Below are 288,358 nucleotides of genomic sequence, written 5' to 3' on the forward strand. Positions count from 1 at the left end.
GGTCCTTGAAACTTATTGACTTTTACTTATTTATTGCATTTTATTACTTATAATTTGAAAACAATAATATTTAATATATACCAATATTTATAGAGGAAAGAATTGATTATTTGTTTGTTCGTTTGTTTGCATTTATAGGCTCCAAAATTACTGAACCGATTTGAAAAATTCTTTCACTGTTTGGAAGCTATATTCCCAAAATTTCATCTCCTTATTCCTAAGAGAACGGAAACTACGCGGGTGCATTCTGCTAATAAAATATTATAAACACGTGGGACAAAATCAGCCTTGGTTCTAAGTACATCACTTAGAATTGCCGTTGGACTACTATAACTATAATTCGATGTTCAATCATCATCATAAATCATAGATTTAGCATCATAGATTTAGCAGTCAACACAGTATCACTATTTTTCGTTCTCCCCATGCGAGTCAGTGCAGTTCACTACAAGCTCAACTCAATCGAGTTGGTTTGGGTCTAGCAGGCTACGGCTCATGTATCGATACCACCACCTAATTAATAATGTTAATTTTATTTACGTTTGATATTGGGGATAATGATGATGATGTCGATGAAGATGACGATAATGGCGACGACTATGATGCTAATTGATAAATAAAGCTTTCTATAATTACTTCTGATGTTTATTTTTTCCCAACATAGCAAAATAAATTATTTTAATTATACTATAAAGTGTGCATTATTTGGATTTTTTTTATTTAAATTACTAAATATTTATTTCTGTAATAAATTTAGATGAAATCAATTTTCATATTAAGAATGTTTTTTTAGTTTGGTTTGATGATACAAACAGCAGAAAAAAGGTTTGTGACAACTGAAATTTCAAAAGTGACTGACAAATGGAACTGGAAATAGAAATGTCAGAATTCCGCCGAATTAATAAACAGACTCGTTACTTTTTCACTATATTCATTCAAATTAATAATAAAAATTATAATTTAAATATTTGTACATTTTATTTCAAATGTTTTAGACTTCTAATTTGAACGCTTCCATACAGACCGAATGAGGAGTGTTAAACTAATATAATAATATAATCTGTGAATCACGAACGATAAAAAGAATGAACAAGATTGATTAGGAGGTTACAAAAAATCCTAAATGCGTGTGTGTAAAAGAGAATTTGTTAAATAATATTTTGTAAGAGAAAGTTGTCGTTTATTTCAGATTTCCGAGAGTAAACAACAAAAAATATTGTGGCCAAGATAATATTTGTTATATTTTTTCCAAAGTAAAAAGTTCAGTTTTTACCAAGATTCTGCGTCTATCGCAAATATGGCCGTCCTGTAATGATTCGGTCGTCAGTGATATTAAAGTAATTTTATCATGCAAAATTTCAAAATGGAGCTGCGCGTTGGTAATAAATACAGATTAGGTCGTAAAATTGGCTCTGGATCCTTTGGAGACATTTATTTGGGTAAGGGAGATTAGAAATCTTTGTAAACAAAGAAAGATGGTTGCTATAGTAGGCCAGCTGCATTTTTTTTGTTTGGAAATAGTTGCAGGTTCTATCATGGTTTATGCTTCATAATTCGAAGCAATAATCTCTACAACTTGAATACGCTTATCATCATTGATTTAACCTTAGTAATAAATAAACTATTGTTTATAATTATGATAACATGTGACTTATTCCAGTTAAACTAATGTAACTTTTAACCATTTGAATGTAATTAACAAAGCGAATTTTGTATATGCTAAAAATGTTTTAATAATAATAATAATAAAATCGCTTGCTTTGCAATGAAATCAATTTCCTTAAAAAATATATTAACCATGAAGTCATGGTCATAGAAAAGGGCGAGCGTAAAGCTTAATTAGTTGTGGAATTCTTTATTAAACGTATTGAAGACAATAGTTCAAATGAGTCATATATTTAATTAACCATTGAATCATATTCTTTTTTGTTTTGATGCTATATATATTCAATATGTACGATCATCATTTAGTTATAGTTATAGAAAATCTGTTGTCCTAGGACAAGGTCCATGCTTCATAATTGCTTCATTTTTGTTCATTTATCTGTGAGATTTTAATGAGAAAAATATATTTCCTCTCTATTCCAGGAACCCACATAGTAACAAGGAAAGAGGTAGCCATTAAGTTAGAATGCAAAAGGACAAGACACCCACAGTTGCACATAGAGAGTAAATTTTATAAACTTATGCAAGGGGGTGGTAAGTAAATCAAATATATTGCTTATTGCGTTTATATTCCACTATTGGATGTCTGTAACATAAATGTCACAGAACTCTGTGAGAGCTTTTAAAGGGCAAAATTTAAATTGTACATAGTTTTGCAAAATATTTACACAGCACCCACCCAGCAACAGATGCTCTGAAAAGAAATAGATATTCTGATTTAATATACATTTTATGATAAGTTAGTGTATATTGTTCTCTGGTATGCAGGTTTCCTCATGATGTTTTTCCTTCACCGTTTGAGACACATGATATTTAATTTCTTAAAATGCATAAAACTGAAAAGTTGGAGGTCCCCCATGCCCCAGGCTGGATTCAAACTTACACCCTCTGAAATCTGAAGCAGAGGTCATATCCACTGGGCTATCATGGCTTGTATAATTCTCTGTGTGTGTGAAGTCTGCCAATCCGCATTGGGCCAGCGTGGTGGCCTATTGGCCTAACCACGCTCATTCTGAGGGGCGACTCAAGCTCAGCAGTGTGCCGAATATGGGTTGATAATGATGATGATGATGATGTCACTTGTTGTATTTACATACTATATGTTGCTGCAGTTGGTTTATTGTTACAAAAAAATTATATCAATTAGCTTGAAACGTTGGTCTATTGTCGTACCCACTCCTAGCACAGTCTTTCCCGACTTGTTGGAGGAGAATGGGAATATTGGTCATATTATACAAATATAGGCAAATATTCTTTAAAAAAAAACAATTAACACTCCCATTCTCTGCTTGTGTTGTTTTCCCTGCCTAGTCAAATTTGGTAAGATCCTATTAGAGCAGCTTTGGATACTTGTTCTAAAATAGAACATGCTACAGTTCTAGAGAGGCCAAGGTCTTTGAGCAAGTTATAGAGAGATTTTGATGGCAAACCTCTCGCACCTACTTCTACAGATGTTAGGTCCTAATATTTATTCACTTTTATACTGTGTTATCCTTCGGAATGTTGGTCTCCCATGGCACAGTAAGCTCTGCAAGTACCATTTGCTTAGTTTGCTTGGATAAAAGGAAAAAGTATGGTCTAGATCTCAAAATAGAGACATCCACTGGGATTTTATAATGTTGTTCATGTTAAAAAAGTCCAATCAGGTGCAGAACCTAAGATTGAATAGGGCTTACTAGACAAATTTGATATTGAGCTTGTTGAAGGTAATTTGTCTTTTATTTGTAATTAATCCTTTTTGAGCTATAGCTACAAATTTATACTCTATATTTGGTTTGTGTTTCTTAAGTATGTTAATTTTTATATTTGTTGTCATGTGATTATATATCTTTTTGGGTTCAATCTGGATACTCATATCCAAACAAATTTAGTGTAGTAGAAAAAAAATTGTGTAGTAGTCACACTGTCATAGTTATATTTGGTCACTAGCTGACGCCGCGCGGTTTCACCCGCTTGGTTCTAGTTCCCGTAGGTATATGGGGCTAATATACAGCCTATAGCCTTCCTCGATAAATGAGCTATCTAACACTGAAAGAATTTTTCAAATTGGACCAGTAGTTCCTGAGATTAGTGTGTTCAATCAAACAAACTCTTCATCTTTATATTATTGGTATAGATTTTATCCATGTTAAATGGTTGATTCTCTATCAAATTATATACTTTGCTCCAATTTCATCTGATGGTAAGTGATATTATAATTTAACATGAGCAAACACAAGATGTATTAAAATAAAAATTTCAAATGTTTAAAGCAGTAACTTATTATAATATTACCCAAATAAATAACATTTCATTAGATTAGTAATTTGCATTTTTATGCCATTATGTTAATATTATAAATGGTAATGCTATTTTACTTTACTTTATACATTGTGGAGTTGTACAAGTTAATAGAGCAAAAACCTGTGTGGCCAAATCTTAATGATTTAGTAGATGCAAAATTTGATGAAGTTGAAGTATGATATCCAATGTTAAAGTTTACACTTTGCTGCCATTAGCCCCCACACTTAAGGATAGCTGCCCTTGTAGCCAAGTGGCATGTCGATTCTCTTTCTACGATCGCAAATGCTTCGAAAACTAGAAAAATGTATGGGAATGACGTTTGCTATCGACAGGTCATGTGATCAAGATCTGACATTCCCATATATTTTTCTAGTTTTCGAAGCGTTTGCGATCGTAGAAATAGAATAGACTTGCTACTTGGCTACAAGGGCTAGTTTCAGAGATCTATCTATTGTCCAAGTATAAATTCTTTATGTATTATTATATATATGAAATTATCATAGAACATATCTGCTTATAGTTCTTACTGATCGCAGATAAACCCAGAAATCAAAAAAAAAAAAAAGTATAAATTCTATAAATTTTTTTAATATATCATCAGACAGCTTCATGGCAACCGTTTGATATACACTATTAAACATTAAATTGCTAGTCTTTAGGGAAGTGAGTGCAGAACAAGGTGACTGAGTACTCATATCATCTCAAACAAAATATTTATTATTTTTAAATAAGAAACATGAGAATACAATCTAAATTTATCCAATTATGAAACAATAAATTATAGAACCAGCTATTGGAGCTTTATTGATTAAAAAAAATTCTAAACTCTATTACTTACTTTTAAACTCAAAAGAAGTTAATCCTATCACACATTAATAAATTCATCATCATCATTATCAACCCATATTCGGCTCACTGCTGAGCTTGAGAGCTCTCCTGTCAGAATGAGAGGGGTCAGGCCGATAGTCTACTATGCTGGCCCAATGCGGTTTGGCAGACTTAACACACAGAGAGAATTGGGAAAATTCTCTAGTACGCAGGTTTCCTCACAATGTTTTCCTTCACCTTTTGAGACACGTGATATTTTATTTCTTAAAATGCACACAACTGAAAAGTTGGAGGTGCATGCCCCGGACTAGACTGGAACTAGCACCCTTTGGAATCAGAGGCAGAGGTCTTATCCACTAGGATATCACGGCTCATTAATAAGTTATAATACAATAAACATGCAGTGCATATTTTAGTTTTGTAACTAAACCATCTCTATTAGTTTTTAATAACTATCCTTTTGAATTTTTATAGTTTGATAAGAAAGAATCTTTTAATTCCAGTTGGCATTCCTGCTATAAAATGGTGTGGCTCAGAGGGAGACTACAATGTCATGGTCATGGAGCTGCTGGGCCCTTCGTTGGAAGATCTGTTCAACTTCTGTTCCCGTCGTTTCTCCCTCAAGACTGTGCTCCTTCTAGCAGACCAGCTCATCACACGCATTGAGCACATACACTATAAGAACTTCATTCATAGGTAAATACTTGCATTTCTATGATTTTAATTTTTTTTATCATCATCATTCATCATTATCAACCCGTATTCTGCTCACCGCTGAGCTCAACTCTCCTCTCAGACTGAAAGGGTTTAGGTCAATAGTCCACCACGCTGGTTCAAAGCCCTGCATATCAGAGAATTAAGAAAATTCTCTGGTGCACTCTCCATGCAGGTTTCCTCACAATGTTTTTTCTTCACCATTTGAGACATGTGATAATCAGAGGCAGAGGTCATTTCCACTGGGCTATCACCGGTCTGACTAAATAATACTATAGGAAAGATTTGTATTGTTGTTTGTAATGACTATAAAGCTCAAAACTACTGGACCAATTTGAAAAATTATTTCAAATCAAAAACATAGTTACAGGTGAAACTGCAAAGTTCTGCTATACAGTAAGATACTGTAAGTTAAGTGACAACAGTCTATAGGTAGCATTCCGTTCTTGGCGACCGCGTCCTGCGACCGCGACCTGGTCGCATGACCCACTGCTTAGTATGAATTTATATGGAGCATTAAACAAAGCCCGAAACCGCGTCGCGCGACTGCCTTTTTTTAGTGCTCAATATGAAATCATACTAAACAGTTTGTCGTGCTTTGTTTAGAGCTCCATATAGATTCATATTGAAACGGTGGGTCATGCGACCCGGTCGCGGTCGCCAAGAACGGAAGGTTACTTTAATATGGTTGTTCATTTACTTGCAAGACGAGTAGCTGACAAACAAAATATAGATTTAGAGACTTGGTATTGAATTTAGACAAGAAAATTATTACAATAACACAAAGACAGACAAAAGCAATCCATAGATTCATAGTGCTCGTGCAGGCCCAGTTAGGGTCAATTGACCCTGAAATGAAATAAAACTGAGGACCTCTCTATTGAAGTCTAAAGCATTTTAACAACTGAACTGAGTTTTTTGCAAAAAAAATGGGCTTTTGAAAGGAGAAGAAAATGAAGACATTTTGGCATTTAAATATATATAATACTCTGAATAATGGTCAGGGCGTTTCATGTTTATTAATGCAGGTCATTTTATAAGGTCACAGTGATAATGAAACTGCAGTAAAGTAACCTTATCAGCAACATGACCATCCTTAGACTTTCATTATAAATCTTGTTTATTTATTATCTAATGCATTCATTTAATGTGTTTATACTATGATATGTATGTTTGTTATAGTTGATTATATTTTGTGCTACTCAATTTTGGTTTACGAATAAATATCTTTGTTGACTATTAATTTATGTACAATGTACATGACATGCTGTAGTAATAATATCAATATTGTTACAGTGAATGTAATGTAATAGTTACAAAATATAGATAGGCTTTGTACTTTTTTAAGAATTGATTAGAATATGTCAACTTTCCAAGAATGAGATTTTGATTTTTACTTTGAAGAAATTACTTTTTTTGTATTAATTTTTTTATTGACAAAATCAATTGTTAAGGAATTTCTTTTACCTTTATCTATCCATTCATAGATATCTTTGATTGTTCTCATGCCTAAAAGTGATTTTAGAACAAATTCATCTAAATAGCGTTTAATCTTCAATACTAAAACTTGCCTGTTCATAGACTTGCTTTTACCAGTATCTTACCTCACATTTATATGTTTTGTATACTTTGGTATACTTTGGAAAATGAATTTTTCCTTGATTCATGATATGCAAAATATCATGATTATTTAAGTAGATATTGTATGAAAGTGTAATAAATACACAATCAAATTTGTATTAAGAATATCTAGTTCTTCTAGATGCACTATCAATTATTAATCATTATGAAATCAAAGATTATTATCTATGAATAGATAGATAAAGATAAAAGAAATTCCTTAACAATTGATTTTGTCAATAAAAAAATTTAATACTAAAAAACACAATTTCTTCAAAGTAAAAATCACTAACTCATTCTTGGAAAGTTGAGATTCTAATCAATTAATTAATCTAAAAAAATACAAAGTCTATCTATATTTTGTAACATTTACATTACATTCACTGTAACAATATTAATATTATTACATATCATGTACATAAATTAATAGTCGACAAAGAAAATTTTTAGTAAACCAAAATTGAGTTTTTTTTTATTCTTTACAAGTTAGCCCACTACAATCTCACCTGATGTAAGTGATGATGCAATCTAAGATGGAATCGGGCTAACTTGTTAGGAGCAGGATGAAATCCACACCCGTTTCGGTTTCTACACGACGTCGTACTGGAACGCTAAATCGCTTGGCGGGACGTCTTTGTCTCCCTCCCAAGCCTCCCAGCAGCCACAATGCTTGAATAGCACAAAATATAATCAACTAAGCAACTGTTAATCAGTATGATTTATATTATAGTGATATTTTATTATTCAGGCAAATATTTTTGTTAGTTTGTCTAAAGCTTAAAGACTTAAAAGATTATTATTAACTTTAAAGATTTTTTTATGTATTTTTTATCTTTACAATGAATAGGCGCTTCTAGGCAAGTGTGTCATGGTCAAACGTCAAACTATCTATATCTAGAATAAAAAATACAAGTTTTATTAATCTCATCTTTTATCTTTACAGAGATATTAAGCCAGACAACTTTTTAATGGGCCTCGGCAAAAGGGGAAACTTAGTATACATTATAGATTTTGGACTAGCCAAGAAGTACAAAGATGGACGCACCAATCAACATATCCCATACAGAGAAAACAAAAATCTGACTGGTATGTATTTGTTATATTTGTATTATCTTTCTCCATCACTTTGTTTCAAGGACTCAATGAATCCAGGACATGATGAACCATAGTACAAACCAACAGTAGAGATGCAGACTTAACTTTTCATAAGTGCTATAAGTTTATTTTGCTTGTTCTCAGTAAATTATTAAATCTGTAGAGAGGTTAATTTTGAAAAAAAAAAAATATTCCAAAATAAGTATCAGCAAGTGATTAGTGATCAATACTGATTCCAAAAATGCAATCAGTAAAATTTTCGTCTGTCTGTCTGTATGCTTGTTATAGAAACAAAAACTATTCAACGGATTTTGACGAAACTTGTTACAAATTATTCTTCATACTCCTGGGCAGGTTATAGTATACTTTTCATAACACTATGATCAATAGGAGCAGAGCAGTGAAGGGATATGTTGGAAAAACGGGAGAAGTGACTCCATTTTTACAGCGATACTACTGTTAAGGCTGGATTAAAGAGGTCTAAAGGCGGACAAACTCGCTAGTATATAAATAAATCAATGATTCTTCTGTTAATGAAGTGTACTATGTAATTTTCAGGCACAGCAAGATATGCATCAATCAACACCCACTTAGGCATAGAGCAGTCCCGGCGCGACGACCTGGAGTCGCTGGGCTACGTGCTCATGTACTTCAACCGCGGCAGCCTGCCGTGGCAGGGGCTGAAGGCGGCCACCAAACGGCAGAAGTACGAGAGAATATCGGAGAAGAAACTGTCCACACCGTTTGACGAGCTGTGCAAAGTGAGTGTCATTCATGCAACTAAATTTTGATATTGGAACGAGTTCCTTATCGCGTGTTGCGAAAGGGGACAGAAAAAAATTAAGACCAAAAAGTTGTAACGACACTTTTTACCCGATTGCGTAAGAATGGTTTATGCTATAGTTGTAAGCCGTGACCTGGAGCCAGCTGGTGAACTCCAAAAGAGGCTCCGACCCCTAAAAGCCCCCCCACCCCAAAAGACTCCCGGCCCCAAAAGACCCCCGACCACATAAGATCCCCGACCCCAAAAGACCCCCGACCCCAAAAGACCCCGAAACCCAAAAGGCCCCCCGACACTTACAATGAAGTTCCTAATTAGAGGTTTGCAATAAAACTTTTGTAAATTTGCCTGACTATTTTTAGAAGATTTAATTTTAAGTATGTGTCTGGAAAATGGAATATCACATACAGAATTTGAGCAGCATTGTCATAAATAAATATCTATGTTATGTTATAGTGTCAATGTATAATTTTGTTCCAGAATCACCCGATCGAGTTCCAGCTGTACCTGAAATACTGTCGACGATTGCGCTTCGAAGACCGACCGGACTACGGGCACCTGCGTCAGCTGTTCCGCATGCTGCTGTACAGACAGGGCTTCACCTATGACTACGTGTTCGATTGGAACATGCTCAAGTTTGGTGAGATACCCTCATTGTCTTGACACTTCACATGTTAGCACTTCGAGCACCGACCGGACTACGGGCACCTGCGTCAGCTGTTCCGCATGCTGCTGTACAGACAGGGCTTCACCTACGACTACGTGTTCGACTGGAACATGCTCAAGTTTGGTGAGATACCCTCATTGTCTTGACACTTCACATGTTAGCACTTCGAGCACCGACCGGACTACGGGCACCTGCGTCAGCTGTTCCGCATGCTGCTGTACAGACAGGGCTTCACCTATGACTACGTGTTCGATTGGAACATGCTCAAGTTTGGTGAGATACCCTCATTGTCTTGACACTTCACATGTTAGCACTTCGAGCACCGACCGGACTACGGGCACCTGCGTCAGCTGTTCCGCATGCTGCTGTACAGACAGGGCTTCACTTACGACTACGTGTTCGACTGGAACATGCTCAAGTTTGGTGAGATACCCTCATTGTCTTGACACTTCACATGTTAGCACTTCGAGCAACGACCGGACTACGGGCACCTGCGTCAGCTGTTCCGCATGCTGCTGTACAGACAGGGCTTCACCTACGACTACGTGTTCGACTGGAACATGCTCAAGTTTGGTGAGATACCCTCATTGTCTTGACACTTCACATGTTAGCACTTCGAGCACCGACCGGACTACGGGCACCTGCGTCAGCTGTTCCGCATGCTGCTGTACAGACAGGGCTTCACCTACGACTACGTGTTCGACTGGAACATGCTCAAGTTTGGTGAGATACCCTCATTGTCTTGACACTTTACTTGTTAGAACTTCGAGTACCACCCAGTCTATCATCATCATAGAAGCCGGTACATGTCCACTTTAAATAAATTCATTCTCTCCCAAGAAATGCAACTCTTTAAAGGTAATAATGGCGGATTGATGACGTTTTCAATGCAGTAGTCGATTTGTCGTTTGCTGTCAATTGTCATGTTATAGTTACTTTAACTCAAAAACTTGGGTTTTAATTTTATTTATTTCTTTTTAATTAGTTACACTTATTTAAATTTTAAAAAATCCTTTTATTTTTTAATTTTTAATGATACGGGGTACAAGAGTGGAGCTGAAATGGATCATCTCCTTTGAGCATTATTTTGGCTTCGCCTCGGCCCACATTGACACGTTCGTCCATCAATGCCTCTCTTGCCGGCCGCTGCAGTAATGTACTATATCCTTTTACTAATGTTAGTAATAAATATAATTGCAGGACTGCCGCGCGGCTCGTTTCCACCGCTCGACCGCACGCTCAGGCGACCCGATCAAAATCAAGAACAGGAAGAAACTAGCCGTGAGTACTTCTCTATTTGCATGCCAATGTCTAAAAACACCGACAGAGCTCATCCAGAGAAGTGACACCAGTTATCATAATCTGCTGTGCTATGACACAGTGAGACTTGTTTCCTTTCTCCCTTGCTCACCCTACAAAGTGTTGCTCTGTTTATACACGATGGTTTACCACTTACCATCGGGTGTGCCATCTGCTGCGGCAATTATAACTATAAAGAAAATGTAAAATATTTTTATTTTTAATGTTTTTGGATCATGTTGTATCCAAAAAAAGCTTCTGAAATCATACTGACAGACAATTTTTAGTTAAATTTTTGTTGAGTTATCCACAATATTGGCGGTTGAGAAAATTTTAAACTTCATAGTAATGCTGATAAACATTCTACTTAATTTGCGTACTTACCATTAAAAGTAATTTTTTGATTTAATCATTGATTAATTATGGCCAATTCAACCAAAGTTAAACAACGCGATGAACTATTTGCTATATTCTCATGCACAATCGTATATATACACATGTACAAAATGTCATACATATATCTCATTAAATTAATTCAATTATTAAATATGAAGTCGTCACTTGTTCAAATTAATTGTTTTTATGTAAAAGGCACATTTACAAAGTTTATACTTCAATAGAAGCATCAATTTACAGAGCAATCATCGGCAACGAAGTTGGCGGCTGGATCATGAACACGATACGACAAATATATAAACAAACAAACAAAAAACAAACCAACTTCAAAATACTTGGTTATACAAAGTAATTTTGTAGTGACTTTAAAGTCGGATTTTTTTTTTTGTAAAAAAGCAATAAATAAAATAAGAATATATCTGATAGTGATATGATTATGTAAGATGAATGTGTTGTATTCATATAATATAATTCTTAATAACAAGGCAATTGAAATACTGTGTATCCAATTATATAAACAAGGTATTCAATGGATACTTTGGATCAACATAGTGTCTCTATGGAAATACTTATATAGTATATTTTGTATAGGTAGTGTATTTTTAGAACGAAGTTCCTTATCGCGCGTTGCAAAAGGGGGCTCGACGGAAAAAATTAAGACCAAAAGTTGTAACGACACTTTTTACCCGACTAAGCAGTCGGGTAAAAAGTGTCGTTACAACTTTTGGTCTTAATTTTAAAAGGAGGGTAATGTTTTTGCTATAGTTGTAAGCCGTAACCTGAATCCAGCTAGTGAGCTCCAGGGTCCTAAAAAGGCCCCCCGACCTCTTAAAGCCCCCGTCCCCATAAAGCCCCCCGACCCCAAAAGGCCCCCGAACACAAAAGACTCCCTGACATAAGGTCCCCGATCCCAAAAGACCCCTCCGACACAAGGCCCTCCGACCTCAAAAGGCCCTCTAAACTCAAAAGAACCCCTGACGATAGCGATGGTAGCTATAGCGAACTTCGTTCCATTCGGTCCCTTAACACCTCTTTAAGTTTTTTATTTCTCTTTATTTGGTCTACCAACAGACGTTAATTATTACAATCATTAAACATAAATGCAAGGAGATATAGGACAGAGGAATAGATAGATAGTCATTGTACCCTGGCGGAAATAAAAGAAAATATTTTTTTAAACTATTTTTGATTATACAAATCTACGAATTTACTTTAATTCTTTCGAAATAATATTCATTATCCCAAGAAATGCAACACTGATGATACGGGTAATAATGGCAGATTGATGACGTTTTCAATACAGTAATCGATTTGACGTTTGCTGTCAATTGTCATGTCATAGTTGCTTTAAGGGCACCATCTTGATAAAACTCAAAAACTTGGGTTTTAATTTTATTTATTTCTTTTTATTTAGTTACATTTATTCACTTTAATAAATTTTAATAAGATCCTTATTTTAATTTTAATGATACGGGGTACAAGAGTGGACCTGAAATGGACTATCTCCTTTCTAACTTCTTTTTGCGTGGGGGTTAAAAATAAGCTGGTAATGATAGAAGGGTACCACTAGGCCATCTATGTGGCGCTCAGACTAAATACATAAGGACTATTATAGCACCCAAATTCACGAACTAAATTCTCTGCCATTTTGTAAGGAAAACGAGCTTAGATTTCACACATATCTTATACTAAACTAGCAGTTTTTGTTCGTTTTTTACACCATTTAACTACACAAAAAGGTATTTTTATGGAGGTTTTTAACCGACGGACACGATTGTAAACTATGAAACATCGATTCTATAGAGACAGTGTTTATGATCGCATAAGATCGTTGATCATATACTTTGACAGAAAAAGATCAATGTTTTGCGAGGCAGGTCTTTATCTAATTAGTCTGAGATGTGGCGACTATATGCACGATGTTACCATTGCCCTGTCACTAAGCTGAGTACGGTTGTATCGCTGCAGCGGCGCCGGCCGCCACGGCGCAGCCCAGCGCCGCGGTGGCGGCCATCTCGGAGTGGCGGTGAGGGGGCGGGGAGCGCCCCGCGCGCGCCGCCGCCGCCCGCCGCGCCACCCGCTCATTCCTTCGCCGACATTCGACGCGAGCGGACGTCGCCCGATGAATGTTCAAGTGTTTAAACTAAGGAGAATCAATTTTGTACGCATTCATGTTAAACGTTCATATATATTGTAAATTATTTTTAGGCAAATCGACGAGTGGGAGACTCGGTCTCGTTGCGATGTGATTCCTTGAGCGTAGCGCATCCGTTGTACTTCATGCTCAGTTGTATGTTAGATGTTAAGTGTAACTTGAATATGTGAACAGTTGTAGCGTGTGTGTGTATTTGTCGATTTGTCTCGTGTCTAATTGCAGTGTCGGTTAGAGGAGGTTCTATTGTGTCCGTGGACGTTCGCGCTGTTTGAAATATACATTTGACAAATGCATTTATTTGACAAAATCCGGCTTTCTGTATACAATGCTGTATAAAAATATATATTGAAATATGTCGAGTGAAACCCGATGCCTCGTATATATTTTTTGTGCCAACAAATGTACTAACATGTTTTTGTCTATTATATTGATATTATAAATCTGCTCACTTTAGTAACCATTTTTTATTTCGTATTGTTGGGTGGTTCACGTGCAATAATAATAAAAATAATATGAATTTGTATTGATTGTCTTCCATAATTCAGCCTCAATGATTGCTGTATAAAAACTTGAACTAACACGAGTGACAGTGGATTTTATTTTATATCTTTCGATTGATTAAATTATTTTAATTTTACATAAATTATATTGACATTATTTTAGTGTAAATCGATAAAATCTTTTTAATGTAAACTACTAAAAATTTTAAATAAACAAAATTATCTGTTTTATGCCTAAGCTTTTATAAGTAGTGGTATTTTTTGTGCTAATTTCCTCATAACATGTTGACATGGTTTTGGGGTCCTTATATTATTTACATCAATATGTATTAATATATACATATTTCGTGAAAGTTTTAAATGTATGTTCGACCTAATACAAATTAAAGGTCATTTCTCCAAATAAACAATTTTAAATATGATTTCGGTCTTGAGCTAAATAATAATAAAGACCATTGTTTTTTTGACACAAATTTCCATTGTTTTTTTATTGTTTATGGTATTTAAAACATGGTAGTGTAGATTGCTAAAAAATCCTCGATTCAGCATATCGTCAGTTCAAAACGTCCAGCCACTGCCATAGTTTTTAATTAGGTAAGAAAATCTGATGAAATGAAATAGTTAGTTCTGAGTTAGAATTTATAGATTTTCATACAGAAGTAGTTATTGGTTCGGTTTTGGTGGAAGACAATGCGAACTTATAAATCCTCTATATGACCGTATATAACACGTTTCTAATACAAACGTTCTGTCCGTGTGCTGTAAAGCTGGGTATACATATGTTGACTGTTAAATTCACTAATATTACACACATAAAGTAGGGTATTAAATATCTCAGTTCGATCCTACCTACTTACTATAAAATTTATTACAATATTTTTTTAATAACATGAGTTATAAATTGCAACATATATTTGCTGATGGCAAAACTATTTTAATGTTAGTTGGAGTTTTATCCATTTTTAAGCATTCACATTATTATTAATTGGTATACAATTTGTAGTTGGTTGTATATGTTTTTTTTTTTAAATATTATTGTTGCAGTTCGCATATGTGTGCCCAGCTTAAATAACTTTGATCTCATGCGAATAACCAAATCGTTTAGTTGTGTTATAAGACAGAATTTTGCACTTTAATACATATTTATTACCTTAGTTTACAAAATACTAATAATAATAATTTGTGCAAGATTTAATTACAAAATGTAATATTTTCAAGAAACTAAATAATATAATTAAGAAAGGTCTAAATGTTAAATTAATTTAAATACATTAAAAATACATAATGTATAAACTTGACACACAGAAAGGCTAGCTCATCCTCAAGTGGTTAAAATACATTAGTTCAGTAAAATTCAGAAAAAAATAATTGATCTGTGCTATCTCTTCCATATTATAACAAACGTCTAGTAAACAAGTATCAATTAAAAAGGTGGATTCTAAATAATTAAAACTCCGCATACAGTAGATATTGTTTTGCAAGTTCAGTGTAAGCGATATTGATGTATCATTTTATCTCAAAATAATATATCTATTTTGTCAACAATTCTAATAAGAGTTCTAAACGAATTATCACAAAAAAAAAGAAACTCTATAAAATAATGAGTGTTCAAACTTGTGTCCTTTTAAGATATCTTTGATATCAATTTTGACATATATTTATACACCGTGAAGTTTTCTTCGTCTTAAACCGGAATCCCAAATAATGTACCCAATGTATATTATCCATTAGTGTTATTGTAAAAAAAAAAAAAACAAAGTACAATTCAAGGAGTCACGATTGTAACAAATTTTCTAAAATCGATTATTTTAAAATATCCTGTATTTTTCAACACCTACTTATTCGCCGCTGTGAGGCTCGTCGGTCCCTTTGAGGTCATTCACTTTAGCCTAAACTAGGTCAAAGTTCAATGACTTCATACCTTCGAAACAGAACTAAACGGATGTTTAATTTGTTTTAATAAATTAAAAAATGTTTTTTCGCTAGCGTGTGAGTTTGCTAGAGGTAATTTTTAATATTGATAGGGGATTTCTTGTATTGAACTAATAACCGTCGGGGCGGCTTACAGACGGTGAAACTAGCACGGTGTATAATTATCTTATACTATTAACCACGGCTTTGTATATAATGCCTAATGTATAAAGACGTGAAACTTATAACACCCCTTACATTTACGTCTGAATTTACCAGATAAAAACAGGTTTCACTATTACTATGACTACGTTGGGTTGTGCTTTCTAAAATACAAGCAGACTTTGACCGCATGGAAACCGTAAACCATGTCATTTTTACTATACTACACGTATAAATCTTCTCGAGACACTATTGTTGAAAATCGTATTTAAATCTTTTGCGCAGTTGAAAAAATCTAAGCGTACAAACGCGCGAAGCGACTTTGTTTTGTACTGTGTAAAGACTATATGTATTATATTGTACTAAAAGTAACTAACACGTTTATTATATTTGACAACTATGTATTTATATAATTTAAATATATACATTATGCATACATAGGTAATTTGAAACTGATTGTACATTGTATTGAAGATAAGCGGTGAATAAAATAAAAATCTAGACTCCTTATAGTATTGATCACATATTACAGCTGAAGACGAATTTTAGTATTAATTACTGAATTTGTATAATCTAAAATGAATTCAAGCTTTCGATCTGTGCAAAAAAAATTCAATGTGTCTTATTTACTGATAGGCTTACTCCAAAACGAACAAATCATATTCATAAATAAATATTCATGTTTTTAACAATATTTGCATTTAATGAACTGCAATATAATTTGTGTATAGCATAAATGTCGTTATCGTTGTTGGTCGTGTGCGTGTGGACTCCGTTGGACCATCCGTCTCTAATATGACTGAGAATTAGGTTCAATTTCATGTAAATATTAATATTATATTTAAACTAGTATTTTGTTAAAGGATTGTATTGATATCTTGGGACTAATGTTCCGATGTTAGGGTATTCCATAAGGTTTTAGTTTTTAAAACGAAGTCCATGTTATATTTAGTTATTTTTTACTAAACCTTGTTCATCGAAAATGTTGTACTTGCGAATTCAACTCAATAATATCGAGGGTATACTTCTCTCGAAGTTCGAATATGCCTGACACTTTCGACTTCCTTGTAACTGTAAGTTTAGTCAACAGTATTTTTAGAATTTCATTTTATTTTACGTCCCTAAAACAGAACCACTTTGCTACAGCATTTTACCATAGAATAGGGAACATGCTTGTTTTTTTTAAATATTTAGTTGATTGAAATTTAATAATAAATTGTTGATGAAATTTATGATTTAAATGGTACAAGTAAAATCCCAGTATAAAACATTAAAGCATTTAAAATACCGCCATTTTAGTGCGCTGAGCGACTGAGGGCTATGACGTCACAAATGCCAACAATTTCACTTTTCTATTGGTGGGTACCTGGACTTATTATAGTGGAAAATTACGTCACTTTTAGAACGGGCCAATAGCGAACGTTACGCTATTATATGACTTTTTTAATAATTTAAACTGAGTAAATTAAAAAAGAATTATGGAGTATGATATATGAATACATACCATATTAAAACAGTATAACTAAATATGCCTTATGAAACAAATCACATGCATATTATATACCCTATTGGATTGGATGTGTTGCTCAACATTTAAATCTAAAACATGACAACATGAAAGTCTTTATAAATTGAGTATTTCATAATGTAGTAACAAAGGACGAATGAATGATGACAGTGTTCTAATATTGGGTAATATTTTTGCACCTATCAAATAGTCCTGCTTAAAAAAATACCCAGCTAATTTGGTCTTGAAAGTGGTTCTGTAATAAACATTAATCAACATTTGAGTTTTATTACAAGAGAAATATCATATTTGTATGACCATTGATATTTTGATACTTGAGTGCCAATGTAGTGTTGGCATAACTATTAACTGTTAACATGAAAGAATACGGTATATTGGAATGTTAATATGCTAATAATGCCTACCCAAGTATACTTTACTGTGGGCGTCGGCAGGAAGGTGCAAATGTATCCTTTCAGAAAGGAAAAAGCAACGAATATTTTGTTTTATTGTAGTCACTATGAAGCAGATTTATCAAATTTTTGTCCTGTAACAGTTTTCTGTAAATTTATAGGTGTTAACAGCATAAAATACCAATTTCATATACTAAAGTAGTATGTCTCATCACTAAATTGCGGTAAAAATAGAAATAATTGTAAGTATGCAAAATAAACAAAGTTTGATTGCGTATTTTCTACCTTGCTTTAAGACATTCGCAATTCTAATTATTTTCCACAATATCGAGACAAAGAGAGGCTTTCTAAGGTGTTGAGATGAAAATTACATTTTATTCATAAATGTACCTCACTGAATATATTCCTGCCGGCGCCTATTTACTTTATTGATATTGTGTTACTAATACTTATAGACATGTTAATGTTAGACAAGTTAGTTTTATAAATCCCGTGAGATATGCGCTGGGTGTGAACGAATTTAAGTCTACCGGCGTCTGAGTGTTCCAGTGCATCGTCATGAAGAATGGCCATAGTGCGTGCAACAGTGACACAGTGAGTGATGTGCGATGCATTTCAATGAACGCTACCAAACGGTGTCCTTAGTTAAGCGTCCGCTCAGACCGACCGAAGGACTTTATCGGACTTAATTTTGTAAATATTAATCGTAACACTGATGTCTAAGTAGTAAGTTTTACTTAGGTAAGTCAGGTACACTGTTTTTTTACAATATCTATCCTAGATATGGAAATAATTACGTAACTGTTGTAGTATTAAAGCGATATATTTTTTTGCCTATTGTCATTCTAATAATAAATATTGATTGCCTCTTTATTCATATACTTTTCGTAGCTGAAACGTCGATAATGCATAATACCGATGAGCATCTGAATGTGGTCTTAGACATCAGTGGTCTTGACACTAATGATGTCGGATAATTATAGATATTTATTAGAATATGGATTTTATAATACATATATCAATTCGATACATTTCAAAACCGATATGCATCGATGTGACTCGATATACTTTCACAAAATATCGTATGAAAAACGAATTGTATTGTAAGCCTAGCATTGTAATAATTAAGTTCTACCGTTTTAATAGTGTCAATGTAGATGTCAAAGGTACGGCGTAATTATTAATAATGTTCTAAGGTTTTTAAACAATCGTAAATGTATTAAATATTTATTTTATTTTCTGTACAAACGTAAGATTTTCCAGATTCATATTTGTAAATTGCTTGTGCTTTGTGAATCAGCATCGGTCATGTTTATATCTATATGTCCAAAATTATATTATATTCATACGGTATTTTGAATGTCGATATCAATCAACGAGATATTATCGTGTATCGGATCTGCTAATAGACGATGTATCGGTACGAAAAAATATTGAGCATCCGAACCTAAGGGTGGCTTTCCACTAGATCTGTGCTAGGTTGCGCGCCCAAGCAGGCTAATTCACGAACTTTGACGTGTTAGTTGACTAATACGATATTGAAATTCTATGTAACAAATGAATCCGGTGCCTACTGACAATGCTTCGTGGATGTCATACAGTAGGCCTATGACATTTCTCAGTTGTGATGTGTATTTTAAAAGGTTGTTAATAAAGACCAACTTAGTGACTAGGTCAGCGGAAAACTATCAATTACTAGTGTCCGACCGAAAGTTCAATTTCGGTTTCGGCCAAAAATCTAGTTTCGGCGACAGTTTCGGTTTCGGCCAACATAGGCCGAAACTTTTGCCGAAACCGAAACTGATTTCGGAAGTAGTCTTGCACGCTCGCCTAACTTCGTATGTCGTGGGAAAGCTTTGGCAGATAGCTCTGTACGTAGCAACAAAACTTAGTCAGTGCGTTATCGCTCAACATGAACATTCTTTAGAGGTTATGTTTTAATTGAACTGATTTTTTTTATTTTTCTAAGTACAAATACGAAAAAAAGAATTAATAAGATTTCATATTACCAATACTTAGTATTTAAAAAATCAGTAAAAATTACAGTACCAGTAACATTTTGCTTTTATTTAATAATTTTATACTTGACTAACTAAAACTGAAGCCACGGCCGAATATTCGGTTTCGGTCGGACTGTTTCAATAACCTAGCTAATCCGTGAAAGTGTATTAACCAAGTTTATTAGTTTTTTACCAAGCGCTAACACAAATCGTTTACATAGTCAATGTTTATCCACGCAATAATATCCAACAATGTGTTGATTGTAAAATGAATTCCTTTTTCATATATTAATGCACATTTACTAAAACAAACTGATTATCGCAACCTAGCACCGGAATAGTGTGAAGGCGCCCTAATACGCAAGGGGGGAACGGATCGGTAGTTGTAGTATAAAGGAATTAGGTCAAAGCTTTTAATGGATTTATAAATTCTAAATTTAAGGCAAAGGGAAGTGTGTTCCCTCCAATATGTGTATAATGATAAAACTAATATATGTAAAAACATAAATAGTTCTTGTATCTCAACGATGTTTTACTCGTTATGTGATCGTGTTTTTTTATTGCAATCTGTGTAATGGGCTAGTTGACACTTTTTTTTAAATGGTCTTAAATTGATCATTAGCGTTCTATTAGATTAAAAAAATATATCATGTTTTTTTTTGAGACGTGATTACATGAAAAGTTTAATTTTAAAATATTTTTTTGACAATACGAGCCAAAACGCTGTCGGCCATGGTGGTATATATTTAAACTGTTTCATGACGTCACATTAATGGATTCTTTACCAAATGTAGCGTTTGACAAAAATATTAGTATTGACGTTTAGTACATCAAGTACCTAACATTGTGACGTCACAAAATGGACGACAGCGTTTTGTACGTTTGAAAAATTCGAAAATACGTGACTTTTAAATTAAGTCTTGTAAGAAATCCTTAATTTTTATTAATTGATATCGATATATTTCGGACCCTTATTCCATGTACTATACGAAATTATTATTTTTATATTAAATTTGAAGTGAGTCAACTAGCTTATTGTAAATGCTGGCCCAGTGTAGCTTAGCATATTAAAGATATGCTTTGTAACAGAAAATTCATTATGCTTGCATTGTTTTCTACGTCCAGTATGTATGATTCCTTTGGCACAATAAACTAAATAAAATGAAACCCATTTGTCGTATGATTTGTTTATTATGTAGCGAGAAATCCTCCGTCCACTGGGAGGTGGACGGCGTTGATCATACTTGCTTTATTGCTCAGAAGAAATACAATCGCATTTACGACTTCTTGGACCTCAGCAAATCTGAAATGATTTACTTATGTAGTTATGAAAAAAGAAGAAAAAAAGAAAATACACTTTTTTGTACACGTTTTGACGGTTTCCGTGGGTTAGGTTATAAATAGTATACCTACTTTTCATCACGCTACGATCAATAGCAGCAGAGCAGCGAAGGGAAATGTTGGGAAAACGGGAGTAGTCTCCATTTTTACAGCGAGGGCTGGATTAAAGAGGTCTAAGGGTGGACGAAGTCGCGAGCGTCCGCTAGTTATAAAATATGAGGGTAGTTGCTAATGTTCGAAAAAATTACTTACCGTCCTAAAGGTATTTTAGAAAGCATATATTGTGATTTGCTGGGTTCTGACCACACTCGTCGGCCGAGTTCTGTCATAACGACCGTTGGGTTTACTGCGTTGACCCTTATTCCATGCGGGCCTAATTCCAGCGCCATGACTTGGGTCATGGAGTCTACGGCTCCTTTAGAAGCGGCATACGCTACATGATCTTTAATTGCTGCCTGAAAATAATGGCATTTCTAGAAGTGCATCACTGCCTTCAATGTTAACAGAGGGCCTAGTGGCAGTTTGATACTGTGACGATCGCGGTAACGTAAACTAAGGAATTGAAACAGCGCCATCTAGTGGCACTACTAGGTACACAACTGTTTAAATTTCATATAAATTCACGTTTACGTTATCGCGATAGTAGCATGAAAATATTAAAAACTCCCGCTAAGCACACAGAACAACGGAAGCATCGTTATTATAAAAACATAGATATCTGATTAGTAAATACCTATAGGTACATATCTATGTACTGGGCTTGAAATAAATAGTTTGGAGGGATAATTAAACTTATCTACCTAATTAATACTGTACAAATAACCGTTAATTTGTCTTACCTTCGATGTTTGAGATGATATGTTTACTATAGATCCTTTTATATTATTTTTTATCATTTTATTGGCTAATATTTGAGTGACATTGATTATGCCTTTTACATTAACATTCATAGTTCTGAAAAATAAAAATATTTCTTTATTTTTAGTTAAAGGGGTTCGAACTATTGTAGGGAAGCTGCATTGATCTCCTATTAAGTCTATTATTCTTCATACTCCTGGGCAGGTTATAGTATATTTTTCATCACGCTACGATCAATAGGAGCAGAGCAGTGAAGGGAAATGTTGGGAAAACGGCAGAAGTTACTCCATTTTTACAGCGATACGTAAGGGCTGGATTTAAGTTGAACGTTGGACGAACTAGTTGTAAATATACTTACTGATCAATTGCCTCTAGTGTACATTCTAATAGAGATTCCGGAAACACTACCCCGGCACAATTCACTAAGCCGTGGAACAGTCCCAGGGAGTCTACCACTTCCCGGGTGGCGTGCCAATCCGAGAGGTCGACACATGCCGTTTCTATTGAGGGGTATTCGCTCTTTAACTTCGCCAAGTTTTCAGCTTGGTGTGAAAGAGCTACCACATCTGCACCGAGTCGCCACAACTCTAGAACGGTTCCTTTTCCCATACCTGCAATGCATATTCCATAGACAATCTATAGGTATAATAAATCTGTAGAGAGGTCAATTCTGTACTTGAAATATATTTCTAAAATAACTATCAAGGGGTGATTAGTGATCGATACTGATGTGAAAAATGCAATCAATAAATTTTCGTCTGTTTGTATGTTCGATATAAAAACTACTCGATGGATTTTAATGAAACTTTATACAAATTATTCTTCATACTCCTGGGCAGGTATAGTATACTTTTCATCACGCTACGATCAATAGGAGCAGAACAGTGAAGGGAAATGTTGGGAAAACGAAAGAAGTTACTCAATTTTTACAGCGATATTACTGTAAGGGCTGGATTAAAGAGGTCTAAGGGCAGACGAAGTTGCGGGCGCTAGTATTTAATGTATTCATATACTGCGCAGCCTTGTGTACAATAGAATTATTTCAATAAATTTTACAGTTAAAACTGTAGGTACAGTTCTCAATTTTGCCTACACAGGGACCTTGCAAGTCCTAAGCTGTTTCTGGTAGGACCACATGATACAGCGCTGTCTGTAAAACGTAGGTAAATCTTTATGATACTCTTGCATGGCTTGAATTAATACATCACCGGCTTAGCACCGCCATACTGATCAGCAGGTAGAACATAATAATATTATAGTGTTTTTAGTCGCTTCTTAGTTTAGTGGGTACGTTTTAGGTTTTGAAGTCGGTTTTTTTATAAGCTCCAAACCCCATAAGGCTATAAAAGTGCTTACCTTGACATCCTCCAGTTACGAGAAACCTTTTGCCTTCAAAGTACTTGTCCATCTTCTATAATGAATCCAATTCTAATAAATAAAAATTAAACGAAATGTTGTTAGGTATTCTTATCTTGAGGGTGACATAAACATTCTTATCGAGATCGATAAACCTCGACCCCTAGAATATACAAATACGTTTATAAATGAATGATAATGACCGATAACTCATAAATTTGTCAACGGCGAAATAGAAATAGTGATACTCTTTTTTTATTCTTTACATGTTAGCCCTTGACTAGAATCTCACCTGATGGCAAGTGATGATGCAATCCAAGATGGAAGCGGGCTAGCTTGTTAGGAGGAGGATGAAAATCCACACACCTTTCGGTTTCTACACGACAACGCTAAATCGCTTGGCGGTACGCCTTTGCCGGTAGGGTGGTAACTAGCTACGGCCGAAGCCTTCCACCAGCCAGACTTAGACCAATTGAGAAAACCTTAAACGGCCCAGCCGGGAATCGAACTCAGCACCTCAGTCTTGTAAATCCACCGCGCATACCACTGCGCCACGGAGGTCTCAACAGTTTTTTTTTTATAAGCAAGCGCTTAGCTGAGCAGTGATAGCCCAGTAGATATGACATCTGCCTCCGATTCCGGAGGGTGCGGGTTCGAATCCAATCTGGGACCTCCAACTTTTCAGTTGTGTGCATTTTAAGAAATTAAATATCACGTGTCTCAAATGGTGAAGGAATAACATAGGAAACCGGCATACCAGAGAATTTTCTTAATTCTCTGCGTGTGTGAAGTGTGCCAATCCGCATTGGGCCAGCGTGGTGGACTATTGGCCTAACCCCTCTCATTCTGAGAGGAGACTCGAGCTCAGCAGTGAGCTTAGCTGCAATCACGCCGGATTGTAAGCGATGATGCAGCCTGTGGTGAAACGCGCTGTCTAGAAGATACCTATTCACTCCAGACTTGAAGACCCCCATTTAGTAAGAGGTGGGGAAAACGGAAGCTGGAAGTTTAATATAGGTAAAACTTTTTTCCAAGAGAATTCTTTGCAAACTACGTTAAGCCCATAGATGTGAAGCCGTCGCTTCCCAATAGCTCCACCAGTAAAGGCGTCCTCATCACCGAGAGGTCGTGGTTCGATCCTAAGTTTTCTGATTACTTCGAGGGGAATGAGAATATTGGTAAGTAATATTTAAAAAAAAAATACAGCAATATTATTTTAAAAAAAGATAGTGGTAGTTCATTGACCTTTGATAGCCACTCCTAATCTAGTAGGTACCTACTTATAATAAATCTGTAGAGGTCAATTATACATGAAATATGTATATTTCCAAAATAACCATCAAGGGGTGATTAGTGATCGATACTGATGCCAAAAATGCAATCAGTAAAATTTTTGTCTGTCTGTATGTTCGTTATAGAAACAAAAACTACTGGACGGATTTTAACGAAACTTGGTACAATTATTCTCTATACTCCTGGACAGGTACAGTATACTTTTCATCACGCTACGATCAATAGGAGCAGAGCAGTGAAGGGTAATGTTGGGAAAACGGGAAAAGTTACTCTATTTTTAAAGCGATACTACTGTAAGGGCTGGATTAAAGAGGTCTAAGGGCGGACTAAGTTGCGGGCGTCCGCTAGTTGGAAATTAAGAATATTCGTCATATTAAAAATAATTTAAAAAAATGCAGTTTTAACATTTTTATTGCATTTATTTTCAAACAATTCTTTTGTAAGCACTACCTCACCAAAGCCGTTGACGCAAGAATGATGGTTCACATATCTACAGTGTCGTGCATAAGGTATTTTACAAGGGTATGTTGTACTATAAGTAAAGAACTGGAAAATTCCTTGTTAAGCCGTTGACGCAAGAATGATGGGTCACACGCAGTGGCGTGCATAAGGTTTTTAACCAGGGTATGCACTAAAAGTAAAAAAAAAACTGGAAAATTCCTTGTTATTCTGTGGTCTAACATAGGTTTGTATCAAGTCCAAGTAAGGTAGCACGCCACTGGCCACATGGCTGGGTGTATAGTGCTCAATATACTAAACAATGGCTTGTATAGTGCTCAATATACTAAACAATGGCTTGTATAGTGCTCAATATACTAAACAATGGCTTGTATAGTGCTCAATATACTAAACAATGGCTTGTATAGTGCTCAATATACTAAACAATGGCTTGTATAGTGCTCATTATACTAAACAATGGCTTGTATAGTGCTCATTATACTAAACAATGGCTTGTATAGTGCTCATTATACTTAACAATGGCTTGTATAGTGCTCATTATACTAAACAATGGCTTGTATAGTGCTCATTATACTAAACAATGGCTTGTATAGTGCTCATTATACTTAACAATGGCTTGTATAGTGCTCATTATACTAAACAATGGCTTGTATAGTGCTCATTATACTAAACAATGGCTTGTATAGTGCTCATTATACTTAACAATGGCTTGTATAGTGCTCATTATGGATATATATTATAACAATGGATATTAAAGTGTTTTTAAGCGAATGTAAGTCTAAAAGTTGTAGGTGCCTTTATAACTAATGCATAATTCTTTAAATAGATAATATAAAATCTTTATTGCTTTTGTTTAGTTACATACAGTTTCAGTGGAGAATTATGAGTATTTAATTAGTAATGTTATTTAAAATTACAATGATTTCAGTTACAAAAAGAAAAATATCCTTTTAAAGACATAATTTGTTTATCTTTATATTTTCACGACATATTACTTACTTTTTTGTAAGTAATATGTCGTGAAAATATAAAGATAAATGTCGACCAATAGCGGTGGAGTAAAAACATCGTTTTCTTTCGCAAAGAAGGAGAGAGAGTGATGTTTCTAGTCCGCGGCTATTGGTCGACATTTCTGTTTCTCGACTCAAGATATGTAGTAGTCAATAGATTGCGTAATTTTAACAAGACGTCATAATATCCCTAGCCGCTACGTAACATACAAGGCATTCGTTTTCTTTGGTACTTAAAAATATCAACAATAATAAATGTAGCAATAAACAGATCTCAGAGAAAATTTATTAAAAATATATTGGAAAAAGGAACATTTCGAGCCTTATTGCTTTGGTTTCAAATAGCAGGTACATAACACTATGTGGCGAGGAATCCCCCATCGATGGGAAGTTCCACACCATTGATCATCGTGGACTTCTCGCTTAGCAGGAAAACAACAGCATTCACCACTTCGGAAACTTCACTAAATCTGAAAAAAAATGTGTATCAGCTCCGACGCAAGATGGAGTTTACTCTTTCAGATCGACTGTCGAAATAGGTGCAGCAGCGCACGGTGAAAGGTGCGCAGAATAACGTAACGCTGTCATTCGTTCATCGAATTTTACTCATATTTTTTTCATATATGAAAAATCGATTCAAAAGCATCGGCAATCGGTGCATTGTTCATAAACAAAAGGAAGTGTAAATGTTTATTTAATTTTTTATCGATTTTTGACATAAACTATAGTCCATGTATTAATTCCGTAGAATTCTGACATTTATATTTCCGTTTCCGGTGTTTCTATATGTAAAACACCCATAAAAAAGATGGCAAGTTCAACTAAAACGTAACTTATTCTTTTATTTCTATGAATGAAAGGACATGTCTCAATTTTGTATTGAGGCTAGGCCTTTATTCCGAGTGTCAACTAAGCAGAAAAAAATATTTTTATCTTTCTTACATACAACCCAAAATATCGTCGCCCGCCTCAGACCAATTATAGAAGGACCTGTATTGCACTCAGAGTCACGAACAAAATTGTCTGTCATTTTCTGAGGAAAACGAGCTTAGATTTGGTATATATCTTATACTTAACTAGAAGTTTTTGCTCGTTTTTTACACAATTCAATTACACAAAAAGGTAATTTTACGGAGCTCTTTAACCTCCGAACACGATTACAACTATTTAACATCGATTCTGTAGAGACAGTTTTTATAATCGCATTAGATCGTTGATCATATACTTTGACAGAAAAGTAACGTCTAGCGAGGCAGGTTCTATACAATAATAATTGGTCTGAGTCGCCCGCATATCAAGGGAGTGTCATCAACAAACTTGCAAAGCTATAATATTCGAAAGCTAAGTGCCATGTATTATCATTATTATTACACAACAACAAAAATTTAACTATAAGTAGGTACCTTCCCAATGGTATTTTAGCCTTCATTTCTGCACTCCTCTCTGGATCAGCCCAGCCGACCTTGGCCATTTCCGTCATGGTGACCGTGGGGTTGACGGCGTTGACCCTGATCCCATGGGGGCCCAGCTCCAACGCCATGGCACGAGTCAAAGCATCCAACGCAGCCTTCGATGCACTATATATGGTATGGTCTTTCAATGCTGCCTGTAAATAACAATTATTTTCCTGGACGGCATACGAAAAAGGGCAGTGGAAACGCCATGATTTTGTCAATCTATACTTATAATAAATCTGTAGAGAGGTCAATTCTGTACATGAATGAAATATATTTCCAAAATAACTATCAGCGGGTGATCAGTGTTCCATACTGATGCCAAAAATGCAATAAGTAAATTTATTGTCTGTCTGTATGTTCGTTATAGAAACAAAAACTACTGGCTAGATTTTAACGAAATTTGGTACAATTATTTTTTATACGCCTAGGCAATAATAGTTTTCATCACACTATAATCAATAGGAGCAGAGCAGTGAAAAGAAAAGTTGGGAAAACGGGAGAAGTTACTCCATTATTACAGCGATACTACTGTAAGGGCTAGATTAAAGAGGTCTAAGGGCGGACGACGTCGCGAGCGTCCGCTAGTCTATACGAATATTTTATAAAAATAAAGTTTGTGGTGTTGCAGGGGGTAATCTCTGGATCTACCGATGAACCGATTCTGAAAATTCTTTTAGCACTAAAAAGTCACATTATTTGTGAGTATCATAGGCATCATTTTATCCCAGTATTCTCTTGAACGGGAACTACGCCGGTTAAGCCGCGGGGTTAAAATGTGCATGTTCAGGTTTCTTAGAGAAAGAAAAAATTTCAATATTGTTAAGCCCGACTAAGGACTCGAACCTTGGACATAAAGCCACATATGCTATCTACCGAACCCACAAGACAGCTATACCTTACTTGATACCTTGGGTAGGTATTTATTTTAAGATTTGCCCTATGTATTAGATATCCGTTTATTAATTACCATATAAATAATATAATATGTGGATTACAAGCAATAAGGTGTGAAAACATGATAATAAACAATTATATAACTCAAAGTAATGTTATCTGGATAAGCATTTATAATACTATTTTATCTGAACATATTTAATCCCAGCTTTATTGGTAGTATAAATTATATATACCAAAAATTTTCTTAGAAGTCTTATCACCAAAACAAACCCGTCTTGTCACTAAAATCACATATTTCACTTACGGTATACGTAATTTCTAAAGAACAAAGTGTCTAAATCCTTTATTATACGCGTACAGTACGAATTACACCAAAAACTACACCGAATTTACGATTTATTCACATTTATTTTCTGAAAAACAAAATCACAACGAGATTAATTTGCACAGCTTAACTACGATTACGGCAATTTGACATTTCATAACGCTAGATTGTCTATGAAAAGCAAGGATGGGTAAATAACATCGAGCGTTAACTTATCGATAAATGATAATGAATGATTCTTTAATAATTGATATGTTGTTAGTTTAAAGATGGGAAAATGAAATATTTTATAATCATTTTATTTAAAAAAATAGTTTTTTAATAAAAATGTTATACAATACATATGCTCACGTTATTCTATAGCGTAAAAGATATCTTACGAATAGTAGCATTATTCAAACACTGGTATGGATAACATTATCTCAATACGATTTTTAATAAAAATCGTCAAATCAAGATTTTAACAAAAACTAGCAATGTAAATTTAATTTGCAAAATGCGCGCGATCAGCTGTTTTCCAAGAGGTCAAATAGGCAGGTCACGACTAATAGGTATCTATCTATACAAAGTCACAAACAAACTGCGCGACGTTGTATTGCCGACCGCCGCCGGTGCCGAGGAAAATAATTGCTATCTCTCTCTAACCTAAGCCGCGCGGCGTGGTTAATAGGTATTTTCAAAATATTGAAACTTTAGGTCCTTTCGCTAGACGCTACGCTATTTTTTCTTTAGTTCGTGTTCGGCGGTCTGTTGACAAACAAACCAAAATTCAAAAACCTTTGTGTATGTTCTATGTTATGTTAGTAGTGATTTTCTGTAACGAATACTCATACAATTGTGTCGTTTGTATTGTGTGTGTTTGTGTGTGTTGACTGAGAAGTCTTGAAATGCTTAGATCAAATCAATTCAGTACTCATGAATATTGTACCTACTATGACGACAGAACGTCTCGTAAACGAGAAACAACCTGAAGTAAGTTAATTACCTGTACCTAGTTAAAAACTTGTAAAGTATAAAAAATAGGTATTAGATAGGTAAGTGTAGCCAGCCGATTTGCTGTCGATGCGTACGTACCTACTCGTACGTACACAGTAGATTGCGGAGCGTTGTTATCGCATTGTTAGCTGTATATTGCGTGCTCAAAATTTTCAAAATCTGAATTTTCTCATTTCCCACGTAATTGTTATTTAAAATATCGTTGTGGAAACTAAATTTAACCTCTTCACGCAGTTTTCGGTATCATGTCCCTTACACCCAGTATGTACGTGGATACGTGCACACTTTTTTGAAGTATAAGCAAATCTTGGACGTTAGTACGTCCCCAAAAGATTAAAGAAAGAGACGGCCGCGTGGCGCAGTGGGTAGTGACCCTGCTTTTTGCATCCACGGCTGTGGGTTCGATTCCCACAACTGGAAAATATTTGTGTGATGAGCATGAGTGTATATAAGTATTTATATGTAGTATATAATTGTATATTAATACTATAATATCAACTATCTTAGCACCCATAACACAAGCTACTCTGTATGCTTACTTTGGGGCTAGATAGTGATGTGTATTGTTTAAGTATATTTATAATAATAATATAAAAAGATTACCCCATTTCTTAACCACGCGTACCCATAGGCATAAACCGTGCACTGTTCACCGTTTGTGACACGTGATATTTAATTTCTTAAAATGCACACAACCGACAAACGTTACTATACGTTCCCTTTTAAGATAACGTAGTATAGTAACGGATGTTTTAGTTTAGGTATTTCAGTTATAACGATACCTACTTGATATCGTTCCGATGCCCGCCGTTAACTTCTCAACCCTACTGATTGTCTTTGATTCATAGTCGGCCATTATTGTTGTGTAAAAAAGTCATCTAAGTAAATTTCGAGTATAGATAAGTAAAGTAAATTGATGAACATTACCTTTTTAATAAAACTTTAATTTTTCTTAAAAGTCAAGGAATGTTATCCTATAAATATCCACGAAATGTTGGTTTAAATTAAACAAATAAGGAGGTAGAAATAAAAATAGAGCACTATTTCTTTTGTTTAGGTGTACCAATTTTTATTTTTTAAACCAGTATATGAGGAAAATTAGAACCAAGAACAAGAATTGTAGAGCACACTCTAGTGCTGTTTTCATTGCAAGAGAAGAGAATGTTGTCAGAATAACAAGAGAATGCTGTCTTTGATTCTACCAAAAAATCTGTAAAGTCGGTTAACTGATGATAGTTGAACGTGACGTCATAAAAAAATACTGATGGTGCAGTCGCATTTTTCAAAAGAAAATGTTAGTTTTTCTAAAATACTGTTTAAAAATCTCTATAGACCAGAATATACTTTATTTCTTTTAAAAAAAGTTGGCAACCCTAGAGCGAGGGAACAACACATGATGTCATCTTTTTTCGAGTTTGCATCTGGCTTCTTGAATAATTATAAGACGTTGTCACGTCAAAAAAATTTAAGGTATCGGGATAGAATGACTATTCCCCCATCTTAAGTAAGAGCCTTCATAATTATTAAAATTAAAGCTATAAAAAAGAAATTGGAGCTTTAAAAAAGATATAATACATCCCTATGCCATATATATATGTGAGATCATTGTGCCATGTGCTTAATATAAACATGTACTTAAAATCCAGCGTTGAAACAACAGATTGCAGGAATAAGAAGTGACTAAAAAAAATTAAACATTGACTTCTGACCCAGAAGTTTACGTTACCTTGGAGGCTTGTGAAGACATGTTGACAATGGCACCGTGAGTTTTATTTTCTACCATTTTCCTGGCAACTACTTGACTAATATTAAGAGCTGCTTTCACATTTATATCAAACATCCTGGAAAAATTAAATTTTATCATATTAATGTAGAGCACATGTTATTTAATTCATCATAAAATTATTAGCCTATGTTAATGACCCATTTAAGAGTCATGTTCCCTCTCCTCCTAGAAGATGAAATTTGGAGCCTTTCTTCTCTTTTATTTTCCTTCCTAGTTAGTCCTTGACTACAATATTACCTGATGCCAACTAAGATGGAAGCGGGCAAGCTTGTTAGGATGAAAATCCACACCTATTTTGGTTTTCCTATTACATTTTTTTAAATTTCCTATTACACACGAGATTTCAAAGAGTAGAATTCCATAACTATTTTACACATTTCATAAAACAAAACCTATGGCAGTTACAAAAATGACGCTTAGTTAGATACTTAGAGAATAAAATGGGGATTTTTATGGCATTTATAACTCAAAATGGCAATTTTGGGGCTTGCTGACTATTCACTCTACGGGGATGTTATGACCCAAAGCAACATAGGCACTACTGGACCAAGTTAATCAAGCTCAAGGAAAAGCCTCAAGTAGTTAAAAGTAATAAAACAGCTTGGTACTGGAATGGCAACAACATGATAAAGAAGTGCAAAATTATTAACATCCTGATAATGCCAACTTGATAACACAGCTGTGTTTATTTATACTTGTCATATCAACATACTCTTCTGATAACACTTAACACCAGTGATTGTTTTTATCTACAAATAAACTTGCAGCAAGTTGATATATATATGATCAGATACAATTGAATATGCAATTTTGAAAAGGGCACATGTCAGATATTCTGTACATACATCTCACAAATATAATATATCTAATAATATATTATTTAGTAGCCAAGATAACCTGCCAATATAGCCAAGATAATCCACCAACATAGCCAATCTGATTCTGAGATGCCTTACTATAGGTACAACCCAGCATCAGTTCTTGTAAATAGCAGTGCATTGCTCTACGATTATCAATGACAGATATATTGATGCCAATAGACCTGATACAATACTAGGTGATTGGTCAGTGCACCATGCAATAATTGTTGATATTACTGTTCTCATGGCGATAATCTGATAGGCCAAAAAGGAAGCAGTATCAAAATACTTGGACCTCGCTTACAAGATTATCGCCATGTGGAATGTTGAATCAACTATTATTGTTCCGATAGTTGTTTCAGTAGGTCTTATAGAGAAAAGCTTCAACAAACACCTTAAGAAGCTTATGGATCAAGAGAATAAAGAAAGGCAGTGATTCTTGAAATGGCACGTATTGTGAGGTTCCTCACTCTGGAGCCACCGGTCGCTTGGGCGCTTAAATGTCCCGCAGCAGGAGGGTTGATTTTTTTTATTAATTTTTAATAGTGTTTCGTATTTTATTCTTATATCAACATTATTAAAAACTAAAAAAAAGTGACTAATAAAAAAATGAGAGAGTATTATTTAAATTAATTTTAAAATAAACAATTTTAGTCATTTTCAAGGGTTAATCAACACCAAAATGTAACAAAATAGTTACTATTCCTCAGATAGGAAGAATAAAAGAAAGAAAAGTTGCTTACCTATCAAAATCGGCAGCAGTACAAGTAAGGAATGGTTCACACACTGCAACAGCTGCATTATTAACCAGAGCATCAAAATGTCCTAAAGATTCCACCACTTGACGTGTTTTGTCCCAATCGCTTATGTCTACATCGACTATGTCAATGGACGGATATTCACTTTTTAAGCTTTCTAAATGAGTCCTCGTTCTAGATAATGCAACTATATTCGCTCCAGCTCTCCATAGCTCAACTGCAATCCCTCTGCCTATACCTGTAATAATAGTTAATTGAATAATTGAATTTTTGGATGTTTTTATTGTAATGGGAAAGATTTAAAAATAAGACCTTAAGATGATGAATATTTAACATCTTGCCATACATGAGTAATAATAACACCATGAATAACAACTTCTTACCCAAAAAAAAAAAAATTACCCAAACGAATTTGCAAATTACTTTAAAATTTCAGCCGGTTTTAAAGTAACATAGGATCTAGAAATCTTTGGAACAAAACTAACAAATATTTTCTTAATTACAAGTTTAATAATAAATACTTCATAAGTTGTAGATATTTGCAGCTTAAGTCACCTTATTTTAGCTCGTGAGTTATGAGATAGATAGGTATTATGTACTTATTGAATTAATTACAGTTTAATTTGCTATTTAAAAAAGTTGGTCTAACCTTGTCCAGCACCGGTCACTAAGATCCGTTTACCTTTAAACGAAATTTCCATGATTTGCACAATTATTTATTTTAAATTAAACTTTATTACTGTATCCTCTAACTTTAACTTATTTTAACCTTTAACTTTAATTTAATTAATTTATTTTGAAATAGAGCACAGCACAGAACAGGCAATCACAGATCACAGAATTTAAGTCAGCTGTCAGAGTCGGACCTCAAACGTCAAATGAAGGAGTCAGATTGTATCTGAGTCTGTGGTACTGGCCATAGATGTAGGGCACAGAAATGTTAGTTGCCAATGCCTATTGTTCTAGTTCCCCAAAAGCTGAGTGAAATTCCCCAAATTCAAGGAGAACAATATCGCCCTTCCAAATGTCATGTCGAATGAACGAATAAAGTAAAATTCATCTAGATTTTTAATGCATTTTTTGTGTATTAGGATTTCTAGCAATCTTACATTCATTTTTACAATTAAATACCGTAATTTTATTTATTAAATAAATTACAATAAAATTGATTGTAATAAATGATTGTAAAATATGTGGGTAGTACTATTGTAGTTTCGTTTCAGGGTTCCCTGGAATTCCCTGCTGGTGATGTCCTGTGTATACACTAGGGCTGTCATTATTATTAAAATCTAATGATAAAATTGAAGTTTATACTAAAATAAATCGTCCAAATCATAATTTAACAGGTATGTCACTTATGTACGCATAAGTAAGGTGTAAATGCAGATCTAGAATTTCTAATTCCCCACGTTTTCCCCGCATAGAATCAATCCTCACCCCATTCCCCAAATGAGATGAAATTATGTAAATAAATATCTACCTAGGCACATCACTACTTTAGCCCCAAAATGGGTACTAAGCTACTAGGAATTCCCCACAATTTAGGGAATTCCCCTTATATTGGCAACGCTATTACAGACCTAAAAGAAGGTAGTATTACCACAGATTAGTTATTTAGTTTCATCATCAACATTATCATTACCAAGTTAACAACCCATATTCGGCTCACTGCTGATCTCGAGTCTCCCAGAATGAGAGGAGTTAGGCCAATAGTCCACCAAGCTGGCCCAATGCGGATCGTCAGACTCACATACGCAGAGAATTAAAAAAAATCTCTGATATGCAGGTTTCCTCACGGTGTTTTGCCTTCACCGTTTGAGACACGTGATATTTAATTATTTAGTTTAAAATACGTAAAATAGCGAAATTCATAGCATCCGTCGCATGCTAAAAAAACGAAAATCCCATAAAAAGACTTAAAAAAAAACCGAACATATTTTGCGAGGACCAATAAACCTGGCAATTCATACCTACCTCCCGAAAAAAAGGGTCTGGACAAATAGACATAATAAGGCCAACAAAGTGTTCTCTTATATCACTTCCTTTCTTTTTTTTCGGTTCCTTTTTTTCCTTTCGAGGTACGGAACCCTAAAAAGAGAAAAAAACATTTCTTTACTGTGGGATACTTATGCAATGCCGGGACTTGTAAAAAGAATTTGACGCGACCGGAGTCGCGGGCGTTCGCTAGTACTTAAGTATACCTATCCAACTCATCACGATACCCATCGAGAAACAAAATATAAAATGAAACTTTGATTAATACGAAAAGCAATAAAAACAAAGAAAATTAAAGTATAATTTATTTTTTAAAAAGACTTAAACTATGTAATTGTACAATAAGTTAAAATATTTCATTATAATGTAAGCTAGAAGCATATTTTTAATTATCAAGAGACTGCCTGAATATAATAATTAATTTACAAAAATTAATAAACCGATTTTCGTGAAAATTTAACGGGACCAATCTGGAAGTATCTGTCGACAAAAAACTAATTTTCAAAATGGTTATTAAATTACGAAGTTATGAGGTAACAAACCAAAAAAAACATACATACGCGTCGATTTGAACACCTTCTCTTTTTTTGAAGTAGGTTAAAAAGACGAAGGTCTGGCCATCACAAGCCCATAATAATTATATTCTTGATTATGGTAAATATTTTGGTAACTTATTACTAATATCTTATAACTACAAATCATAACTAAAAAATCGAGATATAATGACGACGCAACTCGAACCTTGAACTCCAAGGTCCGTAGCCGAACTAGCTAACCACTGAACCGACGAGATAGATCAGTAGGGCTATTCTGTAACGATGTTTCTAAAGCTAGTGCGTGTTTTGAATTTACCTCTATCTCTCTACGTCTAACACGATACTATAAAATGGGACAGATAGAGGTACGAATTCGAAATTCGCTCTTTCGAGATATACATCGTTATGTCAGCCACTGACGATCAAGTAAGCTCACATGCCTGCAGCGCTAACGGCTTAACAGCCGATAAAACTGAGCTTACTTGATCGTCAGTGGCTGATATTACAGAAAGTTACTGGCCAATCTCAAGATAAGATTGGCCGCCCAATCTGAAGGACATTATTACATAGATAGGTAAATAAACCTTAAAATTATGTATAAAATATGAGAGTTTATCAGTCGTGTGAAATGAGATACTTAAATTAACTTAGGTATGTTTGTTTTATTTTTATTGTTGTAAACAACAATTAGTCAATTTAATATTCATAAAAAACGTATAAATTTTACAAATCTTTAACAAGTCTGTACATAATAATAAAGGGTAAGTAGACAAACAAAGAGATTCAAAACAACAAGAAGAGAAACAAGTGACAGTTTCACATTATACAATCTTCAGTCCAGGATCCGGGAAACTTTTTTAGAAGCTCATTTTACGTAAGGATAATTTTTGGTGACCTCGTTATATCTATACAACCCTAAATAAATTCTATTGATAGATATATCGATAGAATTTCTATTGATAGATACATCAATAGAATTTATACCTTCTTTTAAGTAAATATCTGTGTCAGAAGATATTCTGACACTGATATTAATTATTACTTAAAAGAAGGCTTCAGCCCTTGTTTGCTACCGGATCCTGGATTAAATGAGTCACTATGGAAAAAAATCCGATGAGTTGAGAACCTCCTCCTTTTTTTGAACTCGGTTAATAAGGTACAGTGATTTAAAAAAAATATCAGATGTATTAAAACCTCTGAGATTCTATTCTCTTACAAGGATAATTTGGTATAACAAATTAGCAAGAATGAACACAAACCTTCCCAAATATTATTCTTTAGAAAAATCAATACTTAGATATTAATAAAAAAAATTACAATATATTATAAATGTAATCTGCGGTGTACTTTTATAATCACTGATATAATAAGGCACTTTTTACTTTTTAGTTTATATTATTATTGACTGGTAAAAAGATTATCGTTTGTAAGGAGCCTTTCGATATCTGCCCCTCTCTTCTTCGTCGCGAATGTCCAAGTATTGGCTGAATACAACTGCCCAGAGGTAGAGGTATATGCCTGTAAATAACAAAAATATATTAGGTTTGAATTAAGTGTTAAACTTGTAGTAAACAAATAACTTAGGTAAATAAAAAATATTTCCGAACCCTAAAAATATCTAATCCATTGTTTTCCATGTATTTATGTACCTACAACAAAAGGAGCAAAATAAAAAAAATATCTATCAAAGATCGAAAATCAATTATTTATTTCAATCTCAATTATTACGAAATTCAAGCCGGAATCGAAAATCCAAATTTCATTCCACGTCAAGCGGTTTTCAACATTTCGAAGTACAAAATTGCCTATAACGGGCGAGCAAATGTTGTTTGATGACGTCACGGCGTTAAACGCGAGCTGATCACCGGGCTCACTTTAAAATTTTATATCCCGGGAATTAATTAACGTATCGAAATAATTCTTTTACGAGTATTTTTTGTTTTCAACGGAGAATACAGAAAGCCAACATTTAAAAATGGTTAACATTATTCATTCAACGATCAATGGGCAACCTATTACTAATTTACCTCCGGCTCTTCTCGAAAAAACTTTCGATTTTGTATAAAATAAATTATATATGGCAGAAGTGTGGCAGAACAACATAATAACTGTTTAAACTATTACATAACAAATTTTATTTAATGTTTATTTTTCACGATAATGAAGCACATCTATTTTTGCTTCATTACGGTTCAAGATTAGGATCCACTAAATTGGATTTCACGCTCATTATCCTCTAATGCTCTTCCTCGTAGGTACCCACGGTAGGTAGACAGTTAGGTATTTATAAACGAGGAAGTTACCAATATAGAAGGACCATTCTGTATGGATGCGTAGATATCGCTTAACTAGAATAACAAACTTAGATTTTCTTGATGATTCGTGTCATTTTTGTTGAAAGAAAGAAAGAAAGAGCCCAAAACTGTATAGAGCGTGCATGATCTTCTTTGTTTATATACGTGTGTCTAACGAGAAATCACCAAAAAATGAGCGACCCTAGATATTGATGTTATAAAAATAAATGAAAATAAATTTTAACGAAAAAGTTGAACCGACTTCAAAATCACAAATATAAACTATTCTGATCTGATCATATTGAAGGCGGTGCCATACCAGTGATGTAATAATTAAAGCCGTTTCTGGAGGAACCACGGGAAAGAATTACTGTCTTTAAATCCTTTTGATTTGATCGTCTTTAGTTAATGCATCACTGTGTTAGCTTCGCCTTCAAAGTGACCAGAATGTAGCACATACAATGTTATTATTGCTTTTTAGTTTATTTTTGTGATTTTGAAGTCGGTTAAAAAGATTTTATTTTTCTGTTTTTAGTATGCCATAGCATTGTGAACGAAAGCGCACAGTATGGGCAATTTCGTTATTTTCACTTTAACACAAAATTACTAAACCGTTTTTCATAAAAAAAAATAAATTAAACCAATCTGGAAGTATGCTCTTTCAAACAATTTTTTGAATTTTTAAAATTGGTTAAGAAATGACAAAGTTATGCGGTAACAAACATTAAAAAAGAAAAATATTGGTTGTCTGAAAAGTTGGTTTACTGACGATAGTTAAACGTGACAACTTCATAAGAAAATAGTGATGGAATGATTGCATTTTTCAAAAGAAAATTTTCGTTTTTCTAAAATGCGTTTTAATAATCTTCATAGACCAGAATATATTTTATTTCTTGTAAACAAAGTTGGCAACCCTAGAGCGAGGGAACGACGCATGAAGTCGTCTTTTTTCGAGTGTGCAGCCGGCTCTATCGAAGTGTAGGACGTTGTCACGTCAAGAAGAAAAAAACTTACGCGTAGAATTAAGAACCTCCTCCTTTATTTTGAAGTCGGTTAAAAAATAAATGAAAAAATCACAACACTCACACAAATAAATAAGTCCACCGATGAGTATAAGTGTAGCCAGCAAGGCGTGCTGCTGCCCATCGAGGTAGTAGGTGATGGACGTGTGCAGCACGCTAATCAGCAGACCAACAGCCAACACGATGCCCAACACTACCCACGGCAGCATCAGCCACGACCGTCGCTGTAATACCGACAGTTAACTATAGTTAGATACAGCAGACTCTTTGCGGTTACACCCGCGTAGTTCGCATTCCCTCAGGAACATATTGATAAAAGATAGCCTGTGTCATCTATACTAATATTATAAAGCTGAAAAGTTTGTTGTTTGAACGCGCTAATCTCAGGAACTACTAATCCGATTTGAAAAATTCTTTCAGTGTTAAATAGCTCATTTATTGAGGAAGGTTATAGGCTATATATTATTTCTACGGGAACGGGAACCACGCAGGCGAAACCACGCGGCGTCAGCTAGTTCTTTGATAATGTAGCTTTCCATTGGTGAATGAATTTTTAAAATCGGTCCAGTGGTTTGACGCCTATTTGTAATAAACAAGCGCACAAAAAATTGAACTTCTGACATTCACGACTGGGTGATTATTTTTTTTCTCATTATCATCATCATCATCATCATCATCATCATCATCATCAGCGAGTCAGTTAGTTACAGAGTCCACCGGGTCATACATTCTCTATAATTATTCATTTAACAGCAATTGATACCTGTGTGAAATGTGGTCAAAGTTGATCCTTTGAATCAGAGGAATCAGTTTTTAACTTGATGAGCTATCAGTATGTAATAAAGGAAATATGAAGATAGATAGGTAAGAAGCTTGGAAGAAGTAAAATATTTGCATAAAATCTCTTACCGAAAACGAAACCTTTGCAGCGTTAAATAAATAAAAAATTAATTAAAATATAGCGAAATAATTTAAAATAATCATGTAAAAAATCTAGATTTATTTCGGCTAGTTGCCTCGACTGGTGACAGAAGGTAAAGCAAAAATGCAGCCAGTATTCTCGCCACCATTCCACGTGGGCATAATATGTATAGTTATTAGTATAAGTTATATTATAAGTATAAGTAGCTAAGTTTCTTTCACAAAAAGAAATTGCAATATAAAAAATAGTTTATAACCAGCTTACCTTTAACACAGCGATAATGAGAAGTCCACATATCAATATTGTAAAGCAAAGGTTGACTGTGAGAAATATTCTCGGAACTGAAAAAGAAAATAAAAATTAATTATGTACAATTGTACCTATGTCATTATACACACCTAGGTATAGTTTTAAGTGTATAGATTACTAGCGAACGCCCTTGACTACGTAAGTGGATTAAGTTTTTCATAAATCCCGTAGGATCCATGGATTTTTCCAGGAAATAAAGGAGCTTAAGTTCTGCTCCAAGGTCCAATATATGTATATATCAAATTTCAGTGACAGACAGACATATTATGTCAGGCAGACAACCTTACTTTCCCATTTATAATAAGTAAGTAAGTGGTAAGTGATGATGTAATCTTAGATGGTAGCGGGCTGACTTGTTAGGAGTAGGAAGATAATCCACACCCCTTTCGGTTTCTACACAGCATCGTACCGGAACGCTAAATCGCTTGGCGGTACGTCTTTGCTGGTGCCCACCTACCACCACCACCAGACTTAGACCTATTACAAAAAACCTCAATCGGGGATCGAACTCAGGACCTCCGTCTTGTAAGCCCACCGCGCATACCACTGCGCCACGGAGGCCGTCTATCATATTAGTATGGATATTCTTATATTTTCTTAGAGACCTAGGGTTTTGATAAACTAATAATATTGTTCAAGCAAAATCAAACTGCCCTTAAATTTTACAACAATAAAAACCTAGACCTTCCCTAAAAATATAGCTAGTTACCTACATTTACCTAAATAACGAAACCCATCTTCAAATCGAATCAATCAATTTTGAAAAAATTACTGATTCCTTTTTGGAAGTCAGTGATAAATAAGAATTTTCGGAATACCGTCGTTTGAGCTATTGAGCTGCGGAAAATATTTGGTGAATACTTACAATGGTCTTAGAATTTTACAATTTAAACTATCGTAAGTGTTCTTTTATATATTCAGTTTCAGTATATTATATTTAGTTAGGATCATGCCGCTTCAAGAAACAACTCATGACTAAGGGCCCCGTATGGATTCGAAAGTAGTCGGGCTCCGACGTTGTATCACGTAAGTTTTAGCCGTGTTTCTTAATCTACACCAATATTATAAAGCTGAAGAGTTTGTTTGTTTGTTTGTTACACGCTAATCTCAGGAACTATTGGTCCGATTTGAAAAATTCTTTCAGTGTTAGATAGCCCATTTATCGAGGAAGACTATAGGCTATATGTTATCCCCATATTCCTACGAGAACGGGAACCACGCGTGTAAAACCGCGCGGCGTCAGCTAGTAAATTAATACTTACGGTCCATCTCTGACAGTTTTTTGTCAAAGTCCTCCGCAAAGATGAACGTCCGGTAGGAAACATAATGCTTGTCCGCCACCCATATCGTGATGATGGTCACTATAGACAGGATGATGCCGAGACTCGCTGTGATGAGCGAACCGGTGCGCGTCGAAGCACAGCAGCAGCACTTCTGTAAACGCTTCATTTTGGCTTTATTTGTGAAGCACTGCTTCGGTAAATAGTCTTCTTAATGTCTTCGATGTTTTTGTTTCTTTACTGTTCACCTTCTCATGGTTCCTGTAACAAACAATCATTTATGCTTAGGCTCAGTCCAGGGCGAATTCGCCGCGATTCTCTCGCGCGTATAACGCGCGACGGTTACGTCCACAAGGTGCGTATTACGAGCGAGCATTTAGGGAGAAATTCAGTATGAAACATGGAGTTGAACGCGCACTCGCTCTTGAGTTCGCGCGTTAACTGGACGCCACAAGGCGTCCCTAGTACCTCGACTCGCGCGCAATACGCGCGGCTCACGCGCGAGTCTGGCGTAGTGCACGCGATTTACGAGCGTATTTTGAATTCGCGCGATGCTTGTGGACGCAATTTATTGATGTCTAGTACTTCGACAACGCGCGTATGAATTCGCGCGATACGATTCGCGACGAATTCGCCCCTTCTGGACAAGGTCTTACGGTTTTGATATATCTCATCATTACTTTCCGGGCCAAACCTATTTTATTATAGGAGAGGGGATTTTGAGTTTAAGCCCACTGTACGCTCTTCCAATGCTGGTTGGCGGGATAACTAGACTAAGGAGTTCGGCTGGTGCGATTGTTGGGACTAATTAAAAGACTGAAGAGTTCGGTTGGTTTGATTGTTGGGACTAACTATTAGACCTTATTAGACCAATATTTATCCATAACCATTATTAGCACACGTGTGCTCCTTAATGTGCTGACAGCACGTTCCCTGAAGCAATGTTTCTGAACCTGTCAACGGTTTCGTTCACGGCGTTGAAATATTAAATTAGCCGAAGTCGATAAAGACGACGTCGCACTATTTTGTTGGAGATATTTTTATCTTCAACATAATATAGTGCCAACCGTATAGCTATTTTATTTTTAGATCACTCATGGTGTTTTGTGGGGAACAAAGTCAATAATTAAAATTGTGTACGTTGTTTCTAAATAGGTCTATAAACATTATATTAAAAACACTACTCAGAACATCGATCGTAGATCGTTAGATGGGCCTCAAAGCGTCGCGGAAATGTCATTGGTTTCGCACATTGAGTACGTCATCACTCGTAACATATTTCTCTTTATTCATGTTGTGGCTTGTGTTTTTACACTTCCAAAATGAACACGAAGCCATAATTAAGGGATTAAAATAATAAAAAACAGTAAATATTTTTTTAAGTCCACGTCCACTCACAGCATGCGCTTGTTACGTACTAAGATAAGACAATAAGATTTTGGTTATGTCATAAAATTGTGCGTTATTTAATTTATAGGGGCATATCTAAAGATTTATATCGATGACTCAAAGGCCGACATCGTATAGTGTGCATCTAATGCTGCAAACTGAACTAATAGACGGTGGTAATCACTCGGTCACTTGCAGGATTGTTTCCTCACTCTTTAAGCATTAAAATAGCTATCGGATGTCATTAGCTCAATTGGATTTCATCATCATCATTCATCATCATTAGCCTATTAAAGGAGCCTATCCATTAACGGCCATTTTCAATAACATAACTAAAATTACGGATCGATAGCTATCCTCGATTATCAGTAACAGTCACACTATCTATAGTAGGTTTTTGAATCGAAGCTAAATGGCGGATAGATAGGTTATTGAAAACGGCCGTAAACCTATTCTGACATGACGGGTAGCAGCGAAAGTGATTGTACTATCATTTTGTGGTAGAGGAAACACCTCGAGCAGGTCGCAGGACTTGTGACCTTGGGGGTAGGTTTAAGGGATCAATTTAGAATGCAACAACACTCGCCTTCCCGGCCCGACATGTTCTCCATGCGCACACAAAACAAAACATTATTGCACAAAATCACTAATTCATATAACTCCCGATAGCCCGCGCGGGCCGGGGGGCGTGTAGTGATGAATGAAAAACCCACGACTGATGCACCTCACTTCCCCGCACGCACGATTTCACACCCGCGCAGTCTTTCCTCCCGTCGCCCGCGTATCATGGAAGTGTCATCAACGTACTTGTCAGACTATAACTACGCATATTTAAAATCTATTATCGATTATTTACATCATGAGTTTTTTTGTGAAGTCTCAGAACATCTGCAGCCACTAACTCCACAAGAAATACCAACTGGACGTTATAGGTTAATAAAACCTATAACCTATATTCCATTACAATTTATTATTAGTTTATCGTCCATTGCTGTAATAAATAGAGGCTATAATATAGCATAACAAAAATGAACCAAGTTATTGGCCAATGCATCTAATTCTGGATTGAATGGTGTTTCCTACTCCCATTATACAAATGACCATTGCGAAATTTTAATGCGTTCCCGAATATCGGCTATTACGTAAGACGTTATAGGAGGAATAAATCGAATGATAGCAGCATAATGTAGCTAATACAAACTCAATACATGCACAAATAATTTACTGCCTCAAAAGAATTATATCGGCCACAGCCGCCAAAGTTTTTGGAGTTTACTCCATAAGAATCGTTTTTTAACCGACTTCAAAAAGGAGGAGGTTCTCAATTCGGTCAGCCGGATTCACCGGCTTAGCACCGCCTTCATACTGATCAGCAGGTAGAACATATTAGTGGATACGTTATTAGGTTTTAAAGTCGGTTGTATTTTTTTTACTAAAATTTTATTATTCATATATAGCCCCCGGTATGAAAAAAAATCGGTTGTCTGTAAAGTCGGTTTACTGACGATAGTTGAACGTGAGAACGTCATAAGAAAATACTGATAGAATGGATGCATTTTTCAAAAGAAAATGTTAGTTTTTCTAAAATACTGTTTAACAATCTTCGTAGACCAGAATATACTTTGTTTCTTGTAAAAAAGTTGGCAACCCTAGATCCAGCTTCTATGGCGAGGGAACGACGCATGACGTCATCTTTTTTCGAGTGTGTAGCCGGCTCCATTGAATTATAAGACGTTGTCACGTCAAAAATATGGGCAGTAAAATTCGATGAACGAATGACAGAATTACGTTAGCGCGCCCGCACGCCGCGGCCTGCTGCTCCTCGGTTGCGCACCTTTCACTTTTCAGGCGTAGTATTGAGACGTACATAGTTAGAATCGATCTGAAAGAGTAAACTCCATTCGTGCGTTGGAGCTACTTAGTTAGTTGGAGCACACTAGTTAGAATACATAATATGTAGTACACGGTTATTTTAATTTTTATAATAAAGTGCACAAGTGTGTGTGCTAACACATGTGCACTTTTTATACCCTAACTCTCCTAACCCGATGGGACAAAACCTTCGCAAGCCGAAAGAGGTCAAATGGAACACTAACATCGCCGATTTCTTAACTTCAGGCAGATATTTCTGGAAAGATAAATCCGAATAACTTATTTTTTGTTAGCCTGACCCGAGACTTAAATCCTGAACTTCATCATCCGGATTTGAACTAGCTAACCAATGTATCAGTGGGGCAGATACAAAAATAATGCAGTTATAGATAAAACAATTACTTTAAAATCTGCTTTTTTATATTTTTTGTTTGTTTAATTCGACCCAAGAATGGTAGTTTATTGAACTCTAATTGGTTTTAACGTTTCATTTTTATCGTACAGGAACTTCAAATCATTTGGCGGTACGAGTATGTCTGCCGATAAGTTTTTAATGTCGCCAGTAATCTCCTGTTGAGCCAGGATGTATTTATTTATTTTCAAAATGTAATAAATAACCGCCTTAACTCGTTGGTCTAGTTATTAGCTATAGAGGCTATCATTAGATAGGGGAGCCGAAGAGGGGATTTCTAAGGGGAGCCGAAGTAATAAAAATTGTCTTTAAGGTCTGTAGTTTTTTTCCCTACCGCTTACCGCGAAAGAAGTATATAACCATTTATTCTTTTAGCATCTAATCTACCAAATTAAATGACGCTTTAGTAACTGCAAATTTAGCATCCCGAGCTCCCCTACTAACAGGTTTCAAGTCCTGGGTCTAGGCTACAAAATATTAAGCATGTTGTACCAGATATTCTCAGTACGTAGCCTGAAGTTGGGAAGTTATTGGCGTGATATCCCCATTCCTGGCAGAGAAAGTCATTGTCATGATCGTTAGGATTCATTTACACGAGCAGCACGTTGTGGCAGCTGGCAACTGCTACCGACGACTGCAGTTGACTGCCGTTGACTGCCGTCTACTGCCGCTGAGACATCGGCGACTGCAGTTGACTGGCGTCTGCAGTCGGCGACGGCCGCCGACTTCCGCTCAGACGTCTGCACTGCAGTCGACTGCAGTCGTCGGTAGCAGTTGCTGCTCCTTTAAATGAACTCTTAGAGGGTTAAATATTATAACTCAAAGCCCGCTAACCCACGATTGAGCAGCTAGTGAGTGTAAGTCACAAATTCTCTTCCCTCTAAAGAGAGTGTGCAAGTTATGTAGTGGGTTATTACAATATGCTAATGCAACGATGATGCTAATGTTGACGGTCTCCATGGCGCAGTGGTATGTGCGGTGGATTTTCAAGACGGAGGTCCTGGGTTCGATCCCCAGCTGGGCCGATTGAGGTTTTATTAATTGTTCCAGGTCTGGCTGGTGGGAAGCTTCGGCCCTACCGGCAAAGACGTACTGCCAAGCGATTTAGCGTTCTAGTACGATGTCGTGTTGAAACCATCCGTATGATGTCGTGTGGATTTTCATCATACTCCTTACAAGTTTGCTTCCATATTAGATTGCATCATCACTTACCATCAGGTGAGATTGTAGTCAAGGGCTAACTTGTAAAAAAATTACAGAAATGCTGACGAATTAAGATTATAAGTTCTATTGAGTTGAACTTAATCTATTTATCAAGTATATAACGCAGACCTACTTTTTTCAGTTTACCCTTTTCTGACATTGACCTAACCCAGTTTGCAGACACCCTACCCTAACGTTACATAACGTCGCTTTGGCTCTGGGACAATAAAGGTACGCCGCGCCCTGCCTTTTACAGCCCATTAACTAGCCTTGGCTAACCGGGATTCATTTCCTCTAACGCCATTGGAAACAAAAGACTATACCTACCTATAATTTCGTCAAAATATTGGTTGGTAAAGGGCGCATACATTATTACGGGTCGGAGTTTCCGGAACTTAATTGCCTTTGTTGCTTACAAAACATTTTTGGCGTCCAAAAATGTCATTTCATCTATTGTGCTTTGGTCTTGATAGTAATAATTCATATATAATATTTAATTTATTTTGCTATTATCCGCGAAAAGCAGACGAACCCACGCGACAACGTCACCCAGGTCCGATGAAATACTCTCTGCATACGTTTCACCTCGAAACCGGAGCATCCTCAGGAGATGTTGACTCTACAACGCAATTGCACGTTGTAGAGTCAACATTCTACGTTGTCACATTTAGCGGATAATAGCAAAATAAATTAATTATTATATATTCATGATGAACTTCCGCAAAGTAACACCTGCTTCTATGCAATAGTCATAATTCAGAAAGGAGCCGTGATAGCCCAGATATGACCTCTGCCTTTGATTTGGAACCCGCTCCGGGGCATACACCTCCAACTTTTCAGTTATGTTCAGTAATATTACGTGTCTCAAATGGTGAAGAAAAAATATCGTGAGATAACCTGCATACCTACATACGTGTGTAAAGTCTGCATAACAACATTGGGCCAGCGTGAGGGACTTTTAGCCAAATCTCTTTTATTCTGTAAGGAAACTCGTGCTTAAGCGTAAGCTAGGTTGTTAATGATGAATTCAGAAATATCTGATAGCTTTTGTATCGACAAATTATGAGATTGAATCTAGCTACTATAACAATAATCCCATCCTTGTATAGCTATCTCTTGGCCTAGATATCGTACTGTAAGGTGAAGTTATTGTTCCAGCAACACAAGAAGGTACTATACCTACCGACCAATGTAATAATGCACCTATTTACGAAGATTAACCTTTTATGACTCATAAACATAAAACAACCATGTGCATCTGGGATTTATGTTTCAATGCAGACAAAGGAGTTAAAGAATGTTTTAAAAGATAACTGCATACTTTTTGCGTTATTTTTAAAAGTGATGTTTACACTTCACTTCAGCGTTCATTTGCATTTTATCTTAGGTACTTGGTATTTGATGACGCATATTGCTTGCACTGTAGAAAAGTAATTAGATTTCATGGAGAGACAACTCACTCAACACTCTCAAACTCTATTTATTTACCTCTATTTAACTCTGTTCTGCGTGAATCCTAGCCTTAAGTTTACTACAAACCCTTTTCTTGCAAAGAAACAGACTCTTTTTTTGCGCAAAGACCAAGTGGCGCAGTGGGACCATGTCTTCTACACCAAAGGTCGTGGATTCGATTCCCACAATTGTAAAATATGACAATACCCACATTAATGCGACCCTTGCTATCGTAAACTAGAGTCCTTATTCTATCTATTCCACTCAATTTTATTTCAGCCCCCCTAGCCAACTACGATACTACTATCTACGATGCGTTAGCGAACTACGATCGCTAACGCATCGAAAACTAGAAAGATGTATGGGAATGATCTTTGCTATCGACAGCTCACGTGATCAAGATCTGTCATACCCATACATTTTTCTAGTTGTCAAAGCGTTAGCGATCGTAAAAGGGAATCGACGCGACGTGCCACTTGGCTAGGGGGCTGTACAGTCTGGGTATAGTTTTCATACTTTGGAGTCAGTTGTCCTTTCTATTCATCAAATAGAGCAAATATATTTCAGATTTAGCAAATCCGCTTGATGTACAAAGCTGAAATTTTGCAGGGAGGTAGTATAGTTAGATAGGTATCCACTAAGAACGGATTTTGCGATAGTTCCGGATTAAAGAGATCTAGGAGCGGACGAAGTAGCGGGCGTCCGCTAGTCTTTTAATACAAGTAATGTATGCTAATGCGCATTTATAAATCAGAGCGTGTTTCCTTTTCAGGCACAGCTCGACAGTCGACACAGTGAGCCTTTGTTTCGCAGATTACGCAACACGTCTCGATGACCATAATAGTCCAGTGTTACCGAGTCTCTGACACACAGACGAGGCAGCTGTGTTTGTCGTGGCCTTTTTAATTACAACGTAAACAGTTAATAAATCACATCGTGTGATCGTGCTTCTCTTTTGAGCGAGACACGACTGCTTTGAATTTGAAGTTTCATGTCTTTGATGTATATACTAGACGAGTAATCGGTATATCTACATAGTACATGTACATACTAATATTATAAAGAATTTTTAATACAATAGATAGTTCTTATACTCAGATTGATATAGATTTGACCAGTCTTCTGCAAAGCTGGGTGTGCTCATTAGTTGGTATGTCGTGGAAAATAATGAAAACTTCACGACGATCTACAGTGCTATGAGAACTACCTGTCCCATTTTAGAGAGCTCAACTTCCGTCAAGCCAAATATTACGTTATAGTACCTATTTAAACAAATATTTTAAACGATTGCTTCATGTAATCTATTCAACTAGGAAGCTCATATTTTGACATCTTTTTCATAATATTATATTGGTTTTAGATAATAAATGAATATTAAGCAAACATTGTTTTATCATAGCGTGGTGAACCTCAAAAGTTCTTGACTTTGAAGGTTTACTTAAAAGAATTTGTCTGGAAAACTCATGCTTTTGTTAGGTTAGGATTGTTGACATAATAAGTTGTTGATTATACTACTTATTTCATATTAAAGAAATGTTTACTCTCATTTTCAATGACACTTGGCAAAATAGTACAGGAGAATTGCCTAATCTTGGCACTCAAATAAAGGTCACTCGTTCAGTTCCTGATACCAACGTTCTCTGTGTCATTGCCATACAGTTAAAAATAAATCCCAACTACAACAGAGAAGTGTGATTGCAGTAATTCTTATCTCTTTTGTTAGTTTACAAAAATATATAGTATCTGGAACGATAAAATAAACAAAATATTACAGATATTAAAGTTGAAAAAAAATACGCTGGCTGCTAATCCCTTAATAACAAAGTTAAGTAAACTAATAAAAAAAAATAAGTAGGAGTACCTACATTCTTAATTGTATTTGCATTAATCTATACTTCTATACTAATATACTAATATATATAAGCTGAAGAGTTTGTTTGTTTCAACGTGCTTATCTCAGGAATTACTGGTCCGATTTAAAAAAAATTTAAATGTTAGATAGCCCATTTATCAAGGAAGGCTACAGGCTATATATTATCCCCGTATTTTTATAAGAACGGGAACCACGCAGGTGAAACCGCGCGGGGTCAGCTAGTTTTTCATGTAAGGCAATCTTGCCCGAAGAAAACTAAGAATTGAAGTTCTATCCACTGTATACCAAATACCCAAGTCTCAATTGAAGACCTACCCACTGCATCACGAGTAGGTAACCTAATTCAGCTGTTGTTGATCAAGTACAAGTGGATTTACATCGCTCCCAAGTGCTCGTTCCCAGACATTCAATCTTGCAGTTATTTAGACGAGGTACCTACGGTTTAGTCGTCATCAACCCATATTCGGCTCACTGCTGAGCTCGAGTCTCCTCTCAGGATGAGAGGGGTTAGGCCAATAGTCCACCACGCTGGCCCAATGCGGATTGGCAGACTTCACACACGCAGAGAATGAAGATAATTCTCTGGTATGCAGGTTTTCTCACGATGTTTTCCTTCACCGATTGAGAAACGTGATATTTAATTTCTTAAAATGCACACAACTGAAAAGTTGGTGGTGCATGCCCCGGACAGGATTCGAACCCACACCCTCCGGAATCGGAGGCAGAGGTCATATCCACTGGGCTATCACTGCTCTACGGTTTAGTACTCATATCATTTTGTACGAGCACGGATTGTCTCAGATATATCAAATTACATAAAGCACGACGTATAGTTTTGTGTTACATACTCGTATGTGGTTTATCTTGCTTCTGAATTCTCGTTATTTAGTATTGTTAAAGGTGTTCTAGTTTATCAACAGAGACTGCGACTATTGTAGTATTGACACATTGATTGACAGGCAAGATATTGTGATATCTCCCAGGCATAGCTAGGCATTAACTCGTTAATCCGTTAATCGTTAATTAACGAAGTTAACATTTTGTTTAACGGATTAACTTTTAAGTTAACTTTTAAAAATGTTAACGGACCCGTTAACTTCCGTTAATATGCAGAAGTCCGTTAATCGATAATCCAATGCCTACTATTTACCGCGCGACGCGATTAACAGGTTTAGGCAAGTAAGAAAAATGATGAAAGATTTTTTTTTCAAAGAAATCAAGAAATTACTATATTTATGTTAAAATTATAGATAAAATCAACTAAAAACAAATTATGGCACTTTTCCCCAGTGCTCATCTTTATTTTTCCAATGGGGATCTCAAACAATGATATAAAAATGCAATATTAACCAGTCATATTAACGGATTAACGATTAACGTTAACTTGCGTTAATTCTTCCGGAATGTAACGCTTCAACGTTTAACGAAGCTAATATTTTTTGTAGCGGATTAACGATTAACGAAGTTAACTATTTGATTAACGGTGCCCAGCTATGCTCCCAGGTTGTAATAAGTATTAAGATCGGCTGCTCAAAAATGCAAGTTTTGAAGCTTTTATAATAAAAATCTATTTATAAATTAGTTGATAATTCTCTTAACGCTCATTTTTTTATGTTCACTCATTCATAATCATAGAGTTGACATAGAGCTGTAGAATTATGAAAAACCTAATAATGATGATGAACTTATAGAGAAATAACTGTAGCGTCAAGTACAATTATGATTTATCAATAGGTACCTACTAATATTATAAACATATAAAGTTTATGACTTGACTATGACTACACAACAATTTTGAACATTATTTTGGCAATAACCAAACCACGTTATTTGCGAGTGTCTTGATATCTATACCCGCAATCTCACAGGATCGGGAACTACGGGACGGTGCTAACGAATAATTTGTGCAGGAGAATCCTACAATAATTTACAGACGACACGTTCATAAATGAAGAACGGTTAGGTTAAAACCTCATAGTATAAATATATGTTTATTCATACTCTAAGGTTATAACATAATTAGTCGGTGTCATCATTCATTACCCAGCAATTAACATTGACCTTGGTATTGCAGTTGTCCTGCAAGTCGGTAAACATGACTATACCTACTGGTTCATGAACTCTAAGATAACTTGTTATTTGTCATAACAACTTTATTACCATCATCATGTATTCAATCAAAACTTTATTGGGCTTGAAACTAGTCACAGTTGTGTTGCAGAGTTTGAAAACATAGTAAACGAATTGAAACTTTGTGACGTATCTAATATTTTAGAGAGGAAATATTTGATTGTTTGTTTGCATTGAATAGGCTCCGAAACTAGTGAACCGATTTAAAAAAATCTTTCACTCTTGGGAAGCTACATTATGTTTTTGGCTAAGACGTACCACCAAGCGATTTATCGTTCCGGTACGATGCCGTGTACAAACCGAAAGGAGTGTGGATTTTCATCCTCCTCCTAACAAGTGAGCCCGCTTCCATCTTAGATTGCATCATCACTTATCATCAGGTGAGATTGTAGTCAATGGCTAACAAAAAAAAAATTGGTTGTCTTTAAAGTCGGTTTACTGACGATAGTTGAACGTGTCAACGTCAGAAAATACTGATGGAATGGTTGCATTTTTCAAAAGAAAATGTTTTTTTACGTATATATTTGAAACAATAAATAAAAAAATTTGAGAGGTGTCTTGACACCGTTCCATCCTGGTGTCCTTTGTAAAAAATGGTTGGCAACCCTAGAGCGAGATATACTTTATTTCTTGTAAAAAAGTTGGTAACCCTAGAGCGAGGGAACGACGCATGACGTCATCTTTTCTCGAGTTTGCATCCTGGCTTCATCGTTTTCACGCCAAAAAAACTATCTCCGGGTGCTATTATCTATATTTTATCCCCGTATTTCTATGGGAACAGGAACTACGCGGGTGAAACCGCGTGGCGTCTGCTAGTGATAAATAAATTGAATCTTGATTTCATAGTAATTCAATGTTGATTTCAGTCATATAATAAAATTGAAACGTCTATAAAACACGTAACAAGTTTCGACACGTATACAAAAATAAAAGATTTAAAATGTGTGAATTTCTTGTGAAGCTAAATAAAAACCTTGGCGTCTTGACGACCATCGGTTATTTTATACCCGTGATAATACGACTGAGAAGGCTAACGCCACCGCAGATTACGTCATCACTATTGCAATCATATACTACGTAATGTGTATTTATGTGTGTATGTGACGAGTGACATTCATTCATTTATAACTCGCAGAGGTATAGCGAAATGTAAACATAGCGACCGAATTTAATTCATATCTCTTCATTATTGTCTTACATCACTGTTTCAATTTGTAACACCTATCGTATACAGACTGATAATATACACGTTTATTAGTTGTTATTACTTCCTCTTTACTCTTTACATAGCTACAAACTACAAACCCACAGATACGGATATTTAGGTATGAATATACTTTAATATTATTGAAGCGTGGGCCCATAACCTACTGATGTTAGATTTGTACGGAGTTAATTATTATATATCTTGATAATAACCGTTTAGTTTTTACCTAAATTTCCGTTTAGTTGAGTGTCTTTTAAAGCGTGCATTGTTACCTGTAAGTTAAGGGAACTACCTGGTGAATATTTATAAGTATCTTTAAATGAAGCGATTAATATAATAATGATTGAACTTCGCTTGATCTTTTATTATGAATTTCACATCATCTGTATTCGCACAAAAACACATTAAACATTATAATTACTACAATTTATACACCATCACCACATAATTTCTCATATTACCTAAGATTACAGGAAACTTATTCTTTCTAACACAAAACTAAATACCACCACAGATAACAACAAACAGACAAACATAAATCGTAATATATCAATTAAAAATGAAAATATGACGAGCTTTGTAACATCAAAATTCCTAGTAGGTTTTGAATCATTCACACGTCCAAGTCTCATTGCCGCGTCACCTCTGCCAAGATAACGTAATATCACAGAATACACACAAGGTAATATCTATGACATTGAACGTTTCCCTCGTACGTCTGCAGTTCGCCAAATCCATGTATGGTCGTGAACCTCGACTGGCCATTGAGTACAGAGCAAGGTCAACTACCGACGTGTTACGTATGAAACATGGCCCTTCCTACCGGTAGTTACTTACGACGCCCATTACTTATCTGATAACATCCTTGGCTTATAATATTTTTAATTTAGTACCTTATTAATTATAAGCTCAAGTAAAATTAATCTTATTAATGCTGATGGTTATAAAGACAAGAAAGCGCAGGTATTATTGTTAAAAAGTTTCGTGTTTTCAAACTGGGAATTCTGATTCTGATTCTGTAAGTTAAAAGGGGAAAGTTCTAATTTTAATAGGTTTTATTGAAAACTTGGAATAGCTCTATAAATTTTGTAAATGATGATACGAGAAAAAAATTTGTAGTCTTGTTTTGTTTGTTGTAATCAGACTTTTTATAGGTACATATTTTTTGAGGAAAGCTGTTGTTTTTGACTTTGTCTCAAAATAATTGTTTGAATCAGATAGTGTTTAGAATCTCTCATTTATTTATTCCTTCTTTTTTTTAAATTTTTAACAATATAAGTATAAAATACAAAACATTATTAAAAATTTATAAAAAAAAAAATTCACCCTCCCGCTGCGGGACATTTGAGTGCCCAAGCAACCGGTGGTCAGGGCTCCAGAGTGAGGAACCTCCTCAGAATACGCGCCGTCTCAAGAATCACTGCCTTTTGTATCCGACTCTTGATCCAACAGTTAAGCGAAAGCTTCTTAAGGTGTTGGTCGAAGCTTTTCGCTATAAGACCATTGACTGAAACAACTATCGGAACAATAATACTTGACTCAACATTCCACATGGCGGTAATCTCGTGAGCAAGGTCCAAGTATTTTGATACTTTTTCCTTTTCGGCTTTAACCAGATTATCGTCATGTGGAACTGTAATATCAACAATTATTGCTAGACGCACTGACCGATCGACTAGCACTATATCAGGTCTATTGGCTACAATATACCTGTCAGTGATAATCGTTCGGTCCCAGTAGAGCAATGCACTGCTATTTTCAAGAACTGACGCTGGGTCGTACCTATAGTAAGGCATCTCAAAATCGATAAGGCCATACTGAAGAGCAAGCTGTTGGTGAATTATCTGTTTAGAATATTATTATGGAAATCAGAATAACTACCGAACAAAATACAAAACATGACAATAACAATCAGTAAGTAGGCGTTCTTGTATGTCTGTACATAAATGTAATACGTATTAACATAGCTCACTTAATATTATGGAAACTTGTTAAATTCCTGCTCAAAGTATACCTACGCAAAGCTTATTAATCGAAGGTAATTCTCACAGAGCAAAAACTCCTTGACAAAAAATGAATGATCGCAGGTAACCGGAAATCTTATTTCTTAAAAGTTTTCTGTAATTTATTACTTGATGCTAAAATTGATCACAAAAACTATAGTTGGCTACCCTATTTTCTACGGTCGTGCAGTTCGACTTAGCATTGCATCGATCGTAGATCGTTAGATGGGCGAAAGCGTCGCGGAATTGTAATTTTTTTCGCACATTGAGTACGTCATCACTTGTAACACATTTCTCTTTATTCATGTCGGTGCCTGTGTTTTGCCACTTCCAAAATTAACACGAAGGCATAATTAAGGGATTTAAATAAGAAAAAACAGTAAATGTTTTTTCAAGTCCATCTCCACTCACAGCATGCCCTTGTTACGTACTAAGATAAGCTGTGCGTGCACGTCTCTGGGTAATGACATAAAATTGTGCGTTCTTTAATATGGAGGGGCCCATCTAACGATTTATATCGATGTAGCATTGACCAAACAAGGTCAACCGCTGTCAAGTAGTAGGTAATGTACTTTTGAATGATTTGATCACCCTCCAAATGGCCGGTAGCTATTCACTTGCTACGTTGGATTTTAATTGAGGAGGTCCATTTCAATTAATACCAATTTTCCAATTGTCTTAAACTAGCTTTGCTCCTAATTTCTAAGACCAAAGTAAACATACATAACTTTATAAGATTGCGATATTGTTTGGTAAAATAAAACACAGGTACACCAAGTACAAATACTTTACCTTTTTAATAATTCACCTATTATATTGCAATGTATCAAAGATATGATGATTTCGAAGCAGAAGTCTACAACTTTGTTGCAAGGTCCTGTAATCTTTGCAACCTCTCAGTAAATCAGACAAGTCTAACAATAACAAATTGGTTAAAAAGTTCAACTTATACAGACACCGAAGAATTACTCAATGCAAATATGAAATAAACTATCACAACACCTATCTAACGTTTCTGCTTACTGTTTTACTTTACTTTTCTTTTTTGTAATGTATTTTTAAGTCCTAGTCCAACGGAAAACATTGGAAAATCCTAACTGGTCCCCACGATACAGATCAATCTAGTGTGGAGACCACAGGCAATCAAATACTTGTTTTTTTGTATCTATTTTTGGTTAATAAAGATTTTTTTTAATTCATTTTAAGTAAGAGCTGGCGTATTTGGTGAACAATTAGATGGCGTATATTTTCTTTTAGATTTTAATTGAAGATTACTTTCATTATTGTGTTTCACCTATCTATATCTCAGGCCGTAATAGGCCAGTGGATGTGACCTCTGCCTTCGATTCCGGAGGGTGTGGCTTCGAATCCGGTCCAGGGCATGCACCTCCAACTTTTCAGATGTGTGCGTTTAAAAAAATTAAATATCACGTGTCTCAAACGGTGAAAGAAAAACATCGTGAGGAAACAGTGTGAAGTCTGCCAATACGCATTGGGTGGACTATTGGCCTAACCCCTTTCATTCTGAGAGGAGTCTCGAGCTCAGCAGTGAGCCGAATATGGGTTGATAATGATTGATTGATGATATCTATATCTCTTATTAGTGAAATGGATTAAGACCAAGTGAAATTCGAACACCTTTAAAATTATTAAAAGTAACTAAATTCAAATTTAGCTAGTTTTTCCAGTTTTAGATAATTCAGTAGAGACAAACTTCCAAGTAATTTGAATAACCAGAAACTTAAATCCACTTCTCGAGTCTATTAATCACGTCTACACTTTTTGCCAGGCTTTCTTTTTTATATAAGTGTGATTCGTAGAATCTATCTGTTAAACAAGTATTTGACTTGCTAATACGCTGTATTTGTTTAAAAATAATGCTGAGATTTCACAAAAATAATAAATTTAAATTTTAAGGATTATAACATGATAATTCTATCAATAGATAAAGAAATTTAGCCATTGTAGAAAGGTGATGTTTCTATCTAAACAAAAGAAGAAATCTAAAGAAAATCGGTTTTGAAAAGAATAACATAACGGTCAGCATAATATAATAATCGGCCTTGTCCTGGAACAGAAAGAACTGAATTGACAACTTCGTTCGTAACACTCCCGACGGTCGTGTAACGATGAATGAAAAACCCACGACTGATGCACCTCACTTTCCCGCACGCACGATTTCACACCCGCGCTGTCTTTCCCCCCGTCGCCGGCATATCATGGGAGTGTCATCAACGAACTTGCTAGATTATAATATAAAAGCTTTTGAGTATACAGATGCTTGGGACTGCGAATCAATGACATCATCTGGACCGGTATTAGGTATGCCTGCAGTTATGATGCGTAATCCACTGCCCTAACAGATGAGTCACCAGCAACTGTATGCGTAAACTGAGAAGTCCCTTGGAAATACTTTTTTGAAGGTCACAATGTAACCGCATTGTTTCGTCATTTGACTTTACTTGAAGTATTGTATAGATAGTCGCGACTTTGTGTGTGGTTTTTCGCATAATTTTCATCTGGGAACGGTACAGCAACTTTTTATTAGTCTGTTCTTTGAAAAAGCAGGTTCAGGAGTTTTGAACGGCTGGCTTTTTTCAATAAAAATAAATACTGCATTTAGGTAGGTAGTTCTCGTATCTAAGAGAGCGCTATAATTTGCATTAAAATTAAGTTATGTTTTTCAAGTGTATTTACCCTTCTATTTTTTATTCATAATTGCGTTTTGGGTACGTTCATCGGTTGATGTGATGATGAATACCTTGGCTGAATTTGTTGTGGGCTCTTTTCGGACCACGGCGCGTTTGGAACCCTCGTAATTTTAATTTTAAGTATTCGAATGATTATTATCACCATTATCTTAAGTTTGATATTTACCTGACGTTTCGAAAGAGCTTGTGAACTAAACCTATTTGAAATAAATGAATTTTGACTTTGACTTAATATTATGGTATCGTCACAACCATACTGCAGGAAGGCCTTTCGAAGGATTTTCCAAACATCACGGTTAGAGCCGTCTAAAGTAAACGTATAGAAGCATCCAGTAAATCCATGCAACTGTATAATACTATACAAGACTTAAGTATCTGTTCGGAGCAAAGCTCGGTCGTCTATGTATTAACGTTCATAATACATGGGTGTTGTTTTTATCTGTCAAATATGTAAATGAGATGAGTTAGAAATAACATCTTTGAGAGGTCATAGTCCGATAACGGGAGCAGTTTCATGGCTATTATCTATGAGTCTTTGATGCAGTCCAGAGATACTCTAATTTATCTAATGAATACGCCAATTAGAATGCAAACTATGATAATGCTTGCTGTGTTGAACTGGTTTTTTCGGTGATTAGTACATTGGGCTGCTTTCAAAACTTCGAGTATGGTAATTTTATCATGATTCATTCCATCACATATCTCGAGTATCGCTTTATATTTGCAATAATATTCTATATCTTCAGCACACAAAAGAACTATCCGTTCCGAACGATAGCTTTCAAATTTATTGTACCTACAGTAGGTACATAGAAAACTAGGCTTAAGTGTGATTATATAAACTTTAGTTAAAATTATTTAAGTAATTAAATTAGGCAAGTACAAGTTTATTCTGATATGCTATAAACTCAAAAAAAAAATTGTAAAAAAAAACAAAAATCGAAAAACCCCACAGTAATGTAAATTAAAAACTTTTTCAGGTCTCATACAAAGCGAATTTGCTAATTTATCAAAGTTAGCTACTGAATATTTATTTTTTTTACACTTTTTCTTTTCATGTTTAAAAATGGAATTTAATTTTTTTATTTGTTCTGAGTGTGTGAATAATTTAGAAATGATTATGTTTAGTAATATATTATCAAACACGGCTAAAACTTACGTGATACAACGTCAGAGTATACCCGACTAGTTTAAACCTATACGGAGCCCTTAGTCATGAGCTGGTTCTCGCAACGTTCAGTTAGCCATGTTTTTGAACTCAAACACACCTTTCGTAAACCATATTCGGCATTAGACTCGGGGGGGTTGTAAACAACACATTGTACTGTAAATAAGGTGCATTAGAAAGCGCGGGAAATCGTGGACAAACAGGCGGACGGTGTTATTCATGTTAGTAGAGCCTTATCTGGACGTGCCGTGTATGGGGACGCAGGGAGACGTGTTCTCACATATAGATCTAACAGGTAGTACGTACCTAACTGTCATGAATACTACACTACTTTTATGCGTTAGGCCTATAGCGAATGAAAAGAATGCGAAGTGGCACATCAGCGGATTGTATTTCGTTGTCGTCATCAACCCATATTCGGCTCACTGCTGAGGTCGAGTCTCCTCTCAGAATGAGAGGGACAAAGCCATTAGTCCACCACGCTGGCCCAATGCGGATTGGCAGACTTCACACACGCAGAGAATTAAGATAATTCTCTGGTATGCAGGTTTCCTCACGATGTTTTCCTTCACCAATTGAGACACGTGATATTTAATTTCATAAAATGCACACAACTGAAAAGTTGGAGGTGCATGCGCGGACCGGATTCGAACCCACACCCTCCGGAATCGGAGGCAGAGGTCATATCCAATGGACTATCACGGCTACAAAGAATGGGGAATCTAAAAAGGCCCCCCACCAGGTGGACTGACGACATCAAGCGAGTCGCAGGGATTCGCTGGATGCAGGTGGCTCAGTATCGTGATGTTTGGAAGTCCTGCAGTGGACGTCCATCCGCTGATATGATGATGATGATGAATACGGATTAATATTTAAAAAATATTCTATTTAAAAACAAAACAGTAACATAGGATTGATGACATACAAGTTGTAGTATGATAACGTATCCCATTAAAATGTTTCGTTCAATAGATAAAATTTGTAACAATAGCTTTTGTAGTAATTTCTTAAGTAGTCTTAGGTTTATGGAGGTCTACTGCCATGCCATGCTGTTTTTATTTTTGCATGTATTTCGGCGTGTATACTAGCGGAAGCTCGCGACTTCGTCCGCCTTTACACCTCCTTAATCCGGCCCTCTCGCAAAATCCGTTCTTAGTGGACGTTTATACTAACTGTAAACTATCTCCCTGCTGAGTTTCAACTTTGTACATGAAGTGAAGGGCTAGATTCTTTCTTTATGTTCTTAAGGGTATGGTTACCACTGAAATTATTGGTGAATGAGGCATATCACCAGATGCTTCAAGTTAAGGGACGTAAAGCAACCTAAGCAAGACCACTTCCAGACTAATAGATTCATGATGCTAGACTTGACGAAGAAAATGGTTTTCAAGTAAATCTGCGTACTTATATAAAAACATCATTACTAGCCCATATTCGGCTCAATGCTGATCTCGAGTTTCCTCTCAGAATGAGAGGGGTTAGGCCAATTTACTTAGTTCCGCATCTGCCAATCCGCATTGGGCACGCTGGCCCAATGCGGATTGGCAGATTTCACACACGCAGAGAATTAATTAAGAAAATTCTCTGGTATGCAGGTTTCCTCACGATGTTTTTCATTCACACGTGATATTTAATTTCTTAAAATGCACACAACAGAAAAGTTGGGAACCCACACCCTCCGAAACCGGAGGCAGAGGTCATATCCACTGGGCTATCACGGTTCTATACAATACAAACTATACATAAAAAAAAGTAGTAGGTATTCGTGGCAACGCGTAACCAATTGGTTAAATAGCTTACGGCGTCGCGTGGGCAGTGGATCCCCCACACTGGCGTGTTGCTGCCCACTGACAAATACTTTACAGATCTTCAAATATTTGATTTCCATCATTTGGCCATTTGGTGTTATTTTATTTCCATTACTTTATGAGTTAGCGCTTGTCTGTGATCCCTACAATGAGAGCATGCTAACCAGGGGCGGAGCTATCGTTGTATCAGCCGCATCAATGATACGGGCCCCCGAATTACAGTGACCCCTTACGTGTAAAAGCAAAACTTACTAAAGTGTAATCCAAAATATCACTGAATCTGGTGATTCTCGGCAAAAAAAAACATACAAGAATCTGCCCATAGTTTCATTTTTTTTTTTACCAAAGTTTGTAGCGTGTGCCGAAAAGTGGAAAATATTCTAAAGGTTAAGTCGCTGTTATATTTATTTTAAGCATTTTTATTTCTTTTGTGAGAAAAAAGGGATAATGACTAGATTTTGGTATAATGATTTTTATGATACAATCGGGTAAATAAGGTCAATGTTTACTAATTTATACATAAAAAGCAAAGATTGACTGGATATTTGCAAAATAAATAAGATTATTATTATTAAAAATCTTTTATCGTACCTAATTATACGAAAATTCATACAGTTTTAGCTTTCTTACATTAATTGTGACATTTTTCAATAAATGAACTATAAACACACAAATAACAAAGATATTAGTAATTTTGTTTGACCGCCCATACAAATCTAACGATTATTATGTACCTACGACGTCATTATATCGTACCATTACCATCAAAGTAATGATAGCAATACCCTGTTACTTGCTTTTCTATTAGCTTACCTACTCTTAATTTATATACAATTTAAAAAACAGTCATCATTTATATTTTGACACAGGGCCCTTCAAGACACGCTACGCTTCTGACGCTAACCTATGGAAGGTGGTTACAGTCACGAAACAACAAAGAGAAAATGGTTCCTTTAAAGCTATGGCGTGCAAGGCATGCGGTTCACCTGATGTTAAGTGGTTTCCGTCGTTTATTGCAACATCTAAGGCATTGTGGACTGGGATTCATTTTTCCGCACCAAAACATTGGCTAATAAGGGAATAGCTCTAAAAATCACTTTATGCATCTCTCATTCTAGGTTGTAGATCAATTTATTTAACAAGAAGAAGTTATAGGGAACCTTATAAAGTTCTCACATTTATACAACAAATTGTATAGTTCTCGTCGAGTAAGTTTGCAATTCGCTGATTAATGCAACAATTTCTCCCTACTTTTACCCTTAGTTCAAACGTGGTAATGAAATGAGCATATATAATACTAATACTAGCTGACGCCGTGTGGTTTCGCTCGCGTGGTTCCCGTTCCCGTAGGAATACGAGGATAATATTTAGCCTCCCTTCATATTTTTTTTTCAAATCGGAGCAGTAGTTCCTGAGATTAGCGCGTTCAAGCAAACAAACAAACTCTTCAGCTGTATAATATTACTCGTAGTATAGATGTACTGAGTAAATAGTAACTTCACTGCCAATTGTAACATTCTGCTAAATACGATTTGGAGCCAAGGCAATAATCACGTCTTCGTAAGATTGTGACATTTTTCAAAGCTTTCCATCAAGTAAAAACATTTGACGGCCGCGTGGCGCAGTGGGTAGAGACCCTGCCTTCTGCATCAACGGCCGTGGGTTCGATTCCCACAACTGGAAAATATTTGTGTGATGAACATAGGATTTTTCCAGAGTCTGTGTGTATTTATATATTATATAAGTATTTATATGTAGTATACAAAATATAAATATTATAATATAATATCAACTATCTTAGTACCCATAACACAAGCTACTCTGTAAGCTTACTTTGGGGCTAATAATAATAATCAAGTAAAAACATTACTTTTTGAAACAAAAAAGTGCATAAAAATATGCTAACTGATACAGAAAATTTCGTTGAAAACGTGCTTTCTAACAAATGTAGGCGGAGTTATGACCTTAAGGCTTTTGCTTTAAGCGCAGCACTGACCTATAAAAGTGGAACAATAAGGCAATTTTGAAATTTCTCTATTATGAAAGTAAACCTACTTGATCCATTAATATAGGTGTTTTAATAATGTAAGGTAGGTGTGTAGAGTAAAGTTTGTTTTCCATTTCTTTAACAATGGAGTTTTTAATGGTCTGTGTGTAATATGATCATTAACAACTCACTGCTGATTACGGGTCTCCCTCTCAGAATGAAAGGGTTAGACTAATAGTCCAGTATTTCAAACGCGCTAGCCCAATGCGGATTAGCAAACTTCATACACGTAGAGAATTAAGAAAACTCTCAGGTTTCCTCACGATGTTTTTCCTTCACCGTTTGAGACACGTGATATGTGATGCATGCCCAAACTGACTTCGAATGTTCACCCTCCGAAGCGAAGGCAGAGGTCATATTTAGTAGGCTATAATGGCTCTACAAAGGTTTGCCCGATACTGACCACGCTGGGCATGCGGGTGGGTCAGCGCAGGACCAGATTTCTCGCACCGGTGTCGCTGCTGCCCGACACCGGCCTGTGCCATTTAAAAATCTAGCCATTGTGAATGGATATACCGCCATTTGTCGGTCGCCAGAGCCTCGTCGGTCCATCTGCAGGGTGCACCACGAGCAGGTGAGGTTGGCAGTTGGGGAGACTGACTGGTACTAGCCTCCCTCTTACACGCAGCTCTACATATAATACATATTTAGTATTGGACAATGGTGCTTATGTACCAAAGTTATTTAAAAGTATTGTAGAGCGATACTTCAACTCTACTTTTTTTTTATTCTTTACAAATTAGCCCTTGACTACAATCTCACCTGATGGTAAGTGATGATGCAGTCTAAGATGGAAGCGGGCTAACGTTAGGAGGAGGATGATGAAAATCCACACCCCTTTTCGGTTTCTACACGACATCGTACCGGAACGCAAAATCGCTTGGCGGCACGTCTTTGTCGGTAGGGTGGTAACTAGAAACGGCCGAAGCCTCCCACCAGCTAAAAGGTAGGTATAGATAGGTACACACACAACAGACAGATAAAAGCTAACGCGCTACATAAATAATTTTCGAATTCCTCAATAGCTACTGATTATGCTTCAATACCCATTTTTTTTGTATTTGGACCTACTTAGACGACCTCGCTCTTTCAAAGTTTTATTCTTAATAAAAAATTTAAAACTACCTTCACAATTTAAAATCTTAATTATATGTTACACTAGCTGACGCCGCGTGTGCCGTTCCTGTAAGAATATGGGGATAATATATAACCTATAGCCTTCCTCGACAAATGGGCTATCTAACACTGAAAGAATTTTTTAAATCGGACCAGTAGTTCCTGAGATTAGCGCGTTCAATCAAAAAAACAAACAAACTCTTCAGCGTTATAATATTAGTATAGATATCTAACATTTAAACAAATCACTATAATATGGATGGAGGTATTGGTTTTCCTTAATTTTATTATCATTATCAACTTTATTAATGTTCCATTTATTCTATTAGAAAGTATAGATATTGTACCCACCACGCTTTTCCAATGCACCAAAGTATGGTGGGTTCTATGTGATTTTACATATCAATAAAAGTAGCTACATAATCATTGGAAACCAAAATAACTTGCGACTCACGCGGCTCAAGGCAAGGACGTAACCCGTATAACATATTCTAAAACAAAATCAAGGTCTCCGCAGCGGGCACATTTTCTTAATCATCTAAACAATTAATATTATCAATACATATCCTACGCAATAAATCACATACCTGATAGTCTGAACCACAGAAACACAACACTTTATTATTTCACAGTTTTGTTCTTTTTTTAAATACACTTTTTTTTTAAACTTTATGTGTCGCGGGTGCTTGGAAATCGGCGCGAATGTCGGGCGCGCGGCGGGCTCACGTCGTACTGCCTCAGATCATCTGGCTGTTATAGCGAATGACGAGTTTAGCGGTAGCTTACGCGATGATGACTCGCGGCTGAGTAAATACTCCGCGCGATCCGTTTTGAAAATGGAACCGTATCAATATGTTGTTTAGAAACACAACTAATAATGAAAAAGAACAAAAAACTAGTAATGACCACGCATGATTAAATAAAAACATTTTTTAGCTCTACCTCTCAACTTCTTTTCGCGTAACCAGATTACATTTTTCGTAACGCATACACCAGCTTACTTCTCAAGTTAACGTCCGTAAAAAAGTTTTACTTAAATTAAATATGTAGGTAAAGCAGACCCCTAGCTTTCATCTGCGTAGTTTCCATTTCTATTTGAATACTGGTTTTTAACTTTTCATTGGTAAAAGGTTTTTTAAATCGGTCCAGTAGTTCCGCAGCTTACTCGTAACAAAAAAAACATACAAAACATCAAAACTTACCTCATTATAATATTAGTTTAGATAAACATTTAGAGATAACAGAGAAAACAAGGAAAGGAACTACTAAACTTAAACTACAACTTACCTACTAATTATAAATCAGTATCAATTTTATAAAATTCCCTGTGACATTCATCGCGTAAAAAACCATGGTTTTCTTCTTACTTCAAATGACAGTCTTTCATACAAAGTTTCTTCCTACATTTTCCCTGCCAAAGTTGAGATTTATGAAAATTATTCTTATGCGAGAGATAAAATGGAACCAAATCTGCAAAATAATTTCAGTTATTTCGGCTGGATGAATCAGTCAGTTAGTTTTCCTGTATAATGATTCAATGTTTTATTATAACTACATTTAACACATCTATATCTATGACAAAGCTTTTACCTTTTTTTGTAAATTATACCAATAAAATATTAACCTTTATCAAAGTACAATGATTTAATTATGTCTGGACGTAATTCCAGTATGTTTTGTACAAAAAAAAACGTGAGAAATTGTGTAAATGGATTCTTTATAAATGAAACCCATGAATTTAAACTCAGAACACGTAAAAAACGGCTAATTCGGATAATTCGTCATAGAAACTAAATTTATTTAACCCACAAGCGGTTAAATAAGGTTTATTTCAGAAACTGTTGCTTAAAATGAATGAGACCGTTAAACAACCGTCCTAATTTGTCATTTTGATGTCCAAGTGTCTATCAAAATTAATACACAAACCAAAAACATGTCAAAACAAAATATTGAAAAATGAATACAAAAATAATATTCCAGTATGTACAAATATAGTTGAACGGAACCAAAAATATGATTAACTTACTATCTTACATAGGAATGAGCTTACAATCGGAAGTCTGTTTATGGACTCTGTTAGGGCTGTTGCGAACAATCTTCGACGCCACACTCTTTAAAGTGAACGCAAATCTTAAACAGGTGCCCAAATTACCATAAAACTATACCGCTGAAAGATCCAGTAGTGTTATGTTGAAATATGATATAGCTACACACGATAGACACCCTTAACGTATTGTAGTTAGAGTTTATAATTCTATGCAACTTTATCCCAGACACATGGTTACGTTTAACCGTATATGAACCGAACTACACTTCCTAATAGCAACGATTATTTTATACTGTAGATATGTTACGTGCCAACAGAATTACCGCTAAAAGTGACCCGAATGTAGCTACTACACTGAGCGCACATATGCACAATTTTGTGTATACTTACTTACAATATAAATTTGGAGTTTCATTTATTAGCCCCCGGTATGAAAAAATATGTGCAGTAAAATTCGATGAACGAATGACAGCGTTATGTTTTTTCTGCGCAACCTATTCTGCGCACCTTTCACCTTGCGCTGCCGCCAACACGCGCACGCCGCAGCCTGCTGCTCTTCGGTTGCGCACCTTTCAATTTCAGACGTTAGTGTTGAAACTTACATATAGTTACATAGAGTACTGCGGGGCACCGCAGCATAACTGAACTAACTAACGAACTAACTTTTTTATATATAGTTTTTACACTTTCTAAACACACAACTCTACATTGTGGATAATATTTAGGTATTATTTGTCTAAATAACTTTCGTTGTATAAATTGCGACTAAATGAAATTAAGATAATTAGCCACTTTTGTTCACTTAAGTTTCGATGCGCTAGTGCCATATCTCTAGTATAAAATATCTTTGCTTCATAGGTGTAAAAACAGTGAGTAACATCTATACTTATAGTAAAACTGTAACAGGTCAAATTCTGTACATTGAAGATTTCTGAAAAATTTTATTCGAGGGCATTATACAATCGATACTGAAGCCAAAAATATTTATTTTCGATTTCTTGTCTGTCTGTCAGTCCGTATTTTTTGTTGACCGGGCATCACGCTGAAACTACTGAATGAATTCAAATGATACTTGGCACGGTTTAAGACTATAATACAGAGAAGGTTATAATAGGATACTTTTTATTGCGAAAATACAATAAAAAGGGGGTGAAAATTGCATGAAAATTTTTAGAGTTACAGTTGTAAAATTTTTTCATAAATCATACAAATAATACGAAATATAATGTGATTCAAAAATGTTTAAAAGTAAATAGATGTAAACTTTCAAGCTTTATTTCACCCTAAAGTGGTGAAATAAAGCTTGAAAGTTTACATTGATTTCCACGCGGACGAAGTCGCAGGCGTCCGCTAGTTGTTACATAAATAAGCATCTATATGAAGCCAAGTTTATTCAAATGCATACAATAAATATGTACTAAGCTTATCTATGTAAGTAGAACGCGGGTCACGATCGCATAATATTCATATCCCGCTTTCAAATGTTTGAATTTATATTATTGCTTATACATAATATTATTTAGTTAAGTTTTAGTAGCATACAATAGGAATGGACATTTTCGTGACAAGTACAAGTAAGTAAGTACATTACGTACCTATACCTAATACGAGTATGTGTTATTATGAGTAAATTATTATTTAAATAAAACATTTCGTTTCGTTATCAACCCATATTCGGCTCACTGCTGAGCTGAGAGGGGTTAGGCCAATAGTCCAACACGCTGGCCCAATGCGGATTGGCATTGGCATTGGCAGACTTCACACACGAGTAGGTATTAAGATAATTCTCTGCTATGCAGGTTTTCTCACAATGTTTTTTCCTTCACCGTTTGAGACACGTGATATTTAGTTTCTTAAAAAGCACACAACTGAAAAGTTGGAGGTGCATGCCCCGGATCGGATTCGAACCCTACCCTGTGGACTATTGTCTTAATCCCTCTCATTCTGAGAGGAGACTCAAACTTATGATCTCATCATCTCATCATGAACTCATCATCAACCGAATATATATAAGCCTATCCAGAATAAAAAAATATATAAAGCGGTACTACTGTAATGGCTGGATTAAAGAGTTCTAAGGGTGGACGAAGTCGCGGGCGTCCGCTAGTACCTAATGAAATCTGTTCGGAGTCACTAACAATAAGCTGACGATGATATTTCCATCCAAGGTATGGCAAATGAGGATGCCTCCGGAGATATCCCTCCCGGTGCAGCGCGTTCTCCGCACCATGATCTCAGGAGTGATGCTGGCTCAGTGCTTCACCGTCTACGTCTATCTCTCCTCCTACATAGTGTTGCTGTATCCAGTGTTTTTGGTTTGTTCTTTGTGTTTCATATAGAAAACTGTAATATACTAGCAGTCGGTCTCCGTGGCGCAGTGGTATGCGCGGTGGATTTACAAAACGGAGGTCCTGGGTTCGATCCCCGGTTGGGCAGATTGAGATTTTCTTAATTGGTCCAGGTTTGGTGGGAGGCTTTGGCCGTGGCTAGTTACCACCCTACCGGCAAAGACGTACCGCCAAGCGATTTAGCGTTCCACAATGCCGTGTAGAAACCGAAAGGGGTGTGGATTTGTGGAACACGTGACAATTTTTTTCGTATTCCTGACAGCAAACCCTTTCCTTTGATATACATATCGATCGGGGGAGTCGGAGTATAGTATAGAGTATAGAAGAGGATATAGAAGAAATAGTATCCACACACAATCAATATTATTGACAATATTTCATTGACAATTATATTGACGATATTATTGACAATATTATGTAAAGTTGCCCCTAAGGATATCATACTCACATAATATTGCCATGGTACGCAAGCGTCAGCTTTCGCGTTTTCAATGTTCTGTGGTGGAATGTGAATAGGTAACGTTGCACAACATATTATTGTCAATAACATATGCAATATTATTGTCTAAGTGCGGGCAATAAGTAGCGCATCGACAATCAAATACTTAAAGCAAAAACAAATCATATTTTAAGAAAAAAAAAATAGACCAAATCATATTTTGTACATGTTTCATCAATCACTCATTGATTCGAGATCGAGTTAATTATGATTGCATTCCAATGAATCATCTTATTGGATGTGTGCCAGTGAACATTGTAAACAGTTACTATTATTTACGATAAATAGAAGTCAAAAATAGGTTATGCTACAGATGTATAACTATATTTTGGATATTAAATTAATATTCAATAATAATGAACACCGGTCGAGGGTCTGGGGTCTGGACCCACAGAACCTGCTGGCATATTCACTAACTTTTACTTAGTTACTTAATAAACTAAATTTTTATGTCACATGATTACGTATTTATTGCTAACCGATTACTAACTAGTGTGTGTTTACTTATTACTTACTTGCTATTGTGATTTTCTTACATGTTGATTTGATTTATATTAGAGGGTTAATAGCCCAAAGTTAGTTAATAGGATAGCTACCTCCCACGGTTCAAACTCTCTAGTTGCCTACAGTATTTTATATATAGTAGTAACACGGGCTGACAAGCTTTTTAATAAATAATAAAGATTTTAATAAAAAAAATACAACCGACTTCAAAACCTAAAAACGTACCCAATAAACTAAAAAGCGAAAAATAACATCATAATATGTTCTACCTGCTCATCAGTGATCAGTATGAATATGAAGGACTGAAGGCGGTGCTAAGCCGGTGATGTTTACTCCTTTCGAACGAAACGAAGCCGTTCGAAATACAAAAATTTCAATAAAGATTATTATGTGTCTCATAGAAATTTCGTTCACTCGTCCATATAGGTTCTGTGAAACGCAAAACGTGAGCGCGAGTTTATTCGATCTAGCGCCATCTATCGAGCGCCTCGGTCGCCCGGAACTTCGTCTACGTAGAACTTTTTGCCGCGATTCACGATAATAGTACGTATTATGAACGTCATTCTTAAATTAAGACAACACCGGCTAAGCACCGCCTTCATACTGATCAGCAGGTAGAACATATAATGATATTAATTTTCGCTTTTTAGTTTAGTGGGTACGTTTTTAGGTTTTGAAGTCGGTTGTATTTTTTTTATTAAAATTTTTATTATTTTTCCATTTTTAGTATAAAATTTCATCTCAAACGAATACATTAGACCCCTAATGACAGTCACAACCCATCTTGGTACAAAATTCTCAGCAATACAAATTAATCAAGCCCAAGCACAAGGTAGCTACCGTAAACCGTTAAGGGGTTCCCTTAATTGACCTTGGTCTTCATCATCAGACGCCTAATAACAGACACAACTCATCTAGGTAGAAAGTTCTCAGCAATATGAATTAATCAAGGCCAAACACAAGGTAGTTACTGTAAACTGTTAAGGAGTTCTCTTAATTGTCCTTGGTCTTCATCACCAAACCCCTAAATGACAGTCACAACCTATCTATGTGGAAAGTTCTCATTAATACAAATTAATCAAGCCCAAATACAAAGTAACTGTTGTAAATCGCCGAGGAGTTCCCTGGTCTGTTTTATGGCTCCATCATCAGATCGATTTAAAACCTTCATGAAATTGTAGTGTGTTAAAAGTACTAAATGGAAAAGTTTACGAACACACTAGACACCCATATAATTTTCGAAAGTTTCCTTCAATTTCTCCAGGATTCCATCATCAGATCTTGACATGATGGCAATGGGACCAGATGGGGACTATACCGTTTCAAACAAAAAAAGAATTTTTGAAATTGGGCCAGGCGTCTTTGAGTAATCGGTGTACATACATAAAAAAAAATACCGATCGAATTGAGAACCTCCTCCTTTTTGAAGTCGGTTAAAAAGGAGGAGGTTATCAATTCGTCGGAATCTTTTTTTATGTATGTTCACCGATTACTCGAAGACGCCTGAACCGATTTGAAAATATTGTTTCGTTTAAGAGGGTATACTTTCCAGTTGGTCCCATAGTGTTCATGCCAGGATCTGAAGATGTGATCTTGGAGAAATCGAGGGGAACTTTCAAATATTATAGGGACAAGTGCGTTTGTTAATGTCTTTATTAAGTATTTTGAAGCACAACAATTAAATGAAAGACTGGTGTCAATATGATGATGGAGCCGAAGCACAGACGAGGGAACTCCTCATCGATTTACAGCAGTTACCTTGTGTTTTGACCTAATTAATTTGTATCGATGAGAATTTAACGTCTAGATAGGTTGTGAAAGAGCCATGATAGCCCAGTGGATATGACCTCTGCCTCCGATTCCGGATGGTGTGGGTTCGAATCCGGTCCGGGGCATGCACCTCCAAGTTTTCAGTTGTGTGCATTTTAAGAAATTAAATATCACGTGTCTTAATCGGTGAAGGAAAACATCGTGAGTGAAGTCTGCCAATCCGCATTGGGTCAGCGTGGTGGACTATTGGCCTAATCCCTCTCATTCTGAGAGGAGACTCGAGCTCAGCAGTGAGCCGAATATGGGTTGATGACGAAGGTTGTGACTATCAATAGGGGTCTGGTGATGGAGTCAGGGATAATCAAGAGAACTCCTCAACGGTTTACAGTAGCTACCTTGTGTTTGGGCTTGATGAATTTGTATTGATGAGAACTTTACTTTTAGATGTGTAATGACTATCATTAGGGGTCTGGTGATGGAGACGAAGGACAGTTAAGGGAACTCATCAACGGTTTACATTTAACTTAAAAACATGTTTATTTAATAAGGATTCCAAAGTTGTAAAATATTAGTACACTAGCTGACGCCTCGCAGTTTCACCCGCGTCGTTCCCGTTTCCGTAGGAATACGGGGATAATATATAATTTATAGCCTTCCTTGATGAATGGGCTATCTAACACTAAAATATTTTTTTTAAATCGGACCAGTAGTTCCTGAGATTAGCGCGTTCAAACAAACAAACTTTTCAGCTTTATAATATTAGTATAGATATTTTCAAAATTGTCACTGCACTGAAGGTTAATAGAAAGGTTAATATTTCGCAGAAAAATCAATATAACTTAAAAACTGTAAAACTTCGGCTAACATATATATAGGGGTTGATGTCAGCTACCCTGTAGAGAATGTCGTAATATCTACGGGACACCCTGTATATTATAACTCTTTACAATTCCATAGGAAGAACGACATAACTTAGTGCTGCCATGGCTTCTGTTAGCCGCAATAAGGAACTTGCTCTGCGAACTGACTAGCTTGGCACTAGGCCTCGGCACGTGTGTTCTCCTGGGACCAGCCCGCCCGCCTTGCATTCGATTTGTAATCACCAAGCTGGCCTCAATCATGCCCGCATTTTATATGTGGATGCTAGTTCTTGGGTGAGTATCATTCAGCAACTAGGTATTTGTCATGTACCGCCAGCACAATAGAAACGTTAAATTAAGAGTAATACAGAGGGATGTGGCATAGATACTCGTTTGCCAACAAACAGTTTCTTTGTTACCTTATCAGCTGATAGACGACTACTACCCTCTACCCTCTAACCACAATATTGATCAAGAATAGCGCTGATACTATCAGATGTAAACCAGGATTATCTAGCGTATTGCAGTAAGGCAGTCACGAGTGAAATTACGGGCTGGCAACCGCCATTGGCAGGGTTAAAGGATTCTTTTACAATATACCGATACTCTCCTTCTCCACTCGTGTCGTCCACTGCTGGATATAGGCCTCTTGCATGGACCTCCAAGCATAACATCGCGCTTTCCGGTGCGGGGTCGCCATTCCAGCACCTTGGTACCCCAACGTCCATCGGCTCTTCAAACTAAGTGGTCTGCCTATTGCCACTTTAGCTTCGCGACTCGCTGAGCTATTACAGTAACGTTCGTTCGTCTGCGGATCTCCACATTTCTGATTGGATCACGTAGACAAACTCCAAGCATAGCTCACTCCATCGCCCGCTGAGTTTCTTTGTTACTATATGAATACTATATGAAATTAAGTGAATAATATATTGATAGAAAAAGGACATGGATAATTTTATTAAAAAAAAAACAACAATTTTCCCTAACTATTGAATATTGATTCAAAATAAAATACCTATATTCAGTTGATACAATTATTTGAACGAATTGATTAATTATTTGTTATATTTCAAAGGTATTACCACAATTTAAAAATGGCATCGGCATTCAAAACATTCCCAGCGGCATTGCCAGCGAAGGACCTTGATTACGGACTGGAATTAGCTGTGCGTAGACGTCGGACCAAGTCTCTACAAGGTGAAGATCAGTTGCGAAAAAAACTCATTGCAAGTCTGTAAGTAAGTTACCTGATGGTAAAACACCAAATAATTATAGTTAAAATATCACTATAAAGTAAATAGCGGACGCCCACAAATCACCCGCTAGAACTACTTATATTTCCCGGATGAAAAGGCTATATGTTCCTCAATAATCCTCCTGTATGTTCAAGTGAAAGTCCCATCAAAATAGGTTCAGCCATTCCAGAAATTATGCCGAACAAAACTGCTCGTCTGACAGACAGACAAAAAAATCGGTTGTCTGTAAAGTCTGTTTACTGACGATAGTTGAACGTGACAACGTTATAAGAAAATACTGATGGAATGGTAGCATATTTCAAAAGAAAATAAAGTTTTTCTATTTAAAAATTAATACTGTTTAATAATCTTCATAGACCAGAATATACTTTATGTCTTGCAACCCTAGACCCAGGGAACGACGCATGACGTCATTTTCGAGTGTGCAGCCGGTTCCATCGAATTATAAGACGTTGTCACGTGTCAGTTTCATGAAAACAAATCTCATGTCAGTACCTGATACCAGTTAATGTTGTCTAGATATAATATAGACGAGTATAATATAAGTCGAGAAAACTTAGAGAGACAATAAAATTGTATATAGTTGTATTGATGATATATTGATTACCGTATAAGTTATTTGTTTTTACACAGTTATTCCGAGCAAGTTTCCATATCAGATAAAATGGCCACACCAATTCTGACCACTATTCATGAATCAAACAGAAGTTCAGCAAAAATCAGCGAAGTTGTCAGTGACGAAGATATTGTTACGTCTCCCTCAGATGCTCAGTATCCCTTGGCCGTTACATCTAACAGAACAATGTCTGATATAGGCACATACGAAGACTGGTTTGGTAGCGAAGTAGTAGTACCTCGTGATGCAGACCGCATTCTAGAACAGTTTGTATTAATGCTATTGCGAATTGATGCTTATTTGAAAACAGAAAACGCAGACTCCATAAGACTGTTTAATTCAAATTCCCAAGCTTTTTTAGGGCAGTACTATAAATGTACTGCTATGCCATCTGAAGAAACTGACACTCCACCTTTAGTCGGAAGCAGTAAAGGCAGAATGGCTTCATATTTGCTTGATTATCCTCAAATTTTTGGAAAAAAGCCAGACGTATTGGGAAACTTAAATGCACCAGATAGCAATCTTCTAACAGTCAGGAGTAGTCACAGTTCACAATCTACCAGATCCAAGAAAGGTGTATCTACAGAGACCACGGATCCAAATTTAAATAATGCAACTACACAAGATTCCAAGCAGTTAGTTATTAATTCGAAGGAAAATTTAAATGACGGCAAAGTATAAACTAAGTAATTGAATTGAAGAAATTAATGCTCAAAGCTCTGAAAAAATAGAAATAGTCCACCTAAAGTGAATTCAATACACGATTATAATTATTTAGAATTATTATGTAATTGATAGAAAAGAAAGACATATGGTAAAGCAATGATGTAAATTCAGAACTCATTGGTCTAGGAGTTCTACAAAAAAGTTAAAATCAATAAACATTTTTATACAAATAGCTTTTATTATCAATTTTTAATTACAAATATGATTGAAATGTTAATAAAATATTATACATAATCATGGTTTTGACAAACGGTGTTTTGTACAGCGGAATTTGGCTCCAAATACAATAACCTATAATTATACTGATTCGGGTCAATCAAATTGAACTGGTACATAGGTAATCGGTTCGTTATTATCCACACAATTTGGGGAACTTCGTGATCGATACGCAAGTCGTTGGGAAACACCAGAGTGTTATTATTCTGTGCCACAATAGCTAAGTTGTTAATTCTGTAATCGTTGCGCGTATTCCAACACCCGATACTGTCGAGCGAAATGAGGTTAAAGAACATGACACCGTTGCGGTCTATAGCTGCAGCGGAAACTTGTCCCCTCGGACCACGGCTCTCGCCGAGCAGTTTGAATTCATCAACAGCATTATTAACGCGTGAAGGATCACGTATCACTGAAGTTGGTACCACAAATTCGAGAGAGCTCGACATTGAGTGATAATACAAAGGTCGATCCCCTCGTGTCATCTGCCCTAACGACATCCCAAATAGCCCGTCAGACCATTGGTAGTTTAACCCGTGAAGTGTGTAATTCGATAACAGCGGTTCAGGGTAGAATGAGTAGTGACTAAATCTCCAGAACGATGTATCGGCGCTTCTAAAAACAATAAGACCAAATCTCCAGGCATCAGCGATGTAAACGTGCAAGTCTTTGCATTCAGCGTCTCTTGTGTCAGCGACGAGATTTGTGATTAGTGAATTTTGTAAAACAAATTCGCTGGGTATGGGGAAACGCCCAATAACGGTATCTGTTTCTAAGTTGATGGCAAATAGTGTAGGCGGACATAATTGGCGCGGTGTTTCGAAAGCTTCCACTTGTCCAGAGTCGAGTGCCCACATAACTCCGCAGTGGTCTATGCTCATTCGGAAGATAGACGTGAAACCAGTGCAGTTACCTGTGCAAAACATAAATGGGTTAATTGTATTCATCTATATGCTCTACAAAGATTTGTACTTGTACATCGTGACAGATAGGTGCCTACAAAATCACCGCAGAAAGTGATCCGAACTATCTCCTTCACTGAGCACACATGCACAATTTTGTGTATATTTACATTATATACAAGCGCACGCCCGCAACTTCGTCCGCCCTTGTACCTCTATAATCCAGCCAATACGCTGTAAAAATAGAGTAACTTCTCCCGTTTTCACAATATTTCCCTTCACTGCTCTGCTCCTATTAATTGTAGCGTGATGAAAAATACACTATAACCTGCCCAGGAGTATAAAGAATAATTGTACCAAGTTTCGTTAAAATCTGTCGTGTAGTTTTTGTTTGTATCGAACATACAGACAGACAAAAATTTTAGTGATTGTATTTTTAGCATCAGTATCGATCACTAATCACCCCCTGATACTTACTTAGGAAATATATTTAATGTACAGAATTAAAAACCCCTTTACAGATTTATTATATGTAAAGATTATTTGTTTAAATAACTTTTGTTGTTTATAATGCGACTAAATGAAATTAAGACAATTATCCACTATTGTTCACCTCAGTTTCGACGCGCTAGTGACATATCTAATAGTATAAAATCTTTGATGCTCCATTCTAACATCACTCGTATAAATGTGAATGTTAGTATGTCTGTCTGTTACCTTTCATCACAAAACCACTGAACCGATTTGGTTGAAATTTGGTATAGAGATAAATTAGTCCTTGGAGCAGAACATGCGGAAGTCTTTATCCCGGAAAAATTCACAGCTTCCGCGGGAATTTGAAAGAATGTCTATGGTGGCCAGAGATAAGGTTCTATTGTCTGTGGATATTCTGTACAAACTGTCACTCTTGGACATTCAAGTGTCATAATATCTGTCATTATCTGCTCTTTTTCAAGTGATCTACTGTTTACTATATTTTACAAATATTAATAAATAGAACAGTCAGAACCCCCGCTCACTTAGGTACAACTTTTAGTTGGCCGACATAATCGGCCGATTATAGAACAGGTATAGCGATGTATCCCGCCAACCAACTAAATCGTCCAACTAATAAGTTGGACACCGACCGCGATCACGTACAATTAAAAAGTCGTCCAACTATCGGCCAACTAAAAATTGTCAGTGAGCGGCCACCCTCACGCAGTGCTTAAATCTTTCATTTGACCTCCGGGGGCTTCAACTCCCAATATGATGAAGGAAGAAATAAGTAGACATACCTGCCAAATGCCAATCCCAACTTGGGAATGGTGTGAGCAAGGGGGACTCCTCCTGGGCCGTCACCGGGAGAGCAGACAGAGTCGCCGGGACACCGCGCTTCCATCGCGGCGTGCTTACGAACAGACGACTCTTCCATCTTTCCACACCCAAGGGAATCACGTTGATTTGGTTAAATTGCCTGTAACATTAAACACGATTAATTATTAAATAAATTATTAATTAAATTAATCAATCATTCTTCAAGGATAATAAAGAAAATTATGTAGTCTAGTAGAGAAGACGGCGCAGTGGATTTAAAAGACCTGGTCCTGGGTTTGATCTCCGGCTGTTTACGAGTACTTAAGTGGTCCTGGTCTTGCTGGCCCTATCGACAAAGATGTACCGCCAAGCGATTAGGCGTTCCGGTACGATGTCGTCTAGAAACCGAAAGGGTGTGGATTTTCATCCTCCTCCTAACAAATTAGCCCTCCATCTTAGACTGCATCACCACTTTAAAACTTTTAAAAAAAATAGTGCCCATAGCACAGGCTATGCTTACTTTGGGGCTAGACAATGGCAAAATAATCAACTATTTATTTTTTTGGACTTTTGTTGTAACCCCTTGCCGCTTTGCTTCTATTCAATAGTCTTCATCGTTATCAACCCATATTCGGCTCACTGATGAGCTCGAGTCTCCTCTCAGAATGAGAGGGGTTAGGCCAATAGTCCACCACATAATCAATAGTGTAAGAAGGTATTTACGTATATCATTAAAAAGATTTTTACCCGTTTTGTATAGCTTGTTGTCGTTCTTGCACAGTTCGAAAAGCAAAATCAATTTGCTTCCATCGGTAAAGAGTTCCGAGTGAATCTCGATGAGAATAGGAATCAACATGTGCAGCCAGCCATGTCACTATGAATAATGATTTCCAAAACATCTGAAAATTATGGTACACTCTTTAGTATCCTTCTTCCTTACTAATATTATAAACGCGAAAGTTTGTACGTATGTTTGGATGTTTGTTACTTCATATCGCCGCAATTACTAAATCGATTTGGTTGAAATTTAAAACGTAGATTATACCCTAGATTAACACAGACTTTTATCCTGGGATTAACAGTTAACACATAGGCTACTTTTTATCCCGGAAAAATTACTAATAAAATAATTTAGTTTTCGCGGGTAATACCGCAGGTCGCAGCTAGTGTAGTAATATTTTACAATTATATTTCTTTTTTATGCAAGACTGCCAGATGCCTCGCAGCTTTACCATTTGAGTTTCCGTCTTTATGAGAATACGGTGATATAAATATACTCGTAAGCCTATAAATAACAGTCACAAATGACTTTGTGAAAGAATTTTCAAAATCGGTTCAGTGCATCCATAGGTTATCCCTAAAACCTCATAAACTTGACCTCATTTTAATATACAAGCAAAGATATTTTATACTAGAGATAGGGCACTAACGCTTCGAAAATGAGTCGGTCAAAAATGTGCATAACTGTCGTAATTTCAATAGTCGCTTACTCATATTAACAACGAAAGTTATCTAAACCAATCATCATCATCGTTAACACCTCTCAGAATGAAAGGGGTTAGGCCGATAGTTCTCCACGCTGACCCAAATGGTGAAGGAAAACATCGTGAGGAAACCTGCATACCAGAGAATTTTCTTAATTCTCTGCGTGTGTGCAGTCTGCCAATCCGCATTGGGCCAGCGTGGTGGACTATTGGCCTAACCCCCCTCATTCTGAGAGGAGATTCGAGCTCAGCAGTGAGCCGAATATGGGTTAATAACGACGATATAATTAATGTAAGTACTAAATTGTGCATGTGTGTGCTCAGTGGAGTAGCTGAGTTCGGAACATATGTATTATGTGGTTCGGATCACTTTTAGCGGTGATTTTGTAGGCACGTAACATGTCTATAGTGTAAAATATCGTTGAGTACAAGTATGTAAGATGATATGATTAAACAAGGGCGTCTAATAACACCGCGACTTCTAAACTTATTTTACTTTGCATATACGAGCATAATCAAGGTTATTTTCATATGATTTTTGTAAGTAGCATTTTTTTTTGCATTGAGAACCGATGCCAGGAAATAAAATATTTATGAAAAAAAAAACCGGATTTAATGCGGAAAGAGTCTCAGAGCTGATGATTTTTTTATTTAATAATTACAGAAAGGTATTGTCATATTATAGAGACCTATGTGGCGCAGTGGGTACTGACCCTATAATATAATTAACTAGCAGACGCCGCGCGGTTTCAACCGCGTGGTTTCCATTCCCGTAGGAATACCGGGATAAAATATAGCCTATAGCCTTCCTCGATAAATGGGCTATCTAACAAAAGAAGAAATTTTCAAATCGGACCAGTAGTTCCTAAGATTACCGCGTTAAAACAAACAAACAAACTCTTCAGCTTTATAATATTAGTATAGATATTTAATACGTCACTGGATTGGCACCGCCTTTAGGTGATCAGAAGGTAGCACATACGATGTTATTTTTCGCTTTTTAGTTTATTTTTGTGATTTTGAAGTCGGTTCTTAGAATATTTTAATAAAATTTGATAGAATGCTGTTTTATTGGCTTTCCACACGTTTCGACGCCTAGGCAAGAGTTGTTTGGACCAACATTTTCGTAATTAACATCGTGTACACACAAGGCTACAAGACTTTGATTAATGAAACCGGACATGTGAAAAAACAAACCCCAACCAACGTATCTATGAGTATTAAGTACCTATCTACTTAGTATCTTCTACTTGGTACTTGGTATCTATTTGGTAACATGTATAAGTATTTTTTCTATATTCACCTTGTGTCCGACAAACCCAAATATCTTACGGAACCCTATATTTTTTCAAAATAAAATTTAGCTTATGTTACTTATAGATAATGTAGCTTTCGAATGGTGAAAGAATTTTTAAAATCGGTTTAGTAGTTTTTGAGCCTATTTATTACAAACAAACAAACAAACATACAAACAAAGTTTTCCTCTTTATAATATTAGTATAGATAGTATAGATATAGAAGTATAGATATAAAGTGGTAAAGTTTGTGGTATTGTATAACCTATGGGTAATCTCTGGATCTGCTGAACCGATTTTGAAAATTATTTTACCGATAGAAAGCCACGTTATGTGTCATAGGTTAAGTATATTTAATACCCGTATTCTCATAGGAACGGGAACTATAAGGATGAAACGCGGGACGACGGCTATACCGTCGTTCACCATTTTAAAAAAATGTCGTGGTACTTCAGATAGAAGCTGTTGAGCCAAATACATACAAATCATTGCATAATATAGAAACATACGCACTTTTCTTGTTTTAAGCATAATAATATTAATATATAAACATCGTAATATACGTTATGTTAAACTGCTCTAGTTTTTACCTACGACTTTATCTGCATTAAGTTTCTAATAAGAATCATGAGGTCTCATTAGTCTCATTAGTCTCATGCAAATACCTGATACCTGCGTTCGAAACGCTTTCAATGATCCGCGCGGGCAGGGGGGCATGTAGCGATGAATGAAAAACCCACGATTGATTCACCTCACTTCCCCGCAAGCACGTTTTCACACCAACAGTCTTTCCCCCCGTCGCCCGCATATCATGGGAGTGTCATCAACAAACTTGCCAGACTATATAACCTTCCTCAATGAAAGAGTTTTTCAAATCGAACCAGTAGTTTCTGAGATTAGCGCGTTCAAGCAAACAAACAAACTCTTCAGCTTTATAATATTAGTATAGATTTCTATGTAAACAATCTATTTAATCTATGTTCGTGCATTAAACTGCTTATAGGTATACGAGTATATTGAACTACAAGTATATTGCACCATTTTGTCGGAAATATTTCCACAATAATTAATGTGCTACTTACAATTTACCTGCAAATAGCCACACCTCATACCAGAACTCTTATTATGTAATATTTAAACATAATTATTAATTACTATCACGGCTCTGTTATTACTATCATATCTATTACTATCATTATAGACTAGCTGACGCCGCGCGGTTTTACCCGCGTGGTTCCCGTTCCCATAGGAATACGGGGATAATATAGCCTACAGCCTTCCTCGATAAATGGGCTATCTGACACTGAAAGAATTTTTCAAATCGGACCAGTAGTTCTTGAGATTAGCGCGTTCAATCAAACAAACAAACAAACTAAAAAACTCTTCAGCTTTATAATATTAGTATAGATTACTATCATAATGATTAATTACTATCGATAGTCGGTGACCGGGAGACCTATACGTAGGTCTCTCCGCTCATATTCTATATCAAGACCTATCATATAGCAATGAACAAAATTTAAAAACATATGTGTTTACTTTTCATACAAATAGAACACAAAGATTATAATAACTTACATTCTACAAATTGAGCACAAAGGTTAATTACTTATTTATATATCTTAACATTAATCAAAATAGCGTTAATTTTATCTTTTACCTTGAGTTTGAAAGCGTTTGAAGACAAAGAGAACTTAAAACTTACCATGTCTTTACGTATTATAATGCACTATTTACTACACTATAAATTTAATTAATTTAATTAAAAATTATTAACGATTATTAACGTGTTTTCGGGCTTGTGTATTTTGTTGTAGTGCCGCTTCTATTCGCACAAGGTAGGTGCAAGGCTTGTTGTTATGTAAAGAAGTAGACCAACTTGCGTTAAACCAGTTTTCAGTTTATCCTCGGGTTTTTAGACACTGGCCACGTGGGGGTACACTCGATATGAAATAAGAAATTAATCGATTGTCTGTAAAGTCGGTTTAGTGACGATAGTTGCACGTGACAACGTCATACGAAGTAAATAAATAAAATACTGTTCTTTTTTCTAAAATACTGTTCTGATCTATTAAGATTATTAATCTTAATAGATCAGAATATACTTTATTTCTTGTAAAAAATTAATTAAACAAATAAAAAAACCCGACTGCATAAATAAAAAAACTGAAAAGAAAAAAAACAAGCTCAGTCCAGAAGTGTAGAAAGCAATTAGAAAACAGTCGGGACCTTAGATATTGGATAGAATGATTTTCTTCTACATTATTTAATAGGTCATCTTTTTTCGAGTGTGCAGCCGGCTCTATCGAATTATAAGACGTTGTCACGTCAAAATATCAAACTTTGGCTTTCGTTTTTTGCCTACCAGTCAGAATTCATTCATCTGTTCTTGATAGAAAATCTATATAATACATAGGTTACCTGTATGTGATTAATTCCAAGCCACATTGCTATAATAAAATTATACAATGAAAGGCAATAATAAAGTTATATCAGTAATGTAATGTAAAGCCTGTAGTTATATGATAGCAATTACAACGTGCCAAGTATTATTGTTTGTTCTGTGTCTTACTTAGCATAGCATCTTTTTTTTTTTTTCTTTACAAATTAGCCCTTGACTACAATCTCACCTGATGGTAAGTGATGATGCAGTCTAAGATGGAAGCGGGCTAACTTGTTAGGAGGAGGATGAAAATCCACACCCCTTTCGGTTTCTACACGGCATCGTACCGGAACGCTAAATCGCTTGGCGGTACGTCTTTGCCGGTAGGGTGGTAACTAGCCACGGCCGAAGTCTCCCACCAGCCAAAAAATCTTACTTAATCATCACCATCATCATAGGCCATCATTCGGCTCACTATTGAGGAGGTTTCTCCTCTCAGAATAAGAGGTGTTAGGCTAATAGAGTCAGATTTCCTTACGTCGTTTTTCCTTCGCCGTTTGGAACACACATATTTAATTTCTTATAAAGCGCTGAAAAGGAGGTGCATGCCCCGGCCCGAGCCGGATTTGAAACCACCGAATTGAAAGTAGAAGTCATTTCCACTGGACTACCATGGTTCTTATTACTTACATGTACCTACCTAATGATTTTTTGTAGATCTATAGTTAATATTATAAAGCTGAAGAGTTTTTTTGTTTGTTTGATTGCACGCACTAATCTCAGGAACTACTGGTCTGATTTGAAAACTTCTTTCAGTGTTAGATAGCCCATTTATCGAGGAAGGCTATAGGCTATATATTATCTCCGTATTCTTACGGAAAATATTACAGTGATTTACAGCTGTCTGTTAGATAGTATTTTCCTGTTTAAAATAACGTTTTTTTCTGTTCTGTTTCAGTTTATAATAATATATGCATCTACCTTCAATTTCGTAATCACTAGTACAGTACATATTACTGGGATTTAATTTACTAAATGAAAATACATGATACAGTAATTTAAATTAAATTCTACTTTTGCTTATATTTAATTATAACAATTATGATCACTTGATTGATTGATATGCGCTTATTTGTATTGATTTATTGATAAAAAATATATATCTCGATTTCTATCTTAATTATGAATAGACTGTTGGACTAGTTTCATAAGCATCTGCTCTGAATGAGTGATCAAATCTTAATTACAAGTAGAACATTATTAAATCCACGCTTTTGATTGGACATTCTGATCACACACAGTCCCTCTCACCGCCTCCGATGTGTCTGCATACATTATACGGTAATTATAATCATTGGGATCCAAAGGACCAGCTTGGAACATAGGCAATCGGTTCGATATAACCCAAACACTTTGACGCATGTCTTGATCGACTTTTATGTCATTGGGAAAAATTAACGTCTCCGTATTCATTGCAACTACACCCATATTATTTTTAAGATACCGTTTCCTAGTATCCCAACATCCTATAGAGTCCCTTGTCACTAAACCATAGAACATGACACCACGGTTATCAATCGCCGATGCCGAAGATTGGCCATTCAGTCCTCTGCTTTCTCCGAGAAGCTTGAATTCAGTAGTACTGTCGTTTACACGAGAGGGCTCTCTCAAAATTGCTGCCTTCACAAAGAACTCTCTATAACTTGACATGGAATGGAAGAATAATATTCTTTCGTTGTACTCGTCGATAGGAGATAGTGCGAGCCCGAAAATACCATCGGACCATTGGAAATTCAAGCCATGTAAGGTGTAATTAGATGCCAGTGGGTCAGGATAGAATAGGTGATGCGAGAATCGCCAAAAACTCTTGTCACTTTCGCGAAAAACTAGTAACCCAAAACGCCAAGTGTCTGCTATGTAGACATAAACATCTGAGCAGTCCTCACTTCTAGAGTCTACTATAATATTTGAATACAAAGAATCTTGCAGCACATATTTTTTCGGTATAATGTATCGTGCGACGGGCAAATCTGTTTGCAAATCAAAAACTATGATGCTCGGTGGACATATCTGTTGGGGGTCGTCTTGAGAATTTATTTGACCGGAATCCAAAACCCAGAGTCTGCCGCAGGGGTCAACGCTCATCCGGAAAACTGATGTCAGACCAGAACAGTTGCTACTTTTACCTGAAAATAGATAACGAAAGTGATAAGAAGTCTTGCGATCTTTTGTAATTAGTATCGTTATGTTCTTGGATATATTATTTGCTAGCCGTTCAAATGTAGGCGCAGATCGTTAGTTACATGGATTTTTTTCTTAGTCATTTGTAAGCTAAGCAGGCCTCTTCTCTTTTGGGAGAGAATTTGAAATCCAAACCTACCACCTGTTTTAAAGGGGTTGATGAGGGGCATCCTGTGCCTGTATAATATTTGATTCGGTCTGCCGTTCCATCGGACTATGAGAGTTAAGGAAAAGAGAGTGCACCTGTATTTGCGCACATTTTTGTGCACTACAATATCTTCTGCGTATATGAGTAATCTCACAACGAGATTGGCCGCCGTGGCCGAGAAAAAAGAAGCTCGGTCAGGAGCTGTATACTCACTTAGGGCTCTATGGAAGCTCCAATCAGGATATGGCTTGAGTTTTGGAGATGTAACGCCTCCGGTACGAGGCACTGTCGCTAGCGTGGCAGGGACTCCGCGTCTCCAACTGGGCAAGGTCACAAACACCCGGGAGCCCCAAACTTCCAAGCCCAGCGGCAGGACGTTGGCTGGAATGAAATCCCTGAAAAGCAGTTGGTATACTGTAATAAGTATTTATGTTGTATTGTATGTTTGACGGCCTCCGTGGCGCAGTGGCATGCGCAGTGGATTTACAAGACGGATGTCCTGGGTTCGATCCCCGGCTGGTTTGAGGTTTTCTTAATTGGTCCAGGTCTGGCTGGTAGAAGGCTTCGGCCGTGGCTAGTTTCCTATCGACAAGGACGTACCGCCAAGCAATTTAGCTTTACGGTACGATGTCGTGTAGAAACCGAAAGGGGTGTGAATTTTCACTATACTCCTAACAAGTTAGCCCGCTTCCATCTCAGACTGCATCATCACATCATCACATCAGGTGAGATTGTAGTCAAGGGCTAACTTGTAAAGAATAAAAAAATACTAATTAGTAGATACAAGCAAGTAGGTATTTTTATGTGCTTACGAGCACTTTGTAAAGAAAACTTATTCAGTGAACTAGCGGACGCCCGCGACTTCGTCCGCCCTAAATGCACGTATCGCTGTAAAAATGGAGTATCTGTTCCCGTTTTCCCAACATTTCCCTGCACTGCTCTGCTCCTATTGATCGTAGCGTGATGAAAAGTATACTATAACCTGCCCAGGAGTATGAAAAATTATTGTACCAAGTTTCGTTAAAATCCGTCGAGTAGTTTTTGTTTCTATAACGAACATACAGACAGACAGACACAAAAATTTTTCTGATTGCATTTTTGGCATCAGTAGGTATCGATCACTAATCACCCTGTGATAGTTATTTTGGAAATATATTCCATGTACAGAATTGACCTCTCTACAGTTATATTATAAGTATAGATATAGATTTTTTTTGCACAATACGAATTGGTGTCTCAATCGTCTACGCAATATCACACGCATCGTTAATAGTATAAACACACTTGAAAAAAAATCAATGACTAACAAAAGATTAACCAAATGTTATATAAACATATGAAGTCCGTGCAACATCGAGTGAATAGTTACGAATTAACTTAAAGGTTATCAAAACTAAAAATTTTAATAAAAAAATTCAACCGACTTCCATCTCAAAAATTAACTTAAACTAAAAAGCAAAAAATAACATCTTGCCTATGTGCTACCTTCTGATCAGTTTGAAGGCGGTGCCAAGCCAGTGATGTTTTAATTAAACCCGTTAAAATCACACAATTTATGTGGTTCTTTCAGAAACAGCTTTAATTAAAACACGACACTAGATTGGCACCGCCTTCAAACTGATCAGAAGGTAGCACATAGGCAAGATGTTATTTTTTGCTTTTTAGTTTAAGTTAATTTTTGAGTTGGAAGTCGGTTGAATTTTTTTATTAAAATTTTTATTATTTTATTTTCAGTGTTAGCATACCTACTGCGTGTGAACAAAACGCAAACAATTAGCTAAAACGTTATTTTCTTATGACAGGTACCTAAGTCCTACAATCCCAATTTTGAAAATACTCCATAATACATATACCTACAAAATTTTACTCTCCCTTTATCCACACTTAATATGAATATGACCAATTGTGTTGACTGTCCTCCGTCTTCATCACCAGACCCCTTTTGCAGTCACAACCCATTTGGGTGGAAAGTATTCATCAATATAAAATTAATCAAGTCCAAACACAAGGTTAACTCTCCTTCGTCTTCATCACCAGACCTCTCAGGTGGAAAGTTCTCATCAATACAAAATTATCAAGTCCAAACACAAGGTAGCTACTGTGAACCGTCGAGGAGTTCTCTTCACTGTCCTTCGTCTTCATCACCAGCCCCTAATACAGTCACAACCCATCTAGGTGGAAAGTTCTCATCAATACAAATTTATCAAGTCCAAACACAAGGTAGCTACTGTAAATCGTTGACGAGTTCCATTGTTTGTGTTTCGGCTCCATCATCAGATCAACACCAGACCTTCATAAAATTGTAGTGGCTTAAAATATCTTATGAAAACACTAACAAACGCACTAGGTGTCTCTACAATTTTTGAAAGTTCCCCTCAATTTCTCCAGGATGCCATCATCAGATCCTGACATGAAAAAAATGGGACCACCCTGGAATCAAACCCTTTAAAACAAAAAAAGTATTTTCAAAATCGGTCAATAAATGACGGATTTATCGCTGGACATACATAAAAATAAAAAAAAAACATACATACAGCCGAACGTAGAACCTCCTCCTTTTTGGAAGTCGGTTAAAAAAGAGTTTAAATCAAGGTAATAATTCTTTTGATGAATATAAAGTCAGACTAAAGCCATCTCTCAGTTTATCTGAAGAAGTTATTAAAAGTGTATTTTGTAATTTAGAGTCACAAGTGATACATAATGTTATTTTTTAAGTGGACCATAACCCTTAAAAAAATTTTACATACTGCAACTAAGTATGGTCCACAACGTAAAAATATTTCATGTTTTGTGCTCCACCTAATGTTAAGTGGCTCAATATATTATTCATAGAAAAGATATAGACAAAGTATCACCTCGCAGGGAACGAAGAGCTTTCGAAAAACTATAATGAGAGCCACGACTCACCCCATTGAATTAGTTGTTGAGATTTGCAATTATACCCCAAAGCCAACTTCTACAGTTGGCTTTGGGGTATAATTGCAAATCTCAACAACTAATTCATTGGATTGAATAGACGCCAGAAAAACATCCTTTACAATCCTAAAATACGACGACTATCACAGATAATGCTTCTCAAACTACACAGCGTCTTCACCGGCGAAAACGAAGACTGAAGTTCGCGGCTTTTAGCCTGATTTCCCGTATTGATTCGTTCCCCATAACTTCTGCTTTCACATTCGGAGTCCACCAGGCGATGCTCAAATCGCCTAAAATCTCTGGTGACACTTACATTAGGTATCAGAAAAAGGGGAAACGAATGATAAGCTAGGAACATACTCGTACATCATACAAGATGCTGCATAACATTGTTTAAATTTTATATGTTTCCATTTTATTTGTCTTCTTCATTCATCAAGTTATGTTTCAAAAGCGTCCGTAAAGTATCTTTTAGAATAACCTTTTATAACGTTTAATGACGTACCCGTTCGAAATCGCGTAGTTGCGATGTCTCTCAGAAGGGAATTCGAAGTCCACATGTTTCCACTTGTACAGCGTACTGAAGGGCAGCGTATCGGTGTCTGTTGGTATTGACTGCGTATGTGCCAGCCCTAACATGGCCAGCCACAGCGTGACGCCTGCTACACGAGTCTGATCTGAAAATCAGAAATAAAAAGAGCCATCTCGAATGCTGATCTAAAATCCATCCAGATTATTCAGACCAACATAAGTTCTGACGTGACAACGTCTTATAATTCGATGGAGCTGCAAACTCGAAAATAGATGTCGTCATGCGTCGTTCCCTCGCTCTAGGGTTGCCAACTTTTTTACAAGAAATAAAGTATATTCTGGTTTATGAAGATTATTAAACAGTATTTTAGAAAAACGAACATTTTCTTTTGAATAATGCAACTATTCCATCAGTATTTTCTTATGACGTTGTCGCGTTCAACTATCGTCAGTAAACCGGATTTACAGACAACCGTTTTTTTTCAACATCTGTAGATTGGTAGGTATGAATTTTACCCACGTCCTTATTGGAAGTAGGTTTTAAAATCTAGTCTAGTAGTCTAAGTTAGTGGAAGAAGACACCTTGTGCGTGCGATTTTCCACTTAGCGTATAGTTCATTCAATTAACAAATTAAAAATATGTGGAATGGGTGCTACTTACAATTGAAATGAGGCATTATTCGAAACAAATCAAAATGAAAAGTTATAGTGTAACTATTTTCTGATACACACCATATTACACAATAAACGTAAATATTTCGCAGGTAAGTGCGATCTACATTTAGAATTATCCATTACATGGTAATTTATTTCTACATTCTTATTTATTTTCTCAATTTGATAGGGTTTATAAACCGGTAAAAATCAAGTAGTAAAAAAGTACTTGAAAAATATACATATCATCATCATCATCATCATCATCATCATCATCATCATAATACTCATCTTCATCATCATCACATCATCATGTAAGCCGATGGACATAGGCCTTTTGTAGGCACTTCTACAATACATACGATAAAACTTAATATAATATACAGAATTGAATATTGCTTAAACTTACCATTTACCATAGTTAATTAACATAAGAGTAAGCGACGTTCATTCTTCAAACATAACATTTGCACACAGATAATATTGCGGTTCAAACAAGCCTGAGTCATTCGAAAGACATGTAAGTTGTAATGAACAAGAACAATGCTAAGAAATGAAAATATTTGAAAACTTCTTAATGTTTAAACCTCAGTTTAACCAATATGATATAAGCAACTGACGGGAAAGTAAGTACAATCTTCATTCGAATATGTAACTGATTTTACCTTTGATTTTTAAACGAATTCTACACCTATCTAACAAAATCAGTTTGTCTGTGTAAGAACAGCATAGTTTTTTTTTAGTAATAATACATTACGGTTATAGTTTTTTTTTAGTAATAATACATTATTAACTAAACTATCGCCAAGGTATATATAAAATAAAGAAATAAATTTGTAACACTTCGTAGGGCATGCAAGAAACATTCGAATTGCAAATCAAACACAACAATTAGCACAGAATATAATAGTACAGTCCAGTAGAGAAGTGTGAAGGTCTAAAAGGCTATGAAGGTTGCTTTATGTCAAGAGTCATTAAATCAATCACATTCCGAAATCTTTCGGAGTACATCATAAAGTTAAGTTTATTTGATTTTCTTAAGCTTCGATTTAAATTATAATGTGAACATTATCGTTAGCCTTAATAATGTTATTATCTGTGACGCTGTCACATAAAGCAATTGCATCACCTAATAATATAAAGTTTCTTGCGGCGCTTGCATTTAAGACTTTAGGCCTCATTCAACTGCCACCCAAAAAAAAAAAATATTATGGTGTCTGATAAATTTGTCCATGCATCAACCATTCGTTTACCTTGCCACCAAGAGTGTGTAAGTTTGTTTGGTTGTAGGAGGTCATTTCTGAATGTACTGAACTAATTTTGAAAATTGTTTTATAAAAGCCATAATGTTGGCTGTCATAGACTACGGTTTATCCCCGTATTCCCACGGGAAGGGGAACTATGTAGAAACCGCGAGCGAAGTAAAGTATATTGTAAACTAGCAGACGCCCGCGACTTCGTCCGCGTGGAATTTAGTTTTTCACAAATCCCGCGGGAACCATGGAGAAAGTAGCCTGTGTTAATCCAGAGTGAAATCTATTTCCATTCCAAATTTAAACCAAATCGCTTCAGTAGCCGCAGCGTAAAAGAGGAACATACATAGGTACTTACACACTTACACACAAACTTTCGCCTTTATAATATTAGTGTGATATTAGTGTGAAGTGTGATTAGTGTGAAGTGTGATTAGTGTGATAGTGTGATTCAATAGTCAAGGCCACCCGAAGACAGATCTAAGTAGTAGGTAAGGTATCTATCCGTCCTTCAATAAATTTCACGCCGCAATTCATCACCCATCCATTGCAAATCTTGGAGTACTCTTGCTTAACCGTTGAAACTACATTGCTAAGTTGTCGTACTCACAATGGACATTTAAATTTTCGTTTGCATTATGTAACGTCAAGAAATAATATTTTTTTTTGTAGTCAATTCTATATAATTTTTAATGGATTTCAAGGTATGTGAAATTAAGTTTATTTGAAATTATGCGATACTTACTGAACGTTTTATTTTTATATTCTAACTAGCTGACGGCCGCGACTCTCCGCGTGTAAATAATATGAAACTATGCGTAGGACACTTTTCTTTGAATAAGTCTATCGATTGCAGAAAATCGCATTAAACCGTTACGTAGGTATACCTAGTTTAAAATATATAACGGCTGGAAGTAATTTTTACCCGACTGCAAGAAGGGTTATGTTTTTCGCGCGTATCTTGTATGTATGTATGTAAACTTCATTTTTTTAGAATTGCAAAATTATGTAAACAAATATGGCCGTATTCATCACTGACATTAGTTGTGACGTCATCCTAGGGATGGGCCGTTGATGAACTATATCGAGAATTAACTACTACTAATCGAATTTTATATCAATTGTAAAAAAATCACTTTACTTAAAAACTCACTTCTAAGTTGGCAACACTAATCACACAGTCAAAATACGCGCGATATTAACTATCTACCTCTTTCTGTTGCATATTAATTAATACCTATCAAATAACATTTTTTTCACTTGTATCTGTTTGTTATAAATTAAAAGAGTACTAAAAAATTTAGGCAGTACTTGTTAACGCATTATCTTTTTTTAACATATAAGTACGTAACTAACTAAACAGCGCTATGAAAAAATTACTTTATTCAAATTACTCAATTACGATATCGATACTGAACGGAAAACATTCGATATTTACAATCGGTAAATCGTTAATTTTTAATCTGTGGTGACAATTTTACTTGGCACAACCTTAGAGAGACGAAACGTCAAATTAACATTTAAATGTAATCTGTGTGCATAATTTCGTGTTTAATTTCGTTTATTTCTAAAAATTTTGATTAAACCCTGTGTAAATTAAAAAATGTTACGTTTGTATGATTCTCCATAGGTGGATTGTAAAGAACAAAGTGTTTGTGCGTGTTTTAATAGTTTGATGGTTCTGAAAACTGTTATGAAAGTTTGGCATCGACAAAAGGGTTTGTTTATTTACCAAATAGCGCAATTCAATCTGGACATGGTATATGTTTTTTTTTTTCTTCCAAACCACTGAACGGATTTACGTAATTAGGATATCGTTAGATTTGTCTCAGTCCCAAGTGTTCTTAGATAGGTGAAACTAAAAAAAAATAACCTGATGACTGTGAGACGCTATAGACTCGAGGTGAATAAATGTTTTTTTCTAATATTGCAATATGGGTATCAAATTCAAGAGCTTTTTGTGTGGATTCTAAAATGATATATCATTGCCATGTTTAAAAAAAATACAATTAGAGAATCATTATTAAATCATTATTATATTCTATCCAATATCTAAGGTCCCGACAGTTTTCTAATTGCTTTCTATACTTCTGGACTGAGCTTGTTTTTTTTCTTTTTAGTTTTTTTATACTTTGTGCAGTCGGGTTTTTTTATTTGTTTAATTAATTTATTTATATACTATGAACTTTCGTGAATGCGTCCGCTAGAAAAATCGGTTTTATGTTGGATCCTTGTTTGATTTCAAAGCGCTGCTTAAATGCTTTATGTTATGTGTTTCAATGGACAAAGTCTTGACTATATGGGATATTGGAATAAAATCCATCATACTTGTGATATTAGGTATTAAATATGTACTATACAGGGTGCTCGGGGGTATGTCCCATAACTTCAAGGTGTTGACGAGTCCACATATAGGAGCCGAAGTGCATAACTAATATTTTTTTAATTAAAAAATATAAAGTTTATGTTTTTCTACCAAGTAATTCAAATAACTCCGGCTAGCCATGCAACACACGCCTTTATCTAGCATTTTAAAATACGTAAAACTTGGCTACGTCATAATTATAAGGATGCGTATAATGGGCACATTTTAAGATCTATTTACAAAAGAAATACAATGAAAATATAGTAAACTTTTTGTCTGTCTGTTTGTCTATCTGTATGTTCGTTATAAAAACAAAAACTACTTGACGGATTTTATCGAAACTTGGTACAATTATTATTCATACTCCTGGGCAGGTTATAGTATACTTTTCATCGCACTACGATCAATAGGAGCACAGCAGTGAAGGGATATGTTGAGAAAACGGGAGAAGTTACTCCATTTTTACAGCGATACTGTAAGGGCTGGGTTAAAGAGGTCTAAGCGGCCGCGGGTATCCGCTAGTGATGTATAAGTACAAGACTCGTTTTAAGATATTAGATTTTTTTATATGTATTTATTTTCAGATTAACATTTTTTACAGCGATAGTACTGTAAGGGCTGGATTAGTAGTTAATAATCGTGATAAATATTATTAAAATTACGTCCTCTACTAGGATATCAGTTGCATAAATTACGTTACCCAGTATTTTTATAATAGTATCGCTGTTCGATAATTTCCGTATGTGGCTAAACGATAGTTTTAATAGTCTTAACTTTCACCATTACTTGTTGCACCAACACATTTTGCACAGTTCTTGCGGACCATGAACATGAATTGCTTCACAATATTATTATCTGGTCTTGATATTCAGTATGCACAACAACAGTTTTTACTACAACAAATTCTTATTATTCTTATTTCAAATACCTAGGTTTATTTTACACTAGCAGACGCCGGTGATTTTATCCGCCTGGATTTCAGTTTTTCACAAATCCCGCGGGAACTATGGATGTTATCTATACTAATATTATAAAGCTAAAGAGTTTGTTTGTTTGTTTCATTGAACTCGCTAATCTCTGGAACTACTAGTTCTGTTAGATAGCCCACTTATCGAGGAAGGCTATATATTATCCCTGTATTCATACAGGAACGGGAACCACGCAGTGAAACCGCGTGGCGTCAGCTAGTCATACATATAAACATTCCTCTTCAATCACTCTATCTATTTAAACAAACCGCATCAAAATCCGTTGCGTAGTTTTAAAGACACATACATACACAAGGACAGAGAAAGCGACTTTATTTATACTATGTATATGTAGTGATGAAGTAACTTATGAAATGTCATGTTTATATAGATAGATACCATAGACAATACACTTATACTGGTAGATACTTTATTTGCACATCACAATTACAAAACCAAGAGAAACAAAAACATATTAAGAAGAGATCATCATACAAAAGGCGACCTTATCGCTTAGTAACGATTTCTTCCAGGCAACCTAAGGCTTAGGAAAACGGTTGTCTGTTTACAGTGCGTAATATAATTTATGATTGCTTTATTTTTTTTTGTTAATACACAATATAATGTCAAGGTATTTATAATGTACGACAAAGGTCAAGTGCAATAAGCCGTATTTCGTGAATAGATAGATAATAATGAAGAGATCTGTTTTTTTCGAGCCGACTCGAACCTTGGACTTTTTATCATTGTAGCCGAAACAAATCATTATAACATATTGTAATATAACCAAAATTGCCGTTGTCCTCCTAACCTGAGTCAAGACTGGGTAAGACAATAGTCCATCGACCAGAAATCGAACCCACGATCTCTTGATGTTGAGTCCGATCGTATATTATTATAGCCTTCAATTTAACGGTTCATATTCACTTCCAATAAGATCAAAAGATATTATCTGGACATAGAGTTAACAAATAAATAACAATTCTTAACAATTGGCATATCGGCTCGAGAAACTTTTCACAGATTATTATGATTAAATTATTAAGCAATATAAACAATATCATGTACTTATTTATCTAGTCACGGCAACATATTTTTCTAGTAGGTACTCATTCAGAAAATCATTCGCCAAATTAAAAATCAACAAATTGCTTAGAACCAAAGATCACGATTTTGTTACAATCTAAATAGCGAAAACAGTAAATTTGTAAGAGATGCGGTCTATTACATAAATGATGTAACAGTGATAATGAATCACTTGCAATCATTGCTTCATCTAATCATCACTTAGCTAGTTTTAATACCAGATTCTGCAGTTATTATCTTTTACCGTAACAAACGAAACTAACCTTTAAACTTCTGCTATTTACTATTTTTAGTTTAATCATTACTAGTCCCGCTAGCCCGTCTGCGTCCGCATGAAACCCTAACCTACCCTACCCTCCTTTAAGTATCATATGTCCATCTCCTGGTTTTAAGCTATCTCTCCACCAATTTTCAATCAAATCGGTCCAGCCGTTCTTGATTTAAAAATAGTGTACTTAGTCTAAGCGTTATTTTTTTCGACTTCATTTACGAGTAGAGAGCTAATGAAAGTAGTATCATTCAAACAAATTAAAAAAACATACGTTTTCATAGTTTGTTTAAATTATTTTTTTGTTTGTTAGTTTCATATTATATTACTACTATAATATTAAACTCAGTTATTCCAATATTTGCACTATAATTTTCAGATTTTTTTTTTAATTTGGCGGACGGTTTTAGTCTCTAATTTCATTAGCCAAACTGTATCAGAATATTTAAAAACTTACCGTTAATTTTTGATCTTTCCAAATGATAATCATCATTTTTGTCTCTGCTCTGAACATAGTTGGGTTTACCAGCATAATAATATTCTTCGTTTCCTTTATACGGTTGTTCGTAAGGATTTCGATAGTTTTGATAATAACTCCAGTTCGGGTTGACATTGTTATACCCTCGACTAATATCCGCGAAGACCAACGAAGGCGACCACTGAACAAACCATTGATGTGACACCGCCATTATTTAAAACGAGGTTCTAACACTCCCGGGAAGTAAACATTGTTAGGTACATTTTTTTTAATTTTTTAAATATTTAAAAAAAAAACTGCCGCTCGCATCGCAGCGCGCGTGAACGTAAGTACCACCTCAGATCTAACTTCAGTCTGTTGGTGCAGTTAACGGTCGCCCTTTCATAAACAGCTCACGAAACTCTTCGATCGTTTGAATATATCGCCTCCTACAAGTGACTTAAGTACACATAATACAGTTTCTTATTAAATTGGTCATGTTGGCCATGATATGATCATCGCTTAAATTTACTTTCATCTTACAAAATCAATATGCTTCAAATAATCTTTTAATTTCAACAAATCAACAGGTTCAATGACACCTGAATTTAGAACGTTACACTTCAATTAGCCGACGCGTCCCGCGGATTCACCCGTGTAGTTCCCGTTCCCGTGAGAATACGGGAATAAAATATAGCCTATGACACTAACAAATAACGTGGCTTTCTTGTTGTAAAAGTATTTTCAAAATCGGTCCGGTAGATCCAGAGATTACCCCTACAAAACCTTTTTAAAATATAGTGTAGATAGATAGAAAGTTTAAGCAATAAGTTTTCTCTTAGGGTATATTTAAACGTAATTGATTTGTTACACAAAGCTTTTAACGTCATTTTTTACAAATAAAAAAAATGTGAGCCGTCACGGGTCGCCTGGCAGATGTGAAACATCGACATTATTTTGTAAAAGTAATATGCAGAAAAGAACAGATTGTTATAGGAATGATAAAATAAAATAGCGCATGGCGACGCGTCGCCACACCGTACACACTACTGCATAGAGACTATATGATGGTATATATACATATACCATCATATAGCGTGGCGACGCGTCGCCACTGCATGCGTCGCCACGCCAGAAATCCGTATAACATGCGGCTATAGATGTTTCACATCAAAAATGAAGTAGGTACTTTGGTATCTCTAGTTGCATTGGAAGTTTGTGTTTAATAATGCAGGAAACGTCTTCATCTTTTAATGATTGCATCAATGTTTCTGTTCTTGTTCAATCGTCACAATAGGGTACCGCAGTGAAAAATACTCATAGTATTTCCCTTTATTGCTGCACTCGAAATTGTAGACGAATACATATACCTAGGACATATGATCCAGTTAGGTAGGTCCAATTTCGAGAAAGAGGTGAACCGTCGAATCCAACTCGGCTGGGCTGCATTCGGGAAGCTTCGCGACATCTTTTCGTCCGAAATTCCTCAGTGCCTGAAGACAAAAGTCTTCGAACAGTGCGTGTTGCCAGTGATGACCTATGGTTCCGAGACTTGGTCGTTAACTATGGGCCTCATAAGAAGGCTCGGAGTCACACAGCGGGCGATGGAACGAGCTATGTTAGGAGTATCTCTGCGTGATCGAATCAGAAATGAGGAGATCCGCAGAAGAACCAAAGTCACCGACATAGCTCAACGAGTTGCGAAGCTGAAGTGGCAATGGGCGGGGCACATAGTTCGAAGAGCCGATGGACGTTGGGGTCCCAAAGTGCTGGAATGGCGACCCCGCACTAGTAAGCGCAGTGTTGGCCGACCCCCCACCAGGTGGACTGACGACATCAAGCGAGTCGCAGGGATTCGCTGGATGCAGGCGGCTCAGTATCGTGATGTTTGGAAGTCCCTACAAAAGGCCTATGTCCTGCAGTGGACGTCCATCGGCTGATATGATGATGATGATGATGATGATTTCCCTTTATACGTCCACCTTGACTGTGATATAACTCGTAAATGGCATATTGACTTGACAACGTCTTATAATTCGATTGAGCTCGAAAACTCGAAAAAAGGTGACGTCATGCGTCGTTCCCTCGCTCTAGGGTTGCCAACTTTTTTTACAAGAAATAAAGTTTAGTCTGGTCTATGAAGATTATTAAACAATATTTTAAAAGAAAAACGAACATTTTCTTTTGAAAAATGCAACCATTCCATCAGTATTTTCTTATGACGTTGTCACGTTTATCTATCGTCAGTAAACCGACTTTACAGACAATCGATTTTTTTAAATAACTTTGGTATTCATGTAACATTTAATTTAATAAAACATACAATAAATAAAATTGATAGACTATTTAGTTGTTATGACTAATAATTATACAGACTAAAGGCGGCAGTAGGAATTTCTTAACTACAAAATTAATAAGCACATCGTGTTAAGTCTGTCACGGTATGTTTTAAAAAGTATAGTCTATACTAATATTATAAAGTAGAAAAGAAAGAAAGAAAAAAAAATATTCAAATATAAAAGTTACAAACAGTATCCCTTCCTAAAGACAGCATGTCTGTCTGTAATCCTTAAAAAAGAAAGGGTGTAAAGCTCAGCATTTGCCGTAAAGCTGAAGAGTTTGTTTGTTTGTTTGATTGAACGCGCTAATCTCAGGAACTACTGGTCCGATTTGAATAATTCTTTTAGTGTTAGATAACCCATTTATCGAAAGCTATTGGCTAAATTATCCCCGTATTCCTACGGGAACGGGAACCACGCGGGTAAAACCGTGCGGCGTCAGCTAGTTGTGTGATATATTTATTTTCTTAGAGGAGGATTTTTAATCAACGAATATACTGTCAAATAGCTACAGAACCCTACGCTGCGCGTGGGCTTACAGAGTCACGCACTTGGCAGGTTTTTTCGTCATGGAATCTAGAGACACTGCAAAAGTTTAATACCCTTACGTAATTGACATTCTACGAGTTACCCACGTGTAAAAAACATTTCCTAGTTTCTTGCCCACTGCTTCGACATGGAATATATTTCCGGCATCCTTTCTTTTTCCAAAATTGAGCGGTCCTTCTGTGATAAAAAATCGGTTGTCTGTAAAGTCGGTTTATTGACGATAGTTGAAAGTGACAATGTCATAAGGAAATACTGATGTATTTTTTTTTCAAAAGAAAATGTTCGTTTTTCTAAAATACTGTTTAACTCTAACTGTGTACTCTTCATAGATCAGAAGAACGACGCATGACGTCATAATTTTTTTCTCACGATGATTTTCCTTCACCGTTTGAGGTACATGCCCCGGACCGGATTCAAACCTACGCCCTCTGAATCAAAGGCAGAGGTCATATCCACTGGGCTATCGCGGCTCATTATTTGTAGTATGATAATTATAAATAAATTGATTAAGAGAAAACTTTGAATCAAAAATATATTATACCTACCTACAACTTTCTGCTTTACTTGTACTATCTTCTTATTATAAAACAATAACATTATCTAGGTACAACATTATTACATAACTACTTGCATAAATTACTATTATACTTTTTGATTAGATTTTTAATTAATTGTTAAAGTGTCAAGGCAGTTTTTTTGTAGAGAAAATGTCTAAAAGCCTACCTATCTAGTAATCTGGATTTACATAATAAGCACAGTTTACCTATTACAGATTATATAAAAGATGTAAAGCGATAAATGTAATAGAACACCTAGCAATTATTAAACAGCCATGCGTAATCAATAATCATACCTACCTAATTACTAGTAATTATCACACTTGAATTTGAGGAAAACTACCACAATTGGTTACAATTTTGTTTTGAACTCTAATCACAAAAAATACATAGGTAAATACTAAATACTAGTAAATACTAAATTAAAGTATCTAGGGACGTGTTAGATTTCGGTTACGATCATCTACGAGTATACAGGATGTCTCGTAATCGGGATGTCCCCGTCCCGTTGGTCTATTGTCGTACCCACTCTTAGCACAGTCTTTCCCGACTAGTTGGAGGGGAATGGGAATATTGGTCATATTATTATAAAAAGTATGGCAAAAATTCTTTTAAAAAAAAAATTAAAACAATTAATAAATCTAAACCTAATTTGAAAGTTTTAAAAGAATCCCTAGGGTGACTAAGTTATGCTTTATTTATCGGATTTTTTAAATTTTGTAAAAATCCCAAATTACGGGACATCAATATACCTACATCAATCCTGTATATCATAAAAGAACCTATCTGTCCCGTTAATTATTGCATCACTCGCACAATTTAGCTACTACATTGATACACATGCAAAATTTTGTGTTTACTTACATTATACAGGGTGTCCCGTAATTAATAGATAAAATGGAAATGGTAGATACACCACTTAATTATCTAAAACTAATATGAATAGTTTTCCAAAAATCCCTAAGGTAACCAAGTTATATTTTTTTTCGGATTTTACAAATTTTTCTATAGTCTTCCTCGATAAATGGGCTATCTAATACTGAAATAATTTTTCAAATCGGACCAGTAGTTTTTGAGATTAGCGCGTTCAATCAAACAAACAAACAAACAAAGCTTTATATATTAGTATAAAAGTATACATAGAAGTAGAGATAGTATAAAATCTTTGACTGATTCTGATGAATAGACCAATGAAGCAATTAAAGCGTATTATCTAAATTTATAAGCACAGAATATATAATAATACTTATCTATGTATGTAAGGACAATGGATAGTGTTACTATCAAATTGGGAGAATGTAAATCGTGCAAACCCAAATTCTTATTAACATAGCACGATTCCTTTCGTAACATTAGATCGTAATTACAACGTCGGCTTTAGAGCTAGGTCATGTTAATGATGGTCCCGCCGAGGGATAAAAATGTAGCATTAATCAATCAATATAATGAAATCTTTGACGGCCTCCGTCCTGTCAATTTGTATGATTTACAAGACGGAGGTCTTGGTTCGATTCCCCACTGGGCAGATTGAGGTTTTCTTAATTGGTCCAGGTCTGGCTGATGGGAGGCTTCGGCCGTGGCTAGTTACAACCCTACCGGCAAAGACGTGCCGCCAAGCGATTTAGCGTTCCGGTACGATGCCGTGTAGAAACCGAAAGGGGTGTGGATTTTCATCCACCTCCCAACAAGTTAGTCCGCTTCCATCTTAGACTGCATCATCTCTTACCATCAGGTGAGATGCAGTCAAGGGCTAACTTGTAAAGAATAAAAAAAATAAAGAAGAATATCATTATCTACACATATGCATATAGAATAGGTACATTGAGAAAACGAATCTTGAAAAAATAACGAAACTTTAATGAAAATTGACAAAATACTGATGTGGATAGAGCACAAAATGCAATTCTATTGACAAAATAAATTGAAATTAACATGATTATCGAATTTTAGAGGTCCAGCAGAAGCGGCAAAGATTAAACAGCCTACTGGCGGCAAACTTATAAAACTGCCACTGGAAACAAGAAAATAATAATATGTGATAGCTAAGTTAGCGTTTTCTATATTCTGTGGATGGAAACTGGAAGTAAATACTCTGGATTGTGGAAAATACATACAATACAAATGCTGGAGGAGAGTCATCATCATCATCATTATCAACCCATATTCTGCTCACTGCTGATCTCGAGTCTCCTCTCAGGATGAGAGGGGTTAGGCCAGTAGTCCACCACACTGGCCCAATGCGGATTGGGAGACTTCACACACACAGAGCATTAAGAAAATTCTCTGATGTGCAGGTTTCCTCACGATGTTTTCTTTCACCGTTTGAGATACGTGATATTTAATTTCTAAAATGCACACAACTGAAAAGTTGGAGGTGCATGCCCCGGACAGGATTCGAACCTACACCCTCCAGAATCGGAGGCAGAGGTCATATCCATTGGGCTATCTCGGTTAGTCTGGAGAAGAGTGCAACTCTTAAAATAGAGTTTTTGTTTTTGAAGATCTCTCACAGTTATATTGCATCCTCGTTTATATCCTACTTTTAAATATATCCTTCAAAGGTTTCAGTCCCTTTAATTTAGTAATACTGATTTAATAACATTTGCCTCTGTTATTCGCAACTCTTTGTATGGTCCATAAATTAAAGCCAGTGACTAATGTTTTATACAAATAATCACGTAACACATCTATAAATTGTATTGACATTTTGCTTTCTAAGGAAGTAAAAGGTATTCTGACCATCTTTGTGCTTACAGTATTATTGATTTACTTCTGGAGTAGGTAAAATTTATACTTTACAATGAGTAATCCTTATTGAATTTATAATAATACTAGCAGACGCCTGCGACTTCGTCCTTGTGGATTTCAGTTTTTCACAAATCCTACGGGAACCATGGATGTTTCCAGGATGAAAAGTCTAGGTGTTAATCCAGAGTGAAATATATTTCTATTAAAAAGGAGATGGTCCATTTCAGGTTCACTCTTGTACCCCGTATCATTAACATTTAAAAAAATACAAGGATTTTATTAAAATTTATTAAAGTAAAAAAACTTAACTAAATAAAAAGAAATAAATAAAATAAAAACCCAAGTTCATTCGTAGATATGTATAACAAAAAAAAATAGTTGAAAAAAATATCTTCTTTTATTTCCGCTAGGGTACAATGACTGATCCTGGGCTCCATACAATTTTGGATCCTTTCCGTCAAATCGCTTCTGTAGCCGCAGTGTAAAGGAGGAACAAACATACACACACACACTTCACACAAACTTTAGCCTTTATAATATTAATGTGATACCGGTGCGAAACCGGAGCGGGCTACTGTGTTTATATATACAACGTTCACAGATTTTCTGTAGTGTATTTAGTATCAGCATGGCACCCGTGCGAAGCCGCGGCGGGTCGCTAGTCTATACTTATAATAAATCTATAGTGAGGTCAGTTCTGTACATGAAATATATTTCCAAAATAACTATCAGGGGGTGATTAGTGATCGATACTGATGCCAAAAATGAAATCAGTAAAATTTTTGTCTTTGTCAATCTTTAGACGGCCGTGTGGCGCAGTGTGTAGTGACCCTGCTTTCTGTATCCACGGCCGTGGGTTCGATTCCCACAACTGGAAAATATTTGTATGATGAGCATGGGTGTTTTCCAGTGTCTGTGTGTATTTATACGTTATATAAGTATTTATATGTAGTATATAATTGTATATTAATATTATAATATCAACTATCTTAGCACCCATAACACAAGGTACTCTGTATGCTTATTTTGGGGCTAGATAGTGATGTGTATTGTTTAAGTATATTTATTATTTATTATTTATCTCAATCGGCGCAGCCGGGGATCGAACCCAGGGCCTCCGTCCTGTAAATACACCGCGCATACCACTGCCACGGAGGTCGTCAAAAATAGTGATCGATAAAATCAAGCACCAGAGGTACTAACATGAGACCTATGCGACTTACCTTCCTAAAAAGTAGCCTATGTGTTGATCCAAGGTATAATGTGTCTTTGTTTTAAATTTCAGTTATTTGGGTTCTGTAATCGAGGAGTGAAAGAGTAACAAACATTCATACCGTCAAAATCAACAATCAACAATCTTATGCTTATGCTTAGCTTATGTGTTAATGCAGGGTATTATGTATATTTAATAACGTCCAAACAAACATCCATACAAACTTACGCGTTTACGTTTTCGCGTTTAATAGGATAGCAGACCGTTTTAAATTCCAAGTAAGATTTACAAGACAATTAAGCAAGCTTCCTTCTCCTTAACTAAGCAGGAAGTTTCAACTTTGAATAATCACTAGAATAAGACTACCTTCATTACAAAACACAAAGTTACATAACAGACAATGAAGCCCTAGACATAGAATGTACACCCTACTCCCAGCTAGAAAGCTGTACCTATACTTCGAATGGTTTACCTACCTACTCGTGCATACATTAATTATTATTTACTAGTGGATGTCTGCGACTTCGTCCGTCCTTAGACCTCTTTAATCCAGCCCTTACAGTAGTATCGCTGTAAAATGGAGTAACTTCTCCCGTTTTCCCAACATTTCCCTTCACTGCTCTGCTCCTATTGACCGTAGCGTGATGAAAAGTATACTATAACCTGCCCAGGAGTATATACAACAATTGTACCAAGTTTAATTATTATCCGTCGAGTAGTTTTTTGTTTCTATAACGAACATACAGACAGACAGACAAAAATTTTACTGATTGCATTTTTGACATCAGTATCGATCACTAATCACCCCCTGATAGTTATTTTGGAAATTTCATGTACAGAATTGACCATTCTACAGATTTATTATAAGTATAGAATAGATTAAATGTAATAAATTGCTTATTATGAAGAAAACATTTATTAAATTGTTCTTGTTAATACAATAATTAACAAAAATAATTATTATTTTTGTTAATTAACCCAAATATTTAAAATATTATTTTTGTTTCTTACTAAAAATTAACCTATCCATTACCTACTATTTGTGTTAGTCAGTCCAATTAGTAAAATACTACGTGTATAAAAATAGTTATCGTGCGATACACCCAATCAACTGCTACCGTGTGGCCTAAGGCGGCACAGCTTTATTTTCACTCCATAAAGAGCTAGTACTGCGCAAAATGTATGGCAAATACATCGCCTTGTTGGTTTCACTGTTAGGAACCACTCTCGCCATATACCCTTACTTCGATACGCAAGATTTCATATACAATGTTCCGAAAGTGTACAGAATCTCTCTTACTCTAGACAAACTGCTGGAGTACTATGAGAAAAGGCCATCGAAAGATCCAGAGTGGCATATCGCTGTGAGAATGGCCAGAGGTAGGTGAATCCGCAATCTAAAGTTATACTAAGTTGAATATGATGGAAAATGTAATTCGTTTAATCATCGTGGTATTTTGGTTTTGATGAGGTATTTGTCGGAGTTGGCTCTCAACAGAAAGACCAGGAATTCGATTCTTAGCTAGGCCCTGGTATTTCTGGACTGGCCTGGTGGGAAGCATAAGCCTATTATTGCAGACGAACCGCCAAGCCATTTAGCGTAAAGGCATGATGCCGAGTGGATAACCATCAAATACGGGTAGAATAAACTTGTAATTTCTTCCAAGTAAGCCCATCATCCATCTCATCATCGGAACTTAAAACATCAGTTGAAATCGCAGTAAAATTGGAATGCACAAAAACACTTATAGTACTAATACCAAAAAAAAAAAAAAACATACATACAGCCGAACGTAGAACCTCCTCCTTTTTGAAAGTCGGTTAAAAAACGAAAGATTCTATGGAAACAAGTATAAAGATAGATAGATCAAAAATAGGGTTTTAAAAATAATTGAAAAGCCCCCTAATGTCATGAAATTATTAATTATACTCTCGACCAAGACATCAATATTCTCTTTCACTGCGCTTTCATTTGAGACCCCACTTGAGTATATTGGCAGATATTCGGTTGTTCTTCCCACTTTCAACCCACAACTTTTAAACGGCTCAACCGATTTTCATCAAATATATCTTAGAACACTCGCCCGTGAGCCACCTTTGACACAAAAAAAACTACATTGGAATCGCTCCTTTTTTTCGGGAGCTAAGGTGCCATAGATAGACAGACACGTCAAACTTAAAACACCCTTTTGCGTCTGGGGTAAAAAAAATCAGAAAATCAAAATATGGTGCAAAAATCGATTGGGTATTCATTTTCCTTATATATCCACATCTAAAAACTGTAACATTTGCAGGTCAACTCGAGTATACAATCAATGAATTGGACAAATCAGTGCCAGCGAAGTTGAAGGAAAATTTGCAGAACCTAACGAGGAGAATGGATCGGATTCAAAACAGCACGAATTTCGAAACTCTTGTGTATCGCAGTAAAGATTATGAATACGGTAAGTATGTTTATTTTGTAGAAGACCTTGTTCTTTTAGCTTCTAGATCACCTCTAAAAGTAATAATAAAAATCGTTCGAAACTATTGTATTTGTTATGATCTAAATAATAATTTACAAGTAGGTCCCGATTTGAATTACATTTTTTTTACAATAAATGTTGAAGATTGAAAATCAAATGGTAAAACCATGCTGGATATTCTCGTATTTTTATACTCTTCTATTCACCATTAGTGGTGCGAAAATGTAGAGCATGATATAAGATTTTTACACAAAATAAAAGGAAGACATTACACAGGACCGATTTAAAATCACAGGATTTTCTGTAAATTCAGCAGTCTATCGATTCTAGTCTATCGATTACATCTTATAGTTATATAGTTTCCTGCTTGATCTTAAATTGAAATTCTGTTCATTTGTTTCCAAAAAATGATAGATCGACTAATTTGAATGTATTTGTTTAATTGTCATAGTTGTAAAATAAAATTCTCCTCCTATTTTTAGGAAAAAGTATTGCAATTTTGTGTAGACATTTTAAATGGTACGAAGTTCCCGGTTCAGCTAGTATTATAGTTATGTAGATCTTTAATAGGTACATGACCAAGCGATAACTGTTACGTATTGTAGGAATAGTACGTTCACGACTTTGGAATTAGTTCAAACAATATAGCGAATATTTTACTCCTGGTCTGTACTGGCAAGCCGAAGATAGCCGTGATAGCCCAGTGATAGCCCAGTGATAGTGATAGCCCAGTAAGAGCCGTGATAGCCCAGTGGATATGACCTCTGTCTCTGATTCCGGAGGGTGTGGGTTCGAATCCGGTCCGGGGCATGCACCTCCAACTTTTCAGTTGTGTGCATTTTAAGAAATTAAATATCACGTGTCTCAATCGGTGAAGGAAAACATCGTGAGGAAACCTACATACCAGAGAATTATCTTAATTCTCTGCGTGTGTGAAGTCTGCCAATCCGCATTGGGCCAGCGTGGTGGACTATTGCCCTAACCCCTCTCATTCTGAGAGGAGACTCGAGCTCAGCAGTGAGCCGAATATGGGTTGATGACGACGACTGTACTGGCAGTCCTTATCGAGTATTGAGTAACACTAAAGTTGATGGTATACCTATTTGCTATAACTTGGGACCATGCAAAAGATCCAAAGAATTCTAAACTGCATTTGAATTTTATTTCGTGACTTTAGACTTTTTATTAGGGGTTCTGTATTTTCTTAAGAAGTTATTAACTTAATAAACAAGACCATCTACTGTTAATTTTTTTCTCATTTAATTAAAAATCAAGACATCGTCGATAAAAAATAGAGACCAGAAACAAACGTGACTATAGTATGCGCATTATCATCTGAGTCGTCCGGTCATAAAAGTCAAAAAAGATAGGAATGTGCAGCGCGCCTACCTGCGCACCCTAATTATCGATAAACGGCTACCTGCGCACGTGCTAATGATGAGTCAATAATGATTTGGACGATTCTGATTGGTCGGTTTCTAATGTAATTGCATTGCGTATTTTTTTTGCTATAAATGTGTTTACTGCAATTAAATAAATACATTCATGTGTTACTCGTTGCGCACTATGGATACTAATATATAATAAATTTGGCAGAAGACGAAGATTCTGATGATGAAGACTCAGATGAAGATTAATTTTATTTAGTTAATAATTATATAATATGAAATATGTATTATATTAAATCAAATATTGTTAATTTTTTTAATTTTGTGAACAAGATACGATAATAAACTTTACTTATCGATAATATGTCTTTCATTGTTACACCCTTCACTAGACGGCTCCATAAGACCCATAAGTGCAAGCGAGATAGATATAGAGAAATGATTTATGGCCCTAAGACTCAGTTGTTAATGCTATTAGTATAGGTTCTATTAGCATATCCGTTTACTATCATTACGTAAATGGTTTGTATGGAAAGACATGTAACGAAGCTTGAATCTGAGCATTTGGGCGATGCTTTCATAACTTCTATAGGCACTAAGTGCACGATCCAGTTACTTTCCTGTCCAGATAGTTAGATTATAATCTTGCAAGGAAATGAATAATCATCGTTATTTAAGGACTGGACCATAAATATCTTGATATCACTGCAATAGACATGACGTGCTGTATCACAAATTAAAGAGACAAAGTCACTGACGTACTCATATATCTTGTATCTAGAATGTCAAGAGTGGAAACTTTACGCAGTGATTTATTTTTAAGGTACTCTCCAGAGTTTATTAAACGTAAGACGCAATGTAGTTAAAAGTTACAATAAAGTCAGTCTTCTAAATTAATAGACCAATTATGATGGCTTTTTGTATGAAAGCTGACAAAATCGAAAATCGTTTTCGATGGTTCGCTATAACGATGATGAAGATAAGCCAATTCTAAGATATGTAATTTTTAAAAGATGGAAAGAATTCCCGAAATGAAAGTCGTTGTCGGGGGTTTCCGAAATTTCAACTTGTTAATCTAAACATTTTAATTTTATCTACTTACTAGTAGACGCCGCGCGGTTTCACCCACGTGGTTCCCGTTCCCGTAAGAATACGGTGATAAAATGTAATGTAAGCCTAAGCCTTCCCCGATAAATGGGCTATCTAACACTGAAAGAATTTTTCAAATCGGACCAGTAGGTAGTTCCTGAGATTAGCGCGTTCAATCAATCAAACAAACTCTTCAGCTTTATAATATTAGTATAGATTATAAAACAGAGGTTTCATTTTACTAACTCTCCCTGTTCCTGCAAATTACATTTACACCTACAATCTTATCTTTTGTTATTGTTACGTGTTTATTTATTTACAAATAGCGATTAACTGTACTGATAGTAGTAAATCATTCGAAAGTTTTATATCCCCTTTCCTCTTGTGAGTCACGGTGGACAGTTTCCGTAATGATACGAACGATGCCGTTTTTTACACTGCTAAGAGGTTTTTCTATTGCTACAGATAATTGCAGTGTCACTTCATAGATCACATAACAATACTTTTCTATACGACCATTAGATACATAGTCTTCCTTATTAAAAACCTATCACGACCTTATTAGTGTAAAAGCCTATGGTCAAACCCTAAGTGATTTTATAGAAGCTTATGCTCCTACCGTAGGTAAATTTTGCTCTGTGCCAACTCTTCGCTAGAGAGCCATAGAGTTAAATAGTATTTTTCGAAAGTTTTTCCATGAAGCTAAGTGACTGGGCAATTGAGGAAATGATTCTCATACGATTCTGAAGCAAATAAATAATATTATTACGCTTTATACTTAGACGAGTGAAGATCTGCACCTTCGAAATCTGCTCCTAAAACCATCACGGTAACTCCTCTAAAGTACCATATATTAGAGTATATATAGTATATATGCGTTTCCCTACTTACCTATAGTAGAAGCATGTGTTGAACTTTGGCCATGATTCGGTAATACTAAAATTTACACTTTTTATTGCAGTTGCAAAAGCAATATTTGAAAATTTAGACGTTCTTGCAACAATGCTAGAGCCACTAACGATTGGCACGATGGGAACTCAGAAACCTTTCCGATTCGCCTTCGAACAATACGTCCAAGAGGCGAGAACAAAAATGCCAACCCGAAAAGCGGCAGGTAAGCATATGGTACAAAGATGTAAATTATCAATGTCGAGAGTGTTAAATTCAAAAATATTTACGATTACGGCTTCAAGGGCATAAGAACTGTAAAACTCTGGCTTGCAAGCCTTTCGAGCCCTCTAAATCGAAATTAGAGTCTCAGAGAAGACTCCCTTAGATAGTCGTTTCTCGCCCTTAGTTGAGAGCGTTTGATTCTCCAAATCTCCCAGATAAGGAACCATACAGAAATTACACGTTGTGATAAAAAATGCCACACTCTCCAGACCTATCATGGTAATTCTGTTTGGCACCAGAAATAAACGTGGCGGCATATGTTTTCTGTGGTGGCGGTAGTTTTGTCACAAACTACCAAAGATGTTAGAATAAAAAGGAGATAGATAGGTTATACGCGGACCTCAAATTATGCTGATTAGCAAACCTGCAGGCTAATCCACTCTCTTTGACGTTTGCTAGTTGACATTACGAAACTCAGACTCTATGTAACAAATGTCATTCCGTGCTTACTGGTGGATATCATCAGTAGATGACATTTTGATGTTTATTTTAATCCGTTGATAATAAAGACCAAAATAGTGAATACGCCAGGTGAGTCGCCGCACTGTCATCGCGCCGTTGACAACGCTGCAAAATTGAAAATTGTGTGCTAGTTGTAAACATCGAATGTGGTTTCTAACCACCAAGTAACCTATCTACTTTTTTTTTTCTTCTAACAATCATTGCAAACTGGTAATAAAGGTACGATGGTACGATGGTCCCTTTAACGTTTAACACTATTGTACTTACGTATCCACATAGTCCACTGCTCACTACACACTTATAAAATACCTAACGGTTGGTGTTATGTCAGATCTACTAAAGGAATTTATCTAGGTAATAGCTACTAAGCCTAACTGTTGGTAGTTTTGTCATCTTATGGATTAACATTCAGGGTGCCTACGAGTCTTGCGTCAGTTTTTTTGACCAACTATTCTTTTCTATTGGGTAATAGTACATTTCATTGTGCTTCCATACGCCCTGACACGATTATTGATTAATCGACTCAAGGCCGTTTTCTAGTTCCAACAATTGACCGCAACGGGGCGTTGATTGAAGTGGACTACAATAACTATGAAATATTTAAAAAAAATTAATTACCTTGACATTATAATAATTATGAAGAACTTGTGCAATTTTTTGTATTTTTTAACCGACTTCCAAAAAAAAAGGAGGTTCTACGTTCGGCTCTATATGTATGTTTTTTATGTATGTCCAGCGATATTTCCGTCATTTGTGGACCGATTTTAATTTGTTTTTGTTTAGAAGGGTTTTCTTCCAGGGTAGTCCCATTTTTTTCATGTCTGATGATGGCATCTTGGAGAAATCAAGTGGAACTTTCACAAATTGTAGCGACAACTAGTGCGTTTGTTATTTTTTTAATTATTCATATTTATGTTACAGACGCATGTATGATGCAAATTCTTATATCAGCTATGGAGGCGCAAACTACTCAAACCGATGGAAGCTGCGAGATAACATCAGAATGTCAAGCACAATTGATACAAGGATCTGGCCTGGCTTTCCAACAAACCAGCCGCGTCCGAGCAATGGTTTTAGCTCGTCTCTTTGACTGCATGGAAGGAGTGGATCTCTCGGCCCTAATTTACAAGCTTTGTATACAGGTTTATAAAGAAACGAAATCGTTAGAGGCTTGGGATCACCCAGCTGGCACCAGAACACTATTTATGCAACAAAGTATGTAACTTTATTATTTAATGTGATGGCATGCACCTCCAACTTTTCAGTTATGTGCATTTTAATAAATTAAATATCACGTGTCTTAAACGATGAAGGAAAACATCGTGAAGAAACCTGCATAGCAGAGAGTTTTCTTAATTCTCTGCGTGTGTGAAGTCTGCCAATCCGCATTGGGCCAGCGTAGTGGACTATCCCTCTCATTCTGAGAGGAGACTCGAGCTCAGCAGTGAGCCGAATATGTGTGATAACGACGAAGCAGCAGAGAGATTAAATTCTCGTTTTGTATTTGCAGTACTGTTTTGCGCTTCTCAAGGATATGGAGAATTTATAAAGCCACGCTGGATGAACAAGATCATTTCGTGGCAAGAACCCAAAGGATGTTATGCGGATGACCGGCAACCATTTCTACGGCTTACTGGATTTGTAGGACCCATATCGGCGCCGCCTAAAGAAAGAGAGGTAGGAATTATGAATATAAATATATATTCATAATAATTATGAATTATGAATAATAATATTAAAATCTACATTCACAGTTCTAATTTAGACACTATCAAATAGTAAGAAGGAAGCCAAATCAATATGTCAAGCCAAAACAATATTCACAAAACAAACAAACAAGCAAGAAATTGAAAACAGGTCTGTAAGGACCTTCGTCCTTACTATAAGATAAGCTAATCTCTGGCTCATTTCTACACTGGTATGGCAGGCAGACCGCACGCGACCTCCCCAGTCAAGCGCCGGTGATAGACTGTATTTCCAATAACACATTGTAATCTTTGATAGACTATCCCATTGCCCCCACTACCAATGTACATGAGATAGTGTAGGTAGTATTGTAGGTATCTATTTAGTATACACAAACACTACAAGGTCCATAACAACATCGCGGCTTATCACAGTTTTTAATTAACGATGAATTAAAGCCGATTGAAGTCGAGTTATTATACACTTACCTACGAATATAATTCCAATACTAATAAAGATACGCAAAACACTTTTGAGTTTCGCTAGTCTAATGTGATTGCATTTCACTCTCATAATTTACAAGTAAAAGTAGGTACTACAATAAATAACTTTAAATTGTTTAAAAAACTAAAAAACACGCTTTTAGCACGCATTAAAAATTACAAAATATATTGAATTTAAGCCACGTGACTGCTTTTTTCGTATTCCTGACAGCAAACCATTTCATTTGATATCCATATCATGGGAGTGGATTTCAAACCACCATCTTGTAGAGGCCGCCATATTGGGTTTGTAATGACGTTTCTTAGCTAGTCATATATTGTCGTCAGAACTCAGAGCGTGTGCAAAATTTCATCCTAATCGAAGACCGGGAAATGGATCTAATTAAGATTTCAAGATTTGCTTACCTATATAGTTACAAGTGAAGCTAATACAAAGCGTGTAAAAACTTACGTCCACGAAAGCGCCCTATACCTAAATGACATTTATAGCCAGATGTCATGCAATCTACAAGTTAGGTAGGTATTATCAGATTCTGCGAAATGCTAAAGCTTTTACGAGATTTGCCATTGTGATTTGCATGAATTAACCCGGCATGTTTAGTTAATAAGCCAGTCCTTTCAATAATACCAGCACCTTTAAAGGTTATTCAACATGATCTAATAATAGACATTACGGTCATACCTTACTGGATTATACGTAGTCTTTCTGGAAAGGAAGTTTACCTAGAAACTCATAATATTATTTTAAAATACTCGTTTGTTTTGGTATCTTGTACATAATTAAATATGAGCACTTGAGAAAACATAGTCACAGACCGACATTCAATAAAATTTTTATTAAGTATACTAATAAGAGTTTTATTAACTATACTAATACTATTAACAGCCTCGTGCGGAAACATCGTTAGGAAACCTGAAAAACTTTATTAATTCTCTACGTGTGTGAAGTCTGCCAATCCTCATTGGACAGCGTGGTGGACTAAGGCACTCATTCTGAGATGAGGCTCGTGCTCAACAGTGAGTCAAATATGGGTTGTTAATGATGATGTTTTAATACTTGTAGGAGCAGTATCGTGTGAAGAAGGCAGCGACAACCGAAGGAGGTTCGTGCAACTCCTTGACATCGGCCATGGCTCTGGGCTCGCTGGTGGTGTACGTTCGAGCGCTTTTAGAAACAGATCAAGCATTCCAATACGACGTTCTTGTTTAGTTAATAATAATAATAATTATTATTATATTAAATAATTTATTTTTATTATTGTTATTTAATTTATTTTTCTTTGATTTAATAAAAAGGTACAAAATAGGTCTGGGTAACATAAGCTGTCATAAATCTATACTTTTAATAAACTAGTAGATGCCGCGTGGTTCCCGTTCCCGTAGGAATACAGGGATAAAATATAGCCTTCCTCGATAAATGGGCTATCTAACACTGAAAGAATTTTTCAAATCGGACTAGTAGTTCCTGAGATTAGCGTGTTCAATCAAACAAACAAACAAACAAATTCTTCAGCTTTATAATATTAGTATAGATCTGTAGAGAGATCAATTCTGTACATGAAATATATTTCCAAAATAACTATCAGGGGCTGATCAGTGATCCGTACTGATGCCAAAAATGCAATCAGTGAAATTTTCGTCTGTCTGTCTGTACGTTCGTTGTAGAAACAAAAACTACTCAACGGATTTAAACAAAACTCATAGTGTACTTTTCATCACGCTAAGATCAATAGGAGCAGAGCAGTGAAGGGAAATGTTGGGAAAACGGGAGAAGTTACTCCATTTTTACAGCGATACTACTGTAAGGGCTAGATTAAAGAAGTCAAAGGGTGGACGAAGTCGCGAGCATCCGCTAGTTATTTAGTATTATATTCTGCTATATTTTCTACCATTTATTTATTACAAATACAAATATTTATTGGTTAAAACATACAAGGTTTTACAAATATCATTGTTGGGCCTTATTTTGAGCAAAATACAGTAATGTAGTAAAATACCTAAACGAAAATGCGGCGCCTACTCCATATGTTACTGCAAAGTCACACAAACTACCAATTGATATTTACGTTTACATGCCATAAGCATGGTCAGCATGGAAGAGCCGTGATAGTCCAGTGGATATGACCTCTGCCTCCGATTCCGGAGGACGTCGATTCGAATCCGGTCCGCGGCATGCACCTCCAACTTTCCAGTTATGTGCATTTTTAGAAATTATATATCACGTGTCTCAAACGGTGAAGGAAAACATCGTAAGGAAACCTGCATACCTGAAAATTTTCTTAATTCTCTACGCGTCTTTCGCATTAGGCCAGCCCCTCTCATTCTAAGAAGAGACTCGTGCTCAGCAGTGAGCCGAATATGGGTTGATAATGATGATGATGAAAAAAATATACAGACGAATTGAGAACCTCCTCCTTTTTTTGATGTCGGTGAAAAATAGGTAGGTAGGTACCTTTTTTTTATTCTCTACAACTTAGCCCTTGACTACAATCTCACCTGATGGTAAGTGATGATGCAATCTAAGATGGAAGCGGCCTAACTTGGTAGGAGGAGGATGAAAATCCACACCCCTTTCGGTTTCTACACGTCATCGTACCGGAACGCTAAATAGCTTGACGGTACATCTTTGTACCGATGCCTCCCACCAGTCAGACCTGGACCAATTAAGAAAGCCTCAATCGACCCAGCCGGACATCGAAGCCAGGACCTCCGTAAAGTAAATCCACCACGCATACCACAGCGTGGAGGCCGTCAAAACCTATATTATTTTAAGTGGAACTGATGACAGGTAATTTGTGGGATTAAATAAAAAACTTGCCATTAAGGTCTGAAATATTTTATGTAGGTATCAATAACAAAAAAAAAATACAATTATTTCTATAATATGGCAAGGCATACCACATAAAACAGTACAGCTCTCAACAAATCTAACCGCAGTACATCTACAAATAAGATACGGCGCCATACCTAAAATGATAATAAGGAATGTCCGGAGAAATACGCTCAGCGTGGTAACCTATTGAGTTTTCGCTAGGAGGCATCGAGCATGCTGATTTTTTCAATAAAATTGGGAGTTTCTCAGCGTGTATCCTAAAATTAACTCTATCTGAACTGAGAGAACCAGTCATCACCCTTTGGAAGCTGCAAGTCATGATCCACAATTCTTCCTCCCCTTTGCGGTTTTTGACTATTTTCATTCCACTTGCGAATTGTAAAGTTTCTTTGTTAATAGAGATTTGGTGGAAGTTGCGGGGAGAGTACTCGGTGGCGGAGTTCCAGCAGAAGATGCCAGGCGGCTCCATCAGTCCGAAGTACAAAATGCCGTTGCTGTCCATTGCTTCGGCTGCTGATTGGTTCGGACGCTCTTCGGGAAACGCCTGTAATATAAAATATTCGTTTTCTTCTCATTTATTTATTTAGAAACAAATGGCGTAGTATCGGAAACCCACTTCATAAAAGAGCTACTTTAAAATCCCGAACTACAAGTTATACCATACAATGCACCCAGATGGCACAGATCACGATCAGATCAGTCAAAAATGCTGCGCATGATTACCAATGCTCCTAGGTACATCAAAAATGATCACAAATGATCATCAAAATGATCATCAAAATGATCATCAAAGACAAAAGTTGCACACTCAATGGAAACATACTAAAAGCGTATTTTTTTTTTATTTTTTTTTTATTCTTTACAAGTTAGCCCTTGACTACAATCTCACCTGATGGTAAGTGATGATGTAATCTAAGATGGAAGCGGGCTAACTTATTAGGAGGAGGATGAAAATCCACGCTCCTATCTATTCGTAAACATTTAAATCAACTTGCAAGAACCTAATGATGAAGAAACCCGGTACAACTTTTAAAAGGCTCAAGAGGCCGAGCACCACAAGATGTCATGAAATAGACACTACATTATTATATTTGGGCAAATCACTGGATTTCGCACCAAACACGCCTTAATTCAAATACTTAAAATCCCGCTGAATGTCACACGACAGATTGCAGGAATATTAAGAGACTAAATAAAATTTTTTTAACTATGTTAATAAAACACAAAACACTATTTTAAAAATTCTTTATTATTGGTATATTTGAGTTTTGTTCTTCCTTTTCCTTTTCATTAAAACTCAAAAAGCCCTACGTACCTACCTATAATCGATTTACAAATATTTTTTTCCATTTGTTTGTTCTAATTTAGGGGTGGTTTAATACGTTCGCTGCGGCACTGGTATTTCGGTACTTTCCTCTGGTGCGGTACGAGGTTTTTTGACCTCATACTAAAACTTTATGAGGTGTAGTACGAGGTCAAAGAGCTCAATTGACCTCGTACAGCAGCGAACGTGTTAAAATAAAAAAAAATATTGATAATATGAAAATAATTTGAAAATCTCATAGAAATAAGCAAAAACCGAAATAAGTAAGGTCGGTTTTCCAAAATTATTGCAAAGTTCATCGGTATTTAAAAAGAGATTGGTGTCAGTTATACTCGCTAAAGAATCAAACATCAATCAATTCAATTGATTTGAATAATACGTTTGTTTGTTTGTACAGAAACAAAAAAAATATGATTCTAATACAGTTCTACTTCTTCATAATAATCATTTATTTTTTTCTGCAATTAAAAAACAACTTAAGGTTGAATGAATTTATTTTAATGATAGGCAGTTTTTTGTAATAGAAGAATCGAATAAGGAAATAACTAACTGATAGTATCTACAGTTATTTCGCAACTTTTCCCGTGGAGAACAAGTTTTCATACCCATACCCCGCCCTCTCCCCTTTAAATTAAGCTTAAGCGTTTGGGTATCATAGACAAAAATATTGTTTACAATTCGACTAGGTAGTAGTTCTAGATTGGAGCATTTAAACAAACATACACATTTTGCAACAAACACATAAACATTCTAGACTACAGGCTCTTGAAAAAAATTTAATATTCTATCGAATTAAGTACTTAATAGCAGAACCGCTGAACGTACAAAGATAAGTTCGACCACTCAAGTTACAGCGTTACGACTGGTCGTATCCTTAGATACTTTTGTGCGGGATTAGGAACCCCCGTAGTCAAGTGGCTAGAAAAATGTATTGGCACGACATTTGCTATCGACAGGTCACGTGATCAAGATCAATTCATTCCCACACATTTTTCTAGTTTTCGAAGCGTTTGCGGCCGTAGAAAGAGAGTCTACGTGCTACTTGGCATGATGTCCGGAAGTATGCTCTCTCCCAGATTACGTTACACATTTACGTTACACGATTACACAGGTAGTAAAACCATAAAAAATTGTAATGTTGTCATCAATTGTAAATTATAATACTGTATGATTTTTTATAAGGGCAACTGTTGAACTGTTGTTTGAAGGGTTTCTTCTCAGCCGAACCTGCCTTCCGAAACGGTGGTAGAATCTTTACAAATAGTCAACTGACGTGTCAAAAGTGCTTGTAAACTGAGCCTACTTGAAATAAATGAATTTTGATTCCCAATCGATTTACAATTTAAAGAGGAAGCCTGAAACTGGCGGCAGTGACTAAAGAATGGATTTTGAAACAGGTCTGGGTTAAGGAGGTCTGAGGGCGTACGAAGTCGCGGGCATTTGATAATATTAGTAGCATAGTTTGTACTTACGTTAATTGCATAGCGATTAACATTCGAATTTGAAATGAGAGAATCATTTCTCAGAACACTGGTGCGCACAACGTTCTCTACGGTAGAAGCCAGTGCGTGGAAGTAGAGGAAACGATCTTGGCCGTAACTGTACGGCGATAGAGCCATACCTAGTATTCCGTCCATTAGATCGAAGGTCTCACCTATAAAATAAAACAAAAAAAAATATTAATAAACCTTTAAAATGTTTGGTCCAAAATTGTATGGAGTCCAGGATCAGTCATTGTATCCTGGCGGAAATCTACGAATTTACTTTAATTCTTTCGAAATAATATTCATTCTCTACCAAGAAATCCAACACTATTAAGGGTATTGGCGGATTGAAGACGTTTTCAATGCAGTAGTCGATTTGACGTTTGCTGTCACGCTACGATCAATAGGAGCAGAGCAGTGAAGAGAAATGTTGGGAAAACGGGAGAAGTTACTCCATTTTTACAGCGATACTACTATTGTAAGAGCTGGATTAAAGAGGTCTATGGGCGGACGAAGTCGCGGGAGTCAGCTAGTTATAAATATTTGTAAAATACTCACCATCAATGGTGAAAGTACCACGATTGGGATACGCGTACATGAGGTTGTGCGTTGCTCTCCAGGATCGATCGTTGATCACGTCCACTATCAACATGCCGAAGCCCGACACGTCGGCAACGTACACGAAGGTGTCAGAACAATCATTCGGGTCTTCCCCTCGTACATCTACCACCTGCAAAAAAGGGGGGGTAAGTGGAAAGCAAAAATTAAGTTTGTGAGATCGCCACACTTGCGCCACGGCCGCCATCTTGAAAATAGGGGATGGAATGGTTTTCACGATATAATCTTTTAAACTATTGTACAACTATGAAATATAATAAAAAAGTTGGTTGTCTGTAAAGTCGGTTTACGGAAGGTGATTTTACGTGATAACGTCATAAGAAAACATTGATGAAAAATTGCGATTTAATTGTATTGAATTATTATCGCTGAATTATCATTATTTTGTACAATAAAAACAAAATAGCATTTTTTTTCGATCGTGCCTCTTTATTACATCTTCCGCGCTCTCGCTTGCACGCTCAGCTGTGACAGAACTTCCCCCTAGCCAAGTACATCTCTTTCTACGATCGGTAACGCTTCGAAAACTAAAAAATGTATGGGAATGACAGATTTTGATCTCGTGACCTATCGTGAGCAAATTGTTTTTTTTTTATTCTCTACAAGTTAGCCCTTGACTACAATCTCACCTGATGGTAAGTGATGATGCAATCTAAGATGGCAGCGGGCTAACTTGTTAGGAGGAGGATGAATCCACACCCCTTTCGGTTTCTACACGACATCGTACCGGAACGCTAAATCGTTTCGCGGTACGTCTTTGTCGGTAGGGTGGTAATACCCTCGGCCGAAGCCTCCCACCAGCCAAGCCAAATGACATTCCCATACATCTTTCTAGTTTTCGAAGCGTTAGCGATCGTAGAGAGAGAATCGACGTGCCACTTTTCTAGGGGGGCTTGACACTTTTCGTGCGTGGAACCGGTGTTCACCTACTCATATACTAATATTATAAAGCTGAAGAGTTTGTTTGAACGCGCTAATCTCAGGAACTACTAGTCCGATTTGAAAAATTATTTCAGTGTTAGATAGCCCATTTATCGAGGAAGGCTATATATTATTCCCGTATCCCAACGGGAACAGGAAACACGCGGGTGAAACCCCGCGGCGTCAGCTAGTCGAATTATAAAACGTTATCACGTCAAAAATTATCACCATACTTATACAATTCCTGCGTAGACCGGCTAGTGTTACCATGAGATTGGCCACCAAGGTCAAAATGCGATTGAGAGGACGATTAATGTTAATTAATCAACGTCATCATCATAGCCTTTATCATTAACAACTCACTACAGACTACCCTTCTTATGGAAGAAAGGATGTAGAACTATGCAGGTTGGCAGGCTAGTGTACCTAGTTAGTAACTTGTTACTCGTAACAGGATAACCATGACTTTCTCATTATCACGTTCATTTACCTAGTTGTTGTATTACCTCGACAAAAAAAAAATAATTGTCCGATTGAAACCATTTAAATTGTTTTCATCGGTCAATTATTACTATTGTTCACAATGATAATTTTCATGACATTCATGACATTAATTGAATGCAATTTGTTGGAACGAAAAGTGCTTACATAAATTATTGTAGGTAGTAATTTTACAATTAAACGATGATTAGGTACATGATACTGTTATTGAAATAGATGTACGATTTATTGTCTTTTATGATTAACTTTTTAAAGATAACTCGGTCCTATTAAATGTTTTTTTTTAATTTTTTTCATGTTTTTTTTAGAATTTATAATGGATTATATTACATTTTATTGTATAATTTTCCTTTTATTAAAGTATTATCTATACTTATAATAAATCTGTAGAGAGGTCTAGAGGAATGAAATATATTTCCAAAATAACTATTAGGGGGTGTTTAGTGATCGATATTGCTGCCAAAAATTAGTAAAATTTTTGTCTGTCTGTCTTTATGTTCGTTATAGAAACAAAAACTACTCAACGGATTTTAACGAAACTTGGAACAATTATTCTTCATACCCCTGGGCAGGTTATAGTATACTTTTCATCACGCTACGATCAATAGGAGCAGAGCAGTGAATGGAAATGTTGGGAAAACGGGAGAAGTTACACCATTTTTACAACGATACTACTGTAAGATACTGTATGCCCACGTGGAATGGTGGCAAGAATACTGGCTGCATTTCCGCGCTGGACAGCCAGGCTGATCCTTTGCGCAAAAAATGAGCCAGCTCTTCACCAGTCGAGGCAACTAGCCGCGGTGAAATGATTCGGTAAAATTTTTTGGCACTGCGACTCCATGGCCCAAGGGTCTCCACGGCAAAAGGTACAAATATGTAACTCTCTGTCAGAGAGGCATACTTGAGCCACTTACCAGTTTCAGCTTTTTCTGCTGCGGCTCCCGGTCTTGATTCTGTCTTATTTAGTAATTAAATAACTTTAAATTCGTGAATACTTACTGGATTGATGAACAATGAGGTAGCGATGTAGTTGGAAGCGTTCACGACGTGTCGGTATATCAGCCGGTCGCTGTTGAGGTCGAAGGCCAACAGTTGCGGTGGACACACCTGGTTCTCCCCTATTTTCCCCGCGTCCATTACCCATAGCCTACTGCATCTATCTATCTGAAAATATAGAAAAAAACCAAATTAATTACTGTTAGATAATTTTATACTGTTAGATATGTTAGTGTCAAAACCGAGGCCAACAAAGGTGGCTTAGGGTTAATTTGCACGAGCAGCAACTGCGGATGACTGTAGTCGCTGACGTCACGGCAGCTATCGACAGCAGTCGCCGTTTGTAGTCAACGACAGTCGACTGCAGTCAACGGCAGTCAACATCAGTCGCCGACTGCAGTCAACAGCAGTCGTAGGTAGCAGTTGCTGTTCGTGTAAATGAACACGTCCCATAGATACTTATTTAAACAAATAATAATATTGTCTACAATGTCGTGTTGTGTGTTCGGGATGTGTAAAAACTATATTATTTACATAAATATATAATAAGTAAACACAACATTGAAAACTCATTATCAGTGAGCTTTCAATGTTATTATAATATTAATTTACGTAATTGTTGTTAGTGAATAACATAGACTATATTTTATATCACGAAAAACGCAAGGTTTCCGCAAGTAAAGCCTGGTATTATGAAGTACATACGCAGGTAACCATTTAATGACACTATTTAGACTCAATCTTAAAGTAAGTAAGTTATCTTTAAATACACGAAGACTTAAGAACGAAAATCAATTTGTCATCATCACAAGATTTAAAAAAAAATCGGTTGTCTGTAAAGTCGGTTTACTGACGATAGTTGAACGTGACAACGTCATTAGAAAATACTGATGGAATGGTTGCATTTTTCAAAAGAAAATGTTCGTTTTTCTAAAATAATGTTTACTAATCTTCATAGACCAGAATATACTTTATTTCTTGTAGAAAAAGTGGGCAGCCCTAGAGCGAGGGAATGACGCATGACGTCATCTTTTTTAAAGTGTGCAGCCGGCTCCATCGAATTAAAAAACGTCACGTCAAAGCTCATTTCAACTCTTCGGAAGGTAAAAGTCTTTTATTATATTATTTTTGGAGAGGTTTATTATTATATGTACAGATTTATTATTGTCCCTTGGTTACTGTACTTGGGGAAAACCCCAATACTAGATCGACTTTCATCTACAGTTGTGCAATTAATTAATAAAGTAAAAAACCGGCCAAGTGCATACATACGTCGGCCCATGCGTAGTGTAAGGCTCCGCGGTTATCAATGCCAACATAGAATGGTGGTTTTGATGTGAAACATTTATAGCCGCAAGTAAAACCGTTTCTGGCGTGGCGACGCATGCCGTGGCGACGCGTAGCTGTATATATATATATATATATATACAGTCTATATGCAGTAGTGTGTACGGTGTGGCGACGCGTCGCCATGCGTAATCGACTGTGCGATTTTCTCCCACTCGATCCGGCATTAAGCCATCTCTCTCGCTACACTGAGCTCGGATACCTATAGTGTATACTCCGTAGTGTATAGTGTTGGTAACTTTTACAAAATAATGTCGATGTTTCACATCTGCCAGGTGTCCCGTGATGGCTCACATTTTTTTTTAGTTGTCAACTACAACTCTTTCAATTTTAATTCCTTCTTAGCCGTGATAGATTTCTATTTCAATTAATTAAATTAATTCAGTACTTTCAGCGTGATGCCCGAATAATAAAAAAAACACGGACAGACATACAGACAGACAAAAAATGGAAAAAATATTTTAGCTTCAGTATCGAATATAAAATACGCCCAACAAAAATTTACAAAATATCTTCTATGTACAGAATTGGACCTGCTAAGGTTTTATTATAAAGCAAAGATTACCATTAATCCCCGATAATCCGAACCCTTGTCAAGATAATCATATCATCAAAATATACCATTAGGCTAAAACAAATGACGCAACCTTTCAATAAGTATAAAGAAATGCCACCGAGGATTATAAGACAAAGGATCTAAAAACCGAACAAATGCACGTCATACGCTATCGCAGTTCAACGTTGTAGGTATTTCATCTGAATCAGATAACAATTATTTAAATAGTGAAGTTACTACATCATGACACCTATATTTTTTAAACAAACTTGTAAACCTAACCTAGGTACTTTTACTATTGCAACGTAGCGTTCGGGGGAAAGATTCATTAATTAAAGTCAAACTTCGGGGTGAAATAACTTTATCCTAAACATTAAAAGATATACATTGAAAAAAAATAGTAGGAGTTGAATTTCCGCTAGACTTTCCTAAAATGATTCCGGTAGTTTCACATCTTCACACAGAATACATATAATCTATTAAAATCTACCTTCTATTCAATCTGTAGAGTGGTCAATTCTGTACATGAAAAATATTTCCAAAATAACTATCAGGGGGTGATTGCATTGCTAAAAATGCAATCGGTAAAATGTTTGTCTGTCTGTCTGTATGTTCGTAAAAGTAACAAAAACTACTCGACGGATTCTAACGAAACTTGGTACAATTATTCTTCATACTCCCGGACAGGTTATAGTATACTTTTCATCACGCAACGATCAATAGGAGCAGAGAAGTGAAGGGAAATATTGGGAAAACGGGAGAAGTTACTTCATTTTTACAGCGATACTACTGTAAGAGCTGGATTAAAGAGGTCTAAACTCTAAAGCCTAGTTCGAACTACTTTAGTATTTTAATGGAGTACGAACAATTTTTGGATTTACCGCCTAAAAATCGTTCGTACTGGAATGTTTTCCATATGGAATTTACGAAACATGAATTACAGGAAGTACATACATATTAGCAAACAATCATCTAGATAACAGGACAAAACAAAATCTATATTTGTATATAGCGGGTACTTAACCGCGAGTGCAATGTACGCACCTACTGTAAAACCATTTATGTTTATTATACTACAAAAATTTTAATAAAAAAAATTCAACCGACTTCCAACTCAAAAATTAACCTAAACTAAAAAGCAAAAAATAACATCTTACCTATGTGCTACCTTCTGATCAGTTTGAAGGCGGTGCCAAGCCAGTGATGTTTTAATTAAAGCCGTTTAAATTACACAATTTCTGTGGTTCTTTAAGAAACGGCTTTAATTAAAACATGACACTGGATTGGCACCGCCTTCAAACTGATCAGAAGGTAGCACATAGGTAAGATGTTATTTTTTGCTTTTTAGTTTAGGTTAATTTTTGAGTTGGAAGTCGGTTGAATTTTTTTTATTAAAATTTTTATTTTCTAATTTTTAGTGTTAGCACACCTACTGAGTGTGAACAAAAAATAATGAGCAATTAGTTGAAACGTTATTAAACTACTACTACTACAATCAAAATTTTAAAAATACTACCTTAACTCATCCATCATCAACACGTAATAATATTCAGAAAAACATGAAAGGTGACTGTCCTCCGTCTTCATCACCAGACCCCCTATGCAGTCACAATCCATATGGGTGGAAAGTTCTCATCAATATAAAATTTATTAAGTCCAAACACAAGGTAGCTACTGTGAACCGTCGAGGAGTTCCCTTAACTCACCTTCATCTTCATCACCAGACCTCTAATACAGTTACAACCTATCCAGGTGGAAAGTTCTCATCAATACAAAATTATCAAGTCAAAACACAAGGTAGCTACTGTGAACCGTCGAGGAGTTCCCTTAACTATCCTTCGTCTTCATCACCAGACCCCTAATACAGTCACAACCCATCTAGGTGGAAAGTTCTCATCAATACAAATTTATCAAGTCCAAACACAAGGTAGCTACTGTGAACCGTCGAGGAGTTCTCTTCACTGTCCTTCGTCTTCATCATCAGACCCTTAATACAGTCACAACCCATCTAGGTGGAAAGTTCTCATCAATACAAATAAATTAAGCCCAAACAAAAGGTACCTGCTGTAAATCGTTGACGAGTTCCATCGTCTGTGTATCGGCTCCATCATCAGACCAACTCCAGACCTTCATAAAATTGTAGTGGTTTAAAATACCTTATGGAAACACTAACAAACGCACTAGCCGTCTCTACGATTTTCGAAAGTTTCCCTCGATTTCTCCAGGATGCCATCATCAGATCCTGACACGAAAAAAATGGGACCACCCTGGAATCAAACCCTTCAAAACAAAAAAAGAATTTTCAAAATCGGTCCACAAATGACGGAATTATCGCTGGACATACATAAAAAAAAAAAAAAAAAAAAACATACATACAGCCGAACGTAGAACCTCCTCCTTTTTGGAAGTCGGTTAAAAATTAACACGTAGACGTGAGTAGATTTAATAAGTAGGTATTAAAGGTATTTTGCTTTTTACTGTTTAGTATTTTATTTAAGTATGAAATGACATGTGTATTCTACCTTCATTCTTAATTTGTTTATGGTTTTAAGGTCGTTTCTAATTTTGCTTTTAGGGAGCTTACCACAAACTTTTGCAAAACCATCATGATTATGTGTACATTTTGTTACCTCAGTGGTACGAATTGAGTGAATGACCAAAACAATCCTGCGATAAGCTTAATGTATACTAATATTATAAAGCTGAAGAGTTTGTTGATTGAAGGCACTAATCTCTACTACTGGTCCGACCTGAAAAATTCTTTCAGTGTTAGATAGCCCATTTATCGAGGAAGGGTATAGGCTATATATTATCCCCGTATTCCTACGGGAACGGGAACCACGCGGATGAAACCGCGCGGCGTCAGCTAGTGTATCCTTAATTAAAGAAGGATTTGAAGCTTAATATACCGGGATACGAAAAGTCGAAAGTTATTGAATCGATGATGCGTTTTTAAGATAGCATGGGTACGGTGACAGTTGCCTTAATACGTACTATTATTGTGAATCGCGGCAAACTTTCAAGAGTGAAAAACTGCCACAGTTCCCATGCTATCTGAAAAACATTATGGATTTAATAGCTTATGGTAAAGGTGCAATAGATACATCGCTAACTTACAGCAACTCTAAATACAGATGTCATCCCATTACAGTTGTGCCCCTGGTTGTCGTGCCAGGAGTAGTCGGGGTAGCCGCTGATGAGGCCATCTTCGTCCACCGTGCCCAGCGTCACCGGCCGACCTTCGTCGAATCTAGGGTTCGATATGAAGATCCGAGACATCTGTCCACCTTGAAAGAACAAATAAATTATGCAATCAATGGTTTGACTATCACTCTGTCAAAAGCCTCAATAGCTCAACGGTAAGAGCACTCGGACTCATCACCGAGGGGTGGTGGTTCGATCCCCGCCCCGATGGTCTATTGTCGTACCCACTCTTAGCACAGTCTTTCCCGACTAGTTGGAGGAGATTGGGAATATTGGTCATATTAAAAAAAAAATATGGCAAATATTCTTTTAAAAAAAAATATATAGTGTCGCAAGGAAGATGAAGAATCTTTGGTTTATCGGCTGCTACTGCATCATGCATTATAACTGCATCCACGGCCGTGGGTTCAATTCCTATAATTTTTTTTAATTCTTTGCAAGTAAGCCTTCAATTACAATCTCACCTGATGATAAGTGACGATGTAATCTAAGATGCAAGCTAACTTGTAAGGAGAAGGATGAAAATCCCCTTTTGATTTCTAAACAACATCGTACCGAAACGCTAAATCGCTTGGCGTTACTTTGCAGGTAGGGTGATAACTAGCCACAGCCGAAGCCTCCCAACAGCCAGACTTGGACCAATTCAGAAAACCTCAATCGGCCCAGCCGGGGATCGAACCCAGGACCTCCGTCTTGTAAATCACCGCGCATACCACTGCGCCACGGAGGCCGTCAAGTTGAAGGCGATGGCAAACCTGTGTAGTTTCTGAAAGAACCACAAGAATTTTGTAATTTAAATGTCTTGAATTAATACACTACTCTGAATTGGCACCGCCTTCAAACTGATCAGAATTAGCACATACGATGTTATTTTTACAATTTTTTTTTATTAAATCTTTATTTAGGCATTGATATAATCATTATTCATAGAGGGGTTCATATGATTGCTGGCGGATCGAGACCGTTGTGATTGGAGTTCCAAGCAGCCTGGGAAGAGTCACAGAAGGCTATATAAGTATTTTGTGATTTGTCCAAGGCATTTGATTGTGTGCATCATGAAACATTGGTTAGGAAATTACATTACTACGGAATCACTGATAATTCCTTAACCTTGATGAGTTCATATTTGATGAATAGAATTCAGAAAGTAGACATCAACGGAAATCAGTCTACCGGTTCTGTTGTAAAAATGGGGGTTCCCCAAGGATCTATACAAGAGGTCTATGTCCAGCCAGTGAACGTTTTTTAGCTGATAATGATGATGATTGATTTATAATATAATAGGTCCCTAGCCAATTTCAAAAAGGAAATGCGTGTAGCTATTAATCTATTTTAGTCCTATTACATTTAATTTATAATTTAAAATTTTTTGTTCATTTAAATGTACCTACTCGTATTTCAATGCATGCGGTTTTTTTTTCTTTTAATTTTGTATCCATATTTTTTTACCTATTTATAGCTGTAACTGTTTAACTTTAATTAGTATTGTAATTATAAAGATAATCTTATTATTTAGAGCATGTAGTGTTAACCTATAAGTGGCCAAACATTTTGCCTTGTTACCTATGTTATTAAGATATTATATAGCTTGTAAGAAATGTAAGGTTGTTGGTTAACCAACATGCAGGCGGCTCAATATCGTGATGTTTGGAAGTCCCTACAAAAGGCCTATGTCCTGCAGTGGATGTCCATCGGCTGATATGATGATGATGATGAGAGTTAACCAAAAAAAAAAAAAATAATCACAATATTGATGACTGATTACCACTTCTATGATGCACGTCAACATCGATCGGCACCGATGACCCGGGGACATAGTATCTGTTTTCCAAGGCGCGCTGTTTTGCTTCGTCACTCGGAAACCGGAACTCCAGCTCCGACCATTGCTTCACTATCCGGAGGTTGTTTTTAGCGCCGAAGCTTAAGGCCGGCCAGCAGCACGCCAGACAGTACGATAAAAGGAAAAACCTTTCTATGCCGTACGCCATTTCGGCCTTGTAGATGTCTAAGAGGTGAGGATCTGTAACATAGACAATTATATATTTTTTTATTGGAACGAAGTTCCGCGCGTTGCGAAAGAGGGCTTGATGGCAAAAATTAAGACCAAAAGTTGTAACGACACTTTTTACCCGACTGCGTAAGAAAGAGGGTAATGTTTTTGCTATAGTTGTAAGCCGTGACCTGAAGACAGCTGGTGAGCTCCAGGCTCCCCTACCCCAAAAGGCCTCCCGAGACCAAAAGACCCCCTAACACAAAAATGCCACCCGAGCCCAAAAGACATGTGCATTTTAAAAAATTACATATCACGTGTCTCAAACGGTGAAGGAAAAACATCATGAGGAAATCATCATTATCAATCCATATTCGGTTCACGGCCGAGCTCGAGTCTCATCTCAGAATGAGAAGGGTTAGGCCAATTGTCCACCACGCTGGCCCAATGCGGATTGGTAGACTTCACACACACAGATAATAATTAAGAAAATTCTCTGGTATGCAGGTTTCCTTACGATGTTATTCCTTCACCGTGTGAGACCCGTGATATTTAATTTCTTACTTGAGAGTTTTCGTAATTCTCTACGTGTGTGAAGTCTGCCAATCTACCTTGGGCCAGCGTGGTGGACTATATTAGCTTAACCCCAAACTTTCTGAGTGAAAACAATGAGCCGAATGTGGGTTACCTATGTGATTTTTCCAGGATTTTAACAAGCAGTTAAATGGTGAGGTATATAATGAGGATAACTTACAATACTTGCGCTACTCTTGAGACAATAAGTTTTTTTTCCCTTGCGTAGTTGATACATATATAGAGGTGATATGTATTACGCAAAAGAAGCATTGTAATATTTACAATGCGAAATTAACAGAGATTTTGTATCAGATCACAGGCATTTTTAATTGTATTTATGGATACGTGGGACGCGAAAATGCTAAAAGGACACGATTTCCCTTTGTTAACTTTCTACGTCTGTTGCTTCATTGGGTAGGCATATTTTAAGTAAGAGTAAGTAAAGAGAGCTTTCTAGATAAAACATATTTTGTAGATATTTTGTTAACCGTAAAAAATGTCTTAAAAATCACGAAGAAATAACGGAAACCACGTAAATAAAGTCACAGATGTCTGCTACTTAGTATCATCTTAGGGTCATCTTACCATTCGATATACATAGTACATACTCAAAATACAAAATTAAAAAACGAATACAGTCTCTAGTCAGTACGACACGAAGCGTCGTAACAGTAATTTTCAATATTATTCAAGACAAATGGCGTCTTATGTTTTTAAATATTTTAAAAACTGTTTACAAAAACTAAAGAAATAAGATGGAGTATTTATTATTGTTAATTATTAATTATTATATTAATTTACTTAACTACTGACAGTGTTAAATTTTGAATTTTAAATTTTGAAAAAAGTTTGTATAATAGGCGGATGTCACGGAGACGCGTGACATTTTTTATGTATTACACCGGCTTTACCACGATGCTTGTAAGACTCATTCTGGATCATCTTTATTCTGTGATAGTTGGATATTAAAATTCTTCCATAACAATATTTAATAACAATCAATGATTTGCGATTGTTTTTTATACGCCGCCTAACCCGTTTTAACCACAAGATTCTATGAATAAATTGAAAGACATAAAATTTATTAAACATAATTTTCATTTGGAAGATTAGGTAATTATTAATATATATTTATTAATAAATAAAATAAAATTACCATATTGACTGAACAGTGACCGGCATACTCTGTTCTGGCGAAGTGTTGTCATATTTCTTTTTAAATTTTAACTACCACTGTTCACTAACAACCACTCATATGTTACATAATACTCCTATTGTTATAATTACGTTAAGTAATGAAAAATCAAGATTTAAATATGATCACTTTGAAACTGTTTTTAATTTATATTACTATAATTTTAACCACGTAATTAAATTGAGTTCAAACCACGTCAAGATTTCCAAAGAGTTTGCGCTAAAATCGGAAGATTATTTTATGGTCTTTGTACCTACTCGTACAAAATTAAACTTTAAACTGAATAAAATGATGTGCTCATCCTTGCGTATTCCTTAAAAAGAGCTTCGGTTTTAAAATTTTTGTGCTATTATATCATACAGGTATTTTTATTATTTACGCTATTCACGATTCGCTTGATGGCTACACGTGAGGACACCAATTTGTTTGATTTTAACATAAAAATGTATTCCACGGACTGGTTCTAACCGCTTCTTTGACTTTTGTGTGAACTTTATACACTTTAAACACTTTTTGTGGATTAACATCACTGAAAATGATTTTAAAATGAACAAATAACGAATTTCGGAACGTGTTCGTATGGTCAAAATAAATATAGAACTAACGGTTCGTAAAAGATTTGCCAACCGTTACATCTATTACAATAAGTCATTAAGTTGGTACCTATACACAAATAGAAACGGTATTCTTTGGTTCAATTGAGATTACCTTTGCCTGTCCACGGTACGACGATGAAAGTTATATGCTTTCATTATGTAAAAATGTATCTATTCTTGTAATAACAAAAAGTGTGGCAATACCACTTCAGTTCCTACTAATATTATTAACTTTTGTAAGTTAATATGGATCACAGATATAAGAGGTAACTAGATTTATAAAGTGTCAATTCTTTGTATTGAAACCAGCGTACCCAGGGGCGTGGCCTAAATGGCTGTTTAATATTTAGTGATAAATGAAATATGTCACCCTTACTTTAGAGTTGAATATAATTTATTCCTTTTGTCACAGAACAAAACAAGACTGCAAGTACATGCGCGGACACGTTTGCGATGTTCCGCACACCCGGGTGTACGCGGGCCACGCCCCCTTGCTACTTCTATTGCTAAAAGCGTTAGCTTTTAGCGTTGTCTGTTCTGTGATATGAATTAATAGATAGACATATGTCTATTTGTTATTAATTTGCCCAATAGTTACTTAACAGATTTCCATAAAATTTTAGTTTTTTTTTTTTTTACTTTATTTCTGCATGTTTTTTTTTTCTTTTTCTTATGATTTATTGTTTTTGTAACTATATAAAATTGTTTAAACTACTGCAACATTGAAAATGGGAAGACACTGCCTCCTCTAACACAGTAATAACTAGTACAGGAGGCAGGGCTTCAACTTAATTTTGTGATATGAAGTTTTGATGAATAAAGATTTATTATTATTATTATTCGAATTGCAAAAAAAAAAAAAATTAACTTGAAACTTTATTTCAGATATAACGAAAGGGATGAACAAAATACGTATGGCTTATCTTAATAGTTCATTAACCATCGACCATTAATTGAGGAATTAAGAAAGATAGCATATAATGGCATCCGTTACGTTTCCTTTCTTTTTATTTTCAATTACAAGTATTTCGATTACAAGCGTACCTAATTTAACGGTAATTTCACTTAACGGCAAGTGAATCGTTCAAAAATTAAGTAACTTAGAAAGGGCATTCAGATGTTTCACGGAACATATAGAAATAAGTAGTAGACAGCGAATCTATCTAAGGCTTGTTGCTTAAATATTATATGGTATATTTAAGCCACATAATTCATTCAGATTTGTAATAATTTTGGCTCTTTAAGTAGTTTCCTTAGTCTTTTTAGAGTTCCGAACGTACGTAGTACAAAAACAGAACCTTTATTTAGTTAATATTGCTTTGATTAGTTTAGTAGTTTCTCTAACTACCTTCAATAGGTTAAAAAAATACATTAATTTATTTTCGATGTTTTTCAACCGTACAAAAAATGGCACTAGTCCTAATTTTTAATTGATCATATTTATTTATGATATTATAATATGAATACACTAAAACTTTAAATAAACAAATTTTACAAATATTTAGACACTATAAACTTCAGCAAATGTTGACGACTGAAGAGGATTTCTATAAACTGGCTGTTATTATAGGTTCGGATGCACAATATAAGGAAAATGACTATCTCAGTTGTTAATAACACATAATTGATGTTACAAAAGAGAAAATAGGGACTGTTTAGTGGTTGTGACCCTCGTGACATTGAAGTGGAAGCTAGGTATTTCATTGTTATGTTGATTGCGCTTGAATAGTACCAGGGGCGTAGTCATCGTATCATCCGTATCAATGACTAGCTGACGCCGCGCGGTTTCACCCGCGTGGTTCTCGTTCCCGTAGGAATACGGGGATAATATATAGCCTATAGCCTTCCTCAATAAATGGGCTATCTAACATTGGAAGAATTTTTCCAATCGGACTAGTAGTTCTTGAGATTAGCGCGTTCAATCAAACAAACAAACTCTTCAGCTTTATAATATAGATTGACGGCCTTCGTAGTGCACAGGATGCTCAGTGGATTTACAAGTCAGAGATCCTGGAATCGATACCCGGATGGGCTGATTAAGTTTTTCGTAATTGATCCAGGGAATGGTGGGACGCTTCGGCCGTCGCTAGTTACCCACCGGCAAAGACGTACCGCCAAGCGATTTAGCGTTCCAGTATGATGCATAGAAACCGAAAGGGGTGTGGATTTTCATCAAACTCCTAACAAGCCCGCTTCCATCTTAGATTGCATCATCATTTGCCATCCATCAGGTGAGATTATAGTCAAAAGTAACTTGTAAAGAATAAAAAAAATGATATGGGATCCCGGACTACTGGGATATATGTGTGAAACTCCGTAAAAAATAGTAAAATGTAATCCAAAATCTCACTAAGTGCGCCCAAAAATAGGAAACATCCTACATAGGTCCTTAAATATAGTCCATTGAGAAGTTACATTTGGGATTGCGTTTTTAGAGAACGCTATTTTTTTTTTGCTATCTTAGGGGGGAGGGGGTAGTGGAAAGCTGAAACCAAATTTGTGGGGTTGCCAATTAAGTAAGCACTTTATTCCAATATGTAATGAACCAAAATACCGATAACCATGCATAACCATGTATTGCATGGAAGGAATCCCAAAAAAAATTGTTTTCCAGACATTCTTTTTACCATTTTAAAGACGAAAATAATATATATACCTACCGACATCGATCGTAGATCATTTATATCGATGTATACCCATATCAAATTTAATCTTTCTACTTCTAACAGACTCTGAGTCAGACGACTATTAGTCTTTAAATAGCAATTGCCACTCATCCGGTATAGTTTTCCTTGTAATTTCATTATATATCCTACTTCCGTGAATTTTTTCACGAATCCACAAAATCAAAATCAAAATCAAAAATCATTTATTTCAAGAAGGCTAGTTTACAAGCACTTTTGACACGTCAGTTGACTATTTGTAAAGATTCTACTACCGTTAGAGTAGACAACCGGTAGAGGGTGGAGACACTTGACTCAACAACAAAAATTAGCTCTTAAAAGCTTAATATTTTACAAACGAATCTTTAACTCGAAGTATATTGGTAGAAGACACCTCACAACTTTCAAAGACCTATCCAACGATATCCCACACTAAATAAATAAACGAGCAAAAAAAAAATCATCCCCACTTTACATAGGGGAGGTACCCTAAAAATATATTTTTCAAGATTTTATTATACGATTTTGTTCATATTTTGAATGTAGACGGACGGACAGACGGTCATGACGAAACTATAAGGGTTCCTTGTGAACTACGGAACCCTAAAAAGTTATAACGAAAAAAGTCATAATGTTGATACAGGGCCAATCTAAAGCACGCTACACTACTGAATACATAACTACAGATGTATAAATGGTACTAGATAATCTGGTAGATTCCGTTTCGCATAAATTGTAGTCGATTCTGCGCATCGTGACATTGAACTTGCCTGGTTATTATTAACAATTCAACATGCTGGGTATTATTGACCGCTAAACTATACTAATACTAAAGAAGCAGAGTGTGTGTGTTTGTTTGTTTAAACGCGCTATTCTATGGAACTACCAGTCGGATTGTAAAAAAATTTTATTGTATTTGATTGTCAGACTCTTGAGGAATGACTTTAATAGTCCGAGATCCGGCATAAGAAATATATACCATCATCTGTTATTTAATAGGGATAACAAATAAATGATAGAAAATATTTATAATAATATATTTATTTTATAAACAATTTATTATGGTAAAATTTCAAACAATTATTGTAATTTGGGCTATACTTAAAGTATTTTGAGAAACCTTTTTGTGAGGTCAAAACGTATCATACGCACTGCAAAGAAGTTTACTTTGCCTCGAAAAGACCTCATACGCACTAGCTAAAAGTCCATGTAAAATGGCCCCGCGGCGAACGTGTTATGATTTAAAATATGTACATAGTTTCTAACTATAAAAATTATAGTATTTTATATAGATTTTAAATAGTTTAAAAAACTAAAAACACGCTTTTAGCGCGCACTAAAAATTACAAATATTAGATTTTAGTCACGTGAATATTTTTTGCGTATTCCTGATAGCAAAACCTTTCATTTAATATCCACATCACAGGGGTGGATTTCAAACAGCCAGTCCGCCACCTTGGGAGACCGTCATGCTGAATTTGTAGTGACGTTTCTTAGTTAGTCATGTATTGTCATCAGAACTCAGAGCGTGTGCAAAATTTCATCCTACACGAAGACCGGGAAGTGGGTCAAATTATGATTCCAAGATTTGTCTTTCCTACATAGTTAAAGTAGGAGGCCGCCATATTGGATTTGTAATGACGTTTCTTATCTAGTCATAATTATATTGTTATCAGAACTCAGAGCGTGTGCAAAATTTCATCCTAATCGAAGACCGGGAGTGGGTCAAAATATGATTTTCTTACATACACAATTAGTGAAGCTAATATAAGCGTGTTTAAAATAGATCTATAGGTACCTATCTTTTACTCAATTTATATGAGTTTATAGATTATATGAGATTTATATTTATATAAGTTTTCAGTTTTTAGGGTTCCGCATTCCACACGGAACCCTTATAGTTTCGTCATGTCCGTCTGTCCGTCCGTCCGTGGTTTAGCGCCGAGACTAATACTACTAGAAAGCTGTAAATAAGCATGAATATGTAAATTAAAAATGTGAACAAAGTCGTAAAATAAAATCTTGAAAAATAAAATGATTGTTGATAAATGTATCGTTATCAGTATTTTTGTGCATTACTTAAAGGATTCAAGTGTTAAGTTAGGTAATCTACGGAACCCTACACTGCTCGTGGCTCGACTCGCACTTGGCCGGTATTTTCGTTATTATTGTTTTTTATATGCCTATAATAGGTACCTTCTTAAATAAAATGTTTAGAAGCTATGCGGATGAGTTTAATTTGGTTTTTCTAATACAATGTGAGATTGTACCTACCTATTGTTATTGTTGCTTTGTTCAGTACAGTACTTTACTAGTGTGTTCAAGGTCAAATCATTAGTACATAGTGTCATGCTCATGATTCTAACAGAAATTAATGTTTTTTTTTAGTTACAACTAAATAATTAAGAGATTAAATATATTTTCACTTACTTATTGAACATCGAAATATTTCAACACTACATTTTTAATTTAAAAAATTTTAATAAAAAAAATACAACCGACTTCAAAACCTAAAAACGTACCCACTAAACTAAAAAGTGAAAAATAACATATGTTCTACCTGCTGATCAGTTTGAAGGCGGTGCTAAGCCGGTGATGTATTAATTCAAGCCATTTGCAGACAGTGTTGTTTCATGTGGTCCTGTCAGAAATGGCTTAAATTAAGACAAAACCGGCTAAGCACCGCCTTCAAACTGATCAGCAGGTAGAACATATGTTATTTTTCACTTTTTAGTTTAGTGGGTACGTTTTTAGGTTTTGAAGTCGGTTGTATTTTTTTTATTAAAATTTTTATTATTTTTCCATTTTTAGTGTAAAATTTCATCTCAAACGAATACATCAGACCCCTAATGACAGTCACAACCCATCTTGGTACAAAATTCTCAGCAATACGAATTAATCAAGGCCAAACACAAGGTAGTTACTGTAAACTGTTAAGGAGTTCCCTTAATTGTCCTTGGTCTTCATCACCAAACCCCTAAATGACAGTCACAACCTATCTATGTGGAAAGTTCTCATTAATACAAATTAATCAAGCCCAAACACAAGGTAACTGCTGTAAATCGCCGAGGAGTTCCCTCGTCTGTTTTATGGCTCCATCATCAGATCAATTTTAAACCTTCATGAAATTGTAGTGCTTAAAAGTACTAAATGGAAAAGTATACGAACACACTAGACACCCATATAATTTTCGAAAGTTCCCCTCAAGTTCTCCAGGATCCCATCATCAGATCTTGACATGATGGCAATGGGACCAAATGGGGACTATACCGTTTCAAACAAAAAAAGAATTTTTGAAATCGGTCCAGGCGTCTTTGAGTAATCGGTGTACATACATAAAAAAAAAAAAAAAAAAAAAAATACCGACCGAATTGAGAACCTCCTCCTTTTTGAAGTCGGTTAAAAAAATAGTAATAGGTATTACAGTATGAAGAATATGTACCTATTAGAGACACGTGATATCTAATTTCTTAAAATGCACACAACTGAAAATTTGGAGGCGCATGCCCCGGACCGGATTCGAACCCACACCCTCCGGAAACGAAAGCAGAGGTCATATCCACTGGGCTATCATGACTCTTAAATTTTCTAAGTGTCTTAAATACACTAAACAATAAAAAATACGTAAAAAATTAACTAAAGTAAGGAGTTCTGAGTGCGTGCTGCCAGTGATGACCTATGATTCCGAGACTTGATCGCTAACTATGGGCCTCGTAAGAAGGCTCAGAGTCACACAGCGGGCGATAGAACGAGCTATGTTAGGAGTATCTCTGCGTGATCGAATCAGAAATGAGGAGATCCGCAGGAGAACCAAAGTCACCGACATAGCTCAACGAGTTGCGAGTTGACATAGCAACGAATAGTTCGAAGAGCCGATGGACGTTGGGATCCCAAAGTGGCGACCCCGCACTAGCAAGCGCAGTGTTGATCGACCCCCCACCAGGTGGACTGACGGCATCAAGCGAGTCGCAGGCATTCGCTGGATGCAGGTGGCTCAGTATCGTGATGTTTGGAAGTCCCTACAAAAGGCCTGTGTCCTGCAGTGGACGTCCATCGGCTGATATGATGAAGGAGTTCTGAAGTACTCGTAGAATGTTGTCGAACGTCGATCATCCTCACATCATATATATCTACTACATTATGTAAATGATATAACATCAATGTACAAGTCTATAATCTCCATCACGGCCATTTACGCCGTTGAGTAAATTAACGAGCTAATTTACTGCTCAAATTTGCATAAATAAAGGATATCGCCCAGAGGTCACAACTTTAGGTTCCCTTCAGATGGGTAACATTTACGTTCACGAAAATGATTCTATCAACCAATACTTATAATAAAACTGTAGCAGGTCCAATTTTATACATTAAAGATATTTTGAAATTTTTTGTTGGAGGACTCGTAAGCAATTTTAGTAGGAGGGAAAGTATACATATAATCGATACTGAAGTTAACTATATATTTTTTTTTATTTTTTATCGTTTTTTTTTTATTCGGGCATCACGCTGAAACTACTGAATAAATTCAAATGAAACTTGGCACGGTTGAAGACCATAATACGAAAAAGGTTATAAGATACTTTTTATTGTGAAAATCAAATGAGATGGGGGTTAAATAGGGGTTGAAAGTTTGTATGGAAAGTCCTTCATTTTTAGAGTTACAAGTTTAAAAATTTGTTCATAAATCATAAAAAAAAATACAAAATATTTGTAACTTTAATATTTATAACTTTTATTTAAGTGATTCTGCTTAAATAAAAGTTTTAAAATTATGAACGATTTATATTTAAAAAAACTTCAACCCCTTTTTATCCCTTTAAGGGTAGAAAAATCTTGAATGGTATTGCTTATTTTTAGTATTTTTTATAAGGATAATTCAAAAGTTCATTATTCATAATGTTAAAAAAACTGTCATTCCTCGGTTTTAAAATTTATTACAAAAATTAAAAAAATTATGAAGCAGCTGATACAATAGCTTATTTTATTGTCTAGTTTAACTAACCCAGGGATAACAATGGCTACTTTTATCAAATTTATCGTATTTTGACGGTATTTTTCAGAATCAGATGGCAACAATGGCGTGCAACTCATATATATAATAATACATTCATACCCTGGGGACACATTGTGAACCTGTATACAAAAGAAATTTTCCATTTTGTACTATTTGTACGAAAAATGCAAATAAAACAAAATGAATAAATTTTGACGGCCTTCGTGGCGCAGTGGTATGCGCGGTGGGTTTACAAAACGGATGTCCCGGGTTCGATCTCGGCTGGGTCGATCTTCTTAATTGGTCCAGGTTTGGCTGGTGGGAACCTTCGGCCGTGGCTAGTAACCACCTATCGACAAAGACGTACCGCCAAGCGATTTAGCATTCCGGTACGATGTCGTGTAGAAACCGAAAAGGGGTGTGGAGTTTCATCCTCCCCCTAATAAGTTAGTCCGCTTCCAACTTAGACTGCATCATCACTTACCATCAGGTGAGATTGTCGTCAAGGACTAACTTGTAAAGAATTAAAAAAAAAAAGAAATGCATAGCAAGTAGTATCAGAGCAACAATTATGTTTCTGTGATATAATAATAATAATATGCTACGAGTAATAAAAGTAGTAATTAAATAATATAAAATAATTAATTTATAGTAATTAAATACATCACGTAAGGAGCTACACAATCGACAACGACTAATTGCTTCTATATATTTTGCATTTAATTAATTAAAAAGGTAGTTAACGTAATAAATGCAGCTGCAATTGCAATAGACCCTGCCTGTTGTGATGATGCCCGGGAAAACCGAAACGACCTACGGAAATAGATGATAATAACTCTCATCTAAAGCACATAAATACTAAACTAAATTTCATTTTTACCAAATGTTATTAAAAGTTTTATGTATGCAACTTGTAATTGGCTACATTTATTTTCTATATTGGTATGTTTTCTTTGCCATATTAGCTATAAGCGGACGCCCGCGACTTCGTCCGTGTGGAATTCAGTTTTTCACAAATCACGCGGGAACCATGGATTTTTACGGGATGAAAAGTAGCCTATGTGTTAATCCATAGTAAAATCTATTTCCATTTCAATTTTTAGCCAAATCGCTTCAGTAGCCGCAGCGTAAAAGAGGAACAAACATACTTACACACAAACTTTCACCTTTATAATATTAGTGTGATATTCCTTCAAAATAAAATAAATGTAATAGTTCCAAATTTTTTTTAATTTATTTTAAAGTTGTTTTATTTTGTATTATAAAAAATAAATTAATAAAAAAATATAAGTAATTAAAATTATAATTCTAAAAATAAATATATCTTTTTCCTTGTTGTTTTTACACAACTATCGTAAATATTGTTTAAACAGTATAAATAATTTCGCCCAAAGGTTATAATTATGCAAATTTTTCCGCGTTGGACAGCCAGGCTGATTTGGCCCTTCTATCACTATCAATAATAATTCGGAAATTAATTTTGGAGTTAAGTTAACCCGCAGGTCAAATAACGTAAATTAATTTAACGTAAATTAATTTAGAATTTTTTGGCTACGTAGCACAGCCAACTTTTTTGGAAGTATAATTATTTAAGTTAAGTAAGTAGTTGAATATTTAAAACGAAATTCTACTAACTCTATAAAAACTCGATGATTTAGGTAACAGAAACGAACACATGAGTGGGATTGTCAAATTTTGTCTATATAGAAATCACTCGTCTAGAAGTTCGTCTGTCTGTTACTTTTTCACTGGTGCTAAAACAATTTTGATGAAGTTTGCTTAAAGATAAACTTGGACCTTGAAGCGATTATAGGCTACTTTTTAAATCGGAAAAATCGCGGCAATGATTATTGCGGCATTAGTTTATTGCAGGCTTTCGCTAGTTCATATAAGTTTTCATTAAATTTATATTTTAAAACTAGCGAACGCCCTTGACTACGTACGTGTGAAATTCAGTACTTTACTAATCTCGCGGGAACCGTGGATTTTTTCCGAAAAAAGTTGCTTATATGTTACTCCATAACATTCTATCTTCCAATGAAAGTCTTGTTAAAATAGGTTCAGTCGTTCCAAAGATTAGCCCGTCAGAGAGACAGACAGACAAAATTAAAAAAACAAGCTTGCAAAAAAAAAATGCACAAGAAAAATGCACAAGAAAAAAATGCACAGTTATCTTAAAATCACAGTCATACACTTTATTTTGTTAAGGTAAGTAGATATATGAAATTGATGATTGACAAATAGTCTACTTACAACACTCTATGTATTTGTATTAGTCTCTATTTATATTAGTCTACTTACAACACTCTATGTATTTGTATAAGTATTATATATCCATGTATTTGTTTATATATTTCACCAGATGTACATCAGAAGTGATTATTATTAGCGAAACCTACTAGAAATTAATGAATTTTGAATTTGTGTGTTTTGACGAAAAATGTAAATAAGAGTTTTGATATTAATTTAATAATATTTAATAATTTATACACAGATGTATGCACGGACGAACCACGTTCAAATTAGCATAACTAATCCTTATGCATATTAACCTATGCTTTTGACCGACTTAAAAAAAGGCACTGAGTATCCGTATTTATTTTTGAAATAAACTTACAAACTGCAATTATTAAAGCTCTTTCTGTCTGTTTCGTTATCTTGTTATTATTATTTACTACTATAATAATCGCTACTAAATTCAATAGACACTTCTAGACGTATGTTTTTTTATTTAAGTATGAATATCAAATGTAAATAATAAAAGTCAAATCACCATAATAATAATTCCTATTTATAAATAAAATGATATTTTAATAACATTTTGATGGCAAAATTGACATACCTGAACGTTAATGGGGCGTCACTTCCGGTTGTATGGAGACGAAGGTAAAAAAAAAAGATTCACATAAAACAATTTAGTATGAGCAATTTACATACAAGCTATGCGAGCGTCTCTCGCGAAGGACGAGCGATGACTGTAAGGAAACATCTCTAAATATTAATATATATATTTAATATACAATTGATTAGGTATATGTTATATATTGCTAGCGCAAATGTATCTTTGAGCATCTTCACTTCGATCGCCAAAAAACGTCAATAGACACACCTACTAAATCGCGAAGTAGCACATGGCTGTTTATCGTGAGAATTTGAAGCACGTCACTAGCTTTAATTTTTTTTTAAATTAAGAGCCATCAGAGCCCAGTGGATATGACCTCTGTCTCCGATTCCGGAGGGTGTTTTTTTTTATTTTTTACAAGTTAGCCCTTGACTACTATCTCACCTGATGGTAACTGATGATGCAGTCTAAGATGGAAGCGGGCTAACTTGTTAGGAGGAGGATGAAAATCCACACCCCTTTCCGTTTCTACACGGCATCGTACCGAAACGCTAAATCGCTTAGCGGTACGTCTTTGCCCGTAGGGTGGTAACTAGCCACGGCCGAAGCCTCCCACCAGCCAGACCTAGACCAATTAAGAAAATTTCAATCGGCCCAGCCGGGGATCGAACCCAGGACCTCCGTGTAAATCCACCGCGCATACCACTGCGCCACGGAGGCCGGGTGTGGGTTCGATCCGGGGTATCCGGTCCGGGGCATGCACCTGAAGCTTTTCAGTTGTGTGCATTTTAAAAAAATAAATATCACGTGTCTCAAAACGAATTTGGGTAAACATCTTGAGAGAACCGGTATACCAGAGAGTTTTTTTAATTCTCTGTGAAGTGAGTAAAGTATGGCTAACCTAATCCTTATGAGTGATACTCGAGCTCAGTAGCGAGCCAAATATGGGTTGATAATGATGATGGTGAACCTAGATTTCATTCTACTACGTCCATTAATAACTTCAGCCCCTATAGCCAAGTGACACGTCGATTCTTTTTCTACGATCGCAATCGCTTCGAAAACCAGAAAAATGTATAGGAATGACATTTCCTTTCGACAGGTTACGTGATCAAGATCTGTCATTCCCCCCCTTCCAAACAAAAAAAAACAAATTCCATAAATGACGAAAATATCGCTGGACATACATAAAAAAAACATACATTCAGCCGAACGTAGAACCTCCTCCTTTTTTGTCAGTGTTAGATAGTCCATTTATCAAGGAAGGCTATGAGCTATGCATTATCACCGTATTCTTACGGGAACGGGAACCACGCGAGTGAAACCGCGCGGCGTCAGCTAGTCATATATATCGCACGAACAGTTTCCAATGAATTACTATTCAATGAAGAAAGGATCTCATATCTATCTATCTATATTACTTTACTTTACTAATATTATAAAGAGGAAAACTTTGTTTGTATGTTTGTTTGTAATGAATAGACTCAAAAACTACTGGGCCGATTTTAAAAATTCCTTCACTATTCGAAAGCTACATTATCCACAAGTAACATAGGCTAAATTTCATTTTGAAAACAATCGGACACAAGGTGTAAAAAATTAACCAGAAAAGTTACTTATTTTGCGTACGCTGCCTAAACTATAAAAGATAGAGTCATAAATGTTCTACTTAATTGTAGATCTTATCTACAAAAATCAGGGTAATTTAGGGTAGGGCTAGGGTAGGGGTAGGGTAGGAGTAGCGTAGAGGTAGGGTCGGGGTAGCGTAGGAGTAGTTGAATGTTTACATCGAGTTTCACGCGGAAGAAGTCGCGGGCATCCGCTAGTGTATTATAAAGCTTTCTATTACAGTGACCCTAATTAATTATCAGTTTCCTTTATAAGTACTAAGGTTAGGTAAAAGGGGAAACCCAAAAGCAAATATATCGAGTAAAGCGGTAAAATTTTAGTCAATGCCTATCAAGTTGTTATTGTTTTTCACAAGAATCTTCTTATCTGGTAGGATTTGTGTCAAATTGCAGTGTAGTTAACTTACGAGTTACTTAGTTAACGTTCGTAGGTAATTAGTTACAATTCTTCACTAGCTTGTTATTTGTTAAAACATGCATAGGTATTGGTATGTTATATTATTTTATTACCTAGGTTCATGTTGATAGGTAGGTACCTAACTATAAATCTTATATTTTAACCGAGTTTTAAAAAAGGAGGAGGTTATCACCGATTACTCGAGGACTCCTGAAACGATTTGAAAAATTCTTTTTTCGTTTGAGAGGGTATGGTTTTCCCATCGTAATCATGTCAGGATCAGATGATAGGATCCTGGAAAAATCGCTACCTTCTCCGTTTTGCTCAGTGCGATCAGTTTGAAGGCGGTACCAAGTTAGTGATGTATTAATTCAAGCCGTTTAAATCATAAAGATTTAGGCTTTTCAGACATACTCACGTGATTGTAAGTGATGATGCAATCTAAGATGGAATCGGGCTAACTTGTTCGGAGGAAAAGATCCACACCCCTTTCGGTTTCTACACGACGTTGTACCGGAACGCTAAATCGCTTTGCGGTACGCCTTTGTCGGTAGGGTGGTAACTACCCACGGCCAAAGCCACCAGCCAGACCTGGACCAATTAAGAATCCTCAATCGGTCCAGCCGGGGATCGAACCCAGGATCTCCGTCTTGCAAGTCCACTGCGCATACCACTGCGCCATGGAGGCCGTCAAATTACCTACCTACGTACCTTTTTCTGCAAGTCTATATACATCTATTTATAATACCTATTTAAGTCTAGGATGTAGAATTTAAATCTGATAACAGTTAATGCTTTGTCATTAAAGCAACTTGTCTATGTATTGTATAGTTATGAATATGAAGCCTTAGTTAACATTAAATTAGACGTGATCATAAGTTCACACTTTTTTGTGAATATTGAATTAACTAGCTGACGCCGCGCGGTTTTACCCGCGTGGTTCCCGTTCCCGTGTGAAAACGGGGATAATATATAGCCTTCCTCGATAAATGGGCTATCTAACACTGAAATTTTCGGTTCCTGAGATTAGCGCGTTCAATCAATCAAACAAACAAACTCTTCAGCTTTATATATTAGTATAAATATAGATTCCTTGACTAGCGCTTGCACACGCCCGCGACTTCGTACGCGTGATAATCTGTTTTACACAAATCCCGCGGGAATCATGTATTTTTTCGGGATAAAAGGTAGCCTATATGTTGCCCCATAATCTCTTCTATCATCCAATGAAAGTTTCTATAAAATCGGCTCAGCCGTTCCAGAGATAGCCCGGACAAACAAAAAAATAGACAGACTTGAAAAAACACAGTTATTTTAAATTGTATGTATAAATTTATAGACAGACACTTCAATTTTATTTATATGTATCACACTAATATTATAAAGGCGTAAGTTTGTGTGTAAGTGTGTAAGTTTGTTCCTCCTTTGCGATGCAGCTACTGCAGCGATTTGGCTGAACTTTGGGAAACAAATAGATATTATTCTGGATTAACACAATGGGCTACTTTTCATCCCGGAAAAATCCATGGTACCCGCGGGAATTGCGAAAAACTATATTCCACGCGGGCGAAATCGCATGCATCCGCTAGTATATTAATATGTATACGAGTAGGTATCTCTAGCGCTTAACTAACAGATATAATTATTATTATTATGCTCAAAATCTTAACCTATAACTAACCGTGACCTCTAATACAAAATACCGAAGCACCAAGACCGGTAAAGATAGAAATCTTTACCATTACCTTACCTACTTATGTAGTAATTCATGATAGCGGAAACCCCGCGGAAAACCCTGCATAGTACCCGTTCCCGAGAATAGGGGGATAAAATACGGGGATATCTATATTAATCCTTATAGCATCAGCTATGTACCAGTTCTGCGTAAATCAGCTGTTTCAAAGATTAGCCGGTACAAGCAGACAGAAAGAGACAGCAGAGAGAGAGAGAGAGAGAGAGAGAAAAATTAAAAAATTGTTTTCTTAATATACTTAAAGTATACACTTAAGTGTTGTGTGTATACCTACTTTTGAACCGACTTCAAAAAAGGAGGAGGTTGTCAATTCGAGTGTGTTTTTTTGTATGACGTATGCTACCTGATATTTGAAAGGGTATACTTCCGAAGTGGTCCTATTGTCACAGTATCTGATGATGGGATCCTGAAGAAAATGAGGGGAACTTTCAAAACTCGTAAAAGCAGCTATAGCGTTTTATATTTTTTCCATTAACACTTTAAATCACTACAACTTCATGACGGTCTGGAGTCGATCTGATGATGAAGTCGAAACACACAAGGAACTCTTCAACGGTTTACAACAGTTACCTTGTGATTGGACTTGTTTAATTTGTGTCGTCAAGAACTTTTCACCTAGATGGGTTGTGACTGTCATTAGTCTGATGATGAAGAAGAAGAACAGGTAATGGAACTCCTCAATGGTTTACAGTAGCTAGCTTGTGATTGGTCTTGATTAATTTGTATTTAATCTGAGTAACACGACTCATAGCAACATACCTATGGCGCTATATCTGTATCTATTATGATTACACTAAAAATGGAAAAATAATTGATGATCAGTTTGAAGGCGGTGCTAAACCAATGTTGTGTTTAAGCCGTTTCTGATAGAATACCGTCTGAAAAACCTAAATTTTTATGATATTGCTACATGGATTGAATTAATACAACATCAAGCTAGCCTTTTTTCGAATTTTAGTTTAGTCAGTATGTTTTATGTTTTTGAAGTCGGTTGAATTTTTTTAATTAAATTTTTTTAAGAAAGTACCTACGCATTTAATGAAAAACACTTTTTTCAATAATAATATTTATATGGTTTACATATTTAGAAGATATTACAGGTAACTTATATTCGTACATTTATATGTATATAGGGTGTCCTGTAAATATTACGACATACTTTACAGGGTGATAGCTGAAATTAAGGCCTACTAAAATAACGCAATGAATGTTTGCCGAAATTTTACGGTTTTTAAGTTATATTGATTTTTGTACAAAATATAAAAATCCCTATATTCAGTGCAGTTTAGTCATACCACGTGCTGAAAAATTACTTAAGCGTTGATTTTATGCTTGCTAATTATTTTTGAATAGTTGTTTCAGCCAAAGATACTATGATTTTTCTTCTACAAAGTGAGTATTTTCCAAAAATCGCCTAATTATTTCTTTATGTTTAACGATTTTTAATGCATGTCACGGTCACGTTGAAAAAAAAATGTACTAGGCAAAGTTGTACATCTAACTTAAAAAACATACTCATATAATAGGGATTCAAAAAATGTAATGTACATTATTTTTAAACACTTCATCACACTTGCTACTTTAGTTCCGAAAGGGGTTGATTATGTAAAAATCGTTACTTATTAAAATTTGTTTTATGTCACTTGAAAAAAATTTACGTTGAATCGTAGGATAAGCAGTTAAAATGACAAAATTTACATGGAAAATGTCACACATATTCAAGTTCCCATACAACGCAAATAACACGACTCTACGTGCCTTATATCACACGCAAGACGCTGATTCTTTAAACAGTATTTCACGAGAATACAAATAAAGTTTATTGATATACAAAACAGCGATTTTAATGCCGGTAATATAATAAATACCGGTTACCGGTGATTCGACATTCGGCCGCGTACTGCTAAGGTTTTACGCCATACAACAATAAACAATAGCCGGAGACACCAAATTTACAAAAATAGACACATTGGCTGGTGTTAGTGGCGACATTAATAAGGAAGACGTCACAGGTTTCAAAGTACATCTTTGTTTGAAATATTAGACTAGTACCTATCGTTATCAACCCATATTCGGCTCACTGTCAATGAGAGGGGTTAGGCCAATAGTCCACCACGCTGGCCCAATGCGGATTGGCAGAATTCACACACTCAGAGAATTAAGAAAATTCTCTGATATACAGGTTTCCTCACGATGTTTTCCTTCACCGTTTGAGACACGTGATATTTAATTTCTTAAAATGCACACAACTGAAAAGTTGGAAGTGCATGCCCCAGACCAGATTCGAACCCACACTAGTCCCTACCTACGAGTATCTATTGTAAAATTGATGCCGAACATTATTTTGCGGATCGAGCAGCTTGTTCCTCTTTCCGTGTCTAAAATTAGGTTTCGACCTAATTCCGGGAATCGTCACCGTAGGTACAATTTATGTCGCAATATTTGCGACGAAACACACTTTCTGAAAATGAATTTACATCTTTGCCTGTTTACCTTATGATGACATTTTGATACGCTTGTCATTTTGCACAGATAGCTAATAGTTTAGCTAGAATAGCTATTAATTTTTTAGCCAAATGCACTAAAAACAGGCAGTATTACTAATAAAGTGCCTAAATGAATATTTTTTGTTTCTGTTACAGATAAACGGTTGTCATTTAATGTCAAAATTATTAAAATAAATGAATTAAATGTTTTTCTATTTCATTTTAACTCACAAATTAATTTTATTCATACAATGTTGAGTACTTTTCTGCCATATAAACTCTCTGTAAAAATAAGTTTAAAAAAGTACCGTTCGTTTTTAGACGGATGATAAACGTTTTGAATTACATTACAGCACATGTGCGTAATGAGATACATTACAATTTTGAATTTGAATTTTATAGTTTTTACACTTCCTCAACACACAACTCAACATCGTAGACAACATTTGGGTAGTATCTGCTGGTTTAAACAACTTTCGTTATTTACAATGCGACAAAATGAGATTAAGACAATTAGCCACTTTAGTCCGCCTCAGATTCTATGCGCTAGTGACATATCCAATACTATAAAATCTTTGGTTGCAGTAATATTTTATTATTCAATATTTTAGTATAATAAAAGATAAATAAGATAAAAGACAAATATTTAAAGCAAGATTAAGCAAATAGGTGTTTGCAAATATATTTGCACGACAGATTGCATCGTCGCCAATCACCATTAGTGCCCACCATTAGTTAGAATTTAATAAAGTGCAAACCTGTTGACATAAAAAAAAAGCTATGTGTATGGATGACGTTCTTGTCGAAACGAGTTCCTAAGAAAAAGCGTGACATCGTCAATTAAACAAGCAAAAAGTTTGACTTTATTGCGTCTTCATTTACAACAGAATAACCGCAAAACGACAGCAAACGAACTTGAATCTGTCAATTCAAAATAATTCTTCCAAATTCTTTCATAATTTTTTGTTTCAAAACCGGCTGTTTGTATTAAATTGGCAAAAAGTTTGTAGTATGCTAACTACGATTGGAATAGACTTGGAAACCACAGAACGTTGTAATTAACTACGTAGAAACTTATAGTCAGGGATCCGGGGAGTATTTTTACAATTGATTACTTTCAAGTTAATTTTCCGTCAGTAGCTTCATCTTGATGAGACGCTCAACTTTTATATTTTAAAAAAATCTTGATTCTGGTAGTTATCATTGTTACCAGATATTCTAAAATTTTGACGACCTCGTTATTGATTCAAGTTTGGAGGAGGGAGTACAAAAAAAATCGGTTGTCTGTAAAGTCGGTTTACTGACGATAGTTGAAAAAAACGTTGTCACGTCGAAAATGTTACTAACCAACTGTCTCTATACTACTGCGTAATTAATAGCGGAAAGTCGCGGGTGTCCGATAGTAAAAAATAATGAAATATAAAAAAATGAGACTTTTAAAAAAAAAAATCTAAACTACTATAGAGGTAGAGTTTGTGGTGTTATAGGGAATAATCTCTGAATCTACTAAAATGATTTTTATAAATATTTTACCACTAGAAAGCCACGTTATTTATGAGTGTCACAGACATTGTTTATCCCTGCATCCGCGGTTGCACCCCTGGGAACGTCACGTTCGACACAACGAACGTACCCCAACGTCCATCAGCTCTTCGAACTATGTGCCCCTACATCATTTAAACTATACTTAAACTAATTTTATTTTTTTATAAATCGTACCTTCAAACAGTGACGAAAGATAGGTAGAACGTTAGTTACATTTTAATTAGTATCCTATAAACATAAAGTTCAAATTCGAATAAGACGTGTTCTAGGCGAAAAGATCGTCGACGAGTTTGAAATAGCGGAATCGCACCCTTGTACTTCCCATCAAATGACGTAATTGAATACGCTGAGTTGTTAGTGGGTAGGTATCCCGTTACTATACCCGGAAAGTATGTGTAAACGTTTATTTTCCAATAAAAAGGTCTGGTCATAAAACAGAAGTATCTGGATCGATATATAAAAAAACGCAACAACAACAACAATCCAAACCTTTCTCTATTCGGTATTCGGATAAAAAATCTTAATTACAGAACGATAAAAAATCTGAAGATTGGATTTTTAAGGGCATCGTATAACTTAACTAGGAGAGAAAAACAATGTTTTTTGTAGCTTTAAATTTAAATTCGTTAGTTATCAGTAGATCAATAAATACTCTATCTTCAATATAAGGTCCTGACTACAGTACAATTATAAAACAAATACTTTAAGTTCGTATCCACATAATTTCACAACTACCGTAACAGCTCAAATTCTGTACATTCTGTACATTGAAGATATTTTTAAAAAAATATAATATATAATCGATACCAAAAATTTTTTTTTTCGATATATTGTCTGTTTGTCCTTGTTCATTGTGTTCATCACGCTGAAACTACTGAATGAATTTAAATGAAACTCGGCAGGATTTGATACTGATGATAATACGGAGAATGTTATATCATAGTTCTTATTGCAAAAATAAATTCAAAAGAGGGTGAAATAGTTAAAAGTGTTAGGCAACAAAAGACAAAAACTGTGGCATTTTTCACATTTTCATCACAAATCAAATCAAAAATGTCATTGTATAATGTTTGAAATTATAGTATCACTGCAAATTATCAGGAAAGATCATAAAGCTTAACACGTCCAAATAGAAGAAAATTCATAAGTAGGTACTATGAGCCCATAATGGGCTCTTTGGACTCATTAGGAAGAGTGAGGAGAAATTGGTGTGAGCCCACGTTCGGCTTAAGTTAAGTTAAGTTAAAGTTAAAGATCTTGTAATAAAAACCGTAATTAAATATTTGTTAGTTAGTGGTACGGGTAGGTACATCTGTATAAATTAATTATATAATTATTATTATTATTATACTTAATAAATAATTTGCATGCCAAATTGGCAAGATACATTTACCATCTACATCTACCGACCACCTGTATATATAATGCATGTATCTGCAAATAAATAAATTGATTGATTGATTGATTGATTAAATTTGAATATTTACGTACCCGGTGGCCATTGTTTAATCCTCTTAATGCACTTGTCCATAACTGAAAGTGTTTCGTCTGCTCAGTGGCGAAGAACGACGGCAACGCAATACTGATCCATTGGCGGTGGTAGGGCTTCTGAATAAATTACTTCCATTCACCTATAAATTGATCGCCAAGCAGCAAGACGATCAACTTTTTTCCCACCATTCTGAGTAAAGAACGTCTACGGCTACTCACTAAAATCAAACGGTATTTTAATGCGAAGATAAAAAAAAACCACTGAGTTTACTGGCCAGTTTTCTCAGCAAAACCTGCCTTTCGCACCAGTTGTATAGTCTCTATAAACAATCAAGCTTGATTCTTCAAAAGTGCTTGTAAGTCAAGCCTACTAAACACTTTTTTTTTTATTGAGAAAGAATACAATAAGGAACATAAGTTAACTTATCCTAATAACTATACAAATCATGCCCACGTGGAATGGTGGCAAGGCTGGCTGCATTTCCGCGCTGGACAGCCAGGCTGATACTTTGCGCAAAAAAGGAGCCAGCCCTTCTGTCACCAGTTGAGACAGCTAGCCGCGGTGAAATAATTCGCTAAAATTTTTTGGCATACTTGAGCCACTTACCGGATTCAGCTTTTCCTGCTGCGGCTCTTTCTGCTCCCGGTCTTAATTGTGTCTCCCTGATATGACACGGTGCTAATGTGTCAACGCATCCCACCTTAGGGTCCGCCCCATTTCCCAGGGAACCAGCGTCAATTCATTAGGTCTCTTGCCATCATCTCGACTTATTCCTGACTGGAATATTTATGGTGGCAAAAGCCCTTATCATTAAGAGAGCCATGCCGAAATAGCCTACTGCCACTCCTTTGGCGAGCTCCATGCAAGCCCGTGAAATCCTAATTTACTTAGGTACCTCTTTTCCACATGGACATTTGTGCTCAAGCAGGCCACTGGGTACAATGGTGTACCCAGTGGCCTGCTTGAAATAAACGGAACGAACCAAACGAACGAAAGTTTTGATAACAAGGGAAACGAATTGGCTTCACTCAAAATTATAGAAATCAGTGTTGCCAACAGATCTGGCATTTTGAGCGCCGAAAGCGGAAATGTTACACTAATTAGAATAGGTACACCGAAATCGCGCAATACGTACGTAAAATGAACAAGTAATTATCCTGGGTCATTATTAATTATAGCCACGTGGTTTATACCGTTTTGGGTATTTATGTATGTTTCCTTAATTAACTATCCGTTTTCTTTGTATTTTCCTAATGAACAGTGACATTGATCTTTTGTATTGACTGCTAATTATTATCGTAGTAGCATTTTGTATACCTACAGTAAAATAGGTTGAGGTTGTAGAACACACCTTTTATGGCTCTGAAATGTGGTCGCTAAGTATCCACTAATGTGACATCATATGTAAGGAAGGTCAAAATCAATACGCTGCGGGCTAAAGAGATAAGACTCATGCGTGATTCTACGTAGTTAGATGAATAAGAAATTATTTGAAAAATAATTCGAATCTTGAACGTAATTTACCTATAGAATCTTTACACACTGGTTTTTAACCGATTTCAAAAAAAGGGGGAGGTTGTCAATTCGAATGTGTTTCTTTTTTTTCTGTATGTATGATTTTTATGATATGTTATTCAACACATCATTGCAAGATCTTGAAAATCCTCCTGCATTTTTTTTCAGTATAGCAAATGTAAAAGAAGCGAGACTTTTTAGGATCGTTATGAAAATTTCCTTTCGTTGTCATTATCAACCCATATTCGGCTCACTGAAGTCGAGTCTCCTCTCAAAATAAGAGGGGTTAGGCCAATCACTACGCTGACCCAATGCGAATTGGCAGACTTCACATACGCAGAGAATTAAGAAAATTCTCTGGTTTCCTCGCGATGTTTTTCCTTCACTGTTTGAGACACATGATATTTAATTTATTGAAATGCACACAACTGAAAAGTTGGAGGTGCATGCCGCGGACCGGATTTGGACCCACACCCTCCGGAATCGCAGGCAGAGGTCATATCCACTGGGCTATTACAAAATTTCGTTCCAGTTAGTACAAATATTTAAAAATCTATCATGAATCATTGATATTTCTCTCATTTATTTAGTAGTCATTTCTTTTTTAATTCTCAACAATGTTGATATAAAAATTAAATACAAAACATTAAAAATTTATAAAAAATATCAACCCTCCCGCTGCGGGACATTTAAGTGCCCAAGCAACCGGTGGTCAAGGCTCCAGAGTGAGGAACCTCCTCACAATTCGCGCCGTCTCAAGAATCACTGCCCTCTGTATCCGACTCTTGATCCAACAGTTATGTGAAAGCTTCCTAAGGTAGAAGTTTTTCGCTATACGACCATTGACTGAAACAACTATCGGAATAATAATAGTTGATTCATGAATCATCTTTATTAGCATATACAATATTCAATAGCAATCATAAATGTTTATCGCGGTCATAGCCACATGCCTTAGGAATATTGATAACGTATTTTCCCATACGCGAGGGTTTACAATGTACATTGTACACGCAATGAACATGGTTTAGGTCACGATTTGGCACATTAGGTAAGGTAATCCCCTTTATTATACTTATTTATTTATAGGTAATGCATTGTGTACCACTAATTTATTCTTCCGATAACAATTATGGAACTGAAAACCCAAAAACTATGTTATTTACCGCTGTCGACCTAAAAAGGACAACATTAATACATAGTAGTCCAGTGATTAGTTTAGAACCCAGATTTAGAAGTTCTAGAAATTCTCAGTAGCATGGGGATGATGACTAGGTTTGAATGTATTGATTTTTATGACACATTCGGGCAAATAAGATCAATTTTAACTAATTTATACATAAATAGCAAAGATTGACTGGATATTTGCAAAATAAATAAGATTATAAAATTTCAAAATCTATTGAAAATCTTCTATCGTAATTAGATGAAAATTCATACATTAAATGTGACATTTTTCAATACATGAACTATAAACATAAACGCACAAATAACAAAGATATTAGTACCTAATTTTGATTGACCGCCCATACAAATCTAACGATCATTATGCACCCACGACGTCATTAAATTTCAGGGTTTTCTGGGATCCGCGCCAGCACCGCAAATCCTACTACACTTTAAATCCCTGCAGCTCCGAAAGTAATGATCGCAGATACCCTGATACTTTTACAAAATTGCTTTACTATTAGCAGACTCCTAATTTATATATAATTTAAAAAACTGTCATCATCCCTATTATAGAGATAGAATGTCAGTGATGTAAGGTACACCATCGAACCTAGAAGACCGCATAGGTACCCTACCTAATCGAACTCATATTAGGTATTAGCGGCAGGGCCGATCCGTCCATACGGCGAACGGAGCAGTCGCTCCAGGCGCCAAATCCTAGAGAGCGCCTAAATGATAATCCTAGTCAACCGTAGACGGTACTGCGCCTGATATTCAAGTCACTCCAGAATATGGTCAAGATCTTTGTGTTCCATTCTTACTTTACACTCATAATTTAGTATAGATACCTATCTCCATATTGTTAGGAGCAAACAGGAGAGGCGCTATAATTGGATCTCGCTCCATTTAAAATTTTACTTCGGGCCGACGCTGACTAGCAAATCCGGTCAAGCTTCGCTTTGATTAATGTGCACTTCTTCCCTACCCCCTATAGCCCTTATCTACCCCTTATTAGGTATGTACTGTGCCTGATCTTTCTGTAATCTTGTCACTGTGGCCTTATTTAGGGTCTATCGCCATTCATATCTCGTTGATAGATAGGTAGCTGCTTTAGCTGAAGTTCCAAAATTTGGCAGGACTATACTTACTTAATAATTACATTTTGAGTAGGTAGTTACAACATATTTGAACAGGTATAAATAGGTAGATGATAAGAGCAAAAAATGTAATTTGTACCAACACAAAAGCTTCGTGCCTCAGGTAAATACCGCAGCGTTTTTGTCCACTTGTTGAATAGATGATACGTAGTTAAAGGAGCATGAGAAAAAAATCGTTCTATCAAGTCAACAATCCGTGAACGAGTAAAGTTTGTATGAAATTCAAATAGTACATCAAAATGTTACCGTTAAAGATATAGGTTGTAAACTTTATGGTCTTTTGCGGGTTGCTGAAGCCTTGTAAGGAAACTGAGAATATAATTTGATAATAGAAACGTCTAGACTAGACGTTTCAATTAACGCCAGTGAAATTTAGCCCTAGTGAAATTAACCTGCCCAAAACCACGAGGATCCAAACTCCATCACCGTACTTACCAATGATAGCTAGCTCTGTAGAAAATTGATAAAATAGTTTAAAGCATTTAAAAAGTCCTCATCTATGTCCTCATATATCTATCCTTTTCAACAAAACTAACATTTCATTGGTCTACAAATAAATCCTGTAAAACCACAACATGTTTACTAAAAGAATTCGTCCGCCCTTAAACCTCTTTAATCCAACCCTTACAGTAGTATCGCTGTAAAAATGGAGTAACTTCTCCTGTTTTCCCAACATTTCCCTTCATTGCTCTGCTCCTATTGATCGTAGCGTGATGAAAAGTATATTATAACCTACCCAGGAGTATGAAGAATAATTGTACCAAGTTTCGTTAAAATCCGTCGAGTAGTTTCTGTTTATATAACGAACATATAGACGGAAATTTTACTGATTGCATTTTTTACATCTCCAATCCTCCAATCCTTTGTTCCTGGCGTCTGATAAATGACTATTTTGAGTAAACTTACGTTTCTGTAATGTACCAAGTTTCATTGAAAACGAACATACAGACAGACAGACAAACATTTTACTGATTTCATTATTGGCATCAGTATCGATCACTAATCGCCATCTGATAGTTATTTTGGAAATATATTTCATGTACAGAATTGACCTCTATACAGATTTATTGTAAGTATAGGTAAGGTATTAAATATTGCTTATTGAGTTTAAATGGTCTCGTCGTAGATACAGAACTATAAATATTTTTATTAGTTCCTGATCCAAACCAAACGTTTGCATAAATGATGAGTCGTAATTTGTATGGTGATTTTATTTTTGTTGTAGTGTAGATAGTTTTAGTTGAGCTAGGTTATTATTTTTATTAATTCTTATAATAAATCTGTAGAGAGGACAATTCTGTACATGAAATATACATAATAACTATCAGGGGGTGATTAGTGATCGATACTGATGCCAAAAATGCAATCAGTAAAATTTTTGTCTGTCTGTATCTCCGTTATAGAAACAAAAAGTACTCGACGGATTTTAACGAAACTTGGTACAATTATTCTAATTTCTACATACTCCTGGGTCATCCCAGGTTATAGTATACTTTTCATCACGCTACGATCAATAGGAGCAGAGCAGTGAAGGGAAATGTTGGGAAAACGGGAGAAGTTACTCCATTTTTATAGCGATACTATACTGTACTGGATTAAAGAGGTCTAAAACCGGATGAAGTCGCGGGCGTCCGCTAGTCAATACTAATACTATAAAGAGGCAATGTTATAAAAAGGCAAAGCTTGTAAGGGGATCTGGATCGATACAGAACCGATTTTAAAAATTCTAGTAAAATAGTTAGCGAAAATAATGTGGAATTAATACTCAGGAAAGTTTCGAGGAGATTCGAAATTCAAAATTCGTTTATTTCAAGTTTGCAATGTCAGTTGACTAATTGTCGAGCACTTTTGAAATGTCAGTTGACTAATTGATTTGATTGTATGCCTATTCGTAAGTTCCTACTTACACAAATTTTGTTATATATTTCTGTATCCTCTAAAGGTCAACGATCCTTTCCGAATATTATTAGCAAGTAGGTATTTATTTACCTACTTTGTTTTTCTTTTTCATTGACCAATTAGCGCTTAACTGTGATCTCATTGCAGACGGTCATGATCTTGTACGTCACCTAGAGGTAAGCTTGATAAGTTGAGAAGGTAGGTATTTATAAGTATATAATAGGTATCCACAGGCTACGACCTAGAGAGCTGTAACACCAGATGAATTAAGTTTTGAAGTTACATTTAATTTTTAAATTCCTAAATTTAAAAACATTAAATATGAAGAAGAGTTAGTTTACTTTAGTCAAGTAATATCTACAAAAAATAGTTATTTTAAAAGAAATGGGCAGGAAAGTATTTAATCGTGGTTTAAAATATGAGAAATCATGAAAAATATAAAAGGGAAAGAAATGGATTTTAGAATTTTAGAATGGAATCCTAGGGATAGGGATGCCAAGATAAAATGCACATAAGAAATAGAAAGATAGGTAAGTAATGAGAAAGGGAAATATAAGAAGGCAGATAAAACATTTCAAGAAAGTCTCCGGTCCTGAATGGACGAGTTTGGCATTGAATAGAAAAAATTGGAGATGGATAGTGGACGCATATACGCATACGCTCGAGTCTCCACTCAGAATGACAGGGTTTAGGCCAATAGTCCACCACGCTGGCCCAACGCGGATTGGCAGACTTCACAAGTTCACACACGCAGAGAATTAAGAAAAAATTTCTGGTATGCAGGGTCCCACACGATGTTTGTTTTTATTGTACTTACCTCCAATGTATTGAAATAAAATAGCTTTTACATTTAAAACTTTTATTGTCTATTATAAAAGTACAAAATGAATATTACAAAAATAAAAAATAAATTCTAAAATATGTATCTCTTCTTTCCAAATTATATACTTATTATAAAACGATATATAATTCGTTACTTAACTTTTACAGTAAGTTTATAAGCATTTCATATTTACAGTTGCAATTGCTGTAAAAGATTTTAGATTTACTATTGTAAGTTTACACACTAGCTTAGTAAAACATTAAGTAGTGGTAACTTAAAGATCACATACTAACACTATATATTAAGCTAATACGAATTATACAATATAATCAGAGGGCCTAGTGGCAGTTTGATACTGTTACTATCGCGTTAAAGTAAACGCGGATGTCTAAGGAATTGAAACAGCGCTATCTAGTGGCACTACTGCACAACTGTTTCAATTCCATATAAATTCGCGTTTACGTCAACGCGATAGTAACAGTATGAAAATATTGAATACTCCCACTGGGCACTCAGGTCTCCGAATACGGTAGACCGATCGAAACAATGTCAAATGTGTCATTGTTTTACTTGATCGTCGATCGTGAACTTGATCGTGGATAATATCAAAGATATACATTATCACTGGAGAAAAGATGTATTTGTCTTATTAGGTAATTAAGTAAGTTTATATAAAATAGAGTTACAATATATATGAAAAAAATATTTATATGTCAAAATACAATAGATACACATAAATTAACAGACATTTAAACAAACGCATTACATTCATACGTATTCACGATCAAAGGAAATTATTTATTGGAAGGAGAAATTATTCTTTGAGCAGATTTGGTACCAAAATATCATGCATAAGCAAGAATAGACCCCATTTCATTCATATGCTTCTAAATATGCGCGCACTGTAACTTAACTGATACTAAATTATGAATAATTTATTGTATTATGTCTAATAATTTATTTATGTCTAGCAAATGTTTCAATTACTGGTCTCGTTTTCGTTAATGTCACAGCTTATGGTACAATTACAAATTAAAATAGGGCTGACTACTGTACCTTGTAGCACCCACTCTTTAATAGAAAAGTTGCAGTTTCCCTATGATAAGTGTTTACTGATTAACATTTAAGTAAATTGGTAGAATACCAGAGAGCTACGAGTATAGGTCTATAGCCTCTATTTTCAAAATAGCTTCAATGTACAGAATGTACAGAATTTGAACTGTTTCAGTTTTATTATAAGTTCTAGATGGCGCTGGTAGTACGTTATGCCACGGTAACGTTTGGTGTTACAAATGGTATAAGTAAAATCTCAAATTGCGAAGTAATGTTTAGAGTTTGTCCAACTTTATTATAAGTATAGTATTAAGGAACTTTATATTCATGTTGTCTAGTGGTAATGCCCTATGCTATTTCTAGAGCACATCTACTAATAATAGGGGGATGGTTAAGGTACTTCTATGTTTTTAAGAAGCCTTACTAGTTCCGAATAAGGTTAGTAGGTAGGTAAGGTTAAGGTAGCTTTATTTTCATACAGTACCATAAATGACGATTGATGTGAATTGTGAATGTACCTTAACTATCGTAATGGCTTATTTTGAAAATACTTCTATTGCCTGAACGTGGATCTTACCACAATAAGGCTAAAGGAAAACGTAGGAAACCTACGTATGCATCATTTATGGTTTCTGTAATTGTATGTTTGCATTGTTACCTTGTTCTACAAAGATAAGCACGATTTCATGAACAAGCCGCCGCGTGAACCATTCATAATTGATTTGTTAAGGATAGTTGTTTTTATTGAGGAAACAAAAACACGTTCAGCTGTATTGTGATCCAACGAAATCATTCAATAGCTATTTAGATTAAACACGCAACGAAAAAGCTTGAAAATCTATTTAAATATGTTGCTATGTACACGTCATTAACAGTAAAGGACCGTTTACAAGGACCGATCAAATGTTTTAGGTTGTATCCGAGACTAATCAATCGAACTGTGACGTGGTACTCACACAACTTTACGTAAATGTAAGTACTTCTGTAATAGTAATTCAGAACAATAACGCTATTCTGTATTGATATTTTAGTAACTTTACTGTATGAGTTTCTAATTTGTTTCTATCTCTCTCTTTCTATTGTGTTAGAGAGAGATAAATAGAGACTAATTCGAAACTGCAATATGCTGAGTGGAGACCCTTTTAGGATCACATCATGCAAGTTGCAATGTATTTAATTTATTCTTTGTATGATGTGTATTCTGAATAAACTTTTCTTTCTTTTTTTTCTTTCTATACTCACACAGAGTGCCCGCGTCTATAAAAATTCGTAGATAATTTCTAATTCCGAAATTCCTAGTTTAGATTGCTTGCAAGTACCAGAAGTAGTTGACTAAAAAGTTACGTTCTATTAAACGATTTAATGGTCATTTTAAGACCGTAATTTGAAATATTAGACACAGTCATCTTTTTGGCTCAATTTAGTAGATAGTTGATTCAGATGTTTTCTTGTCAAATACAGTTAATTTTTGCCAGTTATAAGCAAACTATCGTGACACCATCATAACCATAAAATTATAATGTACTTATACCGAATCGTAAATTTATGATCATAACATGTTAATTCATATACTCGTAGGTATGTACAGGATGCTCGGGAGTATTTTCTATAACTCTGGGGTTATATTTTTTACCGAAAATTAATTTAAAATGTTCAAGGAACATGTGTTGTAAAATTAATATTTTCGATGTAAATAATATTTCTTTTATGAATAGAAAAATTTGTCCTTTAAACGCATCCTTATAATTATGACGTAGCCAAGTTTTACGTATTTTAAAATGCAAGTATAAATAAAGGCGTGTGGAATTTTAGGCGGAATTATTTGAATTACTTTGTATAAAAAACACAAAAAGTGTTTATTTTTTTAGTTAGATAAATATTAGCTATGCAGGCTCCTATAAGTGGGTTCAACACCTTGAAGTTATGGGAAATACTCCCGAGCACCCTGTATATTATAATAAACACTCACAATTGTGAATGAGGTCCTATGAATTTTAACTAAGCTGTTTGGCAAAGATAAGTTAGGTAGACAGTGAACATTTGATAGTTCAGTCTATTATATTTAGCCCAATAGTTCTTAAAGATTAATATTCTTAAAGACCTCTAATTGTTCTGCCTAATTTGTTTAGTAATCAAATGAGGGTACAGCAGCTCATTTTTATTTAAGCCATGTTTAAAAATAAATTCTGTGATTTAAAACCTTGGCTTTTTAAACTATGTTTTATCCACTAGTTCCTCATAATTAGTTCTACGTCACGACTGAAGCAGAAATCTTGGAAAAAGCCGCGCAATACGGAATTCAAAAGGTAGGTAGGTATTTCCCAACGGAATAAAGTTGCGGTTTCGCGTGTAAATTAAGCCTCTTTATATAACCCGTATTAATAAAAGCTATTTTTAGTAATTTGCTTACAATAAAATTCACTTCTTCATTCAATTTCACCTTCATTTTAGGAGTTTCTATTTTAAGAACCTTTATGGTATGTACCTACCGCTTTGTACAATACTCGCACAAGCGTCAAATAAGGGAGAAATTTGTTTTTTTCCCCTGGTATCTCTGTATTTCTATGTGACGTTTTATCAATTCAAATCAAATTATTCAATTACAATTGTCTTGTATCTCATCACTACAACGACAAACAGTTGGCATAACCTTGAAACAGCGCTTTTCGATCACGATCTGATAGAAACGCAATGTTAGAGCGGCCGGACTAGTATCTCGTGCGATAGTGATGACACAACGAAATAGAAGCCTGCAGATTATCTCTTTCTAAAACATAATCTGAAACATTTAGGTACTGATCTATGGTTATTCTGAAACGATTTTTTGTAACTCGAACGTTATGAAAAAAAAAATTTGAGACTCATACTAATGAGATAAATCATAGATAGAGAAAGAACGAACTGAAAACTCACACTGTCGAGTTAAAAAACATCGTCAAAGAATAAAAGGCCTTAGCAATGTGGTACGTCGATTTTCTTTCTACAAAAGCAAACGCTTCAAAAACTAACAAAATGTATAGGAATGACAGATGCGAACGACAACTTGATCACGTGACGTGTCGATAGTGAATATCATTCCCATTTTTAAATTTTCGAAGCGTTTGTAGAAAGAAAATCGACATTCCTTAAGGCTACATTCCAAGGAGTTTGCCGGTTACTGCGATATTGTCGTTTCAGTGATATTGTAAAGTAACTAGCGCAAGCTTACACATTAATACGGGTTTATGAATGCAATAGTTTAGTATAGAGACGGCGTGAAGTTAGCCGCTCGGCGCAAGATGTGAGGCTGTATGGGGACGTAAGCCCCACCGAATCCGGGTTCCACCACACGGACGACGCGGATGTTAATCTGAAAATAAAAACAAATATAAAAATCTAATATCTTAAAACGAATCTTGTACTTATACATTACTAGCGGATGCCCGCGGCCGCTTAGACCTCTTTAATCCAGCTCTTACAGTAGTATAAATAAAAATGGAGTAAATTCTCCCGTTTTCCCAACATTTTCCTTCACTGCTCTGCTCTTAATGGTCGTAGCGTGATGAAAAGTATACTATAACCTGCGCAGAAGTATAAAAAATAATTGCACCAAGTTTCGTTAAAATCCGTTGAGTTTTTTAGTTCATAAATCTCGGAAAAAATCGATACATAAGTGCATAAAAAAACATTAAATGAACATCTTTAGAAGTGCGATATAAATAAAACACAGATTTTACCTAATTTATATTGGAAGACTCAGATAAATTACCTATCTACCTGTACGGACAAGACCACTCAAAACAAAACATCAATTACCTACAAACAAGCTTATAATCGTCTCGTCATCAACCCATATTCGGCTCACTGCTGAGCTCGAGTCTCCTCTCAGAATGAGAGGGGTTAGGCCAATAGTCCACCACGCTGGCCCAATGCGGATTGGCAGACTTCACACACGCAGAGAATGAAGATAATTCTCTGGTATGCAGGTTTCCTCACGATGTTTTCCTTCACCGATTGAGACACGTGATATTTAATTTCTTAAAATGCACACAACTGAAAAGTTGGAGGTGCATGCCCCGGACAGGATTCGAACCCACACCCTCCGGAATCGGAGGCAGAGGTCATATCCACTGGGCTATCACTGCTCTCTAAGCTTATAATAAATGTAATTATTAATAAATGCGTATAATTAATAAATGAATAAGGTATAATCCTCGTAATAGGCTAGGTGTACAAATATTTAAACATTATTGCATATAGGAAACTACGCAATAATCATCACACGAGTGTGAAGTCGCATAAAGAAACATTCATTCACACGAACAAGTACCTATTCAAGTGGGTTTTTCGATAATGACACGCTACTAACGAAATAAAGGCTTGTGGGGGACAGACCATCCTCACTTAATAAAAGCTGAAAGTTTGTCAGAACATGCTGCTACCTTCGATAAGATAGGTAACTACTGTATATGGACCGTGATTGCTTTGGTTGGTAGTAGGTTTCAAGGACCTTCAAATTGTCTAAGTTTGATACGTGAATAACGTATTTTATCTCAAGTAATATTTAACAGAAGCGATTTTGAAAATACTTTTACCACTAGCCACTCAATTACCACAGTTTGAAAAAAAGACGTTACACAAATACTGACAGCGGGTATTACTAAGTCACAAATCACTATTACGGATGACGTAATTGCACTGAAATAATGAACAAGATTGACCGTGTTCTTCTTTCATATCCTCTGGAAATTGAACAAAGGTTGTAACTCAATAAAGTTGTTCATTAAAAGTAGTCTCTATTATATTCAAAATAAGGTTTTAAGTCGATTGGGGAGCAGGCGCTTAGGCGCCGCGCGGCGCTCACGCGGAAATCAAGGAGCTAGACAGCCACGTTATTTGTGAGTGTCCTAAGCTATATTTTATTCCCGTATTTTCACAGGAAAAATGTAGTTGTTGATATTTTAAACGAAGGAATTTCACGGCAACCACAAAAGTGACTCCTGAGACCAAAAAAGTCTGATTTTCAACGGGGTTTTTCGGGGTTACCGCAAAGCTAAGTGACTATGGGAATAAGGAAACATATTTTTTTATTACGCCTATAGAAAAATATAAGAAATACGCTTTTTACTTGGATAGTTTACCGTGTAACCCGCTTCCTCCGAAAGCCACCACGGTCCAATATCCACTCAATTACCACAGTTTGAAAAAAAGACGTAACACAAATACTGACAGCTGATAGCGTCGCACAGAAATCAAGAAGATATAGTCGCTCCTCGCCCACTTTACTTACATATAGTAGATGCGTTAAGAATCCTCGTATGACTTTAATTTGTTTTACTTAACCGAGTTTACGACTCTATTTATAACCATAACTTTTATGGTTATAAATATAACCTTTATGTCTTTGACTTTAGGAGCATGGAAAACTTTCGGCTTTTATAAAATTAGGAAGATCTGACTTCCACAGGCCCTCATTCTTGATGACTTGTATTCCTTTAAATAACACGTGAAACCATGAGTTTACTATAATGACAATGTACTTAATTACGGACAGGATATTGAATATAGACAGGAATAAATGACAATGCACTGTGGTATCCGGTGATTCAATGCAGTAGTGCGATAGTACGATGTAGTACTCACAAGGAAAACTACAGATGATTAAGTGATTATAAATGTTATCGATTTATTACAAACTGTGCATCGCGGTTTCGTTATCAACCCATATTCGGCTCACTGCTGAGCTCGAGTCTCCTATCAGAATGAGAGGGGTTAGGCCAATAGTCCACCACGTTGGCCCAATGCGGATTGGCAGACTTCACACACGCAGAGAAATTTCTCAGGTATGCAGGTTTCCTCACGATGTTTTCCTTCACCGTTTGAGACACGCAATATCTTATTTCTTAAAATGCACACAACTGAAAAGTTGGAGGTGCATGCCCCGGACCGGATTCGAACCCACACCCTACGGAATCGGAAACAGGCGTCATACTCCTGGGCTTTCACGGCTCTGCATCAACGGTTTAACCACACTTAATTGGTATGATAAAAAGAAAAATTAAAAAATTTGAACATACTGAAGACGGTGAAAACGTAAGTAATTAAAAAAAAGGATAAAAATAATATAATTCAAAAATTAAATAGAATTTCCGTCAGGGATGCCCATAAATGAATAAGTTTTGCAGTTTTATAGGATCATATAAACATAAATAGATAGGTAAATATTATGATTGTTAAATACGAGTAAGTGATCGAATATGAAGTTCCTAAGAGAAAAGTAGACTTAGTAGAAAATGAGTATGGTAGTATTTAAAGAAAAAATTCCGTCTAACTCAACTACTTGTTGGCAAAGTTGGGAACAAATTGGTAAAAAAAGTTAAATGGGTTTTTAGGGTTCCGAACGTACGTACGTACAAAAACGGAACCCTTTTATGGCAATTTGCGTACATCAGAATCTTCGTTACGTACTAATATTGGGAACAGTTATGTACCATAGACCATGCCTAATCATTCATTTGTTACGGTAAATCCGGATACGTACGTTATTTAAAAAACAAGTTTGACTCTATGCTTATGACGGCCTCCGTGGCCTCGCGATGTATTTACAAGAGTTCCTGGGTTCGATCCCCGGCTGGGTCGATTGAGGATTTTTTATTGTTTCAGGTCTGGCTAGTTACCACCCTACCGACAAAACATACCGCCAACCGATTTAGCGTTCCGGTACGATGCCGTGTAGAAACCGAATGGGGTGTGGATTTTCATCCTCATCATAACAAGTTAGCCTGCTTCCATCTTAGATTGCATCATCACTTACTACCAGGTGAGATTGCAGTGAAGGCATTGACCTCTTATAATAAAAGGATACACAATCATGTAGAAAATTTCACTTGAAAACTGGCCAATTTTACTTTGACAGTTTTAGAATAATCGGTAAAGAATAATCATACGTAAAGGCCTTTAAATATAGTCCAATATTCAATAAAATCCCAATTAAGTAATTTCAATCTTAAGGTCTTAGTTTAAGGTTGAATTTGCAAATGCGACTACTTGAATTGAGTGCCAAGAAGTTGTGTTTGGCAATCATTGAGTGGGGACGTTTTTTGGTCGCTGATTGTGGATCCACTTTTTAATAGGAGCTCGATGAGGAAAGGGCTAACTTGTAAAAAATAAAAAAAAATACCTCATGCTTGGAGGCAGTGCGCTTGAAGTACTTGTGGAAGCGGGTAGACAACGCCCACACGGCACCATTGTCTCTCTCCACCCACCTCACCTCAGCACAGAACTGCAACTTTTCAGGATCCTGCGCCAGAACTCTGTCAACAAAAGTTAAGAGCTTCATTAGATACTTTAAATTTTTCACAAATCCCACGGGAACTATGGATTTTTGACGTGACAACGTCTTATAATTCGATGAAGCCGGCCGAACCAAAAAAAGATGCTCCGTCGTTCTAGGGTGCCAACTTTTTTTACAAGAAACAAAGTATACTCTTGTCTATGAAGATTATTAAAAGCGAACATTTTCTTCTGAAAAATGCAACCATTCCATCAGTATTTTCTTATGACGTTGTCACGTTCAACTATCGTCAGTAAACCGATTATACAGACAACCGATTTTTTCCGGAATTATTTGACTTTCTACACAGGGCGGCCGGTGTTCTTTCAAGTCCTTTCAAACGAAGTATTGCTCTGTTTATAGGCCACGGTATTCCACTATCCATCATCAAGAGGGTCTTCAGTTATTACAAACTAGCAGAACCTGCGGTTTGGACCCGCGTAGTGTCCGTTCTCGTAGGAATAAGTAGATGAAATACAGCCTATAATACTCAGGGATAATGTAGCTTGCAAACAGTGAAAGAATTTTTCAAATCGGTTCAGTCGTTTTGGAGCATATTCAATGCAAACATTCAAATCTTTCCTCTTCATAATATTAGTAGGTATGTACCTATAGAAATAAAAAATCGTACAATTCACCCGTCCATCTAAATTATAAGTATGTGTAAAGTCTCATGTAGCTGTAACGGGCATCCAGATTGGAATATAGAAATTGCTTATTTTGCGTAGTACTTTCCCGGACAAGCTCTACCACGAAATCTTTACTACTACTAAACGCTAATATTAATTTTTATGTGATCAATATACACGTAGGTACACAACATAAGACAATTGCAATTCATCACTGCATGCAGAAATATTCCACTTAGCTCACTTACACCAATAACTTAAATATCCAAACCATAATTAAATTTAATCACAAGTTACTCCTACACCAGAGTCATTGTGTTCTTTAATAAACAAGGAAATAAATTCACGTGTTTTATTGTCCTATTATTATTAGAAAAAAATATATTCACGTGTTTTCTTGCCCTGTTAAATATATCTAAATGTAGGAGACACAATAGACGAATAGCGGTCGGCTTGCAATTAACTGTAGTACGAATGAGAAGCTAAACATATGGGAATTTATTACACAATCTTAGGCAGTTTTACAAGTACCTACGTCATTTTTTTACACAGTAGTAAAAGCTAGGCCGCTAATTACCTACGAGACAACTAATATACTTTGTTAAATAGACAACTAATAGTTTCAATTTAATGAATCAACTTTTAATTATCTTGTGAGTTCTATACCATTAATATTATAGTTTTTTATGCACCTTTTTTTTTAGGTAAATAAAGAAAATGTGATACTTTCAAAAATATGATAGACTTAAAGCTTACTCCGTAACTCTTAATTTCTTCAACGCCTTGAAGAATATAAATAGCAATTATACCTACATACATTACAGCAATATAATTACTACAAATTGCTAAAGTAAGTAAAAGAAGTACCTACCAGTTAATATTGGCATATATTAAGCAAAGTGTGTGGATACAAAAATCGTTGAAAGTGGACAAATAAAAATCAAACAAAAAAGTTGCTTTATCCAAATAGGCTTATCTGATTCACATACTCGTATCTCAATTCAAAACAAGTGTTGAAATGATAAAGTTTACGTCTTCATCATCATCATCATTGCAACCAGGGGCGTATCTAGCGCGGCATCACACCGTATCAATGATACGGGCCCCCGGACAACATGGACCCCATAAGTGTGAAAGCAACAATTAGTAAAATTTAATCCACAATCTCACTTAATCTGGTGCCTCCTGAGACAAAAACTGCTAAAGAGATATTCGGGATTTGCCGCTAATCTTTTTTGCCATATAATCCCCCCATATAATTTTGATACAGGGCCTCTACAAGGCAAGCTACGCCACTGATTGCAACACATAGATATATTATGGTCGTTGGATGAACATAACTATTTTAGTACCTGTGCGAGTTGGTGATAGGGTTCCACGCAGCAATAGCGGTTTCCGTCATAGGGCTGAAGACGATAGTGTCGTCACGAGGGTCCACTGCTATGCCGAGCCCTTGAGATGATTTGCGCCCCACAAGGTTCACGGGCAAATCAGTGCCTTCTGCGGGGGGACCTGATTGGAGTACTGCCGACGATACGCTGAACATTCTAGAATAGAGATACACAGTATTGTGGTAAAACAACTTAATGGCACTTAATTGAAATAAACTTAAACTCTAGAGAAGGAGAAAACTCTAAAGAGACTCATAAATGAAACAAGTTACAAATACTAAGCAGTTGTAAATAAACGAGTGGCTTTTTAAATTGAGTTTTGGTATGTTATGACAACAATATGATAAAATATTTATTATGTAGGTAATCTGAAATATTACGTAGAGTGGATCAATGATATTCACAACTGTTTATGTCACAAAATTGTAAATCCACTAAACAATTTATGAGTTTAACTAAGCGCTATTGTTACGGTAAATAGCGCCGGCCCCAAGTAAATTTTAAAATGGAGCGTGATCCAATTATGGCGCCTCTCCCATTTGCTCCTAATAATATGCAGATACCTACACCAAAATGGGGATTGTAAAGTAAGAATGGAACGTGAAGATCTTGATCATACTCTGGGGTGACCAATTGAAAATCTGGCGCAGTACCGTCTACGTTTGACTAGGATTATCATTTAGGCGCTCTCTAGGATTTGGCGCCTGGAGCGACTGCTCCGTTCGCCGTATGGGCGAGCCATCTCTGACGGTAAAGACTGTAGAAATCCTTCCAAAAGCCTAGTTGTGCACGCCGAGCAATAGAGCACAAAATTTTAAATCTAACCTGTCAGTAGCTAACGGCTGGTAGTACACAAGTCCTTGAGCAGGCGAGTGAGCGAGGCCCACAACTCCGTCCATGAGGGTAAACTTTTCGCCACCAATGTCGTATTCCCCGAGATCTGGGTCCGGGTACATAGAGGCGTGAGTCACACGCCAGGCGTTGTCCCGGCGAGCGTCATAGACAATTATGCCTGAAAAGAAAACAGAATACATTGTTAACATGAATGAGAATCATAGGGTGAGGGTGAATGGAAATTTTGGGCCGAGTACAGAAGATGAAGAAACACCTAAAGTATTCTGACTAGCTGCTACTAAGTTGATTATGAGAGTGGAAGAGAAGAACAAGGATCGTTGACAGTGGAAGGCTGGTCTCTGTTTTTTTCAGGGACTGAGGTGAGTATAGTATTAGAACCTGGGGATTTTAAGCTTGAACTTCGTCTAAGGTCAATGAACTCATATAAACATGTATTCACATAAACATTTTCATATTGGTTTTCTACCGATTAATTACACTTAATTAGGAATAACAATAATTAGGCGTTAATAACATTGAGTCATTGAGTCAAGATATTCATCGATCTTGTTCTAAAGCGTTAACTTTAGCGCTTACTATGTTACCATGTCCGGGAAACTTGATTTTCCTAAAGTGAATGAACTTATATAAACATGTACCTATTATATGTATTTGTATAAAAATTGCTTTTCTATAGTATAAATTACACAAAACTAACAATAATATTGCGTAAATTACATTGAGTCAAAGATATTCATCGATCTTGTTCTAAAGCGTTAGCTAGTTAGCTCTTTCTATGTTAAGTGTTATTAACCATGTCCGGGAAACTTAATTTTTTCTAATTTACATCATCATCATCATCATCAACCCATATTCGGCTCGCTGCTGAGCTCGAGTCTCTCTCAGAATGAGAGGGGTTAGGCTAATAGTCCACCATGCTGGCCCAATGGATTGGAAAACTTCACACACACAGAAAATTCTCTGGTATGCAGGTTTCCTCACGATGTTTTCTTTCACCGTTTGAGACACGTGATATTTAATTTCTTAAAATGCACACCGGATTCAAACCCACACCCTCCGGAATCGAAGGCAGTGGTCATATCCACTGGGCTATCGAGGCTCTAATTTACATAAACATATACAACTCATCAAAATTAATCAGGAATGCCTATATAAAGTTTACAAGGTAATGAGATTTACATGATATTTTTAAATTCATTGTATCTTTTATAAAGTAGTTTACTTGTAAAATATTAAATGTACCTAGTGTTGTGATTTTCCTGGCTTATCGATTAATCTACAATCATGAGTTAGCAATCAAGATCTAAGGAAACTAGGTAATGTTCTTGCTGCAACTTCTAGTGTTTTAACATTTGTCTCGGTATTGCGACGGCGATAAAATCTTTGTTTAAAAATCCTAATGAGAAGTGCATACAGAAAAAAATAAAAATCTAATTGGGAATATTATACTATATGAATGTACAATGTACATAATCGGATTGCATATACCTTTTTATGATTGGAAGTGAGTCAAATTGGGATTCCAAGATTTTCTTACATAGTTACAAGTTAAGCTAAATTAAGCGTGTTAATAACTGTATTTAGATTTTAGACAGTAAAGTTATATTATTTTTTATGCATGACCTTAAAAATACAATCACGCATAATAAATCCTATCAATTATTAATGTGCGTGAAGGTTATCCACCGTCCACCGCGTAGACTATACGAACTACCGACGTCATAAACTGGTAGTAATCCAATTACTTCATACCGTCTATCGAATACGCGTCATATTTACGGTGAAACCAGCTCCTGCATTTTGTAAACAGCAATGTGATATCGCTTATTTCCATGGCGCAGTGGTATGCGTGGTGGATTTACAAGACGGAGGTCCTGGGTTCGATCCCCGGCTGGGCCGATTGAGGTTTTCTTAATTGGTCCAAGTCTGGCTGGTGGGAGGCTTTTGGCCGTGGTTAGTTACCACCCTACCGACAAAGACGTACCGCCAAGCGATCTAGCGTCCCGGTACGATGTCGTGTAGAAACCGAAAGGGGTGTGGATTTTCATCCTCCCCCTAACAAGTTAGCCCGCTTCCATCTTAGATTGCATCAATCATCACTTACCATCGGGTGAGATTGTAGTCAAAGGCTAACTTGTAAATAAAAAAAAAGATGAGGGACTATACCCGAAAAATCTCTTATGTTATTGATACTCTACCCTAACTCTGTCAACACAATGTATCTATTTTTTACTTTTGTCATTTTTGTAAGGCGCCCCTGTAGTCCGGGGGCTCCGTATCTATACTAATATTATAAAGCTGAAGAGTTTGTTTGTTTGTTTGACTGAACGCGCTAATCTCAGGAAAAGATTTTTAATGTTAGATAGCTCATTTATCGAGGAAGGCTATTGGCTACATATTATCCCCGTATTCCTTCAGGAACGGGAACCACTCGGGTGGAAACCGCGCCGTGTCAGCTAGTTTGATATAATAACATAAAATTTAAAATTTCGAAAAACCCCCGAAGGTAATGAAATTAGTAATTACACTCTCGATCAAGTCATTAATGCGCTTTAATTTGAGACCCCACTCGAGTATATTTGCAGACATTTGGTTATTCTTCCCCACTTTCACCCCCCCCACAACTTTTAAACATCCTAACCGATTTTCATCAAACATGTCTTAGAACACTCGCACATAAGTTACTACAAAAGAATCGCTTTATCCGTTCGAGACCTTTGGTTCCACAGACAAACTGACAGACAGACAGACACGTCAAACTTACAACACCCTCCTTTTTGCGTCGGGGATTAAAATAACTTTTAATCAAATAACCAGCTCGGTAAAGATCATCTTACATTGGTTCTTCTACAAGAGCGGCACATTTTCGGTGAAAGCATTATGGTTACACATCGCTGACGTTAATAGTGAAACATCATAACACCGGTTTACTACCGTAATTAGCACCTTCTGTATATCATTAAAAATGTTTTAATTAATGAAATCTATACTTATAATAAAACTGGTCAAATTCTATACATTAATTCACAATTTGAGATTTTACTTATGCCATTTGTAACGACAAACGTTACCGTGACATAAGGTACTTATAATAAGACTGTAACATGTACGTTTTGTACATTAAAGATATTTTGTAAATTTTTGTCGGGGGGCATTGATACTGAAGCTAAACATTTTTGTTCATAAATCATAAAAAAAAATACGAAATATAATGTGATTCAAAAAATATTGAAATTATACCCCTAAAGTGGTAAAATAGGGCTTGAAAGTTTTCATTGATTTCCACGCGAACGAAATCGCGGGCGTCCGCTAGTAATAAATTAATTAATTGCTCAGACTAATTAGATAAAGACCTGCCTCACAAGACATTATTTTTCTGTCAAAGTATATGATCAACAATCTTATGCGATTATAAACACTGTCTCTATAGAATCGATGGTTTATAGTTTACAACCGTGTCCGTCGGTTAAAAACCTCCGTAAAAATACCTTTTTGTGTATTTAAATGTGTAAAAAAACAAACTAAAACTGCTAGTTAAGTATAAGATATGTATGAAATCTAAGCTCGTTTTCCTTAGAAAATGGCAGAAAATTTTGTTCGTGAATTTGGGTGCGATGGTGGAACTAGTCCTTATGTATTTAGTCTGAGATTAATTGTATGGCAACGTATGATGAGCGTAGCTCATTTGACAACGCTGTAAGTAATAAAGTTAGGTCATTTTATATGTATATCAGTTTTATAACACTTATGTAATAGTGAAGCTAATATTGAAGTCATATTTCAAAACTGTTAATTTGTGTGTTCTGAACTCATAACACAACATTCACACTGATATTCAATTTCTTGAAATGCACAACATAACGGAAAAGTTATGTGCATTTCAAGGAGGTTCATGCCCCGGACCGGATTGAAACCTACACCCTCCGAAACGAAAATTTTGGTCATCTACTGGGCTAACCCGGCTAATTTATTATTCTTCATTTATCTATGGTCATAGATAAATGAAGAATAAATATTGCTAAGATTAGTAGGTACCTAGTAAGTAGATGACCTTATAAATCGTGCGAATAGTCAAGTTATAAAATATCACCGTAATCCAGCGATGTGAGAATTAGGTGACGTAATAGAATAATTTATTACTATTGACTTGAGTATTACATAAATAAGTATTGTTTGTATATGTACGTATTATGTAGAGACACTTGGGAATCGTTTACGTGATTCGTCACACATACCTATCACCTAACACAAGTTTTGCCTTGCGGTTTTCTTTTGAACTTCCGAACGATAAATCTATACTCAATGATGTTAAATACTATAAGATGTGTTAATAGATCATGAAAAATGAGGCGCTCAATAGAGGAAATTTTCACATCTCAATGTTAAGTGAGGCATTATTTAAACAAATAATTCCTAAATATCGTCTACAATGTCGAATTGTGTGTTCAGGAAATGTAAAACTAGGTATATATACATAAATAAATTATGGAATTAAAGACAAAATTGTGCATGTGTGCGTTCAGTTTTGTAGCCTATCAGATCAGTTTTTGCGGTTATTTTCTAGGGACCTAACCGATCTAAAGTATAAAATTATCATTGTCTGTACTAATATAAAAAAGGTGAACTTTGTGGTGTTGTACCAATTTTGAACCTATACCACTATCAAGCCACGTTATTTGTAAGTGTCATAGGCTATATTTTATCCCAGTATTCTCCCAAGAACGGGAACTACGTATGTGACACCGCGGAGCGTCAGCTTGAGTAAAATAAAAACAGAACACTACTATGTTTATGTACCTAATCACTGTGTATTTATTGTACTTGTGTGTGAAAAGGGAAAAAACAAAATCCTTACGTATTTGTTGTCTTTTTTTCTATCTGTCTGTCTCTATCTATTTGTTTGACAAGATTAAGAGTTAATGAATCCACAGAGGTGGCTTATTAAGGTTTACTTCGAACCTGTGAAAAGTTAATACTTTTAAGTTGTTGTAAAATATACAAAATTATCCAGCTGTTACTACCACAAATAGCTATTTTGACACTCTGAAAGGAATCATAGGGATTTTTTTTCTGTTTTGTATAAGCAAGCGCTTAGCTGCAATCACGGCTGATGGTAAGCGATGATGCAGCCTATGGTGGAGCGCTCTTGCCTAGAAGATGCGACTACTCACTCACCACCTACAATATGGGTATCTTCATACCCATATTGTAGATGGTGGGGAAAATTGAAGCTGAGAGAGCATTCCACATCTTATTATAATAGGTAGGGCTCTTTCCATTAACCTAGAACTGTGAAATTTGGTAAGCTATATCATCTTATACCACTTACTTAATACAAATATGTAGAGGGAAAAATAAAAACGCGTGTGAAAGGTAGCAAATATGAACTGTACCAGAAACAATTATTAGATTGATTAGGTGTAAGACAACTAAATGAGTTTTTTGTTTTCTCCTGCAAATTCCACATTTGCAGTATACATGAGTAGGTTACTTAAGTACTTATCTATATCCAGTTTCTTGCACGCGATGTAATTAGTTAAAGAGTTCCGCTGAATTGAATTAATAGGTATACTTTTTGTTGATACAATTTTACATGAACCTACGAGTAGAAACTTTGGACTGAATTTTTATAGTACAAAGATATCTTAGCCATGGATTTTTCCGCAATCAAAAATAGTCTATGTGTTAATTCAGACTAAAATCTATCTCTGCTTCAAATTTTAGGTGATTCGGTTCAGTAGCCGAGGCGTGAAAGAGTAACAAACATTCATGCCATCAAAATTACCAGGTTTGGCATATCTCGGAAATCCGTGGATTTATTCGGATTATTTTTATCCGTGGATAAAAATTAGCCTATGCGTTAATTCAGAATAACATCTATTTCCATTCCAAATTTCAGTCAAATCGGTTCAGTAGTTGCAGCGCTACAGAGTAACAAGCATCCATCCAAACATCCATACAAACTTTCGCGTTGATAATATTAGTAGGATAGGATTGATATATATTAGTACAGATCTCACATAGCATATTTAATGAATTGACGGAAATCCTGAGAAAATGGCGAATACAATATGAATGAATAAGTATAACCGTGACTCACGATTGCAGTGTTCTGATGAAAACGTGCTTTATCTTAGAATACAATATATTATTCTCCATTCATTGTTATGTGGTTTACGCTATCTGATATGAACTCAACTACGTTGGACCAGTGTTTAGTGGCTTTGGATTACGAGGATCTGGGTTCAAATCCTGGATCGAGCTGTGAAATATTGAGCCTTCGTTATTCTAAGAAATTCTCAGTTAAAACATTCTCAGCCCAAAAGGAAGGTGCACACCGTGCCTAGGACTAAGCCATTAGTCTCGTTCATTTCCAATAACATTTTATAGTGATCGTTACACTATCCCTTTAGCCCGCTAACCCAGATTGGGGCGGCATGGTGGATTTATGTTCCTTCCATTCTCCTATATGGTGGGAAGCCTGGCCCTGATATGGGCCGTCAAAGTAGCTAAAAAAATGCGATATGTATAAAGCCTAACAAAAGCCGCACAAGCTGGACTTTGTTTATTTTGGCCGGACACGCTACCAAAAAGCCTACCTATATCCGGCTTTATCCGGACACATGGCGACGCTAGTTGGGGATAATGTCTAGATCTACTGAACCGATTATTATAAGACTCAAAAGTGATTACAAATATAAGAAAACTAATGTCGAACAAAGGTTATGATTCACAACACTTGTCAGGACAACTTAATTAACAAATCAAACTGTAACCAAAATAAGACCCTAGAATGGCAGAGAATGACCTTAAGTGGAGTCACGCACTTGTGAACTATGTGTGTAGGGTTAAAGGTACCTTTGACTGATATCAAACACTCCCCTATTCCACTCAAGTCACTCTCCCCGCCTATCCCAAGTAACCCATAAAGAATTACACTTCAAGAGATGTGGACGGCTCGAACGCCACGAGCACACTGAAGCCAACACGAGATCGAGCGACGTCATATCCGTCACAGACAACTATTTCCTACACTTTTTATTAAAAAACATGTAAATTTAAAACGCGGTGATAACATGATTTTGAAAATGAAGAAGCGAACGTTACCTGGAGCGACAGTATCGGTGATGTAAGCGAAGAGGTTGTCACACGACGAGTGTCGGGAGCTCGACCTGCTGTCGTCCAGCACGATGTTGGTGAGCAGAGTCGCGGGACGGAGCAACTCGCGGGGGAAGTATACGCTTCGCACCTGGAAAGTTACGTAACCGATGTAGTATAGCATGATGACTATAGCATGGCAACTTCGTTCGTAACACTCCCGATGTTCCGCACGAAGCGGGGAGCGTGAAGCGATGAATGAAAACCCATGACTGATGCACGTCACTTCCCTTACGCACGATTTCACACCCGCGCTGTCTTTTCCCCTTTCGCCCGCATATCATGGGGCCAGACTATCTCTTCTTCTTCTTTTTCCTTCTGGGCCGTTTTCAGTCAGACCATTTCTTTTGAAGATTTCTCTCTGGCGCAGTTTCTAGTGCTTTGGTAGAGACAGACAGTTAGTTTTACTAACTTTGACGTATATTAGCTACCTAATATTATATTAAGGTAGTTGACTCATATCAAATTTAATATAAACAATAATAATTTCGTACAGTACACGGAATAAGAGTCCGAAATATAACTAATAAAAGTTAAGGATTTAACAGAAAACTTAATTTGAAAAATTATGTATTTATTAACTTTTCCAAACGTCAAAAACGCTGTCGTCCATTTTGTGATATCACGTATCGAGTAACATTACTTGATGTCAGACAACTAATTTTAAAATTTTACCCTTTGAAAATGTCACTTGTATTAAAATTTACACATATTATAAAAGTGTCGCTTACTATAATTTGATGACATACCTACGTCTGATTTGTACTTTATACTTCCCCCCGGTGCTGTTCCTAGCGGATTTTATTGAAACCTTTATTAGGAAAATGCACCGTTAGCTTTAGCGTTTTCTATTCTGTGGGAAAATGACTCATTCGGTTACTAATTAAAATAGGCTTATACATGTTACAGATGAATCCAATTAACATAAAATTAAATTATTCGGAACAGTGTTTGTAAGTGACTTGCAAACGAACGAAGTTACTGACCCTATTAAGGATAATTACTGTACATTTAAGTATAATTAGTGTAATTGTTTGTTAAATTGTAAAGAAACTCGTTTATTTATAAACTTGATGATTATTTTAAACAACGTTCGAAAAAACATGCCAAATAAGCGATTCTACTAATATTAGAAACGCGAAAGTTTGTATGTTTGTTTGTTACTCTTTAAAACGCCGCAATTACTGAAGCGATTTGGATAAAATTTGGAATGGAAATAGATTTTACTCAGGATTGACACATATTCTACTTTTCATCCTGGAAAAAATCATGGTTCCCGCGGGATTTGTGAAAATTAAATTCATAATTAAGGATAATTACAGTGCATTTAAGTATAATTAGTTTATTTTTTTGTAAAATTGTATAGAAATCGTTATTTATTTTTACACATAGGCTACTTTTCATCCTGAAAAAATTCATGGTTCCCGCGGGATTTGTGAAAAACTGAATTCCACGCAGACGAAATCGTGGACGTCCGCTAGTACCTACATTTATAAATAATAATAACTATCATTATAATCAAATCTAAATCTACTTTCAATTTAATAATCTACAAGTGAAATAAAAGTTATGGATATACAAAGTCTTTTAAGCGAAAACAATAAGCAGGAAATAAATATAAGGTCCGGTATCATTGAAACAAAATTATGACACAAAATAGCACTATAATTAGTAACCCACAACTCCACACTAGAGCGCTTTGGCCTCGGAGGTCATGCTTTGTATTGGAAAGGGTGTGTCGATATTATGTGACTTTGATACCGATAGACCATTCAAAATTGTCGTTTGATTTACTCCAAATCATTGGCCCTTGGATTATTACTGATCTTATGTACAGAGAACCCTCTGTACATAAGATCAGTAATAACAAAGGTATGCTGAGAAAAATAAGCTAATAATAATAATTATTAAAAAATACACTAAGCTTATAAATCAAATCAAAATTCGTTTATTTCAATTAAGCTTAGTTTACAAGCACTTTTGAATGTCAGGTCTATTATTGGTGATAATAATTAGTCGACAACTTCAAATTAAAGTTACGAGAGATCCTAGGACCTTGGTCCCATAGATATGTATACCTGTATCTATGTAATTTTTTGCCTGCCTACCTATATAAAATTTTGCCTGACGAAGAAAGTCTTTGAACAGTACGTGTTGCCAGTGATGACTTACTGATCCGTGACCTGCGGCCTTATTATGTATCTCAGTGTACCATTCAAGCAATGAGTCACTACACCGATTTTTGTCGTATTTTCGTTTTTGTGATTATCTAATATAGTTATTTGATTATGTAATTTGTCATCAAATGGCTATGCTCTTTTGTTTTAACTATCGTCTAACATAATTATTTCAACAAAATTACGTAAATATCAGTTTTTCGTTAAAATTTTTCGTTTTTTTTTAAAAAGTTTCGTTGAAAACACAAAGTTAGATGATTGCAAAAACCAAAATACGATGAAAAACGATGAAGTGACTGATTACTTGAATGGTACACCGAGTTACATAATAATGAGCCTGCTGGTCGCTAACCGTGGCCCTCATAAAAAGGGAGCTATGCTTGGGGTTTCTCTGCGTGATCGAAAGAGGCCTACGTCTTTCGGCTGATAATGATGATGATGATGATCTATGGGACTTAGAATAGCTGCATCATCAAGGGTGCAAATTAATTAAAAAAAATAAATTAATATAATACGCAATACTGTAATTGTAATTAGAGAATTGTACAATTATAATTTAGCGTTATTTAAAAAATAATAATAAAACCGGAAATGCTGTATTACTCCAAATTATTAAATAACTATTAAAGATTTGTGCTCCATTATTAATTAAGTCAATCATAATAGTTTAAATTATCGTGTGTCGATTATCCTATTAATGAACGCTAAACACGTTGCAAACAACTTCTAATCTATACGACCGTGTATTTTTTATTTTTTTCACATAATAATCCTAGTTTAGTTACGCATGAACAGTAAGTATATTACTATCTACGTAGGTATACGTACCCCCTTTTTTTTTAGGTTAAAAATCGGTTGTCTGTAAAGTCGGTTTACTGACGATAGTTGAACGTGACAACGTCATAAGAAAATACTGATGGAATGGTTGCATTTTCCAAAAGAAAATGTTCGCTTTTCTAAAATACTGTTTAATAATCTCCATAGACCAGAATATACTTACTTTATATCTTGTAAAAAAAGTTGGCAACCCTATAGCGAGGGAACGACGCACGACGTCATCTTTTTTCGAGTGCACAGCCGGCTCCATCGAATTATAAGACGTTGTCACGTCAAAAACCAAGGAACATTTTTGTTATCAGGGCGAATGATTCGAGTAAGACACGAACTCACGAAACTCATAATGGTAGATGAAGCTGTGTCCGTGCTGTGGTGTGTGTTGTTTTGAACGATTATTTTTGAATATTAGGGACAATGTAAGTATTTGAGTAGTTTTTGTTTCTATAACGAACATACAGACAGACATACAAAAATTTTACTGATTGCATTTTTGGCATCAGTATCGATCACTAATCACCACCTAATAGTTATTTTGGAAATATATATCATGTACAGAATTGACCTCTTTACAGATTTATTATAAGTATAGATAATGTAAAATAATATTAACTTCTACACCCGGATTTAAGAACACACTTCGTGGTTTATGCTGTAACAAATTGCATTGTTGTGTGCGATCACGAACTCGGATATGACACGATATTTTAATTTCCAATCACCTCAGCTTTGTGATGATTGAAAAGGCTAGGTCATCGTGACACGTGAAAACAGATCGCTGTAGTAAAGACAGACCAAACACATCATGTGGAGCAACGTTTGGATATTTTACACCTTTTTTGACATGACAACGTCTTATAATTCGATGAAGCCGGCTGGACACTTGAAAAAAGATGACGTCATGAGTCGTTCCCTCGCTCTAGGGTTGCCAACTTTTTGTTACAAGAAATAAAGTATATTCTGGTCTATAATAGTAGATTGTTATACAAGGGGCAAAAAATACCCAGTATATACGAGGTATTTTTAGGGCCCGAGACGTAAGGCGAGGGCCGCCTAAATAGAAACCGAGTTTATAATGGGTTTTGCCCCACGTGTTACACTCTGCTTTTCACTACGATTGCGAGAAAATAAAAATATAGCTTAGTACAATATTCAATGATTTATTTTAATTGAAAATTAAATGTACAAAGTCTACAATTTTGGATATTAAGGGAGATGCTTTCACCCGGTAACATAATTTCCGACTACTGTGAAGGTGAATAATGAGTATGTGAGGTAAACGTGGAAGATAATAGTTTAAAAATCTCCTTTCGTAAGTGAATCCATTCGTTGTTGTTTTCGCCACTTATGAAATTTTTCGTAGGTAAGTATTTAAGTAAATGCGTATCTTTGATGGTAACAGATTGAAAATTTCATCCAACTTCAAATAAGGATCACCATTCTCACTAAATGAAGACAACAATAACAATTATTGTAGAAAAATATGTAAGTTACGGTCACAAATATACAATGAATTTCTGAGAAAAATCAAGTGTGTTATTCACGCCAATTGTTTTTTAAATTCTCGCTTTTTTACTGGCGTAGAAATAGAGTCTGGCGTAGTGCACGCATTTACGCGCGTATTTTGAATTCGCGCGATGCTAGTGGACGCGATGTATTGATGTCTAGTACTTCGACAACGCGCGTATGAATTTGCGCGATACGATTCGCGACGAATTCGCCCCTTCTGGACAAGGTCCTAGGGAGCGTTTCAGAATAACGCGTAGCTATCAGCGTTCAGCCCGTGCAGTGGTTGGCGCGCTATGCGCTGAGCTGTCAGCGTCCGGTCAGCGTGACTCTAAAACCAGCCTTAATCTTGGCCAGTACACACTGACCTGAATCACAAAGAAGGCCACTCGTCCACATTTTATTGTTTACTGTTACGTATTCAAAAAGATGAAGGTAGATGATTACGGTCCGTTCATTACGACTGAGTCAAGGTCAATGATTTATAACTTGAAAGTTAGGAAATAATTGACTTGTATTAGTGCTGATTGTGTCGCTATAAACGTCAATGATTCTCATACTATAGCCTACTTTCAGGAAATTAATATTACCTTTATTTATTTTATAAATTGTGCTTAGAAAGATTGCTACGATTTTATGATATAATTGCAAAGCTTACAAAATTACAGGAAAGACGTCATACGTTACAACGACATAATAATATTTATGTAAACGGAATATTATGTCCGGTAAATAAAAGCCTACTTCGGAATTACCTATTCAATATGTTGCAATTAATTAAAAGTAGTTAATCCCTATAATGTATTTAGGTAACTAGTAGACGACGCGCGGTTTCACCCGCGTCGTTCCCGGAATACGGGGATAAAATATAGCCTATAGCCTTCCTCGATAAATGGGCTATCTAACACTGAAAGAACTTTTCAAATCGGACCAGTAGTTCCTGAGATTAGCGCGTTCAAACAAACAAACAAACAAACAAACAAACAAACAAACAAACAAACAAACAAACAAACAAACAAACAAACAAACTCTTCAACTTTATAATATTAAATATAGATTTAAACATGGAAATTTCAATCACGCCACGCAAAGTACTCACCTTCCTACTTACTATAAAGTCATAAGGTCAAAAATCACAGGCAAGTCACTGTTTCCATAAGCGCATTATTTCTTATTTATACTTAATAGATATAAAATTAATAGTTGGCGAGTGAAAACGTTAAATTATTATTTTTACAAATATGTATTTAGTTGTTTTAAATGTAGGTATTTCCTGACAAAATATATTTATGGCTATTGGCTAATTAAAATCTTGTAATATTCTCATCGATTTAGTATAATAACATAATCTATACTAATATTATAAAGCTGAAAACCTTGTTTGTTTGTTTGATTGAACGCGTTAATCTCAGGAACTACTGGTCCGATTTGAAAAATTCTTTTAGTGTTAGATAGCCCATTTATCGAGGAAGGCTATATATTATCCCCGTATTCCAACGGGAACGGGAACCACGCGAGTGAAACCGCGCGGCGTTAGATAGTGGTATAATAATTATTATGTACGAATGCGTATTAACCAAAGAGTGTAAACATGACCTAATTGATTTACGACATTAATCTACTTTTTAAACATATAAAAACTAAACCGGATTAACTAGCGGTTGTTAAATCTTTTCAAGTAATAATTAAATACGTGTATACAATTAACCTTTGAAATATTTTACTTGTATAAATCAATTTACATTGTAATCGATTACAATCGCTTAAACTTATAATATTATTTGTTTGTAATTTTCATTGTTTGGAACTAGAATGTTTCACGAAAATAGAACTACTGGAAAAAATAGGAACAAATGTTTGTAAAAAATATAGTGCGAGTGTAACGAACGCCGACCGTGAATTAAAAAAGGATCATTAACCGCCATAAAGGCCTGCGCAGATATCGTAAACTATTGGATCGTGGAACTCAAGTTTTAGTTAATTGACGGATTGATTAATCATTAACTTCAATTACTGAACTGAGGTTTTGAATATAATCCGTCGTTACATTGCATTTCATCATGATCGCCGCAATTTAGCTTTACCGCACGGATTTGACAGGTTTAGGCGGATATTTTCCACGAATATTTTATTCGAAGATGCCTGAACCGATTTGAAAAATTCTCATTTTGTTTGAGAGGATATGCTTTCCAGTTGGTCCCATATTAATCTTGTGCGGATATAATGATGGGATCCTAGAGAAATCGAGAGAAACTTTCGAATATTATAGTGGCAACTAGAACGTTTGTAATGTTTTTTAGACGGTTCATTCAGAGACGGCTTTAAATAACACATCACTAACTTGGTATCGCCTTCAAACTACTCAGAAGATAGCACATACGATGTTATTTTTCTTTGGTTTAGTAGAAACATTTGTATGTTTTTGAAGTAGGTTGTGTTTTTTTATTAAAACTTTATAATTAGGATTGTCAAAGTGCTTTAAATAGATACAATTTAAACTATAAGTATACTTCAAATTGGGGAACTAAAAATCCGGCAATTTGCTCCACGTCTGCGTTAACCATTAGAGTTTAATTTTTAAGTGCTAAATAAGTAGGTACACTTACTTATTAAGTACCTATTACGATTGCGGAAAAAATATTTTACCTGCAACAACCTTGAATATTAAGAACTTGAATGTGTTTCGTTTATATTTCGGTAGACAGGTAGGTAGAATAGTAAGTTCTACAGAATGTTGATTTAATAAAAGCCATCTAAGTCAGAGACTCTTAACCTTTTAGTTATAAGAGACTATTTGAAAAAATTCTTTTTTTTTAAGAAAAAAATCAGGATAGCTCTGCGAACCACCGGTTCAGAACCACTGATCTAAGCCAAAATTACGTGCTACATATCTCCATTTCTATTAAATGCGGTTAGATGTAACGTTAAATACTGTTCATCTGTTTTAAAGTGAACTCTTAAATAGCTAATCTGTCTTCAGTGATTTTGGATGAAGCTCTACCAAATACTCTTGATATACATTATTATTTTTACTTAATTTATAATTAGTTAATACGGCCGTGGGTTAGATTCTCACAACTGGAAACTAATTGAGTAACTAATGAGTATTCCAGTGTCTGGGCAAATTACGTATATATTTTTTTTATTTTTTTATTCTTTACAAGTTAGCCCTTGACTACAATCTCACCTGATGGTAAGCGATGATGCAGTCTAAGATGGAAGCGGGCTAACTTGTTAGGAGGAGGATGAAAATCCACACTCCTTTCGGTTTCTACACGACATCGTACCGAAAAGCTAAATCGCTTGGCGGTACGTCTTTGTCGGTAGGGTAGTAATTAGCCACAGCCGAAGCTTCCCACCAGCCAGACCTGGACCAATTAAGAAAACCTCAATCGGCCCAGCCGAGGATAGAACCCAGGACCTCCGTTTTGTAAATCCACCGCGCATACCACTGCGCCACGGAGGCCGTCAAATGTACATAAACATTATATAAGTATTCATATGTATGTCTATATAAAGATACATCTATACTAAGTAATATTATAAAGTTGAAGATTATGTTTGTTTAATTGAACGCGCTAATCTCAGGAACTACTGGTCTGATTTCAAAAATTCCTTCAGTGTTCAGCCCATTTATCGAGGAAGGCTATATATTATCCCAGTATTCTTACGGGAACGGAAACCACGCGAGTGAAACCACGCGACGTCAGCTAGTTATTATATAAAACCGGCTATCTTAGTGCCCATAACACAGGCTACGCTGTAGTTTTGGGCTAGATAGTGATGTGTGTATTGTTTAGGTAGGTATGTTATAATTTGTGTGTTATGTGTTCTGTCACATGGACCAATAAGACGTTAGTTTACAGGTAGTCAATAGTATATAAATAGATGTATTACTTGATTGTTTAGTGTGACCAATAGGTAAATATTATAACACCTCAATTTAAATACAATATATGTTTTTGTGATTTAGAAAAGAAAATCTATAAATACGAGAAACTATACAGTAATAAATGAAGTGGCTAACATTGTCTGTACTTTAAAAAAATAAAATAAAAGTTCAAATAACAGTACGAGTAACAGAACATGAATAACCAGTTCTTTTTGTCGGTCTGGTCACGTTATTCTCTGGGTCTATTACTAGATCTGGATTATCAAGTCAGCCATTGACTTGTCAATGGCTGACTTGATAATCCAGATCAATTATTCTCACGTTTCTGCAGCGCAAACGGCAGCGAAGACGTTTCATAAGTCGAGCCGTCATGCGCGCAGCGACCAATACACGATCAGTTATTGCCGTGGGTGCAGAAGAAACGTGAGAATAATTGATCGTCAATGGCGTACATAAACGGGCTTTGATGCAGTTTTCACAGGTAAGATCCGGACAGTACATTATTTATTATAATTTACAATAAACCAACAAAGTCGCGGACATCTGCTAGTGGTTTATATATGAAATGATTTACATAACTGTATAATATTGTAATATTGTTTTATTATGAATTCTTGGCTATTTTGAGGAAATCGTGCTCAGTTCACCAGTTTTACCTACAACCAGTTCCAGTCCAATCATTGCATATAGTTCACGTGCAAAAAAATGATTTAAAATTTCAAATTTAAATGACTGTACTGTCACATGAACCAGTTTTTACAGTGATGTATTTCTGAACTTTACGACTTTTCTGTTTTTAAATTTTGGTTGCTACGGTCTCAAAGAGTGAGTATCAAGTTCTGAGTTTACAAATTTTCTTATTTAACTAGTAAGGTGCTATCCTTAGAACAGGAGCGTAGCTACCGCCGTATCAGCCGTATCAAAGATACGGGGCCCCCGGACTACAAGGGCCCCTTGCGTGTGAAAATAAAAATTGGTAAAAATGTAGATAATCCACAATCTCTTTTTGACGTGACAACGTCTTATAATTCGATGGAGCCGGCTGTAGACTCGAAAAAAGATGACGTCATGCGTCGTTCCCTCTCTCTAGGGTTGCCAACGTTTTTTTACAAGAAATAAAGTTTATTCTCATCTATGAAGACTTTCTTTCGAAAAACGAACATTTTCATTCATTAAAAAATGCAACCATTTCATCAGTATTTTCTTATGATGTTTTCACGTTCAACTATCGTCAGTAAACCGACTTTACAGACAACCGATTTTTTTTCCCTGGTTAAGTTTACGCCCAAAAGTTGGAAACACCCGTTTAACGGCCTCCGTGGCGCAGTGGTATGCGCGGTAGATATACAAGACGGAGGTCCTGGGTTCGATCCCCGGCTGGGCCCGGCCATCTTAGACTGCATCATCACTTACCATCAGGTGAGATTGTAGTCAAGGGCTAACTTGTAAAAGAATAAAAAAAAAAAAAAACACCCTACATAGGTTAAGTCACTGTCATATTTACTTAGACCGAGCATTTCCTTCCTTTAGACCCCCCAAATAATTTTATATGGTCCAAGGCACGCTACGCCACTGCCCTTGAACCATATAAACATCTTCATATCGATAAGAACAACGGAGGTTTTGACCCAACAAGGTTATCGCAATCACATTGCCTAATTAATTTAACAACTTTCCTCCTCTCTGCCGTTGACCGTTTTTTAATACACTCATAAAAAAGTATATATAAAAAGTTGTGTATGTAATATAAATGATAATTACATTGTCAGAGCGGTAAGCACTAACATGGCTAAATCGTTAACAGACAGTGCTACGTCCGTTCGATCTACTAAGAACTTAAAATTATTTATTTTGAAAAAAAATAATGAAATTCTGAATAATTCTTTTTTTTGTGTACAGAGATGGGTGTGCAGGCTATACTCAGCATACAGCAGGCATTCAGTGTCATTGGCACTCTCATGCTCACAGCCTACTTATTCCCAAAACAAGCTAATGTTGTAGGTACGTATTTAATAACTTTCTAATAATATATATATATATCCTTGAGCTTCGCCAGTCAGACGTCTTAACAATTATATTTCTTTTGCTGAAACTTATAGATTGCAGAAAGTCCATTTCACTGCCCTAATTTTAAACGAGAGAGAGAAGTAATAAGACTGGTTAGGATCACATTGAAGCAAGGAATCTAAACAGCTTAATGCTGGAGATGAATGAAAAATTGAAGGAATATTATAGTGCAAAGAAAAGGACAAAAGAAACTGTTAGCCGAAACAGTAAGAACACCAACCTTTAAGTTAGGAAGGTCTGTTTTAATCAGTTAGGAGTCCGGCACTATTAAATTTCAAGACGTCTATGAGGATTCTTTCCTCTTTAAAAAAAGAGTGCCTAAAAGTTCAACGTTTGTCTTTGTCAACAGATTATGAAGAATTTGACTACATAGTGGTGGGTGCTGGGTCCGCAGGCAGCGTGATTGCTGACAGACTGTCCGAGTGGCCCAACAACAGGGTGTTGGTGATAGAGGCTGGCGGCGATCCACCTGTGGAGTCCTTAGTGAGTCTGTCATCTAATTCGGCTCATAGAATAATTTTGCATTGTCTAATATAATATACTTTTCAGATTCCAGGCCTACTTCCCTTCTTGCCACAAACCAAGTATGACTGGAACTTCACCTCTGAGAACGATAACTACTCGTCACAGTCTCATACAATCAAGGCTCTGAATCTGACGTGCGGTCACATGCTCGGTGGCGGCAGCAGCATAAACTACATGATGTATGTGCGCGGTTGTGCCGGAGACTATGACTCCTGGGCGCAAACAGTTCAAGACGAAACCTGGAGCTATCGAAGCATTCTCCCGTACTTCCTCAAAAGTGAAAAGCTTAAAGATCCAGAAATATTAAGCTCTCCCGCTAAATTATTACACGGTACTAACGGGTTTTTAGGAGTGACTAGAGAAAATAGACAGGAGACGTTCAAATATTTAGATGCGTTCAAGGAAGCAGGTCATAATATTGTATTTGATGTCAACGGCAGGAATAGCATCGGTTACACGTTACCTTTGTATACAATTGCAGACGGGATCAGACAAACCACTGCGTACGTAAATCTGGGTGCAAGCAAAGATAGAAAGAATCTGCATGTTTTAAAAAATACTCTCGTTACAGAAATTCTGTTCGATAAGAACCGCAACGCAATCGGAGTGAAGGCCATAAGTGCTGACAATAGAGTTCTAACTATTCTAGCAAAAAAGGAAGTGATCGTATCTGCCGGTGCACTCAACACTCCTAAACTCCTCATGCTCTCCGGCATCGGTCCTAAAGAACATCTACAGTCCATGAACATAAATGTAAGAAGTGATCTCCCTGTCGGGCTGAACTTGCAAGATCACGTTGTAGTCATTATCGCCTTCAAAACGGAAAGAACTAATGCACCCGCAGAACCCGCAAATCCTAACCAATTTCCTATTCCTTTAGTGGTAGGCTATGCAACAGTTAATAAATCTAGCCCTTGCGCCGAGTACCAAGTTTTCAACTTCGTAACTCCAAGTAATAGCGCAGCGATCTACCAGCTGTGCGTATTTAATCTTGGGTATGAAGAATCTCTTTGCCAAAAATTACTGGAAGCCGGTATAGGCAGAAACATGCTAGTGGGAATGCTGAATTTACTTCATCCCAAATCAAGAGGCCGGGTTACTTTACGCAGCAAAGATCCCCTGGACCCACCGGTCGTAAACTTGGGCACGATGTCGGATGTACGGGATCTAAACAACATGGCGGCGTACCTGCAAGACTACGCTAAGGTAAACAACACATCTTATTTCAAGAGCGTGAACGCAGAATTAGTCGACTTGCAAATAGCGCGTTGTGCAGGTTTGCCACTAGGCAGCCGAGAGTACTGGCGCTGCAATGCCCTGTACATGACGTCGACTATGTTCCACTATGCTGGCACTTGCGCCATGGGCACTGTAGTCGACACCCGCCTACGTGTGCGGAACGTAAAACGTCTCCGCGTGGCGGACGCAAGCGTGATGCCCACATTACCCAGCGGGAACACCAACGTGCCCACGATCATGATCGCAGAAAAAGCTGCCGACATGATAAAAGAGGACCACACACATAATAACGGCGGTAGCTACTTCAGTTCTAAATTCTCTAGTTGGTTATTTATATAGTATACTAGAGTAGTATACTAGAGGACGCCTGCGACTTCGTCCGCTCTTAGACCTCTTTAATCCAGCTCTTACAGTACTGTAGTATCGTTTTAAAAATATAGATAAAAAAATACAACCGACTTCAAAATCATAAAAATGTTTCTACTAAAGTAATAAAATCTTTTTAACAAAAAAATTGAACCTATTTCAAAATCACAAAAATAAACTCAAAAACGAAAAATAACATCGTATGTGCTACCTTCTGATCACTTTGAAGTCGGTGCCAAGCCAGTGACGTATTAATTAAAGCCTTTTCTGAAAAAAACACGGGAAAGGACCACGGTCTTTAAATCCTAAAAGTTTATCATTTAATCGTCTTTGGTTTATAGTTTATTTTTTTTTTCCAAAGATTCAACATATGTATTAGTATATTATTTTCAAACAGCAGTAATATTGTGATTGGAACCATACCATTACTTTGCAGTATTACTGTAACTTGTGACGGGCGGCCCCGCTCTTCCATAATATATAGTAGACTAATACATTTGATATAAATAATCATTAAAACTAAATTACTAATAATATACAAAAGTGCATGTGTTTGTGTTTGTGAGTGGTTTGTGTGTGTTGTGTTTGAGTGGTGTGTGTGAGTACGTGTACATGAGCATGCGAGTTTGTGCAAGTTTTTATATTCCGATTTATGCTACACTTGATGCAAAAGGTTTTCGGCTTGATCATAGTTAAGTTTAAGTTAATGCATCTAAATGTGGGTTTACCTAAAAATAACAAGTCAAAATATTCACACTTCCTGACTTAGGGCACTATCGCATCAAAACTGAGGCGTACAAAATAATGTACATAATTGTCTTTATTTCATTTAGTCGACAAAAACAACGAAAATTATTTAAACACATAATACCTAAATATTGTCTGCAATGTCGATGTGGGCCTCGTAAGAAGACTCAAAGTCACACAACGGGCGATGGAATGAGCTATGCTCGGGATATCTCTGCGTGATCGAATCAGAAATGAGGAGATCTACAGAAGAACCAAGTCACCGACATAGCTCAATGAGTTGCGAAGCTGGAATGGCGACCCCGCACTACAAAGTTCAGACCCCCCACCAGGTGCACTGACGACAAGCGAGTCGCAGGGATTGGATGCTGGATGCAGGCGGCTCAGTATCGTGATGTTTGGAAGTCCCTACAAAAGGCCTATGTCCTGCAGTGGACGTCCATCGGCTGATATGTTGATAATGATGATGTTTAGGAAGTATAAAAACTGTATATATACATAAATAGTTATATAATGTAATTAGGTAAACACAAAATTATGCATGTGCGTTCAGTTGCTAAATTCGGATCACTTTTTGCGGCTATTTTGTAGTAACACGTAACATATTTATAGTATAAAATGATCATTGGAGTGAACTGTAAACGCTTTTCCTTTTGCTAGTCTCTACCTGATAGAAAATCACTTTAATTTTACCTTGTCTAATCGTATAAAATTAAATAAATATTTACAATATTATGTGTGTTAATATTTTCATATTATCTATCTATATAAATCTGTAGAGCAGTCAATTCTGTGCATGAACTACATTTCCAAAATAACTATCAGGGTGATTAGAGATCGATACTGATGCCAAAAATGCAATCAGTAAAATTGTGACATACACACTAAGTATGTCCGTTATAGAAACAAAAACTACTCGACGGATTTTAACGAAATTTGATACAATTATTCTTCATACTCCTGGGCAGGTTAAGGTATACTTTTTATCACACTACGATTAATATGAGCAGAACAGTAAAGGGAAATGTTGGGTACTGTAAGAGGTAGCTTAAAGAGGTCTAAGGGCGGACGAAGTCGCGGGAGTCCGCTAGTATTGAATATAATATGATGCAGAATGATATACTAAGTTCATTGAAATAGTGATTGTCGTTATAAATCAAGCTCGTGTATATTTTACGGTCAGAAAAGTAAATAATGTACCTAGTTATTATGTAACTCGGTGTACTATTCAAACAACCAGTCACTACATCGTTTTTCATCGTATTTTACTTTTTGCAACATCTAACATTGTGTTTTCAATGAAGTGACATAATTTTCGTCATTTTAAGTACTTAAAGTAAAATAAGTAGGGCCGTGTTGGTAGCCGATAGTAACTATTACTATACTATATTTTAAGGAAAAACAAGTATTTACGTAATTCCGTTAAAATAATCAATTAATCATGTTAGATGATTGTAGAAACTAAAAAAAACATTACGATTTATTGTAAAATGGTGCTGTTAAGGTTTTTTCGATTTCGATTTTAGATGATCACTAGAACGAAAATACCATGAAAGTCGATGTAGTGACTAATTAATTGAATGGTACACCGAGATACATAATATCTAGATCTATATAGTAGAGGAGCCGAAGAGGGGATTTTTGCAGTTACTCGAGCGCGGCAGATAAACATAAGGGACTATACCTTACACTTTGTAGAGTACCTCCACCGAGTATGAGCCCTTAATATTGGTGGGTACGTTTAGGGCAACCAAAAAAAAAACTAACTTCATAAATACTCAACCAGCACGTCAGATTAAGGTAAGGTAGGTGAGTTGATAGCAAAAAACTGCACATTTCGAAAATCTGACGATTTGAGCGTAACGTAATGGAATGGGAGGGTTTCAAAGTTACAAAATTAAACCCTTATATTTTAGCGCTCGAGGTACGAGTGCGATTAATTTTTTACTTATTTTTAAGGAAATAATCTCCTAATTAATCGCTAAAATTTTCTTACAACTTCAGTAAGCCAAAGTAATAAAAATTATTTTTAAAGTCTGTAGTTTTTTTTTCCACCGCTAAAAGCGGAAAAAGTAAATAACCATTTATTCTTCCTATAATTTAATCTACCAAATGTAATCGGTCTCAATGACGCTCGAGTGACTGCAAATTTAGCATCCCGGGCTCCCCTACTAATAGGTCCGCAGATCATACACAGTGAAACTAAATAGGCTGCACATGTTGTCCACAATCAAAATAAAGGGCGTGTAGCAAATCTACACGGCACAAGTAGGTACGTAGCAGTTCCCATTTCCAGGTCATACACAATTAACGCACCTATACCCTATACAGTATGCACAGCGATCCATTGAATTAATTATTCTCACAGTCTGTTAACCGTAACGATTGCGTAAACGTAAAAAACAGTCATTCTTCTCGCGTTTGCAAGAGCTAGATATTTCTCTAGTCTTATAAAAATTTAATGAGCTTGATATTTCACAGATTTCGCACCCACGCAATAGTCTGGACGCTAAGAGAACCACAAATTCAATAATTAAGGTCTTAATAACGAACGCGTTATCGGTCTTAGCTTAATACCGGTCGCCCGTGACTTTGTCTTCGCGGTATTCTTGAATATAACATGTCCTGCCCTTTGATTATAAAGACGTATATGACGTAATCAAAGGTCCTGCCTTTCTTCCGTATGTCCAGGTGACGTCGATTTGTTTAAAAGGTGAAATCAAAAATCACAAGAAGACAGATTTAAGTGGGTTACAGGAAATTCTATAAAAGAACGACCCCAACTGTTTGTTTAGTAATAAAAATATTTAATAATAATAATCTCGGTCTAATGCAGAATTGTCTATTTTACAATTCTACGTATAATTCCAAAACACCACATCCTTAATTTTTTTTGCAATAAGTATACTCGTTATATTATGGCTTTGAAATATCGCATAAGTATGAGGTCAGATCCAAGCTATTACAATCGAGGACAAATTGCGTAGTCTATTTTAAAACAATACCTAATGAAGTACATTCTCTAATTATAACAACGGTTAAATAAAGTTAGAGAACATAACCTTTTAATTAGGCAAAATAGACCTGACCTTGAGACTTCCTCACTTTATTTTTAACCGACTTCCAAAAAGGAGGAGGTTCTACGTTCGGCTGTATGTATTTTTGAACATGTGCTTAACATTTCTATGCTATTAACTCTGTGTGTACTATTACGTCTGAAAGTGGCATTTGTACATTTAGTGTGAAAGAAGGTATATTATAATAAAAATGTCGTTATAGCTGCTGCTTGACTTTAGCACTAAGTATACTGTGACTTTGGCTTTTAATGCTTAATTGCATGAACCTACACCTAACGGATGTAGGTGAAGAAGAACTGATTTAACTGAATGTCTAATAAACTAATAAAATTGGTTCAGATTTTCTTGTTAAGGTAGCTAACGCATTCGCCAAATTTCGAGTCTGCTCTGAACACGTGGGTATAACTAAGTAGGTAGTTTACAACAATATAATATCCCATCGTAATCACTTTCAAACCAGACTAGCAAATTGGCGCATAATATAATGTCTAGGACTTACCAAACGGTCTGTAGCCATGTCAAAGATGAGAATCTTGGGAGGGCAAACTCTTCGGAAGTCGTCGAGACTGGTAAGCACACCAGCATCCAAAACCCATAGTCGGTTGCAGCGGTCAGCGCGGATCCGGTACACGGAGATCAGGCCGGTACAGTTGATGTCGCCACGGCCAGCCGTATGCCAGGACCAGTCAGGATATGCCTGTAAAATTGATCCTAGTTAAAGACTTATCAACTTATCCCAATCAACAATCTATATCTATACTTATAATAAAACTGGTCGAACTCTATACATTTATTCACAATTTGAGATTTTACTTATACCATTTGTAACACCAAACGTAAGCGTGACTTAACAGACGCCAGCGCCATCTAGAATCTGTACTTATAATACGAATTCTGTACATTTTGTACATTCTGAACATTGAAGATATTTTGAATATTTTTTTTGGGGGCATTATATAATCGATACTGAAGCTAAAAATATATTATTTTTATTTTTTGTCGGTCTGCCTGTCTGTCTGTAAAGAAAAGGCACTGGAAAAAGCATAAGGGTCTGTAGCCATGTGGCAAGTCTTCTTCTATTTCTACAAACGCTAACTCTTCGAAACTAACTAAATGTATACTACTAACTATACGCTATGAATTTTGACAGAGGTAGAGAGTATTGTGTAAGTTGACTTGTTTAAAATTGGCTTTCCATGAAATATGATATCTTTTTCTAAATTGTTTAAGAGGAATGATATTATTTTCAAAATTTTATTAGTATTACATACATTAGTATTTCCAAGATTTCTATATGTGCAACGTGCTTTTATTATATGTTGTAAACTTATGCATTTTCTTCAAAGTGAAATTATAAATTGAAAAAAAAAATAAACAAACCAACGTAGACTGTAGAGGTAGATAGGTATATAATTAAAAAACTCTATATTTTTTGTAGGTTTTGCAACTCACTTTCATCATTTTATCACAACACACTTCAATACGATCAATGATATTGCTACTCTTATTTATCCATAAATAAAACAGAGATATCTTATTTTAAAAAATAACCTAGCAAGCAATAAGTAAAAATGCAGCTTTAGTATTCGAGTCTGTTATTATAATAAATAGCACCAATGCCTCTCAACTGACAACCAAAGAAAGAATCTATCACGTCTCCTCAACCAGAATACAAATTAGCAGCCAACATAGAATAATTTTGGAATGATTCCAAGCAGCGTGTGAACTGCCAGAATGTGATGTGGTTGTGATCACCGAAATTACGTGAATAACGGGTTTTCGTAAAAATAACGTTACTACTACACTACTTACTTACTATATAATTACCGCTTTACGTCATAACTTTAAATAGTTTCAAAGACTAAAAAACACGCTTTTAGCACGCACTAAAAATTACAAATATTGGATTTAAATCACGTGACTAGTTTTTTCATATTTCTGACAGCAAACCCTTTCATTTGATATCCATATCATGGGGTGGATTTCAAACAGCCAGCCCGCCAATCTAGGGGAGGCCATATCCACCATATTGGATTTGTAATGACGTTTCTTAGCTAGCATGTATTGTCATCAGAACTCAGAGCGTGTGCAAAGTTTCATCCTAATCGAAAACCGGGAAATGGGTCAAATTAAGATTCCAAGATTTTTTTACATACATAGTTGTAAGTGAAGATAATATAAAGCGCGTAAAAAGACGACAATTATGTCATTGCGTTGAACAATGTTAGATGATTGCAAAAACAAAAATACGATGATAAGCGACGTAGTGACTGATTAGTTGAATGGTACACCGAAATACATAATAACCCTACTAACGTTAAGAGACGATTTAGTGAAAAATGCAAGATCACTGGAAATTATTCTACCCATACCTCTGACGTCTGACGAGCTGTGATAACCTAGTGAATATGACCTCTGCCTCCGATTCCGGAGGGTGTGGATTCGAATCCGGTCCGGGGCATGCACCTCCAACTTTTCAATTGTGTGCATTTTACGAAATTAAATATCACGTGTCTCAAACGATGAAGGAAAAACATCATAAGGCCTACCTGCACACAACAGATTTCAATTTTCTTAATTCTTTGTGAAGTGTGTGTGAAGTCTGCCAATCCCATTGGGCCAGCGTGGTGGACTATTGGCCTAACCCATCTCATTCTGAGAGGGGACTCAAGCTCAGCAGTAAGCTGAATATGGGTTGATAATGATGATGACCTCTGACGTTTACTACGCGACATGTATATAGAACAGTATTTATAGTGACTGGACGTGTTAACGCGCGGTTGCCGCATGTCATCTGCACTCGGCCTAAGGCGCAATGGAATTCGCCAAGGCCACAGCTTAGTTCCTGCCCTTCACGCTTTCTCGAAACAATTGTAAACTGCCTACTTCGTATAGGCACAATCGCACGCCTACTCCTCGAGGTCGGACACGACAATTAGCAGTTTTGTAACCTAACCATATTGATAACACTAAGAAACATACGAGTGTTTTTATTTGAGGTGATTTTACTTTTAAAATTTTTTTTTTTTCGTGTAAGGGTCTCCATGTGGGACCACTATCCGAGCGCAGAAGCATCGCCTGATGAGATCCGAAGACTGAAATAAAGATAGAGGATGGAACGACTCTCTAAGGGCGTCACCTCTGAGACTCGGCCCTCGGCTTAGAGGGCCATTCGGGGGCAGAAAATCTATATTGCACGCACCTCTACGAAGTATAGATACCATTTGCCTGACTTGCTTTGCTTTGCTTTGGTTTTAAAAATAATCTTCCAAAGAAAATGTTTAAGTAGATAGTCAATATATTTTCAAAGTCTAGATACTGCTAAAAGTTCAAACTGACATTGATATCCTCGGCAATTGAGATAGTTAGATTACCATTAAATGGTTTGGTGAATTATGATCGTAATAAAAAAAATGTGTGTCAGTTTTGATGCACGAATGGAGTTTACTCTTTTAGAATCAGATGGACTGTCTAAATAGGTGTAAGTTGCCCCGCAGCATACATTATGTACCTACGTCTCAATAGTCATATCTGAAAAGTGGAAGGTGCGCAAAATAGGTTGCGCATAAAAACGTAACGCTCTCATTCGTTACTATATACGGGGCTTTATACTTATGAAAAAAAAATATTCTTATGGAGTAAACTCCTCGAGTCCTTAGGCGTTTTTAGCTTGTAAAACATGACTATTGACTACAATCATATAATGATCATTAAATTATTCATTACGCCCATATTCTGGTTGTTCATATTTATTTATGCATAAAACTTGTGAAATACACTTCCTGCGAAATGTTGGACACGTATCGCAAAAGCTGATTCTAATGAGCCTTTTATGTGCCTATAATCAATAGGCGTGGGAATTTGTTACTAGTAAACGTTACACTTATTTACATTTATCTATATCTATACTTACTATATTTATATTATTAAAATACATATCATAAACGCGAGAATGGCTGACTTACCTAATAAGTAAGAATTTGTAAGTTTCTATAAACTTTAGAAAAACTATAATCAGAAAAAAAAGGCAGAAAAAAGCTTGGAGTCTATCTTGACCTAGTAAGAGTACCTAAATCAAAATCAAAATCAAAAATACTACTATGCTACTATATTCTATACCCGTAAAATAAATACTCACAAATGGTCAACATTTTATAGTCTATATACCAAAATATATAGAACTAGCTGACGCCGCGCGGTTTCACCCGCGTGGTTACCGTTCCCGTAGGAATATGGGCATAATATATAGCCTATATCCTTCCTCGATAAATGGGCTATCTAACACAGAAAGAATTTTTCAAATCGGACCAGTAGTTCCTGAGATTAGCGCGTTCAATCAAACAATCAAACAAACAAACTCTTCAGCTTTATTATATTAGTACAGATATAAACTGCTGACCTTACTGGTACATTAACACTTGCACATTGCGAATATTAAATACCCCTGTATTCTTGCATCAATATATTTATTATGTACATAGCAACTGAAACTAAATAACAACATTTAGTACAATAATGGTAATTATCCTAAATCACAATGCAAATGTACGGCCGCATTGCTGTAAGTAACAATGCTGCAATACCGATCCTGTTTTGTGTAACGCTCAGCTCACGAATGTCTTAAATTTTAATAGTACCTATATACAAATTTTAAACACAATAGATGCCTAAGCTTGTCACACTAAACTGTTATTGAACTGCATCATGAATAACTTATACAACGAATATGGGTTGATAACGAACGAACGAACGAACGAAATGTTAATGACCGGGACCGACCGACGACTTAAAAATTTCTTACAAGAAAATACGCCGAAGCAATTGAACCCAGGGCCTTGTGATCTGAAGCCACTTATGGTTACTATTGAACCAAGGAGGTAGACAGAGGAGGTATTTGATATGCAGCAAAAAAATCGGTTATCTGTAAAGTCGGTTTACTGACGATAGTTGAACGTGATAACGTCATAAGAAAATACTGATGGAATAGTTTCATTTTTTCAAAAGAAAATGTTAATTTTTCTAAAATACTGTTTATTACTCTTCATAGACCAGAATATACTTTATTTCTTGTAAAAAAAGTTGGCAACCCTAGAGCGAGGGAACGACGCATGACGTCATTTTTTTTCGAGTGTGCGGCCGGATTTAGCGAATTATAAGACGTTGTCACGTCAAAAAAAATACATATCGATTTAATAAGTATCCAACTTCCTACTGTACCTACTTATTTACATTGTACGAGAAATATTATCTACAATCTTCAGTTTTTTATTCAGGAACAAGTTACAAGAATGTGTCTCCGCTTCCGATCCTAGAAAACCAGATATTGTAAGAAAACAGCCATCGAGTAAATTTCCGACCAGCTTTTTTAATAAAATTCTTGAACTTTTTAGATAAAAAAACTGGTCTGTATTTTATGGCAATTGCTTTTTCCATTAAAGTAGGTAGATACTTTGCAAAAAAGCTTTCAAAATGTTTACGAGAAAGTTGAGGTGTATATACGTACCTAGGTATGTTTTAGACTTTATTTTTTTTCAATGTGTGCACATCATATAAGATGCTTTGGAGTAATCACAAAATTGGAGAACTCCGACAAATATGTGAAAGCGAAAACTTCGTAATTATGAAAGACTGTCACACCATGCCCCTGAATTAGGTAGGTACTGTATTTTATTTTTTTACTAGCGGACGCCCGCGACTTCGTCTGCGTGGATTGTGCAAATCTATGTAAACTTTCAATCCCTATTTCACCATTTTAGAGCTTGAATTTTAAAATTTTTTGAATCCCATTATATTTCGTATTTTTTTTATGATTTATGAACAAATTTTTAAAACTGTAACTCTAAAAATGGAGGACTTTCCATAAAAACTTTCAACCCCTATTTAACCCCCTTCTTATTTTATTGGTTGTGGCCGATGGCCCTTGTGCGGAAGCCCTAAGTTCTGTGACACTTTCTGACAAATACTTACTTAATGATATAGTATGCTTAGAACCGGATGGTATGTAGGGCAATTGACCCTACAAGCTATAGAATAAAGATTGCTTTACCTTTAGATGTTACCATACCTCCGGTGGGCGTTAAAAAAATTACTCCAACAACTCTAGGCCTAATAAATATTTGATATAACCATTAATATGCCTGTTAAGTGCCAACATGTCTTTGCGATTGCAAGACGTCAATTATTTCATATCTGTAGAGTGTAATTAGTTATGATTGGACTTGACATTCTAGTTAAAAATATATACACATTTATGACTAGACTGACAAATTATCTAAGACAAATTAAACGTATAAAAACTACCAACGAATCAATAAAACCAAAATATCAAGTTTTATAGTTCAATACTTAACTAATTACTTAAAATCTCCTTGGTATATTATTTAAAGCCTCCTTGATTCTGTGGTTTGCTTATGTGGCATCGGACCTCGAGGTCCTGGATCCGAATCCTGGATACACAGGTTTTAATGAAAACATTTAAGAATAAAGAAAAGCTGTGCGCTATAAGCTTTTCTTCATTTATTTTCTTCACTACTGAAAGCGGAAATATTACATTGCATTTTATTCTTCCGATCATCTAATCTACCAAATCTAGTAGGTCCACGCGACACTCGAGTAAGTCCTCATTTAGCATACTTTGAAGGCTGTTATACGCGTAGCACTTTGAGTTACCTACACTCGATTTGACAGTTTGTAAATGGTATTGCGTGTCTGCAAGATGTCAAGATAAGAGATGTGTGACAAGATAAAACTTTAACTGGTAGGAATATACAGAACTTTGTTAGTGTTATTTTGTTAGATAATACCTAATTTTTAACCGACATCCAAAAAGGTGACTGTTTGGAAGTCGTTTAAAATCTGTATGCTATAACGTTTGGTGTTACGAATGGTATAAGTAAAATTCAAATTGCGCATTAACGTATACAATTTGACCAGTTTTATATATAAGTATAGATTTGTTAAATTACCGACAAATACACGCACAGAAATTGAAACTCATCGAGTTGAAACAAATTAAAATAAAAACAAGATTAAAGTCAATTTAAAGTCTGTTGATTATTCGACCACAGGTTGTCAACCCACATGGTAAACACGTTTACATAATAATTAGGCGCGACAAAATAATTGCACAGTAACCAAACAGATCGTGTTATATAATATAGGAAATAAATACCTGCAAAACCGGACTAACGCCTGGTGGAAGGGATCTAGGAACCCAGGCAAGTGTGGCCGGAACTCCAGCGCGGAGACGAGGAATGCCGAGATAAATTCTATCCCAGCCTACTTCCAAACCAGTTGGAACAGTGTTCTCTGGCTGGAACTTCTCGAGAAGTACGGGGTCCGGGGGGAAGTCGAACTGCATAAAACTCCACTGGTTGACGACTTCAAGGCTCGCGCTTGCCACTGCCAGGCAGGCACATAGCAACACTGTTCGCGGACCCATTGGAATTTGGTAACTGGAAAGAAGAAAATGCAGATTATTTACCCGAACACAGAATATTAGGAGGCGTTCGCTTCAAACAGTGATTAGTAGCTACTTTGCAATTTGAACTATGTAGAGTTAACATTGCCTGATGCCTGAGTAGGCTTTAGTTCCGGAGTGAACGTAAAGGGAAGAAAAGAATTTAGGCCTTAACTCAATGTAAATAAAGATCATGGATTAGGTCTCTACAGCGTCATCATTTTCATCATCATTATCAACCCATATTCGGCTCACTGCTGAGCTCGTGTCTCTCTCAGAATGAGAGGGATTAGGCCAATAGTTTACCACGCTGGCCCAATACGGATTGGCAGACTTCACACACGCAGAGAATTAAGAAAATTCTCTGGTATGCAGGTTTCCTCACGATGTTTATCCTTCACCGTTTTGAGACACGTGATATTTAATTTCTTAAATGCACACCACTGAAAAGTTGGAGGTGCATGCCCCGAACCGGATTCGAATCCACACCATCCGGAATCGGAGGCAGAGATCATATCCACTGGGATATCATATAACGCTCTACTGCGTTCCCGCCCCTAATTTAGTTTCTATTTGGAGGGGAATGTGAATATTGGTCATAATTACTCACAACACACAACACAACACAACAAACATTATTTTAAAAGAAATATCAAAATCAATCACTGACTAAGACAAAAGTTTCCGAAATATTAAATGTTCCCTTGGGAATACGGCGATAAAACACTAGCCTATGACACTCGCAAATAACGTGGTCTTCTATTAGTAGAAGATTTTTAAAATCGGTTCAGTGTATCCAGAGATTAACCCATTACAAACATTACGTCTTTGTAGAATTAGTAAAAAAAATACAAAATTAAAATCGCTTGTCTGTCGGTTTACTAACGATAGTTGAACGTGACAACGTCAGAAAATACTGATGGAATGGTTGCATTTTTCAAAAGAAAGAGCGAGATATACTATTTTTTGAAAAAAAATTTGGCAACCCTAGAGCGAGGGACGCATGACGTCATCATTTTTCGAGTTTGCATCTGGCTTCATCGAATTATAAGACGTTGTCCGTAAAAAAATAAAATACCAAAACAATCGAATCGCCCAGGTAAACAATCGGTTGTATGTTCGCGCAAACATTTTTGAACTATGAAACTATGATCGCTTACATAACGGCGAGAGTGGCAATGACCCTCCAAAACTATTACGAGTTACGACTGTAGCTAAGGTCATTTAAACATCAGTAGATCAAGGACGTATTTCAAAAAGACATTACAAACTATGCGAATATTTGTAACCTTACACATTTAAAGGGAATATGATGTTAGCCATTATCAGCCTGATATTATATTTAAGCCATTATTATTATAGCCAAGAATATTATAGCCAATAATATCATGAGACTCCACCTCAGCAGTGTGCCGAATATGGGTTGATAATGATGAATGATGATTATCAGCCCAGTGGCCTAATTCACTATTTTGATCTTTATTATCAACTTATTGAAGTGGACAACAAGGTGTCATCTACATATTATAAGATATACACGTTAGTACCGGATGAAATTTGTAATTTGTATCATAGTATGTGGATGACATTTTGTCAATTGATTTGTTTTTTATTTTGATGGGTTGATAATAAAAACCAAAATAGGAAATAGGCCAGCTGGGCCAGCAGGCCAATTTACTAACTTTGGCGTATGTTAGTTGACATAATATACTAAAACCAACAAGCCACATTAGTAATTCTTAAGTCACGTAATTTCATATTCACTGTTTATTTAATGCTAACTGATACATACATGAGGCATGCACCTTCAACTTTTTTCAGTAAAGTATGTGCATTTTAAGATATTAGATATCACGCGCCTGCAACGGTGAAGGAAAAACATCGTGAAGAAACCTGCATACCTCAGAATTTTCTTAACTCTCTGCGTAGTAAAGTTTGATAATCCGCATTGGGCAAGAGTTGTGGACTATTTGGCCTAACCCCTCTCAATCTGAGAGGAGATTCGAGCTCATCAGTGAGCCGAATATGGGTTGATAACGAACGAATGAACGAAATGTTAATGACCGGGACCGACCGATGGCTTAAAAATTTCTTACTAGAAAATACGCCCAAGGAACTGAACCCAGGGCCTTGTGATCTGAAGCCACTTGATATGCAGCAAAAAAAAATCGGTTATCTGTAAAGTTGGTTTACTGACGATAGTTGAACGTGACAACGTCGTAAGAAAATACTGATGGAATGGTTGCATTTTTCAAAAGAAATGTTTGTATTTTTAAAATACAGTTTAATATTCTTCATAGGCCAGAATATACTTTATTTCTTGTAAAATAAGTTGGCAACCCTAGAGCGAGGGAACGACGCATGACGTCATCTTTTTTCGAGTGTGCAGCCGGCTCTATCGAATCATAAGACGTTGTCATGTCAAAATTGCAAAGGAAAACGAACTGAAATACCTACCTTCTACATAATCTATCTGATGAAACAGTAATTATGAATCTATTACCCTATCTGCATTTAATTTCCATAACGAACGTAGGTGATTGTCTAAAATACTCGTAAGTATGCATCGTTAGTTTTGCATATAAAATAGGCACGTTTTTCATGCATAAATTAGCGAAAACTAAATGTAGGTAGGTGCGAGTATAATCCATTCAATTTTCAAGTAATTCGCTTCGTTATAGTACTCGTAACTTGGAGTCTGCATTATGATCAATGATAATTCTAAACTATATATATATAATAGATAGGTTATAGGATAGGTTACGTGCGTACAAAATCACCGCAAAAAGTAATTCGAATTTAGCTACACCACTGAGCGCACACATGTACAATATTGTCTTTAATTCCATTATGTATATGTTGTTTTTACACTTCCTGAACGTACAACTCGATATTGTAGACGATATTTAGATATTATTTGTTTATACAACGTTCGTTGTATAATAAGAGACTGAATGAAATTAAGACAATTATACACATTTGTCCGCCTCAGTTTTGATGGGCTAGTACCCCATCTATACTAATATTATAAAGCTGAAGAGTTTGTTTGTTTGATTCTAAATCTAAGGAACTACTGGTCGGATTTGGAAAATCTTTTGGTGTTAGATAGCCCATTTATCGAGGAAGGCTATAGGCTATATATTATCCCTGTATTCCTACGGGAACGGAAATCACGCGGATGAAACCGCGCGGCGTTAGCTAGTCTCTTATATATAATATCATTGGATGAAACAGTAATTATGAATCTATTAGGGTAATAGATTGCATTTAATTTCCATAACGAACGTAGATGATTGTCTAAAATAAGTACGCATCGTTAGTTTTGCATAAAAATAGGTACGTTTTTCATGCGTATATTAGCGAAAAGTAGATGTAATAATCCATTGAATTTTCAAGCGATTCGCTTCGCTATAGTAACTCGGAATCTGCACTACTATGAAGGAGATCAACAATATACGTAACATAATATTATATTTGACACAGATTGTTCATTTCAAGAGTTAGAGCGGGGTCACACGATGCGTTGCGGCGGCGGTGCGGCTAGAGCGGTGTCGCTTCGTCGTCTTACATAGTGTTACGTTACATTAGAGACATAGGGTTCATAATCGCTCACCCTTTCGTTGTTTACAAATTGAGTTGTTTTGATCGCTTATCTATTGTTACTGGCAAACTCCGTAGAATAAACAACACGCGTGTAGGTGGTTCCAGAATAAACTGGAAGCATTCTGAGTGCGTATAAATACGCGACGGAGATGACGATCCGGGCACTTAGAGGCTAGAGCCTTCGCCAATGCAGATTCGTCGCTGCTCCCCCATATACGGGACATTGCGCCGTACTACGCTCGCCCACCAGACCGAAAGGCGTACCCCAGAGACATACTCTAGTTAGAGTCACCCAATAAGGCTACATGTTAAGATTGCCACCCAAGCTACTTCACTAAAATCCATTAGAGGAAGAAGACGAAGAATATATGTAAAGGAGTACCAATAGCGCCCCCACCCGGTAGCACATCCAATATCTCGATCGTGCATACCCCCCATACGGGTCTGTTAACTACGAAGTTTTTACGAGTCACCAGGTGTTTCATTCCATATCCTCGAACCCTAGTTCGTAACAATAGAAATATCTGTGGCATGTGACACTATGCCGAACTGAACCGGACTTGCAACCACCGAGACGAGGCGGGGAGGGGTGAATGCGTTGCAACGTCGGAGCGGCACCGCTCAGTTGTTTATGCGTCACAAGGATTTACAGGCTGTCCTACGGCTACGGCGCCGCACCGCTCGTGTGCCCGCTAATACGATGAAATTTATGCGACGCAGCGTTGCAACGCATCGTGTGTCTTAAGCCTTAGACATTCACTACGTTTCACTTAATACCTTTTATGTATTGCAAGACCTGGTCTGACCTTATAAAATATAAAGTATATAAGTACTATACCTATTTGTACTCGCAAACCAAAACTGGATTAACTGGTTGCGGTCAAGTTTTGACCTATTACGCTTAACATTTTTAAAGAATTAATCATTAATAAAGAACATTACATGTAATAAATACACACAGAGATACACATGCAGTTTCAAAATGCATCGTATGTAACATCGATGAGATGATAATTACTTAACTCTAATGAGACTCTATACAACTCAGCTCGGTACAATGAAAAAAACTTTATTGTTGTGGGCTCTTCTCGGACCAAGGTGTGTTTGGAACCACCGTAACTAACTCATACAATATTATTTATTACCTTACGTTTCGAAAGTGCTTGTAAACTAAGCCTAATTTAAATAATTGAACTTTGACCTTGACTTTTTATTATTATTAATCAAAAGGACCTCGTAATTCTTTTTTTATGAATTAATGATGATGGTCCCAAAGTGCTGGAATGTGCACTAGAAAACGCATAGGTCGACCAGGTGGATTGACGACACCAAACGAGTCACAAGGATTCGCTGGAAGCAAGTGGCTTAGGATCGCAATCTTTGGAAGTCCCAACAAAAGGCCTATTTCCTGCAGTGGATGTCTATCTGCTATTATGATGATGATAATATTTGATGCAGCTTATCATTTATCTACTGACAAAGCCGTACCAAGCGATTTAGCGTTCCGGTACGATGTCGTGTAGAAACCGAAAGGGTGTGGACTTTCATCCTCCTCTTACCAAGTTAGCCCGCTTCTTCACCATCACGTGAGATTGCAATTTAGGTCTAACTTGTAAAGAATTAAAAAAAAAGTCCTTGAGAAAAGAGAAACAAACCCATTCGAATGTTTAGTTATTTCGCTACTTCCTAAATTAGATAAGCTGTCACCCGTTGGTACGAGTAAATGTCCCTTATTTTGCAAAGCTTATTTAATTAAACAAATAGTGCACAACTGGTTTGCATAACTTGATCACTATCTGGTTCCTGTGGTAATTAAAAGGCTAAGGGCTTGCTAAATGCACGCTACAGTCAACAGTCTACTCTACACGATCACGGTTTAAGTGTGAAAGACATGCTTCAAAATAAACGGCGTTCGGTGTACCAACTTCTCTAATAAAATACAGCCTTTGTTCATCTCGTCGTCATCAACCCATATTCAGCTCACTGCTGAGCTCGAGTCTCCTCTTAGAATGAGAGGGGTTATGCTAATAGTCCACCACACTGGCCCAATACGGATTGGCAGACTTCACACGCGCAGAGAATGAAGATAATTCCCTGGTATGCAGGTTTCCTCACGATGTTTTCCTTCACCGATTGAGATACGTATATACGACGTGATATTTAATTTCTTAAAATGCACACAACTGAAAAGTTGGAGGTGCATGCCCCGGTCCGGATTCGAACCCACACCCTCCGGAATCGGAGGCAGAGGTCATATCCACTGGCCTATCACTGCTATTTTGTTCATCTATACTAATATTATAAAGCTGAAGAGTTTCTTTGTTTGATTGAACGCGGTAATCTCAGGAACTACTGGTCCGATTTGAAACATTCTTTCAGTGTTAGATAGCCCATTTATCGAGGAAGGCTATAGGCTATATTTTATCTCCGCTTTCTTACGGGAAAGGGAACCACGCAGGTGAAACTGCACAGCGTCAGCTAGTCAGTTATAATGGAGGATTCTGAGATCTGAGAATTTTCTTAATTCTCTACGTGTGTGAAGTCTGCCAACCCGCATTGGGCTGCATGGTGAGCTACTATAGCTTAACCCCTCTTATTCTGAGAGGAGACTCGCTACAGTGACAGAGAGTCTGATGTTGTCAATGATGATTGTTAAATAATATGTTTGTTATAGAGAGATAGTTAAAACGTGAACTTCTGATTGTAAGTTCTTTAACATCATCAAATGGCCGTCCACCAATTCATAATTTTATATGTATATTTACCTATTTAAAAAAAAAAGTGTGTGTCAGCTCCGACGCACGAATGGAGTTTACTCTTTCAGATATACTGTCTAAATAGGTGTATGTTGCCCCGCAGCATACGCTATGTACGTCTCAATACTAACGTCTGAAATGTGACAGCGCACAATGAAAGGTGCGCAGAATAGGTTGCGCATAAAAACGTAAATTTTACTGTCCATATTTTATTCATACCGGGGGCTATATATGAAAAATAGATTCTTTTGGAGTAAACTCCAAACGTACCCATCTGCATAGATCGTAGATCGTTAGATGGGCCTCAAAGTGTCGCGGAATTGTCATTAGTTTCCCACATTGAGTACGTCATCACTCGTAACACATTTCTCTATATTCATGTTGTGGCTTGTGTTTTAACACTTCCAAAATGGACACGAAGGCATAATTAAAGGATTAAAATAAAAAAACAGTAAATATTTTTTTTAGTCCACGTCCACTTACTGCATGCGCTTGTTACGTACTAAGATAAGCTGTGCGTGCACGTCTTTGGGTAATTATTTTATAATAATTATTATATCATTATTAACATAAAATTGTGCGTTCTTTAATATGGAGGGGCCCATCTAACGATTTATGTCGATGCCCATCTGATTTTCACAGGTAGGTATAATATTATAAGATGGCAATTCAGATAGAAAACGCTACTAATCTGTATTAATCTGTGTAATACTGTTCCATACAGACTCCAGTACATTAAATCCATTTAACGCTAAACTGTGATCGCATCTGATGTTAAGTGTCGATGCAATCACACCCTTTAATAATTTCTATAATTGATCTGCAATCTATTGATTCGTTCTTATCAAGATTGTTATTTAGTCAAATAAAACAATACAATATTTGACATAATAAGAATGTAGTTGACAAAGTTATCGACAATTTATTATTATTCAATCTACAATAGGTGTTGAAGAAATCGGCCATTAGATTCAAAGAGTCGGTAAGTATAAGAGATTTTAATCTTCTACCATAATCTCTTTCTAATTAATAACTTAAGCAAGTTATCGGAATAGCCGCCTTAAATGTAACAAGGTCATTGTATTGAAACTATTTAGTTTCTAACAGGTGATTTTTCCTTTGCTTTTTATCATGCGAGGAAGTCATTCAATATTAGGTAAACGGCAGAAAATTGTTCTAAAAATATTCTCGATTTATTTTGGGGGGCGGAAGGAAGAAGTTTAAAAAAATAAAATCCGTAATATAAACATTAAAATAACCAATTAATAGAAACGGGGTTTTCCGTTAAATAGAAAGAGGTGAGATTTCATTTTTTGTTTGTTTTTTACGAATGTATTCAAAACTACTTGACCGATTTTTAAGTCCTATTTCACCCTAGAGGTTGAATTTTAAAATTTTTTGAATTACATTATATTTCATATTTGTTTGTATGTTTTATTTTTAAAACTGTAACTCTAAAAATGAAAGACTTTCAATACAAACTTTCAACCCCTATTTCACCCCCTTTTTTATTTTCGCAATAAAAAGTGTCCTTTATCCTTCTCCATATTATGGTCTCAAATCGAGCAAAAGTTTTATTTGAATACATTCAGTAATTTCATTTAGTAGTAGGTACCTTATGCCAAGGTAACGTTTGGTGTTACAAATGGTATAAGTAAAATCTCAAATTGTGAATTAATGTGATGTGAAATTAATGTGAATTAATGTGAGTATAGAATTTGACCAGTTTTATTATAAGTATAGATATAGATCAACGCTGCGTCTACGGGACTTGTTTCGTAGCGTGAAGTCTAATAGCAAAATTTAACTTTATACATCACATTATTATTTTCTTTCTGCAGGCTGCAATCTGTCTCCAATGCAATTTTATTATAAACAATGGCTGACAGAACAGTGCAACAGGCACAATTTGGCTCATTTAAATGTCACTAAGCCACTCAGTGCGTCAAAATGTCGACTCTTGAGCAAGATGAATGACATAGTACCTTCTGAGGCTTTACAGATTGAAACAAACTGCCTTAAGTTGTATGTCACTTTGTTTTTGATGTTGGTGTTTGGTGAAGGATGGTTCGTTTACGCTCATTATCTATACTAATATTATAAAGCTGAAGAGTTTGTTTGATTGAACGCGCTAATCTCAGGAATTACTGGTTCGATTTGAAAAATTCTTTCAGTGTTAGATAGCCCATTTATTGAGGAAGGCTTTAGGCTATATATTATCCCCGTAATCTTACGGGAACGGGAACCACGCGGGTGAAACCGCGCAGCGTCAGCTAGTTTTTATGTTTTTACAACTCAAAAATTACTCATAGTTATTATTTTAGTGGAGGATTTTTAGGCAACTACAATTGGGTACCTACCTCCTAACCTCATTTTTCAATCATAAGGGAAATTGAATCACCCAAATATTATTTATTTATTTTTAAAATTATTAATTTAATAATTTAGTTATTAGGATAACTAAGCTTACGTTCCTAATTGTATTCCTTCTCATTAAAAAAATATATTTAAAATTAACTGTATTTTGAACTCAATACAAAAATCGTAAGTAGATATGATCAATGATATTAAATACTGTTAGATGTGCTACTGGCGCATGAAAAATGAGGCGCTCAAAAGAGGAAATTTATAATCAACTCAATGTTAGTTGTGGTCACTAACGAACGTTACTTAAACAAATAATACCTAAATATCGTCTATAATGTCGAGTTGTGTGTTGAGGAATTGTAAAAACTATATATACATAAATATGTAATGGAATTAAAGACAAAATTATGCATGTGAGCGCTCAGTGTTGTAGCCTATTATTCGGATCACTTTTTGTGGTGATTTTTTATGGACGTAATCGATCTATAGTATGAACTTATCATTGGATATAATGCTTTTAAATACTATTACAATCACCTGATTTTCCAACGTATTTCCAATGCACAACAATACAGTACACGTATATTTGCGAAATAGAGTGTAAAAAGTAAAATTTATATCGTAAACCTGTCACTAAGATATTTAGCCTACCTACTCATAAGTAGGCTTTAAAAGTTTCACATTTTCTAAATTCAATTACAACAATTTAATTTTTGTTAGATTTCAAAATTCTTTATTATATTTGTATGGCCTTTACTACTTTAAATTAACAATACGAATATACATTTATTGGACCGTGTAGGTAGGTGTTAAATATGGAAATAGTCAATTATTTTATAAATAGAATGTAGACTATAGTTTGCCAGTACAGAAACAAGGCCAGGTAGCAACCAATCACCAATAGCTAAACTATACGAACTTAAGTTGTAGAGTGAGTGTTGAACAAAATAACTTGTTAATATTTTAAATGATACTGCTTTACTTACCTGAACACTATACTACAGTACGTAATTCACAATTTGACTAATGTCAAATTAAGCAGCATTGATTACGCTAAAGAACGAATTTCAGGATTCCTTCAGGATGCAGGATTTTGGGTCTAAATACCTAATTATTGATGTAATAAATTCACTGCTTGTTTTTTACCCTGTATACATACATGATATTTTTTTAAATAATTTCTCGTGAAAATATTTTTATAATTTCTCGTAAAATTATTTTTAACATCGTAACTGTGAATTCAATGGTTATAAAGTTTGTACAAAACATGAAATTGAGGGCTATTGTTCTTATACGAATTACTAAGTAATTTATTAGTATATCTTTTAACTTTGGGATTATACAGCGCGTATTTTCAAGCAAGTGTTAAGTTTAGTAGACAAGTTTTTAACTTTTGTTTTAGCTTATGGGTTAATGTTAATAAATCTTCTTCCAGATTTACTAATACATTTTTCGAGTTCAGACACCGTAAAGTAAAAAACCGCAAATTAACATAATATTGAATGAAAAGATTACGTTAAATCTTATGTCAAAAGGTCATAAAATGGACGGTGTAATTTATCAAATTAATATAAGCAACTATCTTTGTTTCTACTATCGCATAGGATCTAATATCGTACACAATGCAACTAACGACTTACAATTATGCGCATTTTCACGCTTCCGGCTTCAATTACATAATGGATAAATATGTGGGATTTATGGTACCTGCATACGAGAGACAACTGCTAAAACAATGAAATCTTTTTAACAAATTATTGAACCGACTTCAAAATCACACAAATAAACTAAAAAGCGAAAAATAATATCGTATAGTGTATCCTAGCATTTAATTTTCTTATTACAAATCAGTTTAGTAATTTTGTGTTAAAATGAAAAAAAACGAAATTGCCCGTACTTTCGTTATTTTCATCTTAACATAAAATCACTTAACCGATTTTCATGAAAATTAAATGGGACCAGTCTGGAAATATACTCTTTCAAACAAAAAAACAATTTTTACATTTGGTTAAGAAAAGACGAAGTTATGCGGTAACAAACATGCGGTAAAAAATAGTAGTATTGATAAACGTAATGTAAAATGAATTAGTATTTATATTATTGAATTAAATGTCATTTCTATTATAAGTGACTAAGGGCCATTGCATATCTGGCGAGATGCGGGGTATAGCGCATTTTTTGGTAAAATATTATCGACATTGGTGACGTGGAAATAAATCGAGAACTAATTAACAAAACTAGGTAATTTCCATATGTAGGTGTTAACTAATTTTCATATATTTTTTTTTTGGATATATAGTCGTATTAGGTACTTAATTATTTTTCAACTATTTCAACGCCATCGACATCAATAATAATCTATACTAATATTAATAAAGACGTAATGTTTATGGTATTGTAGGGGGTAATCTCTAGATCTACTGAAATTTCTTTTACCACTAGAAAGTCACGTTATTTGTGAATGTCATAGGAAATATTTTATCCCCGAACTCTCACAGGAACGGGAACTATGCAAGTGAAACCGCGGAGCATCGGCTAGTAGTTTAATAAACAAACTACGTTGCGACTAGTTTGATATTGCATTGCATTGGCACTTGAACAAAATATTTACTCGTACCCACAGATTAAAGAATAATAAGCAGATAGAGCGCACGGAAGACGTTGTTGTCGTGTAGCTTTTCCAAATATAATAAAATTCAAAACGAATACATTCTTGAATCAGTACGACACGAAGCGTGGCATCAGTAATTTTCAATATTAGGTATTAAAAAAAATGGAGTCTTATGTTTTTAAATATTTAAAAAACTGTTTACAAAAACTAAAGAAATAAGATGGAGTATTTATTATAAGTATTTATTGATTATTATATTAATTTACGTAATTGTTGTTAGTGTTAAATTTTGAAATACAAATTATGAAATAAGTTTGTATAAACGGATGTCAAGGAGACGCGTGACGTTTGGTTTTTAATGGGTTTCACCGGCTTCACCACGCTGCTTGTAAAGCATTCTCATTCTGGATCCTTCTTTATTCTGAGCTCGTACCACACATACGCCTTTACGTTTGCAAAACCCAAAGTCACAAGTTTGACCTTATTGTAACGATTACACACAGAGGATACTATTATATTATCTAGGTTAATAAGATAAGATATTTCATAAACGATATTGTTCACATTTTTTGCATAATTTTATGTGAATATTAAATGTAATTTATTAATATTATAATAATTACATGCGTAAATTTGTTACATTTTGATGATTTCGCGCAATTAGGCTTTTTGCAAATGCTAAATCACGTAACATAGAGTATAAATAAGTATATTACACATTACAATATATTTAAAAAATCATCCATTTCTTCATAATTGTAATAATTATGAGTATTACATAAAAAAGAAACTAGAGAACTACTTTTATCAAAGTACAATTTAGTTTAGAGTCTAAAATTAACGTACCGAAGGATAATTACAACGCTTGTGTACCGTGTATCCGGTTACACTAATAATTCTTTAAAATAACACATAAGTAAGACACGTTAAATGCTCTATGTTTATTCTATTAAAACATAACACATTGCAGATCTTTTCAGAATATCTATACTTATAATAAATCTGTAGAGAGGTTAATTCTGTACATGTAATATATTTCCAAAATAACTATCAAGGGGTGATTAGTGATCGATACTGATACCAAAAATGCAATTAGTAAAATTTTTGTCTATCTGTCTGTCTGTCTGTCTGTCTGTATGTTCGTTATAGAAACAAAAACTACTCGACGGATTTTAACAAAACTTGGCAGAATTATTCTTCATACTCCTGGGCAGGTTATAGTATACTTTCATCACGCTACCATCAATAGGAGCAGAGCAGTGAAGGGAACTGTTGGGAAAACGGGAAAAGTTACTCAATTTTTTAAGCTTCCGTCGCAGCCTTAATGGGTAGCGTAGCGTAGGGTAGGGGTAGGGATAGGGGTAGGAATAGGGCAGGGGTAGGGGTAGTTGAAAGTTTACATCGGCTTTCACGCGGACGAAGTCGCGGGCGTCCGCTATTAATTAAATATTGTTTTATTGAAAGTGTTCTGATTATTTTGATTTGGCTGTACTTCTTTCCAACTGTGACTGTATCTATTCAAAAGTGTCATAGGCGTATATAGCGTGGGGCAGGTAAGCCGGGCCCACCCAAGAACGGTCCATGCCCACCCTAAGATACTGGGGCTACCGATTTGAAATTCTATGATGGACGCGGAAATACTAATAATTTTACACAAAATATCATTTAAAATACCAAATAATCAACATTACAACTTATAATAAAGAAAAACCTATAATAAAGAATTGAAAAATATATTAAGACTTTTTCGGATACTTACCCTAGATACAAAGTAAAATAATAAAATAAGTGGAGTCATATCAGAGTTCTTCGTCCACAAATATTTTTAACGAAATTTTTATATTGAGTGTTCAGTAATATGTGGGCCCACCCCAGGAAGTAATCCTAGATACGCCAATGCAAAAGTCTAATGCTGATTGTAGATCTAGACGCCCAAAAAACGTCCTTTACAATTCTGACGATGACATATCGAACGACAATGCTTCCCAGGCAACACAAACACAAGCTACACAGCGTCTTCGCCGGCGAATACGAGGTCCCTGATATCTGACGTCAATCAATCAATCAATCAATCAATTTATTTCTTTGCAGATACATGCATTATTTAGTCACCCAGACGTGGGCTTTATAACTCACGATCTCGGGGGCGCCCGGTCAGATACACTCAGACCAAAACACCCTTCTAAATCGTCCTTCTAAGCCGAGGTCCGAGTCTCAGAAGAGGCCCCTATAGAGTCGTTCCGCCCAGGTGGTAGATTTATTAATCCAACTTGACGATTGAAAAGTTCTTGTAAACTTGAAGTAATGAATTTGGATTGTTTGATATTGATATTTATTTCCACAAACATCATTTTCTGTAAATTATAAGGTAATAGCACAGAAAATATGTGTACAAGTAAATAGGCACTTGTTGGACGTTACTGTATACCATTTTCCGCTATTTAACCAGAAAGTGCTTATTATTCATGAGCCTAACAATAACCTATTAGTTTTTGTAGGCTGATTGATATCTCTACAATCTAGTAATTATGTAAGTCAATATCTATATCAATAAGTAGATATATGAAAAACAGTTTAGTAATTTCATTCTGAGAGGAGACTCGAGCTCAGCAGTGAGCCGAATATGGGTTGATAATGATGATGATGATGATGATAACGAATGGTATAGATCTTAGTAGTTTGAATGAGTAACATTTATAGGTACTGGAGCCTCTATGGTTCACGTTTTATATTTAGGCGTTTATTCATTTAGTCCAAGGCTTATTTTACAAGCACTTTTCAAACGTCAAGTTTTACTATTTGCAAAGACTCTCATCATCATTATCACATCAGCCGATGGACGTCCATTGACATAGGCCTTTTGTAGGGACTTCCAAACATCGCGATACTGAGCCGCCTGCATCCAGCGAATCCCTGCGACTCGCTTGATGTTGTCAGTCCACCTGGTGGGCGGTCGACCAACACTGCGCTTACTAGTGCGGGGTCGCCATTCCAGCACTTTGGGACCCCAACGTCCATTGGCTCTTCGAACTATGTGCCCAAAACTCTATTCTGTTATAATTATTATCATAGTGTCGATGTAAATATTTGCAATTAAATGGCTACTCATTATTGGCAACACTACCTATTGTTATTCTACAACAGCTTTTGTACTTATGAGTCAGTTTACATTAATTACTATAACAATTATAACGAGCAGGTAGTTAATATTATCAAAGCACGATAAACGCGGAATTAAATTTGGCTGCAGTAATTGAATGATATACAAAAAACAGTTCAGTTTTGTATGGTCACTTAGGTACGACTTATACTTCATCATCAGGATATCGTAAAACCTTTTATAATACCTATAAAATTCCATATATCCTATGATCATGAAAAGCAATATTTATTTATTATGCCCGCGACTTCATCTGCTTGAAACTTGTTGCAACGGGACGGGACGGGAATTACGGGACATATGGATCCCTGTATTTGGATAATTATGTGTTATTTTGAGTATATTTTTTTGCATCTGTTATTTTTATTTAAATTCCGATTCTTTCTTTTACAAGTCTCCCATTTGTTTATTCGTTAATCAGTTATTTATATGTAATGAGTTTAATTTATTTCGTTTATCAGGTTGTAGGTAACACGATAACTAACCACCGACGGGCGACGAGGTGTTATATTTAATTAATTCTTGACTTTATTTCAAAATCATCAACACCAATAACAGTTTCACATTAACAAATGCCAGTGTCTGGAAGAATTGCTTTTAGCGAAAAGATTTTTGCGCATTTTACGAGTACTGTGGTTTTCTGTTTTATTTTGTTACTTTATATTATCTTATCTTGTGTGGGTAATAAAGACTATCTATTTTTTGCATCGATTTAGATAGATAGATAAATAGATTCGATATCTAGTTAGATAGATATTGAGATAGCATTAGCTTAGCCGTTTATCCGCGCCTCGCCAGATTTGCGCTGGCCCTAACATCTTACTTGTCATTACCAAACTTACAGGTCAGTAAGCCGAAGGCGGCACTATTATATTATATTAACTTTAAAAACATGTATTGTAATACACAAACGTAATATTTTAAGGACGCTCGTTAAATACGCTCTTGTAATGTTTAAAATGTGCAAACAACTTTTCACATTGTGGAACATTCCATACAAATTATTGAATATGTCCTCTGACTTCAAACAGTACAAACAATAAGATAATATTTTGTTTTTTTTAAATTAGTGATTACCCCTACAGCATCACACGCTTTACTTCTTTTATTATTATTTCTTTTAAGTATATTTATTATTATTTAAGTATATTTATTTATATTTATTTATTATTATATTGTTAGACATCATAGTAGGTTATTTATTTATTTTAATTATTTATTAATTACTAGCGGACGCCCGCGACTTTTTCCGCCCTTAAAACTCTTTAATCCGGCCCTATCACAAACTCCCGCGACTTCGTCCACCTTTAGACCTCCTTAATATCGCAAAATCCTTTCTTAGCGGACATCTACTAACTATAAACTACCTCCCTGCCAAATTTAATTTTTATACATTGTGGTTTTCGAGATTTCGTGATGTAGAATCTAGTTTATTTCGCTGAGCTGTATTACATCTATGATATCGCACAAGATACATACATGTGCTCACGTATTTCCAAAAGAAACCGAAAGTCCTTTTTACAAGTCTAACCGTTACGCAGTAAAAGTATTTCGCTCGAGCGTGTCAGTCAACGGACGGAGATGTCTTATTACTGAAACAATAAGGCCTATTTTTCAAGTAAATATATTTTGTAACCATTTTGGTCAGTACCGACAAACATGTTGACAATAATGCATATCAGTAAACAAGTCGCAAACCACTTTCACCGTTTTAATGCCTTAATTCTACTACGTAAGGTCTTAAACAAGTAAGGTCTTCCAAAATCAAGTACATATTTTTACTAGGTATCTTATACGTGTATTATACGTATTAATTATTGATGAACATCAGCATATTTTAGCCCACATCCTCATTGACGGTCTCAGGGGCGCAGTGGTTTGCGAAGTGGATTTACATGACGTGTTAGCTTGTCAAAAATGCATTCTATATTTTGAAAGAAATAAGTTATGTTTTCTATGTGTTTTGTAATCAATGATTTCCAAAGTTTGTACAAAATAATATTATTCATGTTATTCATAAAACAATAATTGCGAATAGCTCAATTTTGACTACTGGCAATTATAACGAAATGTCAATTGTATATTATCTTTTTCCTTCGTAAAAACGCGGATAATTAGGCAGTCGATCATTCACTTTTGAACTAAACACGAGTTAAGTCGATACTAGAAGAAAACAATTTGTAACATATATTTATAATTGTAACGAATTTAATAACGGAATCCTGACAACGCTAATACAAGACAGACACGTGATATTTAATTTCTTAAAATGCACACAACTGAAATGTTGGAGGTGCATGTCCCAGACCGGATTCGAGCCCACACCCTCCGAAATCGGATGCAGAGGCCACTAAGCTATCACGGTTACCGGAAAGATCCATAGTTCCATGCAGTGGCGGATTTACAAATTAGCCGCCAGTAGGCTATTGAATTTTTGCAGCCCCTACTGAAATAATAGGTATTCTTAGTTCTCAAACAATACAGCTTAGCTTAAATTGTGTCAATAAAATTGCAAGTTTTGTTTGTAATGTTTTAGTACGTCTGTACAGGACGTACGGAACTAAAATATTAAAATTATCGTTACATTTTCTTTATTTCTGTAGAATAGAAAGTTTTTTGTATCAAATTTGCTGCCCCATAAAATCTGCCGCCCTAGGCTCCAGCCTACTTATTATTATAAACCCATATTCGGCTCACTGCTGAGCTCGAGTCTCCTCTCAGAATGAGAGGGCTTAGGCCATTAGTCCACTACGCTGGCCCAATGCGGATCGGCAGACTTCACACACGCAAAGAATTAAGAAAATTCTCTGGTGTGCAGGTTTCCTCACGATGTTTTCCTTCGTCGTTTGAGACACGTGATATTTATTTACTTATAAAGCACACAACTGAAAAGTTGGTACATGCCCCTGACCAGATTCGAACCTACCCTCTGGAATCGGAGGCAGAGGTCATATCCACCGGGCTATCACGGCTCTTTCAGCCTACTTAGCCTACTGGTAAATCCACCACCGCCTGCGAGATTTGTAAAATAAAAAAAAAGTCTCCGACGAATTGATAACCTCCTCCTTTTTTTGAAGTCGTTTAAAAACTAAATTTAACGCGATCGGAAGCAGGCGTCCTCTAGTTATTAAACAAAACTAACTGCGAAAGTTAGTGGCACTTAAATTACATAACCCCGCGTTGCCTTGCAAACACTACAGGGTTAAACTCGTTTGCAAGTTCCGCGTTAGTTGTTAAAAGGCGCATAGCAATTATATTGTCGTTTAATGTTTTATTTATTTAAGTCTTTATAGCATGAGTTAGATAGGTACTGAGCTGTGAGGTTTTAAATACATTAACTACTACGTTCATACCAAAAGAGCTGGCAATAAAGTACATTGACCTTTCCGTGGGTAAAGCAGGGGTAACAAACTTTTTATCAATGTGCCCGACAACCGTTTTTGCAGAAAGAAAATAGAATGCAATACAGCAAACGCTACAAAACAGACAGTAAGTATTAGATACCATATGTATTCTGTGGTATTAAACCCTGAAGAGGTGGTAATGGAGGCGGTGGAGGTGGAGGCTGCATTTGGCAACTTTAGGCAGTAAGTATTTTTTTTATTCTTGACAAGTTAGCCCTTGATCACAGTCTAAGATGGAAGCGGGCTAACTTGTTAGAAGGAGGACGAAAATCCACACGACATCGTACCGGAACGCTAAATTGCGGTAAGGTGGTAGCTAGCCACGGCCGAAGCCTCCCACCAGCCAGACCTGGACCAATTAAGAAAATCTCAATCTGCCCAGTTGGGGATCGATCCCAGGACCTCCGTTTTTGTAAATCCACCGCGCATACCACTGCGCCACGGAGGTCGTCTAAAATAGGTAAATACTAGATAGGTACTCACTACGTACACTGCGGTTAGATTTAGCAAGCAGATAATTATGTGTATGGAGGCTTTGAAATAACTTCCCGCCATCGTCTCATTGTTCATTGATATTATGTTAGTAAACTTACTCGTACTTACCCATGTACCTAGTAAATTTTCACAATTAGGTAGGTACGAATAAATACTACTTTTCTGGGAAATTGTTATCTACTACTGGTGCCTATTATTAATTGGGTTTTAGTAGATAATAATTTAATATTAGGTAAACCAATAATGTTAGAAGAAAAAAGAGGTAGATAGGTTACATTCTACATTCGATGTTTATAACTGGCTCACAAAAAAATATTTCAGCGGCATTATCAACGACGCGACGACAGTGCGGAGATGAGCACTGAGCTCAGGTTTGCTAATTAGCATAGTTTTCACGTGCCATTTGCGGTCCGCGTATAACCTATCTACCTCTTTTTCTTCTAACATCATTGAGGTAAACAGAGAGATTCCTGAGATTAGCGCGTTCAATCAAACTAACAAACAAACTCTTCAGCTTTATAATATTAGTATAGATAGTCTGATCACTAAAAAAATTATATAGATCACACATCATGGCAGTATCGATTCCTATTTTATAACTTTCTATGAAGTTAATTAAAAATGCACTAATAACAAACAATGGTTGTACATAATATGTATTTACTATTTCATCATTATCAACCCATACACGATGTTTTCCTTCATCGTTTGAGACACGTGATATTTAATTTCTTAAATTTTACTTAATTATTTTGTTTAATTAGGTAGCTAACCCAAAAAGACACCCACAAGCACATGATTTTAATGATATGAATGTTTGTTACTCTTTCACGCCTCGACTACTTTACCGAATTAACTGAAATTTGGTATTAAGATATATTATAGCATGGATTAACACATAAGCTACTTTTTATCCCGGAAAAATCCATGGTCCCGAGGGATTTGTGAAAAACTAAATTCCACGCGGACGAAGTCGCTAGTTGGTCATATTAAAAAAAAAGATATGGCAAAAAATTTAAAAATATACAGATACTCCGTAAAGAAGAAAGCGTTAATACTAATAAATGTAAGTAACTCTTACGTGTGAAGAGGGAAATATCCAAGCGGCAGTACTCGAGTGCCCCGTTTCAAACGCACGTGTTTTAGTTCTTTTAAAAAAAATAAAAAAAAAATCTATACAGATACTCCGTAATGAAGAAAGCATTAATACTAATAGATATAAGTAACTCTTACAACTCTTACGTGTGAAGAGGAAGAAAGCGTTAATACTAATAAATATAAGTAACTCTTACGCGTGAAGAGGGAAATATCCAAGCGGCTGTACGCGAATGCCCCCGTTTCAAACGCACGTGTTATAGTTCTTTAAAAAAAATAAAAAAAAAATTCTATACAGATACTCCGTAATGAAGAAAGCGTTAATACTAATAAATGTAAGTAACTCTTACGTGTGAAGAGGGAAATATCCAAGCGGCAGTACTCGAGTGCCCCGTTTCAAACGCACGTGTTATAGTTCTTTAAAAAAAATAAAAAAAAAATTCTATACAGATACTCCGTAATGAAGAAAGCGTTAATACTAATAAATATAAGCAACTCTTACGTGTGAAGAGGGAAATATCCAAGCGGCTGTACGCGAATGCCCCCGTTTCAAACGCACGTGTTATAGTTCTTTAAAAAAAATAAAAAAAAAATTCTATACAGATACTCCGTAATGAAGAAAGCGTTAATACTAATAAATATAAGCAACTCTTACGTGTGAAGAGGGAAATATCCAAGCGGCTGTACGCGAATGCCCCCGTTTCAAACGCACGTGTTTTAGTTCTTTTAAAAAAAAAATAAAAAAAAATTCTATACAGATACTCCGTAATGAAGAAAGCGTTAATACTAATAAATATAAGCAACTCTTACGTGTGAAGAGGGAAATATCCAAGCGACCGTACGCGGGTGTCCCCGTTTCAAACGCACGTGTTTTAGTTCTTTTAAAAAAAAAAAAAAAAAAATCTATACAGATACTCCGTAATAAAGAAAGCATTAATACTAATAGATATAAGTAACTCTTACAACTCTTACGTGTGAAGAGGAAGAAAGCGTTAATACTAATAAATATAAGTAACTCTTACGCGTGAAGAGGAAAATATCCAAGCGGCTGTACGCGAATGCCCCCGTTTCAAACGCACGTGTTATAGTTCTTTAAAAAAAATAAAAAAAAAATTCTATACAGATACTCCGTAATGAAGAAAGCGTTAATACTAATAAATATAAGCAACTCTTACGTGTGAAGAGGGAAATATCCAAGCGGCTGTACGCGAATGCCCCCGTTTCAAACGCACGTGTTTTAGTTCTTTTAAAAAAAAAATAAAAAAAAAATTCTATACAGATACTCCGTAATGAAGAAAGCGTTAATACTAATAAATATAAGCAACTCTTACGTGTGAAGAGGGAAATATCCAAGCGACCGTACGCGGGTGTCCCCGTTTCAAACGCACGTGTTATAGCCAACAACAGCCGAAGGAGCGCGAGGTGGCCTAGCGCCCGAGTGCAACACTGAAGGGGGCCGTTCCGCCTCGCGCAAATTGACTCGACTCCAGCCGCCCCTCTACGGCGAATTAAAAGTAAAAGTGGTCCTGAAGGCGCGGCTGTCAGCCCGACCAGTTCCGATAAAAAACACCTTATCACAAATTATACTTGCTGTCATTATTCTCGCGTGCTGTTTTTTTTTTTTGTTCTCCGGCCAAGGTCACACACCGTGCATAGCCGAAACTATTGTGCATATTATAGAACGCTGACCTAGGCGTTTTGTTTGAACATTCTCTGCACTTTGGCTTTAGAATTTAAACTGAAAATTGCTTAGAAAGAAAAATGAGTAAGTATCTCATATTAGTCCCAGGATTCTAATCAGGATTCTAATCTGAATCTCACTGGATCAACGAGGCACTCTTATGAGGAGACTCGTGCGCAACAGTCAGCCGGATATGGGTTGTTAATGATGACATAATATTCCAGGGAGGGCTAGTCTTAAAAAGCGCCTCCCCTAAAGATTTTAGTTTACCCATATCTGGCTCTCTGTTGTTTACTATGTACCCTTCTGTAATAGTACATTTTAATATCAGGATAATTTTACACAGTGTATGACTAACATGCAAGCGTTGTTTGCTTTGGAACAACATGGGTAAGCTCCGAATGTTCTCTCCTGTAATGACCAGACCAACGGCCAGACCCCTGTAGTAGGGTACTTATTACTAAAACAAGCAAATGATGATGAAGGGTTGTTACAAAATAGGTAAAAATTGGTCGGTATACTATCAGAAAAATACTAAAAATAATGTCATTCAAGACTTTTAAAAATTCTACCCCTAAACCAATATAAGAATATGGCCCTAAAGGGTTTGAAGGTTTTTTAATATAAATCGTTCATGTTGTGAGTTATATTTTTGTAAAATGATTAGTGAATATAAAACATCCAAAAATATTAAGTAAGTAAGTAGTAGAAGGGTGAAATAGGAGTTGAAAGCTTACATCGAGTTTCACGCGGAAGAAGTCCTCTGGTGATTACATAATAGTCCAGGGTGGGCTAGTCATAATATGAAGCGAGAGAGGCGCTTACCCATAATCGAATCACTGCTGTGTACCCACCTGTAGTATCCCAGAAAAATCTTAAATATTGTACGAGTAACTATAGTCCATTACATGCGTTGTTTGCATTGGAACAACATGGGTAAGCTCCGAATTCTCTCTCCTGTTATGGCCAGACCAATGGCCAAACTCCTGTAGATGGCTACATGATGATCAAGGATTGTTACAAAATAGGTTACACACCTACGTAGCTTTAAGAGAACAATTTGTTTTTTTTTTAATTGGATAAATCTAAGTCTGGTGATGAAATATCCCTACGCACCTTCAGGCATTTGGCCCTAGGCTTTAGTCAAACTAGCCTATACATCGCAAATCATTTCTATGGTGAGCGACACGGTCATCCACTTTCAATTGCGCCTATAGCTCTGTCCAATAACACCGTTTCAAGGATGTGCCAATTATATATGTCTAATGCAATCAATATTTATTGCCGCTACCGCAATTATTGCCGAATCTTCGAATAGGTATATTAGGCATGGGAAAATAATTTACTCACATTTCTCGTAATTTCGTGGTTATGGTACTTCGGTGATACATAACGAACTTAAACTGGTCAATCGATTCACTAGTTATTATGTAATTATGTATAATGTTGGATTACTAGCTACGAATTTGTTTACTATTATGTTATTAACACATATAAAATGCTAAAGCTAACGCTTACGAAAATATGAAATACCATTAAAAACTAAAATACGTTAAGTTCATTTTGATATGTGTTTATATAGGTAAGTAATTCAACAAATATAAATAAAAGTAGAGCAGTGAAAACCCTCTCTTTCCATTCGAAGTGCGTAGATTCGAATCCGGTCTAGGGCATGCACCTCCAACTTTTCAATGGTATGCACTTTAAGAAATTAAATGTCACGTGTCACAAATGGCGAAGGAAAAACATCGTGAGGAAACCTGCAAACCTAAGAATTTTCTCAATTCTCTACGTTTGTGAAGTCTGCCAATCCGCATTGGGCCTATTTGCCTAAACCCCTATAATTCTGAAAGAAGACTCATGCTCCACAGTGAGGTGAAAATGGATTGTTATTGATGATAGATATAAAATATAGATAAACACTAGGTAGCTATATTATATGTACAATGTTCATTTCTATATCTAGATAATATTCGGACAAAGATTATCTAGATTTATGCGTTAGCATTCAAAAAAAACGTATAAAAATTTACGAAAGATATAAATAGCCTCAGACATATCCTATCTACTATTATGCAGTCGTATAAGTGACCTGGATACATAAATGAATTGCAAAACTATTAGCCAAAAATAGAACTTTTAGATTTAGTTATCTGTATATCTTATAACATGTTAATGTGGCCACGTGAATTAAGGTAAGCATAATTGCATAGATCGTAATCTGAATTTAAATATCCTGATATCTGTTTCGCCTAGAATTGTTTCCTGGCCAGTACAGAATAAAGACTGGCCAGTAGATCATATTTATAATGATTGTTATATAAAAACCGACCACTTGCATGGCCGCCACGCTGTGTAGGGTTCCGCAGTAGTACGTCACTAATACTGACTTGAAACTGAATGGTGGTTTTTGGCTGATCGTCCAAACTGTCTGTGACCGAAACTCTAATTTTGAAGTGACAACGTCTTAAAATTCGATGAAGCCAGATGCAAACTCGAAAAAAGATGACGTCATGCATCGTTACCTCGCTTTAGGGTTGCCAACTTTTTTTTACAAAAAATTAAGTATATTCTGGTCTATGAAGTAGGTAACAGTATTTTAGAAAAACAAACATTTTCTTTTGAAAAATGCAACCATTCCATCATCAGTATTTTCTTATGACGTCTCGTTCAACTATCGTCAGTAAACCGACTTTACAGACAACCGATTTTTTTGTTTGAATGTGTGCTGTGTGTGTCATGTCCTGAAGTGGTCCCATTGTCACCATATCAGGATCTGATGATGGGATCTTGGAGAAATCGAGGGAAACTTTAAAAAATTGTAAGGACAATTATAGTGTTTTATATTTTTTCCATTAACCTTTTTATAGCACTACCACTCCATGAAGGTCTGGAGTCGATCTGATGATGGAGTCGAAACAAACACGAGGGAACGGCTTACAACAGTTACCTTGTGTTTGGACTTGATTAATTTTTGTCGACAAGAACTTTCCACCTAGATAGGTTGTGACTGTCATTACGAGTCTGATGATGAAGACGAAAGACAGGTACTGGGCCTCCTGACCGATTTACAGTAGCTACCTTGTGATTGTGCTTGATTGATTCCTATTGATGAGATCTTTCCACCCACACGTGTTATGAGGTCTGATGATGAAGACGAAGGACAGGTTATGGAACTCCTCTACTGTTTACAGTAGCTACCTTGTGATTGGGCTTGATTAGCTTGTATTGATGAGGACTTTCCAACTAGATAGGTGTGACTGTCATTAGGAGTCTGATGATGAAGACAAGGGACAGCTAATGGAACTCCTGAGTGGTTTACAGTAGCTACCTTATGATTGAGCTTGATTTATTTGTATCGATGAGAACATTCTACCTAGATAGGTTCTGACTTTCATTAGGAGTATGGTGATTAACTTAGGGACATTTAAGAGAACTTTCATCGGCTTACAGTAGCTACCTTCCGTTAGGCTTGTTTTTTAAGGTTTATATACCAAAATGTTCAGTTCGAAAAAAAATATACCAAATTAAGATTAAAGTTTTACATGTAATTTAAAAACTTTTTGTATTCTGAGCCTAAAATTTACAAGATTGTATAGTATTATGTCACTTAAAAACCATACTTAGCTCCGTTTAGGTAAGTAGGTTAGATACCCATTACTTAACTTATGTTTTAAATACTTCCAAATATACGAAAATAGCCTAGGTAAGTAGGTAGATATATAAATTATAGTTAGTTTCCTGATAATAATGTTTTGAGTATGATATTTACATATCAGACAGTATATGTTAATCACTAAATAGATAGATATTATCTATAAATATTTCTAAATTTATTCACCAATTAATTCATTGAAAGTTAGCTAAGCGCTATTTTAATGCATGTTATATAAACACTTTCGGTTCTTAAAATAGCTATCAAGGATGATAATTACTAAAAAATCATTTATTTCAATTAGGCTTAGTTTACAAAGCACTTTTGAAACGTCAAGTTGTCAATGTCATCATTTAAATGGTGTTAAGTAAATTAAAGTTATGAGGGTTCCAAATGCGCCTTGGTGCGAGAAGAGGCGATCATCCTCCGTAAATAATGACATGGGACACACGTAATAAGCTCTGTGTTATCGAAATCTGTAATGTTGCTAATACACGATGGGCCATCGCTGGGCCACCAAATGGTAGCATCTTGCTATTTGCTATTCATCTACACAATAGCGAAGTTCAGTGTTTCATTTGTATCAAGATAGACGTAGAAGTTTTAGCAGACTCAGAAGTGATTACAAAAATAATGTCGAACAAAGGTGATTCACAATATTTGTCAGGACAACTTAATTAACAGATCAAACTGTAACCAAAATAAGACCCTAGAATGGCAGAGAATGACTTTGAGTGAAGTCACGCACTTGTGAACGCTGTGTGTAGGGTTAAAGGTACCTTTGACTGTTAACAAAGACTCCCCTTTTCCACTCAAGTCACTCTCCCCGCCTATCCCAAGTAACCCATAAAGAAATACATAACATGAGATGCGGATGGTTCGAACGGCACGAGCACACTGAAGCCAACAGCAACACGAGATCGAGCGACGTCATATCCGTCTCAGACTACTATTTCCTACACTATTTATTTTGCTAATTCTTTGGACTACATCAATTATTTTCGTTCTCCTACGGATTTCCTCGTTCCGGATTTTATCCTTCCGAGAGGCTCCTAACACAGCCCTCTCCATAGCTCGCCTACATAACTAGGTAGATAATTAATGAACCTACATTTCTAAGCCCCTGCGAAATAACGAATGACCTTGTCTTGAACAGCCATACGATCAAAGTTACACGTGTAAATAAATCTAGGCTGAAATATTTCAATACTGATCTTAAAATAGAACCGGTCAATCAGACCAAACAATATATAATTATCTAGTTGCAAAATCTATGTCTACGGGTAGGTATACTGATAATAAAACTGTAACAGGTCAAATTCTGTATATTGAAGGTATTTTGAATTTTTTTGTTACATTATAATCCATCGATATAAATCGTTAGATGGGCCTCTACATATCAAAGAACGCACAATGTTATGTCATTACTCAAAGACGTGCACGCACATCTTATTTTAGTACGCAACGAGCGCATGCTGTGAGTGGACGTGGACTTAATATTTTACTATTTTTCTTGTTCAATCCCTTAATTATGCCTTCGTGTTCATTTTGGAACAGTAAAAACACGAGGATAACAAAACACGGATAAAGAGAAAAGGTGCTACTTTCCATGGGTAAGTATTAGCGAAACAAATGACAATCCCGCGACGCTTCGGGGCCCATCTAACGATCTACGATCGATGACATAATCCAAACATAAGCCATAAAGCCCAATTTCACAAAACAAGAGTGAATAGGCACCTTCTAGGCAAGCGTGCCCCATCTTAGACTGTATCTACACTTAATATCAGCCCCTGTAGCCAAGTGGCACGTCGATTTTCTTTCTACGATCGCAAACGCTTCGAAAACTAGAAAAATGTATGCGAATGACAGTTGCTATCTACAGGTCACATGATCAAGATCTATCATTCCCATTCTTGCCTATAAGGTGCCTATTCACTCTTGTTACCCGACTGCAAGAAGGGTTATGTTTTTCGCGCGTATCTTGTATGTATATTTTTATGTATGTATGTATGTATGCAATATTCTTTATTACCTCATATCTTCCAAACCGCTGGACGGATTTACGTAATTAAGATATTGTTAGATTTGTCTTAATAACCCAAGTGTTCTTAGATAGGTGAAATTAAAAAAAAACCAACACGACGACTGTGAGACGCTATAGACTCGAGATGAAAAAATTTTTTTTTTTTACTATTGCAACATGGGTATCAAAATCAAGGGCTTTTTGTGAGAAATTCAAAATGGTATATCATGGCCATGTTAAAAAAAACTACAATTAGAAAAACGTTATTTATTAATTGTCTATACAAAATACGCGAGGCGGATGACTATGGGTGCGAGGTTTATGAAGTGAAGTATAAAACACCTAAAATATACTAATAATAATAATTATTATTATTAGTATATTCACCATCTAATCTTGCTAATCTAAAAATAAAATCTAAAAATTCTAATTGCTTTCTACACTTCTGGACTGAGCTTGTTTTTTTTCTTTTCAGTTTTTTTATAATTTATGCAGTCGGGTTTTTTATTTGTTTAATTTATTTATTTATTTTGTGAAATTGGGCTTTAATGTATACATCGAGTTTCACATGGTCGAAGTCGCGGGCGTCCGATAGTATTAAATATGCGTTAAGTGCTTGTTATATCTAGACATACCTACCTACCTCATTTTCGTAAGGCCGAACGTTTAGTCTATGCATACAATTACCGTTTCATACCATACTATATTAGTGAGCCGTGATAGCCCAGTGGATATGATCTCTGCCTCCGATATCGGAGTTGCCTCAGTTGCCTGCCTCGGTTGTGTGCATTTTAAGAATTTAAATATCACGTGTCTCAAACAGTGAAAGAAAACATCGTCAAGAAACCTGCATACCAAAGAATTTTCTAAATTCAGTGCGTGTATGAAGTCTACCAATCCGCATTGGGCCAGCGTGGTGGACTATTGGCCTAATCCCTCCCATTCTAAGAGGAGACTCGAGCTCAGCAGTGAGCCGTATATGCTATTTGACACTTTTTAAAGGGTCATAAATTGTTTATTGTCGTTCTACTATATTAAAAAAATATTTTCAACTAGCTGACACCGCGCTGTTTCACCCGCTTGGTTCCCTTTCCCGTAGGAATACGGGAATAATATATAGCCTATAGCCTTTCTCGATAAACGGGCTATCTAACACAGAAATAATTTTTCAAATCGCTTTAGTAGTTCCTGAGATTAGCGCGTTCAAACAAACAAACAAACTCAGCTTTATAATATTAGTGTAGATTTTTGTGAAAACATCAAGGTTATAATTTTAAAATATTTTCTATTATTACGAGCCAAAACGCTGTCGCCCATGATGTCACGTAAACACTAAACTTTAACCAACCGGTCTAGTGTTTGTCAAAATTATCAGTTATAGTACATCAAGCGATATAGTGAACGATATAGTGACGTCACAAATTGGTCGACAGCGTTTTTGAAGTTTGAAAAAATTGGTAAAGGTTTTCATAAAAATTCGGAGTATGTCAGTCTTTAGGTTTAATAAATAATAATTAAACACGTGATGTCACAATTCTTGAAGTATTTTATTTGACAGACATATTATGTGTTGCATTCTTAACTCTATATACACAGAACGGTCTTAAGATTGCAATTTAACGGTTTCACTTCGTTAGATTTTAATATACCGAAAAATTACATGTTAAATTGTAATCAGTATGCTCAGTTCACAAATCGACAGATTATAATATCACGAGTGAGATTATAAACTGGAACATATATAACAATGGAAGAGCCGTGATAGCCCAATGGATATAACTTCTGCCTCCGATTCCGGAGGGTGTGGGTTCGAATCCGGTCCGGGGCATGCACCTCCAACTTTTCAGTTGTGTGCATTTTAAGAAATTAAATATCACGTGTCTCAATCGGTGAAGGAAAACATCGTGAGGAAACCTGCATACCAGAGAATTATCTTAATTCTCTGCGTGTGTGAAGTCTGCCAATCCGCATTGGGCCAGCGTGGTGGACTATTGGCCTCATCCCTCTCATTCTGAGAGGAGACTCGAGCTCAGCAGTGAGCCGAATATGGGTTGATGACGACGAGATTATAAACTAACGTATTTTACAATTTAACGGTAACATATACAACGTGTCCCAAAATTCAACGATAAGCGGGCGCCAAAAGATTGACCTGCTCATGAGCACTTAAGGAAAAATAATAAAAAAAATATACCTAAATTTTTTTTTTAGTTACAAAATAAATTTTAAAATTCTTTGAAAATTTACACCTTGTATGATATTTTGAACTACCGCAGCTACAATTTCTTAAATATGCTTAAGATTTTTTTTGTATCGGAACCTAAGTAGTACTACTATTCACCACAACTCTTAAAAACACCACAATGCCCGCAGTTTTTACACAAAAAAAAATCAAAATATTTTTTTTCCCTCAAATTTTTAAAGATTTTTACTTTCAGTCTACTTTGACTCATGGTCTTGCAAAAAAAAGTATGAACACCGCTATGGCAAGTTATTTTCAAAGTTGACGCAACTAATCAAGAATTCAAAATAGTATAATACCCTAGGATAACTAGTCACAAAAAAAAATATGCGTACCATTTGTAAACAAGAACCAAATTTCTTAATTGTTCTTGTTGTTAGTAATAAATTTTACTATGTTCCAAAAATGTGTTTGTTATTTTAATTACACAACATTAAAGTAAATGTTCGAATTGTTTTCCACCGGCATTAATACAGGCACGACATCGCCTTAAAAACGACCGTTTTATTTTTCGCGCATATCTTCTAGCATTGATATGTGCCGCAGCCTGAGTGATTTTTTGCCGAAGCTCGTCCAATGTCGTAATCGGTTTTGCGTAGATCCTGTCTTTGAGACAACCCCAATAAAAGAAATCCAGGGGGTTTAGGTCGGGTGATCGGGGTGGCCATAGGATAGGACCAAGTCGCCCGATCCAACGCCCCGGATACTCGTGGTCTAGGTATTGTCTCACAGGACGAGCGTAGTGAGCTGGGCAACCATCATTTTGATACCACATATTTTGAAGGTCGCTTAGGGGGACGTCTTCTAGTAATTCTTGCAAATCATTTTGTAAAAAGTTCAAATAACTGTCCCCATCTAAGTTTCCTTGTAATTCAAAAGGCCCAATCACTTTTCCATTTAAAATGCCCGTCCATAAGTTGACCTTAAATTGATATTGGGATTTGTCTTCTCTCATCAGGTGCGGATTCTCATTGCTCCAGCTGTGTAGGTTGTGAAGATTTAAATAGCCATCTTTCTTGCAGGTTGTTTCATCCGACCATAGTACTTTATCCAAGAACTGAGGATCTTCCCGATGCTTTTGAAGCATCACTCGGCAAAATGCGATCCGCAGTGGATAGTCCCGTGATAGTAACGTTTGTACACGTCTGTAATGATATGGGTGTAGCCGATGACGTTTTAGTATTCGATGTGCTGAACTTTTTGGGATTCCCGTAGCTGCTTCTATGGCACGCACTGAGGTAGTTGAATCAATGTTTATTTCATTGAGAACTTCTTCATCGCATTCCGATCTAGGTCTTCCAGCGTTTCTTCTAGCTGACGGCAAACGACCCTCCGAAAACGCTTGATGCACATTCATAAATACCCGATAATCTGGATATCTTTGAGCGTTTGGGTACCTTTCTCGATACAATCTACTAGCAGCGTTAGCATTGCACCGACATTCTCCATAAATGAGATGCATGTTAGCGTATTCCATCGGCGTGTATGGTTGCGGCATGATAACGCTAAACAGTCCAAAATACACCAAAAGTCCAATTCACAAAACACAGGCACAGTCCAAAATAATGCCAGGTCAGTTCAGTTTGCAGATCACTTAAGTCCAGTCCAAAATGCAAAGCCAAAAGTCGTTAGTACGAGAGCCACGTCAATTGAATACGGAAAGTTGCGCAGTAAACAAAGGAGCAGAGCGTACTGACTTGCTGGGAACAGGATTTTCTTTACCTGCATCATTGTCATTCAACAAAGAACATCTGTCTATCCCTCTCTAACGTATACTTATCGCTATCTTTCTCTCTCTCTCTCTCTCTCTTATTTTTAAATGTTATCGTTCGTTCCATTAAAATTCTAGGAAATTGCAACGTATGACTCACATCATTTTGTGCATAAAGTAAAAGTGATTTCTAGGAGCAAAAACATTTTAGAAATTTAGTTCTTGTTTACAAATGGTACGCATATTTTTTTTTTGCGACTAGTTATCCTAGGGTATTATACTATTTTGAAATCTTGATTAGTTGCGTCAACTTTGAAAATAACTTGCCATAGCGGTGTTCATACTTTTTTTTTGCAAGACCATGAGTCAAAGTAGACTGAAAGTAAAAATCTTTAAAAATTTGAGGGAAAAAAAATATTTTGATATTTTTTTGTGTAAAAACTGCGGGCATTGTGGTGTTTTTAAGAGTTGTGGTGAATAGTAGTACTACTTAGGTTCCGATACAAAAAAAATCTTAAGCATATTTAAGAAATTGTAGCTGCGGTAGTTCAAAATATCATACAAGGTGTAAATTTTCAAAGAATTTTAAAATTTATTTTGTAACTAAAAAAAAAATTTAGGTATATTTTTTTTATTATTTTTCCTTAAGTGCTCATGAGCAGGTCAATCTTTTGGCGCCCGCTTATCGTTGAATTTTGGGACACGTTGTATAAGCGGCTAAAAAGTCTGTCACCGATAGCTTTCTATCGATTGGTTGCTTGCGTAATAGTCAAAGCAAAGCTTGACTGGGTCGGTGAGGTACGTCTGGTTGTCTCAGGCACGTTGTATTTTTTTTTATTATTTACAAGTTAGCCCTTGACTACAATCTCACCTGGTAAATGATAATGCAGTCTAAGATTCAAAATTCAAAATTCAAATTCAAAATTCATTTATTTCAAGTAGGCTCAGTTTACAAGCACTTTTGACACGTCAGTTGACTATTTGTAAAGATTCTACCACCGGTTCGGAAGGCAGGTTCTGCTGAGAAGATACCGGCAAGAAACTCAACAGTTGCTCTTTTGAAAAAGTCATACAGTATTACAATTTACAGTATTACAGATGGAACTTGTTAGGAGGAGGATGAAAATCCACACCCATTTCGGTTTCTACACGGCATCGTACCGGAACGCTATATCGCTTGGCGGTACGTTTTTGCCGGTAGGGTGGTAACTAGTCACGGCCGAAGCCTCCCACCAGCCAGACCTGGACCAATTAAGAAAATCTCAATCTGCCCAGCCGGGGATCGAACCCAGAACCTCCGTTTTGTAAATCCACCGCGCATACCACTGCGCAACGGAGGCCGTATTTAAATTTTTAAATAAATAAATATACTTAAACAATACACATCACTATCTAGCCCCAAAGTAAGCATACAGAGTAGCTTGTGTTATGGGTGCTAAGATAGTTGATATTATAATATTAATATACAATTATATACTACATATAAATACTTATATAATGTATAAATACACACAGACACTGAAAAACACCCATGCTCATCACATAAATATTTTCCAGTTGTGGGAATTGAACCCACGGCCGTGGACGCAGAAAGCAGGGTCACTGCGCCACGCGGCCGTCAAAAAAAGGAACCCAGGACCTCCGTCCACCGCGCATACCACTGCGCCACGGAGGCCGTATTAACAGACAAATGAGATAATAATGTAACCCGATCAAGTAAATGCCGAAATGGCGCTTCGCTCTATTTGCTACGGCAGAAACATTACCTTCTTCCATTGAGGGTAGGGCTCATGTTTCCTGTTGCTCACAGATACAGTATCAAGCCATTATATCGAATGAGGACAAAAAACACAATTGAAAGCCTGGGAACATCGATACAAGTTGCAGCATTCGCTGCCTAGTGTTTACGTACTCTGTTACAACTGATTCCTATAATTTGAATGTATCTACTTATTTACCCACGAAACACTTATGTAAGTAACCATTTACGAAAATGTTTACTGCTCTGCTTCAATTACAAATTTTTTAATCGCAGTTTTAGTTTAAAACTGTTAAAACCTTTGATCTGATTAATTTTATGATTAAAACATAGTTAATTTATACATAGATATGTCAGTGAGAGCCGTGATAGCCCAGTGGATATGACCTCTGCCTCCGATTCCAGAGGGTATGGGCTCGAATCCGATCCGGGGCATGCACCTTCAACTTTTTGGTTGTGTGCATTTTAAGAAATTAAATAAACGTGTCTCAAACGGTGAAGGAAAAGCATCGTGAGGAAACCTGCACACCAGAGCATTTTCTTAATCTCTGCGTGTGTGAAATCTGCCGATCCGCATTGGGCCAGCGTGGTGGACTATTGGCCCTATCCCTCTAATTCTGAGAGGAGACTCGAGCTCAGCAGTGAGCCGAATATGGGTTGATAATGATGATGATGATGATGTTACGTGCCTACAAAGTCACCGCGAAAAGTGATCCAAATTTCGCTACTCCACTGAGCGCACAATACCTATTTTCCATTATATTTATATAATACTTACTTACAGTTTTTACAACAAACACACAACTCGACACTCTATACAACATTTAGGTATTTGAATAACAATGCGACTCAACGAAATTAAGTCAATTTGTCGCTTTTGTTCGCCTCAGTTTTCACGCGCTACTGACATATCTCTATTATAAAATCTTTGATTATAACTATCATTGTGTTTTGTTCGCATTTCGTTTTCTGTCCAAGGTCAGCGATCATGAAAACGCACTTTTCGATGATATCTACACATACCTACGTAAGTTCTATTCATCTTGACAGTGACCGTTATTACATTCGGCTACGTTCCTACAAATGACCTCGTTGGTCCAGTAGTTAAACGAAAGTTTTAAGTGGTGTATGTACCTACTAACTTACCAAGTCTCGGAACTCTATGACACTCATAAGAAGGCTCAGAGTCACACAGTGGGCGATGGAACGAGCTATGCTCGGAGTATCTCTGCGTGATCGAATCAGAAATGAGGAGATCAGCAGACAAACCAAAGTCACCGACATAGCTCAACGAGTCGCGAAGCTGAAGTGGCAATGGGCGGGGCACATAGTTCGAAGAGCCGATGAACGTTGGCGTCCCAAAGTGCTGGAATGGCGACCCCGCACTACAAAGCGCAGCGTTGGTCGACTCCCCCAGGTGGACTGACGACATCAAGCGAGTCGCAGGGATACGCTGGATGCAGGCGGCTCAGTATCGTAATGTATGGAAGTCCATACAAAAGGCCTGTGTGCTGCAGTGGACGTGATATGATGATGATGATGACCTACTAAGTATATTGAATTTTTGGAGTTTATTGGAGTTTACTCCATAAGAATCGATTTTTCATATTAAATAGCCCCCGGTATGAAAAAAATATGGGCAGTAAAATTCGATGAACGAATGACATCGTTACGTTTTTGTGGGCAACCTATTCTGCGCACCTTTCACTGTGCGTTGTTGGTGGGCGCGCACGCCGCGGCCTGCTGCTCCTCGGTTGCGCACCTTCCACTTATCAGGCGTTAACTTATTATTATATTAACCTTGTGAACCTTGTACATAATATGTATTCTGTGCCAGTTCCAGAACTACTCACATATTATAAAGCAAGACTTTTTCAGCTACGTCAGAGGTTTTCAACGTCTCTTATGACAGTTTACACAGAGGTCACATTAACTGGCCTATCAAGTTTGTAAAAAAATGTTGTAACTTTGTGTACCTACTTACGTCAGAGGTCCAAGTGGGTAGGTACCTACCTATCTAGGTACTTAGTACGTAGGTACCTACCTACCCACATATATTGTCTGTAACTGTAGAATCATCATCATCATATCAGCCGATGGACGTACACTGTAGCATATAGGCCTTTTGTAGGGACTTCCAAACATCACAATACAGGGGACCGCCTGCATCCAACCTGCGATTCCGGTCGACCTGGTGGGGGGTCGACCAACACTACGTTTTCTAGTGTCGGGTCGCTATTCCAGCACCTTGGGCTCTTCGAACTATGTGTCCCGCCCAATGCCATGCAGCTTCGCGACTCTTTGAGCTATGTCGGTCACTTTGTTTCTTCTGCGGATCTCCTCATTTCTGATTCGATCACGTAGAGATACTCGGAGATACTCAGAGATACTCTATCGCCCGCTGTAACTCTGAGCCTGAAGACTTCTGAGCGAACTTTGTGATGGACCGTAAAAATACTGTAGAATGTACCTGAAGAAATTGAATTTTGGTTGAAACTTCCCGGAGTCTATACCTACCATAGGATAACGAGGATAACTTAAATATAATTAATATGAACTAGCTGTGCCCCGCGGCAGTGGTGTAACTATACCACCAGAGTTAAGTGGCGAATTCATCGACTGGGCCCAGAAAAATCTTCACGTTGTATTTTTATATGTAACTTACGAGCTGTCATGTTTACATGACATTGACAGCTTACACCGGATATGAATTCAATGCCACTAATTTTTATTGGCTGTTTTGAACATTTTTTTCTTTATTGTCTATGTTTAATTTGTAAAGAAGGTAGCGAAACAAAAGAATATTTATTTAATCAATTCTGAAAATTGTTTTATAAGCAACAATTTGAGTCTTCTATCCATAAAAAATACTATCAATCCGCTTGTAAATCTATAGGTAGGTACTAATATTATAAAGCTGAAGAGTTGAACGCGCTAATCTCAGGAACTACTGGTCCGATTTGAAAAATTCTTTCAGTGTTCGATAGCCCATATAACGAGGAAGGCTATAGGCTATATATTATCCCCGTATTCCTACGAGAACGGGAACCACGCGGGTGAAACCGCGCGGCGTCAGCTAGTTATAAATATTAAAGGCCCATTTTAGGACATGCCCTGTCAGTCAATCTATATCTATACTTAATATTATAAAGAGGTAAAGTTTGTAAGTTTGTAAGTTTGTCACATTTTTTAAATGGGGTAATCTTCGAAACTACTGGTCCGATTTCAAAAATTCTTTCACCAGTAGAATGCTACATTATCGGTGAGTGCTATAGGCTATATTTTATATTGGTATTATATATATTAGCCGAGTTATCACAGTTTTTGTCATACAGGTCGGACCGAAAGATCTCTTAAACAGACTTATTCGCATGCGCTGCCTTAACTATTGTGTAAAATTTAAATTAATGTATAGAGACTTTATGTATCTTTAAAAGTTCTACAAAAAAGTCCGCGACACCATATATCTACCTTCTATATATTAGCAGATATAGTACCTTTTGTGTTTTAAAAAATATTAATTTTATATACTTAGGTTTACGTCATTATTTATACAACTAGACTTGAATCCTTATTAAAATAAATTATTTAATAATCACAAGGATATTATGGAGATAAGATTTGCCCTTTACAGTATGTTAATTAGTTAAATAGTTTCGGAGATAATACAAAATTTCTAAAAGACGCAGAAATTCCGCTATATGACGCCCCGCGCTTTCATTTACGTAGTTCCAGTTCCCGTGTGAATATGGGGATCAAACATAGCCTATGACACTCGCGAATAACGTAGCTTTCTATAGGTAAAACAATTTTCCAAATCGGTCCAGTAGATCCAAAGATTACCTCCTACAACCACACAAACTTTACCTCTTTATATTATTAGCATAGAAGTCGCTATTTCCCTTGGTCATCGCACCACTCTCGAAGGGCTGGACCGATTTTGCTAAGGGTAGCAGTAAGATAGAGAATTTATAGAGTAGGGTAGGGTACGGGTAGGGAAGCGTAGGGGTAGTGTAGGGGTAGGGTAGGGGTAGGGGCAGGGTAGGAGTAGAGGTAGGGTAGGGGTAGGGTAGAGGTACGGGTAGGATAGGGAAGTGGTAGGGTAGGGGTAGGATAGGCGTAATATAGGGGTACGGGTGGGATAAGGGTAAGAAAGGGATAGGGTACTGGGAGGGTAGGGGTAGGATGGGGGTAAGGTGTAGGTAAGTTATGGGTAGGTTTGGGGTAGGGTAGGGGTAGGGTAGGGATAGAGTGGGGGTAGGGTAGGGGTAGGGTAGGGATAGAGTGGGGGTAGGGTAGGGGTAGGGTAGAGGTAGGGATTGGGTAGGGTAGGGTTGAGGTAGTGGTAGGGTAGAGTAGGGGTAGGGTAGGGTAGGGGTAGGGTAAGGTAGGGGTAGAGTAGGGTAGGGTAGGGGTAGTAGTAAAGTTGACATCGAATTTTACGCGGACGAAGTCGCGGGCGTCCGCTAGTATAAAATAAATAGTTCAAATCCTACGCATTTGTATGGCAAGGCAACGCGTATTCAATAATCATTCGTTGCTGCATCTACGAGTTGTTACACTACACTTAATAGTTTCACAACTCATGAGTTTGCTCTTGATTACGTACGCACAAACTCCTAAAGCTTCGAAAAAAAAATTGAACTTTCATAAGTAGTTATTACCTTAATTGGTATACTTACTCGTCCAATGTTGTCACAACATTCAGGTTTCACGAACCGGTATATTGACCGTGGTCAATATCATCAACTTTTTGAAAAAGTGAAATTATGTAAATGTCGCAGTTAAAGAAGGACGCCAGTGAATTTGTGAAAATCCTAGTATAATATGGTTAGTTTAATATGGTTAGCTCTGTGAATAAAGAAAATGAAAGCCTAGAAACTGCACTTAAGAACGTTTTCGAACCAATGGACGATACTAGGGTGGGTAGACAGACTGCAGAAAACAGGTCGTAGGGAGTCGCTGAATAGTATGCGTATCAAGACTGTGGTTTAAACCATCCTTATAACAAATCAATAGAGGTCAATTCTATACATGAAATATATTTCCAAAAACTATCAGGAGGTGAGTGATACCAAAAATGCAATCAGTAAAATTTTTATCGGTCTGTATGTTCGTTATAGAAACAAAAAGTATTCGACGGATTTTAATGAGACTTGGTACAATTATTCTTCATACTCCTGGGCAGGTTATAGTACTTTTCATGACGCTACGATCAATAGGAGCAGAGCAGGACTTGTAGCATTTTGCCAGCCCTACAGTTCATTGGTTAGGTATTTCTAGATAGTTTTTCGAGACATTCACATACACGCTGATATTCTCATTTTAATGCAACAAAGTTACAAAACTATAAACTTTATAGCTATAAAGACCAAAAGTAACAGGTTAAAGAAGTAGGAACCTGTTAGGTACCTTTTACTTTTTCAAAAAATAAAGGTCAATTTTGAAGGACCCCACGTAGGTACGTTGCGTTTTTACGAGTACCAATGACTCACAAAGGTTAAGAGGCGTAAAATAAAATGAAAAAAATAACCTCAGGTGCACATAACACTTATATTTTAAAGTAACGTGAACTACTAAAAAAAATAAACATTTTTAAATTAAAACAACGAATTCAATACAATATTAATATTACAAGTGGCAAAGGAGCGGCCGCATCAGTTAAAATTTAACTAAAGCAGGACAATACATTACACAATGTCGCATTTGGATTTTGTTGCATCGCTTAATTATATAAAACACATTATGCAATGCACTAAGTATCATATAAATTAATGACAAACGTGAAAGTGTAATTCAATCTTAGGTCTGTCACTGCATATTTTAACTAAAAACAATCAGAACATGATTCATAAAAGAACATAATTGAAAAATTTTAACTAAAGAGTTCCTGATTCTGCTTCCTCCATTAGAGACATTAATAAACATTGTTTAGATAAAATCCGAAAAATCATTTGATACCGATTCTAAATGATAATAAATCACTGTAACATAGAGATAAAAGTAATTAGTAACAAATCGGCCGCTATCGTCCACTTCTATAAAATAAAATGAGAGCCAGTCATTTAAACTTAGATATTACAAACAAACGACAATTGCAACCGTCAACCAACCTGTTGGTTGTGAAACCTCATTGTTGTTGACGGCTACAGTTGGCCTAGTCGTCACCAGACAAGCGTTATGACGTCACCAGACAAGTGTGACAACGTCACCCGTCAAACATGATGACGTCACCCGCCAAGCATGATGACGTCACTCGACAAGCGTGATGACGTCAGACAATAAACACGATGATGTTGGTCTATGGGACTTTCTATGAGTTTTACACACAATTTGTAGACTTTGCAATAAATATCCAAAACGTTAACGAAGTTATATTACATACAACACAGTGAACAACAAGAAACATAATTGTAAAACTATTGGCGACCCGATAAAACCCTTTCGCAATTAAAATTCTATTTTCCTATATTTAAATTAATTAATACAGGGTGTCCCGTAAATATTACGACTTACTTTACAAGTGACAGCTGACATCAAGGCCTACTAAAATAACGCATTTTCAAAGATTTTATACTTGATAATTATTTTTCAATATATGTTACAAGTAATGAAAGTTTGATTTTTTCTACTGCAAAGTAAGTTTTTTCCAAAAAAAAACGGGACTGATAATTTTTTTATGTTTAATGTTTTTTTTGTATGTATTTTTAACGGTCACATTAAAATGAAAATCGTACTAGGCGGTAAAAATATATTAAAATTTATACGTCTTAAAAAAACATTTTATTTTTCAATCTAGTGAAACGATAATGATCCATTAATCATGTGGCAAATATCATTTAATTATAATAAAAAAAAAATACCGGTAAAATGTTTTCTAGACAGGATTACAGGGTTGCAAAATATCATAAGCGCCTCTCAAAATTTCAAACAAAAATTGCCTCGAACGATAAAACTTTTCTAATAGTAAAAAAAAAAGTAACAAACGTTTTTGCTGTTCTCTGTGTTGTGTGTGCCTTTCGCAAAACAATAATACTCCAAAAGTTAATTCTACATGAACTTTCATTATTAATAAATGAAAAATGTAAACCATAACTTTTTTTTAAATCTTTTTCTCACGAATAAATAAAACTTTTCTTGCAGCTGCCTACAACAATGACATAATATTATTTTTAAGCAATATCCATAATAACATATGCGATTGGTAAATAAGTTATTTGATAAGTAAATAATAAGATAACATCGTACATTATTCTTATTATACTTGTCTTTTATATATAAAAAAAAAAAAACATAATTTCAATAAAATTCAATTATAAAATCACATCGTGGCATTAAATCTTACCTACGTCCATAATGGAAAGAGAATCTCCAATATTTACATTCGATCCTACTCCGAACAGAGAATATCATTTGGTACAAAAAAAGTATATATCTATTTATGTATAAAACAAATTACAAAGCCATATTATATTATATATACAATATTACACAAAATCATTCTTAAATTATTTATTGTTACACTTTGCAAAATATGTTCAATGTTGACTAACTTCACTGTTAAAACTAAATAGGTAATCGCAAAAACATTCCAAGGATTAAATTCAAAACGCATTTATTTGAACGACGATGCGATTTATGGGAATAGATATCCTATTTTCAGAAGACATTTCATTTTAGATAACGTAAGATGCCAGCAAAAACATGCTATGTATGTACACAAATTAATCAATAATAGGCACGGAGCACGACGGTGTCGTACCCGTCACAAATACGAAATTCAAAAACGAATACATTCTTGAGTCAGTACGACACGAAGCGTCTCTTTAGTAATTTTCAACATTATTAAAAAAAAATGGCGTCTTATGTTTTTAAATATTTAAAAAACTGTTCACAAAATCTAAAGACTGGTAATTATTAATTAATATATAATTTACGTAATTGTTCTTAGTGTTAAATTTTGAAATACAAATTTTGAATTTCTGTATATGCGGTTGTCACGGAGACGCGTGAGGTTTGTTTTTTATGGGTTGCAACGGCTTCACACGTTACTTGTAAATACTCGCGCTGGTTACTCTGTGTGTATGTAAAATAAAAAAATCTAACTTCCAAAAATAGTATATCGAATATCTAAATTATGTTTACAGGCACCTCAACACAATATTTAAACTTGTATCAATAGCAAGATCTCAGTTATATTAGTCTTTCGCTAGATATCACAAGCATACGTAGTGTGTGAATGTGCGAGATAAAATTAATTTACATATTATACCCATCAGAGCAGATGGTCTAGCACGAATCAGTGACAATGTATTATAACCGCGTCTACTAAAACGCTAGCCACTCACCATCCAACAAGTCCACGTGCTTGCAGCGCTAACGGCAGGACATCCGATTAAACTGATCGTGTGTTGACATAAGTCCAGGATGGTCGCAATCTGCAGGATGTCATGCACATTGCGACCATCCTGGACTTATTAGATGGTAAGTGTTTAGCATTAGGTGGTTGCAATTTGCATATCGTGGGTATAACTACCCGATGTCGATTGGATAATTGGATTGGAAATATCGCGAACTGATAAAAATAAGAGACTATTCAAAAAAGTCCTTTACACAAGCATGTACTGTGATTTTCTGCGTTTGTTAATCTTAAATCACTCAGCAGAAAACATTGTCACGATTTTTTTTCACGCATAAGTTACATAGACTTCTATCAACAGCATAATATAATGCATTGTTATATTACATTTAAAAATAAAGAGACTATCAATATGCTAACTCTCACCTACTATTTGAAGCCATAAAATATAATTAACGTATTCGTCGTCATCAACCCATATTCGGCTCACTGCTGAGCTCGAGTCTCCTCTCAGAATGAGAGGGGTTAGGCCAGTAGTCCACCACGCTGGCCCAATGCGGATTGGCAGATTTCACACACGCAGAGAATTAAGATAATTCTCTGGTATGCAGGTTTCCTCACAATGTTTTCCTTCACCGATTGAGACACGTGATATTTAATTTCTTAAAATGCACACAACTGAAAAGTTGGAGGTGCATGCCCCGGACCGGATTCGAACCCACACCCTCCGGAATCGGAGACAGAGGTCATATCCACTGGGCTATCACTGCGCTGTAATGTAATTAACGTATTATCATTAGCTAAAAATTTGCACAAATCATAATAGCAGCTTATATACATCTATGTAACTTATTAAAGTGCTTCTACGTCATGTCGTGGTCAAGAATTCAAATTAAAAAAAATATATAAAACAACATATTTGTTATAATTAACCTTTATATAGTCTATATCAGTTGCATTTCATACAAATATTCCATTATATTACGTATGTCGCGTTAACGTATCGTACTATGTAAACATTTTTTTATTTAAATTACAAATTAACACCCTATAGCCAAGGCACAAGTGTGGTATTGTATGTCGAAATTCTTTATATACTGTATAGTTTGTCTCGTTTGGAAGTCTGTTTGGCTTTTGATATAGTGGTTAGCTGTAAAAAGACAAGTTTTTAAATAGACAGTTGACAGTCTGTATGTTCATGTGTAAAACTGAAAAACACTTTTCTAATGCGGGTTACAGACCTGCAGTTTAAAATTGTCAATCGAACTGTTCGGTTCAACTGTCCGTGTGTAAACTAAACTGACAACCGTGTAGTTTCTTTAATGATTTTATAAAACTGTACAATTAAAACATTTTTTTGCTGTCGATAATATACAGATGGAGCGTACGGTACAGGACGGTGTCGTAGCCGTTACAAATACGAAATTCAAAAAGTAATACAATCTCGAGTCAGTACGACACGAATCGTCGCATCAGTAATTTTCAATATTATTCAAGAACAACGGCGTCTTATGTTTTTAAATGTTTTAAAAACTGTTCTTTTTTTCATTATTTACAAATTAGCCCTTGACTACAATCTCACCTGATGGTAAGTGATGATGCAGTCTAAGATTAAGATAAGAAGGAAACGGGCTAATTTGTTAGAAGGATAAAAATCCACACCCCTTTTTGGTTTCTACACGACATCGTACCGGAACGCTAAATCGCTTGGCGGTACGTCTATTGTCAGTAGGGTGGTAACTAACCGCGGCTGAAGCCTCCCACCAGCCAGACCTGAACCAATTAAGAAAATCTCAATCGGACCAGCCGGGGATCTAACCCAGAACCTCAGTTTTGTAAATCTACCACGCATACCACTGCGCCACGGAGTTCGTCAACTAAAACTAAAGAAATAAGATGGGGTATTTTTTATTAATTATAATACTAATTTATGTAATTGTTGTTAGTTTTAAAACTTTTCAATGAGTTTCGACGGCTTCAGTACGTTGCTTATAAAGACTCACTTGGTTACTCTGTGCCTCCGGACTTCGAGACAAGAGGTAGGTCTTAAGAACTCCATGACCGCTGAGCGCCTGCGTGAAATCGCTCTATTCGCTCTACCTCTCTATACTGAATCTTGTGCCACTTTATAATGTCCTTTGAAAACAGTATAGTTGTGAACAGTTTAAACTGATAGTCTGTAGCCCACATAACGAAACAAACCTTCATTTTATACAAAGAAATGCGCTTGTTTTCCTACCACTACATCCAAAACTAAACGGACTTCCAAAAATAGATTGACTTTAACATACTACTGTTCAATTTACAATAATAAATAATATATTCTACAGTATACAGTACTACACACCACAACAAACACTGCGTCTCAACTAAAAACGTTACTGACTCCATCACTCCAATCCGTTTTACACTAATTTTATTGTCGGTAGTGCGTGCAAAAAAAAAATTAAACAAAATTATTAAAATAAATAATAAAATAAAATCTATAAATGAGCTAATTGGATAATTTATTAAAACACATTCGAAAGAACAACAATGCTAATATCTTAATTAACGCTCATGTAATTTTTGTCAAAGTTTTATTTAAAAAAAAAGTTTGGAGCTTACTCTTTCAGATCGACTGTCTAAATAGGTGTATGTTACCCCGTAGCATACACTATGTACGTCTCAATACTTACGCCTGAAAAGTGAAAGCCGAGGAGCAGCAGGCCGCGACGTGCGCGCCCGCTAACAGCGTACGGTGAAAGGTGCGCAGAATAGGTTGCGCACAAAAAACGTAACGCTGTCATTCGTTCATCGAATTTTACTGCCCATATTTTTTTCATACCGGGGGCTATTTATGGAAAATAGATTCTTAATGAGTAAACTCCAAAAATAAACTGGGGTTGTAATTTATAAATAAATTGTTTAATATTTGTGAAAACTATGAAGATTTATGTAAATTCCAGAGTGCTAACATATTATTTAGGTTTTAAAGTATTCAGATTTATGAGACAAAACTAATTTAATACACATCGTTCTAAGAATATGAAATGGGGGTATTCGCGAAATTTAGTTAATAGTTTATTTTAGATTATTATAACAATATAGGTTTTTAATTTTCATTATTAACGAGTATCAATGGAGATTATAATTAATAAATTACATGTAAAATAAAATACATAGAAGTTAAGTTTAATAATTAAATATTTAACCGATTAAATTTTTGTATTCATATTTGACTATTGAAATATACTTGAAAGATTTATGTATTTAATTTTTTATATTACAATTCACAAATAAGTTTACATAAGAAAATGGTGAATTCTTTAAAAAAGAAAATTAAAGGAGATGGTCCAAAATTGTATGGAGCCCAGGATCAGTCATTGTACCCTGGCGCAAATAAAAGAAAATATATTTTTAAAATATTTTTGATTAAATATAATAATTAATAATGGCGCATTGATGACGTTTCTAATGCAGTAGTCGATTTGAAGTTTGCTGTCAATTGTCAGTGACATAGTTGCTATAAGGGCGCCATCTTGTTAAAACTCGAAAATTTGGGTTTTAATTTTATTTATTGCTTTTAAAATAGATAGATTTACTCACTTATTTCGATTTTAATAAAATCCTTGTATTTTTCAAATTTCATTGATACGGCTTGCATTAGTGGACCTGAAATGGACCATCACCTTTGCCTGAATTCCAAAACCAAAACAACGTTTTATTATTTAGTCATAAGATCACCAAAAAAAAAAATATCGAGCCATTGAACAAATTTAGTTAAATACCTAAACCTTTCAAGTATTGTGACGTCATCTAAACGGCCCTCTGTATAACCTTGAGACGCGTAACCGCTATATCTACGAATACCATTACATCTAGCGTTACATCAACCAAATTTTCGAGTAAAAATATACCCTTTGCGATTAATACACTCTCAACTATAGCTTGGCAACTTCGTTCGTAACACTCCCGATGTTAAGCGCGGGCCGGGGGGACGTGTAGCGATGAATGAATAATCCACGACTGATGCACGTCATTTCCCCGCACGCACAATTTCACAACGAACTTGCCAGACTATAGCGATCATATTTTAAAATGTACGCAATTTTAAACTTTATGACAAGTAGCATTAAGTCTAAATCTACGTAATATCGTTTACTCAATAGCTGATTTCGAGGAGTGAATATCGTAAGGGTCGTCACACACGATGGATGTCGATATTAGTATACTGTTCGCAATTTTAAATATTGGTCTTATCAAGTGTCATGATACTACGTCATGATACGTCAGTATTGATGTATCATGACGTGTCATGATATAAACGTCAGTATTGACATATCATGACGTATCATGACACTTAATAAGACCAATATTTAAAATTGTCGACAATACTACGTCGACAACGTCTTGCAAACTGCATATTGTCCGATTTTGTGTGTTTCGACCCTAGGGTAGTAAGGTACAGTTGTTTAATCTATGGGGGTTTCTAGCACATCGTAACATAGGCCTTTTGAGTACACAAATTATGATTATTTAAGTAAAAATTGACAAATCGCTTAACTAGTGTCCTATTTTTGTTTAATCTATGTCGATAAATAATTCCTAAGCCGTAATTCATCGTTGGAAGCTCGTATTGTATTCAATGAACTGGTCTATAGTAGAGTATTTTTAATTAATGAACATCTCAAGCTTTATTCTAGCATTTCGCGCAATTATAACTATAATTTCAAACAAACATCTAAGCGGAAACCTCAGATCTACGGGTATTTGTAAAATAAATAAAGGGAGGGGGTCTCTATACACATTAAAAAAGGTATCAGCTGCTGCTATGTGGATATTCGAGTTTTCCATATGGTCGACTTCTCACCTGCAAACAAACAGTAGATATTTACTTGCTACAATGGAATTTACAATTTAGATTTGGTTTTATCCGTATTGTATTAATTCCTTCAATATATTATAAGGAGTGTGGATTTTCATTCTCCTCCTAACAAGTTAGCCCACTTCCATCTTAGACTGCATCATCACTTACCATTAGGTAAGATTGTCAAGGGCTAACTTGTAAAGAATAAAAAAAAAATTAACAGTCAAAATTTGATAAAATAATGATATTTTTAAATGTATTTATTTTCATTTTTATTTTTTTTTTAATTTTAATGTGTCAGATGAATTACTGAAAGAGAACAACCATAGTCCAGTAGGCCTAATATGCAACCAAGATATTTCGTGAAGAGAAATAAACAAAAGTGTAACTGGAATTATCGCTCTAAATATCCCTTTCATTGCTTTGGGAAGAATGAGATGGAATTGGAACAACTCCGCAGCATTGGTCGACATTTGTCTATTTCTCTTCAAGAGATTTGTCGTTGATCGCATGCTAGACATACAATAAAAGAATTTGATACAGACACTAACCTGTCCTATGAGATTCCCCCGCGATGTGATGTCTAGGCACTATGTACTTCGACTCTTGGAACATGGACAGCATCAAATCCTCCGTAGTCGGATACTCGACCTCATTAATACTGGCCACCAGCGGGGAGCTCTCGTAGTTCCTATTGGAGTCCCTCGACGACGGTGACGTAGTAGACCGGGACGGGTAGTCAACGGACCGGGGCCGTCTCGTGTCGACGGGGGTCATTTTTGGGTTCACGTGAACATCCTTATGGATGTACGGCTCAATCGGCATGCTCGATTCGTTTTCGTAGTCGCTCAGCTCGTCATTCGTCAAGTCGCCGTTCACTTCGACTATCAGCGGCCTCTGAAGCGTCGGCGACTGCACTGACGTCGTATGTATGGCGTCATGTATCGAACTTGAACTTTTAGACGGTGAAGCGTTCACTCTCTGATCTTTCAAATCAGTTTTCGGATTGTCCATTTCTTCTATGACTTCTGTGATTTCGTTCAAACTCTCTGTGGCTATTTTCGCGAATTTGGGCATCCTCAACGCCCAGTGACCGCCTTCTTCAGTCGAACACGTGTGCACTACGTTCGGTTTTTTGCGTCTGTAGAACAACATGTAAGCGGAGTTGTTGACCAGTTCGCTGTAAACGTTCTCGTCATCGACCGCTGTGACCCTCGAATCGTCGAATTTGTACCACCGCGCGTCGTATGGGTTCTTACAAGCGGCCGTGTAGTGACCAGTTTCCAAATCGTCCCCATGGTGATAGCAAATGGCGTACAGGTCGTATATGTTCTCGTGTGGATTACTTGAAGGTTTCGAGTGTCTCCGTCTTGGGGACCGCGAGTGACTCGGTGACTCAACGTTAGGTGAGTTCCTTCGCACTAGATGAGGGGTCATATCGAAATCGTTAACTGGAAACTCAACCATCGTGGTAAGCTTTGTACTTGTTCGACCTTTGGCTTGTCTGAAAAAGGGTTAGTAGTAAAAATTCAATTAATTAAATAGAACAAGTTTAATACATAAAGCTGTATATGTTAATACTCACTGTCGAAAGCGTTTGAGATGTATCACCAAAATGTCCGGAAGAGACCACAGACCGAGAGTTTTCACAACGGGCATATATCTCTGGCATTGTGGACATCTGAAAAACATCAAAGTAAAGAAATGCATATCGGGTGGCTTTGGATGTATGAACTGTCTGTGAACATCTCGGCCTAACCAAAGATTTCAGTCTTTGAAGAAAGACCATTCTCCCTTCTTCCAAGCTTAGTCCTTAAACGCGTCCACTATATTTTCAAATAAACAGTCCCCTCACAAACACTTTCAGGCCTCAATTGTTCTCGATTGTATCTTCAATACATTCAATTCGACTAGCAGATCTAGGTATTAATTCGACAGTAATAATTACGTGGATTGTGTATGTCCTATACCAGGGTTTCTCAAACTTTCGGCTCCACGAACCCCCATTAAAATTTCCAAGTGACAGCGAACCCCTTACTAACTAATCACCCCCCCCCCCCCAACAAATTTAACTGTTGAAGAAAATAAGGTTTTTATTTGAATAAAAGGCAGCACATAAAGTACCAAAAGAAATGTCTTTGTAATATTAATGTTTTGGGTGTGCTTGTATCTTGTCGCAAATGGATTCAATGTTAGAAGTAATTTTGGACAATTTTAAACTTAATTCTGACTATCAGTATCAGTTACGCAAATCTTGTCGCGAACCCCCTGCCGTCAAATGGCGAACCCAGGACTTCGCGTACCCCACTTTGAAAAACCTTGCCCTACACTATATACTATAACATACCTCCAGGCGTCCTCCTGCGCGAGCTGCTCGGCGCGCGTGTAGTGCGCGAGGCAGGCGTGCAGCGTGAGCGGCGCCGCGGCACCCGCCGCCGACACGTGCACCTCGCACGCCTCGCCCGACTCGCGGATTATGCTGAGCCAATGATAATTTATTTAAAGAGAAGACGGGTTATATGGGAATTATTTACTAAAACCCACTCGGACCTCCGAGCCACCCTCAGCGAATTATTGGTAAGCTCTGGAACCTCGCGCAAATTTGCTTGTGCCTACACAGTCCACTAAACGCCTCTAGTGTTCGTCAATGCGTGCGAATAATTCGTCTACCGCGTACCACCATTGCAAGTCGCTACCTTCCTCATGGCGCATAATATAAACAGCCAATCATTTTGTTGATTATTATCTTTGCAAATAGACTCTTGACCAAAGAATGATTGATGTTTCAGAAACGTAAGTTTACTCAAAATAGTCATTTATCAGACGCCAGGAACAAAGGATTGGAGGATTGGAGATGTAAAAAATGCAATCAGTAAAATTTTCGTCTATATGTTCGTTATATAAACAGAAACTACTCGACGGATTTTAACGAAACCTGGTACTTCTTCATACTCCTGGGCAGGTTATAGTTTACTTTTCATCACGCTACGATCAATAGGAGCAGAGCAGTGAAGGGAAACGTTGGGAAAACGGGAGAAGTTACTCCATTATTACAGCGATACTACTGTAAAGGCTGTATTAAAGAGGTCTAAGGGCGGAAGACGTCGGGGCGTCCGCTAGTACATAATAAATTTTAAAAAATGGGTTCAAGTTAGGCTCAGGTCTCTCCTACAAGCAAGGGTACAAGAAAGGTTCATGTCTCACCTGTCCCTGTGCGCCGGGTCCCAGAGCAGCTCGAGCCGTAGGTGAGGATACTTGTCGTGAGCACACAGCGCCTGCTCTACATCCAATGCGAAGAGCGGGTGTGGTAGCTGGAACAAATTACTCTTTTACACTCTTTATCTATCTTATTCTAATAATTTGGATCTGTAGTCAGATCTAAAGAAGTGTAAAGTGTACATATCAAATTTCTTTCTAGAAACACTAAACGCTTCGAAAATGTTATAGTTTGTAGAAAGAGTTTTACTCTGGATTAACACTTATGCTACTTTTTATCCCGAAAAATCCTTGTTTCCCGAGATTTGCGAAAACTAATGATATTAATGACATGAATGTTTGTTACTCTTTCACGCCTCGACTACTGAACCGAATTACCTGAAATTTGGTAATAAGATATATTATAGCTTGGTTTAACACATAGGCTACTATTTATCCCTGAAAAATCCATGGTTCTCGAGGGATTTGTGAAGAACTAAATTCCGCGCGGACGAAGTCGCGGGCGTCCGTTAGTGCTATAATAAATCTTTTAACAATTTAAAATTCACATAAAGTTCTAACGAATAAAGGAAATTTTGACTTTTATTAGCGCAAGACTATATTGCATAAAAATAATACTTTTTTTTTATTATTTTTTTATTTTGAATAAGCAACCGCTTAGCTGCAATCACGCCTGATGGTAAGCGATGATGCAGCCTATGGTGGAACGCGCTTGCCTAGAAGATGCGACTACTCACTCACCACCTACAATATGGGTATCTTCATACCCATATTGTAGGTGGCGGGACTGAAGCTGGGAGAGCATTCCACATCTTTGCAGTGCGTATAAGGAAAGAGGAACTAAACCGCTTAATACGCGTCCGAGGGATTTCGACGACGTAGCGCTGCAGGTCTCTGCGATGCCTAGTAGTCCTGTGGTAAAACGGTGAAGGTGGGACAAGATCGAACAGTTCCTGAGCGCACTCCCCGAAATATATCTTGTAGAACGCCGATAGTCAGGCAACCTTTCGGCGATACTCCATTCATCCATCATCAGACTGGAACACAGCAATGCTGTAAGGTTGAAGAAATAACTAATTAGAAACTACAGAATGTCCCACCTCTGGCTGCAAGTAGGCCGGGTCCCTGGGGCGGTGCGCCTCAGCGATCCTCGCCCGGAAGATGTCGCTGCCCTGCGCGTTCTCCAGCACGCACTCCGCTATGACCTGGCTCATCTCCTTCAGCATTAGCTTCTGCAGGTCCTCGTACGAGATCTCGCGGGGCACCTGCATCGCGTACGGCGATCCTGGAGAATAGACTCTAATGACATAAATGCTTAGAGGAATAAAAACAATAAAGACATATTAAAGGTAATATAATGATTTTTAAAAAAGCATCTGTTTGTGCTGGTTTTTTGGCTGGTGACTCGTGCTGGTAGAGGAACTACTGCTGGTAAGCAATTTCAGGTACAAACAGACATACTAGACAATTCAAAACTGCGTCTCAAGTTATATCGTGGGTCGCCTGGCCTACAATAGGCAAGTCGAAAAATTATCATATTTTTCGAGACGTGAGACCTGAATGCATAAAATTTTCAATTTTAAATATTTTTTGACATTTATTCCTCTATTTTGTTGTTTATCAAGTAACATTGTGACGTCATACACTGCAAGACGACAGCGTTTTTGACATTTGGAAAAATTGTTAAATTATTTTAATTTTTAAATTAAGGTTCCTATGATATCTTTAACTTTTATTAATTAACATTGATATATTACAGACCCTTATCCAACTACTACACGAAATGAATATCATCATCATCATCATCATTATCACCCATATTCAGCTCACTGCTGAGCTAGAGTCTCCTCTCAGAAAGAGAGGGGTTAGGCCAACAGTCCACCACGTTGGCCCAATGCGAATTGGCAGACTTCACACACGCAGAGAATTAAGAAAATTCTCTGGTATGCAGGTGTCCTCATGATGTTTTCTTTCACCGTTTGAGACACGTGATATTTATAATTTAATTTCTTAATATGCACACGACTGAAAAGTTGGAGGTGCATGCCCCGGACAGGATTCGAATCTACGCCCTTCAGAATTTGAAACAGAGGACATATCCACTGGGCTATAACGACTGAAATGAATATGGTTCATATTAAATTTGATACGAGTCAACTACGATAATAAAGCCGCGGTTAACAGTATAAGATAATGGGGATGATGACTAGGTTTGAATATATTGATTTTTGTGATACATTCGGGTAAATAAGGTCAATGTTAACTAATTTATACATAAAAAGCAAAGATTGTCTGGATATTTGCAAAATAAATGAGATTATAAAATTTCAAAATCTATTAATTTTTTTTATCGTAATTAGATGAAAATTCATACAGTTTGAGCTTCCTTACATTAGATGTGACATTTTTTAATAAATGAACTATAAACATAAACGCACAAATAACAAAGATATTAGTAATTTTGTTTAAACGCCCATACAAACCTAATGATCAGCGAGCCAACGACGTCACTAAATCGTGCCATTTTGTATGGAGCGTTTTTCAGAGATCCGCGGCAGCGCCGCAAATCTGACCCTTTAAATCCCTGTAGCTCCGAAAGTAATGATCGCAGATGCCTTGTTACTTTTACAAAATTGCTTTACTATTAGCATACTCTTAATTTATATACAATTTAAAAAACTGTCATCATCCCTATTGTTTAAGGTACATTTGTACAACCAACAATGCACAGTTAGAAACAAATGAAGCATACAAACCGAATCTGTCCCCATCGAGCATGTTAACCCACAACAACAACAGATACGGCGTGGTGGGCGCCTGCAGCAGCGGCGGCGCCTCGACACTGTACAGGGCGCCCAGCTCTATGCCGGCGGGCTCCCAGCTCGCGCGACCGGTACACCAGCCTGCAAACGAGTCATTACAAATGAGACGATCTTAGCACTAGCTGACGCCGCGCGGTTTCACTCGCGTGGTTCCCGTTCCCGTAGGAATACGGGGATAAAATATAGCCTAAAGCTTTCCTCGATAAATGGGCTATCTAACACTAAAAGAATTTTTCAAATCGGACCAGTAGTACCTGAAATTAGCGCGTTCAAACAAAGCTCTTCAGCTTTATAATATTAGTATAGAGTATAGATATAGCTTTACAATACATTTAGTCATCTTCAAGTAAAAACTTTTTACAAATAATTTGCCCTATTTGGGCGAAAGTGGTCAAAGTCCATTTTCAGTTGGCAGACAGTCATGTCATGCTTTAGTAAGACAAAGGCAACTTTAGGGGGTCTTTTGGGGTTTGGGGCCTTTTAGGGGTTGGGGCGTCTTTTAGGGGTTGGGGGGCCTTTTATGGGCTGGGGGGCCTTTTGGATTCAGGATTCCTTTTAAGGACCCTGGAACTTACCAGCTGGCTTCAGATCACGACTTACAACTAAAGCAAAAACATTACCCTCCTTACGCAATCGGGTAAAAAGTTTCGTTACAACTTATTGACGTGACAACGTCTTATAATTCGACGAAGACGAACGAAGATAACATGACGAACGTCATGCGTCGTACCCTCGCTCTAGGGTTGCCAACTTTTTATTCAAGAAATAAAGTATATTCTGGTCTATGAAGATTATTAAACAGTATTTTAGAAAAACGAACAGTATTTTATTTATTTATTGTTTTAAATACGTTAATTTAAATTTTCTTTTGAAAAACGCATCCATTCCATCAGTATTCGACGTTGTCACATTCAACTATCGTCAGTAAACCGACTTTACAGACAATCGATTTTTGGTCTTAATTTTTTCCGTCTACCCCCCTTTCACAACTCGCGATAAGGTTCCAAAAAGATAAAAAATAAATATGACATCACTAACCATTCTCGTTGATCTCAGCCAGTATAATATGGTCACGGTCAATGCCAGTGTCTCCATGTAGTGCTGTCCGGAGGTCGTCCATTGTGGAGTTTGGAGGCAACTCCACACCAATGCGAACTTGCCGAGGTTGCTGATTTACATACACAACCTAGAAGAATACATAACACATACATTTGTTTTCCTTATGTATTTTAACTAAGGCTGTGGCGTGGATAAGGTTTTTAACTACTGTATATACCTATAACATTACATATGTACAGTGGTATGCGCGGTGGATTTACAAGACGGAGGTCCTGGGTTTGATCCAGGTTCTGTCAGGTTAATTGGTCCAGATCTGGCTGGTGGGAGACTTTCGGCCGTAGCTAATTACCACCTTACCGACAATACCCCCAATCGATTTAGCGTTCCGGTAAGATGTTGTGTAGAAACCGAAAGGGTACCTAACCTAACAAGTTAGCCTGCTTCTATCTTAGAAATCAAGATTGAAACGAACTGTCACCCGCACCATCCAACATGGAACAAACTGTAATAGGATAGTGATACATTTCATTATTTAACTACAAACTTACATTAACAGGTAGCGGAGAGGGCTGAGCGGTCGCGGGCTTGGTGGGTAGCTGCACACTCACACAGTGGAACGGATCAAACGTACATGATGTGCGATCACATTTTGCACATGTTAGCGCTGACCTGTAAAATTATATACTTACATATATTAAAAGTATAAATATATTGCAGTTACAATGTTACATCACAATAACAAGTGAATAATGTATAACACAAGTTCTCTAGAAACCAAGACTTTTTGGGGGGGAAAAAGTGACACTGCATTAGTAAATTTATCCAAGTAGACAGATATTATAATACATTTAGAAGAAAAAAGTAGTAATATGCACACTTTAAAAACTTTTTCTACCATTGAAAATTAATTTTTAAAAGTAGTATTACATTACATTGGTAATTTAATCTGCAATGTATAACCCAAATCAGTACATTAAAATATTAATTACAACAGCTACAGCATTGAAAAAACTGACTCAAGAAAGAAAAATTCCAAAAATCCGAAATAACTTGGTCACCCTAGGGATTTTTGGTAAACTATTCAGATTAGTTTTAGATAATTAGGTGGCGTATCTACTATATGCTCATTATTCATTAAATACGGGACACTGTATATATTATATTATCAAATCTAGTCATGTCAAATTCAATTTTGATTACATATTTACTAATTTTTTTTTTAATATTAGGTAATTCAATATTTTTTATTCTAGTAATAATATAAATTTACCTATACTGTGCTTGAAACACTGCCTGAACAAACGAGCTGTTCCTCCGAGCGTGATTTGCAAGTGTTTCTGCTGCCACTACCTCATCTGATTTCCCTACTGTATTCTGAAATAAATAAAAACCTTTTGCTATATTCTGTCATAACCATGAAAACATTTAGTTTGTTACAATATTGTTACATTAAATAAATTATAGGACAAACTTGGAACAATTTGGCAAAATACAATCTGACCAATTTTGCTTTGACAGTTTTAGGATTATTGGTAAAGAAAATGATCATCAATTTAAAGGCCTTTAAATAAAGTCCAATATTCAATATAATCCCAAATTCAGAGCAAATTTAACCTTAAGATTTATGAATTTAAGGTTGAATTTGCAAATTTTGCAAATTTGAGACTGCTTGAATTGAATGCCAAGAAGTTGTGTTTGGCACTCTTGGATTTTTTTGGTTGCTGATTGTGTATTTACTTTTTAATAGGAGATTGCTGTTGATAGCTTTTCCAACACTTCCAACAATTATAGTCATATATCAACCAATTTACACAAAACCACTTTGTTTTAAAATATGTATATAGATTATCATAGAATTAATAAAAATGATCATCACATTTTTTGACTCTCATTTCACAACATTCACCTTTCAGTTTGCAAATATTATAATCATAATTCATATAAAAACAGAATTCATACTTTTATAGTTTTGTATTTTTTCTTTGTTGCTGTGTTGAGATCCTCATGTACTTTGTCTAGCAGCCAAAATAGAAATTCCTGGGCGTCGTGTTGACTGTTCCCTCTGTATTGGTTACCATGCCTTTCCACAGCAGCCTGAAAATGTATAATTAACATAGAAACTGATATACATATTTTACACTACCATTGCTGCAAGTTATAGTCAATCTGAGCCGAGATAGCCCAGTGGATATGACTCCTGCCTTCCATTCTCAGGGTGGATTATAAATCTGGTCTTTAAGACTTTACTTTTTTAATGCAATTTAAGAAATTAAATATCATGTGTCTCAAACAGTCAAGGAAAAACCATCATGAGGAAACCGGCATGCCTGAGAATTTTCTTAATTCTGTGTGAAGTCAGTCAGTAAAATTTTGTCTGTTTGTATGTTTGTTATAGAAACAAAAACTACTCAATGGATTTTAACGAAACTTATTACAATTATTCTTCATATTCCTGGGCAGGTTATAGTATACTTTTCATCACACTACGATCTACAGGAGCAGAGCAGTGAAGTGAAATGTTGGGAAAACAGAAGTTACTCCATTTTTAGAGCGATACTACTGTAAGCGCAGATAAAGTCGCGGGCGTCTGCTAGTCATTAATACAAAACTATTAGATTCCATTCACATTTTGTCAGTTTTTTACACAGTTACAGTAATCATTAAATAAACTTTAATAGCTTATTATCTACATCCGCCAACACCAGCTTTACAAGCGGAAGCTTTGGCTATCAGTTTAACATTTTTAGCAGCTCAGTAATAAATTGCACTAAATACTGTTATTTCATCATTTATTTAATTTGCAATACACACATCATTGTTAGGGATTTTTCCTGTTCAACAATTAAAAGAAACAAAGAAAATATTTCCTCTAAACTACTTAGTACTAATAAATATTGTTTGCCTGTGTAAGTAAATAATAAAACTTTAGGATCTTTATTAAATTTCATTGAGAGATAAAAACACTGCTGTTCCTCATCAAATGTCACCCTCATCAATAACTAAAATTAATTGAGAATTGAAAGTTTTTTCTGTAATTTCTATTGGTTGTCAATACAATTGTCTTTCTCTCGTTTCAAGATATGTTACTGTCATAGGCCTACAGAAGTATTGGTCAAAAATATATAATTGCTCAAACCTTAAAAGCTGTGCTCATGTCTGGTGTGTACCTACAAGACCATAGAGCTTTCAGTAGAGCTGCCAACTGTTCCGTCACTTCTCCTCTAGTACCGTACTTCTTAGAATTTATCTTGTTCCTTTTCTGCAAATCAATCTGAAAATAAATCCATACTTAATATTATAAATGCAAAAGTGAGTTAATTTAGAAGGCTGAAAGCTTACACATTGCCAAAGGTAATTAAAAGAACATAGGATCATCCAGGTACAGGACATTGCAATATTTACGAAGTTTTGGTATACAAGCTGCACAATACAAAATTTTAGATATAACCAGCAAAATAGGAGTGTGGCGGCAGGATATCACTCCATAAGAGACTTCTGCCCACCCAGTTTCCTCTTTTTAGCGCACTTTATGTAAAACCTACAAGTAGTTACCCGCAGCTTATTTTCAAGACGTCATAAAGATTGCACCATACTATAAAAAAAATAATGTTTGCTTTGAGATACATTGCAGAACAAACTTAATTCTTCTGTCTTTCCAAATGAAATTATTCAAGGAATTCTTCAAAGGCCAGCAAATTACTTATTACAGTCTGGCAATTGCTGATGACACTCCCGTGATGTGCGGGCGGTGAAGTGAGATGTGTAAGTCATGGATTTTCATTCGTTGCTACACTCCCCCCGGCACGCTCTTGCATCGGGAGTGTTATGAACAAACTTGCTAAGCTAAAGCAGTGCACCTGGTGTAGCAAATGTATGTGGGTTATGGTGACTACCTAACATGAGTTGTTAGACATGCTTGTTTTATAGTGATAAAAAAAAAATAAAGAACAATATACAGCAAAACTAATACAATAGCAGTAAACCAATAATCATCTTACATAATGACAATAGTGCATTAGTAAAACAAATACCAATTGTTACATAAAGTTTTAGTAAACTATGCTTTAATTAAATTAGATGCAGTTTGGCAGAGATTTACTTAAGTCAAAGTTTGTTTTTATAAATTTAATTACAATTAGATATTGTGAACTGACCTTATAATGTTCTAAAACAAAATATTCAGCAATGACGTCAGTGTGAGAAAGGCACTGCAGTACAGCATTCATGTAACAAGTGTTGCCGTGGTTCTTGATGCCTGTGGCCGCTGGGACCGTGCCCGGAGGCCAGGGCGGCTCTCCGGTGCATGGAACACGGTCACCGTTCGCAGTGGCCGGGGCAGACTTCACCTGTAAATCAAGGCAATGTCAGGGTCGAATTGATGAAAAATGTTCGTATTTTACGACCAACCTGCGTCACACTTACACCAGATACGCTCACCGTACTCATGTGTTGCGCGATCTTATTCAAAAATATCTTCCATGACGGCCTTCTGAACAACTTCCTTTCCAGGCCACCCTCGTCTTTTTGCGTAACGTTTATTACAGAGCTTGCGCTTGAAGGCTTATTTTCACTGTCGGTGGTCTTACTTTTGCTTGAACTAGGCCTCGATGTCCCAAAGGGGTTGCGAGGCAAGGTAAAAGTACGTTTTAATCGGGAGCCTTCTACCTGTTTTGGTGTCATATTCGCTTCCGCGACTTCGTTAATGAGTTCACTTTCCGAACATGATTTTAAAACTGATGATAAATTATTTGTAGACATAATAAAAGTTAAATTCAGACTATCCTACAAAATTAATTTCATAAAACTAGAAAAAAACCAGAAAACCAATTAGAAAACATTGATATGCTACTGACATAAGCGCCATATTGTATTCTATGACATAAAATTATTGTCTTGTCTTTGCTCGGTGGTCTACATTATTTATGTCTTTAAATATAATAACATGTCAATCAATGTCAATATAGTATCATGCATGTAACATGACATTAATAATCGTAATCATAGAATTATAATTGTACCGAATCGTAAATCTATGATCGTAATAAAAGATTAGAACTCAGAGCCATAAAACCAGTTTAACAAAAAAACTAACATATTGACATGACAGTGACAGCTGACACACAGGTGATTGTCACTGTCAATTCAGCAGAAATCTTTTTGTCAGTGTCAACTAATGTCAATTGACAGTCAGTTCAGTTCAGTCAGTAAAATGAAAAATCGAACAAGACGAAATACGAATCCATTGTAATGAAAATGGCAAACCAAAGAATTATTTAAAAAGTTCTCTGTGATTCTGACTGTTGTCCCCATCCCAGCTCGGTAATAAGTGATAATTATTAAATAAAATGTGTTTATGTGATTAGTGACTTGTGCGATTTTAATATTGTATTTGGATTGCCGTGATCAGTTTTACTGAAACTGAAGGATTTTCTTCAGGCGTGAAATGTATGGGTAAGCTATTTTTATGGATAACAGAGCTTTCCTATTTTTATATATCGCAGTTACGTATAATTCATAATAGATACGTAGTTATTCATGTAAACGTCGGCGGATGTTAGTGCTTATTTATCGAACTTATCATGTAAAATTATCTTTATATATTTGGTAAATAATTATATTTGGACATTTATATTTATGTGCGTTTTATTTCAGTAATTTAAAAAAATGTCTTCATACGAAAAATTAAAGCTTCTTGTTTGGAAGAATTTTCTTTTGCAAAGAAGACATAAATGGCAAACTGCATTTGAAATAGCATCCCCTGTAATATTTTCTTTATTCTTAATATTAATACGATGTCTCGTCGATCCGGAATCAAAACCAGAAGTATCCTATCCACCTTTCCGCCCAACATATTTCAATATGTCTGGAAAACATTTGTAAGTAATTTTAACTTGTAATATTATACTTTATAGAGTAGTAAAACCTTAAAAAACGTTTTAACTCGTTTTATTACGAAATTTGAATATACTTAAATAACTGAATTTGTTTTTATTTTTTTCATGTCATTCACACTATTGTTTTTTTTTATCCTTTGCATAGAGGGAATCTCACAACAGCAAGGAGAGAAGGCACATTGGCTTTTTCTCCTGAAAATCCACTAACCAGAAAGGTGACCCAGGATGCCATGGCAATGGTGGCATTGGATAATCTAGATGGGTTTATAGCACTACTGTTTGACACTAAAATGCTCCCAGACCCCAAAGGGTTCAATGATTCTGCAGCACTTGAAACAGCATTAACTCAACCAAATGCTATGAATCAAATTCTTGTTGGTATACAATTTGATGACAGAATGGCAAGTGAGTACCCAACATTATTTGACCATATATATTCAGAGGCACAATTATCCGCCCACATTAATATACTCGCGTCATATTAAAATGCGCGGATAATTGTGCCTCTGAGTATATAATTTTCTTGGCTTTCATAGAAGTTTTAGAATCTCCTTAAATTTTTTATTACATCTGTTGAGTAAAATAAATTTTTAAATAATTTTACAGTAATAGGTCCTTATTCACGCTTAATTTATTCGCGTTTTAACTTTCGCGGATTAAAAAATTACGACCTATAATTCCTTTTTATGCAGCTAAAGATTTCGTTATTCGCGGATCTGAATACCGAAAATGACGTAAAATCGACAAAACTTGCAAATTTTGCCAAAATTGCAAATAAAATAGACATATAGGAAAATCGACATCTGCGTTAAATACTGATACCGCAAATAAAAATACGTGTGGTAGCTTATTCGACTCATTAAGTATGACGTCTAAATAAATGTGCAAAAATTACAGACCTGCACATAAACAATTGCAAAAGATATAAATAATCAAAGATTTTTAAAAATGGGAGTCTACATTAATAGAAATTACTCCAAAACTATTGGTGTTAGAGAATTTTTACAATAAGACCCTTAAAGAAGAGGAAATTTCGTAATAAAAATATTAACTCTTGAAACTTGATCTCTATTAATAATATGTTTTATTTATTGTTTAAAGTGGGGTTCCGCGCGGCCGCTAAACGCGATCGCATTATTAGAAAGCGGACGGCTCCAGTAATTATTTTTTTCTTGTATTTAATACTAATTTAAAAAAAAAAAATACTTATAATCTTGACTCTTAAAAGAATAAATGACTGTCAGAAAAAAAAATTTTCCTCAAGTTTTCAAAGAGTTAGACAACTGTTACTTAATAAATTATTTCCGATGTTCCGCCTTAATAAAAGTGGACGCAAAAGCTGAAACAACTGTCCTAAAAATCTTATTCTTCTTGGATCTCTTTTTGAATTTGAATTTAAGTGGTATGCAATTCATAGATGCCAAAACACACTGTAGACTCATAATGAAATAGCGTCGGAGAAGGAATTTTTAACACAACTTGCTTGTATGGTGCCTACCCTAAAGAAAACCCTGTGCACACCACTGTCTGTAACTATATACTGTATGTAGTACTACATTTTACATTGTGTATACTTGAGTATGAGCAAAGTATCCATTTAAAAATAAATATCAACTTGTTATGACTCTAAAAATAATTAAGAGTTCAGTTGACACAGTTCTCTTATCACTTGCCCCAATTTGTAGATGCTACAGAGTGGCCCGATGATATAGAAGTGGCATTGAGATTTCCAGCTGTAATGAGGATTCCGATGCTTGAACATCCATTGAGAATCAGTTGGAGGACAAACCTTTTGTTTCCATTGTTTCCTCAACCTGGTCCAAGGGAACCTGAGGACATGTACGGAGGGAAGACTCCAGGTTGGTTATATATTTATGTTATTAAAATTGTTCATCATATTTCATTATTTCAGTAGCCTTATTGATTATGTCTTATCAAGTGTCATCTTCAAATCATAGTTTGGCAATGAATTTATGAGATAAGCTGGTCTGTCTTTAACCATTATCTGTATAGATTTTTCGTTTTTTTAAAAAACATTTTGCACAGTGAATAAAACAGATGTCAATTTAATCAATTAATAAACTGTGCATGTTTTCTAACATTATTATTATCTGAAAGATTTGGCTAAAACAAACATCAGTTTTCTACATTCTATAGTTACCAGAAACCTGCATACCAGAGAATTTTCTTAATTCTCTGCGTGTGTGAAGTCTGCCAATCCGCATTGGGCCAGCGTGGTGGACTATTGGCCTAACCCCTCATTCTGAGAGGAGGCTCGAGCTCTGCACAGAGCCGAATATGGGTTGATACCGAAAGTTATATAAATACTAACGGACTCCCAGCGATTTTACACATGCATTGTTCCCGTTCCCTATGAATACGAGGATAATTTGTAGCTTATGCTACTCGCTGATAATGTTGCTTTCCAATAGTGAAAGATTGTTTTTGAATCGGTTTAGTGGTTTATGTGTGAAAGCGTAACGAACAAACAAACACATTTATATTCGCATTTATAATATTAAGCAAGGATTAGTTGTGTACGTTAGATTTGATTCCATGTTACGTCCCTACAAAATCACCGCAAAAAAAGTTATCTACAGGTAGGCTACGAAACTGAGTGCACACATGCACAATTTTGTCTTTATTTCTATTATTTATTTATGTATAATAGTATAGTTTTTACACTTCCTAAACACGCAATTCAACATTGTAGACGATGTTTAAGTTTTATTTGTTAACCGACTTCCAAAAAGGAGGAGGTTCTACGATCGGCTGTATGTATGTTTTGTAAATAACATTGGTTGTTGACCACAACTGACATTGAAATGTGGAAATTTCCTTTTTTGAGCGCCTCATTTCTCATGACCTAGTAACACATCTAACAATATTTAACATCATTGGTTTTTACGACTTAACCCGCGAAATAATTTACGCTGACGCGCGGCAGAACGCGACGATTAGAATTACATTTACTGATGACGCACGATCAACGATCGCCTAAAATACAAGGACGCTTAGATATTTTTTGTTAAAGAATACACACCTGCAATTTATCCTGCTTATACAATTTTAAAAACAAGACTGGTTTATTGCTGATTTATACAATTTTAGTTCATTTAAAATGAAGGTAACTAAATAATTACTATACGAAACTCGCAGATGCGGCGCAAAAATAAAACAATTTTACATTAACTGCGATGCTCAAACAATAGAAAGAGCACAGAAACGAATAGTCAGGGATCCGTAGAATATACTATATATCATATTGTACAAATGATCTATTAAGTTAATTTTTCGTGAGTAGCTTTCATCTCGATGAGACGATCAACTTTTTTATTTACGAAAATTCTTTATTCTGGTAGCTTACTGAGTACCAAGAAATGAACATTTCTGAGCGTCGGTTCGAGATAAGTAGTTACATCTTTTGATAAACTACCCTCCTCCCAACATACCCCTGTATCAAAAACGAGGTATAACCTATAAAATAAAATAATATATATAAAATAATAAAATAATATATATATAAAATAATATAAAGGTTGTTTTGTTAACTTTATTTGTGAGAATAAAACGCAACGCAAATTTAATGTGATTTTTCCATATAGTTTTTTAATGCGGAAGACTCCAAAGTCCACGGCGTCCATCCCATGACCTGCCTCTACTTCTATACTACAGCCTTACTTGAATGTCCTGTTTCTGCTTACTACATTACTGCCTTACTTGATGAGTACTGTTTACCAACAAACAAATTAAAAATTAAGGTATAAATCACTAGTCACACCAAATAATAATTATAATTAACTTTTTCTTAAATTGATGAAAATAAATTTGATTAAGAAGCTTAGAACAATTTGATATGGTTAATATATTTTATAAACAAACCATTCATAATTTAAAATAAATCTATACTAATACTATAAAGCTGAAGAGTTTGTTTGTTTGTTTGATTGAACGCGCTAATCTCAGGAACTACTGGTCCGATTTGAAATATTCTTTTAGTGTTAGATAGCCTATTTATCGAGGAAGGCTATAGGCTATATATTATCCCCGCATTCCTACGGGAACGGGAACCACGCGAGTGAAACCGCGCGGCGTCAGCTAGTAAATTATAAAATGACATGCGTTTTCTACCTTCATTTCTAATTTATTTGTTGGGAAACAGTCATCAAGAAAGGCTGCAGTATTAGTACCAAAATTTAACAAAAAGACATTTTCAGGTTACTCTCCAGAAATGTTCCTAGCGGTACAACACGCTGTATCCCAAACTATAATCAAACAAAAGACCGGGAAGGTGATAAACACAAAAGTGTTCCTCCAACGTTTGCCTCAGCTACCTTACAGGAAGGATGACTTGTTGGTAGCTATGGAGAGATTCATTTCCATGATCATAATGATGTGTTTTGCGTACACTTTCGTTAACACTGTAAGAGTGGTCACAGCTGAAAAGGAAATGCAACTCAAGGTAAGAAAGACATTAACTCGGTTATTAATCCAGCTAGCAACTTGACTCTATGTTGCTTAACCACCAGTATTTTTGCTCTCCGTTACTTTTCATAGTTAAATCCTATATCGATACTAAGTCGAAGTAGCTCAAAAGTCGACAATTATGAAATTCAAACTAGCGTGTTCTGAGAGCGCGATTATATGTAACTTTCAATGCTTAACCATATTCAAAGACTCTTTTCGCTTGAGATGAGTTCAAAATTGTTTCGGTACTAAGTCGAAGTAGCTCAACAGTCGAAAATTATGGAATTTTAACAGCTTAAAATTAAAAAAAAAGTTCACAAATTATTTTTGGGTAGCCCTTGACTACTATCTCACCTGATGGTAAGTGATGATGCAATCTAAGATGGAAGGCTAACTTGTTAGGAGGAGGATGAAAATCCACACCCCTTTCGGTTTCTACACGACATCGTACCGGAACGCTAAATCGCTTGGCGGTACGTCTTTGTCGGTAGGGTGGTAACTAGCCACGGCCGCCCTCCCACTTAAATGGCCCAGCCGGGGTTCGAACCCAGGACCTCGAGTCTTGTAAATCCACCGCGCGCACCACTGCGCCACGAAGGTCGTCAAAACATGTATGTACCTATGTATATGAGTATGTACATAAAGGTTTCACTAATCTCCCCAGTACAAACTGAATCAAACGTACCGAATATTACCCAATAATACGCTATCTCAACATCACACGCGATCTGTTGATATACGAGTAGGTACATATGGAATTACTACCATACTAGATACGAAACCGATATCCGACTTAAAATAACTGGTTTTTGTCCATTATCACCTTAACCTTAATTTGTTTTAAGGTCATGCTGATAGCGCATAAGAGTCCGCCGTCGGTCAATGCAAGGAGTACTCGTGACTTTCGTAGTAATAAGATAATAGTAAAATAACACCGTATGTGCTACCTTCTGATCACTTTGAAGGCGGTGCCAAGCCGTTTCTGAAAGAACCACGGGAAAGAACTGTCTTTGAATCCTAAAAGTTTATGATTTAATCGGCTTTAGTTAATGCATCACTGTGTTGGCACCGCCTTCAAAGTAATCAGAATCATACGATGTGATATATATGATGTTTTTATTTTGTTAAAAAAATATTTTTCTCTTTTTAGTGTGTCCTAGCATTTAATTTACATAAAAATCAGTTCAGTAAAATTGTGTTAAAATGAAATAATTTTCATGAAATTAAATGGGACCAATCTGGAAATATACTCTTTCAAACAAAAAAAGAATTTTTAAAATTGGTTAAAAAATGCCAAAGCCGCATAATAACAAACATAAAAAAAACATACGCGTTGAATTGAGAACCTCAATGTTGAGAACCTCAAAGAAATGGTTGTAAGTTCTGTGCATAGAATATTGAATAGATATTCTATCTTATTTTATAAAATACTAACGGACGCCCGCGATTTCGTTCGCCCTTAGACTTCTTTAATCCAGCCCTTACAGTAGTATCGCTGCGCTGTAAAAATGGAGTAACTTCTATCGTTTTCCCAACATTTCCCTTCACTGCTCTGCTCTTATTGATTGTAGCGTGACGTAAAGTATACTATAACCTGCCCAGGAGTATGAAGAATAATTGTACTAAGATTCGTTAAAATCCAGCGAGTAGTTTTTGTTTGTACCTATAACGAACATACAGACAGACAAACAAAAATTTTACTGATTGCATTCTTGGTCATCATATTTGGGCACCAGTATTGATTACTAATCACCCCCTGATAGTTATTTTAAAAATATATTTCATATACAGAATTGACAACTCTACGGATTTATTACTTATAACTATAGATAATATACGGCCGCGTGGCGCAGTGGGTAGTGACCCTGCTTTCTGCATCCACGGCTGTGGGTTCGATTCCCACAACTGGAAAATATTTGTGTGATGAGCATGAATGAAAGCTACTCTGTATGCTTACTTTGGGGCTAGATAGTGATGTGTATTGTTTAAGTATATTTAAGTATATTTATAGATTAATAGTTTAGTCTATTTACCGTCTTGAAATTACGTGAAAGTAGGCAGATTCAATACGACTCAAGAGCTGCGCATTCGCTAACGCAAATGCAATTTAACAGAGAAATGCGAAAGTTTAAACTTTCTTATAGATACCTACTCGTATACTTATTCCTACAAACAAGCTAGAAATCTACATTTTCTACTAATTGAATAAAATTTAGAGAAAGACATTTACAGAATGTTAGACGAAAAACTGTATTTGGCCTTGCAAGTCTATATCAACCACTGATTGCTGCTACCGACGTTTATGAATTAGCGTCACATTCAATATACCTCTAATTAAGTATTACAACTGTATTTATTTATTGGTGTAGTGATTTGACGGCCTCCATGGCGCAGTGGTATGCGCGGTGGATTTAAAAAACGCTGGGCTGATTGAGATTTTCTTAATTAGTCCAGGTCTGGCTGGTGGGAGGCTTTCAGCTGCGGTTAGTTACCACCCTACCGACAAAGACGTACCGCCAAGCGATTTAGCGTTCCGGTACCATGTCGTGTAGAAACCAAAAAGGGGTGTGGGTTTTCATCCTTCTCCTAACAAATTAGCCCGCTTCCATCTTAGACTGCATCATCACTTACCATCGTGAGATTGTAGTCAAGGGCTAATTTGTAAATAAAAAAAATAAAAAAATCACCAGCCTTACAATTTTGTTATTTGTTTTGTGTGCTGGGGTGTAGGTAATCCTATGATGGTATAGTGCGCTTTTTTGATAGGGCGCCAAGCCTCGAGTTGACTGCATCTTCGCTGGCGAAGAAAGTCATACTGTCGTAAAAAGTGCTTATAATAATAATATGAAAACCGTTATTTTAGAACCAATTTTACAAATGAATACACCCAGCACTGTCATCACCATCATCATATCAGCCGATGGACGTCCACTGCAAGAAATAGGCCTTTTGTAGGGACTTCCAAACATCACGTTACTGAGCCACCTGCATCCAGCGAAGCCCTGCGACTCGCTTGATGTCTTCAGTCCACCTGGTGGGGGGTCGGTCAACACTGCGCTTACTAGTGCGGGGTCGCCATTCCAGCACTTTGGGACCCCAACGTCCATCGGCTCTTCGTACTATGTGCCCCGCTTCAGCTTCGCTCTTCTCTTCAACTCGTTGAGCTACGTCGGTGACTTTGGTTCTTCTGCGGATCTCCTCATTTCTGATTCGATCACGCAGAGATACTCCTAACATAGCTCGTTACATCGCCCGCTGTGTGACTCTGAGCCTTCTTATGAGGCCCATAGTTAGCGACCCAGCACTGTAACTTCATATTAACCATGTCCTTTGTTTCAGGAAACCATGACAATAATGGGATTACCTTCTTGGCTTCACTGGCTGGCCTGGTTCATTAAACAGTTCTCATTCCTTCTGATTTCTGTTGTGCTGATGGGGATATTGTTTAAGGTAAGATTCATTTGGACTTGTAAATTACGTTATTAAGGGTCTGTAGTTACCTACTGCGATTAAGAATGTCTTGTCACATAAAAAATGTGAAATCATGATAAATAACTTCATGTTCATACTATTGTTATTGTATAGATTGCCTATTGTTTTCTTTTATTTTTTTTCATTTTATGGCAATCATTTTATACTACAGATGGGGCACTTGCAAATCAAAACTGAGGCGGACAAGTGTGGAAAATAGACTTAATTTCATTTAGTCGCTTATTAAACAACGAACGTTATTTAAACAAATAATACCTAAATATCGTCTACAATGTCAATATAAATACAAATAATATACTATAATGTCTAATTACTTTATAGTATTATATTCACATACTTATGAGCATTAATTATTTAAATTGTGTTCTCACGGGCTAGTAATTCAAAATAAGTTTTATTTTATTTTAGTTTTAGTATTACAGACTTGAAATTCGGATTATAGTGTTTTTCAGATAGCATGTCATAAGGCAACTGTCACCTTACCCATGCTATCTGAAAAACACTTTAACACGATGAAGTAACATGCTCTTCTACTGGAGGCTTAGGTTTTAGTTTTTATCAACTATTGTATCTACTTTAAAAATAAAGCATAATGAAGATAATTGCAGTCTTATTGCGGACCGAATGCATAAAACGTCCGTTGATCCGAGATTCGCCTGGTGACACTGAGCCACACCTACCTGTACAAAATTTATGGTACGAAACGAGTAAATAAAACGATTTAAACATTTACACTCAAATTCAAAAAAGAAGACTTCAATGTTTCAAATACAAAAAAAAAACTCGAAGTTCAAAAGCACGATTACTAAAAGTCACCTTTGAAAAACTATGGAACAATAAAATTGTTATAAAATGTAGGTCTAAGATGTGCAAAGAAAAACTTAAGAGGTGTCAAGGGACACCCGGATGGAACGAAGTTCGATATAGCTATCATCGCTATCGCTATCGTTACCATCGCTATCGCTATCATCGCTATCGGACGGGGTCTATCTATTGGTTTCAGGGGGCCTTTTGGGGTCGGAGGGCCTTTTCGGGTCAGGGGGCTTTTTGGGGTCAGTGTGCCTTATTATGACGGGGGGCCTTTCGAGGCCAGGGGGCCTTTTGGGGTCGGGAGGCTGGAGCTTGGAGCAAGCCGATTAAATAATAAAGTTTTGGTATTTAAAGACAGTACTTTCCCTTGGTTCTTTTAGAAACGGCTATAACTAATACGTCACTGGCTTGGCACCGCCTTCAAAGTGATCAGAAGGTAGCACATACATATTTATTTTTGTGATTTTGAAATCGGTTAATCTTTTTTGTTTGGAAAGATTTTATGAAAGATCCAGTTTGATTATTTAGCAACTACCATCGGTGCGGAAAGCAGGTTCTGTTGACTCAACAACCTGAACAATCTCAACAGCTTTTTTTTTTATTCTTTACAAGTTAGCCCTTGACTACAATCTCACAGCTTTAATTGTACGAATTTATCCTATCTAGTTCACATGTAACATCGAATTTTTAGATACCGTTCAACTCAACTCAAGATGGCGAAGGCTATGCGGTGTTAACCTTCACACCGTGGACTGTCCTGTTTTTCTTCTTGACCCTATTCGTGGTGGCGTCATTGGCTTTCAGTTTCATGGTCAGCGTATTTTTTACTAGAGGTAAGATCGTTATAGACAAACCACGTAACCTAGTCCTTGAGACAACCTCAAATTTTTTTCCAGCTCGGGTCAGTTTCATTGGCGTAGCTAGGATTGTTTCCTAGAGAGGACCTGGACCCCAACATGACAAGAGTCAAGTAGTTCAATATAAAAATTTCGTTAACAATATTTGAACTCAACAAATATTTGTATTCGTAAAACTATCAGTATTTTGGAGTCCATATTAGAATTTCAACGGACTCTCTCTCTGTTTCTCTCTCTCTCTCTCTCTCTCACCAATCTGGTCAGTGTATTAGTAGTGTGTGAGAACCGAGTTATGTGGTTCGCCTATAACTGTTTCATTTCTAATAGCGAACCATTTTAATATTGTCTCGCTGATACAATGCAAATAATCGTAATGGAAACACATAAAATAATTTTTGTATAACTGTCTTGATCTATTTAACAGTCTGTCATTTATCAGCTTGTCAGCTGAATGTAAAATAGTTAATAAGATTTATTTATAGTTGTTTCTCTGTAAGTGAATGTAAATTATTTAAGAGAAATAAAGATTCTTTGACGACATTTATTAATTTATGTATGTATTGATCAATCGTTGGAAAAAATCGAACCTGTACTGTCTTAAATAGATTTGTAAAAAAAATATATTTAATTAACTGTTAATAATCATCTAGATATTATTTGTAGTGCCGTAGTAGTATCTAACACTGTTGTGTAATTTAACCATTGAAGTAGTTAAATTGACCCAAAAACATAATTTGTGCGGTACAAAATGTTAGAGAGTACAAATACAATAATAGAAATGACACGATCGCATGTATCACAATACTTCTACAATATTATCTGCGAGATCTATAACCTATTATTCTACAACCTTGAGGATAAATACGGGTAAAAAACCTGAATGACTTGGTGTTATTTTTACAGCGAATACCGCCGCGTCATTCATGGGCCTAATGTGGTTCTCAACTTACGCGGCATACATGCTCACGCAGATGTTGTACGAAGACATAAGCCTGACCACCAAGTTACTGCTCAGTCTGATATCTAATGCTGCAGTGGGGTATGCGTTGCAAATGCTAATCGTATGTGAAGGAACTTCTAGAGGTAAAGTATACTGTTTTGACGTAACAATGTCTTATAATTCGATGGAGCCGACCGAGCCGATAAAAGATGACGTCGTGCGTCGTTCCCTCGCGCTAGGGTTGCCAACTTTTTTTACAAGAAATAAAGTATATTCTGGTCTATGAAGATTATTAAACAGTAATTTAGAAAAACGAACATTTTCTTTTGAAAAATGTAACCATGCCATCTGAAAACCGACTTTACAGACAACTGTTTTTTTTGCCATATCTTTTTTTAAATACGACTAATATTCCCATTCCCCTCCAACTAGTCGGGAAAGACTGTATTAGGAGTGGGTACGACAATAGACCAATGGGGCGGGATCGAACCACCACCCCTTGGTGATCAGTCCGACCGCTCTTACCGTTGAGCTATTGAGGCTCTAAATGTTAAAATGCTCTAATTACCATCTACAATACCAAACTTTCATCATCATCATCATTGACAACCCATATTCAGCTCACTGCTGAGCTCGAGTCTCCTCTCAGAATGAGAGGGGTAAGGCCAATAGTCCACCACGCTGGCCCAATGCGGATTGGCAGACTTCACACACGCAGAGAATTAAGAAAATTCTCTGGTATGCAGGTTTCCTCACGATGTTTTTCCTTCACCGTTTGAGACACGTAATATTTAATTTCTTAAAATGCACACAACTGAAAAGTTGGAGGTGCATGCCCCGGACCGGATTCGAACCCACACACTTCGGAATCGGAGGCAGAGGTCATATCCACTGGGCTATCACGGCTCCCTGTGATAGTGATTGTTAAAAGTCAACCATAAATCCGTCAATCCGCATTGGAATAGCGTGCTAACCCCAACATCCACCACTATATATGTTATCTCTGGAGTCTTACAGTGGACTATTCTTATAATGATGATATCCATCTATATCATAACAAGCAACTAAGCTCAATATGTAATGTTTTAATTGATGTTGCTTCAAGCAATCAATGTTTATTAAGGAATAAATTGATGCTACGTCGTCATGGCCCCAAATGCCATTGCTTCAATAATATGTGTACGTACTATAGACAATTGAACAGCGCGTTCCAACTAATATATGGCCATGGCTTGTATAATACGGTCAGGGCTGCCAATTGATCTGGTATTTAATTTATTATAGTTTTTCAGTTCAGTTTGACTTATCTCATAGAATGTTCAAAAGCGAAGGGGGATTTTTAACAACTCCAATTGTATCTGTAATTAGCATGAGTATAAATGATATTAATTTGTAACAGAATGGTTAATTAGAAGCCTGGAAACCACTGCAACTATGGAGTTCAAAACAACGCTTCAATACAATATGGAGTTATTTATGGACCGTTTATCAAATCTCTACCTTAAAAGTTGGCCTTGACCTTGACGACTTTAAATGTATACACGCGTCTGTAACCTCTTGACATTAGGTTAGCTGAATGCTCATAATAATATGTACCATTCACTACAATATTTATTGAAATTTTCACATAAATGAAATTAAAATAAATTAAGAGTACAGTTTCAAATAAATAAAATAGTTATAACAAATACACACCATCTAATTGTTCACCCATAGGCAAGGTACTCTTCTGACTCTCTATGGGCTCTGGCTCTGGGCTCTGAGGCTCTGTTACCCCTCTGGATGACAAGGCTTATAACCTTTGGGCCAAATGAGCGCCAGCTCTTGGGTCACATGACGCATGGGTCAATTTGTCAGTACCATTTGTTTTCAATGCGTGATATTTAATTTCCTAAAATGCACATAACTGAAAAGTTGGAGGTTGGAGAAAAAATTCGTGAGGAAACCTGCATACCTGAGAATTTTTCTAAATTCTCTTCGTATGTGAAGTCTGCTAATCCGCATTGGGCCAGTGGTGGACTATTAACCTCTCATACTGAGGAGTGACTCCTGCTCAATGATGATGATGGTTTTCAAGATATTTTTCATATTATTGTTTGTTGCAGGCTTACAATGGGAGGACTTTTTCAAACCAGTATCCTATCATGACCAGTTTCAACCCGGTCATGTAGTTTTAATGTTAATTTTAGATACTATACTATACATGTTAGTTGCTATGTATGTGGAGAAAATACGACCGGGTCTGTACGGGGTACCTTTGCCGTGGTACTTCCCTTTCACCAAGAGTTTCTGGTCTCCGAACAAATCCAAAATTGCGGGTAAGTAATGGATACAATAATGGCCTTGTGCGGTTATGGAATGAAATTAGAAATGGCGGCTCGTTATGTCTGTACCGTCAGCATAAATAAATCGGTATAGTTTTGATTACGTTTTTGGTAGGTATCTACAAGTTTTTCTTTATTTCTTTAATGTGTAAATATGTTATCGCTATTAGTAAGACAGGGACCTATCTTAAACTTTATCCGGGAAGTAGGTACCTACTTGCAAAATTTAATGAAAATTAGGCAATCAAATTATTTTGGTACGTGCTGCGAATAACGCACGGCTTTTCGTTTATTGCTACATGTTCATTGTTAGACGTTAATTATTATTGTTTGACATTAGTGACTTGCTATTGTTCTATTTTTAAAACACTGCTAATTTATATTCGTTAACTACTAACTAGTAAAGTAAACCGTATTTTAAACAAAGGATAGGTACAGAGACCCATTCTCGAAGTAATGTTTACATTACCCGAAGTAATGTTTACATTTCCCGAAGTAATGTTTACATCCATACCGGGAAAGACGGTCGGCGAATGTAAGAGGTTTCAGTCCGTAGGGCGCCGAGTATCACATACTCAATGTCGAAGACTGCCGAACTGAAACGACGTTAGACGATGCACGGCCTTCAAGCCACACCTCAGTACCCGTCGGAGTGGAGAGCGTGAGGTTTTTTCGTTACGGAATTTCTGGATTCGGTCCTCGCGCTCAAGGCCCGCGATAGAAGCTATGCAATAGCTTAACATCTTGCCAAAAAACAAATGACTAAATTGTTTTTAAAAATTCTTCCACCATTGGAAAGATGCATCTTCATCTAGTAGTATTGGTTATATTTTATCTTTACATTCCTGGACTTGATTTGATTGGACCTTGATTCCTTCTTAACCAATATATGTTCGTAATTTATCTATCCTGAGGGTATGCACAGCGTTTATGCATGCTATGAAATGCTCTGCGGGTAACATATGCTATAGATTATTCCCGTATTCCTATGGGAACGTGAACTACGTTGATGAAACCGCGCTTTGCTAGTCCAGTATATCAAAAAGCTACACTAAATCGGTAGATTACCTATGTGTTAATAGATATTCCCATAAAACACTACGGTTTACGTTATTCATTTATGACTTATCGATTCGTTTGAATACTATCAATGACAACTTCTGTTTGAAGGTTCAGGGCCACACGTTTTGTATACGCTTCACTATTTTAGTGTAATATATCTACATTATCTACATATAGGTACTCTTGTCTATCAATTCGATATTTTTTATCTCTGACTATCTGACGCCGCGCGGTTTCACCCGCGTGGTTCTCGTTCCCGTAGAAATACGGGTATAATATATAGCATATAGCCTGCTTCGATAAATGGGCTATCTTACACTGCAAGAATATTTCGAATCGGACCAGTAGTTCCTGAGATTAGCGCGTTCAATCAAACATACATCAGCTTTATATATTAGTATAAATGCAACAAGTTTTATAATATTTGGAACCTATACAGTTTAAACTACGAGTACAAAGCCTGACCTTCGATTATTGATTACGACCAATCCTATAAAGTAAAAAGCTTTCATACTGCAAGTATGAACTGTTTTCTCCCTCTGGGCTATTGTCGTTTAATTAGCAGGCAAAGGCGGCCTTATCGCTATAAGCAATCTTTGACAGCCGACCACTGCTAACAGGACTTGCGGACTAACTTATTATTGAACTAGCGGACGCCCGCGACTTCGTCCGCATGGCAATCAATGTAAACTTTCAAGCCCTATTTCACCACTTTAGAATTTAAATTTTAAAAATTTTTGAATCCTATTAAACTTCGTATTTTTTTTTATGATTTATGCAGAAATTTTTAAAACGAACTCTAAAAATGAAGCAGTTTCCATACAAACTTTCAACCCCTATTTCACCCCCTTTTCATATTTCACCCTATTTCACCTTCTCCATATTATGGTCTTAAACCGTGTTTCATTTGAATTCATTCAGTAGTTTCAGCGTGATGCCCGAATAACAAAAAAAAATACGAACAGACAGACAGACAGACAAATAATCGAAAAAAATATTTTTAGCTTCACCATCGATTATTTAACGCCCCCCAACAAAAATTTTCAAAATATCTTCAATGTACATATTGTACAAAATGTACAGAATTCGTATTATAAGTATAGATTCTAGATGGCGCTAGTAGTACTCTATGCTACAGTTACGTTTGGTGTTACAAATGGTATAAGTAAAATCTCAAATTGCGAATAAATGTATAGAATTTCACCAGTTTAATATTCTATCTATAGCAAAAGTATAGATACAAATAAAAAAAAGTAAATAATGAATAACAACTGTTTGTTACAGCCGTCACAAACTCAAATGGCGTAGATCATGAATATAAAAACGCCTTACTAAAGGTCGTCCATGATGAAGAACCAAAAGGTGTGCCAATGGGCATTAATATCGAAGTAAGTATGAGTTACTAAAGTGCTGGAATGGCGACCTCGCACTAGTAAGCGCCGTGTTGGTCGACCCCCCCACCAGGTGACTGACGACATCAAGCGAGTCGCAAGGATTCGCTGGATGCAGGTGGCTCAGTATCCTGATGTTTGGAAGTCCCTACAAAAGGCCTATGTCCTGCAGTGGACGTCCATCGGCTGATATGATGATGATGGTGATGAAGTATGAGTTTATTTTCCTTGGTGAAATGTTTATATGGTACTTTCAGCAGAAGGCTTCAAAAGTGGATTAAAAAAAAAACAATTTTGAATAACGGTTTTTTTTACATAATAATTCAGTAATTCAAAAATAATAAACTGGAATTTTTGTTGTTGTAAATGTAAACAACTATCACATCGTCAAATATATACAGTGACTGTACTAGTTTAAAAATAGATGTACTTAAAACTACATCTTTGATGTGGATGTTTACTAAATAACAACTCGCATAAAATTATATGAAAGAACTGCCTTAGGAATTCTCTATGTGTCGTCATGAACATCGTTAAGAATATAAACAAATTAGTGAAAGAATTTTTGAAATCGGACCAGTAGTTCCGAAGATTACCCCATTTATAGAATGTTACAAACTTACAAACTTTACCTCTTTATAATATTAGTATAGATATAGATAATAGTGATACAAACAATGGTTATAATATAGTAGGTATTATATACTAGAAAGCTGTATTTTAGCATGAGTAATGAGTATGTACATTTGTTATCAACCCATATTCGGCTCACTGCTGAGCTCGAATCTCTTCTCAGAATGAGAGGCGTTAGGCCAATAGTCATCCACGCTGGCCCAATGCGAATTGGCAGACTTCACAGACGCAGAGAATTGAGAAAATTCTCTGGTATGCAGGTTTGCTCACGATGTTTCACCGTTTGAGACACGTGATATTTAATTTCTTAAAATGCACACAACTGAAAAGTTGGAGGTGCATGCCCCGGACCGGATTCGAACCCACCCTTCCGGAATCGGAAGCAGGGGTCATATCCACTGGGCTATCACAGCTCTTATGTATGTACATGTACGTACATTAAATTGTAGTAAATACTTGAAAATTTAAGTAAAATATTATCACACTCAGATTTTTAATTCAATTGAATTAGATGATATGATAAATTCAAGTGTTCATGAGTGCAAAATTGGGCACAACGTATAGAAACTTTGTCGAACTGATGGCCAAAATAATATTGAGAACCTTGTTGAGAAATTAGACGAGTATTTTGATTTTTACATGTATAGGTAATATAATTCAAATTACATCACATTCAAATATTTTGTTTCAGAATCTCACAAAAGTGTACAAAGGACGTAAAAAGGCTGTAGATAATTTAAACCTTAGGATATATGAAAATGAAATAACAGTATTATTAGGTCATAATGGTGCCGGAAAGACGACTACCATATCTATGCTAACCGGTAAATATTAACTACTTATTCCTAGAACTGTAGTACGCAAGCAATAAATGCATTAATTGATGACGGTTAGTAAATATATACTTACTTATACAGCATGATTCTAAGAATAGGTAAATACTTATTACTTGTAAATTGTTTACTCGCAGGTATCCCTCTGATATCCGGTAAGGTGCTGGTAGATATATTATTCTCTACTAGCTGACGCCCGCGACTTCGTTCGCCCTTAGACCTCTTTAATCCAGCCTTTACAGTAATATCGCTGTAAAAATGGAGTAACTTCTACCGTTTTCCCAACATTTCCCTTCACTGCTTTGCTCCTATTAATCGTAGCGTGATGAAAATTATACTATAACCTGCCCAGGAGTATGAAGAATAATTGTACCAAGTTTCGTTACAATCCGTCGAGTAGTTTTTATTTCTATAACGAACATACAGACAGACCAAAATTTTACTGATTGCATTTTTAGCATCAGTATCGATCACTAATCACCCCCTGATAGTAAATATATTTCATGTACAGAATGGGGATGATGACTAGGTTTGAATATATTGATTTTCATGATACATTCGGGTACATAGGGTCAATGTTAACTAATTTATATATAAAAAGCAAAGATTTTCTGGATATTTCCAAAATAAATGAGATTATAAAATTTCAAAATCTATTAAAAATCTTTTATCGTAATTAGATGAAAATTCATACAATTTTAGCTTCCTTACATTAAATGTGACATTTTTTAATAAATGAACTATAAACATAAACGCACAAATAACAAAGATATTAGTAATTTTGTTTGAACGCACATACAAATCTAACGATCATTACATTGCCTACGACGTCATTAGTTCGTGCCATTTTGTATGGAGCGTTTTTCAGGGATCCGCGGCAGCGCCGCAAATCTAACCCTTTAAATCCCTGTAGCTCCGAAAGTAATGACCGCAGATACCCTGTTTCTTCTACAAAATCTTCTCTCTTAATTTTTATACAATTTAAAAAACTGTCATCATCCCTATTGACCTCTCTACAGATTTATTATAAGTATAGATTTTTAGTCTTCAATTTCATTATCAATGTCACGGGCGCTTTAATACGAGTAGTTACGTGATTGTTTAGCAAGTGAAAGTACTTCAACTTGACCTACATCGTTTACTATTTAGAATTATAGCCTTACATTTGTCAGGTTTCTCGATACTTGTGTCACAAGAACAACATAAGATACATTTAAGTTTCTTTAAGCTAAACAAAAGAAAACCTACTGTTATTATTTATGCTATTTTTATATTTTTTGACAGTTTTAAGTTCAAAATCGATGTCCTGACTATTCATGTAGGTATGTTATACCTAAACGTCTTCATTGATTGATCTGACAACTAATGAAAAAGATTTTTTTTAATGTAATTTCGGAAATAATTGTATAACACACTAGAAGACGTCCCGTTACACCCGCGTAGTTCCCGTTCTTATGAAAATGCAGGGCTATACTACAGCCTTTCTTGATAAATACTGTTTACCAACAAACGAATTAAAAATGAGGGTATAAATCACTAGTTATTTCACACCTAATAATAATTTATATATACACCTAATAATAATAATATTTTATATTTTGATTAATAAGCTTAGAACAATTAGATATTTTATATAACATTTTATAAACAAACCATAAATAATTTAAATTAAATAAGTTATGATATGACATGCGTTTTCTACCTTCATTTCTAATTTCTTTTTTGGTAAACAGTACTCATCAAGAAAATCTGTAGTTAAAGGAAGATGTAGCTTTCTATTGTTAAGAGAATTTTCAAAATAGGTTTGTTAGATCCAGAGATCACCTCCTACAACCTAAACAAACGCACAAACTAGAGGTAGGTAACTTCTTTATAATCTATATCTATACTAATATTATAGAGGTAAAGTTTTTGGTATTGTAGGATGTAATCTCTGGAGCTTCTGAACCCATTTTGAAAATTCTTTTCCCACCATTAAGTCACGTTATTTGTGAGTGTCATAGGCTACACTAATCCCCGTATTATTGGATCGGCTAATATTAGTATAGATTAACAATCATCAACTTTATTGTGTCTAGTAAAATAAACATGACTCGCCTGTACAAAGTAACGTCGATAATTACTATAACTTTCTGAAATGTCAAATGTGCTCCATTATAAAAGCTCCCTTAATTCGTCATTTACCTGCCGTATTAACTGCCCCTTGTCACGAATTATTTTCAGACGTACGATTATATCTTATCATGATTATTATTTATCAAGTAATACTTTATTGAGGGTATTTCTAAATTAGGGGACTTTTGAAGTCACGAAGATTTTTTCAAGAGATATAACAAAACAATACATAGTGGGATATTCCATATACAAAGGGTAAAACTGTACCCCATTACTAAAAACCGTGTTAGATAGACAGTTGAAATTTTCGCAGATGATGTATTTCTATTGTCGCTATAGCAACATACTAAAAACAGAACATTTAAGAGGGCGAGCAAGATACGTGATTTCTTGCCCCCTTTTATGGATTGGTATGGAACCCTTTGTACGCGAGTCCGACTTGCACTAGGCCAGTTTATAGTTCTACAACAAAATCCGCGATTGCATGACTATCCTTCTAAATGACATGCAAAATTCACGTACAATAACGTAAAATTTACACTAGTTTTTTCGCGGACCAAGTCAGGTTCGGTAGCTTATACAATAAAATAGGGATGATGACTAGGTTTGAATATATTGATTTTTATGATACTTTAGGGTAAATAGGGTCAATGTTAACTAATTTATACATAAAAAGTAAAGATTGTCTGGATATTTGCAAAATAAATGAGATTACCTATAAAATTTCAAATCTGTTAAAAATCTTTTATCGTAATTAGATGAAAATTCATACAGTTTTAGCTTCCTTACATTAAATGTGACATTTTTTAATATATGACCTTTAAACATAAACGCACAAATAACACAGATATTAATAAGTAATTTTGTTTGAACGCACATACAAATCTAACGATCATTACATTACCTACGACGTCATTAGTTCGTACCATTTTGTATGGGGCGTTTTTCAGGGATCCGTGGCAGCGCCGCAAATCTGACTCTTTATCTCCCTGTAGCTCCGAAAGTAATGATCGCAGACACCCTGTTCCTTTTACAAAATTGCTTTACTATTAGCATACTCTTAATTTATATACCATTTAAAAAACTTTCATCATCCCTATTATGTCAGCACCTTAAGAACTTTTTATTTTCCCAAAGGTATGGTCCCACCGACGTCCGGCTCGGCGACCATCAACGGGTACGACATAGTGAGCGAGACGGAGCAGGCGCGCAAGTCCATCGGCATCTGTCCGCAGCACAACGTGTTGTTCCCTGATCTCACGGTCGCCGAACACATCATATTCTACTCGCGGTTAAAAGGAGTGCCCAAGTCGAAGATAAACGATGAGGTCGATCATTTCGTCAAACTTCTGGAGTTGGAGGAAAAGGTCAGTAAGCGTAGAAGTTAAAAGATCGCATTTAGGGTTTGTAGAGTAGCAGCCGTATTGCTATAAACCTCTTGTAGGTATTGTTGAGACGGAACTGGGGGTAAGCCAATCGACATTTGTCCGTAAAAGAATATGTTATTCCTTGTTCCCTGATGGCACGGTCTCCAATAATATTCTACTCGCGGTTAAAAGGAGTGCCCAAGTCGAAGATAAACGATGAGGTCGATCATTTCGTCAAACTTCTGGAGTTGGAGGAAAAGGTCAGTACACATAAAAGTTAATAGATCGCATTTGGGGTCTGTAGTGTAGCAGCCGTATTGTTAAAAACCTTCTGTAGGTATTGTTGTGACGGAACTGGGAGCAAGTCAATCTACATAGCAAGTCAAACTTCTGGAGTTGGAGGAAAAGGTCAGATACACAACACATAGAAGAACACATAGAAGTTAATAGATCGCATTTGGGCCTGTGCAAATATCGCAAGATGCAACGTAGCAGCCGTATTGTTATGAACCTTCTTTAGATATTGCTGAGACGGAATTGGGAGCAAGTCTATAGGCATATGTCCACAATATAACGTGTTGTTCCCTGATGGCACGGTCGCCGAACACATCGTATCCTACTTACGGTTAAAAGGAGTGCCCAATTTGACGGAAGATAAACGATGAGGTCGATCCTTTTGTCAAACTTTTGGAGTCAGAGGAAAAGGTAAATACTTAGCAAAGAACACACTTAGGGTTTGTGCAAACATCGCAAGACATCCGTATAGTTATGAGGAAAACTATTGTTGGTACTGCTGAGACGCAACTTTGTCCGCAAATGTTCCCTGGTCTTACGCTGTAGAACACATAATATTCTATTCGCTGTTAAAAGATGCCCTTTTGACTTCTGAAGGTGGAGGAAAAGGTAAACTTAAGTGAAGGTCACACTTCGTTCCGTTTCATATCTCGCGAAATAGCATCTTTGTATCTGTAAAACGCTCTTCTTCGTTATACATGGTGCTGCCCTGAACTGAAGAATAATCCCATTGCTAAAATTCTCAAATGTTTATTCGATCTTTCGATCTCCTCGATGAGTTTATGTTGACGTATTACATCTATAAAATTCTACAGAAGATTAGTCTACGACTTGAAGATCAAGTCTCAAGTTATAGTCATAAATTGGAATCACTCTGGGACTTTAGTACTTCGATACTATAAATATTTAAATTTTCTATAGAGGGACGTGGTATCAAAGCACCTATCAGGCGGTCAGAAGCGACGGCTGTCCGTGGGGGCAGCGATGTGCGGGTCCTCTCGAGTGGTGTTACTAGACGAACCCACGTCTGGCCTCGATCCGGCGGCCCGGAGATCGTTATGGGATCTATTACAGAAAGAGAAAAGAGGTAAGATTAATATTATGTAGAGCAACTTTATTAAAACGTAATAAGTAGTAAATATTTACTATTTTCCGTGAAGTTATGACAAGTCTGCTTACTGACAGAGGGCTTTTAAGACTGTACTGTTCAATGTTGGAGCATGTTTGGTAAATGTTTACCTATTCGATTAAATGCAAAGTCACACAAAGTCAGAGTTATTGTAGAAAATTGTAACGTATATCTCGAATTAAACGTTGTCAATTGTTTATCAAAGACATCCCTAAAATAAAACCAGGATCTGTTCAAACGTGCGTATCCTGCTTTTACTGTTATTACTTTTACTATTATGAAGCTTTGTTTTAGGTCGAACTATGATCCTAACAACGCATTTCATGGACGAGGCTGACGTGCTAGGTGACCGTATAGCTATCATGTCGGGCGGACGATTGCAATGTGTCGGTACATCTTATTTCTTGAAAAAGCACTATGGAATTGGTTACAAACTGACTATAGTCAAAATGGATCATTGCAATGTACAGGATGTCACGAGATTCTTTAAGAATTACGCACCAGACATTAAGGAAAACACCAATATCGGTAGGTATAACAAACTATTGAATACTCACAAATATTTATGTTCTGCGCTTCATATTTTATTAATGTCTTTATTAATAGTAGATTGTTATACAAGGGGCTAAAAAGACCCATTATATACGAGGTATTTTTAGGGCCCGAGACGTAAGGCGAGGGCCGCGAGGGGTAATATGACAGTGTTTTTAAGCAAGAGTAGTGAAAAATATTGTTTTTATTCTTTCACTTAATTTCTGGCATAGAAATTAATTTTCAATTCGTGTAACCGTTCAGCCCTATGGTTTTTTTTAAATAATATAGGCAAAATTGTTTGGTTTCAGGATCGGAGTTGACATATATTTTACCAAACGAACATGTCAGTAAATTTCCAGAAATGCTTAAGAAATTCGAAGAAGAAAAGGAAAATCTAAAAGTGTCTAGTTACGGTTTGTCAGTAACGAGCCTTGAAGAGGTATTTATGAAGTAAGTACCTCTCAGTCTGTAACTATTCTAGACTAGCGGACGCCCGCGACTTTCAACCCTATTTCACTACTTTAAGGATTGAATTTTAAAAATTCTTGAATTACATTATATTTGGCATTTTTTTATGATTTATGAACAAATTTTTAAAACTGTAACTAAAATTAAGGACTTTCAACACCAACGTTTAATCCCTATTTCACCCCCTTATTTTATTTTCGCAATAAAAAGTATCCTATAACCTTATCCGTATTATAGTCTTAATCCGTGCCAAGTTTCATTTGAATTCATTCAGTAGTTTCAGATAAATTCTAGATGGCGCTAGTAGTACCCTATGCCACGGTACAAATGGTATAAGTGAAATCTCAAATTGCGAACAAATGTATAGAATTCTACCTGTTTTATTATAAGTATGATTATTAATTATTATTATAAGTATATAAAATATAGATATAAGATAATGACTTTTGATAATGTTTGAAAAACGCTTATTTACCATTATTTGGCAGAGCGGGTGCGGAAGACAATGATGTGTCGTCCTCAAAGAAAAACAATTACAAAAGCTTGTACAACGACTGTGCCATAGTTCCGTTAGATGGACACCGGAATAATATAAGTATGAGTGATAACTAATGATTACTTATAGTAGGGGAGCCCGGGATGCTAAATTTGCAGTTACTCGAGCATCATTGGGATCCATTACATTTGGTAGATTAAATTATAGGAAGAATAAATGGATACTTTTTTCGCTTTTAGCTGAGGAAAAAAACTACAGCCTTTAAAAGCAATTTTCATTACTTTGGCTTACTGAAATTGTCAGAAAATTTTAGCGATTATTTAGGAGGTTATTTCCTTCAAAATAAGTAGAAATTAATCGCGCTCGTAACTCGAGAACTAAAATAAGTATAAGGGTTTTAGTTTGTAACTTTGAAACCTTGTGATTTTCGAAATGTGCAGTTTTTAGCTAACAACTCACCTACCTTATCTTAATATGACATGCTGGTTGAGTATTTCTGAAGTTAGTTTTTTTTTGGTTGCCCTAAACGTACTCACCAATATTAAGGGCTCATATTTGGTGTAAGTACTCAGCAACGTGCTAGGTATAGTTCCTTATGTTCATCTGCCGTGCTCGAGTAACTGCAGAAATCCCCTCTTCGGCTCCCCAGCTATAATGAATGCTTTAGAAATTAGAACTTATTAAAAACGTTGTTTATTGCAGTAGACAACGAGCCAATACAAAAAGTGCGAGGGTTCAAACTATTAAGGAACCACATAAAAGCGATGTTCTTAAAGCTGGCCTACAATACGCTGAGGAACAAATTGGCTTCATTGATACAGATAATTACACCAATTATAAATATATCTATATCTGTATGGATAGCAAGGTCGTGGCGATTCATGACTCAGCTCCCATCATTGGAACTTAGTTTGGAAAGTGGTTTTAGGAAAACGGAAACTCTGATATCAGAAGGAGCTAATTTGACTGAAAACAGTTTAGAACGAAGAGCGATGATGGCATATAAGGATTATTTTAAAACAGTTAATACCGCAAACATGCTATTGACGGACATTGGACAAATAGATTTAGGGAAATTTTATTTAAAATTGGTATGTTGAATGTTGTTTACTTCATCTTTAACACAATCTCCCGATTGTATCAAAGACATTAAAATTTTGCATATGCACTTTTATTATATCATCATTCATCATTTTAAGATATGGTGTCCTTACCACCTCCACCTGGTGGAGGGTCGACCAACACTGCGTTTTCTAGTGCGGGGTCGCCATTCCAGCACCTTGTGACCCCAACGTCCATCGACTCGAACCATGTGCCCCACCCATTGCCACTTCAGCTTTGTCGGTGACGACGACTGGTTTAGCTATGTCGGTGACTTTGGTTCGTCTGCGAATCTTGTATCTATACTAATATTATAGTCAAAAAAGTCCAAAGTCAAAATTCATTTATTTCAAATAGGCTTAGTTTACAAGCTCTTTCGAAACGTCAGGTAATAAAATTAAACTTAAAATAATGGTGATAATAATTATTCAAAAACTTAAAATTAAGAGGGTTCCAAACGCGCCTTGGTGCGAGAAGAGCCCACAACAAACTCAGTCAGGCTTATCCTTTTTTTAGTTTATCACCATTTAACAATAGGTATATAAGTAGCATGTCATGTAATACATTTCATTTCCAAGCAATTTTGTCGTTTACGTAATCATTGACACTATATTACGACTTTTCTATAAGCTTACGTTTATAATAAAGTTGAAGAGTTGTTTATTTGCTTGTTTGAACGCACTAATCTCAGGAAATACTGGCCCGATTTGAAAAATTCTCTTAGTGTTAGATAGCCTATTTATCGAGGAATGCTATGAACCATGCTAGGAACCTCACGGGTGAAACCGCGCGGCGTCAGCCAGTATGTTATATTAGAGTTCAATTTATAGCCGAACGTAAAACCGATTTCTGGCGTGGCGACGCTATATGATGGTATATATACAGTCTATATATGCAGTAGTGTGTACGGTGTGGCGACGCGTCGCCATGCGCAATCGACTGTGCGATTCTGTCCCACTCGATCCGGCGCTAAGCCATCTCTCGCTACACTGAGCTCGGATACCTATAGTGTATACAGTGTTGTTTACTGCAGTACACATAACCTGTGTTTTACTTGAAAACATTATTTTTCTGATAATAAAATGTTTGACCGTGATAATTTAGAGAGTGAGATGTTTCACATCTGCCAGGCGTCCCAAGACGGCTCACATGTTTTATAATTGTCAGAGTGAGGCAGACCAAGCCCGCGTCCGCTACGAGAACCTGGTGGGCGCCACGTTCGCCCCGCACCGCATCACCGCGTGGTTCAGCAACTACGGCTACCACGACTCGGCGATATCGCTGGCTCTTGCCAACAACGCCATATTGGACGCCCTCTCGCCGGGCAGCTCTTTGACTATCGTGAACCGTCCGCTACCGTACTCTATTGAGAATCTAGTAAGTATTATAGTTCTTATTTATTTTTTAAATACTTTATTGTACGAAATAAAAACAATGACAAAGAAAATAGAAGAAAATTATTATACATATATACAAGTATGTGCAATTATTGATTATAGAAATATCTGCCAGACAACCTTTGGATAAAATAATTAATAAATTAATATGCAGGATAGTGCAAAAAAAATACTATAATATAAATACCTACACACAAAAAAGTAGCTAAAAAATAAATATATACATACTATGTAAGTATAAAATATACAATATATTTTATATTTATATATGTATGTATGTATTTTACATTTTTCTTAAATACTTTTGAAACTAAACTAAAGACATTTAAAGCAAAAATTCGATTGTGACTTTATTTGTTTACTGCTATAGACGCATTTTGATTTTTTAAAAGTGAAAGAATAAAATAATTAGATTAGTTAATTGACACCTCTTCAAGTTGGAGTGGTCTTTGGTTCCATCTGGTATTATTATTTAAAAATTATTAATAATTATTATTATAGGTCAAAGTGATGGCAAGTGGAAGCAGTATGGCATTTCAATTCGCCTTTAACATCGGATTCTGTATGGCGTTCGTGACGTCATTCCTCGTCCTTTTTGTCATCAAAGTGAGTCTGAATAATTATTATTTAATCCAACTGTTTCGTTATCTTTAATATTACATAGAATAAATACTAAATAATGACATGTATTTACAATAAAATATTTACCAATAAATCACCCATATGGTTGCTAATTGTCAAAAAAATTGTCATTTTACTTTTACAGTTTTTTTATTATATGACAGGTTGGCTCTTGACTGTTTGCGACATTACCAGTATGCCAACCACTTGTAAAGAGAAATAGACATAAAGTCAACTACTAGCGAGTAGACCAAACCCATCTCATTCATCTTCACGCAACGAATGAGATAGCATGATTTCCGGTTGTGCTGCTATTGGTTGACATTTGTCTATTTCTCTTCACAAGTTACGGGTATGTCATTTGGCCGCATTAATATTGACTAAAAAACTTCGAAAATTGTAATAGCTGCATTTAATGTACCAGGAGCGCACGAGCGGCGCGAAGCTCCTCCAGCGTGTGTCGGGTGTGCGACCTGCGATATTGTGGACCACTGCGTTGATATGGGACTGGTTTTGGCTGCTCATGGTCTTCTTCGCTATAATACTGACGTTAGCTTTCTACCAGGAGAACACGTTGGCCACACCTGAGGAATTAGGTGACTTGAGTTTATTATCTATTACAGAATTGTTTTTGGAACGAAGTTCCTTGTCGCGCGTTGCGAAAGGGGGCTAGACGGAAAAAATTAAGAACAAAAAGTTGTAACGACACTTTTTACCCGACTGCGTAAGAAGGAGGGTAATGTTTTTGCTATAGTTGTAAGCCGTGACCTGGAGACAGCTGGTGAGCTCCAGAGAGACCTCAAAAGGCCCCTCGTCCTTTGGAACGAAGTTCCTTTTGATGAGTGTTCGAAGATTTGATGGGATGGGATGCGATATCGACAGCGATAACGCTATTTATAGCGATGATAGCTATAGCGATAGCGATGATAGCTATAGCGAACGTCGTTCCATTCGGGTGTCCCTTGACACCTACCATTTTTGTTTTTTAAACTTTAGTGCACATTCTGTATTTGTCAACCGTAGCCCATAAAAATTCATTGCCTTGCAACAAAAAAACACTTAAGTATAATTATGCATTATGTTATTTTGGTGATTATAGATTATAATACAGATATTATATTACAATTTATAATTTTTCGCAGGCAGAGTGTTACTGGTGTTGGTGGTGTTTGCGTTTGCAATGATACCGTTACACTATCTGGCAGCTTTTTATTTCGAAGCCGCCGCTACGGGGTTCTCGAAAATGTGTTTTATAAACATTTTTTCAGGTACGTAATTTTAAGATGATATGTTATACAAGAAAATTTTAAACTCTACTTATTTAAAGCGATTTTTTTTTACAATTTACTCTTAAAATAATAATCCTATTAGGTTCTAGATCCCAATGGGGATGATGACTAGATTTGAATATATTGATTTTTATGATACATTCGGGTGAATAGGGTCAATGTCAACTAATTTATACATAAAAAGCAAATATTGTCTGGATATTTGCAAAATAAATGAGATTATAAAATTTCAAAATCTATTAAAAATCTTTTATCGTAATTAGATGAAAATTCATACAGTTTTAGCTTCCTTACATTAAATGTGACATTTTTTAATATTTGTACTATAAACATAAACGCACAAATAACAAAGATATTAGTAATTTTGTTTGAACGCCCATAGAAATCTAACGATCATTACATTGCCTACGACGTCATTAGTTCGTGCCATTTTGTATGAGGCGTTTTTCAGGAATCCGCGGCAGCGCCGCTAATCTGACCCTTTAAATCCCTGTAGCTCCGAAAGTAATGATCGCAGATACTCCGTTACTTTTACGAAATTGCTTTACTATTAGCATACTCTTAATTTATATACAATTTAAAAAACTGTCATAATCCCTATTGCTCTTTGGATTAAAACATATTTTTCTTCTACTCAGGTTGTATGCCGTTTCTGATAACAGAAGTATTAAGATTACCCGTAGTTGGTAATCCGTATTATGCACACATTTTCGACTGGCTCTTTTCGCCATTGCCCATCTATTGCATCAGCAGAAGTTTCAGGTATGTATATATAATCTATACTTTTATACTGATACTACAAGCTACAAATAAGCAAACAAACATGTATTTGTTTGTTTGCTTGAACGCGCTAATCTCAGGAACTACTGGTCCGATTGGAAAAATTCTTTCAGTTTTAGATAGCCCATTTATCGAGCAAGGAGGAATAAATTATCCCCATATTCCTACGGGAACGGGAACCACGCGGCGTCAGCTAGTCACTGATATATCGTCGGTCTAGATGTGATAGTAAGTGTGCTAGTAAGTGCAAAATGACGAACTTTACGGGAGAGACAAGAAACATCTTTTAGGTATCACTAAAAGTCGTTTTATGCGACCAAAAAAGTTTTTAATATACGTACTACAAGATATTTACGGGCTACCACCGGAAAAGCTGATTGAAGCTTTCTCAAAATCATTTTTTACCAAAAATTGTTAGTTACGAGGTATCACATCGAGACCGACGATATTGTTTATTAGATAGAAGCAGGCGTTACTTTGCGGAAGTTCATCATGATTCATCATCATCTCATCATCTCCTTACCCTTATCCCACTTAAGTGGGGTCGGAAAAATATGTCAATCTTTTCCATTCGTTTCTATTACTCGTCAACTCATCATCCACTCCTTTTACACACATGTCCTCTTTCACACAATCCAACCATCTCTTCTTTGGCCTTCCTCTCCTCTTATGACCTTCCACTATGATTATATAATGATTTATTTATTTTGCTATTATCCGCGAAAAGTCGACGAACCCATGTGACAACGTCACCCAGGTCTGACAATTGCACGTTGTAGAGTCAACATCTCCTGAGGATGCTCCGGTTTCGGGGTGAAACGTACGAAGAGAGTATTTTGTCGGACCTGGGTGACGTTGTCGCATGGGTTCGTCGACTTTTCGCGGATAATAGCAAAATAAATAAATCATTATATAATGACGATATTGTTTGTCCGCAGGGACATGAGCCACTCGTCGTTCTCTCTGCTGGCGTGCGACGCGCTGTGCAAGCAGTTCGAGAACATCGACAACTGCACGCGCCTCACCGTGTGCCACAGGCTCAACGTGTCGGTTTGTTGTAGTAAGTGAGTCTTGTGCCTTACGTTTTACTTTTACTTTAATAGACTACAAGCCCTTCCTTGGAAAAAAATAACCTATGAAATGAACCAACGTGAACAACGCTTAGAAGGCTGTTACTATATCAGAAAATAACTATGCCGTCATTTCTGAGCGGTACATTTCGATAATTATTTATTTAAAAAAAATTAACTATAATTTTTGGGCGGCATAATTATTAAACATTATTGTATTAAATATATGGTACGGGGACGATATTTACCTACGTATATTTTATTATATTAGTTAACGCAGACCTTGAAGTGTTGGAAATAAGCATTCAAATATTGAGTGTTCCTTTATTTTTTAGTCGAAGACGACCCGTATTTAAAATGGAGCGAACCTGGTATCGGCCGATATCTGTTTATGATGACAATGGTGGGGATACTCGGCTTCACAGTTCTGTTGATCAAAGAATATGAAATCCTGAATAAGGTGAGTCAAGTGAGAGAGAGATATTCAGTGGATATGACCTCTGCCTCTGATTCTGGAGGGTGTGGGTTCGAATCTGGTCCGGGGCGTGCACTTCCAACTTTTTAGTTGTGTGCATTTTAAGAAATTAAATATTACGTGTCTCAAACGGTAAAGGAAAAACATCGTAAGGAAACCTGCATACATGAGAATTTTCATAATTCTCTGCGTGTGAAGTCTGCCAATCATTGGCCCAGCGTGGTGGACTATTGGCCTAACCCCTCTCATTCTGAGAGGAGACTCGATCTCAGCAGTGAGCCGAACATGGGTTAATAATGATAATGATTTTAATCTGTTATAAAAACAATATCACTAATCATTTCAACAAATCTCAAGGCCATAGTAAAGCCTCAAAAGGACTTTGGGTATTGTAGCATTGTAGCATACAACATGTCTTTGGATTCGTCTAAATTGCGAGAGTGACGAGCTATGTTATTCGATTTTTTTTCAATTACTTTTTTCGTCTTGCATTAATCCTGGGTGGATTAATGAGAAAATGAGAAAAAGAAACTTGTTTAGAAGCTCTCGTAAGGTGGGCTTACGAGAGCTTCTAAACAAGTTTTATAAAACTAACGACATAATATTGTACCTACGGTCCAAAGACACAATCAGTTGTCTATCAATCGGCTCACGGAAGATTATATTAAAGCTAGTCAAATGGTTTCTCACTTTTCATCATTTAAAACAACTTTTGTGCGCCATTTTTATTTAACGTTAACGTCAATTCAGTCTACACAGTACATGTCGCGGCTTAAATTCGCTATCATTCAACATCATTATCAGCCGATGGACGTACACTGCTGGACATAGGCCTCTTGCATGGACTTCCAAACACAACGGTCTCAAGACACCACCATCCCTGCAACCCGCTTAACGTCCTCGGTCCACCAAGCGGGGAGTCTACCAACACTGCGCTTTTCAGTGCGGGGTCGCCATTCCAGCACCTTGGGACCCTAACTGCCATCGGTTCTTCGTACTATGTTTTATTCTGTTATATTATGGATCATTATTACTGTAAAAAAAAATCTTACAGGATTGCCATCATAGGAGCTAAATGTTCAAATTCTATCTTCTCTGTGATGTTCTTAGTCTTGATGTTTTCATCCTGTGTGGCGATGTAGATCAGGTTGCCTTCATCCTTCCATCCATATTTTTTCACCCAGTGTTTTAGGGTCACATCATCAATTCCACAGAAGATTGTTGTCTGCCCATCGTCTTTTTCAGTTTCGCGTTTCGCTGAGCTATGTCAGTGACTTTGAAATTCGATATAATACACTGAATTTAACTCCAATGAATATTGAAACAATGATGGTTCCAGTCATATTCCACAAAGGTAGCTTTCGAGTAAACAGGGTTTAAATACTAAAGTGTTTGTTGCTATTCTACTGTGTTAGGTATTCTACAAGGAGAGCCCGCATCGCCCGCCGGCGCC

The 288,358-nt window shown here is 36.0% G+C and overlaps 12 protein-coding genes across 22 annotated transcripts in view; 5 read left to right on the forward strand and 7 right to left on the reverse strand.

The window, feature by feature from the left end:
- The first annotated feature begins 1,081 nt into the window (after nucleotides 1–1,081).
- LOC112054532 (casein kinase I) lies at nucleotides 1,082–21,163 on the forward strand. Of its 2 annotated transcripts, none has more exons than XM_052884126.1 (8): nucleotides 1,082–1,439; nucleotides 2,089–2,199; nucleotides 5,280–5,472; nucleotides 8,054–8,196; nucleotides 8,764–8,966; nucleotides 9,467–9,926; nucleotides 10,854–10,934; nucleotides 13,317–21,163. In XM_052884126.1, the coding sequence occupies exons 1-6, from the start codon at nucleotides 1,349–1,351 to the stop codon at nucleotides 9,647–9,649; spliced, it is 924 nt and encodes a 307-aa protein (XP_052740086.1). In that variant the 5' UTR covers nucleotides 1,082–1,348; the 3' UTR covers nucleotides 9,650–9,926; nucleotides 10,854–10,934; nucleotides 13,317–21,163. The 2 variants fall into 2 exon arrangements, with proteins under 2 accessions (XP_052740086.1, XP_052740085.1); XM_052884125.1 differs by lacking the exon at nucleotides 13,317–21,163 and adding an exon at nucleotides 11,589–11,796.
- A 4-nt stretch (nucleotides 21,164–21,167) lies between these two features.
- On the reverse strand, nucleotides 21,168–23,770 carry LOC112054533 (L-xylulose reductase-like). The gene is made up of 5 exons (XM_052884127.1): nucleotides 23,552–23,770; nucleotides 22,554–22,806; nucleotides 22,177–22,291; nucleotides 21,590–21,792; nucleotides 21,168–21,299 (listed from the first exon to the last, which is right to left on the reverse strand). The coding sequence occupies exons 1-5, from the start codon at nucleotides 23,601–23,603 to the stop codon at nucleotides 21,188–21,190; spliced, it is 735 nt and encodes a 244-aa protein (XP_052740087.1). The 5' UTR covers nucleotides 23,604–23,770; the 3' UTR covers nucleotides 21,168–21,187.
- Nucleotides 23,771–26,577: 2,807 nt separating this feature from the next.
- Nucleotides 26,578–34,260, reverse strand: LOC112054534 (D-erythrulose reductase). The gene is made up of 5 exons (XM_024094358.2): nucleotides 34,042–34,260; nucleotides 33,378–33,630; nucleotides 31,715–31,829; nucleotides 27,717–27,919; nucleotides 26,578–26,783 (listed from the first exon to the last, which is right to left on the reverse strand). The coding sequence occupies exons 1-5, from the start codon at nucleotides 34,091–34,093 to the stop codon at nucleotides 26,672–26,674; spliced, it is 735 nt and encodes a 244-aa protein (XP_023950126.1). The 5' UTR covers nucleotides 34,094–34,260; the 3' UTR covers nucleotides 26,578–26,671.
- A 1,418-nt stretch (nucleotides 34,261–35,678) lies between these two features.
- LOC112054524 (uncharacterized) lies at nucleotides 35,679–64,926 on the reverse strand. Its single transcript, XM_024094344.2, has 5 exons — nucleotides 64,729–64,926; nucleotides 41,733–42,011; nucleotides 40,426–40,502; nucleotides 39,304–39,463; nucleotides 35,679–37,441 (listed from the first exon to the last, which is right to left on the reverse strand). The coding sequence occupies exons 2-5, from the start codon at nucleotides 41,917–41,919 to the stop codon at nucleotides 37,341–37,343; spliced, it is 525 nt and encodes a 174-aa protein (XP_023950112.1). The 5' UTR covers nucleotides 41,920–42,011; nucleotides 64,729–64,926; the 3' UTR covers nucleotides 35,679–37,340.
- A 3,445-nt stretch (nucleotides 64,927–68,371) lies between these two features.
- On the forward strand, nucleotides 68,372–74,773 carry LOC112054525 (uncharacterized). The gene is made up of 4 exons (XM_024094345.2): nucleotides 68,372–68,503; nucleotides 72,267–72,463; nucleotides 73,245–73,403; nucleotides 74,059–74,773. The coding sequence occupies exons 1-4, from the start codon at nucleotides 68,372–68,374 to the stop codon at nucleotides 74,720–74,722; spliced, it is 1,152 nt and encodes a 383-aa protein (XP_023950113.2). The 3' UTR covers nucleotides 74,723–74,773.
- Nucleotides 74,774–74,921: 148 nt separating this feature from the next.
- Nucleotides 74,922–95,638, reverse strand: LOC112054529 (uncharacterized). Its single transcript, XM_024094348.2, has 7 exons — nucleotides 95,231–95,638; nucleotides 88,154–88,325; nucleotides 84,943–85,124; nucleotides 83,604–84,526; nucleotides 77,926–78,077; nucleotides 77,160–77,338; nucleotides 74,922–75,893 (listed from the first exon to the last, which is right to left on the reverse strand). Exons 1-7 carry the CDS (start codon nucleotides 95,460–95,462, stop codon nucleotides 74,992–74,994), a joined length of 2,742 nt encoding a protein of 913 aa, XP_023950116.2. The 5' UTR covers nucleotides 95,463–95,638; the 3' UTR covers nucleotides 74,922–74,991.
- An 8,067-nt stretch (nucleotides 95,639–103,705) lies between these two features.
- On the forward strand, nucleotides 103,706–112,612 carry LOC112056317 (uncharacterized). The gene is made up of 6 exons (XM_024096730.2): nucleotides 103,706–104,016; nucleotides 104,931–105,080; nucleotides 108,540–108,692; nucleotides 110,135–110,428; nucleotides 110,724–110,890; nucleotides 112,466–112,612. Exons 1-6 carry the CDS (start codon nucleotides 103,815–103,817, stop codon nucleotides 112,610–112,612), a joined length of 1,113 nt encoding a protein of 370 aa, XP_023952498.2. The 5' UTR covers nucleotides 103,706–103,814.
- A 1,610-nt stretch (nucleotides 112,613–114,222) lies between these two features.
- On the reverse strand, nucleotides 114,223–149,399 carry LOC112057182 (protein yellow). 3 transcript variants are annotated; one of them, XM_052884179.1, is made up of 7 exons: nucleotides 149,345–149,399; nucleotides 126,955–127,209; nucleotides 125,103–125,272; nucleotides 120,086–120,250; nucleotides 117,602–117,773; nucleotides 117,032–117,213; nucleotides 114,223–114,779 (listed from the first exon to the last, which is right to left on the reverse strand). In XM_052884179.1, exons 1-7 carry the CDS (start codon nucleotides 149,382–149,384, stop codon nucleotides 114,345–114,347), a joined length of 1,419 nt encoding a protein of 472 aa, XP_052740139.1. In that variant the 5' UTR covers nucleotides 149,385–149,399; the 3' UTR covers nucleotides 114,223–114,344. The 3 variants fall into 3 exon arrangements, with proteins under 3 accessions (XP_052740139.1, XP_052740140.1, XP_052740138.1); XM_052884180.1 differs by lacking the exon at nucleotides 149,345–149,399 and adding an exon at nucleotides 140,045–140,202; XM_052884178.1 differs by lacking the exon at nucleotides 149,345–149,399 and adding an exon at nucleotides 128,912–129,547.
- Nucleotides 149,400–155,928: 6,529 nt separating this feature from the next.
- LOC112052060 (protein yellow) lies at nucleotides 155,929–219,176 on the reverse strand. 6 transcript variants are annotated; one of them, XM_052884181.1, is made up of 8 exons: nucleotides 219,019–219,176; nucleotides 197,909–198,191; nucleotides 191,237–191,434; nucleotides 174,257–174,398; nucleotides 167,120–167,306; nucleotides 166,256–166,450; nucleotides 164,122–164,254; nucleotides 155,929–160,311 (listed from the first exon to the last, which is right to left on the reverse strand). In XM_052884181.1, exons 2-8 carry the CDS (start codon nucleotides 198,176–198,178, stop codon nucleotides 160,201–160,203), a joined length of 1,236 nt encoding a protein of 411 aa, XP_052740141.1. In that variant the 5' UTR covers nucleotides 198,179–198,191; nucleotides 219,019–219,176; the 3' UTR covers nucleotides 155,929–160,200. The 6 variants fall into 6 exon arrangements, with proteins under 6 accessions (XP_052740141.1, XP_052740142.1, XP_052740145.1 ...); XM_052884182.1 differs by lacking the exon at nucleotides 219,019–219,176 and adding an exon at nucleotides 218,498–218,598; XM_052884185.1 differs by lacking the exon at nucleotides 219,019–219,176 and adding an exon at nucleotides 218,190–218,257.
- Nucleotides 183,104–188,390, forward strand: LOC112052059 (ecdysone oxidase-like). The gene is made up of 4 exons (XM_024090963.2): nucleotides 183,104–183,541; nucleotides 184,616–184,717; nucleotides 185,133–185,266; nucleotides 185,333–188,390. The coding sequence occupies exons 2-4, from the start codon at nucleotides 184,618–184,620 to the stop codon at nucleotides 186,884–186,886; spliced, it is 1,788 nt and encodes a 595-aa protein (XP_023946731.2). The 5' UTR covers nucleotides 183,104–183,541; nucleotides 184,616–184,617; the 3' UTR covers nucleotides 186,887–188,390.
- Nucleotides 219,177–236,295: 17,119 nt separating the features above from the next.
- LOC112052058 (ubiquitin carboxyl-terminal hydrolase 31) lies at nucleotides 236,296–255,925 on the reverse strand. Of its 3 annotated transcripts, none has more exons than XM_052884203.1 (14): nucleotides 255,504–255,925; nucleotides 255,221–255,412; nucleotides 254,203–254,337; nucleotides 253,026–253,160; nucleotides 252,337–252,440; nucleotides 251,615–251,735; nucleotides 251,046–251,193; nucleotides 249,942–250,088; nucleotides 248,286–248,470; nucleotides 247,174–247,280; nucleotides 246,317–246,448; nucleotides 245,555–245,650; nucleotides 244,521–245,473; nucleotides 236,296–243,972 (listed from the first exon to the last, which is right to left on the reverse strand). In XM_052884203.1, exons 1-14 carry the CDS (start codon nucleotides 255,822–255,824, stop codon nucleotides 243,932–243,934), a joined length of 2,817 nt encoding a protein of 938 aa, XP_052740163.1. In that variant the 5' UTR covers nucleotides 255,825–255,925; the 3' UTR covers nucleotides 236,296–243,931. The 3 variants fall into 3 exon arrangements, with proteins under 3 accessions (XP_052740163.1, XP_052740162.1, XP_052740161.1); XM_052884202.1 differs by having other exon boundaries at nucleotides 254,203–254,325; nucleotides 255,489–255,925; XM_052884201.1 differs by having other exon boundaries at nucleotides 255,489–255,925.
- Nucleotides 255,926–256,244: 319 nt separating this feature from the next.
- The window catches only part of LOC112052069 (phospholipid-transporting ATPase ABCA3), a 43,132-nt gene continuing 11,018 nt past the window's right edge, over nucleotides 256,245–288,358 (forward strand). Inside the window, exons 1-25 of the mRNA XM_052884231.1 lie at nucleotides 256,245–256,511; nucleotides 256,719–256,942; nucleotides 257,106–257,365; nucleotides 258,646–258,819; nucleotides 261,178–261,422; nucleotides 264,767–264,877; nucleotides 266,421–266,562; nucleotides 267,490–267,669; nucleotides 269,632–269,844; nucleotides 272,197–272,300; nucleotides 273,628–273,760; nucleotides 277,022–277,251; nucleotides 278,467–278,632; nucleotides 278,969–279,202; nucleotides 279,517–279,658; nucleotides 280,165–280,271; nucleotides 280,875–281,263; nucleotides 282,441–282,650; nucleotides 283,172–283,276; nucleotides 283,716–283,887; nucleotides 284,434–284,559; nucleotides 285,219–285,342; nucleotides 286,299–286,420; nucleotides 286,766–286,890; nucleotides 288,321–288,358. The exon at nucleotides 288,321–288,358 is cut by the window's right edge and continues 146 nt beyond it. Coding sequence (XP_052740191.1) covers nucleotides 256,731–256,942; nucleotides 257,106–257,365; nucleotides 258,646–258,819; nucleotides 261,178–261,422; nucleotides 264,767–264,877; nucleotides 266,421–266,562; nucleotides 267,490–267,669; nucleotides 269,632–269,844; nucleotides 272,197–272,300; nucleotides 273,628–273,760; nucleotides 277,022–277,251; nucleotides 278,467–278,632; nucleotides 278,969–279,202; nucleotides 279,517–279,658; nucleotides 280,165–280,271; nucleotides 280,875–281,263; nucleotides 282,441–282,650; nucleotides 283,172–283,276; nucleotides 283,716–283,887; nucleotides 284,434–284,559; nucleotides 285,219–285,342; nucleotides 286,299–286,420; nucleotides 286,766–286,890; nucleotides 288,321–288,358 — 4,064 coding nt within the window. The 5' untranslated portion in view covers nucleotides 256,245–256,511; nucleotides 256,719–256,730. The remainder of the gene's footprint in view (nucleotides 256,512–256,718; nucleotides 256,943–257,105; nucleotides 257,366–258,645; nucleotides 258,820–261,177; nucleotides 261,423–264,766; nucleotides 264,878–266,420; nucleotides 266,563–267,489; nucleotides 267,670–269,631; nucleotides 269,845–272,196; nucleotides 272,301–273,627; nucleotides 273,761–277,021; nucleotides 277,252–278,466; nucleotides 278,633–278,968; nucleotides 279,203–279,516; nucleotides 279,659–280,164; nucleotides 280,272–280,874; nucleotides 281,264–282,440; nucleotides 282,651–283,171; nucleotides 283,277–283,715; nucleotides 283,888–284,433; nucleotides 284,560–285,218; nucleotides 285,343–286,298; nucleotides 286,421–286,765; nucleotides 286,891–288,320) is intronic.

The sequence above is a fragment of the Bicyclus anynana genome, chromosome 11 (genome assembly GCF_947172395.1).
Source record: "Bicyclus anynana chromosome 11, ilBicAnyn1.1, whole genome shotgun sequence".
Classification (NCBI taxonomy): Eukaryota; Metazoa; Arthropoda; class Insecta; order Lepidoptera; family Nymphalidae; genus Bicyclus; species Bicyclus anynana.

Coding starts and splice junctions, on each gene's coding strand:
- LOC112054532 (XM_052884126.1), top strand. CDS start 1,349: ATGCAAAATTTCAAAATGGAGCTGCGCGTTGGTAATAAATACAGATTA. Junction 1,440..2,088: donor CTTTGGAGACATTTATTTGG/GTAAGGGAGATT, acceptor TCTCTATTCCAG/GAACCCACATAGTAACAAGG. Junction 8,197..8,763: donor AGAAAACAAAAATCTGACTG/GTATGTATTTGT, acceptor TGTAATTTTCAG/GCACAGCAAGATATGCATCA.
- LOC112054529 (XM_024094348.2), bottom strand. CDS start 95,462: ATGGCGGTGTCACATCAATGGTTTGTTCAGTGGTCGCCTTCGTTGGTC. Junction 88,326..95,230: donor GGAAAGATCAAAAATTAACG/GTAAGTTTTTAA, acceptor TCTGATTTTCAG/ATCAGACTCGTGTAGCAGGC. Junction 78,078..83,603: donor TCCAATCAAAAGCGTGGATT/TAATAATGTTCT, acceptor CATAATTTTCAG/ATGTTTTGGAAATCATTATT.
- LOC112054534 (XM_024094358.2), bottom strand. CDS start 34,093: ATGGAAATTTCGTTTAAAGGTAAACGGATCTTAGTGACCGGTGCTGGA. Junction 31,830..33,377: donor ACTGCTGCCGATTTTGATAG/GTAAGCAACTTT, acceptor TAATTTTTCCAG/GATGTTTGATATAAATGTGA. Junction 26,784..27,716: donor GCTAAAATACCATTGGGAAG/GTACCTACTTAT, acceptor ATTTTTTTTCAG/ATTTAGTGAAGTTTCCGAAG.
- LOC112054525 (XM_024094345.2), top strand. CDS start 68,372: ATGCCTCCGGAGATATCCCTCCCGGTGCAGCGCGTTCTCCGCACCATG. Junction 72,464..73,244: donor ATGTGGATGCTAGTTCTTGG/GTGAGTATCATT, acceptor TATATTTCAAAG/GTATTACCACAATTTAAAAA. Junction 73,404..74,058: donor AAAAAACTCATTGCAAGTCT/GTAAGTAAGTTA, acceptor GTTTTTACACAG/TTATTCCGAGCAAGTTTCCA.
- LOC112057182 (XM_052884178.1), bottom strand. CDS start 128,963: ATGACAACACTTCGCCAGAACAGAGTATGCCGGTCACTGTTCAGTCAA. Junction 127,210..128,911: donor GTCACTGTTCAGTCAATATG/GTAATTTTATTT, acceptor TCTATGTTACAG/ATCCTCACCTCTTAGACATC. Junction 120,251..125,102: donor CATCTGTATTTAGAGTTGCT/GTAAGTTAGCGA, acceptor CTATATTTTCAG/ATAGATAGATGCAGTAGGCT.
- LOC112052059 (XM_024090963.2), top strand. CDS start 184,618: ATGGGTGTGCAGGCTATACTCAGCATACAGCAGGCATTCAGTGTCATT. Junction 184,718..185,132: donor AAAACAAGCTAATGTTGTAG/GTACGTATTTAA, acceptor CTTTGTCAACAG/ATTATGAAGAATTTGACTAC. Junction 185,267..185,332: donor ATCCACCTGTGGAGTCCTTA/GTGAGTCTGTCA, acceptor TATACTTTTCAG/ATTCCAGGCCTACTTCCCTT.
- LOC112056317 (XM_024096730.2), top strand. CDS start 103,815: ATGTATGGCAAATACATCGCCTTGTTGGTTTCACTGTTAGGAACCACT. Junction 104,017..104,930: donor CGCTGTGAGAATGGCCAGAG/GTAGGTGAATCC, acceptor TAACATTTGCAG/GTCAACTCGAGTATACAATC. Junction 105,081..108,539: donor CAGTAAAGATTATGAATACG/GTAAGTATGTTT, acceptor TTTTTATTGCAG/TTGCAAAAGCAATATTTGAA.
- LOC112052058 (XM_052884201.1), bottom strand. CDS start 255,824: ATGTCTACAAATAATTTATCATCAGTTTTAAAATCATGTTCGGAAAGT. Junction 245,651..246,316: donor GCGCAGGAGGACGCCTGGAG/GTATGTTATAGT, acceptor GATGTTTTTCAG/ATGTCCACAATGCCAGAGAT. Junction 243,973..244,520: donor GGGGGAATCTCATAGGACAG/GTTAGTGTCTGT, acceptor GTTTGTTTGCAG/GTGAGAAGTCGACCATATGG.
- LOC112054533 (XM_052884127.1), bottom strand. CDS start 23,603: ATGGACAAGTACTTTGAAGGCAAAAGGTTTCTCGTAACTGGAGGATGT. Junction 22,292..22,553: donor ACACTAGAGGCAATTGATCA/GTAAGTATATTT, acceptor TTTATTTTTCAG/AACTATGAATGTTAATGTAA. Junction 21,793..22,176: donor TATCATCTCAAACATCGAAG/GTAAGACAAATT, acceptor CATTATTTTCAG/GCAGCAATTAAAGATCATGT.
- LOC112054524 (XM_024094344.2), bottom strand. CDS start 41,919: ATGAAGCGTTTACAGAAGTGCTGCTGCTGTGCTTCGACGCGCACCGGT. Junction 40,503..41,732: donor AAAACTGTCAGAGATGGACC/GTAAGTATTAAT, acceptor TTTCTTTTTCAG/TTCCGAGAATATTTCTCACA. Junction 39,464..40,425: donor TCATTATCGCTGTGTTAAAG/GTAAGCTGGTTA, acceptor TCGGTATTACAG/CGACGGTCGTGGCTGATGCT.
- LOC112052060 (XM_052884181.1), bottom strand. CDS start 198,178: ATGGGTCCGCGAACAGTGTTGCTATGTGCCTGCCTGGCAGTGGCAAGC. Junction 191,435..197,908: donor GCGTTAGTCCGGTTTTGCAG/GTATTTATTTCC, acceptor TCAATTTTACAG/GCATATCCTGACTGGTCCTG. Junction 160,312..164,121: donor GCACTGCCTCCAAGCATGAG/GTATTTTTTTTT, acceptor TTTTATTTTCAG/ATTAACATCCGCGTCGTCCG.